Source organism: Dromiciops gliroides, chromosome 3, assembly GCF_019393635.1.
Source record: "Dromiciops gliroides isolate mDroGli1 chromosome 3, mDroGli1.pri, whole genome shotgun sequence".
Taxonomy (NCBI): Eukaryota; Metazoa; Chordata; class Mammalia; order Microbiotheria; family Microbiotheriidae; genus Dromiciops; species Dromiciops gliroides.
In genome coordinates this window covers 176,834,812-177,123,169 of record NC_057863.1, presented here as the reverse complement: position 1 = coordinate 177,123,169, position 288,358 = coordinate 176,834,812, and the positions used below count along the sequence as shown (strand labels likewise).

The 288,358-nt window shown below is 39.1% G+C and overlaps 2 protein-coding genes and 1 pseudogene across 3 annotated transcripts in view; 1 reads left to right on the top strand and 2 right to left on the bottom strand.

The window, feature by feature from the left end:
• The window catches only part of MCF2L (MCF.2 cell line derived transforming sequence like), a 397,307-nt gene extending 389,000 nt beyond the window's left edge, over positions 1-8,307 (bottom strand). For both annotated transcript variants that reach the window (XM_043992544.1, XM_043992546.1), the window contains exon 1: positions 8,176-8,307. The gene's annotated coding sequence lies outside the window, so the exon portion shown is untranslated. The remainder of the gene's footprint in view (positions 1-8,175) is intronic.
• Positions 8,308-50,650: 42,343 nt separating this feature from the next.
• On the top strand, positions 50,651-51,620 carry LOC122745477 (annotated as a pseudogene).
• A 10,175-nt stretch (positions 51,621-61,795) lies between these two features.
• On the bottom strand, positions 61,796-287,070 carry ATP11A (ATPase phospholipid transporting 11A). Its single transcript, XM_043994249.1, is given in 32 exon segments — positions 61,796-67,451; positions 76,181-76,345; position 77,463; positions 78,442-78,545; positions 79,385-79,450; positions 86,794-86,929; positions 88,836-88,963; positions 90,160-90,219; positions 93,306-93,451; positions 93,839-93,945; positions 96,110-96,164; positions 96,167-96,266; positions 96,268-96,283; positions 99,767-100,018; positions 101,467-101,648; positions 108,856-108,959; positions 110,678-110,751; positions 113,748-113,819; positions 116,111-116,274; positions 119,752-119,924; positions 124,041-124,239; positions 127,200-127,350; positions 128,864-128,945; positions 129,642-129,706; positions 134,556-134,606; positions 137,334-137,437; positions 139,545-139,673; positions 144,296-144,403; positions 151,693-151,773; positions 152,744-152,833; positions 164,513-164,635; positions 286,286-287,070. Coding segments are annotated over 32 exon segments (3,600 nt in total). The 5' UTR covers positions 286,337-287,070; the 3' UTR covers positions 61,796-67,190.
• Between the last annotated feature and the right edge of the window lie 1,288 nt (positions 287,071-288,358).

Here is a 288,358-nt window from a genome sequence, read left to right as displayed (position 1 = left end):
CCTTATCCTTGTTTGTTCTTTAGTTAATGAACACATTGGCTGAAACTTGTTTACACATGCTACCTTATCCATACATTTGAGCATTAGCAAAAAGGAAGTTGTCTTTGAGGAAGAAAGGCTTCTGAAATCATTCAACTAGATCCATTCAGTTGATCCTTCAAGTAAACACACAGCTCTCTTAGATTAATAAGAAGTAAAAATGAATCATTGACCCATGGCTTCTCCCCTCGGAGTGTCCAACTCCCCTGGAAAGGATGTGCTGAGAGGAGGGCGGTTGATGGATGCTGAGTGTTCCTTTGTCATAGACTTCTTCCAGGGCCTGAAGCCTGGCTTAGCAAAGGTCCTGCCAGCAGGTGACATCCTCCAACCTCACCATGATTGTGTATAATTCTGTCCCCTCCTGTAGGGGGGTGGAATTTGAGGAATATCTTGAAGGGAGCCAAGAAAACTAGAAATTAGAAATGAGGAGGGAGAGCAAACTAGGCATGTGGGGGTAGAAGATGGAATGTTCTGTGTGAGGAACAAGAAGTAGACTAGTGTAGCTGGATCATGAGATATGTGGAAGGGAGTAAAGTGTAAGAACACTGGCAAGGTAGGAAGGGGCAAGGTTGTAAAGGACTGTGAAAACCAAACAGAAGACTTTATATTTGATGTGAGGAGCAATAGGAAACCACTGGAGTTGACTGGCTGAGGGATGATCAAAAAAAAAATCTGTAAGCAAGGAAAATGACTTTAGCAGCTGAACAGAGAGGATGGTTTGGAGTGAAAAGATATTTCAAGCTAGGAGACCAATTAGAAGGCTATTTCAATAATTAAGGTGTGAGGTGACAAAGGCCTCTAATTGGATAAGGGCTTTGTGAGTAGAAACTAGAGGACCTATATGAGAAATGTCATGAAAGGAGAAATGAAATCTAACAAGAGAGTAGAAGTGGGGGATAAGTGTGAATGAGGAGTCAAGGAGGACCCCGAGATTTTGAACCTAACTAGGGGAATAGCTGTTTCCTTGACCATATTAGGAAGTTAAGAAGAGAGGAGATGTTGAGGAGAAATATAATGAGTTCTTTGGGGTCTGAGATGCCAAGAAGACATCCCCTTTAAGATGTTCAAAGGGGGGGTGGCTAGTGGCACAGTGGATAGAGCACCAGCCCTGGAGTCAGGAGTACCTGAGTTAAAATACAGCCTCAGACACTTGACACTTACTAGCTGTGTGACCCTGGGCAAGTCACTTAACCCCAATTGCCTCACTAAAAAAAAAAAAAAAAAAAAAAAGATGTTCAAAGGGCAAAATTTTCAGGAAAACATTTAATAAAATTTTTTGTTTGTTTTGTTGTTTTGCAGGGCAATGAGGGTTAACTGACTTGCCCAGGGTCACACAGCTAGTAAGTGTCAAGTGTCTAAGGCTGGATTTGAACTCAGGTCCTCCTGAATCCAGGGTCGGTGCTTTATCCACTGAGCCATCTAGCTGCCCCACATTCAATAAAATTTAAAATGCTATATGAATGTGAACTACTTTTACTTCTCATCATGAAGCTTCTGATGAATAAGGACATTACTGAAATATATACCCTTTGTTAATAGAGCTATTGTTGTACTATTCCCTTCACACTGCTTAATTATAGAAATGTTTCTCACAAGTATAAAATTCTGACCTTCTCCTAACATATACATATTCAAGAACACAGCAAACCTTCTTAAAATTGTTTTTAAAGGAAAATAATTTTCTAATAAAACATTTACACTATCTTATATTTTGTTGATGTAGCACCTGAAGACATGGTGATAGCCAGATGTTAGAAGGTTAGATGCTAGAAAGAGGAAAAACTTATCACAACAGATCAGCTATTTCATTTCCTGGCCTCCTTCCAGACATCTACAAAGGAGGGTATTTTTCTAATAGCTCAAAACAATTATGCCCAACTAACAAGCTTTTAGATAATATCCTATGTTCATTTTAATTTTAAAAGAAAATGGGAAGGATTCAATGGATACTAATGGAATCCAATCTAGCCAAACAATCTTGGGCCATAGGAAGCTCTAGAGACTACAATTCAGAAGTTTGTTTTCCTGTTATACACCATCAAGCTTTTGCCTAGTAAGTCGGTTGGGGATCTAATCTCCTCCATTGGATTAGACTAAGCCGCTCCCAGCAGAAGCAAACTGTACATATGGTGGAAAGGATTTTATGTAAAACAAGTCATTATACTTGTATTCCCTGTCCCTTTGGCTATCTTTTCAAAAGAAAACTAAAAAATATTGAATTTCCCTACACACATTAAATTAGCACCATAACCAAAAATTAAGAAAAATCCCAATTCTCTACTAAACACTGGACTTTGGAAACCTGCTTCCTTTACCTTTGGACTCTAAATTCAAAACCGGTTATTAGTTTGCTGGATAGAATAACAAATCCTGTGTAAAAACATGTTCGTTGAGGCCTAAAAGAAGATTGGATTTTTTAAATTGGTCAAGTAAAAATAAAATATTATTAATAAATTAAATAAATAAATCAGTCAAGTATCTTGGTGCTGGGAGCTATATTTCACGTAGTGTAAAGATAAAGTCAGAAAAACTTATCACCTTCCTTCAAAAATTAAAAGCACCCATCTAGGAATCATGGAAGTATAGAAAAGAGATTTAAAAAAAAAAAGATATTCTATGCCTTGTTCTCTAAGTATAATTTTTTGCCCAGTGAAATATCACTTGATTTAGTTCTAATCTTTTATCATAATGCACAGGGTAGTGAAAGAACAATCCTACAAATGAGCAATTGGAAACCAGCAGATCTGGAAAGTTATCAGCCTGATGTCTGCCCAGACATTAAAGGAAACTCCTTATTGTTATTCAAACCCAAACAGTTAAGTCCACCAGAGGTTACCCCTTATCTTTCAAGAAAAGCCACTAAAAATATAGTCACTAAATTTAAAGATGATGAATTCATTTATAAGATAATCATCAAACCAATTCAAGTCATTCCTTATCATCATATCAAGCTGTGTATATTTCCTATGAAGCTTCCAATATTAGAAACAATCTAAAACGTAATTTAGGAACAGTCTCCAACAGCCTTTCTGACCTTTCTCAAAATATACTTTCTGTTCAGATTTAAAGTTGAATATTCCACCAATACTGGGGACAGCTAGGTGGCACAGTAGACAGAGTGCCAGCCTTGGAGTCAGGAGGATCAGAATTCAAATGTGACTTCAGACACTTACTAGTTGTGTGACCCTGGGAAAGTCACTTAACCCTATTTGCCTCAGTTTCCTTGTCTGTAAAATGAGCTGGAGAAGGAAATGGCAAACCACTCTGGTATTTTTGCCAAGAAAACCCAAATGAGGTCACAGAGAGTCAGATATGACTGAAACAACTCAACAACAAATTCTACCAATAGAATGATTTCTGAAATGTTTAAACTTTAATAACTGACATAGTTTGATGACTGTCCATATCAAAAGCAGTGCTAGCCAGTTCAGAAAGACGGAACTAAACAAAAGACAAAGAAAACAGAAAACAAGCATATTCCACTTGATATGTAAGTCGACTCTTATACCGTTTCACATAAATTGGCTACAAGACTCTAGACACAGCTGCCTCGGTATAATGATAGCATCTAGCATTTATACTGCATTTTAAGTTTTGCAAAGCACTTGGCAAATATTAACATATTTTATTCTCAGAACAACTCTAGGAAGTAGGTACTATTATTATCATTCCCAATTTTACAAATGAGGAAACTGAGGCAGGTATAGACGTTAAGTCAACTTACCCAGGGTCATATAGCTTGCAAGTGTCTAAGGCAGGATCTGAACTCAGCTCTTCCTGACTCCAAGTTCAATGCTCTCTCCACTACCACCACACCAGAGGTCAAACAAAATACATGAGAATTTACACAAAATTCAGTGATCATTGTCATCTCCCTATCATATGACCTGTCACAAAACCTGCAAATCTTCCTAAACAATTTACTCAAATGGAAAGGTTAAAAGACCCAATGCCAAAATACGTTTTTACCATGTTGAAATGCCTCATTTTGCCTGTCATATGTTTCATAAGGCATGTAATTGCTAGAGTTGGATAAAAAAATCATAAAGAAACAAAACTGCACCTGTGCCTCAGTAATTATTAAATACTTTGGCACATTTCTCTCTTGTTCATAACCAGACCACAAATCTTCCTATGCGGAAAATCAACTTAAAAGCCAATCTGGAAGATTTAAATGCTATAAGGGAAGAAATGAGTCTAATTCTCACATCAGACCTAGATCAAGCATTTGAAGACTAAAGTATTAGAAATAAAAACATAACAATGTAGAAAAATATGAACAGTTTTACAATTTATACAAGTTTTCTCACCTGTGAAATTGGGATAATAATAGCTCTACCTCCCTGAGGGTTTTTTGTGAGAATAAAATGAGATCACATGGACAAAATACTCCAGACCTTAAAGTGCCATGTTGTTGTTAGATGTCATTGTTTTTATAGGGCATGTGACTGATCAGGAAACAGCCTGCCTAAAATATAAATCAAGGACAAACAATCTGCAAGCTTGGAAACTGGAACATGTTACGAATACATTTTAAAATGAAGACAGGTGGTGATGGAAAAAATGCAAACAGAAGGATCATGATGTGTACGGGTACTAGAAAAGCGAGTTGTAGAGTGTGATGTCAGCTTTCATCCAGAACTATCCAAGAGAGAGACATGAATATTTAGTTAGTAGAATTGGAAAGAACCTCAAAAGTCATGTAGGCTAATCTTTTCCTGCCCATTTAAAATATGAGAGTACTGAGTATTCTAAAAGTGAATGAAGCATTTATTAAGCACTTACCATATACAAAGCACCGTGCAACGCATTGAAGATACAAATAGAGTTCTGTGAGGATGTTTATATCCTAGTTTTAAAACCCATATTCTATCCTGGAATCACTAAAATCTGTTCAGATCTTTGATTCTACAATCATGTGCTAGTACAGTTAAATGTGTTTTTAGGAGATAAAATAGCTCCTAGATAAAAGCTGAGAATTCATTCATTTCATGCTCTTTAAAAGTGTAGGGGGGGGGGCAGCTAGGTGGTGAAGTGGATAAAACACTGGCCTTGGATTCAGGAGGACCTGAGTTCAAATCCAGCCTTAGACACTTCACACTTACAACCTGTGTGACCTTGGGAAAGTCACTTAACCCTCACTGCCCAGCAAAAAACAAAAACGAAAGTGTATGAAGCATACCTTAAGAACTAGGCTGTCAACCTGCAAGACTTACAGTACATAATAAGAAACCAAGTATAACTGCATGGTGGGCAGATCTAGGGTGCAAGATGAGAAGAGACTAGGGGCTGTGAAAATCTATTCCAACTAGAAAAGGACCATACCAGTCTGTATTTATTTAGACCAGCAATAGAACAGAGGCCGAGGAGAATGGCAAACAACAACAGCAACAACAGCCAAACATCCTGTAGAGGCCAAATTCCAATTGGGGAGTGTTAGCTGGGCGGCTCACCGCAATATTGGGGAAAGGAAGGAGACCGACAGCCTCCCTCAAAAACAGAACAGGGTTTATTAGCAAGAACAAACTTAAAAACACAAGCAAGATCGGTAGAATTAAGGGAAAGGAGAAAAAAGAATGGGGGAAGGGAAACAATACAACCTGAATCATACCACCGCCCAGGGCTAAGCAGAACACAACTGCTGAGTCCTGCCTCTTTCCAGTTCCATGCCAGAATGGTGAAACTCCTCCCTTTTCCTTTCCAGCAGACCCCAGGTTGTCCACACACAGCCCCAAGATAATTGGCTGGCAGCCCTGACTGACAGTCACATGACTGCCCTCACTGGGCTTCCAGTCGTTATAATTTTGCCAGACCCGTGTAGGCGTCGGCAGCAAGTGGTGATGATGTGAGGTGCCAGTGCCATGGTGACGGCTACAACCAGTTCGTGGAGCACTGCGCCGCTGTGGAGGTGCGGTGCCTGAGCCGAAAGATGGGTTCATAAAAACTTAAAATCACAATTGATTCTTTACAATCCCTAACAACCAATAGACTTCTGCTAGCAAGTAGCAAAGGCTTGATTGTGTACACCCAAGAGGGATTATACACACACACACACACACACCACACCACACACACACTCACCCCTACATTGAAATCCCCAAATATACTGGAACCCTAAAAAACAGGGAAGGTAGATAGATAGATTACTTGGTCTGAAATTCAAAAAGACCTGAGTTCCAATCCTGTCTCAGACACTTCCTAGCTGGTTGACCCTGGGCAAATCACTCCAACTCTGTCTGCCTCAGTTTTTCTCAAGTATAAAATGGGGATAATAATAATATCACCTAGCTCCCGGATGCTATTATTTGGGGGATAAAATGAAAATAACATTTGTAAAGCACTTAGCACAGTGCCTGGCAATCAGTATGTGCTTAATAAATGCATGTGAACTAAGTAGAGAAGGGTTCATTATGTCCATTTTAGAAATAAAGAGACCTAGACTAGAGAAATTAAGAGATTTGCCCAGGGTGACCCAGCTAGCAAGGCTCAGTGCCTTGAACTGAAACCCAGGTTTTCTGTCTCCAGATCAAGGCTCCTTCCACATGGCATTGCCTTGCATTCAGAGAGACTGACATATCGAACTGCTTCATTGTAAACAACAGTTACAACATCCCTGTGCTCTGAGATCAAACATTCCATTCTCTTTAGAAAGTCGTGGTATCTTTACTTTGGTGGGTCTTACTCAACTCCAGGAAGCCCTTAACAGGATATGCCATTTTACATATTATTCAAGTAATATCATAGTATTCTTTTTTATTTGATTTGATTTTTAATTTATGGAATAAAACAAGCATTTCTATAACTACAATAAAAAGATGATTGAACATGAAACTACACACCTACTATGCACAACTTGCTATTCCTTTCAAATATACAACAAGATTATCATGTACATCTTTTTTCCCATTTTTTTCTTCCTTTCTCCCCCACCCCAACCCAGATGGCTACCATTAGACACGGATAGGGGATGTTTGTGTGCATATAAAATTATTCTAAACATACTTCTATTTCTCAGTTCTTTCTCTGGATGCAGATAGCATCTTTCTTCATATGTCCTTTATGGTTAATTTGGGGATTTATAATAGACATATAATATCACAGTATCCTATAATAACCCAGTTCAACAATTGTCTTTGTTCCAGGTAAAAAAGAAAGGCACAAATGCTCATTAAAAAACAAATTAATCTTCATTTGGGAGACTGATCAACAACAAAAAATACGGAAATGATGAAGTGTGGCCAGAAATGAAAGGAAAGCGGTGACCTCCATTAAGAGCATTGAGAACTTTAGATTGAGTGAGAGAATCAGATAGACGCATGTTGTCCTGCCTTCACCTCCTTAATCCAGATAGAGCTTTTCAAATTGATTAGAGCCTTAGAACTCTATGCAACTGTCTGCTTCGCCCAACTCTGTTCTTTCAATCCTGGTCTCTAGCCTGGCACCACAGAATCTGCTCTGATGTGACACATTACACCTGAACAATAGCTCTTTCATGTTTTTAAAAGTAAAGTGAAGCCTATTTCATACTCCACCCTAAACTGTACTCTATGTTTTATTTATACACACAAAGGAAGAGCTGGATGATCTAGTCCAACAAGATCATTCTACAGACATGGAAAGAGAGGATCAAAGAGATTAAAGCTGCTTGTCCCCATATTGGGAGGTGTAAGTGGCTAAGTCAGGATTCAAACTCGGGTCCTGTTCCTCTGAATCCAGTATTCTTTCCACTACACCACAACAGTTCATTGTATCACTGCAGTTTAAATGCAGTTTAAGGTAGTTCAGAATACAGAACTTACTCTATTTTAGGACACCTTCAACTACCTTCTCTCCCCCCTCCCCCAACCATTATTCAGCCAAGTGCTGGATACTACTTGAGATTCCTATAATAAGTAGCATCAGATTCTCCCACAATGCAATTCTCAGGCAGTCAAAACCTGCCTTCAATCCCCTCAAGTTACTAGGGTAACCATCGAGAGAAGTGATAATTTATCAAATTATTTCCTATGGCATAAGAGCTAATCAGTTTTTGAAAGCCTCCCAAGGAGCTGATATCCAGGAAGGGTGCCTTATTAAGCCTGATTAATAAGAATCCTAGAGTTCTAAAAAAGAAATGGAGAAATGGCAAACTCTTACTTGGTTGTGTATCTGTCACCTGCTGTTTATCTTGAACCAACCGGATGACATCAGACACGTCAATCTGATGCTCAGTTTCTTCTTCTTTGACCTCATTAGTCTGAGGTGGGGATGAAGAACAATGGCTACTTCCAGTTTCCTTGCACAGGATAAACCTCCAACAGTCAAACATGAAAGAGCTTGAGTCGTTACCTGCAATTTAATAAATATGGAGATAAATTGGGCTACGAAAAAATAGTTAATTAGAAGAGTATTTTTCTCTTTCACATGTGTTTAGGAAAACTGTTTCAACAAACTGGTTGTAGGTTCTGGCTATATTCACTCTGAAATGCATATTGTAGCTTTTTTTTTTTAAAGATATTTTTCAAAAAAAGATATTTTCCTTGGGTAGAATTTTCTTTTTTTTTTTTAGTGAGGCAATTGGGGTTAAGTGACCTGCTCAGGGTCACACAGCTAGTAAGTGTCAAGTGTCTGAGCCGGATTTGAACTCAGGTACTCCTGACTCCAGGGCCGGTGCTCTATCCACTGTACCACCTAGCTGCCCCTAGAATCTTCATTGTATCCATGAAATAATTTTTGTTTGTTTGTTTTTGTTTTTGGTGAGGCAATTGGAGTTAAGTGACTTGCCCAGGGTTACACAGCTAGTAATTGTTAAGTGTCTGAGGTCCACATTTGAATTCAGGTCCTCCTGAATCCAGGGCCAGTGCTTTATCCACTGAGCCACCTAGCTGCCCCCGATAAAATAAACTGGGGGGGGGGGTCAGGGCAATGGGGGTTAAGTGACTTCCCTAGGGTTACAACAGCTAGTAAGTTGTCAAGTGTCTGAGGCCAGATTTGAACTCAGGTCCTCCTGAATCCAGGGCCGGTGCTTTATCCACTGCACCACCTTGCTGCCCCTGATAAATAATTTTTTTATTTTATTATTATTTTTTTTTTAGTGAGGAAATTGGGGTTAGTGACTTGCCCAGGGTCACACAGCTAGTAAGTGTTAAGTGTCTGAGGCCGGATTTGAACTCAGGTACTCCTGAATCCAGGGCCGGTGCTTTATCCACTGCGCCACCTAGCCGCCCCAATAATTTTTAACAAAAAAAAATTTCTTACCACTCTAGAGTCCAATAGAAAAAGGTAGTCAAAATATATTCCCAGGGCACCTAGGTGGCACAGTGGATAGAGCACCGGCCCTGGAGTCAGGAGGACCTGAGTTCAAATCTGGCCTCAGACACTTAACAATTGCTAGCTGTGTGACCCTAGGCAAGTCACTTAACCCCAAATGCCTTACTAAAAAAAAAAACCAATATATATATATATATATATATATATATATATATATATATATATATATATATATATATATATATTCCCTACTTTTGATGCTTAAAATACTGCATTTTTCACCTTGATGTTTAGGTTGTTGTTTCAATGATTTCCAAATCTCTAGGCTCTTGGTTTCAGTGACACTTCCTAATTCTTACCCTGCGCAAACTTTCAAAACTGTTTCGGGCTACTTATTTAAGATACCCTCAGAATTTTTCAATGTTTTCTATGTAAATAAAGCAATACTTGAATCTCAGAATAAATAACAAAGGTGTTATTTTGCCCGTGAATAAGTTTAGGAAAATAACTTGCCAGAATGTTTTAGCTATCCTTAGTTTTAGAATAGTTAGTAGTAGAGGGAAGCTAGGTGGTGCAGTGGATAGAAACACCAGCCCTGAATTCAGGAGTACCTGAGTTCAAATCTGGCCTCAGACACTTAACACTTACTACCTGTGTGACCCTGGGCAAGTCACTTAACCCCCATTGCCCCTCAAAAAAACAAAAAAAAAGAATAGTTAGTAGTTATATTTCAAAGTATGCATCATCTGGAAGTGTCAAAGAACACAAATATTGGGATTAGGGATAGGTTTGGGGTCATTCATTTCATTACTTTAGGGTACACCCACAGTTATTTGGCTTACTATCTACCATTCCCCCACCTTTTATCACATTAACATATTATTAACACATTAACATATGTTACACACCTTAGAGTCTTTTTTTTCTGGTCATTTTATTTTATTATAAAAATATTTTATTATTTTCCAGTTACATGTAGAGATAGTTTTCAACATTTGTTTTATAAGATTCTAGTTTCAATTTTTCTCCCTTCCTCCCCTCCCTCACCCCCCCCCCGAGACAGCAAGTATCTGATATAGAGTTGTATATGTACAATAACATTAAACATATTTCTGCATTAGTCATATTATAAGAGAAGAATCAGAGCAAAAAAGGAAAAACCTCTAAAAAAGAGAAACAACAGCACCAAAAACAAAAGAAGTAGTATGGTTCAATCTGCATCCAGATTCAACAGTTCTTTTTTTTTTCCTGGATTTGGAGAGTCTTTCCATCATGAGTCCTTTGGAATTATCTTGTACCGTTGTATTGCTGAGAAGAATCAAGTCTATCACAGTTGATCAACACACAATGTTGCTGATACTGTGTACAATGTTCTCCTGGGTTCTGCTTGTCTCACTCATCATCAGTTCATGCAAGTCGTTCCAGGTTTCTCTGAAATCTGCCTGCTCATCATTTCTTACAGCACAATAGAATTCCATTACATTCATATACCACAACTTGTTCAGCCATTCCCAATTGATGGGTAGCCCCTCAATTTCCAATTCCTTGCTACCACAAAAAGAGCAGCTATAAATATTTTTGTACATGTAGGTCCTTTTCCCCTTTTTTATGGATCTCTTTGGAAGAAGACCCAATAGTGGTATTGCTGGGTCAAAGGGTATGCACAGCTTTATAGCCCTTTGGGCATAATTCCAAATTGCTCTCCAGAATGGTTGGATAAGTTCACAAGCTCCACCAACAATGCATTAGACACACCTTAGAGGTCTAGAAGATCTACCTTTTGGGGCTGAGAATGTTAAGTCACATAGCCCATACTAGCAGAAACAGAACTTTATCCCAGGTGTCCTTGACTCAAAGGTCAATCTCTACCAAGAGGGGAGGCAAACAGGGTTAAGTAACTTCATGGGGTAACACAGCTAGTAAGTGTCTGAGGCTGATTTGAACTCAGGTCCTTCTGACTCCAGGGCTCTATCCTCTGTGCTGCCTCACTGCCCCTGAATGCTGCTCTTTAAATATAACTAAGTAAAATTGCCTTGTATTCATTTATTTTAGTAGTTACTCTTGTTATTATCTTTATGGCTCCTACAGGCTTTCACCTTTCCTACTAATACTTCATGCATAATGGATGCATTTTTTAAGCACTTTCTTACTGTCAAGCACTGTGCTAAGCACCAGAGATAGGGGCAGCTAGGTGGTACAGTGGATAGAGCACTGACCCTAAAGTTGGGAGGGACCTGAGTTCAAATCTCACTCACTTCAAGACACTTACTAGCCATGTGACCCTGGGCAAGCCATCTAACCCCAACTGTCTTAAACATCCAGGACCCTCTCCAGTTGTCCTGATACATATCTTGCCACTGGATCCAGATTGCTCTGGAGGAAAGAGTGAGCTGGTCACTTTGTACAGCCCTCCCTCACTTAAATCCAATTCACTGCAAGTATGACATGACCTCCCAATGTTATGGTCCTCTTGTGGAAGAAAGGATAAACAACAAGCACCAGAGAAGACAAAAATAATGAGTCATTCCTAGCTCTGAGGTGTCACACTGTAATTGGGGAGACAACAAAAAGAAAAAAGTCCGACTTCAGGGCAAAATGAAAAGTCCTGGAAGTCATAAGGGTGCAGCAGGGTAGATGGCAAGGTCCAGTCAGCTGGATGACATTGCCAGGAATCTGCAGGGTATAGAGCAGGGCAGATGGTAAGGCCTGGCAGTCTTCCATCTCAGCAGAATGAATAGAGTTGACGATGCCCATCTTTTACAAGCCAAATGAAGAGCCAAGTAGCCCAAATGGGTTCTGGACGCCCTGGTTAATGGAAAGGTCAAAAGAGAAAGGCAAGAGGACAACCCACCCCTTCATAGTCACTCTTCTTCCTTCTACAGTATTTCTGCACTGTATGGTATAGAGTAGGATCTATAATCCCTAAGGGGAAAGGGGTTTTTTTGTTTGTTTTTTTAAGTCACCAGTGGTGGACAAATAATTTTTGGGGAAAGGGTGGGACAATGAGGGTTAATGACTTGTCCAGGGTCACACAGCTAGTAAGTGTGAAGTGTCCTGAAGCCGGATTCCTCTCTGAATCTGGCCCCCTAAGGGGAAAGTTTGAGGGGAAGGCACCCATGTAATCTGCTCTGGTGGTCCTGATGGATTCTGGGATAACCCTGGGATATGGGTTAGAGGGTGAAGGCAAGAGGTAAAGAAAAATGTATATGAACATGCTTTTCTTTTTAAGTAGGCATTAAACAGATAACGAATAATACAAACAATAATTATTATTTGCTTTTTATGGAAATATTGTTTTACATGATTTCACATGTTGTAATTGATATCATATTGCTTGCTTTCTCAGTGGCTGAGGAGGAGGAGCAGGAGGGAAAGGGAATTTGAAGTCTCAAAATATTTTTTAAAGCCAGTTAAAAATAAATAAACAATAAATGTTTAACAAGATAACAAAGACAGATAGCATACTAAAAAAAAAAGTTAGCACATTAGGCAAACAAGGATTTATTAAGAATCTACTTTTTGTCAGGCCTTGTGCTAAATGTAGGAGATACAAAAAAGGCACCATAGTAAAAAAAAAAAAAGACTAGCTGGGTATTCATGGAGCTCTCACAGTCTAATGGTAGAGACAATATGCAAACAAGTTACGTACAAAACAAGATATGGACAGGAATACTGCCACATCCTGTGAAAAAAATAGTGTCAGTGAGCTATTTTTTAACAAATTCTGATGACCATGAAGTATACAATGAAATTAGGAAAGACCTATATAAGTAATAGAAAACAAAAGTCAGACAGAACTTTATACACAGATTACAACTATATTTATATGTTGCATAGTGTGCATAGTATTATATGTTGTGTATATTTATACACAGATTACAACTATATTTATATTGTTGCATAGTGTGCATATTTTAAATAAAAGAAGGAATTTAGAAAGAGACCTTAGGGTCATGTAAGGGGGATGGACTAGTTTGATCTCTAAGATAACAACAGGGAATAAATGAAAGGAAATTGAGCCAAGATGGTAAGTCTTTGAGCAGTCCCAGAGACCACAGAACAAAAGTCATCTTTTGCTTATTGGTTATTTATTCATTGCCTGGCTCTGTCTTGGCCAACAGTTGCGGATATATTTTTCCCCTGTTTCATATATTTTTGTTGACTATTATCAAATTTGCAAAAAAATTTTTTTTTTGCAGGGCAATGAAGGTTAAGTGACTTGCCCAGGGTCACACCTAGTAAGTGTCAAGTGTCTGAGGCCAGATTTGAACTCAGATCCTACTGAATCCAGGGTCGGTGCTTTATCCACCGTGCCACCTAGCTGCCCCAAAAAATATTATAAGGAAAAATATAGTTTGAAGATGGAGGAGTCCCAAATGAGCTGACACTGGCAGTGAATGCTCCCAACAACCAAAGGGGCTTTTAAAATTATTTGGAGGCATGGGAAGAATTAAAATTAAGGCCAAAGCATTGATTAGGTATGTAAAGTGATGGCAACAGATGGGTATAATAAGTCACAACTCATACTTATCTTCTATGTTGTCTTCTGAGGGCAATGATTTTTGGATAGGGAAGGATAGATCAAAAATGATTAATAGGGATTAGAAACTTGAGATAGGAGATGAGATAGTAAGAGAGTCTCCAGCTCCTCTCAAAGACTTCAAGTTACCAGACCCAGATGAAGTCCATCATAGGACATGAAGAGAACTAACAATGTACCCATTGAGCCAATGATGGTGAACCAATGTTCTGAAAAACCTTGGAAAATAATGAGAGATGCAGCAGAGAGCAGATGTCTCAATTTAAGAAAACCAAAAAAAGCAAGAAGACAGAGCCTGCAAACTTATAGACAACTGAGCTTGGCTTCTCTTCCTAGTGAAATTCTAGAATTGTATTCCAGAAGTTGTGTGTGCCCAGGACTAGTCTATTTCCTGAACTCCAGCTGTTAGATCACAGCCACTGCAAACTCAACAAGTTCCAAACAGAATTCATAATACCCAACTCCACCCTTCTTCCAACCCTTCCTATTTTTCTTTCTTCCTTTCTTTCTTCCTTCCTTCCTTTCTCTTTCTTTCTTTCTTTCCTTCTTTCTTTGGGGCAATGAGGGTTAAGTGACTTGCCCAGGGTCACACAGGTAGTAAATGTCAAGTGTCTGAGGCTGAATTAGAACACAGGTTCTCCTGAATCCAGAGTTGGTGCTTTATCCACTGCACCACCTAGCCAGTCCTCCCCCCCCACCCCACCCCCAACCCTTCCTATTTCAACCAAGGACACTACCATTCTACTAGTCTACCAGGTTCATATCTTTAGCATCCTTGATATTTCCCTCTCCCTCACTATCATAGTCCATCAGTTGTGAAGTCTTCTTGATTCTATGTTCACAACAGGCCTTCAGGTCCTTTTGGATATAGACAAGCAGTTCTCAAACTTTGTAGTGTCAGGATGCCCTTTACACTCCTTAAAGTTATTGTGAACCTCCCCAAAGAGATTTTATTTATGTGGGTTTCATCTATCAATAGCTACCAGTTAGAAAGTAAAACACCTTAGTATCATTATATCATTATATATATTATATAGTATCATTATATAGTATCCTCCTGCCTTCCCTTTTTTGTTTTTGTTTTTTGCAGGGTAATGAAGGTTAAGTGACTTGCCCACGGTCACACAGCTAGTAAGTGTTAAGTGTCTGAGGCTGAATTAGAACTCAGGTCCTCCTGAATCCAGGGCCAGTGCTCTATCCACTGCACCACCTAGCTGCCCCTCACAGGGATATTCTTTTTTTTTTTTTTTCACAAGGATATTCTTAAAGCACAGGTCTGACCACATCACACCCTGTTAAAGAAGCTTTAAGATAAGATAAGAATTCCTCTGTCTCCTCAAGTCCTTCACAATCTAGCTCCAGCCTAGTTCTCTAGTCTTATGGAACCTCATTATCCTTCAAATTCTCAGATCATTATGTTCCATTCAAACCAGCCTCCTCTCTGTTCCTCACATAGTGCCCCACTTCAGCTTGTCAATGTCTTTCCTTAAATGTGAATTCCATTGGGAAGACCATTTTCAATTGTATGAAAGGCAATCCTATTGTAGACTTGCTCTGCAGAGCCCTTGAGTACAGGACTCTTCCACCCATTACAAAACAAGTTATTTGTTCTTGTATAGATTTATATAGCATGTGCAGAACAGGCAGAAAAGTCCAGTTGCCTAAAACCATACAATCTTATGTTAGGGATAAGTACTAAAATTGAGACTTCCTCCAAATTGATTGGCTCAACCGGCATCAGTAAAAATTCTTAATTTTGTGCATGAGAAAGCCAGTTGAAAAGGGAAGTAAAGTCAGAGCTGCCTTGCCAAAAGGTCCCTGCCCTTTGTCTAATGAGATTCCATTTTTAAAATTTTTTGGTGGGGCAATAAGGGTTAAATGACTTGCCCAGGGTCACACAGCTAGTAAGGAGATTCCATTTCTTAAGGACTAAGTCCTTAAGATAGGTTTTGGAGCTATATTTCAAGTACTGGAGATAACACCGAGGGAAAGAAAGCATACTAGAATAAGAAAAGCATTGGACTTAAGAGTGAAAGGCTCAGTTGTTGCTGTTTGGTACTCTTCCTGACCCTATTTGGAATTTTCTTGGCAAAGATTCTGAAGTGGTTTGCCTTTTTATTTTTTATTTTATTTTATTTTTTATTTTTTCTGTAGCTCATTTTATAGATAAGGAAACTGAGGCAGAGTTAAATGACTTGCTTGGGGTCACAAGCTAATAAGTGCCTGAGGGTGGATTTGAACTTGGTCTTTCTAATTCCAGGCTTGAAGCTCCATCCACTATGCCACCTAGCTGCCCTAAAAGCATTTGGGTTCGAATCCCAACTCTATCACTCACTGACAATGTGACCCTGAACCAAGACACTTCTACTGCCTAGATCATCATTTACTCATCTATAAGATGAGAGGGTTGGATTTTATTCTCTCTAAGGTATCATCTATCTCTAAACCCCATGGGGTTTAGAATTCATGAATGCCTTCATTACAGGTAAGGGAGCTGAAGCCTTTGAGACAACAGCATTTGAAATCATTACAGGGGTAAGAACTGAGAAATTTTCAGAAACAGGTGAAAATGGCAGCACAATGCAATGTGACTTTGAAGAATGAGCAAATCAGCAGCTTTCTTGGAAGAGGATGTCTGCAAGGGCACAAAAAATGGATTTTTGAAACAGCTAATATGTTCCCAAAAGAGCAAAGATGAGCCCCGATCTCAAGGACAATCAAGCTGAGCTTTGGGGGAAATTTTAAATGATGGCAAAATGCAATTTTTAATTTTTGCACAGTAACTAATAGTTGTCCTTAGGCTTTAAAAAATAAAAAAAAAAGAACACAATAATGCATCACAACACAAAATAGCCTTGGAGTCAACTGTATTCCCAGCTGTGCAACTTCCCTGGGTATGTCTGATATAACCTAGTTTTTATCTGTCTACTAATATCAGGGTTATCAATCAGCCTAAAAGTACCTAGTGTTTCTTTACCACGTAACCAACATTGGGGGCATGGATGCCCAAGGGGAATCAGACAAAGAGATTCCACTGTACTCAGCTGGTTTTTGTGTGTGTGGTGTACATGTTTTATGAAATAAAAAGCAAGTTACCCCTGAGATAGAGAAGAGAACAGAAGGCAATTGTGCTGATGGTCCTGCCCTCCTGAGATGTCCCAGTCTCCACACCTGCTGTTTAGCTGCTAAAGGCAAAAACAAAAAAAACCCACTTTGACAGTAACTCTTATTTCTCTACCTCCCTTCAGTTCCATCTGTGCCAAGAAAAGCAGTCATTTGCCTAGGGAATTATCAATATTGTTTTGTATTTTGGCTTTTTCCTAAAGTCAAAATCTTGAATGGGATGGACATGAAAAATATTTGCCAATTTACTCCCAAAGAGAATTTCAACACTTGTAAATATTTTTTCCCATTACATTTACCAACCTATACATACTTTCCTTCTTTTTCTGCTTTGTGGCTTTAATAAAAATTTGTTGGCCTAATTTTGTTGATTAGAGTCTTCTTTGTTCTGTTAATAGCCTAGGGTAATTATTTCATTCTGTTACTGAAATATAGGCCAAGTCAAAAAGTTTACCTGATTTCTCTTCAAAACCCTAGTTATCTTTGATTGTTTCCCTCCTCCACTTCTTATCATCTAATCATTTATTAAGTTCTGCTAATTCTATTCCCATAATTTCTCATAGCCACTCCTTCCTTTTCTCTTTATTCCCAATACTAACACCCTGGGTTGAAGCCTTCATTACTGCCCACCTCTCCCAGAGACCTTTTACCTCTCCTCTTCTTATTATCTTATATAACACTGCCAGATGTGGTGTCTATATCTGGTGTCACTCTTTTTACTCAAAACCCTTCAATGGGGGCAGCTAGGTGGTGCAGTGGATAAAGCACCGGCCCTGGATTCAGGAGGATCTGAGTTCAAATCCAGTCTCAGACACTTGACACTTACTAGCTGCGTGACCCTGGGCAAGTCACTTAACCCTCATTGCCCCACAAAAAAAAAAATGAAAAAAACCCTTCAATGACTCCCAAATGACTATGAATGAAAGAAAACAACAACCACCACCACCACTCATTCAGTGTTTACTAGATGCCAAATACTGGGGAAGTAAACAGAAAAAAATGCTCTGAAGGAGTTCACATTCTAACTAGGGGAGATAGCACTGAGAAGAAAGTTTGGCTGCAGGACAAATGGGAAGGGTTGGAAGTCCTAAGATGCAGCAAGGCAGATGGCAGGACCCATGAATCTTTGGGCTATTTCAGTCAATCAGATGACAGTGCTAGGGGGGCACAGAGCATACAAACAGGGCAGATGTCCTGAGGGACCATATGATACAATGGCAGGGAAGATTATAAGTTCTGGTGGTCCTCTAGCTCAGAGCTTCTTAAACTTTTTCCACTCGTGACACCTTTTTGCCTGAGAAATTTTTAAGCAACCCTGAGCATATAGGTATATAAAATAGTTATATATGATCTTTTACTGTTGCTTGACCCACAATTTAAGAAGCTAGGTTCTAATCAACAAAGAATTCTATTTTGCTTTTGGGGAATCTCAGCTATTCTCAACACTCCTCTTTGAATTAGAATAACAGATAAAATTGGGAGATTGTGTAGACTGTACCTTTGGGTGGGGTAGGGGAGAGGGTAAGAGAAATTTGTTGCAATCTAAATTACTCTTGGGTAACTATTCTGAAAACAATTTAAAGTGTAACTGTCAAATAGTGATATGTATATAGTGCTTTAAAGTTAAAGCAATTTACATATATATCACTTGAATAGAAAATACTCCAGTTAAGAGAGACAAAGTATGAAGTAACACCTTAGATAAATAGCTCATGTAATATACTTTGCAGCAAAAAAGGGCTTTATTCATCATTTATGAATGAAGCAAAATGGTTTAGTTGAAAGACTGCTAGATTTGCATCAGAGAACTTTGAAGTCTAGCTCCAACACTTCCTACAATGTGACTAGCAAGTCAGAACTTCTGACTTCCCGTTTGCAGTTGAGTTCTTCATTCATGGCTGACTCTTCCTGTCCATGGGGTTTTCTCAGCAAAGATCCTGAAGTGGTTTGTCATTTCCTTCTCTGTTGGATTGAGGCAAATAGAGGTTAAGTGACTTGCCCAGGGTCACACTGCTAGTATCTGAGGCCTGATTTGGACTCAGGTGTTCCTGAAGAAGAAAATGACAAACCACTCCAGTATCTTTGCCAAGAAAATTCCGAATGGGGTCATGAAGAGTGGGACATGACAGAAAAATATGTGAACAACTTCCTGACTCCAGGCCCATCCCTCTATCCACTGAGCCACCTAGCTGACTGCTCATCTACAAAATAAGGGTCATAATACTTATTTCACAGGAATGTTCATGGAATAAAAATGAAGCTAGAAGAACCTCGAGGACCATCTTATGATGCTAGTTGATATTTGGATGGTGTTTTCACATTTTGAAAGTGCTTCACATACGTCATCTCATTTGATCCTGATGACAACCCTGTTTGTCCAACCCCTTCATTTTACAGATGAGGAAAGAAGCCCAGGGAGGTTAAGCATCAGAGGTGGGAATTGAACCCTGGTCCTCTGATTGGACAGCTATCTATCTACTATGTGTGCCTGGAGTCAAGAAAGTCATCTTCCTGAGTTTGAATCTGGCCTCAAACACTTATGAGTTGTGTGACCCTGGGCAAGTCGCTTAACCCTGTTTGCCTCAGTTTCTTCACCTGTAAAAAGAGCTAGAGAAAGAAATAGCAAACCACTCCAGTCTCTTTGCCAAGAAAACCCCAAATGGGGTCATGAAGAGTTGAACATGACTGAAATGACCAAACAATAACAACCTCTGACTGGAGAGCTAGTGCTCTTATCTCTGTGCCATAAGCACTATATGAAACATCAGTTATTTCTGTCATCACATATTTGATTATTGACTGGGGGGCTGGTGTTGATCCAAACCTGCAATTTCAACTTCAGAGAGACAGGAACTCTCTGTAAACCTGTGACTTCCTGACTCCAAGGCTGGTCCCGTTGGTCACTACCCCACCATGCTGGAGGCAGTAGGTAACTCAGTCAATAGAGCACTGGGCCTGGAGTCAGGAAGACCTGAGTTCCAATTTAGTCTTAGACAATCATAAAGTGACCCTGGGCAAGTCATTTAACCTCTGTTTGTCCAATCCCCCAGAGAAGAAAGTGGCAAACCATTCTAGTATCCTTGCCAAGAAAACCCAATGGGCAGTATTGGCATGCTATGGTCCATGGGTAGGATAGGACTGAACGGCCACCACCACCATGCTGCCTCTTCTTGGTTATTAACCATGAATACAATAATATCTCAAAGAAAAATAAAAACCATAACATTCTGAAGGTCAAAAGGACTTTATTAAAGTGTTTTTTTAATCATAATTTCCGGGGTTTACAGAGCTCCAATTGAAGAAATACTCTCTTAGGATTAGTATATGTTAAAGGTAAGACTTGAACCCAGATCTTCCAGGCTCAAATTAACGGAGGAGAAAACTGAGGCCAGCGTGAATAAGGACTTATCGAAATGAACTGGAAATTTCAGTAGAACAGATTGGTACAATTAATATCTCCTGATTTCTGGTTCAGCACTTTAACCACACTATATAGTATCAGATAAACAAAACTCTGTCCATTCAGCACCCTTAACTCAGTATACCTTCATTTGCACATTTATTTCAAAAGTCTCCATTATTCTGGGGGCAGGGAGGTGTTGGTAATTAAATATTTTTTAAAAGACTTAAAATACTAAGGATTTCTCCTTTGAAGTTTACTATAATGACTGCTTTGAATCACTGAGACACTTTATTTTTATCAAGATAAATGTTCACATTGGAGTTAAAGTCTTCTATAATAGGATTCTTAACCTCACTAAAGAAGGCTCTCAAAGAGAAAGTTAATCTCAGAGTAGTCAAAGCAACCTGTTAAAATTGAGGCTTCACCAATCTTCAAAGGAATGTAGAGAGAATCATGCTCGATTTACTACAGGAAGACAGGATTTCCAATTATATAAAATCCTTTCATCTTTCAGGTGTACACTGTTCATTCCAGTATGCAAATCTCACAATATTCATATGCTAACAGATTCTTTCTCCCTGTCATTTCTATTCATTCCTATTCATATGCAGGGTACCTCTGCAACCCAATTTTAATTCTCCTCATTCTCCAAATGCATACACATTTGGGAAAAAAGGAAAGTTAAAATACATGTACATGTGTGTCCCAAAACTATGTATATCATAAGGAACATTTACTCTGAAGTCATTTATCAGCAAATGTCAAAAAGGGGCTCATATGGTAACACTTTGTATTTTCATAGCTCTCATTTGATTCTTATAACTCTGTGACATGGACAATGCAGTCATTATAATCTCCATTTTACAGATAAGAAGATTGAGGCACCAAATTTGAATGCTTTGTCATAGTGTCATGAATATTAGTGACAGAACCAGGGACAATTCACAACCTAGGTTTCTGAATCTTGAACATTCCCCTTTGTAAAGAGACATAATTCTACTAACTCAGAGACCAAAGACCTACTTGGCTGGGCCTTCCAAACTTGTTTTTAGGATCACAGATTTGGAGCAGGAAGGGGCTTCCCAGGTCATCTAACCCAATCTTTTTTTTACAGATAGCAAAGTGAGGCCCAGAGAGTTAAGCAAATTGCCCATGATCACACTGGTAGAAAGAGCCAGAGCCAGAGCCAGAGTCTTCTGACTTGTCTTTGTGCCAACTCTCCATAGGTTTGAAAGGAAAGCCATTCTCCAACCTCAGATGGATCTGATAAGGGGAGCTAAAGGAAGAATGATCTACACCTCAGAATTCAAAAGCCCTCCCAGTCTAGGTGAATTGTAGATTAAAGTGAGCTTCAAAGTTAATGCACTTTGGCCTACAACTATTGTTCTAGCTGACTGGTTCACTATTAAAAGACAGTCATACATAGGGGCTGCTAGGTGGTGAAGTGGATAAAGCACCAGCCTGGGATTCAAATGTGGCCTCAGACACTTGACACTAGCTTTATGACCCTGGGCAAGTCAATTAACCCTTACTGCCCCGCCAAAAAAAGGAAAAGACAGTCATACAGACTCAAAGGACTATTTTAAAATACCTGGTGATCCTGTATCTCAATAAATCTATAAACATTTTTAAAGTACCTACTATGTGCCAGTCACTGAGATAAATGGTAGGGATTCAAAAAGAAGCAAAAGCTAGTCCCTGGGGCAGCTAGGTGGCGCAGTAGATAGAGCACCCGCCCTGGAGTCAGGAGTACCTGAGTTCAAATCCGGCCTCAGACACTTAACACTTACTAGCTGTGTGACCCTGGGCAAGTCACTTAACCCCAACTGCCTCGCTAAAAAAAAAAAAAAAAGCTAGTCCCTGCCATCAAGGAGCTTACAATCTAATGGGGGTGACAACATGCAAACAAATATATACAAAGCAAATTATTCAGGCTAAAAAGGAAATAATAAAAGAGGGAAAGCACAGGAATTGCAAGGCATGAAAGTGGGATTTTTGTTGGGACTTAAAGAAAGTTAGGGAGGTCTCTAGTCAAAGCAGAGGGGGAAGAGCATTCCAAGCACTGGAGACAGCCAGAGAAAATGCTGAGAACCTGTCTTGCCAGTAGAGCAGCTAGGAGGCCAGTGTCACTGGATCAAAGAGGACATGTCATGGAATAAGGTGGAAGAAGACTGGAAAGCTAAGAGGGAGCTAGGTTATGAAGAGCCTTGAATGCCCTTCCTAACAGGATTTTTTTATTTGTTCCTGAAGGCATTAGTATTTCTTGATGTATGGGTACCCCCAGGGAATCTAAGTGCTCTTACGATTCCAATGGGATAAAATGACCAGGGAGGCATCCCCCCCCTCCCTTAGTTTCCAAAACTCTATTCTATTTTTATAATGTTGCCTCTGCCTATTACTGTCCCATATCCTGGTAGCCTCCCACTCACCAGTCATCTGAACATCCTGCCCTTACTACACAGCTACAGTTTCCCCTTCACACTCCACGGGGCTCCTGACAGAGAAATCACCTGTTGCTTTTTGGCTCACCATTGAGGTTTATCCTCACTGAATGCGAAATTTCCCCCTAAAATTAAGAGACTAGTGTAAACTTGCCTCCTCTGGTATGGAAGCTTCCTCATCCCGCACCCCTCTATTTCAGACTTCTGACACCTGATTTCGGGATTTAAAGCTGATTGTAATAACACCTCAGGCATGTACCCCCCAAAAAAGTTGCATGAAAAAGCCACTGTCTTTGTGACTATTGAAAATGAAGTTTTCCCTCGATTGATGTTAAAAAAAAAAATAGCGAAGGCTGAATCATGTCTTCCCTCATTACCTAAAATGAAAAGTGTAGTATTTTCTTCCTCTTCCAACTGAGAAATAAGCAGAGAAAGATTCCTTGAAAGACTGCAAGAGAGCCTGGTTCCAACGCTCAAGTCCTCTCAATCATTCTTATAAAAGGGTTTAGGTTTAAGCAAACAAGGATGCACAAAGCAATAAATGAATCGGGAGAAATGCAACTAACCCGTCCCTGTGGTTGTTTTTGCGTGCCGTTCCAAATAGCTAAAAAGATGTCTTTCCCCCAAATCCCCTCTTTTTTTCCCAAGCTTGCCAATAAATAGAAAGTGCCCATGGTAGAGCACGCATAGGTTGGTGAAAGTCTCTCTCCTGAAGTCCCTAATGCAAGAGGCGTCGTTTCTTAAAGTGTAAGCCTCTCATCTTTCCCCCTGCCACTTTGCCTCCCCCGACCCCGCAAGAAACAAAGCTGTTTCCACTCTTCATCAACTGGCTCTGCTGACCGGCAGTTTGGCCCCAAAGATGTTAGAGAAGGATTCTCCCACCCGGGGGCCAATCCCTCCCTGCACTAGTTTGTTTCCTAACGGCCGCCCCAAAGGGAACAATGGTGATCCGTGCTCAACATCCCAGTAACAAAAGCCTGAATGCGTGCCCATCAGCCACGGATTCCCACTGACCGGTTGCTTTTATCAGCATCCCTTGGCGGGGAAGACGAAAGTGAGAGATCCCCCAGGGGCTCTTCACTCCCCATCTCGGCGTCTTCCCAGGCGCCTGGGAGCAGGTGGAAGGGCGGGCGAGCGGGACAGTATCTCCGCGCCGCCGCCGGCAACTTGGGGCTGAGCCCAGGGCTCCCGCCTAGCTCAGCCCGCGGGGGGCAGCCCGCGCAAACCCGGCGGCAGTGGCAGGCATCTCAGGCGGCTTGGGGGAAGAGTCGAGTCTCTTCGGTGGTCTCCCCTGAGGGGTAGTCAGCACCACCCAGCTTCAGGCTTTGTGGACTGGAGAAACCGAAGAGAGACAACAAAGCACACAGGTTGCATGCATGCGTACTGACCTCGGAGCAGAGTCCTTGTCTGGGGGGTCCGGGCGGCTCCACAGACCGCCGACCGCCGTTACGAGAGAGGGGCCAGAGCGGACGGGCAACTCCGATAACAAGCAGCTACCGACTAACAACCCGCGCCCGAGAGCGACAGCTACGGATTAGCAGCCAGCGAGGGAAAGTAACAGCCACCGACTAACAACCGGCAAGAGAGAGCAGCCAGCTGGCTCCGCAGAGCGCCGGGCAGGCGAGGAACTAGGAGCCAAGGGGAGCCACCGACTCCGCTGCGCCTGGGCGGGCTTTAGCACCGCCTCCCTGATCTCCCAGCACTGGCTCGCTCCGGCGTCTGCCGTGGCTACCGGCGCTCGCTTCTCGGTGAAGGAGCCTGACCCAATCCGCCGGGGTCAGTGAGAAGATGGTAAGGGGGAGGAGGAGGCTAAGGTACTCTTGAGGGGCGGCTGAAAGAGCGAGGTAGAGGAACTTCTCTTCTGAAGCCCCTGCTAAACCCGGCGCCCAGGCCCCTCTCTGAAGCCCTAACAAGAAAAGAGTGGTACCTAAATGCACCTTATTCTGCCAAGGCTGAAGATTATGCTGAGCCAGTAACCTTTCGCCCCTCCCTCCCCTTGCCATTTTTTTTTTTTGCATTTCCCCCTAATTCTCCACTTATAATCGTCTCAGTCGTGTTTGACTCTTTGTGATCCCATTTGAAGTTTTCTTGGCAAAGATGCTGAAGTGGTTTGCTATTTCCTTCTCCAGTTCATTTTCCAGATGAGGAAACTGAAACAAACAGGGTTAAGTGACTTGCCCAGGGTCACACAGCTAGTGGTTGAGGCCAGATTTGAACTCTTCCTGATTCCAAGCCCACTGCGCCACCTAGCTTCCTTAACTTCACTTATAAGCCATTTAACAATCCACTTTTTAGTGCCCATCTCTCCTAACCACCTTCTTGCCTGCCCCGTTGTATCATAAAAAGAAACGTCAAGGGGTGAGTTGGTATGGTCTCCCTAAAACAGGATAAGTGAGGTTGTGGCTGAATTTGAACTGCTGACTGGAGTTGGAAGAGTGCCTGGGATCTGTTTCATTTTGGCATGCTGCTGTTACAGTATTTATCTGTTCAGAGAAATAAACAGCAACTGGCTTGTGAAGCTTCCTGCGGGCTCCTGCAGCCGCGTGTCAATAACAATGCCTGCTCTCAGCTGGACAGTGTCAGTGACATTGTGGTCACAGACTCTGTGGCCGCAGCAAGAGACAGGCATTTGGGCTTTGACCAAGCAGCTAATATTACCTTTGAAAGCTGTTAGTGAACAAGAAACCCCTACTTAATTCTAGTTTCTTTTGAAACAGCTTTCAAGGGGGCAGCTAGATGGTGCAGTGGATAAAGCACTGACCCTGGATTCAGGAGGACCTGAGTTCAAATCCAGTCTCAGACACTTGACACTTATTAGCTGTGTGACCATGGGCAAGTCACTTAACCCTCATTGCCCCACCAAAAAAAAGAAAGAAACAATTTTTGAAATGAAAGGTGACAGGACTCTCTGAGGACAAACAGGATCAAGGTCTCGGAAAAGCAGGAGAATGCTTTGTAATCAGGCATTATAAGCACTAGGGGTGAATATTGAAAAGTGCTGGCAGTAATAGAGACAGTATGGCTTTAAACTAGAGGATACTTGGTTTCAGTGTTAGGAAACCCGTTCAAGGCCTCCTTTTGACATCTACAGGCTAAGTGAGCAAATAAAAACAAACTCTCTAAGGTTATAAGTTACGGAGCAATTACAGATTTATATAGGGATGGGTATGGGGTCTTTTATTACTGAGAGTTTCCCCACACCGATGAAATCTCAGTTCTTGAGGGACAAAAGGAAACCCCAAGATCCTTTAAATGGAAGGCATCTTAGAGATCATTAAGTAAAATTACCCCCCAATGCAAGACTCTCCTCTATGACATTCCTGACTAATGGTCAGTCAACCTCTGCTTGAACACTTCTAGTCATGGGAAACTCACTATCTCATAAGGTTGTCCTTTCCAGTTTTTGTTTGTTTGTTTGATAACTCTATTAGTAGGAAGTTTATATTGGGTCAAAATCTACCTCCTTGAAGCTTGTATCCATTATTGTTGTGGTTTTGGGGGGGGGCAATGAGGGTTAAGTGACTTGCCTAGGGTCACACAGCTACTAAGTGTCAAGCGTCTGAGGCCAGATTTGAACTCAGGTCCTCCTGAATCCGGGCCTGGTGCTTTATCCACTGTGCCACCTAGCTGCCCCTGTATCCATTATTTTAAAATTGTTTCCCTTTAAGGCCACAGGTTCACAATTCAAAGAAATTATAATATCTATCATATCTACACTATTCTATTTTTCCAGGCCAAATACCCCATTTTCTCCCCCCATTCGTAATGTGATATTGTTTTCAGACCCTTTACCAGCCTGATCATCAAACCCCAGAAGGGTCTTTTTAAAAAAGTAAGCCCCTCCCCCCCCCCAAATAAACAGGGTCCTACGATTTCATTGGAATGGTCAGTGATTTCCAAAGAAGGAGTCAGGCAGTGGGATGGGGAGGTCTGATGCCTTAAGGTAAGATGAACACCATCTTCCTTACAATAGCCCGTTGTTGGACTTGTCTTCTATTACTGCAGTGCAAACTCCCAACCTCCTTCCTTCTGAACTTCTTTGGGAACCTTGGGGTATTTAATACCTAAATGCTAACCTGGGACACCCAAAGAAGCAGGTTCATAAGAACCATTGGGAAAATTCCAGCATACCACTCTACCCCCCTTGGATACCTACCCCCTGCTCATCACCATCATTCTGTGACTAAGGAAGACTCTCCTAGCGCAGTGGCATTGAATAAGAGCTCCATCTCCCCCTTTTTGTTTTGGGTGGAATAGAGTGAATGGTACAGGATGAACAGACATCAATAATTTGTGGCAGTTCATGGCTTTATTACATTATCTTTCCTTCCATCCCTCTTCCAAACTTTTCTATCATTGTCAAGGGCACCATGATCCCTGTTTGCTCAGAATCACAACCTTTGTATCAGCTTCCAAACCTCATCCTCCCTTTATCCACATATCCAAGCACTTGCCAAATCTTGTCAGTTTTACACTCAAATCTATCTACCATCTGTCCCTTTCTCACTACTTATACATCCACTCCCCTAGTTTAGACCCTCATCACGTCTGCCTCAAGTCTCTGTCTTTTACAATCCATCCTTCACAAAACAGATTTTTCTAAAGCTTGAGTCTGACTATGTGACTGGTGTCTCCCTATTGACTTGAAGATCAAATATTTCATCTTATCTCATCCTTTTTCATTTCTATTTTTGCCAAGTTTTATAGTCTACATAATTATCAGTATAGTGATGCATGCGTATCATTTTAAAGAAGTGAATATTAACATGTTGGGGTTCATACTCAAAAAAGTTTTCCTCATAGAGATGTACAATCAAAAAGTTTTTAAGCCACTGGTATAGGGATTTCCCAGGGAGGAATTCCTGGACCAGTGCACATCTAAAACATTTCTTCTGTAACTTAAAGTCTTAAAGCATTGATTGGAGCCTTGAGACTTAAAAAAAAAAAAAAACAACACTTGTTCAAGGTCACTCAGCCAGTATTTGTGGGACTTAATTACAGCTTCTGATCTCTGAGGTCAAATTTCTATACACTATACTAGAATGATCCTCTAAAATGTTGACCAACAGTGTTGTGCTGGAGCTAGCTTGAACTAACTTGGGAGAGCTGGTTGTTAAATATTCAGTGTGAACATTTACACCTCCTAAATTTGCTGTTGCTTTGCTTTTTTTATTTACTAGTTTGTTGATTGTGTACACTTAAGAAAGTGATAGAAGGAATGCAGAAAATTGAGAAAAAACTTTCATGGACAATCTCTTAGAATGTGATTGGGTTGGAATACTGTGGTATAGGAGATGATGAGCTGGTTACGGACTTGTAAAAACATGGAAAGATTTGGACTTGTAAAGGAAGATGCTATCTACCTTCAGAGAAACAGATAAATGGAAATCAGCATAGTATGGTTTTACATATATGTGTATGAGTGTATATATGCATATATGTGTATGTTAATGGATATCTATGTGTATATATGTATATGTATGTGTGTGTGTGTATGCTTAATTGCAGCCTTCTTGGTGGTGGGGGAGAAGTGGGGAAAATAATCAAATAAAATTACACAGCAGAAAACAAAAGAAAACCAACAAGGAAGCAAAGAAAAGTTGGGCAGACTTGAAAATAATGTGTAGTAGGGGGCAGCTAGATGGCACAGTGGATAAAGCACCAGCCCTGGATTCAGGAGTACCTCAGTTCAAATCCGGCCTCAGACACTTGACACTTACTAGCTGTGTGACCCTGGGCAAGTCACTTAACCCTCATTGCCCCGAGCAGGGGGGGGGGGGGGAGAAAAAGAAAAAGGAAAAAAGAAAACAATGTGTAGTACTTATTATATAGGTTTTCTTGAAATGGAAATTTATTGTTTTATATCAGATCCTCTCCTATGTTCTGTTGTGTACATGGCAACACTTTTTCTTTTCTCATTTTGTACTTAAGTTCAAAATTTTAAAAAATTTAAAAAAATATATATATATATAAAAGAAAGTGATAAACAGTAATACAGATTAATCTCAAAAGTATGTCATGAATACTTCTCCCCCCCCAACCAGTTGTTAAACATTTATCAACATACCCAAAATGGAACATAAAACTCAAGATTTAGTCTGACTGAACAGAGTGCTGTGAGACTAACTTCTTATTTACGAACTTACTTTTCCTCACTGAGGTCCTTTTCCAATGACTTATTTATAATACTGTGGTGATCCCAGGTTCTTAAAGCTTATTCCAGAGTGCAATCTTTGAAAACTCTCAGGTTTGAAAAGAGTTACCCAAGGATCAGCATAGCTAAATCCTGAGAATTATCATAGAAAGCTAGCTCCCAGATGACCTACTTCTTCTTACCTTTTTTTCCTTTCTTTTCTTATCTTTTTTTTTTTTTACCATGTTAACTCGTTTATCAAAATCAGATAGTAAGAACCAGAGAATCTATTACTGGGCTTATACCCCAAGGAAGCCATCAAAAAGAAAAAGTCCAAAATATTGATAGCAGCACTTTTTGTGACAGCTAAGAACTAAAAACAAAGTAGATTCCCATCAACTGGGGAAAGGCTAAACAAATGTGGTACATTAATGTGATAAAATATTACTGTCCTTTAAGAAATGTATGTGTAATGAACACAGGGAAGCATGGAAAAATCTATTTAATTGATGCAGACTAAAGTAACCAGAGGCAACAAAACAATATACAAAGTAGCTACAACAGTGTAAATGGGAAGAACAACACATCAAAATAAATAAATATAACAAAATTATAGAGATCCAGCAGAACTTGAATGAAGATTTCAGAGGACATGCCTAAGCCACCTCTTTATTGAGGTTGGGGGAGGAAGTCAATAGGTATTATGCCTTGCACGTGTTTTTGGACTTTTACAATCTATTGATCAGTTGTGCTGGGATTTTTTTCTTCTTTATTTGTCATATGAGCTGATGCCCTGAAAAGAGGAGGGGAGGAATACTTGAGATAATTTTGGTGATATAAAAAATAGGGCAGCTAGGTGGCACAGTGGATAAAGTACTAGGACTGAAGTCAGGAAGACTCATCTTTATGAGTTCAAAGCTACCCTGCCATACTGTTTAGCAGTTTTCCCAGCTGTTTTTGTCAAATAATGAGTTTTTGTTCCAAAAGCTTGGCTCTTTGGGTTTATCTTATACTAGATTACTATGGTCATTTACTATAATGTTATTTGTGCCTAGTCTCTTCCACTGATCTACCACTCTTTTTCTTAGCCAGTACCAGATTATTTTGAGGAAATAGCAAACTGCTACATTATCTTTACCAAGAAAACCTCAAATTGGGGTACAAAGAGTTGAATATGACTAAACAACGAAACAGAATATTAATAAAAACATACAATTTTTTTAACTTTGGGGGATTTGTGTCCATGGAGGAAATGCTCACACCCATGAAATAATGGGTTTTTTGAAGTAAGACTATGCTAGCTTTTTTACTATTTCTTTTTTAGGGAAATGAGGGTTAAGTGACTTGCCCAGGGTCACACAGCTAGTAAGTGTCAAGTGTCTGAGGCTAGATTTGAACTCAGGTCCTCCTGAATCCAGGGCTTATGCTTTATGCACTGCTCCACCTAGCTGCCCCCATCTTTTTTTAAAAACTTCTACTGAGTTTTGTAGTCAATAGAAACTCCCAAATCTTCAAAAGAACTGAGATTAGAGGGCAGCTAGGTGGTGCAGTGGATAAAACACCAGCCCTGGATTCAGGAGTACCTGAGTTCAAATCTGGCCTCCAGACACTTGACACTTACTACTTGTGTAACCCTGGGCAAGTCACTTAACCCCCATTGCCTTGCAAAAAAAAATTGCTAAAAGAACTGAGATTAAACCATGAACTTATTTTTAACCTCATTATATTTTTTAAAAAATATTTATCTCCATTAAAATTTAGCTTGCCTGCTTTGGCACCCCATTCCAACTGTCAAGCTCACTGAGAATCCTGATTTCTTTTTGTTGTTGTTGAGTCATTTCAGTCATGTCTGATTCTTTGTGATCCTATTTGGTATTCTCCTGGCAAAGATAATGGAGTGATTTGTCATTCTTTCTCTAGTTCATTTTACAGATGAGGAAATCAAGGCAAATGGGGGTAAGTGATTGGCCCAGGGTTACACAGCTCATAAGTTTCCAAGGCCAGATTTGAACTCATGAAGATGAATCTTCCTGATTCCCAGTCCAGTGAACTATCAACTGAGCCACCTTCATCATTCAGTAAACCCCTCTATGTTTCCTGTCATCCACAAATTTGTTATACTTTCCCCAGTCTTGATCCAAGTCATTGATAAACTTTAAGCAAGATAAGACTCTATACTCCACCATTAGAGACCTCTCTCCAGCCAGTTGTTAATTATTGATCTTTGAACATAGCCATTCAACCAGCTGGAATTCGCCTACCAGTACATTTCTTCATCTTGTCCACAAAGACCTCAAAAGTTTCCTCCAGCTGGAGAACTTAATAACATACAGCAACAAGTGGGGTCATTGGACTTAAGTCTGGATTCTTCCTCTGATGATCACTACCTGCACAACCTTGGACAAATCTCTTCACCACCCTGGACCTCCTTTTGCATAATGAGGGATTGAAATAGATGGCCTCTGAGGTCCTTTCTGGCTCTCAATTTATGATCCCATATAAATGTAAGGTAAAGCAGGGACCTCCTTGTATGGAGAATGCCAAAATGGTCTATCGGGCAAAGAGTAAAACAGAAATAAACAAATGCCATTGTACCTAAAGGGAATGTTGAATGCATTACATCTTGTCATGTTGCCAAATGTCTTAATTCTCTATTTTGACATATTAATAGGAAAATATAGCCTGAGAAAGAGAAAAAACACCTTAATAAAAATATAGCAACATGACTTCCTTCCTAGGGAAAAGACTCAGAGACTACAGATCTTCCCATTCCACACAGATATGGCTCTGAATATATAAATGCCACCTTCTTCTCTGATGCAAGTTGACTTTCTCATTTTTTGTTTGCTTAATTTGGATTTTTAATTAAATGCTTAACACTGCATATCAATACAACCAAGTAAACTTGTTTGTTTATTTTTTTGAATCATAAACATTTTTAATTATAGTTTTGGGTTCCAATTTTTATCCCTATTTCCCTCCCTCACCTCCCCCCTCCCTGAGGTGGCAAACAATTATATATGGGTTATACAGGTATGATTATGTAAAACATTATCATATTTGTCATTTTGTACAAGAAAATTTGATTAAAAGAAAAAATGAAAAAAAAGGTGAAAATAGCAGGCTTCATCAATATCAGTATGTTTCATCAATAGTCCTTTGGGATTGTCTTGGATTATTGTATTGTTGAGAATAGTTTGGTTATTTTTTTACATTTAAATTGATTTCAATGCATAAAATATATCAATATGGACAGCTAGGTGGCGCAGTGGATACAGCATTGACCCTGGAATCAGGAGGACCTGAGTTCAAAGTGACCTGGGACTCATAACTAGCTGTGTGACCCTAGGCAAGTCACTTAATCCTGAGTGCCTCAACAGTTATCTATCTATCATCTATCCATCCATCTATCTATCTATCTATCTATCTATCTATCTATCTATCTATCTATCTCTATCTCTCTAGTTAGTTAAATGATAGATGATAGATAGACAAATGAAAGGATGGATGAATAAATAAATAATAGATTAAAAAAGAATCTCTAAAAAATAATGTATACTAATAGTTTTTCAGATACTCCTTCATTTGAATTCTTTCTCCATTCATTCTTATTCACCTGTGCTCTTATATGGTCCTAGTTAGTGTGTGTTTCCGTGCTCAAATTTGATTTCTATGATGATTGCAGAGTATATATGTAGTGGTATCCCCATGGGCAAGGGCAAGCACTGGCATTATAATAGTATGGAACAAGGGCAGGTTGGGGCTATAAAAATAAATGCCTGTTACCTACAGGATGAGATATGGTGGATTAGTGGATAGTGACAGGTGTGAAAAATGACCATCAATAATGGGGTTTTTTTGTTTTTTGTTTTTTAGTGAGGCAATTGGGGTTAAGTGACTTGCCCAGGGTCACACAGCTTGTAAGTGTTAAGTGTCTGAGGCCGGATTTGAACTCAGGTACTCCTGACTCCAGGGCATGTGCTCTATCCACTGCACCATCTAGCTGCCCCAATAATGTTTTTTAAATGCACAAAAGAAGTCAAAAGGAAGTATAGAAAAGGATTACAAATATAATAATTGCATTACTACATGGTTGAAATGAACATGTATGTACAAATGTGTACCTATTTTATTTTTTAAATATGTATTTATTTTAAAGCTAGGAAATAATTTCTTTTATTCTTTCTTGTCTCTTGAAATTGTGTGTTGATGTCAACTTTTTGATTAAAAAAATTTAAGGGGCAGCTAGGTGGCGCAGTGGATAAAGCATTGGCCCTGGATTCAGGAGTACCTGAGTTCAAATCCGGCCTCAGACACTTGACACTTACTAGCTGTGTGACCCTGGGCAAGTCACTTAACCCCCATTGCCCCGCAAAAAATAAATAAATTAATTAATTAATTAATTAATTAAAAAAATTTAAAAGAAAAAATGCCTGTTGAAAGGGCATAAAGAAGAAGATGAAAGGGATTCTTTGTGGGGAGAAAGAAACTGAACAGAATAAGAGGACACACAACTTAAACATTCCATGACCGTGTTAGTAAAGTTTTCTTTATGGAGTTCCATGAAGAACAAGAGGTGAAAACAACAGGAAGAGTTCAAACCTGGAAAAGTTTTCAAGAACTTTCAGGGGGAAGAACAAACTTTCTTCTATAAGAGGCAGCTAGGTAGCACAGTGGCTAGAGTGATGAACCTGGAATCTGGCAATACTTGAGTTCAAATCCAACCTCAGACACTTACTAGCCATGTGACCCTGGGAAAGTCACTTGACAGCTTTTTGCCTCAGTTTTCTCATCTGCAAAATGGGGACAATAACAGCACCACCCTCCTAATGTTGCTGTGAGAATAAAATAAAAGAATACCTGTAAAGCACTTTGTAAACCTTCAAGTGTTATATATGTTGTGGAGTTTTTTTCAGTTGAGTTGGCCTTTTGGTGGCCCCATTTGGGTTTTATTTTGGCAAAGAGTGGATTAGTTTGGCATTTCCTTCTCCAGCTCATTTTATAGATGAGGAAAAACGAGGCAAAGAGAACAATATAAGTACCAGCTATTCTTCATGGGGGGTGAGGGTAGGGCTGGGGAGGTACTTCTCTATATGGAAAGGTCAAAGTGAACAGGATGACACATCCTCCTCATTTTCTTTAGGCAGAATCCTGTTCCTTTCACAGCATGGAAGAATTCCTGATCACCAGTCAGTCTTAAACCTACTGTATTGAATATCATTTAATTGAGCAATAAAAACCCAAAGGGAGGCTAACAGCCCTGAAAGCCTGCACCAAGAGGAGATAGATGCAGGATGTGCAAACAGATAGACTCACTGGGGTGGAAAATGAAGGGAAGTGACCAGTGACCCCTGCTGTAGCCCCGATTAAGGGAAACACATGCAACAGAATCCCAAATCCCATGCACCTGCACCATAAAATAAACAAAAACTGCCGGTTCCAAAACACAAGCCTGATTATTTACCACAAGGTACGCCTAACTATTCAGGAAGGCAGCAGGATACCCAGAATACCCAGGAAAGACATTAATTTGAGTAGCTTTAGAAATTCTATTTTCTCTTTATGAAGCACTGACCTTTAGGCCTACAGACCAGCATCAAACTAAAGAATTCAATCACAAAACCCTCAGAGATATCTGTTCAGAAATGGGGTGGCTTTCAATTTTAAAGCTATTCTAAAGTTAGATCATTCAAAAGGAGATGAATTAAGAGCAGACTCGAGAGCAGTTTTGCCTTATCACGTGTTCCCAGAGGGGTACCCTGTTAGAGATCTGGCTTGCTATGCCTGGGCAACTCCTTTGTGTTATTGCCCTGCTCTCTTATCTTCAGAAACCCCTAATGAAATCCAGGAAAATTACCATCACAAAGCAGAGTCTATGAAAGTGTAGGGGGAAGGATCAAATGGACAATTCACTCCTAAACACATCAGCTACTTAACAATGAAATGCACTGGCTTTAAGAACAGGGTTGTATGTAGGACGGTAGCACTTAAATCATATCCAGAATCACTTAGTGTATTTGGCACATTTTTAATGAATTAGAATGCTCCAGGTCCTCCTAATGTTAAGTAAGACAAGTGGATGCTGAAGCCTGATCATTTGTAGAAGAGATGAAAACTGTTCTTTGTCTCTTATGGCTGTCTGAAAGAGTTGCCTGTTACAAACTTTTCTCTGCTGAACTGTAATTCCCCGAGAATGCATTTGGAAATCCACGTGAAAAAAACACCTATGATTGTGAATTGCTAGAATGTCACAAAAGCATCAACAAGGAAGACATTAGTCATAGGTGGAATAGATCGTTTTGTGGGACAAGGGATGTAAACAGACTCTTCTTGCCCTGCTAAGATCTCTCCTCCCAGAAACATTACCATTTTACCTTGGTTCCCATGGATTAAATAATTGTTGTTTAATACAAATGGACAAATAGAAAGTGACAACTAAATGAAAAGCATTTATTTTATGTTTAAAAATAGGTGTTTGTCAGTATCAACAACATTATGTGATGATCAAATGTGATAGACTTGATTCTTCTCAGCAATACAATGGTCCAAGATAGTTCTGAAGAACTCACTCTCCAAATCCAGAAAAAAAAAAAAGAACTGTGGAATCTAGATGCAGATTAAACAATACTATTTCTATTGTTTTCATTGTTGTTATTTTTCTTTTTGAGGTTTTTCCTTTTTGCTCTGATTTTTTTTCTCTGCAGAGCAATGAGGGTTAAGTGGACTTTCCCAGGGTCACACAGCTAGTAAGTGTCAAGTGTCTGAGACCTAATTTGAACTCAGGTCCTCCTGAATCCGGGGCCCATGCTTTATTCACTGCACCACTAGCTGCCCCCTCTGATTATTCTTTCACAGCATAACTATTGCAGAAATGTGTTTAATGTGATTGTACATATATAATCTATATCAGATTACTTGCTGTCTTGGGGAGGGGTGAAGGAGGGGAGAGAAAAATTTGAAACTAGAAATCTTATAAAAACAAATGTTGAAAACTATCTCTACATGTAACCGGAAAATAATAAAATACTTTTATGGAAAAAAATAGATGTTTGTTATCCTTCAGGTAGACATTGCTTAGATTTCCCCCTATATTTCTCTCCCTCCTCTGTCCGGAAAGCCATTTTTTATTACAATAAAATAAAATAAAAGATAGAGGATAAAAATTGTTTTGTTATATATTTTATTTTCTCCCAATTATGTGTTAAAAACACCTTTTTAACATTTTAAAAAAGTTTTGAATTATAAATTCTCTTCCTCCCTGCACTCCCCTCTCCCTGAGATGATAAGCAATCAGATATGTTACACATGTGCAATCATGTAAAATATTTCCATATTAGTCATTATGTACAAGAACACTTGAAAAAAAGAAAAAGAATGAAAGAAAGTGAATGATATCCTAACAATATCAGATCTTTCTTTGGAGGTGTTGATATGCTTCATTGTTAGTCCTTTGAAATTGTCTTGGATCATTGTATTGCTGAGAATAGCCAAGTCATTCACAGTTCTTCATTGTACAATATTGCTGTTACTATGTTCTCTTGGTTCTGTTCACTTAACTTTGCATCAGTTCATGTAAGTCCTTTCAGCTTTTTAAAAATTCATCCTGCTTGTCATTTCTTATGGCACAATAATATTCCATCTCTGTCACATACACAGCTTGTTTAGTCATTCCCTAGTTGATGGGCATAGTAGTAGGCTTCCACAGTCTCAAAACGACCCATGGATCAGCGCCCTTGAAGAGCCAGAGGCCACAGTGTGGTTGTGCAGTCGATACGGGAGCTGCAGCCTCCTGCCGCAACGAGGCCATCAGAAACACTGCGCTCTCTGTTGCCCATTTGGTTCCTGTGTCTCATTCGTTTTCTTCCTCCTGAGCTTGAAGGCCTATCTCACCTTCGTGCACGCTACTCCTGAATAGCTGAACTCCATCGGGCACAGTCCTTGGCCATCTCCTCCCAGCTGCTGATGTCTATTACCAGAACCCTCAAGTCTCGCTTGCATACATCTCTGTAGAGAAGCTGGGGCGTCCAGCAGGTCTTTGGCCTGAGGCTATCATTCTCTAGTTTTGGGCATATAAAATTGTTTTAACATGTATTGGGGAAAATAAAATATTATTTTTTAAAATATAGAGTAAGGAGAGAAAAAACTCAGCAAAACAAATTATTTTATTTCCTAAAAATCTGCACTATTTACAATCATTTGCACCTATGGACCCTCCCACCTTTACAGAAAAGTTGGGGGAGGTGTTTTCCTCAAAACTTTTTTTTAGGGCTGAGTTTTGTTCTCTGTATTTTGCAATATTAATTTTATATTTTTGTGGTGGTTCTTTGTTTACTCTGTTTTAATCATATATAATAGTGTGTGTATAATTATTAAATGTGTATATATATATATATACACACATTTATAGTTTTCTTGGATCGGCTTATTTCATTTTACATTACTATAAGTTCATATAACTCTTCTTTTCCATGTTCCTCTGCATTCAACATATTTTTTCATTTCTTTCAGAGAAGTAATAATCCATTTCCATTCCATTTACCACAATTTCTGTTTAGCCATCTTACAATTGATAGGATCTACCTTATTTCTAATAGTTTGCTACTATAAGAATATTGCTATAAATATTTTGGCGTTGGTGGATTCTCTCTTTTTTTCAATGACTTCCTTGTGGTATAAGCCTAGTAATATTTAAGGTCAAAGGTATCTGCATTATCACTTTATTTGCAAAAATTATTTGATTTTCAGAATAGTTATAATAATCCACAGCCCACCAATAATGCATTAGTGTTCCTGTCCTTCCAAAGCCTTTTCCAATATTCCAATATGGATATTCCCATCTTTTGTCATTTATTTGTGTGAGGAAATCCTCAGGTTGTTTGGATGATGGTTTATTAATAGTGATTTGAAGCATTCTTTTTATGGGGTAGTTAATAGTTGCAATTCTTCTTTTTGAGATCTGTTTGTGAATATCTTTTGACTACTTATTTATTAGGAAAATGGACTTTTGTTCTTATATATTTTTGTTAATGGTATATTTGTCTTAGATATCAAACCCTTCGCTGAGAAATTTGATAATTTTTTTTCCCTCAGTCAATGCTTCCCTACTTAATCTTAGATGCATTTTGTTTGTGCAAAAGCTATTCAACTTCATGTAATCAAAACTACTTATTTTTTTCTTTTGTAATTGCCTCTATCCCTTGCCAAAGAGCATTTATTATGTGTTTACTATTTGCGAAACACTGTTCTAATCCTGGGATTACCAAGAAAAGTAAAAACAATCTCCTTTGATCAAGGAGTTCACATTCTAATGGGAAAGACAGTATGTAAATAACTAGGTACATACAAGATATGGGCAGCTCGATAGCATAGTGGATAGAGCACTGGGCTTGGAACTTATCTTCATGAGTTCAAATCCAGCCCCAGCTACTTATTAGCTGTGTGGCTCTGAGCAAGTCACTTAACCCTGTTTACCTTAGTTCCTCATCTGTAAAATGAGTTGGAAAAGAAAACCACTCTGGTATCTTTGCCAAGAAAACTCCATATGGGGTCAGGAAAAGTCAGTCATGACTGGAAACTGACTTAACAACATAGATGGGAGGAATTCAAAGGGGATGACTCCAACAACTGTGGGGACTGGGATTGGCTTCCTGAAGCTGGTGGGACTGCAAAGAAGTGGGGGAGGAGGGCATTCCAGACATGGAGGACAGCCAGTGCAAAGGTAAATGCAAGAACTGGAATGTCAAGTTTGAGGAACAGCAAACAGCTGTTGGATTATAGAGTACCAAGAGGCAAGTAGAGTATTGTTTAGGTTCAGTCATTTCAGACTCTTCATGAACCCATTTGGGATTTCGGTGGCAAAAATACTAGAATGCTTTGCCATGTCCTTCTCCAGTTCATTTTACAGATGAAGACACTAAGGCAAACAGGGTTAAGTGACTAGCCTAGGGTCACACAACTTTAGTGTCTGAAGCCAGATTTGAACTCATGTCTTTCTGACTCCAGGCCTAACACTCTATCCGCTGCACCACCTAGCTGTCCCAAAGTAGGGTATAAGAAAACAAGAAAGGTAGGAAGGGACCAGATTATGAACAGCTTTAAGTGCCAAGCAGAATCTGGAGGTAATAGGGAGTCACTGAAGTATATTGAGTGGGGTAATGATGATGGTGACAGTGAAACCTGTGATTTAGGACTTTAGCAGTTGGGTGAAGGAAGGATTGGAATGAGGAAAGACTTGAGGCAGGGAGATTAATTAGAAGTCTCTTGTAGTAGTCCAGGTGAGATTTGATGAAGGTGTGTATTATGGGGGTAGCTAGGTGAATAGAAAGGAGTAGATGTATGGGAGATATGCTATAAAAAACTAGAAATAACAAAAAGGATTAGGAAGCAAGAAGGGAGAAGCAAAACAAACATACAAACAAACAAAAAAACCCTCAAAAAAAAAACAGAAGGGAAAGGAGTGAAAATTTGTCCACTTTCTGTATTATTGTGATAACATCATCTCTTCTCCACTGCCTGAATTGATGTCTATTTCATGCTGTAACATTCAAAGTCACAGCTTGTGTGCAAAGGTAGGGCATGGATGGTAGCTCCCTATCTCCTTATAGCAGCATAACTCCATTCTTCCCTTGTGGTGATTAGGTTCTCCTAGAACACCTCAGTGAACTCACTCCCTTTTCCCCTTTCATGAGTTTAAGCTCTCCCTGGTCTTTAGGATGGGGCAAAAGGAGGACTTACCCATAGCCCAGGAGGCTCAAACAAAAAAGATGTTGTGTAATTTATGTCCACCAAAATATAGCAATATCCAATATCATTCTTTCTTAAAGTCAGGAATTTTGCAGTTCCTCAAAAAATCAGCTTCAGTACACAGCACAATATCAAAATAAACATTAACAGTTAGCAAAATTAAGATAATTAACTCAGAGTCCCAGGTAATGATATCTCAGAGTGTTAGCATCAACAATGTATACAATAGACAAAGTATAAAGTATCTGTTGACAAGGGGCTTCAATTACACTATGTAGCACAGTGCTTAGTCCCGAATAGGTACTTTGATAAAAGTTTGCTTGCTGATTAACTACAGGCCTAAATAGTACGACATAGTAAACATGTGATATGTATGTAAAACAGCACATGCATATCCATAGAACACAAGCAAATATGCATAACAGCAAAACAAAGTAAGGTGATAATATCAGTAGACCTATAGAATAACAAGACAGCAGCATATATTCAAATGAATAACAAAATTATGCATAGTTGCACAGGCAATGCAACTACAATACATGCGTAATGATAACACAAATGTAAATAAGGATGACCAAAAATAATTTTTAAAAAGCATACTCAAAACATGTAGCAATTAACACATGCTTCAATGAACATTCAATTACTTGCAAGATACTCAATGTCCTACTAATAGATGAATCCATGGATCCTCTTTAAAAATGCTGTTTTTCCTCTGACAGATAACACCTTAAGTTATTAGTCATTAGCACCTTAATGTGAATTAGTTTATTAGTTCTTCTGCCAATGAGAACTAAGAGGGTAGAGGAGAAGGGTAGGAACCGTGTTGGAAGGAATGCTGCAAATTTGCATGATTGTAGGGGGTTTTTTGTTGGTTTTTTTTTGCAGGGCAATGAGGGTTAAGTGACTTGCCCAGGGTGACATAGCTAGTAAGTGTCAAGTGTCTGAGGCTGGATTTGAACTCAGGTCCTCTTGAACCCAGGACCAGTGCTTTATCCACTGTGCCACTTAGCTGCCCCCGCATTTAAGGTTTTCTTGACAAAAATCCAGGAGTAGTTGCCATTTCCTTCTCTAGCTCATTTTACAGATGAGGGAACTGAGGCAAACTGGGCAAGTTGAGTGACTTGCTCAGGGTCACACAGCTAGTAAGTGTCTGAGGCCAGATTTGAATTCAAGTTTTTCTGACTTTTATGCCACTCAACTGCCCTAGGAGGAGTAGGTCATGGGAAATGAGTAAGTAAAAGGAATGTGGAGTTAGGTATCAATAATATGTAAATTGAAGTTTCCAACTATGAGGGCAGAAGTTGGGGAAGAAAGATTGTGAGCCAAGTACTGAACTCCTTGAGGAAAGAAGGGGAGTTCACTGAAGGTCTATTGACAACAGCTACCAGGATTTTGATTGGGAAGTAGATGTAGATCGTGTTGATATCTAAGGAAGAGACATTACTAAGTAATAGTGGTTGGGGAAGAACCTGAAGGTAGCAATGGAGAACAAAGATTCTTTTGACTCCTCCACCTTGATCAGGGATACAAAGTACAACCAGTACTTGAAAGGGTGATGAGGGAAGTTCTGTTACAAGAAGCAAGTCAGGTCTCAGTGAGACCCAGAATATCAAAGGAGTGGGGAAGGAAAAGATTTAAGGGGAAACAAAGTTTGTTGCTTATGGAATGAGTTTTCCAGACAGTACAGTGGAAGGGGTGGGTAGCATTTGGGTTTGGCTGGGACTTGGATGTTGAAGGAATGGGGATAAGAAATCAGGTAGGAGGGGATGGGGAATAAGATTTGGGGTTTAGAATCATTGGGATTTGAAGTGTATGACCACGTGGGAGTTTGTTAATTGCTAAGTGAACATTTTAGAAAGATTTTCAAAGTTAAGAGTATTATGGCCTAAGGGTGGAGTCCTTTCTGAATCTTGCGCAGATCAGAGAGGAGGAAAAACTTGGAGCAGAAGCAATACTCTCCTTCCCAGGCTGGAAGCTTGATGAAATGGCTCCCTCTGCAATGGGAGCCTGGTGCTTTACATTGTCCCTTTTCTCTCAGCCTTCAGATTTACATATTTAACTGCCCATGTCCTGTGGGTAGGGCCTCCTATAGAAGATGCCAGGGAGATATTATTCACAAGAATGTCCCACTGGCACCTCTTATTAAACACACCCCAAATCAAGTTTATTAACTCCTGCCAATTCTGTTCTTCTGAGTGATACCACTATTCGCCAACTCTCATGTTGGAAACCTTAGGGTTATTTTTTTTATTCTTTCCTTGGAGGAAGTGTGGCATAACAGAAAAAGTACTGGATTTGGAGTCAAAGGGGTTGAGTTCGTATTTGGCTCTGCTACTTATTACCTGTATGACTTATTGTAAATCACTTTACTTAGCCTCAGTTTATCATCTGTAAAATGAGGGAGTGGGACAAGATATGTTCTAAAGGGTTCTCCATCTCTAAATCTGGGACTGTATGATGCTTTCTCTTATCTCTCATCTAATGAGTTACCCAATCCTGCTTCAATTCCCTCACATGCATGCTTGTCATAGTATTACTCACATCTTTTCTATCTTCTATAGGCCTTCATTTTCATGATCTATGCTTTTCCAGTTCTCTGTTATTGCTTTTTTTTACCTCCACTCATTCCACTGGGGAAAGTCTTCACATGTGGACATCCCCCTAACTCACCGATGGATTTGAGACCTGTTGGTTACTCTCAGCTTGTTTTAGCCCTTCTGCCAAGACAAGCTTTATCATAGAGTGGCCACTGAACATGCTACAGCTTCTTGAAGCCACATGTGAGAGTTGAGTGCCAGGTAGACACCAAAGGTGGATGAGCAACCCTAAAAAGGGCTCGGCAAGCCCTCACACCAGAGGTGCTAGTTCTCCTTGAACATCCCATACACAGATACTCCGCACAGTGGAAAGAATACCAGAGTAGGAATTGGAAGACCTGGGTTCCACTCCCCATTTGGTCACTTGCCATCTGGATGAACTTGGGCAAACTACTTAACCGCTCTAGGCCTCAGTGCCCCCATCTGTAAAATGGGGGTTTGGGATTCCATAGATGATTTCTGAGCTTCTTTCCAGCCCTGAATCTATTATCTAAGTTCCATTAGTAGTTCCCTATTATCTGTCAATCAAGTTGCAGAAGGAAATGGCAAACTACTGCAGCATCCTTGCCAAGAAAACACCATGGACAATATTGGCATGCTATGGACATGACTGAATGACTGAACACATTACCTAGCAAGTTCAAACTTTACAGTCTGACTTTTAAAACCACCATGGTTTGAACTTTGCAGAATAATTTCATATAACTCTCATATACTATAAACTATGGCCAATTGAACTACTAATTCTGTTCTGCACAGATTCCATTCTTTCCCATAAACATGTTTGTGTGGGCTTGCCCCCCCCCCCCCCTCCCGCCCCCATCCCAATCTTGGAATGTCCTCTCCTATTCTGTTGTTACTGAGTCGCTTTCAGTCATGTCTGACTTTTCGTGACCCCATTTGAGGTATTCTTGGCAAAGATATTGTAGTGTTTTTTCCATTTCTTTCTCCAGCTCACTTTATAGATGAGGAAACTGAGGCAAAGAGGGTTAAGTGGCTTGCCCAGGGTTGCATGGCTAATAAGTATCTGAGGTCAGATTTGAACTCAGGTGTTCCAGACTCCAGGTCTGATACTCTATTCATTCTTTAAAAACCAAATCAAATTCTTCCTCCAAAACCTCCATTATTGTCACACACCACCCCCCTGCCCCGGTGTACTTATCGCCATCCCAGACCTCACATGTCACCTCTCTATCTCTCTTATTCACTTATGTATTCTTTTGTATATTTTGTAGAATAGTTATTTGTGTATATTTTTTCTTCCCACTAAACGGAAAGCTCCACAAAATCAGGAATCAGATCTTATCACATTAGATTGTAAGCTTCTTGAGGTCAGGGACTGTCTTTCTCTTTCTTATTTGTATCCCCAGTTCTTAGTACAGTGCTTGGCACATAGCAGGTGTTTAATAAATATTTATTGTATTGTATCTAAATGTTGTATCTTTCCCTGCTCTAGACACTTGAGACATTTCATAATAAATGTTTGTAGAGTCAAGCCAGTCATAGAAGCCTAGATCTGGAGCTTAAATGGATTTCAGAAGAGACTGCCCAGGGTCATATAGTATTAAAGTATGAAGTATCAGAGATGGGATTTAAACCTAGGTCCTGGGACTCCAGAGTCAGCCTTCTTCCCACTGAACCATATCTTCACTATCCATTCAGAATGTGCAATAAGCAAGTGACAGTGGGGCATGGTTAGAGGTGTGCTAGCAAAGAAATTAAGTGCCTACTATGTGTCAGGCATTGTGCTAAGAGGTGGGGTTAGAAAGAAAGTCAAAAGACAATTCTTGGGGGCAGCTCGGTGGCATAGTAGATAAAGCACCAGCCCAGGATTCAGGAGGGACCTGAGTTCAAATTAGACCCTCAGACACATGACACTTACTAGCTGTGAGACCAGGGCAAGTCACTCTAACCCTCATTGCCCAGCAAAAAAACAAAAAACAAACAAAAAAAGACCAATTCTTGCCTTCAACGAGCTCACAATCTAATGAGAGAGATAACAAATACCATTATATACAGCATAAAATGGGGAAATAATGAACGGAGTGAAGGCAACTAGAATTACAGAGGAGGTAAAAGCTTCCAGTAAAAGAGGGGATTTAGCCAGGAATTAGAGAAGCCAGGGAAGTCAGTGAGCAGAGATGAGGAAGGAGAGCCTTCCAGGACATCAGGGGCTGCCAGGGAAAATGCCCAGAGCCTAGAGATGAGTGTATTCTTTCTCCTGAAATATCAAGGAAGTTATTGTCACTGGATGAAAGAGTATGTAAGATGTTAAAAGACTAGAAAGTTGGGGGGAGGGGCTGTTATGAAGGGCTTTGAATGCCAAATAGAGCATTTTGTATTTGAGCCTGGGGGTGATAGGGAGCAATGGAGTTTATTGACTAGGAGTTTATTGACATGGTCAGACTGCATTTTAGGGTTTGGGTTTTTTTGAGGCAACTGGGGTTAAGTGACTTGCCCAGCGTCACACTGCTAGTAAGTATCAAAAACCTAAGGTCGGATTTGAACTCAGGTCCTCCTGACTCCAGGGCTGGTGCTCTATCCACTGTGCCATCTAGCTGCCCCAGACCTTCATTTTAAGAAAATCACTTTAGTATCTGTGAAAGGAGGATGGATTGGAGTGGAGAGAGAATTGAGGCATGGAAACTCCACCAGCAGGCTATTGATGAGGATCTGCACCAGAGTAGCAGGAGTATTAGAGGAGAGGAAGGGGCATATTCAATAAATATTGTAAAGGGAAATTGACAAGTCTTGGCAAAAGATTGGATATGAGGGGGTGGGGTGGGTAAGAGATAGTGAGGATCTGAAAAATGACTCCTAGGTTGGGAATCTGGGAGGATACCTAGGGAAGGTAGGAGGGGAGAAGAGTTTAGAGGGAAAGATAATGAGTTCCATTTTGGACACGTTTTGTTCAAGATGTCTATTGGACATCCCATCTAGAGATGTCTTTAAGGCAGTCTTCTTGACTCTAGGGATAACTCTCCATCCACTGTGCCACTTTGTTGTTCAGCTGTTTCACTTGTGTCCCACCCCATTTGTGACTTTCTTGGCAAAGATACTGGAGTGGTTTGCCATTTCCTTCTCCAGCTCTTTTTTTTTTTTTTTGGGTGAGGCAATTGGGGTTAAGTGACTTACCCAGGGTCACACAGCTAGTAAGTGTTAAGTGCCTGAGGCCAGATTTGAACTCAGGTCCTCCTGACTCCAGGGCATGTGCTCTATCCACTGCACCATCTAGCTGCCCCTCCAGCTCATTTTACAAATAAGGACACTGAGGCAATAAGGGTTGAATGACTTGCCCAGGGTCGTACAGCTAGTAAGTGTCTGAAGCAGGATCTGAACTTAGAAAGATGAGTCTTCCTGACTCACTTCACTACCTAGCTGCTTCTAAATTGACAGTAAATTCAGTGATGAAATTCACTGGCTTAGCATTCCATCAGCAAGGGGAAATTCCTCAGTTAACAGCAACTAACATTTATGCTATGTGCTAGGCACTGTGCTAAGTACTTTACCATTAATATCTCATTTAATCCTCACAACAACCTAGGGAGGCAGTTACTATTTTTATGCCCTTTTTATACTTGTGGGGCCACTTGGTGGCACAGTGGAGAGAGTGCCGGGCCTAGAATCAGGAAGACTGCCTTTCAGATATCTTTGGACACAACTGAAACGACTGAACAGCAATATATACACTTGAGGAAACTGAGGCAAACAGTGATTAAGTGACTTGCACAGAGTCATATAACTAGTTAGTACTGAGGCTAGATTTGAACTCATGTCTTTCTGACTCTAAGCCCAGTAATCTAATCTACTGTGCCACCTAGCTGCCAATACTCAATTGCTGATAAAGTTTGGTGGTGTCATTTCAGTCATGTCTGAGTCTTCTTGACCCCATTTGGTATTTTCTTTGCAAGAATACTGGAGTGGTTTGACATTTTCTTCTCCAGCTCATTGGACAGACAAGGAACCAAAGCAAACCAAGTTAGGTGACTTACCCAAAGTCACACATCTAGTAAGTGCCTGAGACCAGATTTGAAATAAGGAAGAGGAGAAAATGAAACAATCGCTGCCAAGCCCTGTGGGGTGGGATAATATGCATACTCAAATACCCCTTCCATATCATGACTTTCTCCATGGCAGTTTCAATATATTTCAGGTCAGTGTAAAAAATTAAATGGGAATTGTAAAGGGAAATTGACAGGCCTTTGGATATGAGGGGGTGGGGTGGTTAAGAGATATGACTCTGGGGCGGCTAGGTGGCGCAGTAGATAAAGCACTGGCCCTGGATTCAGGAGTACCTGAGTTCAAATCCGGCCTCAGACACTTAACACTTACTAGCTGTGTGACCCTGGGCAAGTCACTTAATCCCAATTGCCTCACTGAAAAAAAAAATAAATAAAATAAAGGAGATATGACTCCTAGGTTGGGAATCTAGGAGGATACCTAGGGAAGGTAGGAGGCTGGAAGAGTTTAGAGGGAAAGATAATGAGTTCCATTTTGGACATATTTTGTTCAAAATGTCTACTGACCCAAATTTTACAGTAAGGTATAAGAAACACCCCATAAAAGAAAAAGGAAAAATTCAGGCTTCTTCTTGGGTATGAAGGGAGAGCCAAATACTTTTACATGGATTTTCCAGGTTGGGGGTGGGTGTTGGGGCACCATGCCCCTAACCCCCTGAGATAAGGATGGGATAACTGTAAGTGGCATACTCCTGATAGCCATGCCCACCAGAAATCTAGAAGGCCTGCTCCTGGCTGTACTTTGGGTGCACAGAAAATCTTACTTGCTTTTCTTTCCTTTCATAGACCTAATTAGGCTTTGTGCTCCTCTGCCTCACTTAAATCCAATTCATGCAGGAGTCATCGGTCCTCTTGGATAAAGAAGCACAAACAAGAAAACCTCATCTAATCATCAGTCCCTGGGACCTGTAGGCCTATATTAATTTGTATGGCTAACTTAATTTGTTTCAGGCTTCTCATGGCAAGGACAAGACTTCATTCTGTTCTTACCCTTCCCTCTTAAGCATTCAAAGGTAAAACACAATCAGGGCATGCTGCTTTGGTAGTCCCTCATCAAAGGACTCCAAAGTAATTAGATATCCAAGTACTGAGTCTCTTTCATTCTCCCTCCTTCCTGCGTGACTTCAGGAAATAAAATATACTGATATCATTCCTGATGGCATCATATATGCACCTTACATTCTAAGGCTTTATATGCTTAAAGAGAAAGAAAAGCAAAAATATTTTGCTTTTTACAAATATAGAATCAAGTCCAATGCAAAAAAGTAACACTGACCATTTTGTTGTTGGTTAGTCATTTTTTTACTAGTGTCCAATGCTTTGAGATCCCATTGGGGGTTTTCTTGGCAAGGATATTAGCATGGCTTGCCATTTCCTTCTATAGCTCATTTTACAGATGAGAAAACTGAGACAGACAGGATTAAGTGACCTGTCCAGGGTTCATAGATAATGATCTGAGGCAGAATTTGAACTCAGGTCTTCCTGACTCCATGACTGGTGCTCTATCTACTATACCACCTAGCTGCCCTAGTTTGCCCACTGGGAAGAATTCATCTTTTTGTATCATAGTATCATAGGTTTCAGATCGGAAGGGAACTTCCACAGTCATGTGGGCCAATCTCTTCATTTTATAGATCGTTTGAGAAGTAGAAGAAAGCCAAGAGGTTATTTAGTCCAAATTCAACTCCCCCATTGTATAGATGAAGAAATGGAGGTTCCAACTGAGCTAACTTTATACAGGAAGTTTCAATGTAAGATTTCAAACTCAGGCACACTGTTTTTCATCAGTACCATAGGGTTATCTTCAGTAGAATCAAAGGAGTCAGAAAGGATAATTTAGGTTATTGCCAGCATTCTTCTCAGTGCTCTGAGAACTCAATCAAGGGGCAGGTAGGTGGCACAGTGGATAAAGTACCTGACCTGCAGTCAGGAAGACCTAAGTTCTATGTGACTCTGGGCAAGTCACTTCACCTTGATTGCCTCTCCACCAAAATCAGTCAAGTACAGGATGGTCCAAAAGTCAAAAAGGGATTTCAATATTTAATGACTCCTTTGTTTTTTGTTTTTAATTTATAATACCATAGCATCATATACAGTATACATAGAAAACGAATTTACATGTGAAAAATCAATTCTTGTAAATGGCAAAAAATAAAGAAAAAAATTTTTGTTATTAAAACATCATGACTTTTGCCTACCCTTTCTTTCTTTCTTTCTTTCTTTCTTTCTTTCTTTCTTTCTTTCTTTCTTTCTTTCTTTCTTTCTTTCTTTCTTTCTTTTTTTGCGTGTGGGGGGCAATTGGGGTTAAGTGACTTGCCCAGGGTCACATAGCTAGTAAGTGTTAAGTGTCTGAGGTCGGATTTGAACTCAGGTACTCCTGAATCCAGGGCTGTTGCTCTATCCACTGCACCATCTAGCTGCCCCTTGCCTACCCTGTATTTAAATGCCCTCTATGTGCCCAGCATTGCGTTAGGTGCTCAGGATACAAATACAAGAAATATATCAATCCCTGTTTGCAAGAAACTTACATTCTAAAGGTGGGGGTGGGGGAGACAATAAGGACATGTAAGTATATACAGAATAAGTGTCAGAAGAATAAATACACAAAAATACAAAGTAGCTTGACAAAGATGAGATTTAAGGAGCATTTAAGGAGATCAGGGTAGATTTCCTGTGGAAGACAGTCCCTTTGCTGTGTCTTGAAGGAAGACAGGGCTTCTACCAGATAGAGGTGAGGCGAGAGTGCAGTGCAAGCATGAAAGACAGCCACTGCGAAGGCATGGAAACAGGAGATGGAGAATCTTGGGTCAGGAACAGAGAGAAGATTAGTTTGGCTACAATGCAGTGTGGGAGGGAAAGTTATGCATAATGAGACCAGAAAGCTAGGTTGGGCTCAGGTGGCAAAGGGCTTTTAAAGCTAAACAGAGGCACATACACTTGATTCTAGAGGCAATAGGAAGCCACCAGAGTTGAGTATAGAAGTGAATTGAGAGATGAAAATTACCTTGGAAGAGATATATTAGACATGCTGAAGTAGAAGTCTTGAGATAGGAGACCCTATTAGTGGCTGTTTGCAATAATCTAGGCTAAAGATAATGAGGGCTTGAACTAAGGCGTAGCTGTATTATTATTAACAAATAAACCTATAGCCCCTACTATGTACCAGGTAACATGCTAAGCACTTTACAATTATTAGCTCACTTGATCCTCACAATCCTGAGATAAGTATGATTTTACAGATGAAGAAACTGAGGTAAACAGAGGTTGAGAGACTTACCCAAGGTCTCACAGGTAGTAAATGTCTGAGGCTAGATTTGAGCTCAGTTTTCCCTGACTCCAGGCCTGGTACTCTATCCAGTGAGCCAACCAATTGTGTTGTCATCCCCTGAGATTTTGTCCAAAGAATTGACAATTCTGTCAATCTCCATAATGAGTGAGCAAGTTTTATTAAGGGAGTTGTATATTAAAGTATGGCCAGTGTAACACAATGGCCTGAGCTGGGGAAGGGTCTTGATTTTTATAGTCCCTTGGGTCTGGCCTCCTTCCTATCCCCTCCCCTCTGGGTGCAGCTAAAGCACATCTTCTCTGAGCATGCTCCATCCCAGAATACATGCAGCAATGTAAATTAGAAGATAACTAGAAGCTAGGTAGCAGGGGTTACTAGTGGACAGCTCCTGCTAAATTAGAGCATATTCTCAGGGCTTTGGGATTCCCCTCAACCACAGCGTCTTGGGGATTGGAGGGCTTCGCTAAACTATGTTACCCTAAGGTATACTATCCCCCTCCCACACCTTCCTCCCTCTCCCCCTCCCCCCAAGCTCAGAACCCAACCTCATCAATCAGATATTTGGAGGGGGGGAGAATGAGGAGTAAAGAACAATGTTGAAGTTATGAACTTATGGGATACTGGAAGAATGTTGTCACCTCAAAAGAAGAGAAAGATTTGCAAGAGAGGTGAGGTTTGTGGGGGATTGATAATGAGCCCTGTTTTGGATGTATTTTAAATTAATTAAGGGGCAGCTAGGTGGCATGGTGGATAAAGCACCGGCCTTGGATTCAGGAGGACCAGAGTTCAAATCCGACCTTAGATATTTGACACTTACTAGCTGTGTGACTCTGGGCAAGTCACTTAACCCTCATTGCCCCGCAAAACAAAAAACAACAACAAAAACACCCCAAAATAAAATGAATTGGTTTAACTATCATGATCTTCTGAACCCATTTATCCCCCTTTAGCTAAACAGAATGAAACTAGGACTAGGGAAAGTGAGAATAAGAGAATACTTGGACAGAAATAGTCAAGAATTTCTAGAATTAGTAGTACCACCGGGGACTTTGTGCAGGAGTGGCCTGTGTCCCGACAATGGAGGTACATCAGCCCTTGGAGTGACTGCACGTGACCATTTTCTCCCAGAGCCTTTCCCCCGTGGGAAAATTCTTAGCATCAGGACACAACTATGGGCAGATTGCCATCTTCAGTTTATCAACTGCTTTGAGCTCAGAGGCCAAAGAGGAAAATAAGAAGCCAGTGGTTACCTTTGTAACCCACGATAGCCCTGTGGACAGCCTGGTTTCAACAGCCTGACATCTGCTCAGTGTAGGGGTTGAAGTGAAGACCTGGTTTTGGGGGGAGATCATAAAGGATTGTAAGGAAGTATGGAGCCTTCACTACCCATACAGGCTGACCCCATTTGCTCCTCTAAACAGGAGCAGCCTAGAAGTTCCTGAAATCAATGCTTTACTGCTCAACCCTAAGGAGAATCCCCTCCTCTTGGCAGGGGGTGATGGCCAGCTTCATACTTTGGATCTGGAGACAGGGACACTCACATGTGTGCTTTGAGGTCACAGTAATTACATTCATTGTCTTCCTCTTCGGGAAAGGAGTCATGAAGTGCTGTCTGGGAATGGGGATGGCACTGTTCATCTTTAGGATCTTCATACAGGTGAGGAAATTCAGACCATTGCAGTTTACAGGCCTGAAGAATGAGCTCAACTACAGAATAGAAAGTGGATTGGATGGTATGTGGAGGGGGCCCTGCTCTTACTCTTTGGCACCTTTGATCTGTCACACACACAACAGCGTTTCCACTTAGAACCCCATAGACATCTGTAGCCTAGTATCAACCCACAGAAACATGTAACCTTCTGTCAAGACCTGATCCTCTCAGCAGGGCAAGGACTCAGTGGCAGCTGAGAGTGGGGACCTTAAGGCCCAGGCACTGGGCTCCTCTCCCAGCCTGCTTGGTCTCAGCCTCACCTGCTGCACCAGCTGCAGGATTGATGTCTTCACTAACCTTGGATATCGAGCTTTCTCCCTATCCTTTTCCTGACCCTACTCTTTCCACTTGTTAGGCTCTACTTTGTTAATGGTGAGAAAATGATTATTAATAATGGATTTCTAAGGAGAACCCAGAGATCAATTTCACTCCTTTCTCTGCTCTCCCCTCCCCCCCACCCAAGTCCAGAAAGTTCACCTCTTGCCTGGGACAAACCCAAGGGAACAAAAGAAATGGAGATAGACTCTTTTGTCTAGCTCAGTGAAGGACCACACCTAGATAAGGTACTTTGCATTAGGCAACGTGATTGAGGATCTTCTTTCCCTGATGTCATCAGAAGAGTTAATTTTAATTTAGACCACCCTCAAGTCATGTCAACCAATGGAATTGAATGATGCTAGTCAATTAGCGTTGACGCTTCTATCAAAAGAGGATAAACTCTCTGGCTACACCAGGGTCTTGCTCTTGGCTCTCTCTTGACTGATCTCTCTTAGGACAATGTAGGTCTGAAAGCCTGAGAACATCAGAAGTTATGGAAACATGTGGGCAATTCTCTACTGATATATTAATTAATAATAAATGTTTACTGCCCCAACTGGTCCAATGGTAATTAACAATTAATTATAAAATGGTTTGAGCTTAATTTTTAGAAACTTTTTTTTTAAAGGGAAAAAAGAATTTCTAGAATTACTAGGATCAACTATGCTCCTGGGCAAATAGAAGAGAAATAATTTTTTGGAAATTGGTCTTAAGAGCCTCTATGCTCAGGATAAAACAACAAACCAAACATGATTGGCTTTCCTTAAGGCCTTGATTATAATCTGGATGTCAAATAAGCTGAACAGTACAACTAGCCTTTGGTCATTCAGCACGATTGACCCAGAATTCTCTCCTGCCTTCCCTTTTGTTTTTTTTTGTGGGGCAATGAAGGTTAAGTGATTTGCCCAGGGTCACACAGCTAGTAAGTGTCAAGTGTCTGAGGCTGGATTTGAACTTAGGTATTCCTGAATCCAGGGCCAGTGCTTTATCCATTATACCATCTAGCTGCTCCCTTTGGATGACTTTTAAAGACCATTTAAATTCGAACATTCTCAATTCTCCTTTGGGTGAAAAGTATGCAATTGTTCCTTGAAAGCATTAGTCGAAAGCTATTTTCTTCTGGTGTATAATTGGAAGGTTTTTCTCTTTCTCTTTAAAGCCTGGAACAATGGAAAGAACACCAAGTCTTTAGTCTGAGGACCCGAGTTCAAATCCATCCTCTGACACTGTGTAACCTTGGACAAATCACTTAACCTCTTGGAGTTACCCCTAACATAATTCCTTATCTGTAAAATTAGAAGATTGGATTAGATCAAAGCTTTTTAAACTCTGCATTGTGACCCCATAAGGGGTCACCTAACAATGTAGGGGCACAGAAAAGTGGCAATAAATGTTTGATTTATAAACCTATATACCCAGACTTGTGAAAAAATTTCTTGGTCAAAAAGTTTAAGAAGTCCTGAATTAGATGATCTCTGAGGTGCCTTGTAGCTAGGGGTCTCAGAACTTTATGATTGTAATCTTATAGTCAGTAGGAGAAAAGATTGTGATGACTCTTGCTCATGTCTTAGTTTACTCTAGCAATTGGGGAACCTAGACAGGCTTTTGTAAAAAAAAAAAAAATCAGGCCAGAGATGCATTTATTAATAAGCCTTTATTAGATTCAATTCACCCCACAGGATACGATTAGGTAGCCAGAACCTTGGGTGTGATGGTCTTCAGACCATGGTAGGAGGCAGACAGGACTACTAATGAGCCTGGTCTTTCAGAGGCTGTCTTTGGACTTTGCACACCCAGCTTCACCTAGTCCTTTGTCAGTCTTCCCAGTCGATAAGAGACAGCCAGGATCAGATCACATCTCCTTCACATCAGGGCACGTGAGGGTTGTAAGTTTTGACTAGTTTCCCACTACTGACAGTTTCCCACTGATGCCACAAGCAGAAAAATGCTACGGAAATCAACCCGGCCACATCTTGTAACAAGCTAACCATAGAAGTTAACAGAAAACAGCAGGAGGAAGGACAGTGGGGTGGGTACAGCCAAACTTAAATGCATGGAGGTTTTACAAAACTGGTATCTTGAAAGCAACTTAAAACAATAAACACAAACCCATTGGCTTTTTATCTTGAGCAAATAAGAAACTAATATATTAGAAGAAAACTGGGGAAGGAAATTCTAGGCCCAATCTCAGCAACATCCCATAGTATAATTGACATTGCATTCTTTTTCAACCTAATCCTCTCTATTACTATTTAAGACTTTTCCTTTAGGTTTTCTTCTTGGTTATATTGGGAAGAAGACAGTTTTTGTTTTAGAATAACCCTTAAAAACCTTTCAAAGCAGATAGCAATAGTGACAAAAACAGTAACAATTTAATCTAGTTTTAGTTATTGTGATATATCACCTGAATGAATTGTGACAAATCTCACAGTCCCTTATTATTATACCTGACATTTTCTTTACAGACCGGGTCAAACGACTATCTAGAGCTCTATTCCTGCTCCTTTATTTTATAGATTGAGATTCAGACTCAGAGAGTAAAGTAAGTGACAACCTACTCATACCACAAGGCTGGTTATAAGAATTTCCTGGATATTCTGTATGATTCCTAACCCATGTCACTGCTGTTATGTAGCTCATGAATATAAACAAAGATCACCTTTTTTTAATATCTTTTTCTCATCAATAAAACTTGAGAAAAAATATTGCTGTTTTAAGAATAAAATTTGGCACAGAAAACTGATAGTCTGCCCAATGACCGCTCTGTCCTATATACTTTCTCCTACTTTGATGAACAAGCTTGGATGTTGTTCGACTCATTTCATTGCCTGGTCAAGCAGAATTTTGCAGCAATTAAAAGCAAAGCAGTTACAGTATTACTAAAATTACCTATCTCAGTCCATTTAATCACACTTGAACTGGGTCATGAGACACTAGTGTTTTGGTAATGGATTTTGTATACAGAAACATTCTACACCCAAATTGAATTATCTTGGAAGTATGAGAAAAATGAATCTTTTTAAAAATACAAGACAAATGTATCCAATTTCTATTTTGCAATCAACCAATATGCATTTTTTTTTGTGGGGCAATGGGGGTTAAGTGACTTGCCCAGGGTCACACAGCTAGTAAGTGTCAAGTGTCTGAGGCTGGATTTGAACTCAGGAACTCCTGAATCCAGGGCCAGTGCTTTATCCACTGGGCCACCTAGCTGCCCCTCAATATGCATTTTTTTTAAAATAAATTTTACATTACAGCAATTTCCCCTGCCCCTGCCCTGAGTGATCCTGCATAGTAAATATTTGTAAAAGAAAAAGTGAAAACAGTTTAGCAATACCTATAATAAATCAACAAACTGAAAACATTCTAAGTGTTCCACTCATGTAGGCCTTTCACCTCTGCAAAGGAGTTGGGCGGAGATATCTTCTATTTCTTCTTTGGTTCTTGCTTTCAACACATATTTTTTTTTTATTTTAAATTTTTTTTTATTTTTATGGGGCAATGGGGTTAAGTGACTTGCCCAGGGTCACACAGCTAGTGTCAAGTGTCTGAGGCTGGATTTGAACTCAGGAACTCCTGAATCCAGGGCAGGTGCTTTATCCACTGCGCCACCTAGCCACCCCTCAACACATATTAAGCACTTGCTATGGGCCAAATATATTAGGTGGTAGAGACACAAGTGGAACAGCATCTGCCCTCAAGAAGCTTATATTCCATCAGGGGATTAAAAATGTGGGTACATAGGCATGTACAAAAGAGATTCGAGGTGATGGGGGAGAGGGGTTGAAGGAGGATTTCAGGGAAGGCTTGTAGAAAAGTGGCACCTGAGTCCTGAAGGAAACAGATTCTAAGAGGCAGAGGTGAAGGGAGAGTGCTTTCCAAGTACGGGGGACAAGCACTTACACAGGCAGAAACCAAGGCTGGCCGGAATGACCAGATGAACCTGGACATAGCCTAGACCGCATGAAGGAGAATAGGGTGCAATAAGAAAATTAGAAAGAGGGGTAGTAGGTCAATGGACATGGAATCATGAGACCTTGGTCGGAGTTTAAACTCGAGATGCTTCAAACGCAGCATGACTGTGGACAAATCATCTATGATTTCTGAGCCCTTAGTTTCTACATTTGCCAAATGGGGATACTATCTGAAGTACCAGCCTCATAAGGTAGTTATGAGGGAGTTACTGTGTAACCTAAAATGCTTGAGAAATATGGACTTACATGGAAGCGAGTGCATCTCAGGTATGTGGTGATGGGCAGCACACAGTAGTCAGTCTTAAAAAAATAAAATGTCCAATGGAAAAATAATAAAATTATGGTACCCCTGTTTTCTCTTTTTTTTTTTTATTTAGTGAGGCAATGGGGGTTAAGTGACTTGCCCAGGGTCACACAGCTAGTAAGTGTTAAGTGTCTGAGGCCGGATTTGAACTCAGGTACTCCTGACTCCAGGGCCAGTGCTCTAGCCACTGCACCATCTAGCTGCCCCGGTGCCCCTATTTTTCAATTGTCTGGCTCATTCCTTATACCATTTGGAACCCTTTAATATGGCTGTGGAGGGAGTGAGACTTGGATTTTGAAAGTTCCTGGATTCTGGATGAGTTAAAAAACACGTCTGTCTCAGGATCATCAAAATAGCCTTTTTGTTCATAATTTATTCCATCTGTACCACAGAGATTACATAAAAAATGGATATAAGGAAACTTCTGTATAAACTTTGCTTTGTGTTAGTTTTGATTCCTTTAGGAAAAATGGGTATGTTACATTTACTCTTTAGATTTTTACTTAGTAAAATTGGCCATTTAGAATTTTTAGCTCCTTTAACAGGTGTACCAGGGTAAAGACTAGTATAATAAAATCTTGCTTTTCTGATGACTTTATCTGGATCACATTTCACAGTTCTTTGTCTATCTTCTAGGCATTCTTTTTTTGCTTCTGGTCAAATTTTTTTTGGGGGGGGCACAATTTGTTACTCAAGATTTGGTGGTCCTAACAGCCAAAGAGTATGTCGTGTAAGAAAGAAACTTGGCTTTGGATTCATAAAACTCTGGGTTTGAGTACTACATCTATCTGCTTGCTATCTGTGGACACTGGGCAGACTGCCTACAACCTCAGACTTGGTTTGTCCATCTGTAAGCTGAGGACTACATTTAAACTGTTATAACCTGTTGCAATTGTTTTAATAAATTAATACCATTTTTGTTTTGTTTTGTTTTTTTACATTGGACCCAATTAAATAATGGTATAAATCTTTATAATTTGGAAACTAAATCTTAAGACAACAGAAAAATCTTTCCCATCTGTGGCATTTGGGATGTTGACCAATGTAAGAGGTATTTTAAAATTCCATTAAATCATTTTGCAAAATGATGAGACATACTAGAAAAGGGGGACAGATGCTTCTTACTGTGTGTAACCTTTGATAGGTTACACACCTGTGCCTTGGTTTCTTCATCAGAATGATTGGATTAGATGGCCTCTAAGGTCCTGTTCCTTTTTTTTTGTGAGGCAATTGGGGTTAAGTGACTTGCCCAGGGTCACACAGCTAGTAAGTCTCAAGTGTCTGAAGCTGGATTTGAACTTAGGTACTCCTGAATCCAGGGTTAGTGCTTTATCCACTGCGCCACCTAGCTGCCCCAGTCTTGTTCCTTTTAAACCTGTGTACTATCAATTTATATACGTATTTCCAGGACTAAGACCCTATTACTACTACAATCTGAATTTAGTGTAAAATGAGTAGAGTAGAATCTTTGGTAAGTGTATTCTACAAATTTTTATTTTGTAGAATTGACTTTGGAAGCCTCCTGATATTTCCTGGTAAATGTTTGTAACTGTATATTTCTTGGAGTGGGTTAAATGACATCATCTTCGAATAGGCTAATATAAGAAACATTATTAATGTTTATGCTATGTAATTAGAATGACTTCTCAAAGCAGCTGCCAGTTATTCAACAAATCAAAGCTACAAGAATGCAAAGAGGGTTTTTAAAAATGTTATCACTTACAGTAATGGACATAAAATTGTGACATTTACCGTCTATTTCTGACGTATGCTTTGGTTCTGATAAATGTATTCTTTGATTTTGCTGAGTCTCATTCCTAACATGCTTTGCAAAGAACTGAAACACCAGTTAATTTCTTTTGTTTGTTTCTATAATAAAGAGTTGACATTTGCATAGAGCTTTAACTATTAATGTACGTCATCATGATGCATCTAAAGGTAATGCATCTCATTTAATCCTTTTAAGAGAGATTTATTTTTTCCCCATTTAAAGAATTTTTATTCTGAACTTAACACCAAACAGAGCATTTCCATATACACTGTGAAGCAGAGAGGATTATACATGAAAATTGTGAACCTCTCATGTAGAATTTGCATTTTAAAAAAGTATAAATCAACATGTAACTTACTATCTTTTTTGGGGAGGATGGGGTGGGGCAATAGAAGGTTAAATGACTTGCCCAGGGTCACACAGCTAGTATGTGACCAAATGTCTGAGGGCGGACTTGAATCAGGTCCTCCTGACAGCAGGGCCAGTGCTCCACACCACCTCGCTCGCCCCTCAACACGTAACTTTCAGAGCTGTCTTGATTTTCTCATGTGATACCATCTGGTCATCATTCTAGTCTACTCCCTTATTTGGGGGGTGGGGGGGAGAAGGGGGACCCCTACCCTTTTTTCCCAATAAAAAAAAGAAAACCCTGGTAAACAAAATATGCAGACAAGCAAACAAAATTCCACATAGGCTATATCCACAACAGCTCATCAATTCACAATGATATCAGAACGGGTCCAATACCTGGTATTACCATCATTCTTCAAGATGAGAAACCTGATGATCAGAAAAAATAAGGTGATTTGCCCAGTCCATAAGGCCAGCAAAACCAAGAATGAAGTCCAGTCCTCCTGCTACATTAGCTCAACCTCTCTCTAGTATCTGTCTAGACCATGAGGGCTTTCTCCACCTATTACAATGTCATTGAATATTCTCCAATGCATGAATATGAACATCTTAAAAGCAAACCAAAACAAAAACTGGAGGAAATCACATGCCTGAAGTCATAGTCATTTTTTGAGCTCAGGAAGGCACCTCTAGTTCCTTTTCTGCAGTCATTTCTTTACGAAACTATCTGCAAAGTTCTAATTTTTTTCACTGAAACTGTATAAATTTCAACTGGTGGGAGACTTGACCAGATGAATCAGTGACTGTTTATGCACTAGACAGGTGCAACGCACTATTTTTTTTTGCACCTGCCAGCACAACCAACAATGTAACCATCATTTGGATTAAATAAACTCATGCCCCTATTGAATATGCGATCAGCCTCCAGCACAGCCACAGCCGCCTATATATGTATGAACAACATTCCTTTCACCTAAGGCAGTGTGTACCAGATTTGGAAGATATCCCACAATTAAAAAAAAACAACCACCACCTATCCCCCATACGTTTAGGCTCACCCTCTGCATTTTCTTCCTCATGAGAAAGCAAACTAGAAGCTTATGTGATGTCATATTGGGGACTGGGGATTTTCCTGGGACAATTAACATCCTTCGTCTGCAAAGTCCCATAAAATGTGCCCGTTAATTATGAGATGATATAGTAGACTTGTTTTAGAAATGTTCAACAAATGCTTTCCTAATCTTCTTATCCAAACATTTTCTCTTCCTTAACTCAGATGAGTCTCTTCAAGGTTCTCTCATTGCCTCTTCTTTACCTTAATTCATGCTACCTCTCCCCTACCCCCCATTCCTGGACCAACTTCCCCCTCATTTACCAGTTCCAATTCTATGCATCCTTAAGGGTCATGATTAATTAAGTCCTATTGTCTCCATGAAACTTTCCCCATCTACTCTAATAGGAATGCCAGAATTTTAGAGCTGAGATCATAGGGCCACAGATTTACAACTAACTGGAGAGTAGCTTACAGATTATTTAGTTACAGGCTCTGAAAGATTCAATAAGTAACTTGCTCAAAATCAATAGAGTATGCCAGCGGAGCTAGGTCCCCTGATTTCAAATCGGCATTCTCTGCAACTACACCAGATCTCCTAATATCCAAGAACAGAAAGGGAACACATAGAAGGCAATGTTAGCGAGGGGTAGGAAGAAAGCATTTGGACTAGTTCACACAACCCAAAGGATAAAGAACTAGCAGCAGACAGCACAACATGTGTTCTCTCCCCATCCCCCACCATAAAAACGACTCTATTGGGTAAAAGAGGAGGATTAAAACGGGATAGGAATGTCTAGGCTGGGCAGTTGGGACAAGAGAAACCCATGAGGAAGGAGAAGAAAGACAGAAGAACTGCTCAATCTTATTTTGGACTGTATTCTTAGTCAAAGAACAATCAATGAGCTGATTAGGATAATAATATAAAAAAATGTTAGCAGGTAATTGAAATCACAAGGTAAATAGGGAGATAGTAAGACCCCGTTTCTCTTGAGTCCAATCCCCTTGATTTTGGAGAAAAGGAAAAAGATTAGGATCCAAGCGACTTGTCCAAGGTCATTCACAGAAATAGTAAGGGGTCAGAAGAGTTTTGTTTTGTTTTTGGTAGGGCAATGAAGGTTAACTGATTTGCCCAAGGTCACACAGCTAGTAAGTATCAAGTGTCTGAGGCTGGATTTGAACTCAGGTCCTCCGGAATCCAGGGCGGGTGCTTTATCCACTGAGCCACCTAGCTGCCCCTCGACTGAGGTCTTTTGACTTCAAATCCAGTCTTTTCCCTTATCAGCTTATACTATTGGGGAAAACACTAGCGCAATATAGAGTGAATTCTTCAATAAATGCTTATTAAATTCAGCTCTTAATTTAGCATTAATTTTTTAAAAATCATGTGCTCATACCCACTGAGTATCAGAGGCTGCAGCATGTGACTAATGAATTCTACATTCAAAGTGGCAAAAGAAATACTATATTGAGGAAAAATATATGATTAGAAGAGGAAATGGAGAAAATAGCAAAGTTCAGATGGTCAGTCCAAGCAGCACCTCGATAGCCCTAAGATACTATGAGAATGGTAGTGAAGGCTCCGGCCTTTGTGGAGAATTCATGGGAAAACATGGTAAAGAATCTCTCAAGATGAGAAGGAATCAAGGGGCAAAAGCAAAGGCAGTAGAAGCATTTTGTGGAAAATGTAAAAGACTTAAATGCGTGGGGCCAGCTGTCCAGTCTTGTGAGATGATTACCTGAGGGGCCAAAGGCATTTCTGATGTTTCCTTTCTATACCTTTCTTCTAACCTGATACTGCTTCTAGCTCTTCCCCCCCCCCCCCTTTACTCTGCCCTTCACTCCATATAGACTACTTGGAGGACACAAAAGAATTCAAAGTGAAAAAATGATGGATGTGAGCAGCACACATATGCCTATATTCCATCTTGTATATTCTCTGCACTTCCCTCCCCAGAAATTTTTCCATTTGCTTTTGTTTTTTAGCTATAGGGTAGGAACCATGCCTAATTCCAGTTTTTGCATCAGCATCAGAAACATTAAGGTAGCATATTCAAACTGCTTCTGGTTTTTACTTTTTAAAAAGGTTTTCATTGGTGTTTGTGCTCTTGGGGTACTTCATTGCATTTCTTGCAAATGTGTGTGTTGTCTTAGTTTAGTGATAAAGGAATGATCTAGTCCAACAAATAATAATTAAATACCTACTATGTTTAGAGCACTTTAGAGGCTGGTAAATACAAAGACGAACAGTGCTTGCAATTAATATAGAGAGGACCCCCCCCCCCCGCCCCATCCCTGGTGGGCTGAAAGCCAGGTCTTTTAACTCCAAAATCCAAATTTTACATCTGAAAATATAGGCAAGTAGGTAGAATTTCCAAACAATTCAAGGAAGATGAGCAGAAAATTCACCTAGCCTTACACCTTTGTAGCAAATGAAGGCCTTTCATTTTCATAAGGTTGACATTAAAACTAGCAAATTTTAATATGGCAACTAACAGTCTATCAAGTTTTTCTTGCTTGAGAATAGAGAAGGAGCTCAGAAAGATTCTTTTAGCTGACAGGGTAAGGAATGGATAATTTCTTTTGCTTGATTGTCATTAAAATCCTATTATAATAATCAATGGAAAGAAATGTATTTACAAATAAAAATATACTTACCCAAGTAAAGCAGGTCTCTTCCTCAAATTAGGAGTACAAAGCCTTTAATGGAAATTTTAATTCTGCAGACTCATTGTTGGTTATAACTTAACAGAAATTGGCAAAGTCACCCTTTGTGAGATTTTATTTGTTGGTGAAGAAACTAAACCAGCCATCTTTTTTATTGCAAGCAGAGTCTGATTTCCTGCTTATCTGATCTACAGAAAAGTCCCCAAACTGAATTTTAACAGGTCATATTTTGATATCTTCAGAAATGAAAGATAAAAACAGCAGCATACAAAATAAATTTTACAGAAATGTAGGAATTATTTGAGTCCACAGTGTGACTTTTCAGAGCAGGTTAATGAAGTGTTATCAATTAAACATTACTGTTTAAAGGCTGATTTATTGTCTGTTAAATGCACCTATTGAATTTAACAATTAAAAAAGAAATTCCAATATTTCATGATGATGACAACTACAGATACCATTTATGTTAAATACAGTGGTAACTATTTTTTCCTCCAATGGCATTTTTTGGAAGATTTGCCTTTATATTACATAATGAATGGATATTTTCAATGGCAATGCATATACACACATAATAATTTCAGTCAGAGACAATGTACAGTATATTAAAATTCTGTATATTTTGATAAAGTAAAAAATAAAGCTATATAAACTGATCTTTAGATTTTTTTTCTGCAAAAGTAGAATCACACTTTTATAATACTTCCAACAAGTTTCCATTAAAGCTTTGTTTATAGACACATTATCAGAATGATTCTTGTCCCCCATTCCCCTAAACCCTGGCTTTCCCAAAGAAGAAAAAAAAAAAAGACTGTAGTGGCTCACCGACATTGTTCTCCCTGTTTGAAAGTTGCATACCAATGGGATCCAGACAAATGGGTGACAACCAGAAAAATGAGTAATGCAAGAAAGTAAGATCCAAGCCTTCGTATTATGTGTCAAATAAATAATCTTAATGATAAAACAATGGTAATCATTTCCTACTAACCAGTGCAGAAATACATAAAAGTTCAGTGGTTAAGAAAAAGACAAAGCTTGAAATACTTCAGCTTTCACAGAACATTTGGTTGATGTCTATTTAAAACGGTTCTAACAGCATGTATGAAACATTTTTGTTAAAGCTGTAACAATTTAATCAAGGCAAGCTAGGAAGTGATACAAAATCTGTCATTCTCCTCCCCTCTCCAACATGCTTCTTCCCCCCAAATCTATCCCAGATAAACTGTACATCCAATTTGTGGACATGAGTTCTAATGCATGTCAATGTCCAGTGTGAGATACAACTCTTGTACTTCATCCTTATCTGGTCTGCCTTGTTCACTCCACTGAGTCAAATATGTTGGGAACTTTTGTGTTATTTCTTGAAATCGGGATGGACACAGAGAGAACTTCCTTATTCCAGATGATTTCTGGAATGAGGCTATTCCTCCACCAAACAGCGGGCAGCCCAGCCTCCCCCAGAGGGCACCAGGGAATGTCTTCTTTGGAAGCCCTATCTCCCCTTCTTGGCCCCCTGAGAGCTCGCTTATTTTTTTTTTTAAGTGAGGCAATTGGGGTTAAGTGACCTGCCCAGGTTCACACAGCTACTAAGTGTTAAATGGTCTGAGGCCGGATTTGAACTCAGGTCTTCCTGACTCCAGGGCCGGTGCTCTATCCACTGCGCCACCTAGCTGCCGAGAGCTCACTTAATTGAAGGGCAGTGAGCAGAGATTCAGGTATTTTAGGTGGAGTTTTCCTGAGGGAGAAGGCTCTCTGTCTAGGGAAGTCTTTACACTTATCAGTAAAGACATTTTTTGTTCTGCTGCCTAACCAGTCTGCCTACTGGAGAAAGGTATGCTAGAATGCCTTTGCCAAGAGAGAGCCTATCAGCTGAATGAAGATGGGATTTTATCTTCCCAGAGGTGGGTGGAGACTTCTACTGGAGGGAGGGGAATGAAGTCTGCACGTACCTCAGGAAAAAGGGCGGGAGGATGAGGGCTCAAGGAAGGAGTGTGGTTATGTGCATGTATGTATACATGTATGTGTGTGCGTGCATTCGTGCATAGGCAGGAGTTGCCATGGAGTTGGAAGTCATAGGGGGATGGAAGTCCAGACAAGATCAATCATGTATTGGTATATTAAAAGGCAAAGCTTCTAAGGAAAGGGAGTGGGAGCAGTAAAGTTTGCATGGTAAATCATAACTGTCACTTATTACTATCTGACACACAGAAGTATTGTGCCATATTAGAGAGAATCCTGGGCTTTGAGACAGAAAGACCAGGGTTCAATTCCTGCTTCTGACAAGAAACTTGTTCCTTACCCCTGGAAAAGTCATTTAATTGCTATGTGCCTCAAGTAACTCCTTAGGATTTAATTTTGGAGTCTCAGACCGGTTGTGATTAGCTTTGGTGACTGGACTCCTCACTCCAGCAGTTCAATGCATTGGTGAAACTATAGATTCCTAATTATCTCTGCATAATATCTGATGCAGTAAACAGGATTTTTAAATCCAAGGGCCTGGAGCAGATTCTTATAATCTGCAACACTATAAGGCAAATATGATAAGAACTAGTTAAAATAAAGAATCTGCTATTAAATCAGATGTAAAAATGTCATTTCAATGGGGTCCTCTTTTTTTCCATTTCATTGTCCCTGACCAAACATCTGCATCTCTTCCCACCCCCATAGTCTATTTAAAATACCTAGGCACATCCATTTAACAATTCTTCAGGCTATTTTCTAAAACACATTTTTGACTCTGTAAAGTTTAAGTGATTTTCAATGAAAGAGTTAAATTGTCAGAAGGATCTAGTAAACTTTTGGTTAGTAGTAGGCAGAGCAGGAATCCAGCATATTCAATCACCAAGCAAAAATTTTCTTTTTTAAGGCTAAAGGATGGAAATGAGAAAAAAAAAAAACTAAGAGAGGATGAAGTTACAAAGGATTAAGATGAAAAAACTTAGCAAACTACCATTTGGAGATGTGCCTTACATTAATTACTACCATCAGAAACAGCAATAGTTTAGGAGAAAGAGAAAGGAAGAAATCGAATCTGAAATTTTCACATTCATCAGATTTTTAAACATTCAGTCACAACTATCAGCAAAATTTAAATGTAAAGTGGCCAAAACCCATAAAATTAAAAAACTTTTCAAAACATACTTAAAAAATTAGAAATGGTGTGTTAACAAATGAATGCATAAAAGAGATATATAAACAGCTATGAAAAATATTTCAGTGCAAAGGCAATTTTAAGATTTCTAAAAAAATACATTACAAATAATTTGTTAACTAAATGCACAGGAAATTTGTCACCACTACAGGTATTACATTTATACCCATATTAGGTTTTAAAAAAATTTTTTAAAAAATACATACACCAGTGTTTATGAACGGTATGATTCCGAGTGTGACATCCAAGGAGGCAATGACTAAGTTCATAATACTGCTAGAACTCATGACAGGATGATATTACTTGAAACTGAAAGGGTTCTAGTTGAAGCGCTAACATTAGATCTTCAAGCTAAAAATGCTACGCTTCTTAGTCTCCAGGGTAATAAAATGACTTCTTGTTGACAGTCAGACTTTATTCGACCTAATCTTTGGTATGATAAGTGCTCATAATTCATTAAAACATCCCAACGACTTTAAAATAATTCACCAATTGTCATTAGTGCTCTGTTTAGGAAAAAATATCTATAATTCAAATAAATATTTTATTGGTGAAACCCTCTGCTCTCAAATGACTAACCTTGAACGCTCATAAGCCTAACGTTAAATGTCTAAGAACAAGCTCTTAGTGTTGATTTCCACACATGTCATTTTCTGATTATCACGCTAGGCGTTCTGGTAGTGGGTAAAGTTATTTATGTGTGGTCCTTGGATGAGGCTTTTCTAAAGAGGAGTAAGCCTTCACTGTTTATGTTTGACTCTCAAATTGAAATATGCTAACTTTATGATCATTCAAATATGTCATGGAGAGTGCTCACATAAACAAACACTGGGTATGTAAAAATAATGAGGACTTTGAAAGCAATCTTTCAGTCATTTACACCTTCCAAACAGAACACTGGACAAAATCCCAAGACAAAGGACACACCTAGTTGTAAAATTAGCCCAAGGTTTGGTAAACACTAGAGAGCTGTGGAAGAAGTACAAGCTGGCTGTATTGCTTTTAAAAATTGAAAGGCTATCTTGTAACTGTGTCCTTTCAATCTGAAATAAGTTTTAAGTCCATTTTGAAACACAATTGCCACTTGGTAGCTATGTCTCAGAAAACTAGATTCCCGACTTCCCTTTTCATTACAACATAGGGTGCTGTAGAATGACATTACAGTCAATCATTTGTGCTAAAGCCCCCTAGTAATTGTCCTAAAATAATACCCCCCCTTTTTTAAAGCCCCTGGAATAAACATTTCTAATAACAGGGAACCAAGAAACTCCATCCTTTGAAGTCTGGCAAAACACTATCTCAGAGGAAAAGCTAAGATATTATTAGTATTTCCTAATTTGTACCGAGTACATTCATTCACACAATCACACACAGAAACACTTTTCTCCATGGAGGCAGCGAGGTGATGGGAAGGGAGTAAAAACGAACTGAATTTCCTCTAACTTTTCTAGGACACACTGTGATAAAATAGCACATTCAGCACAAGTGACTTGGACTTTGACATGCAAAATGCTGGGACTACCTATGACAACCAGCTTCCCCTCTGGAGGGGCAAACATAAAAATGGGGTCTCTTTTTTCTACTAGGAACACCGATATACATGACCACACAGGTGCCTCATTTGGCCACTTATGGAAATATGAGCATTAGAAAAGCGTTTCCTGACAAGAGATGATCATAGAGGCAACATCAGTTTGTTTACAGACAAAGCGCAGGAGGAAAACTGGTTGGGAGAGCCTAGGAAGAAGAAGGACGAGGAGAAGTATCAGAAACAGCCGTGAAATGCATGAAGTGACTGTCGCTGGAGATATCTGAGGTCATAGCTTCTGGCTCAAAACTGAACTGTTGATATCAAAATGTAGGTCATTCACTGAAACTATCCACTTCAAGTAATAGCAAGTGACTGAAGACGATAGAAGCAAGCAATGTATGTGCAAAAAAGAAAAAGAAAAACTCAAAACTTTTAACACAGAACAAGGGGACTTCTAAGTGCTACCAGTCTCACAGTACCAGACTGTGTAAGATGTTCATTGCTTTAGCAGTTCAAAAAAATGTTTTTGAAGAGGCCACATCAGGCCTGGAAGGACATAAACTTCAGGCTCTTGGTTCTGTCTGCCTAATTATTACTCCAGACAGTTGAGAGCCAAGTACTTCTTAGTTTAAATTTTATTATGTATTTGTTCCTTCTTCTGGAAACAAAATACACACACACACACACACACACACACACACACACACACATACACGCATGCACGCTCCCACACATACATACACATTCAAAAATGCAGTTCTTTAAAGGCTTGAATTGGTGATCTGTCATACGGGCGTTTCCAAACCTGACCCATGGTAGCAGTGTCTTGCACTGGACTTGCAACAGTTATTGGAAAAATTAAACCCAAGTGGAAGGACTGAATAATCCTGACTGCTCCAGTATGTCAGCATCACTTTTTTAGAATGAGAATGAGACCTTGTGGCCGGGGGAGAACTGGTGAGCTCATTGCTTTGATAGCTTGGACTTGGTAGAGACGCGAGAGGGGTGAATTCTGAAATATGGTCCTGACATTGCCTTGAAGAATTCTGTCAAGAGATAAGAAAATACATTAAGTGCCTGACATAGTAGGTAAGTATCCTAAAATGATTTTGTGTTATTTCAAAATTGAGCTGGACAACATGCTTTCTCTAAGAGTTGCTCTACTTAGATTTTAACACCCAAGTCACTGGTTTTACATTATTAGGTCTGTTGGTTTCCCCACTGATTTTAGAATACTGTAAATTGACACTGTGCCCAGTAGTAATATACTTCTTCTCCATATCCCCCCCCCTCAGTTATACTAATGAAACAATTATGTTTATGCTAACCCACGGAATGGCAAAGAGCAAGGAGAGCCGAGTGATTATGTGTGCTACAGTTGCTCTATTTCACAGCATCGTTCAAGTTTCCTAGGTCTCTAAATGACACCTGAGAAGCCCAAAAGCATGAGTGAAGTGTGGTTATTTACCCTCAAAGACAGAAGACAAGGACTCACCCAGTGTTAGTGCATCCTTTCCCAACACACACAGATTCAAGGATAAACAGCCATATTGACTAAGCACATCGAAATCATCTTCAGAGGTTACTGATTATTTTTGTACAGGCCACAGACCAATGTGGTTTGTGTGACTTCTCACTAAGAGCCTAAGAAGGCTGATATGTCATAAACAAGTTTAACTAAGTAGGAAGAGAATAAACAAAAACTGAGCAATAGGAAACTTTTAATACAATGCATGTGTCAAGTTTGACAGTATTGATTTTTTTTTTTAGAATTAGATGATAAATGTGCTTGTCAAACCCAAGGTCTTTAGAGAAATGCTTCATGAACACATATATTCAACAGAATCTCCACATACTTTTAGGCACCAGACCATGTTCTATTGAGTACAGCTAATGTTTAACATGGGCTAACGTCCAACATTAGTTTGAGGGACTGACTAATGTCCAATGTAAACCAAAGTCCCAGAAAGCATTAACTTGTGGTATCTTTCCTGATTGACCCTTTAAAATGCCTACACAGAGGCCCCGAAGGATTTGTATATTTTGCCCTCGCTGTATATTAGCAAGTCAGACCGGCTAATGTTGCACATGAGAACACTGATAAACATTAGTCATAAGATACATACATAGATGTGCACATATGCATACACATAAACACATGATACACTATGTTATGCAATTGTCACTCTCAGGCAAATAACTTACCTGGAAATAGCAAATATTTAAGTGTAAAAATTAGGTTCTCCTACAAACCATTAATTTTGGCTTTCGGAAAAAAAAAATTGGCAAAGCACAGCAAAAACTTTGGAGGAAAAATGGACAGTTTCAGAGTTATCACCGCACACCAAGTGACTCCAAACTGGCACCATCTGTGCAATACTGTTACCTATCAATGAGCTAATTATGCGTCGGAGGCCGTAAGAGATCCTTCAAGGAGGGGCCCATCGTTGGTCGCCACTGCCTGTACAGTTGGTTTATGTTTCATAATCTTCTGCAAGGATGAGGAAAAACACTGAGACTGTTGCCACACACACGAGGGAAATCTGAACGGACCGTCTCAAGGTCTGGGCATTGGATCCCCTGACCTCAAGGCAGACTCAAAGCTTCAGTGCAGAGCCTACTTCAGCAGTGCTAGTCTCATGAGGCCCTGTCTCTACGGCTCTGATCCCTTAAACCCTTTCACCTGCATATATGGGCCGTTATTGATCCTGCTGCCAGACTAAATACAAACCTGATGAAAGCTGAAGACACTTGTTTTATACCATGAGACACCACCTCTGGCTATGTTCTTCGGTGCCTCTTGGATCACGTAAAAAGGAAACTATCTCTGTTTTGCTCATGGGGCTTTCATCATCATACAGTCAAACACGCAGTAGGAAAGTGTGCTGCCACTGGCTGTTAAATATTCAACGCAATTAAGTACCTCTGGGGGGGAAGGAAAGCACAGGTTTAGAGAAATCAATGAAGGCAAATTGATTTTTATCTGTGAGTTGCCAATTTCCAGGGCATGCAGGAAATACATTAAGGAACAGCAGGCTTCCCTTCTCATCCGTGACAGTGCTGCTGAATTGATTGGAAGACAACTGTATCCAATGTTGGGTATGTGAGAAGGGGAAAGGAGAGACCACTTTCCCCAAATAAGTGTGCTGTATTTTGGAAATAAAGAACCCGAGTGAAGTCACTGAGTGTCCCCAATGCATGTGCAGTAAGAAGCTGAGTGCACGGGCATAATCTTGCTTGCAATGTGGTAGGAGCTTCCATAGGACCTGCCAACAACAGACAGTGTGGGCTTCCAGGAGTGCTCAAACAAGGAAGCCTGCTGCATGGTCCACACAGCCCTCTGAGTCATTTCCCCAGGCAGTGACAAAGTTCCTGCTCTTCTGCAAAGAGGGTCATTGAAGGGATCTCAAGGGGCTTCAATGGCCCCTTGGATAAAACTAAAATGATGGCCAGTAATCAAAGAAAGCAGAGTCCTAGCAAGAGAAATGAAATTCAAAAAATTTAACAGTGTGATGTTCAAAATGGTCCCTGATGGGTGGGACTGGGCCTTCTTAAGATGTTCTACTCAAACTTGGTGAATTTCAAGTCAAATGTGAAAAAGAGTCCTTCTAAGAGTGATGGGCAACTGTAAATGGTGTGCTTAAACTTGCATTGGTGAAATGTTTCCACATAAAATAAGGGAAAGGAAAAATGAAGCAAATGCAACTGGTACAATCTGCAGGAATGATTCTTTATAAAAAAAAAGATGGGGTGGAGGATGGAAAGTGGATTGGTGCCTATGATAATTTTTACACAGAAAAGTGGGGGGAAAAAAAAAACAAATGTAGTCCATAAAAGGTTAAAACAAATGCTTGATTCCTCCAAAGTTTTGCAGAACACTGGATAGGTTAGATTCCGTCACAGAAAATGTGTTTTGCATGTGCCACGAATGTTCTGGATTTGGTTTACTGATATTCATTTTTACATGGCTAAGTAGTAATTGTAAATAGTTGTTTACCACTTCTGGAAATGAATGCTCAATGGCCTAAAAGCCTCAATGCCTTTAGCTATTGTGGAAATCAAAGACAATGATCAGTGATGACCTTTTCCAGCTTCTGCAAATGTTTAAAAGTAAAACAGCCTCTTTAAATTAGGTGTCTAATCTGGACTAGTTCTAGAATATTTATTTTTAGATGAATTTGGGAAGGCTATATCAATTTCAATAGCACCATCTCTGTCTTACTCAGACATTCCTAATAATTTCATCCTACATGTTTTCAAATATGGAAACAACAAAGATGGAATTCTGTGATTCACTACAACATATTCTGATGACCCTAGACTAAAATTTAGATTGGACTAAATCAATTTACTTGAAAAGAAAGTGATGTTTTTAATCATGTTAGTCAACTAAATAGTATTTAAATTGTATAGCTAATCAACTGTGTTTGAGGAGTTTTTGGTTGGTTTTGATCTGGACTTATGATTTCATCAATTTAGGGAGCGCCTAGCATAGAAACTCCCCCCACTTATGTGGTTCTGCAACTCTTCTGTAACTTAAAAGTCTTAAAGAGTTCCTTAGGGCACTGAGAATCACATGTCTTGCTAGTGATCCTACAGCCACTCTGGATCGGGGCAGGACTTGAACCCAGGTCTTCATGACTCTAAAGGCAGGTTCACCATCAAGGCACATTGCCTCTCAATCAATAGTTATCAAGAAAAAAAAAAAGGTCTCTTCACCCTTTTTAAAACTTTGTGCAATATACTGTTTTTGGTAAAATGCCAAAAATACCAGACGCCAACAGAGATGTATTGTATTCATTACATATTAACAATCACCCTAGAAACTGCTGATCCAGATGAGAACTACCCTGTGCTTTTCTGGGCCAGGTGTTGCTGGATGATTGTTCTTATGTAAGGGAAAAGCAGACTTGGATGGTATTAGGCCTTTCATCACAAGACCTGGAGCTGAGCTAAGGGAGCTTTAAGGAATGGTTCATTTGTTTGTTCGTTCATTCACTTGTTCGTTTATTCGTTCACTCACTCATTCACTCCTTGATTCCTCCACATTTATGTGCCAAGTACTGCTGGGAAATCTATTAAGAGAAACTAAGGTGGGGCAGGGGGCTCCCAGGAATGGCATCTCCTTTCCTTTTCCTATTCCCTCAGTCCTGCCATTTGAGAACTCGGCAGGTAGAGGAGGAAGAAGATAATCCTGGGAGCATTAAAATTTGGGTTTAAATAGACCAAAGGCCTTCTCCTTCCTGTCCCTGCAAACTCAGTTTTCAACCCTCCCACTAGCTCAGAGTACCTCCTTCAGCTCTGTCTCAAGAGATAAAGTGCTTAGTACCTCCCAAGTCTACTTTTCTTCTGAAATGCAAACGAGCTTTGCTTCATCCTGTTTTATATGTACCCTAAGACCCCATTAGTACCCATAGGAAAAGTAAATTTCCTCCCTTAACTTTTATCTAGGAAGTAGGCAGGGCAATCCCTTATACTTAAGAAAGGGGCTAAGGGGAGAGTTTAGCCAAGGAAGTATCCTTGGGGGGGGGGGGTTTACAGTGTCTTACTCTTAAACCCCATCTTGAGTCCTGGTCCCTCTTCCTCATCTCTGATTCCCAGTCTCTACTTCTTTCATCCTTCTCGCTTTACCAGTTTCTCCCACAAGGCATATACAACTACCACCAGTGACTTGGAAATTGGAGAGTTTCAGTTTTAACTGATTTCACCCTTCATGGTTGCGAGGGTTCCAGGTGTGTTTCTGGTCTTCCAAATGGGACTGAGTGTTTCTCCAAAGGTACTTTGTTACACAGGGTTGTCAGGTTCTAGAGTACTTATAGTACAGTATCAGATATATTGTAAGTTAATGCCATTTTCCTAGTCAAACTTGGAAGCCCAAGCCACCATTTCTTACAATGTTCTTATTGGAAAGCTCAACAACATTTGAAATGTAGGCACATTCTCCAAATACTGGAGATTGTTTGAACTAAAGTAATAACTTTTTTGAAGTACCTTTACTTTGGGGGTGATCTAAATATATTTAAGTATATGAACAAGCAACAAATAATTGGTTAGGATGCAGCTCCCTTGAAATCTTGGCTATGGATGAGAAAGGCTTTTATAACTAGGGTTTGCCAAGGCTATAATGCTGTGGCCTAGGCTGTTACTGCCATCTAAAAAAAAAACCCACAGCTTTTTTCAGAACTTTTTCTTGCTAAAAGTCATCAAATTTTATTCTGTGAGTTTAAGTAGCCATAAACTTTTTGTATACAATGGTATTCTCCCCCCATTTATCCCAGTACCAGCACATGATCTATCTGTTTAATGATCTTTAATGGGCTTGTTTTAGAAGTGCATCTGAGAGCTGGAAATCATGCCAACACCAATGTCATCCTGCTCAAAGGCATGTCTTTTGTGAAACATTTGAGCTCCAAATATACCTGGTACATGTGTCAATACCAGAATTTGAAATGTGACTATGGGAATTTAATATGGATCAGATATGTTCTACTTAGTACTTCATGAGATAAAGATACTATATAATACTGGTCTCGCATGAAGTAACTAAAGGTCCAGTGTCAAGTAAAAGAACACTGGACTTGGAAACAGGAGGAGCCCTGGGTTGTCCTGGTTATATAGCTGTGAGACCTTTTTGTAAATCACTTAATTTCTCTGACCCTCAGTTTCCTCATCTCTAAAAATGGGCACAATAATGCCTGTTCTAACTGCCTTACAGTGTTGCTATCTGCATAATAAGAGTCTGAACCAGGTCTTCTGTTAATACAGCTGGTAGCTGATATTGAATTAATAGTTATACAGGCAAACAGTCAATGATTATATTTACTACATTTCTGGGGAAATTTTGTTATGAATTTTTGAGTTTAAAAAGAAGATATACTGATGATCAGTGGTTCTGTAGTACAGGAAATCCCTCTGCCAAAGTAGATTGCAATCCTAGCTACAATTTAATAGAGAATTTAGCAGAGGTGCCTGAGGCTCAGCTGAGTAATGTGACTTGCCCAGGATGACACAGCTAGTTAAGTGTCAGAGGCAGGATATGAACCCTGGTCTTTCCTTTTCCAAGTCCAGCACTCTATATGATGTCTCCAGTATAAACATGAGTGTGTAATAAATGTCCTTGATATTACAGTAAAACATCTACTGTCCTCCAAGCATGCAAAAAGGCAGAAAAAGAGTCACCTTGTGTTCCGTTAGAAACTCAGACTGCTGGAAGTCTGAGAAAGCATAAAGATGGTAGACTGCTCAACAGAAAGGCACTGATGTTTAGTCTGCCATTCCCAGAAGGTTCAGGAGGTACCCATGCACATCATTTATGTTTAAATAAGGTAGTAGTTATTTAGGCAAAGCAGGTTGGAAGATGAAAGGAAATGAGGAGAAGGGAGAGAGAAACACAAGGGGATAAGTGTGGTTAAAAGCTAATAACTTCCTAGTGCATATAAATGCTGATCACACAAAGCAAACAGACACTAGCATTGGTAAGACCCCCAAAATGACTTGTTCATTCTCTTAGCATTGCCATCCTAGCATTATGCCTACTAGGTTTTTTTGGTTTTTCTTACTCTCTTTTATCCCTCTCTCCTAACGGACCAAAGGCCCCATGAACCCACAATGAGGACTTAACTCCTATGGTAGTAGTTAGAATGGATGACAAAATTTATACCATTCAGTTTTATTTTAGGATCTGCAAGACTAAGGAGGCACCATTGACTGTCTTGAAAAAAATATCATAACCTCCAATTATCCTTTCCCATGACTGAAAATACACATCACGGAAGAATAAAAGAGCCCCCAGTAGCATGATGACTATGGAGCTGCACGGCTGACTGCTAAATAGGTATAGAGCTAGCCTTAAGGATTAAAGGTCTCATCTATAACAACTATGTATGTTCTTGAGGGTCTGCTGCTCACAGGACAGGGATTTGGAGGTATCTAGTATGTCTTTATTTTTTTAATCTTTCCCACCAGAAGGCAGCAGGGCAAGTTCCCTTCACAGGGAGACCCATCAAATTTCCTGCCTTTACCATCATAAGCTACAGATTAGAGATTTGTTCTTACTTAGGAGACTGAGAGCAAAGCTCCCAACTACCTACCTCCTTTAGCTGTTTCCTTTCTATTTTCTGGAAAAGTAACATAAGCTCTGGCTGGAGCCATAATTCTTTTGCTATCCATCCAAGTGAAAGATTTGGATACTTGAAGCTATTCTTGAACTCCCCTGTCTATCTTCAAAAAAAGAACTCCTACCAAGGGACCAGCCTGTAATATTGAAGTACTAGAGTAGACCTCTCTTTACCTTTAGTAATTGGAGACTTTTTTGTTTAAACTGAGGCAGGAGGCATAAAGAAGGGAAAAGCCTAACTAAGAGCTAAAAGCATTGGGTTTCAAATAAAGCTCATTTAAAGTAATGCAAACATTTTACTAAAATTTGCAAACAAGAATTCAATTCTGTTTGCTGAGGAATAATTGTACATGGGTCATTATATAGGTATACTAATTTTCCACCTCAAGTATGCAAATTCCATTTGGAATGAAAAAAAAAATCTTCAACAACATAATCCACAAAGCTTGTTTCCATTTGGATTTAAAAACTGGGTAATATAAAGTTCTAAACAGCATTCATTAATTTCTTTTGGGGGAGTGGGTGGGTGTAATAAGGGTTAAGTGACTTGCCCAGGGTCACACAGCTAGTAAATGTCAAGTGTCTGAGGTCTGATTTGAATTCAGGTCCTCCTGAATCCAGGGCCAGTGCTTTATCCACTGTGCCATCCAGCTGCCTGCATTCATTAATTTTCAAAGTAAACAGTTACAATCCTTTATTTTTCTTTGTTATCTCTTCTACTTTGTTTTTGTTTTTGTTTTTTTTTAGTGAGGCAATTGAGGTTAAGTGACTTGCCCAGGGTCACACAGCTGGTAAGTGTTAAGTGTCTGAGGCCGAATTTGAACTCAGGTACTCCTGACTCCAGGGCCGGTGCTCTATCCACTACGCCACCTAGCTGCCCCTCTTCTACTTTTTTTTTTGTCTTTTCTTCCCCTTCATTGTGTTAATTATATCTCTCCATTTACTACTCAAATGTTCTGGGCAGATCCTTTAAATTGCTAGAATTGCCTCAATCCTTTGGTCCCCTCTAGTCCACTATGATTCTTTTAAGAAAACAAGGAGAGAAGGGGGTTAAGGAGGCAAGGGGACCTTCAATATTGAGGGGTGATTAGGTACTCCATTCCATTCCCCAACAATGAGTCCCACTTCTTCATGAATATAAAAAGGAGAGAAGGAACCAGTCTCCTGGGGATTACAAGTGATTATGAGACAGGAGCCATGCTCATAGCAAAGTTAAAAGGGCTCTGCTAAGAGTAATAAATAGGTGGAGGGGACGCACACTTTTCTGAGAATAGGCAAGATCCAGAAATCTATGTTTTGGCCATAGTCAGAGAGTGTGGAAAATAAGTACCCTAATCTAGGGTCTATCCTTCCTATTTATTGTGTTAAAAATTCTAGTTAAATTCATTAAACTTTTGTACTACCCCATAACCCACCCCCTGACAAATAATGTTAACCTTAAAATAATGACTGCTTCTGAAAGATATTCTTGTAGAAGCATGGATAGAACAGTTTGCCTTACATTTAAATATTCTATTATATTCATTTCTGATACTTCTGACTAATCATACATTTTTACTGAATACAAGCCTTTTAGCCTATTCCTCTATAATTTCCCAAACTCTGAACCCTTATCTTACAATAATAATCAGTAATTAAATAAGAGAAAAGTGATTTTACCTGAGTTCTTTCTGTTGCTGTAGGCCACAACTGCCTACATAGAACCTTTTTGAGAACATCTGGAAGAAGGCTGACAACTATTAACAGAATGATGCCCATCCATGCAGGACCACTAGAGAGCATATGAATGAACACAAAGTACATCCTCTGATAACTGAGAAAGGCCTATAGAACCAAGGAGAAAAGAAAAAAAAATTGGAACACGTGAGAAAGTACATATTTATAGAAAAAAAAAACCCTAACATGTTTTAAAGCTGTTTTTAAATCCTCTAGGGACAGAGTGTTTGTTTTAAGAACTCTGAACATATGACTTTCACTTTTGACTGATATTTTCTTGCTCTGTGTCTCTATTTCTTTCATATGCCCCCTTCTCTCCTTTGACACAACTGCTACCCTGGTACAGGATCCTTATCACCTCAGGCATGGACTACTGCAATATTCTACTGGTCGATTCCCCTTCTACCTCAGGTTTCTCTCCATTCTAGTCCAGCTCTATTTAGCTTTCCAAGTCATCTTCCTAAGTGTGGTCTGACTATGTCACCCTTTTCCCCACCTCCAATAAACATCAAAGTCCCAAGAGTCTCCAGGAACAAATGTAAAATTCCCTTTACAATCCTTGGCCCTTCCCTCCTAGTGCCTTTATTCTACAATTATTCTCAATTTACCCTGTATACATACACTGTTGTTTGCACATCGCTGCCTATTAGAATCAGAATTCCTTGCATCCCACATTTGGCACAGTGCCTGGCACACAGTAAGCACTTAACAAATACCTAAGGACCTTCTGTTATAGCACACTGAAAGTTCTAGTTAAAGAAATTTAACAGTAAGCAAAGAGTTTGCCATTTAAAAGGAAAAAAAAAAGGTACTTCTTGGAGAGGGACGGGAAGGAAGGAAAGCCGTGACAATAAATTTTACCTGGTAAGATAAAATTCATAACAAAAGCTGGAATTTATAAAGTGCTTTACAAATATCCCATCTCATCCTCAATCCTCAATCCTTGGAAGTAGGTATTGTATCTGAAGGCTCAAAGCCAGTGAGTAAAGCAGGAGAGCTAAAGACTCAAAACTAAGATGGGAAAAGTGTGGGAACAAAATCCTGGTGGATGAGGAAGGAGTGGGAATCAAGAAGACAGGTAAACTCTCAAAAAGAGAGGGGGGACTTTCTAAAAAGAAAGTAAGGGGCAACTAGGTGGCGCAGTGGATAGAGCACTGGTCCTGAATTCAGGAGGACCTGAGTTCAAATCCGACCTCAGACCCTTGACACTAACTAGCTGTGTGACCCTGGCCAAGTCACTTAACCCCATTTGCCTCACCAAAAAAAAAAAAAAGAAAGTAAAAGGAGTGATACAGGTATATTTTGATGTGAAATAACTTTTTGGATAGTCTCAATCTGCATAGAGAAAAAAATCATTCTGGGAGAGTGCTGGAGTTGGAGACAAGAAGCTGATGAAAATAGAAAAGATTTATAGGAGTTTCTATGGAGAATGTCATAGTAAATAAGTAATGTATAAAAGGATGACTGAGTATGGGCTCAGTTGAGATTACAAAGCAAGACTCTGAACTTGGTTACCATATCTTACTTTAGCCACGCTCCTTAGCCCGGAGGAGAAAATGGACAGTGGTGGTAACTCAACACTGGAAATTGGTGGGTATTACTTAGGTAATGTCATCCAGGAGGAGGCTGGGAGTCTAGTAGTTCCCATTTAGGAGGAATCCATCATTTGTATTACAAGTTTTGGCAGAAGAACTATTCTGCCTGTGACTGATTGACTCTTGGCTACATTGCTGATTTGTATATTCCAGTCCAGTGGCTAGTTTAAGAAGGGCTTCCAAACCTAGTCAAACTCAGGACACTTTTATCAGTTGGGCCAAAAGTACACATTGTCAGTTTAATTCATTATTCTTTACTTAACTGAGGGAAAAAGCCCCCTGCAATTTGGAAGTATTAAAGTAAATGATGCACAGATGACTCTAAACCCAGGCAGCTAAGGGCTCCTATATAAGTTTCTTTAGAGTTGTCTAGGGATTCTTGAGACAGATGTTGGGCTCCAGGTTCCTAAGCTACTGAAGCTCTTTCGAAGAAGAAATTTATAGAAAAAGGAGCTAGATGGGGAACTGGCAGAACTGTGCCTTTTGGCCCAAGTCTATCTTTTGCCAGTGAAAGGAAGCTATTTAATACTTAAATATGTAAAATGATTTGTTTATTTTAAAAGCTAAGTGCTTTCAAGGATCTTAAAAATCATTTGACTTGATTCTTACCAGATAATTCCTCCCCAGAGTAGAGAAAAGACAATGTAGAAAATCAGGGATCCCCAAATAACAAAATGATTTATCCAAGTCCAGTAGTGTGTATCGAGGGCAAGCTAAAAGGGAAAAAAAAGGGGTGATTGCTGTTGGCGCCATTAACCAGTGGCAAGCTAGAACAAGACACTGAAGGAAACCTTAAATTAGTGAAGAAAGATCACCAGTGATGCGTTTAGCTAAAGTGCCAGTTTGAGGCAACTAAAGAAACCTGTCTTCTAGAGACACATAAGTGCACATGGGGTGAAAGAGAGCTCTTTGAGGTCATTTCCTGCTCTGGGCCTGGAGGATCTCTACTTATATATTTCTCAAGCTAGAAGGTCTTAAGGAAATTGCAAAGGGCTTGTGTTAACGCAGTGCTCCAAGCAGTTACAATAAACTATTTGGAGCTAGGTCACTCCAAGAACCTGTTTGGAGTTTTGTTTATGAGAACAGCTGTGGGCCTTTCCTTTGGTTTCAGTGACCCCACAGAGATGTTATGGTTAGTTTTCCAGAGCATTGGCAAATTCTAATTTATTTAAGATTTCCTGAAAGATTAGAAAAAAATCTTAATTCATGTAAATAAAATCTACTTTAAATCTATCAGAATATTTGCTTTCTAAAAGAATCCTAATGTGAATGCTTCTTTGAAGTGTGTCTTCACTGCCTAATGTACCTTTTGTATAAATTTAAATTTTTATACTTCAAATTTGATTAAATATGGGTACATTATTACCTCCTTTCTCTAAACTAGTTGAGCCCAAAGGAGGCAGCATACACTTTTAGTAGCTAAGGCAGGTCACTGGCCTAGTTCATTCTGGAAAGAGATTATGGATGATGAAACCTAAGGCCAAAGGTATGTATATATGTATATTACTGATTATCAGACCAGCAGGTGAAATATTAATATCGATGACCTTACCTTTAGTGTAACCGTAAATACCAACACAGTGAACACCAACGTTCCAAAGGTCCAGTTTCCAAATACCTGTTTGGCAGGAAAACATGTCTCAAATCATCTGCTGACAACATAGCAGTGCCATTTTTCACACCAAAAAAAGCAACCAAATCCTTTGAATAGAACAGGCTTCATTGTCATTCTTGGGTGAAAACAATTCAATCTATGCTCAAGTCAACAGCAACCCCAGGAATATTTTCTTAAAATTCTTGGGAAGACCTGGGATTTCACTGGGATAGGGAACCCTGATGTGGACCCTCCCCCCACCAATGCAGATGGGAAACTCATCTGTAACTTATAGCCCAGGAAAACTGTTGATCTTCTATACATAACTCCATGCTGATTCTTTTTAAAATTAAATCAATGGAAGTGGCAATGATTTATGTCCTGATGCAGAGAAAAGACTTTTTCTCTCCAACACTGACCTAACCCCTATTTAAATTGTGTGATTGCTGTCTCCTATCTTGAACTCTCTTTTTCTCTTTGATTTTTGCCATATTTAAGAGCATCACACTGTACATTGTCTGTTGTTCAGCTGTTTTCAGGCATGTCTGACTCTTTGTGACCCCATTTGGGATTTTCTTGGCAGAGATACTAGAGTGGTTTGCCATTTCCTTTTCCAGCTCATTTTACAGATGAGGAACTGAGGCAAAATGGGGTAAGTGACTTGCCCAGAGTCACACAGCTAATAAGTGTCTGAGGTAAAATTTGAACTCAGGTCCTCCAGACTCCAGGGTTGACACTCTATTCATTGCACCACCTAGCTGCCCCTCTACACTATACACTAATAAATGTTGATGTCTCAGTAATACTGAAAATACATATAGATCAGTAAAGGATTTTTAAATAAAATGATGTACTTTAGTAGATTCCAAAGTAGGAATCTGGGGGATATTTAATGTGGCAGCAGACACACATGTGGTTACCCTAAATAAAACTTGCTTTGGGGTCATTTGGGATAGTAAATACTAGTGCCCATGTCTTATTCTTCAAAAGCCTCCAATCTGTGAGTTTTAATCTGTCAAGTGTTTTTAGGGATGAGGGCCCTCAATCACTTTCTATAAGAACAACAGACATTTTAAGTTAAGTAACATTAACAGGAGGAGGGGATAGCAGCACTTGAATAAGATGAGCCAAAAAGATGAGAAAGGAGAACAGGCAAGTTAGAAGGGGGAGGGGTGCAGGTGGTGAGAGGAAGCCCCTGAATCATTCACTTTGAATGTAGACTCCTAGAACTTAGGCCTCTCAACATTCAAACTGAGGAGGCCGACTTCTGAGAGGCAGAAGGAAGTCTGGCCATGAGGAGAGAGCAAAAGACAGGCAGGGATTACAATTGCTCTGACTCTCTCCTAGTTTAGAGGCTTCTGAATTATATGACATGAAAAGCCGAGATTGGTCAAAGAGAGTGGGAATTGTAACACATGAAAACCATACGCTTGTGAATTATACACAGACAACACCTACACCTTGGGAAATAACTTCTGCTTAAGACTCCCCGTCTCTATCAAAGGGACTAACTTTCATGGAGAGATAACTAAGATAAAAAACAATTAATTAGTCACAGAGTCATAACCATTTCCTTCTCTAATTTCTAATTTTGTGAAGAATTATTTCTTAACACACATTTCTAGTACTCACTTCTCAAGGACTCATGTTGCCATAACCTTCTTGGAAAAGTATTTCGGCTATCATTGTATTCTCTTACAATTTGCCTTAAAATTATGATTGTCCCCAAAACTGGGATTCTTCCTTTATTTATTTATTTATTTATTTATTTGGCGGGGCAATGGGGGTTAAGTGACTTGCCCAGGGTCACACAGCTAGTAAGTGTCAAGTGTCTGAGGCCGGATTTGAACTCAGGTACTCCTGAATCCAGGGCTGGTGCTTTATCCACTGCACCACCTAGCTGCCCCCCAAACATTTTTTTAAACCTTTGAAGTAACAACAGTCCATAAATCTAAATATACATCTTGGGGAAAAATATAGTACGTTAAAAATGTGCTGTCAACATTGTAAAAAAGAAAAAAAATCTAGAAACATAGTATGCATAATATCCTAATACAATAATGTTTTCTATTATGCTGATTTAGTGTTACAATCATGAGAACTATACAATCAAAAAGAAAGATAATTATGTGCAGCAGTGGCTGGTGAAGGCTTCATGGAAAAGAAGGGAACTGAACTAGAACTTAAAGGCTGTATAAGACTTGGAAACAGAGAAGAGGATGTTATAGGACAGGTGATCTATGTAAAAGGCGGAAAAAAAAGTGAAATGTTTTAGAGAGGCCAATGAGTAGCTTTGTTTGGCTGGAATGAAAGGTCCATTTCTAGAAGAATAGCAGGGGATGAGGTTGGAAGGGTAGCTCTTGACCACACTCTATTAGACTTTGAATGTCAGGCTCATGACTATGGACTTGATGTTGGCACAAGGGATTTACTGAAGTTTTTAACAAGAAGATTGTATTATCAAGGTAGTGTTTTGTGCAGTGCCATGCATCATCATGCATTTTGGAGGTAGAAGGTCAGAGAAGTTATTCCAATAGTCCAGGTATGTGGCATTAAGAATATGGATTAGCTTTGGGTTAACTTCCTTGGGGCTCAGTTTCATCATTGAAGAAGTAAAAAGGGGTTGGACTAGATTGTCTCTAAGGTCCTTTTTAGCTCTGACATTCTATTATTCTATGATTACTAATGGGACCTTGATGCCTATCTGTTGAAGGCATGACAAAAGGAGTGGCAGCACCTCAAAATTATATTCTTCTTCGTTAAAAGTAGGATTAGGCTCAAGGAATCTATCTTCCTGTCCAGGTTTTTACTCCTTCGTCCTCCTCAGATTAAAATGTGTCTCTGTCTGAGAATTGTTCCTATATTAAAGGCTAATGTTTCCCATAGTAACCAAAAGACAACAACACTGGTATTTATTATAAGAAAACTCTGTTTTATTTAAAGCCAACAAGCTAGAAAAGCAAAAGTGCTAAATGAGACTAAAACATGGATTTTAGTTTATTTTAATTTCTTTAAATGGAGACATGAGGGAGGTACACACCTGATTCACACCCTTTGCTATTAGTTCTGTCTTCTAACAGGGGTGAGGGATAAGATACTCAGTAGGAGAATAGAATATAGCTCTAATTAAGGCCTAAGGAATAACTAAAGCAGGGCTGGGGAGATATATTTGGACCTTCCTCAGGAGCTTTTCAGAGGTGGCACAGAGATATACATTTTAACTCACTTGACAATGTGGTTTTGTATACTCTAAAAAGAGATTTGTGTTAGATTGTTAACCATGGGGCAACAGGCTTCCTCCCCCACCCCAAAACGATCAGATGAAGAGTCAGGAAAAAAGGAAGGGTGGTAGAATTCAGTGGCCCTATTCCTTTTCCTACTCAAGGAAGGATCATATCCTAACAACTCAGCTCAGGGCTAAGACCATGAATGGTATGCACTGGCAATGTTCTCAAACTATAAGCCAAAGACCTCAGGAGCATCAAGATGTTGTTAATGCAAAGGGACCTTGACTCCATCTACCTACTAAGCTATGTTTGGAATTTTGTATTATTTCCTTTAGGAAGGAGAGGGGGAGAAGGGGAGGAAAAATGAATGAGGGCTCATGTCTTCCTCCGATACTTTTTTTTCCAAAGTGTTTTTCCGTAGAAAAGACGAGGAAAACCATCCAAGGAGAATCAACTTTTTGTAATTAATCTCATGTTTCTCTCAATTTTAGGTCTCAGAGAATACTTACTGGATGTAATTTCAATTTTTTTATACACCTCAACTTGGCACTATCTATATATTAATTAACTTTACGGTCTCCTCTAGATAAATGGAGATGTTAAATAAACTGAGGTCTAGCACCAATCATCACTGCTACCCTGGAGACCTCTGCAACTGACTGTATTCTTTATTAGCTGATTTTGTTGGGGGAACCTTTCAGCAAGTTTCAATTCTTGTCCAAGTCTTCAAGCCCAAACCAATTTAAATTTCATTTATAAGTAAAATTCCATGAGACAATGAGTCATCTTTTCTCAGAATTGGTTCCTTTAGGAGCATTTCTTGTATTCCCTTCACTTACTCCTTTAGTGATTTTACTAAGAAAATGACTGAGTTTGTGTGGCAGAATTTGTTCTGCAGCCACACTGCTTACTACTCACAATTCCATTATGCTCTTGATGTTTACAGACATCTACCATTAACACATTCTAAATTTGTAAGTATTCTGTAAGGAATACAGTACTGCTGAACTAATAGTGATAACAATGGTTATAGCTCTTGTAGTGAGCTGTGTTAATATCTTGCAACATCAGTAAATGGAAGTGCTATGAGAAATGCTTAGGGCCAAGGATAACCACACTCCTCCACACCTCAACCCCCCCCCCCTTCCAAAGCTCCAATTGTGATAGTTTTTGGTGTGTGTTTTTTTTTTAATTTACCATTCCTGAAAGGTGCTAGATCAACATTCTCAGGGACAAATGTCTTTCAAACCACAACTGACAACAGACAGAATAGGGACTTTGAAGACTGGTGACGAGGGACCTTATCCTGATTATAATGAGAACACTGTTAGAGGGTTCATTAGTTTTCAGGATCAAACTTCTAACAAAGAAGCATTACATATGTTTTGGGCTGTTCCTGAGATCTTTAGTGAAATCACCACCTTAAATTTATATCACTATTCAGTTAACATACAGCAACAACTCTAAGTCTCAAGTGACCCAAACTAAATAGAAATAGGTCATCCAGAAGAAAAAAACCCTCTCTAACCCAATCTGTCTTCCATTTTGAAGTCTTTAGCTTTGCTGGATCCTATCATAGGATATAGGGTTTGAGCAAGAAAGAAAAAAAAATTTACACCACACACAAGCAAGAACATGTATTTCATATCCAGTAACATATTACTGACTACATGGTTTAGGGCCTGACCATCAGCCTCAGAAACGGGAAATTCATATCTGTCTTCTTTTTTAAAAATGCTCTTTTAAAGTAGGGTGAAAATCCGTTTGCATTTTACAAGGTAATCACTTCCCATTCATAGGGAATTTTACCCTTCAATATCAGTGGACATCCTCTGGAAATTTCAGTTTTTAGGGTGTGGTATCTCAGCTCTTTGAGTTGCATGCAAGTCACTTACTTACAGCTTGACCCATAAGCAAGTTCTGAAGCAGCTACATAAAAGCACTAAAAACAGCCCCATTGAGAACTACATGGTTGGTCAGAATCTAATAAGGCCAGGTGGCATGTGGGGATTGTAGCAACTGTTAAACCAAAGACATGGACCAAGACAAATGAGAAATTACTAGAAATAGAGAGATCAGAAGAGTGAGCAGAAAAACGATCTGGATAATTCAACAGACCAATTCAGTGCAACTGATTTGAGTTCCATGGAAAGACAACAGAACTTCTGGTCATATGAATGAAAACAGAATTAAACAAGTTTCTAGGAGACAAGCTAGAAAAGCAAAAGTGCCAAATGACTCTAATAAAGTAAATGGCTAGGTGAGTGGAAGGAGAAAGAACACTGTAACTGGAGTTGGGAGACTTTCGGTTCCAATTCCACTGCTGTCACCAACTACCTCTATGAGCGTGGGCAGGTCACTTACTTATTCTCCTTGGGCCTTAGCTCTGTGAAATAAGGAGACTAGACTAGACGGCCTAGGAGGAGACCTTCCAGCTCTGAATCTATGATCTTATAACCTTGGTTCACTCTTAGGGATGGGGATGAAGTGGATTGTCTGAGGGGGATGGCAGAAGGTAACTTTTCCTTTAAGTATTACTGACTTGTTTATTTGGAGGAATCACTCAGTATTTAAGGCAGCCAAGTAAAGCCACTCTCCAGACTCTCACTTGCTGCCTGCACACTCTTTTGGGCAGCCTGAGCACATAACATTCAAAAGTAAGTTTCTCCCCTGGAGGGTCTTGCGTGAGCTGATGATGAGTGAGATTAGCAGAACCAGAAGAACACTGTACACAGTATCATCAACACTGAGTGTTGATCTACTGTGATGGACTATATTCTTCTCACCAATGCAATGGTACAGAAGAGTTCCAGGGGACTCATGATGGAAGAGGATCTCCAAATCCAGGAAAAAAAAAAAAAAAGAACTGTGGATATAGATCCTGAATGAACCATACTATTTCTTTTGGTTTTGGTGCTGTTGTTTTTTTCTATTTTGAGGTTTTTCATCAGTGCTCTGATTTTTTCTCTTATAACATGACTAATTCAGAAATAGAATTAATGTTATTATGTGTATATATATATATAACCTATATCAGATTACCTGCTGTCTAGGGGAGGGGGGAGGGAGGGAGAAAAATCTGAAATTGTAAAGCTTGTATAAACAAAAGTTGAGAACTATCTTTACATGTAACGGAAAAAAATAAAATACTTTATTAATTAAAAATAAATAAATAAATTTAAAAACAAAAAACAAAAAAAACAAAAGTAAGTTTCCCAGTGAGGGTCTGTTGAATTTTATTGGCCATATCTACATGTATTTATCTTTTTATTAAAGCCAAGTGAAATTTAGACATCACAAAGAAACAAACAAAAAGCCCTCAAACACCCGGAGCAGCTGAGCTCATGGAAACAAGAAGCATAAAGTATAGACGGTCAAATGTATAGACAGATACTCTTGATCTTCTATTAAGACAACTTTATTCCTAAAAGCAAGTGGAAAGGAAGCAGCAGCTAAGAGTATTTCAACTAACAAAGCACACCAAGAAAGTCACATTTGAAAATATTTACGAGAAATATTTTATTTGTCATGTGGTCCAAGAACACAGAGAAAGGGACAAAACCACAATCCTCTTACCATGTGTGTGCTGGTAGTCATTATCTGAGGGTAGGAAGAGAAGCAAGTAGCAAAAAGGAAAAAAAAAAGCAAGATAAAAATAAAACAACCCCCCAGAAAATGTGTCAACAACTAGAATGAAGAATGTATATAAAAAATCCAGTAACTGCATAGAAAATAGTATTAAAATAATGTCATGTGGAAAGATGAAATATATTCAATATGAAATACCACTCAACTAATAACAAAGCATACTAATAACTTACCTGAGACAGAGGGGCAGACAGCTAATGATGAAATGTTAGTTACAAAAAGAACACATCAGACAAACTACTTCTCCACAATCAAAACACTGCTTAATACAGGCTTCCATTTATCAACTTCCTAACATGAAGATATTTTGCTTTTTATTTCAGTGTCTCTACTAAATAAAGACACGAAACCGTTTCCAGTGTCATTCGATTATGCAAAAACACAGTGGAAGTCTTCCCAAGCAACCCTAAAATACTATATTGCTAAAATGATGATTCAGGATTGCAAAGTTCTTTTCTTCTAAAATCAACATCAGTCAAAGAAAATACTCACCTGTCCATTGATGGTCATTGTCGTATTTTCAAGCATCAAATAAGCACCAAAGAAAAATACCAGAGCATCAAATACGCCCAAGAATGTCCAGTAAATGAATACTCGCCAGCGGAGTAGAGCATTCTTGGCAATATCCCTGCATAAAATAAAATGTAAGAAGATTGTTTTTTAACCATGTTAAAATTAAAGTTTGTTTCTCAAGGATAGGTCCTTTCCCAAGGTTGGGGGACATCCTTCCCGACCCTCACTCTCCAACTTAAAAATACTGTTGTTAAGGACCATGATTAGCCCTTTCCTCACTAGATCACTATGATTTTTATCAATGTGAGGAACTACTCAGTGGAAATAATTTCTCCTGATATGGATCAGTAACTTATCTGCAGCTCATGAGTGTAAAGGGAGTGCCTGGAAGATGAAGAGTTCAAGTGACTTGTATATGGTCACATAGCTAATTATGTGTCAGGGTAGGACTCAGTCAGACCTTTCTATCTTCCAGGAAGATCTTTTACTTACGATGCCACGCAGTCATTTATTCACTTCCTAGCTCTATTGGAGAGGTCACAGCTGGATATGCAGTGTATTCCCATCCGTGTAACAGTTAAACACCTCAGGATAGGATTCTAACGTACATGGCTGAAGAAAAGTCTCCCTGCATGGAACATCCTCTTCTGATGAGGGAAATCCATCAAGGCCTGTTCAAACTCCACCTCCTCCGTGAATTACCTTCCTAATAACTCCACAACAAGCACAAAACAACTCATATTTACAAATTGTTTTGCCCACAGGGAGGTAATTAGTGCCAATACTATTTTTTGCTATTTTATAGATGAGAACACTGGAGCTCAGAAGGGTAACGTGCTTAAGGTCAGATGGTTATTTATTCTGTTTTAGGGGTCCTGACTAATATTTGTATCCACATCTTCTGACTCCCAACACTATACAATGTTGATGCCAATACTGTTGATTGCTGCCTGGATGGCTGATGAAGTTCTACTGCTTCCCAACATAAATTATTCCTAAAAATTGATGAAAAAAATTTAAATAGTTCTCTGCGTGGGCATATGTGTGCAATATGTATACATATACACATGTGTATATAAATGCTATATCAGAAAGATGTGATTATACACACACCCACACATATATGCAAATATACTCACAAACATAATTTTACTTCTTCCCAAATTTATGCCAGTCATTGTACACTGACTCAACAAATAACTCTCACTGGAGATTTCTGGCCTTTTTGTGCTAATCACTATTCTAGGATACTCTCTGACTGTATATATGTTATTATTAGAGGAAGCAACACAGCAAGCAATCAGTAGGTTCTCATAATCCATTACAGATTTAAAGCAAGTAATCATATTTGTCAAAAGTACTTATGAGAATACAGGATATGCCAATTTCCCCTTAATTGGAATTAAGAGAAGCAGTATGACAGGGTGGAGAAAGAGTTTGACCACAGAGTCACAAAGACCTGGGTTCAAGTTCTACCTGTGACATACGCTGGCTGTGTGTCTTTGGGCAAGTCACGTAACTTCTCTGGATTCTAAGTCACAGAGCAGTATCTGACCAGCACTAGCCCAGAGAGCTGTTTTTGAGAGTTATCCATACCAATAAAATCAAAAGTCCAGTTTTTAAAAAAGGATTTCCTTTAGCATAAAGCAAGTGAGTTAAGATTCATTAAAAGACAAAACAATTCTGTTTCCCCTCTGAAGTAATATGCTTTTTGTTTTATTTTTAAGGGATACTGAGGCAGGAAATCTATGAAGTCAAATGATTTGGAGTATTCACATTACTCTGCAGACCTCAAAGGGCTGTATATTATCAGTTATTGTTGCCATTCTTGTTTCAGAGTCCTAACTTTATCAGAAATCACCAAACACAAAATGACTTAATGTGCGCAGTGAATGTGAGACAAATCACGTACATATAATAAATGCACATTATCTAACTCCAATTACTGCCCACTTAGGAATATCTGCTAGCAGCAAACAATCTCACCAAATTGTTCTGCTAATCGGTGTCTCTGTCTTTACCTGTACAGGGAAGGGTCTCTCTTGAGCATATCACTGGTGACATGCTGCTCCATCAGGCTGTACATGAGGATGGGAAGGGAAGTGAAACTGATATTGTACAGGGTGAGATACGCAGTATCATATAAAGGCTGAAGAAAGAAAATAATTGTTTTTCTTTTTAAAACAATGTAACACATTAATACACTTTTGCATTTTACAAAACATAATCAAAACCTCCATCTACCATAACTAGGAATGGCTTCATTCTACAGAGACCTGCCCACATTAGGGTATTGTGAATACAACACGGGGAAGGAATACAACAGCTGCCATCTCACTGCACTAAGACTTTTGGGACCATCTGTATGAGGTAGACTAAGCAGGGCCCTCATCTAAACTCTTATGTAGTTAGAATTAAAATTGCCCATCCCTATTAAAAGGAAGGGTTCCCAAGAATGCTCAAGGAGCTGTCCTTACCCTACAATCCCAGGAAGACTATTTCACCTTAGCACATACTAACCAACCAAATACCAATAAACACCCCAAATATTCACAATTAAAATTGCTCCCAACAATATAGATTGGTGAAGAATCCCTATAAAAAGGTGGGTTCTCAATAATGCTTTAAGGGTCTGTCCTCACCCTATCATCCCATGACAACCTGTCTTGCTGCATATAGTATATGCTAACAAGAATCACCAAAAAAGGCAGAGAAAAGGGATTTGGATTGAAGGCATATTGGGATGGATTTTGACTCTTGGGATTAGGAAGTACAAGAAGCTACTCTATTGAACTAAAATGACCCAGACCCAGCAGAGAATCAATCACTTAGTCACTGCTGTGGCTGCAAAGGAAGCAAGCATTAGATTAATGTCAGAATATTTAAAATGCTTTGAGGTATGGGGGCGGCTAGGTGGCGCAGTGGATAAAGCACCGGCCCTAGATTCAGGAGTTCCTGAGTTCAAATCCGGCTTCAGACACTTGACACTTACTAGCTGTGTGACCCTGGGCAAGTCACTTAACCCCATTGCCCCGTAAAAAAAAAAAAATGCTTTGAGGTATTTTGGGGAGTTAAAAAATTCAATGAGAGATCTGCCAAAGTGAAAGGTACCAACTGTGCCTCTACCCCAGGTTTACTATAGCTTTAAGGAAAGACACAATTCAGAGGGTGATCATGATGGAGGATCCCCACCCTTCTCCATCAATCCTTCTCCATCTCCTTCCTTACTCTCCTGCAAAGGTGATCTTTTGCATGCTAATGACAGCCTACTCTCATTCTCTCAATATGCTGGGGAAGAAAAAGAATCAGGCCAGGCAAGGTCCTTAATTAGTTCCTGAAACTCACCTGTTGTGAAAATCCACAGAAGAACTGGTATAAAAACTGAGGGAAAATGAAGCAGACATTCTGAAAGAGAAATGAGAAACATTTATCAGTCAAAGCACACATTTCATATGGTTCTCCTCCTTGTAAAGGTTGTTCTAGTGGGCTGTGTAATACCTTATTATTTGGGAAAGGGTAAAGAGAGGCTCCAAGATAGTCTTGGGCCCACAGGGTAGCAAGTAATAGGTTTCGAACGTTAATTTATACTTTATTTCTTTGGCATCTGATAAATACACAAAAATGCCCTGGATTTGTGGAACTAAAAATGTTTAAGATTTTTCTAGATTTGCTATCTAGGTAGCTAGGTGCCAACATGGATATTGGGCTAGACTGGGAGTCAGGAAGACACACATTCAGACAATTACTAGCTCTGTGATCTTCTTTTTGCCTCAATTGCTCATCTGTAAAATGAAGATAATTATAGCATCTATATCTCAGGGTTGTTTTGAAGAAAGAATGAGATAATATATTTAAAATGCTTTTCAAAACTTCAAAGCACTATAGCATACTATTATGACTAAAGAGGAATGAGATGTTGATGTAGGCAAAAGGAATATGATATTTCCCATCAGGCTACACTCCTCTGGACTTCATCATCCCTTGGAAAGTTCTTCATTCTGGAAGATCTCTTCAGCTCAAACTCTCTCCCTTCAAAGCAGCCCCTCCCCCTGACTGGAGAGAGGACTGGACAGAACTTTGCTCTTTGGGTGCCTAGGTCAGCTGCCTCTTCATTTCTGACCAGCGTGCCCTTGCCAGCTTCCTTTGATGTGCTGTGTCCCTCATGAGCATGTCAGCACCTTGTTTTTTGCCTCCAGTTGTATGTCCAGAACTTAGCACAGTGCCTAGCACACAGAGGGTGTATTTAAAAAATGTTTACCAGGTGGGGCAGCTAGGTGGCGCACTGGATAGAGCACTGGCCCTGGATTCAGGAGGACCTGAGTTCAAATTTGGCCTCAGACACTTGACACATATTAGCTGTGTGACCCTGGGCAAGTCACTTAACCCCAATTGCCTCACTAAAAAACAAACAAAAAAACAAAACCAAAAATGTTTACCAGGGAAAAGAACTGGAAATTGAGGGGATGCCCATTAACCGGGGAATGGCTGAACAAGTTGTGGTCTATGAATGTAATGGCATACTATTGTGCTCTAAGAAATGATGAGCAGGCAGATTTCAGAAAAACCCAGCAAGACTTAAGTGGACTGATGCTGAGTGAAGTGAGCAGAACCAGGAGAACAATACATATAGTAACAGCAACTCTGTAAGGATGATTACCTATGATAGCCTTAGCTACTGGGATCAATACAATGAGCCAATACAATTCCAAAGCATCCATGATGAAAAATACTATCCATTTCTGGAGGTGATGTCTGAGTGCAGACTGAAGCATACTTTTCTTCATTTTTTGTTTTGGTGTGTGTGTGTGTGTCTTTTCTTTTGCAACATAGCTAACATGGAAATGTTTTGCATGACTTCACATATATAATTGGTATAATTTTGCTTGCCTTCTCAAGGGATGGGGGAGAGAATTTGAAAATCAAAATTAAAAAATATGTATATGTATAGGTGTATGTGTGTGTGTGTATATATATATATATATATATATATATATATATAGACATATATACACACATATGTATATAAATGTTTACCAGTAACTACACCAAAAAAATACGGCTGACACTTGTAGTTATATAGCACTATAGTTATTCATTTGACTAACGTATTAAATGCCTATAATTAAGGCACTGAGCTAGGCTCTGGAGATACAAGAAAGAAAAATTCCATAAGTGCACCCTCAAGCAGATTGTGATTATTAGAAGGATAAGACACGCACGAATATACAAAATACAGGTTGGAATGAAAAAAAGTATAAAGGAAAGGCTCAAGAGAGAGCCATGAAATCCTTGGGGGAGAAGGAATGTCTTCTGCCTGGGAAGAGCATGAAAGAAGGCATCATGAAATATGGCCTCTTAGGAGGAGTCAAAATCTAAGCTGGGCTTGCACACAAGAGGATTTCAACAGGCAGAGATGTGGAGGAAGTTGTTTCATATATGAGGCAAGGCATGCACAAATACAAGGTGTGAGGCTGGGGGTAATGAGAGCAGGAAATAGTGACTAATCTTCCTTGGCTGGAGCATGAAGGATCGGAAGGGGACAAGTATGAAATAGAGCTGGGTAGGTGGGGTGAAGTGAGATAGCCGAGGGCCTTGAATGCCGATTCAATTAAACTCAGCACACATTTATTAAGCGCTGCCTCTGCATAAGGCACTGAAACACAGAGACTACAAAGAACAACAGTCTCTTTTGTAAAGGAACTTCCATTGTTTTAGATATAAAGAACAAACTGATAACTACATACAAAAGGATCTGAGAAGGAAGAGAGCCCTAACACTACAACTAGAAAAAGGTTCTGGTAGGAGGCGGTATCTAAACCAGACTAAGGAGGCTGTGTTTTATCCCTCAGGTGACTGGAAGTCACTGCAAGATGATGAGCAGGTGAGTAACATCATCTGTTTGGTGCTTCAGAAAGACTCTTTTAGCAAAGATGTAGAAAGGATGGACTGGCAAGAGGATGGATCCTCACCATAACTGGTGGAGGAGGGGTAGAAACATTAACATTTCCATTTTACAGATGAGGAAACTGAGTCTCAGGGAGGTGAAGGGACCTGTCTGTTGTTACACAGAGAGTACATGACAGGTTGTCAAGCTGGCTGGGCTTCTGACTCTACACTGAGTATTCTTTCCCACTCTACCACACTATTAAAATAGGTAGTGGGAAGCAGAACTCAAAGAAAAAAGAATTATTTATAACATTCAATATCATGCAATATTAAAGCCCAATATTATGCCACTTGTGGATAGGTTGAGTAGAGAATTATAATAATTTTCCATTTCCATTTTCCCATTAACATGAGGAGAATTGGATGAATTTCTTCTTTGGTGTAAAAAGGATTATTATTCTACGAGATGCTTCATTGTCTCTTTGCCATGTCATTGCTTCTAGTTTGGGATAATCTGTCCCTTTGGTTTCAAGCCATTTCAACAACTTCCATCCTGCACATCACATTCCATTGAAACAGAGATAATGTAGGGCATCCTCCCTCACCTTATAAAAGAAGTATTGCACAAGTTCAGATATCCTAATATAATAAAAATGTCCATGGACAAGGAGCATCTTCTTTAAGTGTTTAAATTTCGGGATTGCATAGTCACTGTTCCTTGCAGCTTGACGCCCTTCCTTTCCAATGACACCTATAAGACAACAATTTGTTGGAACACATTTAGCAACAATTACATTTAACCCTACAAATGAGGAAGGAGGATTGACATTGGGTGAGTATTATTAAATGACAGGTGCCTTTTGAATGTACACATATTAAATGACATGCTTCTCCAGATACTTGGCTACATGGATGGATCTTTGGAGTTCCCTGATAAGGGAATGCCTTCTATTGATGCAGATTTTTAACTTCTCAATGCCTTTTCATTCATAAATTCTCCAGAGAGGAACTGCCTATTTCTGGTTTCAAAATATATCTATGTACTTTCTTTAGTAACTACCTTTGTCTTATTCATCCTCCGCATGATGAGAGTTATCCAAGTATATGAATGAAAGGGGCGAAGGGGCAAACAGCTTACCTATGCCCACATGCGCTTCGAGAATCATGCTGACATCATTTGCGCCATCCCCAATGGCTAGAGTAATAGGGTGCTCCTTGGAAAGTTTAATCAATTTAACGATCTGGAAAAACAGAAAACAAATGTAAAATCTCTTTTTATATTACATATATTCCTCTCAGTTTTGTCCAGTGACTACAAAACAGCAACATGATATGTAAGAGTAATTTAAAGAGATCTGAATTCACTTATTATTATAGTGGTCATTCATGACAATAGCTTAAAAAAATGTCATTATCACATGATGCATTTTGCCCATGAGGGAAATAAGAAATCTAAGATAGTACTTTGAGATAAGCTGAAGGAAACTTGTCAGAAAATTCTCAAGATGGAAAAATTAGATAAATAAAATATGCTTTTTATTTATATACTTCACACTTTAACCCATATGGATTTAAAGATAAAAATATAGGAAAATATAGACAACGATAGCAACTTGCTATTCTAAGATGTTCTGCAAAAATCAGAATCAAAATAAAAAGTTTTTTGAAACTTTTGCTCAATAAAATGTTACCTTTCAACTTTATCATATGTTTAGAAAGCAAACTTGACACAAAGAAATATCTTCTTAGCATATATTTCCTTTTCCACTTATATGCAATGTGTGATGCTACATGCTTTGTAGCCTATCAAAACTGTTAAAAGAAGTCTGAATATTTTTGAAATACTTTTCCAGGCCTCATACTTAGAGCTATCCCAAGTCCTAGAGGACATGGAATCAATATCTTAGGGAGTCAAGGCGCTAACAAGTATGTCAGCCTCCTTCTTCTAAGGCTGCCTGTAAAGATAGCCTATAACAGTAAGGAAAGCAAGAATTTATGTCTAGAGAGGTCTAAGATACTACAGGTGCATGGGTGCGGGTGTGCTGAAAGGAGCAAAAGGAAGTGAACTAGAGGCAGCTAGGTAGTACAGTGGATAGAGCACCAGCCCTGGAATCAGGAGGATGTGAGTTCAAATCTGACCTTAGACACTTGACACATAACTAGCTGTGTGACCCTGCGCAAGTCACTTAACCCCAATTGCCTCACAAAAAAATAAATAAAAGGAAGTGAACTAGATGAGGATTTGATGCTCCTAATAGTCTACTTCCAAGGTCCCTTCCAGTTTTATGAGTATGTGGACAACTGCCTTGAGTGAGGCTGTGTCAGATGCTGTGAGACCCTAGCAGTCAAGGATCTTGAGATCCAAGAGAAAGGCCAGCACGTTGCACAGTGTGGTCAAGCATGGGGAAACAACTGCAATTACAGGAGCAGGCTGGGAGGAAACAAAGCTCAGGAAATGAGCAATGTCTTGTTCAGGGATTGCGCACACACATCTTTTGAATCGCTTTCTTCAGCCATGGCCTTTGCTGGTACCTTAACCCATGATTCTGGTGCTTCGTGTTTTTTAGGAGACAGAGAGGAGAAGAATTTGTCTTTCCTTGGGCACCTGTTCAGCTGTGTTTCAGACTCAGACTGACAGAATATCTGATGGAGTCTGTGCATGGACCGGAAGAAAGGAAAGCAGGATGTGGAAGTTGCATTATTTATTAACATTAATTCTCTCCTGTTTTTCACAGTGTTATGAATGACCTGGCATCAGAAACAATCCCACTCAAATTGTAGCAACAACAGAAACATTGATTAAGCACCACAAGTCTTTGATGATATAAAGTGTGTATGATTTTTTTGAGTATCATGTTATTTCTGATTGGGCACAGGATTATTCATTATCCCTGTTACGGTAGAATAGCAAAAAACTAGCTAGCTTATCATTCTGTCTTTGGTTTTATTTTATTTTAAGATTTGTAAAGTGAGTCTGTCCAGTGCTCCACAGTGTCCCACCACACAGTGAGTGTCCTAATATCCTATTTACCCAGTACTCACAGAGACTCCACAGGGTGGACAGCATTATCATAGTCACTACTAGTGTCAGGAAAAAACAGTTAATTAAACATATCAGTTTAACTGTTATAACTTAAGTATATGTGAATGAGACACAAATTACAAACAGAGGCACAGCAAGGAGCCTTTTTAATGTGTCATTCCCGAATTGGTACGTATCAGCAAGATTTTCATGCTTTCTAGTTTTAGTATGTTATTTTTTTGCTGTCATTTTCATTTTGTAGCGGGGAGAGAAGCGACAGAAGCCATAGATAAAATTATGAGAGTTGTCACAACTGAGTAATGACTTTCAATAGTTACCGTCAAGTGATCCCACTTATCAAGTTGTTCAGAAAAGATACACTAACCTGTCCTTCTGCAGAGGGCCATCCGACAGCACAGCACGGCACTGCAGTTCCTGCAGATTCCAGGAAGAGCTCTCGGTTAGTTTTCCGGAGCTCCCAGTTTGGTCGGGGCTTCATTATGAGTGACAATGCAGCTCCATCAATAATCAAGCCAAAGTCTTGCCATATCACTGGAAAGTCTGCAGGAATGCACAAGATAACAAACGCTAAATCTTCATCTTTTGAGAGGGACAATGGCTTCTTTGGGAGTCTACAGGAGGCCCTACACACATGAATGGGCTTAAAGGAACAATATTTCTGCGGTATCCTTTCCAGTGTTTGATGCAAGACCTTCAAATGATTTATTTTTACTGTTTTCTAAACTGCTCCAATTTTCTTTTCATTTAATTTAGGAAAATACCTAACTTAAAATTATTTAAATAGTCTGATACCTAAGTTTTCAAAGGTTTGCTTTCGAAACAACATAAATGCTTACAAATTTTATAGTATTCAAGTTTTTTATGTCCTTCTTACCTCTTTTCCAATCCAAGTCCTAATTCTCAGGCTATCCTGTCTTTGGGCACTTCGTCAGTTCTCTAAACTGGTTAAAGCCTATCATTAATAATATTAAGGCATGAGTTCCCTCCATGGCAACAGGCTACAATATCAGCCACCTCCCTCATAAATGTCTGACAACACTCACAGCTGCGACCGAGGGAAAGAGTGGATGGATCATAACACAGTTTGCACCACTAATGGGAAAAACAGACCTCTTGAATACCTACCTTTGGATGAGAAGTCATTTTCATATTAGCGTTTACCATGAATTACTTGATTTTTTTTTCTTTTTCTTTTAGTGAGGCAATTGGGGTTAAGTGACTTGCCCAGGGTCACACAGCTAGTAAGTGTTAAGTGTCTGAGGCCAGATTTGAACTCAGGTACTCCTGACTCCAGGGCCAGTACTTGATCCACTGCGCCACCTAGCTGCCCCCTTGATTTTTTCATATCTGTCCCCCAAAGCAATCAGCTCTGACTTCCTTATCCTAGACTTCTCTTTGAGCAACAAATGAGAAACAACTTGAAGGGCCCATTTCATAGGACTAAATGTAAACAAAGGCAGATACCAGTAAGAAAACTAAACTGATTCTACTTTGTGATTGTAATTCTGCACCAACTACTGACAGTTTGTATAACTGCTTATGTCATTGTCTCTGAGTTAAGTTCAGAAGGCCATAAGTTTAGAAGTTCAGTTTTTCTGTGAAATCAATGGTGCATTCTTATGTCAAGGAAATCTGTTATTTCTATCCCATGGCCATCCTTCAAGGAAGTCTAGATCATTATCCACGTACCACCAACCAACCTTGCAGGTGGACACAATCATTCAGCAAAAAGGTAGAAAGAGGGGTAGGTTGGAGCCCTGCATACCTGATCTTCAGGCCAATCCTCTTGTTTTCCCCATCTATGACTTTTGACTTTGGGTGCTCCTTTTGTCTATAAAAATGATCTGTAAGTCCTACTTGCTGAGGAGCTAAAGACTCCTTTTATTGGTAAATGCCAGCCTTACCAATAAAATGAGCGTGCTCAGAACTTTGTTGCCTCAGTTTACCTTAATGTCAATCACAACACCATGATGTCAGAATTAGCAGTGAGCCATGAGATCATCTATTTCAGTCCCTTTACTTTTCAGATAAGATAATCATCCTTAAGAGAAGTAAAATAAATTGTCCATAGCCTCATGGCAGAGACTATCATTCCTTTCATTACTGTATTCTTGTTAGTTGAGATACTTGGAAGGAAAAGATGAGAAAAGAAATGGCTCTAAGATGGTGGGGAAATATCACTATCTGCATCTAAATGTCTCATGTTCTAACTAGGACAATTCATCAGTCATATGCATCTATCTCTACTTGAATGACCATCCTAGTTCTTGGCTGTACTTTTTTAACAGTCTCCCTGCCTTAAGGCTCTCCCTTCTCTAATCCATTCTCCACACAGCTACCAAAGTGATTTCCCAAAGGTCACCAAGTCCAATGGCTCCCCTTTGCCTCTAGATTCAAACAGAAGATCCTCCGTCTGGCCCCAGTGTACCTTGCTAAGCTTATTATACTTGACTCTCCTTCCTATACTCAAGCTGACCTTTTGGTTGTTACACACACACACACACACACACACACACGCCCTGTGACGTTGCACTAGCTGTCCGTCATATCTGGAACGAAACCCCTTCCTCATCTCTGCCTCTCACAGACCCTTGTTTCATTAAAAACTCAGCTCAGGGGCAGCTAGATGGCGCAGTGGATAAAGCACCAGCCCTGGATTCAGGAGGACCTGAGTTCAAATCCGGCCTCAGACACTTAACACTAGCTGTGTGACCCTGGGCAAGTCACTTACCCCAATTGCCTCACCAAAAAAAAAAAAACAACAACACAACAAAAAAGAAACCTCAGCTCATATACCCACCACCTTTTGGCATGAAGTGTTTCCTCATTTCCTCTGCTGGGGTGCTTCCCCACAAAAATGTACCCTCTATCTATTTATCTAGAATACATTTTGTATATATTTAAACTTACACACACATAGTATCCCCTGAGAGAATGAAGGGTCCTCTAGGGCAGGAGCTGTGTCATTTTTACCTCTGTACCCCTCATCTAACAGTGACAGGCCCATAGTATGTCCTTATGCTTATTGACAAATCAATTCGTTCTACTGCTAGATGAATGTTCAAAAAGACAATGGTGTTCCCAATGAAGTCAATAAGCTTCCTTGAGTTTGCAAATAAGGAGAGAAAGTTGAATTGTACAGATTCTAGCTTAGGAGATACAGGCTCAGAACAGAAGAGTTAATATGACCTGACAGGACAGAGGTGAATTAGATCCAAACATTCCATGAAAGGAAAATGTCCATCTGTGGGCAATCAGCTTCTTAGAAAACATTAAGTTACAGGACTCTAGAGAATAGGAGAGCCTCACCTTAAGGAAAAAGAGAGTTAAAGAGTGAGAAGGAATAGGAAGAAGGCCAGTCAGAGGCTACTTATGAGGAAAATCCAGGGGGAACTAAATCTTGCAAGCTATAACTAATGCAGCTCATATGGTTGGCTGAGGTGGTAAACCTGGGGCCCAGACAGAAAAGGGACCTAAGAGGGCTTAAAGAGAAAGTTCAATCTAGTCCTGGACCAGGTGGACTAGCACATACTTGGTGCTTAATACATGTCTGCTGAACCAACAAGGAAGAATGGTGATCCCAAGGGTAAGGGCTGCAAGAAGAACTTGGAATAGCATGTGCCCAGAGCTTGGCTTATCTGTCATCTGCCTCAATTATAGAGTTTGTAGCCCACACTGTAGTGATAATGATGCAAGAATCTGAATGGGCATGATGGGAGCAGATCACCTCTTTAAGAGAAAGCCAGGAAAGGTGGCTCATTTCTCAGCAGGCTCAGAAAATTATCCAAGGCAAAAACTGGCAAGAACTCAAAGGGGTTTGCAGCCTGTTCTTGGGACGATTTTCACAGAGGCATCGGTGATCTTTTATACCATATCTCTTGTGTCCAATGCTACGCACTTGCAGGATGGAGCCAGTACAGCTAAATGAAGCAACCTGCAGCTCCAGGGCCATTCTGAGTGCTCACCCACATCAAAACAAGTTCCACGACCCTATTCTAATTGAGAAATGAAGGTAGTACTTGCCCTGAGAAACTGTCCCTGGTCATACTGCCACTGTAGCGCAGGACGGTCTTACTCAGCTCAAAGAGCACGTCGTGCAGGCTCTGCTCTTCAATCTTCTTCGTGGTCAGCTCAAGCAGTTGGGTGTTTCTCCTGAAAAGCTTGCAGGCATAGCAGGTGGCTGCTGCTGTCTCCATCTTGTCCCCTGTCAGAACCCAGACTTTGATGCCTGCTTTCTGAAGGGCTTCAATGGTGTCTGCAGCTTTCTCCTGGAGGCTGGGGTGGGGGTGGGGTGTCAAACAAATAATAAATATTGACCAAAAAGCAAACTGAATCTATCAAAATATTCTGGTCCCAAGGCACTTAAAGGTAATATGGAATATCTATGGGGGCCAAGACACCAAGGAAGGAAGTCTTTCTTCTTTTAGCCCCAACTTTTTCCAAGTATTAGATTGTAATTTCTACATTAGGCATTACTTTCTGGGAGGGGTGGGAGTGGGGGTGAGACAGAGGGAGAGAGGCCCTTGTTTAATAATGCATGCTGCTCTTTTCACAGTACAAAGAATGCTTATCAACTCATCTTACTGGGATCTCGTAAGGGAAAGTCCTTTGTGGAGACTGGCCTTGCCCTAAGCTGAAGCAAACTTACTTCCAGCCCTAGGATTTTAATAATTTCCAGAGAAAAAAACCCAAGTAGTAACTTTCTTCAGCTTTTCATTAATGTCTTTCAATTGACTGTATATTTTCCTTTTTTCTTCATTCCTTCTAAATGAATCCCAATCTACTTCTTTCATTCTGCATATTGAAACCAAAAAAAATGTAACTCTATGCATAACCATTTCTTATAGCCTAACAAAGACTTACAAATCTTGCAAGCTATATAATTTTTGTAACAGGTGAGCCTTTGCAACATCTAACAATTTACAGTTGTTACTTTCAGAGACTACTATTCTGTTACTTGCGATTTCCTGCTTTAAAATGTGTGATTTAGACTGTGTACTGCTAAAGTCATTGTCCATACACAGATATATATATCTGTACATACCTATATATGTATGTATATACTCACCCATATATGTGCATATATGTCTATGTTCATATATAGGGGAGAAATATATGCATGCATATGTATTTGTTATTGATTGTTTTCAACTGTGGACATTCATCTCTGTTCAGTCTTTGGTCACTGTGTATATATTAAATGATATAAAATATAAAAATAAAATGGATATGCATATCATTTTCTGCTGTTATGTATACCCTCCATTATAATTCTATTCCTGATACCTCCATGTGGTACAGAGGGGACTCTGAGGGGTTCCAAAAGCTAGGGCAGAAGCACTGGCAGGTCCTGCACCAAGACTGTTGTTCTTGTTCAGTCATGCCCAACTCCTAGTGACCCATGGACTCACCCATGGTTTGCCATTTCCTTCTCCAGTGTCCCCATTTTACAGTTGAGAAATGGAGGCAAATAGAAGTTAAGTAACTTGTCTTGGATCACACAATAGCTAATAAATGTTCAAGGCTACATTTGAACTTGGGTCTTCCTGATTCAAAGCCCAGTAACCTAACCACTGTACCACCAGGCTGCCCCTACACCGAGGGTTAAAGCTGCATCTTCCTCTTAGGGGAAGAAGACACAAACAAATGTGTCCCTCAAGTTGTCTTTTTTGATCACTGTGATCACTGAAAAAACAAAAAACAAAAAACAAATGTTACTTAACCGGTCCTCAACAGCTGTAGCACCAAGCAGAATAAGGTTTGTCTCAATGTGCTCATATGCCTCAAACAATTTCTTTTCTCGCTCTTGAAGTGCCACTCTTGCTGTGTGTAGAAGTTCACAAACCTCATCATATTCTTCCTGGGTAAGTTTTTTATAGGCAACACACAGAGTTCGCAGTCCTTCCTGAAATATACATCCAAAACCAAATATGAGATAAATTATAACCTGAAAGGGTTGCCTGTTTCTTTCTTAATCCCCCTTTCCTTTTTTTTTTTTAAGTGAGGCAATTGGGGTTAAGTGACTTGCCCAGGGTCACACAGCTAGTGTTAGGTGTCTGAGGCTGGATTTGAACTCAGGTACTCCTGACTCCAGGGCTGGAGCTCTATCCACTGCCCCATCTAGCTGCCCCTCCTTTCCTCTTAATAATAATACACATATCCCTTCCACATTGAAGGGGTTAGGGGTGTGGTGCTTCAATGATCTGGAAAATCTGCATAAAATTTTTTTGCCCTCCCTTCATACCAGAGAAGCAGTCTGAATTTTTTCTTTTATGGGGTGTTTACAGTACTTATTGTAAAATTTGGGTTGATATTATACAATACTGTATATATTTTTTTGTATTTCTAAACCTTTTCTGTGTCAATCTGAGGCTTCCACAAAACTTTCCCAAAATTCCCAAATAATTTCTTATGCTGATCTGTGATATATCGAAACTGCATTAGGGAAAGTCATGATGTAGAAGGGATAACTGTATAACTAAAATGACTACAAAAAGACCCAAAGATAATGAAACTCCCTGACCTAAGGCAGTTTATAATCTCTGGGGTTGGAGTGGGGGAGGGTGGGTATAACAGCTAAGAGAAATTTGGGGAATCATCCTCTACTCATGAGTGAATTCTGTACATTGCTGGACAATATTAATGAATACTAATTATGAATACATAATGCAGAATTCTAAAGTTTGCAAATTAATGTGAGAGGTAGTAATGATATATTGGAAAGAACACCATACTTCTGGTCTAAAAAAAAAAAAGTTTAAATCCTGGTTTTGCCTCTGAACTTAGGCAAGTTGCTATAAAGTCCAAACAACTTGTTTCCAAGGCTGGTGCTTATAAATAAATTGTTACAAATTTGGTGGAGGGCTCCCAGACACCCTTAGAAGAATGGAATCAAGTCTTCTAGTCCCAACCCTACCTAAATTAGCAAAAATTCTCTCCACAATACCCCCAAGCAAGCGCTGCTGATATTTTTCCAGTAAAGGAAAACTCACTAAATCTCCAGAGGCATATCATTAAACTTTTACTTGGCTTTAATTGATGGACAGTTTCTACTTATATAGGATAAGAAATCGCCTACTTATAACATCTACTTTGTGGTCATGGTTCTTTCCTTGGGGGTAAAACAGAATGATCCTGAAATTTAAATACTCATTTGGAGTGTTATGTCAAGTTCTGGGCACCATATTTGAAAATGTCATTTGCCAATCTAGAACACATTCTGAGGATGAAGATGATGAGTCTTGAGAGCACACTCTATGAGGAACAGCTGAAGGAAATGGGAATGTTTAACTTGGAGAAGTGAACATGAAAACAAAATTTAAAATCCTTAAAGAGTTTTCATATATATGAAAGATAAGACTAGTTCTGCTCTAGGCACAGTGAAAAACTAGGAACAACAGGTACAAGACAAGTTACTGGAAGAAAAAATTGTACCAACATAAGAAAAAAGTTCCTAGCCATTAAAATGACCCCTAAGTAGGCAATGAGTTCCTGGTCTTTAGAGACTATGCTGATGACTGCCTGTCCAAGATGTTGTAGGGTGGCTAGATGACATCTGAGATAGATCCCTTTCTAAATTTATGATTTATTTCACTCCCAAATATCCTATTCTTCAGAATAAACATATTTATTTCCTTCAATCAATCATCCTGTAAATCAGCATTTGTCAGAAGGATTTGAATTCAGGTCTTTCTGACTCTCAGGGTGGCATTCTATCTACTATATTAGACTGCCTCTCACTCTGAATATTACACTTCTAATAATGAATCTTAACTGAAAGGCAGCAGAGTATAGTGGGAAAAGTGATGGGCCTGGAGTTAGGAAGGCCTGGGTTCGAATCTGTCCTCTGACATTAACTACAGACTACAGCATCTGACATAGCAGAGACCGGAGTGTCTACACCAATGAAACCACAAATTCTTGACATACTGAGGTGATGAAGCCAAAAATCCAACAAGCTTTGCAGTGTTAATTTATGTTAAGCTTGCAGTCCACCAAAACCTGCAGTTTCCCCCCTCTTTCCCTCCCCCAGTGAGCTGCTCTTGGCCTTGTCTCCCCTCTCCTGTCCTTGTGCCATTGATTTTTGGAACCTAAGCTCTGAAATTTACAAATATAATTATAACAGTTCTTTTCTAGTGACTGTTCCCAATAATGGTTCCACTTTCACTGCATCAAAGCTGTAAAAGGCTCTGGATATTTACAGGATTCTGAAAATGTTAGGGACTTCAGAGGTCCATGTATGTTCTTGGTTGGGTCTAATGGACCCTGTTATATCCTGCAGAACATCACTTAATCCATGTTGGCTTTTGAGGAAAGAAAAAAGATGCTTTATTAAATCAAATGCCTAAGTATGTTCTAAAAGGGTTTTGGGAAGGATGTTATATTTCTAGGCTCTTGGTAAAACAATCTGTTTCTCATTACTTGTAGGAACTGTTATAAAAACAAATGGTCTTTTGCCTCCCTCACAGAGCAGTGTTTTATCAGATTTCGAGGAATTCTGAAGTCTCATAGTAGAAACTGAAAGGAATGGATTCCTTTTTATCTGTTACATGATTTTGATATACGGAATTCATCTTAAGGGATCTTTAACATTACAAAGTTTGATTAATAAGGGAAAATAGAAACCTATTTCTGAGTTGTCACTTCTGCAAGAAGCACAGAAGAATGACTACTCAGGAAATCTGTCATAGAGAATTCTGTGTCTGTAGCTTCTCTTACATAAGTATCTACATTTAGGAATCTGACATAATGTAATATACAAGATGAAAAAATATTGAAGTTGAGGGTCTGGATTTTTTCAGACTCAGAAACTACTTAGACAGAATATATTGGATTACTCTTTTGGTTCCATTAACTTCTTTATACTTCACAAATGACCTTCCTCTCAAAGTAACAGGGGGGTAAGGCAGGGAGGAAAAAACAGAACCAGTATTCCTTCAAGCAGAAAGTATTTTAGTATAATTATCTCTAGTCTTCGTCCTTGTGGAGAGAAAGATTTGATTATGAGAAACAAAATCATTCTGTAATAGGCGACACTACTTGTCTCAAACGTTAAAAAATCTGCATGGGGCAAGGGTCACATCAAGTGGGGAAGGAACGGTCCCAGTGAGACTTCGGCTAGCCATTCAGTCATAATCACAGCTAATATTATTGGGCTATGTAAGGTTTGCAAAGTACTTTATATAAATAATCTCATTTGATCCTCATAGTAACCCAATGAGGTACATGCTATTATTTCTATTTTATAGATGCAGAAACAGACCCAGAGAAGTTAAGGTACTTGTGCAAGGTCACACAGTTAATAACAGTGTGAGGAAGGATTCAAACTCGGGTCTTTCTCATTCCACATCCAGGACTCTAGTCATACCATTTTCTGTTTCTACTTTTTTTTCCATCTGTTTCTACTTTTTAAAAAATGCATTTTATGGGTGCCTTTTCTCCTTACATTACAGTTATTTTTTGAAAAACACTCCACTTTGACCCTGTATGGACTGAACGCTCCTCTGTAACAAAGAAAAAGAACCGAGCAAACCCAGCCAGGATAGGGCCCATCTGACAAAGTACGCAACCTTCCTTCAGAAGCTGTAGTAATCCCCTGACTCTCTGCCCTGAAGGAGAAATGCTTCATGATCTGTGCAGTGCTGTTTTGAATGTACTCCCAAAAGAGAACTGTTTTGCCAAAGGAGGAAGACAACTTTTTTAGTTTTTCTGGGAATCCTGTCTACATTATCCCTGTCCAGGATAACGATGAACATCTATGCAGAAACTCTTGACCATGGTTAGTGGCTTAGATATGGACAAACAGATGTGTTGAGCTCCAAGGATCCCTCATTTCATCAGTGTGAATAATTCCTCTACCAACACTGATGGTCAACTCCATCCCAAGCCTTATTAGACAGCTTTATGAGTTAGAATGGCCTCTGGTGACATATATTTGCACAGCTGATAAGAAATCACTCAATTCCCAGCTGAGCTGAGGTTATAGTTATACTGCATTGTGCTTAAGGCAACCATTGATTAGCAACTGATGTTTGCCACAAGCTCCTCAAGAATAAGCCCCTATGAATACAGAATGAGACATTCGATTTTTGGATATGACCAGTAAGGGGACCTAACTACCTGACTATGCACACTTGGGTTTGCTTTTGCTTCTGAATAGGAGGCAGGAGAGTGAATGTGAGACAGAAAATGGATTATTGTTAACTGCAAATAAGGAAATAAATGAAAAACAATTCAGTAAGAATAAGGCTACATATCCCTTAAATAAGAGAAAACTTAGAAGCAAGGAGGATATGTGGGCTTTTTCCAAAAAGTTTTCCCTACTATACCATAAAGTCCTGAGAGAAAAGAAGAGAGATCAGTCATGGTTTCCTCAGTTTTCTGTCAACCTTTCAGAGCAATAAGAGACTTTCATGGTCAGCTGGCCCAACCCCTCCTTTTTATAGTTGAGGAAATGAAAGTCAAGAGAAGTTAGGTGATGTGTTCAAGGTCCACACACACGGCAGGATTTCAATTCAGTAATTTTGACTTCAAATCCAGCTCTCTTTCAATACAAGAGATACTGAAGGAGAATGTCCAGCCCATTCTGAATCCCCCTTATTACTTACAGAGACTTCAACTGGAGAGAGTGAGGTAGTGATTACTTAAAGAAGGTTTCCAGCCTCAAGTCCTGAAGAACTCATCTCCAAAGAAGCTTAGCAAACAGTCCGAAGTGCTGAATAGAAGAATTCTTTGCAGATCAGTCCAGCAGAACCTTCTAAGTTTGTTGATATGTCTTAGTACAAGTATTTAGATGGAAAAACTTCCTTATAAGCCACTTTTGTTCCCTTGCTAATGCTCTTAGACAGTAAGGGTCTGTAGGATGAGACCTAAGGTCCCTCCCAGCCCCAAAAATCCCAAGCTGAGAAACAGCTGCTCTATGTGGTATGAGGACACTGAGTACAAAGCCAAGAGCTTTGGCTGGGGTTCCAGTCCTGGGTCTGATAACAACTAGCTTTGCAGTCCTAGGCCTCTTCTAACCCCTTTTACAAATTGTGAAATGAGGATTACTAATCATACTTTTACTATACATATCTCAGGAGTGTTATGAAGAACGCTACTCTATAAACCTTAGAGCACTATTTACTATTAGAACACTGATTTACTATTATTCCACAAGTGACTTTTAATGACGTCTTCTATTTTACCACTGATTAGCTAGTTATGTGGTGTGTGTGTGTATAAAAATACTAGTAATGTCTTACTTTATATAAACTAGAACATAGTTTAACCTAGTTTAAGCTAGTTTACTAACTACTATACCAAGTACATTATCTTATTAAACTCGATATACAACTATTAATAAAATAGCTTGAAGAAGAGGAGGCGGAGGAAGGAAGGAGGGAGGGAGGAAGTTCAGAGGGAAAAGAGGGACGAGGGAGAGGATCCTATAAATCTGAATATTGCTGAGAACATGGTGGCATATGTATGGGAACTTAACTGACAGCAGGCTTGATCTGATACAGAACAAAAATGGTCCTGGCTCCCCCTTGTGGCCTTAGTGAGCAATGGCTCTTGAACTGATGGGCCAATGAACAGTGTGCAGGCTTAGGATTTCCCGGCTTCTCAAAGTGTTAGCGGCAATGTGGCTTGGCTACAAAAGGACCTAAGATTCAGACTCTGCCAGCGATACTTAATAGCTGTCTGACCCTTCGAACTCCATCCTAGACTCGGTATGAAGATCAAAGGGGCACTTTCTGGCTCCTATGACACTTAGGACTTAAAGCTCCATAGGAGGCTAGTGATCACTTGGTTCAACTTGCTTATGTGACAGTTGAGGAAGCCCCAGCCAGGAGAAGGGAAGTGACCAGTCTACAGCTACACAAGCAGCAGGTAAAAGTCACATATCAGTCTTCCAGTCCCCAAACTAGGCCTCTTTCCACTGCACAGCTCTTTGTCTATGAGGAATTCAATGTCAAATGCACTCCTCCCTCACTTTTGCCTCTTAGAATCCTTCATTTCCTTCAGAGTTCAGTTCAAGCATCACAAGGCACTCCCCAATTCCCTTGACTGCCAGTGCCTTTCCCTCTAACATCACCTCATAAGAACCATTTCTCTTTACCCTTGCACCCCCAGTGCCTAGCAAGGTGCCTGGCTCAGAGAAGGTACTCAATCCCTGAGTGATAAATACACATTAGTGAATGTTGGTGAATTTCCCACTAAGATTTTTTCTGGCTAAAATGTTCTTTTATAGCAATGTTGTTTTATCTTTTTTAAATATTCTACAGCACAACTTTCAATTTTTAAATTTGTAAGGCAAAGAGATCTCCACATTTACTGATGACAAGCTATGAGGTAAGATAGCTGTCATAGACTGAAGAGTAAAAAAGCAGGTCCTTGAAAAGAATTCCCTTGACTATGAAGGTGAGAAGAATGTGGCCACACACTCCTAAGTGTAGAAATCATTTGAAGAAGAAAGGTTCTCAGATAAAAAGCCATAAACTACACAGGAACTGGATGAGACCCAAAGTGTCTTTTCTGGGATGAAGGTAGATGGCCCACGAATTAAGGAAAATAGAGGTACAGAACAGAGAGAGGTGCTTCAGTCCCAACAAAAGATCACAGAGGAGAAAAGCCAGACCTTTGTGAAAGGAAAAGATCAGATTTACAATCTGCTAGTAAAGACTGATTTGTTTGTTAAGAAGTCCTCAGCAATCAATTTTACTTAAAAATTGAAAGGAGAAAACATATACAGAGGGTTGAAGAAAAATTAACAAAATAATATTAAAGTAAAAACTCTATTCTATTTTGGGGGGGGGGAATTAATCTGAAGCCCATTTAGACCTCAGATTTCTTAGCTCCAAGGCTCAGACATTGGACAGCCATATGTAAATTAAGGTCAAAATGGTTCCTGTTAACTGCCCCCCTCCCCTCGCAATAACTGATAACTATTTGTCCAGTATGATCATTTTTAAATTCTAAATTATCCATCTAGTGATCATAAGAAGTATTCTGGAAAATATTTGGAATTTTCAGACTCCATTACAAGTAGGAGAAAAAAATTGTTTATGAAAAACTCAGCTTGTCCCCCCCCCCCAAAAAAAAGTCTAATGCATGCTGAAGCATCATCTTACCACTGCATTGCGTTCCACTCTGGATCGTACTTGATCTACTTTGCCTTCTGTTACTCTTGGAAATATTGAAGAATCTGCTCCTTTACAAAATAGGTAAATGTCCCCTGTAGAACGAGAAAGCAAAGCCTGGCCTTAAAACATAATGTGCTTGGGGTGGCTAGGTGGTGCAGTGGATAAAGCACCGGCCCTGGATTCAGGAGGACCTGAGTTCAAATCCGGCCTCAGACACTTGACACTTACTAGCTGTGTGACCCTGGGCAAGTCTCTTAACCCCCATTGCCTGCAAAAAAACCCCAAACCCCAAACCCCAATAAAAAAAACAAAAACCATAATGTGCTTATGTTTTCTGTCTATAGATAGTGGGGAAGTATCTAAATGGATAATTCCAACTTTCTCTTCAATAACAAAACAGGGTCCCACAACACCATGATGACTGCAGACACTCTGGAAGAAAGGACTATCAGGCCAGAGACAATAACAAAGGGCATTTCAGTGGATTTCAACAGACTGTGTGATGTATAATCAACTTCTGGTTAGGCGTGGGAATGGGAGATAGGGATAAATGAAATTCACAGATTATCCAGAAAAAAAAAAGAAAAGAAAAACATTTTAACCTTGTTCCCTTCTAAACTTCTTATGGGAACAAGAAACAAAATTTACTAGTTTGCATTCTACCCTCTGTCTTCTTTTGGCTTTTTCCCTAGAGGAGATGTTGCTAACAGGCAGTGAAATGGCCTTGAAAAAGGAGGCAGAGAAAGGTAAAAAGGATAGGGCACAGTTAATCAGAAGACAAAATAAGTACATGCTGAAAGTTCAAAAGGTGGACAGTTATTTTTCAAAAAATAAAACATTTTGTTCATGCACAAAATACTTTGAATATGCACAGAATAACTTTACACTTTTACCCTGAATGAGTTACATCAGAATCTTCTGGAGAAAGAAACAAAGGGGAATGGACTGCTCTTTTCAAATAATATTTGATTTTTTAAAGCCCAGCACAAGAAATGAACCCTTTGAAGTATGTTGCAATGAGATTTGATCTGTATGTTTCATACAACTTTAAGTACTAATACAGGTGGATAAAACAAAAAAAGAAAACAAGAAAAAAAAAAGAAGACTGACCAAATTGTGCTCATGCAAAGAAATATTATTTAAAATGTCAATGATTAATGAGATTTCTTTTAATTGATCACATTCAATGGTATTATACAGACACATTAACATTTATATTTTGAATTGTCTTCTGACTTGTTTTAAAGGTGATCTTTTTTTTTTTTTTTGGGCAGGGCAATGAGGGTTAAGTGACTTGCCCAGAGTCACACAGCTAGTAAGTGTCAAGTGTCTAAGGCCGGATTTGAACTCAGGTCCTCCTGAATCCAAGGCTGGTGCTTTATCCACTGCACCAACTAGCTGTCCCTAAAGCTGATCATTTTAGTTGTCTTTTTAATAGGAGAGAAAAGGACTGCAAAAATCTCAAATAGAAAAAAACCCCCATTTCTATTATGGGAAAAATTCTAAATATTCAGATTTACTAAAAATAATTAAATAAAATCTAGAGACAAGCAAGTATCCTTAGAGTATTAAGATTGTGAAGACAAGTAAGAAGGAACTGACTCTTCCTCTCATCCCAAAGTATTAAAACTTTATAAATTTCTTTCAAAATCATAAAATCAATTTTTAAATAGGGACTATTTCCATAGATCTTGAGAAGAATGAAAATTTAGTCCTCAGTTATGAAAGGCATAAGTAGGTACCATAGAACTCAATCATACAAACTAAAATTCAACCTTAGTGTAATTTTAAAGAATGAAATAAGTTGTACCTGAAGTAGATTTGACAATCACACTCATTCTTCTCCTCACTGAATCAAAAGTCAGAGTCTCTAATAATTCATACCTGAAAGGGAAAAAATGGGTGTGTATCAGCCCTGTTTATCATTTACTCATGTAACTGCTTAACACAAAGCCACAAATACTTAGTTCAGTTAAACAGTGTCTCTAATAGGGACGTTGTTGTTCGGTCATTTAGTCATGTCCAACTCTTTGTGACTCCATGGATTATGTTCATGGGTTTTTCTTGGCAAAGGTACTGGAATGGTTTACTATTTCCTTCTCCAGTGTGTCCCCTTTTTTACAGATGAGGAACTGAGGCAAATAGGGGTTAAGTGACTTACCTGGGGTCACACAGCTAGTAAGTGTCTGAGCCCAGGTTTTAACTCAGATCCTCCTGACACCAGGTCTAGTGCTCTATCCATTGAGCTACCTTACTGCCCTGCCCTTGTACTTTTTCTTGGGGGCGGGGAGGGTGTCTTTGTACTAGGAATACAAAGAACCCCCCCAAATAAAATAAAACCAAATAGTCCCTGCTCTCAAGAAGTTTGCATTCTACCTACAACATATACTCAAATAATTAAAGACACAATCGTATGAGACGAAAGTAATCATTTAACAACTGGGGCAAGGAGCTTAGGATAGCATTGGATAAGGGTATTGAAGGGATATCACATTTGAGAGGTGGAGTTAAGGGGGGGTGGTGTATACCATATATCTGGAACAATTTGAGTGAGTATACAAGATGGACATGGAATGCTGAGCTCAGGGAATGATCAGAAGTCCCATTTGGCTGGAACAGAAAGAATATGAATGAGAGTAATATGAAATGAGACTAGAAAGGTAAAGTGAGGTCAGACTGTGACCTTAAATACAAGATTACGGTGTCTGCATTAAATGTTATTAAGTATTATTCTGTTCTATATTAAGAGCTAGTATAGATTCTGTTCTAACAGATAAGGGTTTGTTGTTTTTTTTTTAAAACTGCACTAAAGTGGTTTTTACTCAGCATTACATGCCACTATACACTTGTGATGACATGATATGAAGTCATAGGTTAATCAAAGATTAATGTTTCATGGACAGAAGGATAGGTGAATATCATTTTAAGATATTGTTTTTCCTTCATTCTTTGAAGAGGACCATGACACTGGGGTGATGTCATGACTTGTACTGAATTGAATTTAAGTGAGGAAGGGCTGTGCAAGGTTACCAACTTCACTCTCTCCTCCAGCCATCTGGGTCCAGTGGCAAGATAAGCATCAGGACGACTGAAGATGGCCTTGGATGTTTAAAGCAATTGGGGTTAGGTGACTTGCCCAGGGTCACACAGCTAGTAAGTGTGGTGAAATTTGAACTCAGGTCCTCTTGACTCCAGGGCCAGTGCTCAATCCACTGCACCACCTAGTTGCCAATCATTTTAAGATATAGTAGCCTGGGTAGGGAGTTCGGGAAGAATCACTTCCCTGCTTGAACATAAAAGTTTTCTCAAGTGGAGGTGTTATTTGAAATTTAGGTTTCAAAGGTCCTTCTATACATATCTCTTCAGTTCACTTGTTTGTATTATGCAGCATAGGCAATTATCCACCTATCACCTTGTATACTGTTCTTTTGATTTGAAATTTACCCTAATCTCTGAAAACCAGGCCAGTTCTGATTGCACAGCTCAAAATCCTGCTTCTGACACATTAGCTAAGTGACCACAAGCAAGTCATTCAAGCTCTCATTGCCTCAGGCAATGATTATGTCATAAGACAGTTGCCAACATTATTGACAGTTGCCAATGATTATGTCAGATTGTGTTATGACAGTTGCCAACATCCATCAACAGAGGGAGTTTCTACTTAGGGAGTTTCCCCACAATGATGAAATTAGAAGTCCAGACCACACCAAACCATGTCAGTAAGAAATTATATTTTAAAAATTTCAGAGGCATTTTAAAATGCCTAGATCAATGTAAAACCAGAACCTCTAATCACAGTTTTATAGCAATTATGTCAGTATTTTTTCTCTAGAGAATAGTTTCTACCATTAGCTTAACTGTTTTTCAATATAACTGGTTTTCCTTATAATACTATGTGTTTTATTTTATGCATTTAAAAACATTCTGAACAGTCTAGAGGCTTCACCAGATGTCTAATGGGAGTCCCAAAAAAAGTGACCCCTGCCAAAAAAATGGTTAAACCTCATTAGAGCAAGAAGGTTTTTTTTAAGTCATCTAGTCCAACTCACAATGACCTGCCCAAGCTCTCACCTTACCTGGTGGAGCTCAGATTCTAACTCAGTCCTATGTCTTTTAAATCTTTTCATTTAAGTCTTTTAAATCTAGTTTTCTTTCCAATGCATAACACTGCTTTCTAGCCATAGTTCTCTCTCCCGTAGGTGCTCAAATTGTACAAAACTGTTAGAAAGTTTCAATGAAAACAAAGAACTTTTTTTGGGAGGCGGGTGTTGGTGAATTTGGGGGAGAAAGGAGGTATAGGCAGGAATTAGGATAGCACAGGATTCTAACTATTCTTAAAACATAGATTTGACCCTCACATCCAACTGTGAAATTTTCAAGGGTTATTTTAATACTTTAAAATACAAAATCCTCAGCTTGGCATTTCAGGCTCTTCCACACCCCGCAATCTGATTTCCACATACCTCTCCATTCCAGTTCAGCTGTTTGCTATGCAGTGGTTACCTCCAGAAAACAGCCCATTTCCTGCCTTTGCACAGATGGTCCCCTATGTCTGGACTGTACTTTCTCTTCACCTTTGCCCTTTGGAATCTCCAATTTCCTTCCTACACAAAGCCTTAACTGATTCCTCCAGCTGTGAATCCTCCTTCCCTTCTGAATTATTCTATGTTGCTTTGTATTTAATTACCTATGTATGTGCTATATTTGCCACCCCCCCCCAAGGAATGTAAGTTCTTTGAGGTCAAGGTCACGTGTATCCTGCCCTATCTATGACAATGCCTCGTGTGAGGTAATTGCTTAGTTCAATAATTGCTATCAGACACATAAAAAAAGCTGTTTTCACCCCTTTCTTCACCTTCTACATTTGAATGTATACTCACCTCTCAATATCATTGTCTCTATTTAATATCTCCATGTAATTGTCTTTCAGCCTTAGGTATGTGAAACCAAGCCTGTAAGTAATAAAAGAGGAAATTCAGGAATTATAGGTTAACTTCAGATTTTATATAAGGGAAGAAGAATCTTGCTTTTCTCTGGGAAGGTTTTCTTTTCAAATGAAAAGAACTTTGAAAAACTGAAGCTGTAATCCGCATAACAATGTTCAAATATATGAAAGCACTCCTTGTTCCTCTTTAGCATCTCCCCAAACTCACCAACCAGCATTACACAAAATCTTTAGTGATGCTCTTACTACCTCATCTCCTGTGATAGATAATGCAGCTGATAAAGTATAAATCGTTTTGGAGCAATTATCTCTTTTTATTGCAATTCTTTCTTCCCTGTTAGTGAATTCTTTTTTGAATCAAATGACAAAGCTGGCAGAGACCTTAAGGACTCTTTAGTCCAACCTCATGTTATAAGAGGCTTGTGTCACAAGGTTGGTTAACAATAGAGTCAGGAGGACTCAGGCCTGGTTCTCAGTGCCGTGTTCATTCCACTCCATCTGACTATTAGACTTGCCACCCTTATTTCTTCATCTTGTTCAGTCATTTCAGTTATGCCTAATGCTTTGTGGCCCCATTTGGGGGTTTCTTGGCAAAGATACTAGAGTGATTTGCCATTTCCTTCTCCAGCTCATTTTACAGATGAGGAAACTGAGATAAACAGAGTTAAGTGACTTGCCCAGGGTCACAGAGCTAATAAGTGTCAGAGCCTGGGTGTGAATTCAGATCTTGACTCCAGACCCATTGCTTTATCCATTGCACCTCCTAGCTGCCCTTCTTTCTTTGGGCTGGCACCAGTTTGCATAGTTGAAATATATTTAGTTTCCATCTGGGAATCCATTGCCTAAGCAAAAAGCCTTTCTTTGAGCATGTTAATTTACTTGAGCTTTGAATTTCTAATATATTTAATAAATCTCAACAGTGAATCAATCAGCTAATGTTTCATTTAGGCAGTTGGGTGGTGCAGTGGATAGAGTACCAGGCCTGGAGTCAGAAAGACTCAACTTTGTGCGTTCAAATATTCTGTCATTAGGGTCACTAAATACACATACAGCAGGGAGAGAGTAACATTTTTTAGGGTTAAATAAAAATCTGAGAAAATCTAAGAATAATCTCTGTGTCTCTTCCAGTCTGAAAAGTATGCTAAATACTAGATTAATCGCCAGTCTTCCACAAAGTCCTAATCTGGATAGGACTCTGGGTTCTTGGATGCTATGCCAATAGAGAGCAAGTTCTGGTAGGGCTTGCAGGCCAGAAGGGCTGCAAGTATGGGACTCAGGACAGACTGTGTATCTGTCAAACAAGGATCAAGAAGTCTCAAATTTTTGTTTTGTTTTGTTTGGGGGGTGGCAATGAGGGTTAAGTGACCTGCCCAGGGTCACAGAGCTAGTGTCAAGTGTCTGAAGCTGGATTTGAACTCAGGTCCTCCTGAATCCAAGGACAGTGCTTTGTCCACTGTGCCACCTAGCTGCCCCTGTTTTTTTGTTTTTGTTTTTTTGCGGGGCAATGAGGATTAAGTGATTTGCCCAGGGTCACGCAGCAAGTAAGTGTTAAGTGTCTGAGGCCAGATTTGAACTCAGGTCCTCCTGAATGCAGGGCTGGTGCTTTATCCACTGAGCCACCTACTGCCCCCAGTATCAAATTTTTGGGATGCAATCACTGACAAAGATGGTCTACTAAGGTGTAAAGGACAGTGAGTAGCCATGATGAAGAAGCATCAAGATACCCTCCAGTGTGCCTGCTTAACAACTCCCCATGAGGAATTTTGAAATGAATGCAAAATATATAGATTGTAAGAAGGCCATGTGATGTAGGGGAAACAGCAGTGGAAAGGGAATCAATATTCCTGAATTCTACTTGTAAATCAAGTCAAGGTAGGTCTTTTTTCTTTCTCTCAGCTTGAGCTCCCATGTGCTAAATGAATGTTAAATTATAAATAGTCTTCCAGATCCTTTCCAGCCTGAAAACCCTCTACTTATCCTTTCCCTTCCTTTTTGAAGGGGTTGTATGGAAAACACACACCCAGTCTACAGAGTGACAAAGGGACATCCTTGAAGAATAATGTAAGATGCTTATTATATGCCAAAGGCAATTTTCTCCACTGGAACTCATTTCCAAAATTATAATGCAAATCCATGGAAGAATATTTTCTTCCACACAATAATTTAGGAATACACTTAAGGTTGGGGTCATAAGTAGAATCCTAGAGGTCATCTAATGTAACATTTTGCCTAATGCAGGAATTCCTTCTACAAAACCCCTATACTTTCAAATCCAAAAATGATGGCAACCATACTTACCTCTGAATGCCTTCAACTAATGCCACTTCATCTGGTGATGATGAAATATATATGCAAGATTTTGATGAATCAGGTGATTTTTTCTGTCCATCTACAACGATATCATCCTTCACCTGAACTGTGTGGCAAAGACAGAGAGCCCGGAAAAACAGCTCTTCTCTCTCCTATAAAAATGTAAGAGAGACAATAAAATGAAATAAAAATTTACAGTCAAATCGCTTTAAAATCAAAAGAAGGTAACCAAAAGCAACAAAGGACAAGAGATGATTCTTCATGAAGTAATGAACACCAAAACTCATGTTTAGCTTTGTGTGTGTGTGTGTGTGGGGGGGGCAATGAGGGTTAAGTGACTTGCCCAAGGTCACAAAGCTAACAAGTGTCAAGTGTTTGAGGTCGCATTTGAACTCAGGTACTCCTGAATCCAGGGCCTGTGCTTTATCCACTGCGCCACCTAGCTGCCCCATGTTTAGCTTTTAATAACTATAAGCAAGAATTTAATTATGCTTGTCTTTCTTTTTAGATACCTGTTAGCAATAATTTGTATGGAGATGAACAAATTATAGAACTTTGGGTATAGAAAACTGAATAGAATGTAAGTATGACTTGATTTCCATTTTAGTTGGATTTGCTAAACTCTTTTTTTTTTTTTTTTAGTGAGGCAATGGGGGTTAAGTGACTTGCCCAGGGTCACACAGCTAGTAAGTGTTAAGTGTCTGAGGCCGGATTTGAACTCAGGTACTCCTGACTCCAGGGCCAGTGCTCTATCCACTGTGCCATCTAGCTGCCCCTCTTTTTCTTTTTTATTCCTTGTTATGAAGGACGGCTCTCTGGGATGCAGAAGAGACAAATGGATTGTGAAATGAAGGATATAAGTAAAAGATCACTGGAAATTTAAAGACAAAAAATCCTGTAACTTCAAGGAAGGTAAGAGTTCATTTATCTCTGATACTTTCAAAAATGAAGATGCATGTCTCTAAAAGGGAGAGTGACTACAAAGAATAAGGATGAAGAAAAACTTTTTTGAGAGTCTGCAAGGAATGCCAGCACAGTTCTGTTAGCTTACAATATTTACAAATGCAGTGGGGTCTTGCTAGACCATTGCCTATACTATAGGTTAGCATTACAAGTGAAGCAGTACGGCAATGATGTTCTTCCATTAACAATGATAGGATCATAGATTTAAGGCTATAAGGGACCTTATTGGTCATCTGATTTACCTCCTTCACTTTATAAATGAGGAAACTGAGGCTTAGAGTGTTTGACTTATTGAAGGTCATAAAGGTACTAATAGGGTCAAGATTTGAACCCAAGTCCCCCATTTCAAAGTTATTATACTGTACTAAATTAACTTGTTCAGTCAACTAGCATTTATTAAGCACCAGCAAACAAAGATACAAAGAAAGGCAAAGAATGTTTCCACTCTCAAGAAGTTCCCAGTCTATTAACAGGAGAGACAACATGCAAACAACTACCTACAAACAGGATATAGACATGATAAAGAGGGGGTAGCCTCAGAGGGAAAGCAGTAAAATTAAGGAAGATCAGGAAAGGCTTCTTTCAGAAGATGGGATTTAGGGGGGCAGCTAGGTGGTGCAGTGGATAAAGCACTGGCCTTGGATTCAGGAGGACCTGAGTTCAAATCTGGCCTCAGACACTTGACACTTACTAGCTGTGTGACCCTGGGCAAGTTACTTAACCCCCATTGCCCTACCAAAAAAAAAAAAAAAAAAAGATGGGATTTAGTTAAGACTTAAAGCAAGACAGGAAAGCCAGGAGGTAGAGATGAGGAAAGAGAATATTCCAGAGATGATGTTCACGCAGTGAAAACATTTAGGGTGGGAGGCAGATGGAGTATTGTGTTTGAGGAACAGCAAGGAGGCCAGTGCTCCTGGGTCACAGAATACACAGAGGGGAGGAGTAAGGTATAACAAAAGGACTTCAGAAAGTAGGAAGAGGTCAGGTTGTGATGAGCTTTACAAGCCAAACAAAGGATTTTATATTCCATCCTGGAATCAACAGGAAGCCACTGGAGCTGAAGAGGGGTGTGAGAGGCTCAGAAGGAAGGTCAATTTCCCAGCTGAGGGGAGGATGGACTGAAGCAGCGTGGGCTACTGCGGCAGTGCCAGCATGAGGTGCTGAGTGGCAACGCCAGGATGACGTCAGTGTCAGAGGAGAAAAGGAGGACTCTGTGAGTGCCCTTTCAGAAGTGGAAACAATGAGATATGACCAGTGAATGGATGTGGGGATGAAAGAATGAGGCGCCAAGGATGACGTCTAGGCTGCAAACCTGAATTTCTAGAATGATAGTAATGGCTAAGTAAGGAAGAAGGGAGAAAGAGAGTAAGTTCTGTTTGAAACATATGAAGGCTAAGATGTCTAACAGGTAAGTACAAATGAGAATCATTTGCATAGAGAGGATAAATGGAACCGTGACATCACCAAGTAAAATAGGAAGGCAGTAGAAGAGATGGCGGCTCAGGACAGAGCCCTGCCATATCCCCTCCCTGTTAGCAGGCATGACGTGGATGATAAAGATCCAGGAAAGGAGACAGAGAAGATGTGGTCAAATAGGTAAGTAGGTAGGTGGGTTTAAGGTAAGCTTGGCTTAAAATGGATGCTGGTGAAGCTCTGGTAGACTATTACTATATTTAGGTCAAAATCATAGAATGCTTTAATCCTCTCCAATCTTGGACAGGTTAAAAGAAAGTTAGCATCATAGGCTCTCTGGCCTCCTTGCAGACTCAGATCCCTTCTGTAGGAGATCTTTCCTAAGTAACCGCCCCCCCCCCCCCCAACCCTGGTGCTTCTCCTTTCCCTCCTGAAGTTTCTTTCCACCTTACACCCTGCACATAACTTGCATGGGCCTATTTATAGACATGGTCTCTCCTCCATTAGAAGGAGCTCCAGGAGAGCTGTGGCTGTTGCTTTTTCCCCTGCAACTCCCAACTCCGTAAAGTGCTTGGCACATACCAATAGCATAGAGAATGCCTTACTGACTGACTGACTCTACTGTCCTCGCCTATGAGCTGGCCCAGAACACAAGGTCAGCGGAATTTGTAATAAGGTTCTTTGGGGGATGGTTTTCTAATTCTGCCAAAGACTGCAGAAGGTATATACTCTTCCTCCTGCCTGTCACTGGGATGAGGAAGAGTTAACGCTTTAATAGCTGTTTTTCTCTCAATATAGCCTTTTGTCCTTTTCATTTTTAAAGAGCTTCATATACCTTTGACATCCAGGAGCTTAACCCTCACTTCCATCATTCCAGGTACTAATCTTTATTGACAACAAATCAAAAGAGAGGGAAGCAGTCACCCCGAATCAAATCATCCACAGAACCTCCTTTTACTTAGTTTGTTCACAGCCACTGTGAAATGTTAGAGATTTAATTTTAAGTAAAATATTTTCAATTACTGCAGTATCTAGAATTTTAGGAAATAAATTCCCACCCTCTCATTCAGCGTAGAAAGTAAAAGCTGAGGCACAGTTTACACTAAGGTGGGGGCGGGGGGGGGGGGGGGGTGAAAAAACAATGGCACACTGCCAAAGGCTGGACTTCTCTAAGAATGATCCTATCTCAACAGTGCAACACTACCCTCATTCTTCTGATAAGGAAAGCCTATTTTTTTCAAGTTGCAACATACCTTTCCACTCACTCCCGGAGAAGAGTCGATCATGTCAATGCCTCCAGAGTCAGGGAGGATTTGCCCATTGCAAATGACATGCGGCACATACACATTGCCTTCAATGCAACATTCTATGAATTCCATATTGTTTTCTGTCAATGTTCCAGTCTTATCTGTGAAGATATATTCCACCTGTGGAATACAGCAAATATGCTAATCAAGTATCAGAATTGAATTTCACCTTCTTGAGAGAGGCCCCAGGAGTGAGGAAAACCTGTACCGTACCTGTGACATACACTGGCATGTGAGAGCAGGGTCAATCACTTAATCTCTCAGTGTCCCAAAAGACTCCCAAAGACAATAAATTGCACAACAGTTGTTAATTTGAATTGGTTTCTTCACTAGGAATTTACCTAACACCAATGAAATAGAGATAAAATGGGAAAGTCTCCAAACAGGATGCCCATAAATTAAATACTTTGACTGTGAAGATGGCAGCAAGTGCATTTTTTTCCTCCTACCAATATTCTCTTGTGATGGTAGGTTTCTAAAATTTCTCCCCAAAGCAGTGACCAAATGACTATAATCTAAACTTTCTGGAAAATAAACATATTTCTCTGACAAAAGTCCAGTATAAATTGCATTTCCCTAGAAAGAGGTTAAATTTGGGGAAAATTGTTAATGCTTTTATCTTCCTAAAGTTGGTAAATAATGGGTGCTGGTACCTTGCACCCTAAGCAAAATCCAAATTCGTTCCATAGCCCCCTTTCTTCCTATTCCCCTACCAGACTAATTGAAAAAAAGGGGACAAACTGGTGTTTACATGAAGATGGGCTAAAAAGATCACAATGCTTTATTTTGGACAGAGAAAAGCTGAGAAAATATGAACGAAGCATATAAAGAATGAAAGCATTGGGCGGAGCCGGGATGGCAGAGTAGCAGGAAGCTGTCAGGCCCAGCTTGCCACAAAACCACATCTAGAGACTGCATCAAAACTGATCCTGATAGGGAAATTTAAGATAAAGTCAGTGAGTTATTTGTCCAGCCTAGGTTGGCACTGAGATAGAGAGGTCTGTAAAACACTGGGGTTGGGGTCAGTTTAGGAGTGTACCTCACACAAAGCACTCTAACACCTAGGGAGAGGCTATGCCTTGGGGAAAGAGAAGACCCCAAACCTATGGTGGGGCCTTGGTGATGAGAAGATGTACCAATTGGATGGCGGGGGGGCGGGGTACAGGTTTCACTAGCTTTTTCTTTCTTTCACTAATTTTTAACCAAAATACAGCAATTCCTTCAATTATGAATTAAAAAAACCCCAACCTAAAGTTTTAAAAAGCTAAGTTTGGAACAAATAAAATGAAAATACCTAACTAGTTAGTAAGTTTAATCATCTTGTGATGCTAGGAATTATAAAAATATAACAACCACTTTCTAAAACTAGTTCACAGATGCAAAATAATAACATTATAATAACTCTTTAAGGGTTTGCAAAGTACTGTTCTTTTATCAACCCTGCAGGTAGGTAATGCAAGTCCTACTATCTCAGGTGAGAGGAACAACTAAGAGATTAAATATCTTAATCAATCAATCAACATTTATAAGCATCTATGTTCCAGGCAGTGCATGCATTAGTTTCTGGGGCACAATTAAATTCTGGCTCTCTTAACTCTACCTCTAGCACTCTTCCTGCCGTTACAATTTGTCCCTCGAGGTTATTAATAAGGCCAAACTTAGTTGTTCTGGAAACGCCCTTAACCCAATGTACAATTACAACTGGCAGTGCCCGCAATCAGGGACAGATCATGTGACCATGTGATCCCTGATTCTGATGAGGTTCTGGCAATTATCTTACACACTCTATCAGTTTCTTACACCTGTAAAATGAGGACGTTGGACCAGATGATCTCCAACATCTCTTCCACCCTAGCTCTGACACCCTCATGATTCTATGAATGTATCTGGTAATCCAAGGGATTACCAGACCTACACTGAGGCAAATAAAGGGAAATCTGACACATCACTTAAACTGCCATGTTTAAACATGTAGGGATCTTTCAGTCTAAGTGACAGCATAATGACACTTTAGTGCAGTTCAAACAACAACTTTAATCACCAAGAGAGAAATGATCATTTTCTCCATTGCTGTTAATTATGTAAAGATCTGTAAATGATTAAACACTGGGAGAGAAATTACTTTAGTGATCCCCCCCCCACAATACTCATTGCTTAGAGCAAAAGACAGTTATTATCTCAATGGGTGGTTTTGCTTGCTCCATTTAGCTGTGTTCAATCCAAGGCACAAAACCTTCACCCAGGAAGAGCTGTGGTGGACAACTGAAGTTTCGAGGGCTTACATATTTCTAGTTCATATGCCAGAGAATCTATCACATACTAGCATAGAAAAATAAGCCTGGTCCCATAAACATTTTTAACCTCATTGTACTCAGTTAGAAAGATGACATCCTGTTTCTCTCTTTGTGTACCTGGGTCTTCCTAGAGTCTTAGAATTATTAGTCACCCCATCAAAGGTTATAGATTGGCAACTGCCCTTGTATTGTTGCCTTTAATACTTTTTGCACTGATTAAAGTCGAGAACCAAAAGTCTAGCTGCCACCTCTTAAAGAGGAACTTGTTATAAGAAACGTCATGTAGAAAACAAGGAAGTCTAACTTATTTATATGAGCAAACATGTACTTAATGTGGAATACTACTATAAATAAATGGAACTTGGAAACCTTTATTATTGACAAAATCTGATATAAGGTTTTTCTTCTTTGTGAATTCTCCAATGTACCATGATTGGAATCTCTTTGTATCTATTTTTCAAAGACCATACAGTACTAAATATTGGAAATAAAAAAATTTATTACGAAAGGTTATTAAAAATATAATGGATATACTTTGTTCTTGTGGGACAAGCAGAGTGGGGTGTCTAATATCTGGGGCCAGATGTGGGCTCAGGATCTCTGGGTCCAGGGCTGGTACTTTGTCCACGTGGCCACCTAGCTGACCCGTGATGACATCTTTAAAATAGGGTTTAGGGATAGGAGGAATGCACTGGGGGGAGGGGGAAGGGGAGAGGGACTAGGGAGAGGTAGGCTCAACTAAAGCGAAACGAGAAAAAAAGCTTATGGAGGAGAGGGGAAGAAGGAGGAGTGGGGAGTGAGTGAACCTCGACTATCATCAGAATTGGCTCAAAGAGGGAATAACATATATACTCAGTGGGTATAGTAATATATTTTTGCCCTGAGGAAAAGGTGGGAGGGAAGGAGATGGGGGGGGGGGAGGGGGAGAAGAGGGGAAGGAGGGAAGGGAAGTGTGGGGGAGGGAGCAGTAAAAAGCAAAACACTTTTGAGGAAGGTGAAGATGTTACCCATAACAGCACATGTATAACATATATTGAATTGCTTGATAAAAAATTTTTTAAAAAGTAGAAAAAATGTAAAAAAGAAAACAAAAAATATACAATAGATATAAATGTGAACTAAGACAAGGCACGAAGAAAGCAAAGGCAAAATAATGGGATTTAAAGATTGTCTATCTCTGGCTAAAAGTTAAGGTTCTCAATGACCAAAGTACATACTGTATTCATGTAAGCAATTTATCTTGAACTGAGGAGAAAGACACTTTCTCGGACATCATTTCTTTCGAGTGTAAGAAAACTATTTAGCAAACTATAAATATTTTAGCAAAGATTGGAAAAGGTTTGGAAAAAATATATCTCAGAACTTCTTCGTGGAAAGAATGAATAAAGAATGCTATTCTTTCCCTAAAGATAGCCTCTGCTGTAACCCACATGCTTGAGAGGCCTGACACAAGGAGGGCTGCAGGAGGCCTCAGAGCTAGTCCTCCATAAGAAACAAAGATCCTAAGGCAATTATCTATACTGGGATGAGGAGAATGTGTAAGCACCCTGAAGGAAGGCAAGTTTTTTCCCTAAGTTCTCCTTCTCCTTCATACTATTACAGCCAAGAAATAAACACTGCTTCATGAGGACAACTCTTCAATTTTACAGTTCTGCAAACCAGCCAACAAAACTTTTTTTTTCCTTCAAATTACAAATGTGAAAAATTGTCCTTTTTCTTATTCTGCAAATAATCACCTCTTCAAATGGCCATTTTTTCTGGTCCTTTCATCAGTTAGAGGGTATATCTAAATGGTGTCACATATTTTAAATTGAAACAACAACAACAAAAAGAGTTAATCTCTGAAATGTTTGTGCATACATTTCCCATTTAATTCACAATAGCAGTAAACATTCATGTGGACCAAAGTTGAATTTCTCAAGACTTGCCACATTAACCTACCCTGTCCTAATTTCTTCATTAGATCGGAGGTGTTAACTAGAGGTCCTTCACCGGTTTCTTCATCAACCATATCTTCATCCCAGGTGAGAAAATAGGAACCAAGAAATTTCTGCATTTCAACTGTGACATACATGGACACTGGAATAATGTAGTTAAAAAGTACCATAAAAGCCAGGAAGTCCGTGAAAGCTTTGAGAAACTGCAAAAAGAATAAAGAATAAATACAAATTTTATTGATGTAAGCTTTTTCACTTTACAAATTAATGCACACAAATAGACTTCTCTTAAATTTAACTTTCAGGCATGGTCCCTTACTCAAATCTGTCCCCTGCCACCCCCACCTCATTTCTATTATTTCGCCTCTTAGTTTGAATGCTTGTTAACATCTCACAGACTTCACAATCTTGATTCAAACAGGAAAAAGAGAGAACGGCTGGCCCTTTGGATCATTTACTACGAGACACAGATATTAAAGATGAGAAGAAGCGTATGTGAAACCCCAAGATGAGGAAGGATCACAGGACAAAAAGAGCTCCTCGATATCAGCAGCTCTGGGTTTACATTATCTGTTTCCCAATTCTCCCACTCTCCACTAACAAAGAGAAGAAGGTAGAGCTATATGCCTGCTTTAACACAACAGCAGCCAGTGGGGAAAAGGATGGAGTTATATATTCCAGAACTTAAACTGTCAGAAGAAAAAATACAACAACAAAACACTAAAAACAAAAAAACAAAGGAATACAGATCCAGTTAGGCAAGATTTATATTTTAAATACTTGAGTCTTCTCTTTAAATGTGGTCCTATTTGTTACAGGATTGGGAGATTCAGAATCTCTTTGGTAAAAGGAAAGCACAAAATGCTGAATATCTGAATGCATCTTTGTTTAAAATGGTGTTTTATTTCCAGCTACTTCAAGAGATGGAGAATTGGATGGCAATCTGGGAGAGGGAGAGAGGAGATACTAGGGGAAACGATGGTGGTGTAAAAAACCAAAAGACAGCAAAAAAAAGGTTATGTTAAAAAAAAAAAGAAAAGAAAGGGGCAGCTAGGTGGTGCAGTGGATAGAGCACTGGCCCTGGAGTCAGGAGTACCTGAGTTCAAATCTGGCCTCAGACGATTGACACTTACTAGCTGTGTGACCCTGGGCAAGTCACTTAACCCCAATTGCCTCACCAAAAAAAAAGAAAAAAAAAAAGAAGAGAAATGCCTGCATGCTGGGGAGCTAGCTAAGCTTCCCGCTATTTAAGACCTTCCCAGCCACACTCCTTTACTAAGTACTATGAGGCACCTCTCTGAATCTGCCAGATTTTTATATATTTAGTTCCACATGGTTCTAGTATTTCAAACATATAAGTCTGTCTTGCAGTTAGTTCGAAGAAATTCGAATAAAGTATTTTAAGACCAAGTTCTTCCTCCAGGACACGAGGGCCAGGTCTTGGAATCCTTCCTCATAATGAGCCTTTCCTAGAACTCTTCTTGGTCACACAAACACATCACAAACTAATATTACTTATTTTACCATCAGTCATCACCGGTAGGATATATTTATCTCCTGCCTGCATTGTCCTAAGCAAGATAGTTTAAGACATGATCCCCATCAGCATAGCAACAGGAGTAGCTGAGGGACTGAATTTACTGTCTAATGCTGACCCATTTAACGTTTTCCCATCCACACTGTTGTAGGGCCCCCCAAACTAGGACTGCCACGATACATTGTGTGGTGTCGAGTCTGGGGTTTCTATGACCTTTCCCATAACTGGGAGGCAGTGTGGTAGAGAAGACTGTTGGATTTGGGGTAACTGGACCTAGGCTGGAAGCTAAGCTCTGCCACTTACTACTTGCATGGCCTAGGTTGGTCGAGTCAATCACCCTCTGCAGGTCTCCATTTTTCATGTGTAAAGTAAGAGGGACTGAGGTAAATCCCACGGGTTCTAAAAGGTCCCTTCTAGTTCTAAATCGTATGGTTTCACCATGTCTATAAGGTTACATTTGCTCCTTATTATTTTTGAATTCCAAGTTCTGTCTTTGAGGAAAAAAATAAATTAATTGATACCATTTGCAAAAGTGTCTATGTGTGTATAGATATAGATACACATACATTTATCCATAGCTATGAGGCCTTTCTCCCTTTGTTAGGATCTTTGGGTACTGGAAGCACACTTCCCCTCCCCAGTAGAATCTGAGTTAGCATTCCTAAGCAGAATCCCAAGAGGAAAAGAAAAACAAAACAAAAACATGAGCCCTTCAATCAGGGGGCCTTTGATCTTCCCTAGAGAAAACATCTGAATGCCATCCTCCTGACATTTGCCAGGCAATTTAGAATTGGCTACAGTCCCATATAACCTTTGTAGTCTTAACTATTTCTTGCTTTCTTTTGCTTCCAACCTGGAAATCAAACTCCTTCTGTTTCCCTAATTACAACTTGGTGGATAAATCTATTTCTCAGCCTAAATAGCCCCATAACACTTGGAATCACAGATAAAATCCTCCACATCCCTCTTGTTAGCTGACCTCAAGTAAATGAGGAGACTTCCCTATCCCATAGTCTCAACCCCCACCCCACCCCCAATCACTGCATTCAAAAGTCTCAAAACATACATCTAGAAGTGTAGGTAAGAAATACCATCTTGGTCTCCACCCACCACCACCCTGGAATGCTTAAAAAGAAGCGTGCATCTCTAACATGTCACAGATGGAACTCCCCCCTATACAAAATGGAAAACTATTTTTGAGGAAACTACCACCAATGTGGATGCAGATTTGGAGGAATTCAGCAGCCCACATCCTCTCTCCAGTCAGTTGTAAGAAATATCTTTTACTAATCTCTCTGGACACAGAAGCCTAGTGTAAGGGCTTTCTCCTTTTCCTCCCGTCTAGTATGGATGTTGAGTTACCACAGAGCCCTCTTTTGGAGATGCATTTGCCATCACATGCAGGAAATAAAATGGTGGGAGAAAATGATTGTGTCTTTTCATTTTAATATTTCTCAAATGCATAAAGATCTTCCATCCAATGGCTACTACAGTGAGTAGCTCTTATTGACACAGTTCTTTCAAGGGTCAGGATTCACTGGGCTCCACATTTTAATAAACATGTTATGTAAATCACCTCTGAATACTACAAAAAGAGTAAAATATTTCAGGTGAAATTTCCCATACCAGGTGCCTCTGTCTCTCTGCTTCTGTCTTTTGATTAAACCAAGGCTCATCTCGAAATGGATCACTCTGCCACACGTATTTCAGGACAGTATTTATCAGTGCTTTACTGATTAGGATGCAGAGGTATACGATAAGGAATACATTCATTGATCTAGAATAAAAAGGTGGTAGTAGTTTATTAGTTCTAGGAGAAAGCACAAATTCTCCTTTCCTACAAATAAACAAATGATATATAAAACATGGGAAAACTACAGTTAAGGCTTCTGATCTTTTGCTAAATTTTACTAAGCATGAATGAAGCCAAAAATTTATTATTATCACTAGGCACTCAGATTTTTGGCATGACAGAGAAGGGCAGGACCTTGTAGAACATAGAGGTAACCCACACATAGCCAAAATGAATAACATTCATTAAATTTTAAGTAACTGGTCACTTACTCATAACCTGAACTGAACATTTTAGATTCAAAAATCCAGCAAATTAAGAAAGTCTTTTAAAATCAATTTCTCCTAACATTAAGTGGTCAAGTAATGAGTTCAAGATTCAGCAGTTTCTCCCACAACATCACCACAAAGGCTGAAAACAGTGTATATTATGCTGGGAAATGCTCTCATTGGAGAAGAAATGCTGAAGAGGAACCCAAATCTTGGCAGTTCTTCTGAAAGGAAATCTGATTTTCTAGTATCTATTTTGGAAACAAATTTGTCATGTGTAGACATCTGGGAGACAAAGCATTCTTGTTCATAAACAATAAAATCTCAGATTTCACTTTTGATGCAATAGTAAAGAAGACATCAAATGATCACTTTTAAAGGTCAATTAACAATCATGCAGACAAAATATACTTCATAGGTCTTTTAAAAATACAGTCTACTAAAAATGACTTATTGATATATTGCCAACCAGTTGGCTGAAAAGAGATCTTAGAGGTTATGTAGTTTTTCTATTTCTGAAAATTGATACACTAATCTTCTCCCCTTCCTTCACAAAAGTGAAGGGTGCACAGGTGGCCAAATAGTGGAGCCAACATTTAAACCTTGGGCCTCTGACCCTGGAGCTAACATTATTTCCATTATACCACACAGCCTCTATCTTCCAATTACAACTACTTAATGGGACAACTAATTAACAGGAGAGTGGACATTTACACCCTTTGAAAAGGTGCAGAAAACATGGATTTTTCTGGTAATTTTCTTACTGGATTTAACAAGATTTTATTTTGTAAAAATATTGGTCACTGACAATGGTTTCCCTAAAAAACCTCATCATAGGAAACATATTTTATATGGCATTACATAAACATGAGATCATCTGTGTATCTCTGCTATTCTACTATATCTCTTAAATCACTTATATTTCCATGCATTACAAGCATTATTGAGGGGCAGTTGGATGGTACAGTGGACAGTACACAGAGCCTGGAGTCAGAAAGAGCTAAGTTCAAATCCAGACTCAGATACTAGCTGGGTGAACCTGGGGCAAGTCACTTAACCTCTGTTAGCCTTAAGTTTCCTCATCTGTAAAATGGGGATAATAATAGCACCTTCCTCCCAGGGCTGTCATGAGGATCAAATGAGATGATATTTGTAAAGAACTTAGCACAGTGCCAGGCACATAGTAGGTGCTATATTATACTGGTTATTCTAGAAACAAGAAGACTTACTTTTCTACAACAGATCGTTTTTGTGACTTTGACTGGTAATTTAATGCCATCTTAGTTTCCATCCCAGTATATATAGCCACACCTAAAAAAGAATAATATTTCATCAAAATGCAAGCATGCCTCACTTAAAACAATAGCTGTTATTACTTACAATGGTCATGAAAACTGAAATTTTGTAATCATTTAAAATTTTACAAGATCAGCTTTAAAAAATCACATCAAATCAATTCAAACAGGATTACTTTAAGATAAATTCCCCCTTCCTTCTCCGTCTTAAAATCCAATAATCTATAACATATTTCAAGTTAAAAATCAGATTTTTAAATATGTTGTACTTTATTACAACAAGGCATGCTTATAGGGCATTTTAATGATACACTTAATTCAAAAATAAGAAACAAGAAAAATATCCCCAAGAAGCTAAGTAAACTGCCAAGAAACTGCAGCTGTTTTTACAGATCTTAGAATAAATTCCTTGCAGAATTTTATTGACTGAATTCTTACATGGATACAATCTTTCTCCTCTGAGTCTAAGAATATAGGCACTTAATCTGCAAAACAACCATATCAGCTCCCATGGCTGATCTAGTGTGGTTTAGACGTATCGATAGTAATTTTCTTAGTGCAGTATAATTATCATGTTAGTGAGCTCTATAGTCCATCAAAGTAAAAAAAATAATGCTTCTTATAGTGCCATTAAAAGATTTTAAACTTTACTTAATGTATTCATATTAATTTTAGAAGCCATCATTAATATATCACTAATTAAAATAGTTACCAAAGATTTTCTCAGTGTTCTTTAGAGTGGCTCCCCTAAGAAGCAGGTTTTCTGATCCTAATGACCTGCAAAGATAAGGATTATTGGAAATGTTAAGTGCTTATAAAGATAAAGTTAGTAGAACAAGACAAGATACAGATAGGAAAATTACTGATCTGTTTAATGATGGGGCTTGACTTTAATGAGGGGGTGATTCTATGTGGACATGTTCAGCTGATAAAAGTAGGTCCAGTTTCACTGTAAAATAAAACTCTTTAACTGTATGTAGGGTTACAGATACACTACCCTGCCCTACTAATCCTTCTTGCCTCTAGGATGCATGTGACACTGGAGAAGACGCAGGGCACAAAGATTTAAAGGCTGGTATGAGGTTTATTTATTTTCACTTTTGAGCAAACAGTTATCCCTTCACATCACAGGGATTTAAGGCCACATACCCCCACAATCTAGAAAATCTAGAAGGCCATCCCTTCATACCAGAGAAGAAGTCCTAATTTTTTTTTCTTTTATGGGGTGTTTATAGTGGTTTACTGTAAAATTCAGGTTGCTATTATACAATACTACACATATAGTTTATACATTTCTGAGTTTCTAAACTTTTTCTGCATTGTCTGCTGCCCTTCATGTGTTGTCTGTGGCTTCTTCAAAACTCCCCCCAAATTCCCATTTAATTTTTTATGCCTTTCTGTGATATAGCAAAACCATGATAGGGAAAGTTGCAAGGTGGAAGGGGTAACTGTATATCAGTATCCCGCATACAAAACCACCTGAACACACTTATTACTGTAAATACTTATGGCGAAAGCATTTATTAATGGTTTACTGTGACAGATTCTGAAGCTATCAATCAGGAGAGACAACATGTGTACACAGAGAAGGGGAGAGGAATGAGACCTGTAATTTCACTAGCATAGTGAATTCTTGGATGAGGAAACTTCCCCTACCAACACAAATCTGATACCTTCTTGACAACACAGAGTCTTGGAGAGTTGGCCAATATACACTAAGGGGTTGTGACTTGCTTGGAACAATAGTCAGTACATGCTGGAAATGGGATTCGAACCTAGGCTTTCCTGACTTGGAAGTTAGCTCCTTATCCACTATGACAAGACATGCAACATAAGCATAATTTAATTTTTTTTGGGGGGGAAGTTGAGGGATGAGGGGCAGGAAGGAATCATGATGCTGATTGTAAATGGAGACCAACACCAAAAGACCACTGGATGGAAATCCCCAAGTGATTCTGGGAATATGATCTAGGTTAAACAGATTTGGGGAGATTAGGTTAAAAGCATGACTAACTAGGTTACTTAAGGCTGGATCATCCTATTTATAGATCATAACTTCAGGAAATAATAGCCATTTCATTGCTCATCTCACTGCTATGACTATGGAATACTTCCCTCCTCTCTATGTGAATCCAGCTTATCTTTCAAACCCAGCTTAAGCTCAACCTTTCCCAGGTAGCCTTCTCAGACCACCATAGCTCACATTTATCCTTCCCTCTTCTGAACTGCTGCGGTATTACCTCATACCACTCATGGGGCACTCATCTAATACCTCTACAGGCATACCTTGGACAAAAAAATTGCTGTTACAATTTTGACATCATTTTATGATTTTATAATATACTAGATAGCATAAACAAACACCACTGTAAAGTCAAGAAACCCAACGAGCATTTTTCAGCTCCTGACTTTAACAACTCTAACCATTCTAACTTTAATTTAATTCTAAATGCTAACAATTCTTTATAATACTTATTCATCTCACATTGCTGCCTAACAGGACTAAATGACAACAATAAGTACAATAAATTAGTATGGCAAGTTATCCTTATATGCTGTCTTGTTCCTCTAAACACACTACAAGTTCTTATAGAGCAGGGTCACACAGTTTAGTAAGTGTCAAGTGTCTGAGGCCAGATTTGAACTCGGGTCCTCCTGAATCCAGGGCCAGTGCTTTATCCACTGCACCACCTAGTTGCCCACTTATTGTATATATTTTTATTTATATTCCTCATAACCTAGCACAGTTCCTGGAATAGTACTCAATAATTTTTTCCCCCATTTCACTGACTCCTTTATTACATGGTAAACTGAGGAAATAAGAGCTGATTTTCAAATCTATCAATTAGGATAATTGTTACTTGCAAAGGTTTGATAAGTTTAAAACCATAAAACTAAAATGAAGTTTGGGGATTATGTTATTAGTTGACTTTATTCAATTTTATTAAAAGAAACTGTGCTAAGCACTGCTAAGAAACTTACAATCTAATAGGGGAAGACAGCATACAAAGGAAGCTGGAAAAGTGGGGGGTTATTTAATGTAACATATTTTTTTCTATGATTTCAAGTCCTCCTATTACCACAGATAACTAGTTGACAGTAAACTGTGGAGTTGTGAACCCAAAAATGCTTTCAGTTTAATTGAACCTAAAACAATCCTTTAAGGTAAGGTTTCTTAGCTCAAGATCTTGCTAGGATTGAGTACAGGACATGGATCACTGGAAAAGATAGTCTTTGGAATATACATAATAAAAGTGACATGCATTTCCTGGGGCTACAAGATAGTTTTAACCTCCATTTGTCTTTTCAACAATCATTAAAAACATAGCCTCTTAGGCAGTATATTTGTCATTTAGTGAGAATACAGGCTATGTCAAATTATATTAGCAACACATTCAGAATAATTCCTCCTAAAACTAGTCATGAAAAGAGTTTGATAGAAAGATAATCTCTGAAAAATATGGGGAAAAAGATAACACTTCAAAAACACAAAGTATTTGAGGGAGGAAAAATCATTCTTTGCTTTTAACTGGGAGTACCTAGTTTTAGTTAGTTCCTTATTTTTGCTTCTGGTAGTGAGAAGGAGGTAGAGAAATAGTTCCCGTCTCTTTGGGTGCCATAAGTTATGAATCTGGGAAGTAATTTTTTTTTTTAATAAAAAAGTACAGACCTTTCAGTTCCACTAAATTTACCAGAATATAAAAACTCAAACATTAAAAGACATTGAAATAATATGGATATTTGAAAAAAGCTGGATCAAAACTCCAACAGTATTTTTGTAATTTCCTTTCAATGACTGCTAGACAACGAACTAATTTTAAATGATAGCAGAGAAAGCTCTGTTTACTTCAGCAAGAAAACATATCATCTAATTTCATCCCGCTGGCAGTATGAATGGACCTAAATCTATTTACTCAGTCATACACAAATTACTTCTCACAACATAAAGGAATACATGAGACAATATTTCTTCATGGTAGCTTGGAGTTCACCTTAGGGATAATACAATTTTATAAATCCAAAAGGCAATGGCTTTATGTTTTCTGAAAAGCATTCACTAAACTGTTTGTTAATGGAGAATCACAGTAAGAATGTACATTTTAAAATGCACAAGTGGTTTTCCTTTAAGAAGCAAAAACAGGGCAGCTAGGTGGTGCAGGGGATAAAGCACCGGCCCTAGATTCAAGAAGACATGAGTTCAAATCTGGCCTCGGACATTTGACACTTACTAGCTGTGTGACCCTGGGCAAGTCACTTAACCCTCCCTCATTGCCCTGCAAAAAGTAAAAAAAATAAGTAAATAATAAATAAAAAACAAAAACAGAAACAAAACTAATTTCAAGGACTGGGGATCCTGAGGGTCATCTTTCCTCTAGTAACATCCCACCCCCCCTCCTTCCCCATAATAACTTTCCATTCAGCTTACTTTCACTGATAGGTGAAAATGGTTAACAGTCATTGGTATCTTGGTTAAATAAGGATATTTTTCTCAAACAAGCTAGTTTAATGCCCAATTGAACACTTTAAAACCTGATTTAAAAGTATAGTTCCTCAGTTTCAGAGGACAAATATTTCTTTAACAGTAACTCCAAGGATTTTGAAATAAAGTGCAAACAAAATACCCAGAAGATCAAGCATTCTTTCTTCTAATGTAAATAGAAAGGTTAGACAAGCAAAGGCAAAGAGCAGACTCAGAAAACACAGTAGATGAAATCTTTGCAAAAAACTGACAGCATTATTCTCTCTAGCATTTAATTGGTCTTAGGAAAGTATCATGTAGTGATTATTATATTAAATATTCAGCAGATTGCTGCTGCTTCTTTTTTTTTTTTCTTTTTGCAAACCCAGTGTGTATAGGACCAGTCAGTCCAGTATCTATATAATTAATTTAACTGCCCAAGACTCTTAAATGAAAGCATCAGCTATGATTTACACTGTATGCTTATTTTCATAACCTGACAACAGCTTATTCATCTTCTTTTTATCTACTGTAACCTACAGATATGGCCTTTGTACAAGGCAGTCCATTAAATCTAGGAAGTAAGCTAGAGATAAATGTTTCTTCCCGCATTAAATTTTAAGAGCTGGAATAATCTACTTATTCCAGTAAGAAGGTCACCAAATTAAGAAACTTTCAATTTCCTATTTCAAGATATATCTTTAAAATCAATTCTGAGACGGTTATTTCTAATGGGAAGACCTTGCATTATACTTTTTACCTAAAACTATGTTCCTGCCAAGAAATTTGTCCATCTAAGGTAGATTTCTTAGGAGACAAATTCAGAAGAGAAAATGTCACATAATGAACACAATACATATTCGGGAAGTTATTTACTTTTAGATTTTTCCACACAGAGGAGGTACTTTTTTTTTTTTAAACACAGACAAATATTGACACATAACTTCTCTCCGACACTTTATAGCATAAAATGAGGCCACATATGAATTAGAATACCAGTCTAACACAAACCAGAAAGTAATCCTGCAAAAAAGCCTATGTTCTTCGTTTTACAATGACCCAGTAAAATTATTCACCAAGAAAATCTCTTGTTAATGAAGAACAATTAAAAAAATTCCACAGACCAAAATAGGTCAAATATTCTTATGATAAAATATATCCTTTTACCTTACAATAGGGTCATTTCTCTCTTGGTAAACATGTATACGGCCAACAAATCTGAAATGACAATAAAAAATTATGAATGAAAAATCAACCAACAGAAGCATCAAAGAACTTGAATACATACTTTCATGGTTGTATTTCCCTCATATGAATTGCCACTATTTCTTCATAAATGAAAACAATGCTTGCTTAAACCATGACTAGTTTTAATTATTTTCCCTTTCTTCTTTAGTTATAAATTGATTGCAAATACATGAATTTTAATTGTGGAATTTATAAATTTAAAAGGACAACAAAAATACATTTTATTTCCCCCCAATTACACGTTAAAACAATTTTTAACATTTTAAAAAAGTTTCAAATTCCAAATTCTATCGCTGTTCTCTCCTTCCCCTCTCCCCTGCCTGAAACAGCAAGCAATCCAATATAGTAAATGCAAATGTAAAACATTTCCATATTAGTCATTTCGTACAAGATGATGAAAGGAAGGAAGGAAGGAAAAATATTAAACAATATCAGTTCTTTCTCTGGAGATGGATAGCATGCTACATCCTGAGTCCTTTGGGATTGTCTTGGATCACTGTATTGCTGAGAATAGCTAGGTCATTCATAGTTCTTTGTACAATATTGCTGTTACTGTATACAATGTTCTCCTGGTTTTGCTCACTTCACTTTGCATCAGTTTATGTATGTCTTTCCAAGTTTTTCTGAAATCATCCTGCTTGTCAGTTCTTATAGTATAATAATATTCCATCACAATCATATACCATAACTTGTTTGGCCATTCCCCAATTGATGGCCATTCCCTTGATTTCCAATTCTTAACCACCACGAAAAAAGAGCTGTACAAATAGGTCCTTTTCCCTTTTAAAAAAAATCTCTTTGGGATACAGACATAGTAGTGGTATTGCTGGATCAAAGGGTATGCATAGTTTGATTGTTCTATGGGTATAATTCAAAATAGTTCTCCAAAATGGCTGGATAAGTTCACAATTCCATTAACAGTGCATTATTAGCGTCTCAGTTTTCCCACTTCCCCTTTAACATCCAACATTTTCCTTTTTGTTGTATTAGCCAATCTGAGAGGTGTGAGGTGATACCTCAGAGTTCTTTTAATTTGCATTTCTCTAATCAATAGTGAGTTAGAATATTTTTTCATATGACTATAGATAATTTTGATTTCTTTGTCTGAAAACTGCCTATTCCTATCCTTTGACCAAAAGGAATGACTTGTATTCTTATGAATTGACTCAGTTCTCTATAAATGAGATACTTGCTGTAAAAATTTCCCCCCAGTTTTCTTTCTTTCCTTCTAATTTTGGTTGCATTTGTACTTTTAAATTTTATATAATCATGGTCTGTTTTACATTTTGTAATGCTTGCTATATCTTGTTTGGTCTTAAATTCTTCCCTTATCCAGGACTTAACTTTTTTTACATTTTGGTGGGCATCCTTAATATATGGCTAGCAATACTGAATGTGTTTGGGTCTATCAAAATGTTTCTAATATTTAAACAATGTTGTACTGGAAGTCACTAAAATACCCTAAGAAAAACCTTCATTTTGACAGTACTTTTGTACCCGGATTTCTCTTTTGGTGTCAAGATAATCATGGGTTCTCAAAGGACGTGCCAAGGAAGCAAGGCACTGGAAGTTCTGAAGACTTCACACCAATGGACCTGGTTATAAATTGTGTATGTGCTTGTTATCCAAACACTGGCCTAGCAGTGCTTACTATGTACAAAACACTACATATACAAAGACAAAAAAATAACAGTCGCTGCTCTCAGAGTCTATAGCTTGAGGCCAGAACTGGAGTGGGATGAGGCAGTGACATCATGAACATGGAGAATACAAGGAAGGTAAAGTGAGGAGAGAGAGCTCTAACAAGGGGGTGGGAGCTAGAGAAATGAAGGAAGCCTTCAGAAAGGTGACACCTTAGCTGAGTATGAAAGTTAGAAAAGGTCTCTGAGAGGAGAAATTGAAGCAGGAATATAATTCAAACATGGTGGTCTACTTCAGGACTTCATCAAGGCAACAGAAGGAACATAAAGTTTAAGGAATAGGTGGTAGTCTATTTGGGATGGGATCCAAGGGAGGTGAAGGGGAGGAATATAAAATAATGCTGCAAAGATAGTGGGGAGCCAGACTATGAAGGGCCTTAAAATGCATGACTGAGATTTTTCTTTTTGTTGTTGTTGTTGTTTGGTTGGTTTTTTGGAGAGAGAGCAAGGAGCCACTGAAAGGTTTTGAGGAGAGGTGACATGATCAGATTGGTATTTCATTTATAACAATTTATCTATTGTGTAGAAGGCAGACTAGAGAGGGGAAAACCCGGAAGCGGGAAGATTTTCACAAGGCTGTCACAACAGTACAGGTGAGAAGGGTCATGTGAATGGGGAGGAGGAGGAGGGTGAAGGAAATGCGGAGGTAGCATGGACGAGGCCTGGGAACTGCTTAGATATGAGGGGGAAGAGTAAAGAAAGCCTTCTCCATTATGAACCCAGGGCACTGGGAAACGTGGTGCCAACATATAAACAGGGCAGCCTAGAAGGATGGGGAAGGGAGAAGACAGCAAGTTCTGCTTCTGACACATGGAGCTGGAGCTGCTGACAGGACATCCATGTGGAGAAGCTTGACAAGCAGTTAGTCATGTACAAGTGAAGCCCAGGAGAGAAAGAGGGAGTTCTGCTCTTCTGTCACACCCTTCATGACCCCTTTTGGGTTTCTTGGCAGAGAGACTGGAGTGGTTTAGGAACAGACATTCAAGACTCTCCTTACTTGTAGAGGTCAGGCTGAGGTTGTTCACATTCAACAGTAGCATGTAAACTGTCAATATCTTCTTCAGTTTGAAATCCCTTTGTTTCTTGAACTGCGTAATAGGTCTATAAATTAAAAAAGAAATGCAGAGATGTCATTAAAATACAAAAACAGGAGCTAACATCCTTATTCCTAGAAAAGAAAGCTTCTTGTATTTCCTTGTAATGTATAAATACCGTTTAGATATAGAATGCAAACACATGCATGAGTAGATACAGAAAACAGTTGCTACGTTCTTATTATATGCACATTCGGGTCAACTGCATTATTCCCCGTATCTAGGTATAGTCTTTTAAGTGATAATTGTTCCATTTACTCATGTTCTTCCTATCTAACAAATCCAATGGAAATGACTACTATGACAGGGACATAATGGATGTCCCAAACCTATCAGCGGCCTGGCAGCATCGGCCTCCTATCTGACTTTCACTTGGTCTGAAACAAAATGCCTTTATGATTCTACTATTGTTTTAAAAAACAACATGTTTAACTAGTCAGCTTAAAATATCTAGGTGTATATTGTACAGAGCTCTATTCATGAAAATGATGAACAAATCCCCAGGGAAGTAGGTGTACGTTAACAAAAAGGGCTGAAAGCAGGTTGAAGCACACACACGGGCCCCTGAACCTTCCTGGCCTAGAATGGAATGAGGAAGGAAAAGTCCTACAAAGGCCCAGTGGGTAGGGAATTGTCATTTCTACTTTTCCTGGATGACTTCCATCTTTGGTAAGGAAATTTTAAAAAAAACTAAGTGTGTTAGAGGAGTGTATCATTTTCACTAAAAAAGTCTTAGTGTATTAGATACTAAAGGATACACAAGGCAAAGACGTGGTGGTCCTTGTTTCTAAAGACAGTGAGTAGTCATTTGCCCTATTTCCTGGCTTGTCAGATATTGGAGACCTAAAATAAATGAAAGCAACTATACCCAAAAAGCCTGAAGTAGCACAAATATTCTAAGTTTCAGTTCTGAACACAACTTAGATAATAATCTTGCATTGAAATGCATCTTGCTTCTTCTACCTGAGCTATCGACTTCTACAGTAGTATTGGGAAGTATTTGATGCAGGCTGTAAGGTTTGCCCTTGGGCACCCTTTGGGAGGTGATAGGGGAGATGATGCCCACAAAGACAATTCTCCAAGCTCACCAAGCTTCAGAGAAAGTTCATGACTCTTTTACAGAAGGTCTTCCTTGAAGGTACTCCTATAACTGCTGACTGCAGCAAAGACCTTAGGCACATAGAAATTTCCTGTAACTCAAAGCACAGCTGTCTATATTATCCTATAACAAGAGGTTAATTCACTTAGGCTATGACTACCTAGGAAACTAATCTCCCTTTCCACATATGGACATTTCTGCAAATGTAGCCTACTATTTTGGTGTTTTGGCCTTGTTAATTTGTTATTGTTATTATTATTTGTTACCCAATTTTACAGTGATTAAAGGCTAAGAAAAGGTTTGGGTCTATTAAGCTATGGCCACATCCATAAAACCCTTTGTAGCACGTGACATACTCAACTCTCCTATTTCTATGATAAAACATTTACAGAGAAGAACAACAATTGTTTTATTCATCCATTTATTATTAGCAATTGCTTTAAAAGCAATAGCCAAAGCCTCTATCCAGTTGTGTAGAGGGAGGACAAGAATGTAACACTAATTCAATTTTGTCTTCTCAGGGCATTTTAAATTAAAGCACTCACTGAACTGGCAAGCATGCAATTGCCAGCAAAACTAGAATATATTGTGTTACTTGTGACATAATTCTGTAGCAGTCAGGCATTAATTCTGACCACTAAAATGATCATCTGAGTCACTGTATCTAAAAATAGAAACACAATTTTAACCAAGCCTTCTTATGCCAACAATATATTCACGCAACTTTTTTGGTTAATATTTCCATTTGATATGCCTTGTTTCAAATCATAACACCACCCTAAAATGAGTTAGGATACTATCTGTTATTCTGAGTGCAATAAGCTACAGAGAGGCTGGGGTGGAGAACAAAGGGAAGTTGGAGGGTGGAATTTTTTTTTAAAAAAAGGAAAGAGCACGAGGTCCTTACTACTTGCCCTGTCCTCATTAACTTCGTTTCTATGTTTGCCCAAACAGAACTAATTGTCCCCAAAGCTAAACATCAATATGAAGCCAGTTTAGTGAAAGGATACATTACTTTATGACTTGATTCACCATCCAAGCTGGCTGTTGTAACATAACATGTTCCATCCTCTCTACTACTAGAAAGAAATATTAAGTCACATGGAAAAGTTTCACCATCTTTTACCATCACAATATCTCCAACCTATAGAATAGGGGGAAAAAAGGACACAATTAATTTTCTTCTCATTAGCAGGTCAGCACACACATATGTGGAATTAATTAACTGTCCCACCTCCCACCTTTCTGAAAGTAAGGGACATAGAAGCAGTCGTAAATGCTCCAAAAGGGTTGAGATCCAGAAAAAGACTAACTTAGATGAAAAAGAAGATATAAAAGTATATGAAGAACAATTACACTTCCATAATTTGTAGTCGGTCTTCATGGAGTTCTAGAAAAATGTTCAAGTAATCTATTACCAATGCCAACCCATGGCTGAACCTCAAAGAATCAGTGCTAACTAAAAGAAAAACAGGTAGATGGCTGCTCAGTGGAGCAGCTAAGCTGCTGGGGTCAGGAAGATCTGAGTTCAAATCTGGCCTGAGACCCTAACTAGTTACTTAATTTCTGTTTGGCTCATTATCCTCATGTATAAAATGAGGATAATAATAGCATCTACCTCCCAGAGTTGTAGTGTGGATCAAACAAGACAATAATTGTAAAGCCCTTAGCACAATGCCTGGCACGTTAAAAGTGCTATATAAATGTTAGCTATTATGATTATCCACCCATTATAATACAACCTTGCTATAATCATTTCCAAGTCAATGATCATTTTTCATAAATAAGTCGAGCCTTCTTTGCAGCAATGGAAGTCCAGAGTTGGATTGCAAAATATCTCCTTATGACTAATAATCTATACATTTAGAACAATTAAAAAGTAAGAAAACACCATGCAACTTGGCACATGAGTTTAAAAGTGCAAGAGTGAAAATTGCTAGTGGACTGCTTTAGAAATTATAATGTCTTTGGATGCTTGGACTATTTCAATTAAAACATAGATGGTTTGTAAAATGGAGAAGTTAGACAAGATCTTTAAAATCCCTGCTTACACTAACATTTTATTATTTATTAAATACACACAGGGCTTAGTGACACATCCAAAAAGCACTGTCTAAACAATAACAAGACAGCTAATGAAACAGTATTAATTATGCATGACAAAAGTAATCATAAAATAATGAAGAACTGGAATGAGAGGATTTTTTGCCACAAAGATCTAAAAAGAAATTGAGTCCAAAGGAAGGCTTTTGGGATATTAGTTATATCTATCTCCCATAGGAAAAAAAAACCAAACATAGTCAATACTTCAAACTCCTACATTTCTTATTATTTTTTCTGGAGGGAAAGGCATCTGTTACATAGCTCAAATACTTCATTCTTTGCCTTTCTCTAAGTTTAACTTTTGAGAGTTTGTATATCTGGAGAAAAAGGTGTGATCAAAAATCAGGCCATGACTCAGGCAAGATAAACGACTCGGGTTTAAAATCCTTCTAATCACTTAGGATGCCTAAACTGTGTTACATACAAGACATTTTCAAATCACTATACTTGTTTCCATATGGTAAAATGGGTTTCTCTTCTACACCCACATTTTATTTGCAAGAAAGACAATTTCAGAGAACTTTAAAATTAATGGGTGACTTTTTTTTTTTTTTGGTTAGGCAATTGGGGTTAAGTGACTTGCCCAGGGTCACACAGCTAGTAAGTGTCAAGTGTCTGAGGCTGGATTTGAACTCAGGTACTCCTGATTCCAGAGCCGGTACTTTATTCATTGTGCCACCTAGCTGCCCTCTGACTATCCTCTTTTTAAAAAAGAAGAGCTTTCATGGTCAAAGGATATGAACAGGAAGGTTTCAGATGATGAAATTAAAACTATCGATAGCCACATGAAAAATGTTCTCAATTACTACTGATTAGAGAAATGCAAATTAAAACTACTCTGAGGTACCACCTCGCCCCAATCAAATTGGCTAATATGACAAAAATGGAAAATGATAAATGTTGGAGATTTGGGAAAATCAGAACACTAATGCACTGTTGGTGGAGCTGTGAACTGATCCAAGCATTCTGGAGAGCAATTTGGAACCACAGCCAAAAGGCTTTAAAACTGTGCATACCCTTTGACCCAGCAATACTACTCCTAGGTCTATATCCCAAAGAGATCATAAAAAAGGGAAAAGGACCCACATATACAAAAATATTTATAGCTGCTTTTTTTGCTTTTTGTGGTAGCAAAGAACTGGAAATCAAAGGAGTACCCATCAATTGGGGAATGGTTGAACAAGTTGTGATATACGAATGTAATGGAATACTATTGTGCTGTAAGAAAAGATAAACAGATGGATTTCAGAAAAACTTGGACTTACATGAATTGATGCTGAGTGAAATGAGCAGAACCAAGAGAACATTGTATAGAGCATCAACAACATTGTGGGATGATCAACTGTGATAGACTTAACTCTTCTCAGCAATACAATGATCCAAGACAGTGCCAAAAGGCTTTTCCACATTCAGAAAAAGAACTATGGAGTCAGAATGCAGACTGAACAACTTTTGTTGTTGCTTTTTTTTAACTGTTCATGTTTATTCTTTCTAATGTTTTTTTCCTTTTGTTCTGATTAATATGGAAATATGCATAACATGATAGTAATATATAACCAATGTCAAATTGCTTGCTTGCCTTGGGAGGGGGTAGTTAAAGGAAGGTGGGAGAAAAATTTGGAACTCAAAAATATCTTTACATCTAATTGAGAAAAATTCAAAATTTAAATATAAAAAAGTGCTTTCAGCATCCTACTTGAGACTCCTGTGCAAGTGAATCTAAAGTCTGGGGCTATTATGGGCAATGAGAGCTAAATGTCTACTGTCATCAGAAGAGCTTCATCTATTTTTTTTCCTCTAATAGTAAATTTAACACACCCCTGGGTTTGAATAGTCACCACTACAAAGCTGTGTCTTTCTCACAAGAAGTTCACACATTAAAATTTGTACTTAGCTTAGTTAAACAATCCAGATCATTTCCTTTAAAAGGACAATGGCAAAAACAAAACAAAACAAAAAAAAACATATCCCTTCCTATAGTATGGAAAAAATGTGCAAAGATTATAACACATTTAAAGAAAAGAGCTGTGAAATCTGGCCTAAGCGCAGAAGACTGGGGGTGGGGAGGAAATAGGCTAATGTCAGCCCATGATTTGATGTGTCATGTGTTTCATCCTACATATACTTGATAAACTTTGTATACTGCCAAAGAATACGAGTTTCCCAGAACTTACCTATTTGTTTGCATGAAACTGTATGGTGGCCACAGAAAACAATTTGGGTTTACCCAGGGTATTGTAGACTGGCCAGGTGAGTCATGCAAATAAACTATGTACCATTCATTTGGAACGAATAGGGAAAAGGCCAATCAGAATGACTGAAAAGTCAGACAATTATTTTGTGGCACTGTGAATGGCACCGGTTTTTACCAATTTCTTTGTCTACAAGATAGCACAGTACAGATTGGAATGAGAACACCTGGGTTCAAGTCCCTTCTCTGATGCTGACTACCTGTGTAATTTGGGGTATACAGACAAAAGGCCTTCCTGGGCCTCAGTTTTCTCCTCTGTAAAATGAAGGAGTCAGACTAGAAGACTGACCCCTGAGATCCCTTCCAACCTGGCATCTATGATCCAATGACACAGTTTCCCAACCAGGTAAACATTTTATTCTATCGACTTAATAAATAGTAAAATTTTGTAACTCTAAAGTTTATAAAGACCTTTTCCCATAATACCCAACAGGTAATGCAAGTATTATTTACCCCAATTTCATAAATGAGGAAATTAATGCCAACAAAGTTCCATGACTGAAAAATGGTCCTGAAAACAGTAAATGGGAAGTTGGAATTTGAATTCAAAAAGCTCCTGATGCCAAGTCCAGCCCCTCTTTGCACTAGACCATGTTGCCGCATAAAGACATTTTTTTTGGGCGGTGGGTAGGTGGGTGGGGTTAATGACTCAGTCTGTTTCACTAGTATTGAACAGTCAGGATCTTTTGAACAACAGGCATTTATGAAGCACCTACTATATGCCAGGCACTGTGCTAAGCACTGGGGACAGGAAGAAAGGCAAAGAGCAGTCTCACCTCTCAAGGAGCTGACAATCTAACTAGATACAAACAAGCAATAGTTAGGATAATAAGCTCTGACAGAGTAGAGAATTAGGAGTTGAATGTGGAAGTGAAGAAAGAATGGGGTATGAGGAGCCCCTGAGCTGCTGACCTGGGGAAGACAGGGAAGACTGGAAGAAAAAGAAAAGGAAGGAGAAGAGGAAGGAGAAGGGAGAGGGAAGAGGACAGGAAAGGGATAGGAACACATTCAGGAGGATTTACTTGGAAAGACCTTATCAATAATTTGCACATAAAATGGTGCTTCTCAAGTGACTAAAAATAGCAGTCTGCTAAATATCATCTTTTGCCCATTAAATTTTTTTTTACACTACTTACTAATTTACTCAGCAACATCACAGATCCTTTTTAAGTCAAGGAGAGAAACCAGACCTTTGATTTTGACAAATTCCAAATTAGTGCAGTTTGACATTATGTTTTTAAATTACTCAAATTGTTTTACTTTTTTTAGATGTCTCAATTTCCCCCCCTGTTTTATCAACTGCTTCCTAGTGTAATCTTTTAAGCATTTTAAATGACAACATAATCCCCTTTGCCAAGAAAATAAAGGGGCAATTGGTCCTAAATAAGGTAATTTCACCAACTGTTCCTCACTCTTAATTTCCGGCTTTGTTTTCGGACAAGCTTGCCATGCTGAATAAAATGGACAGGGCACTGGTTCATTGCATTGTCTGCTTTATGTCGAAGCCAGTCTTCATAGCCCTATAAGAAAGAAATAGAATGTAATGAGGTGAAGGAAAACAGGCTGCACCACCTTAATTTTCAATAATCTAACATGCTTTTTAATTATATTGCTATGATAGACCAGATTTATAGGCAGAAGGCTTAATTTCTATCTGATTTTATAAAACTACTTTGCTAAGAATTAAAAATATGTACAAAATCTAAGTTAAGGATCAGTTGTCAACTGATTTAGTAAAAAATAATATTCTTCAAACTGTTTTTCGTTAGTTGGGGGCTTCCCTGCTGCTTACAAACATGCCTAGGTTTCCACCATTCTCCTTCCCCTGAGCATCCTTAAAAATCCATTTCTTGATCTGACTTCCCCTCCAAGTTCTCGATCTCTTTCTCCTTCTTGGCTAACCTGCTCAAGAAAGCTATCCACAATCAGTGCCTCCATTCCCCCTCCTCTTACTTGCTTCTAAACTCCCTGCAATCTGGTTACTGATCTTAATATTCAACTGCTCTCTCCCAAGTCACCATGATCTTTTTTTAATTATAAAAGTATTTTATTATTTTCCAGTTACATGTAAAGATAGTTTTCAATATTTGTTTTTATAAGATTTCTAGTTTCAAATTTTTCTCCCTCCCTCCCCTCCCCAAGACAGCAAGTAATCTCATTAAACATATTTCTGCATTAATCATGCTGTGAAAGAAGAATCAAAGCAAAAAGGACAAACTTCAAAAAAGAAAAACAACAGCACCAAAAACAAAAGAAATAGTATGGTTCAATCTGCATCCATATTCCACAGTTCTTTTTTTCCCTGGATTTGGAGAGCTTTCTCCATGATGAGTCCTTTGGAACTATCTTATACCGTTATATTGTTGAGAAGAATCAAGTCTAACCAATGATCTCTTAAATACTAAAACCCTCCTCTTCCCCCAAACCTTATCCTTCTTGATCTCTGCAGCTGTAATTGATCTGTTATTACCCTGTTCTGGTATTATCTCCTTTTGGGGTGGTTTTATAATTACTATTCTTTCCTGGTTCTCCTTCTGACCAGTTTGACCCTTCCCCAGTTTCCTTTTCTGGATCTACACCCAGGTCTCACCCATCTCAAGCCTCTGTCCCGGGCCATCTTCTCTCCTCTCTATATACTATCTCACTCAATGATCTTACCAGTTTCCATGAATTTGATGTTCATCTGTAGACAGACTGAGTCTCAGGCTATTTACCAAGGTCTGGCCTTTCTCTTGACTTCCAATCTCACATCATTAACTATCTTTGGTAAATTTCAAAATTAATGACCCCAGAGACATTTCAAACTCAACAAGTCCAAAAAAGAATTCACTGTCTTTCTTACCATTGCCCTCCTTTTTTTCTGAATTTCCTTATTATTACTGTCAAGGGCACCCATATTTTCTCAGTTACTCAAACTTTCCTCCTCCCTCTCACTTGCTCCATATATCCAATCTGTTGTCAAGGCCTGCCATTTTTATTTTCTTGTTTACATCTCCTCTCCACTCACATAAGCCACTCACAGGCCTTCATCAATTCACTTCTGGCCTACTACAAAAGCCTTCTGGTAGGAGTCTTGCCTGATTTCCTTTGCTAAAGCTGTTCAGACTAATGACTCTGTGTGTGTGTGTGTGTGTGTGTGTGTGTGTGTGTGTGTGTGTGTGTGTGTACAGTTGCTAGTATTTAATAATTCACTCTTAGTTTTTTACTTCAATTTCAGTGCTGCAAATAACTCTTATCTCATGCTGCTGAGGAGAATGAAACCACTCAACATGAGGCTCCCCATTTCTCCTTTCACATCTCTAAACCTGCTTATCTTTCTCCATCTTCATTGAACTGGGCCCATTTCTTTTTTTTTTTTTTTTGTGGGGCAATTGGACTTGCTCAGGGTCACACGGCTAGTAAATGTCAAGTGTATGCACTGCGACACCTAGCTAGCTGCCCCCTGAACTGGGCCCTCTTCTTGCCAACACTAATCTCTCCACTTGAACCTTTGGCACCACCATCTCCATCTTCAAAATTTTATGCCATTAATCTTTCTTTCTTTTGCTCATTTTCAGTCTCTTTCCTATCACCAGACTTTGGACCTCATACTTGAACTTCATTCCCAGGGATACTGAGTTCTCTACCATTGGAGGTCTTTAAGCAGAGGCTGGAAAAACACTACCCAGTAGTGCTGTGCACAGGATCAAGATGTGGCCAAGTATTGGACCAGATAACCTTTGAGGTTTTACCCCATGATAAGTTTATGATTCTGTGACTTCTGACTACCTGAACACCAATGTTTGACTTTTACCTCAAAATTAGCACATCTAAACCAAAATCTATCATATTCCCCACCAAACCTACTACATCATTCCTATGTGTTTCTCTCAACTTTATAAAAAGAAGATAGAAAGTCCAGAAGAGTATCTGTGTTTAGAAAATCTTCCCAACATTTAGAAACTTAAGGTCTGAGTACACAGAATGTGTGTGTATGTGTGTATGTATGTATGTTTACACACAGATGGGCAGTATGGTGCAATGAAAAAATGTACCACTTGTGGTTTCTGTTACACCTAACATGGGAAGAGAGGTGTAGAAAGGGAACTCTCTAGATTTATTACCAGATATGTGAAGGGAAAATGTACAGAGGCATAGTTATTTAAGTAAAGAGCAATGGAAGAGCCTTTTTCCCCCAAAAGTGCTGCCCCCATAACCATTATCACTTTAGAACTGGATCCTATCCAGATATTAAAATGCCCAAGTAGAAGGAGAGATTCAGTTTCAAAGAAATAAACAAAACCCTTACGTAATACATTTTGAGCATTCAAAGCATCAAGGAGACTGCTAACTTTGAATACTTAAACATGTATTTTCTTCTAAGGAATGGTTCTGGGTTCCCTTCCCCAGACATTTTTATATATAAGGTAAGCAATTCTTTTAAAAAAAAGTTTCAAGATTTACTTCTGCCAAAACCCAAAGTGTCTGAATGTTCACCCATCAATTCACACATCATTGTTCTCTTCTTTTTGTACAGTAACACAGAAATTTACTTACATCTACAGCTACAAACATCTTTAGACTTCCTATTTCAACCCTGCCACACACATTCTAATACTGTTATGCTTGCAGTGGGAATTGCATACTATTGACTTTCAGCATTTTCAAAACAGGTATAATGTAATCACACTAAAGTGATTTTTTGGAGGGGGCTGAGGCAATTGGGGTTAAGTGACTTGCCCAAGGTCACACAGCTAGTAAGTGTTAAGTGTCTGAGGCTGGATTTGAACTTGGGTCCTCCTGACTCCAGGCACTGTGCCACCTAGCTGCCCCCACTAAAGTGATTTTTTAAAATAATAATAAACATTTTTATTTAAAGTTTTGAGTTTTAAATTCTACCCCCTTCCTCCTTCCCTCCTCAAGGTGATAAGCAATCAGATATGGTTATACATAAACAATTACTCTTAAGGGAAATTTTGTGAGCAATTTCACCTGAAGACAAAGGGATAGGTAAGACAATTCCTTGTGGAATTGTGTCTCTAGTCAAGATTTTAGGAGTCTAAGCACAGATGGCTTTCTTTTTAAAGGACTGTAGGTGGCTGAGGAGACAGATAACATCCTGGGGGAATGAAAGCTTGAGAATTTGACTCCAATGTGCTGGAGACATAGCTAATGGATAAAAATCACTTAGATAATTGGATCCTTTGAGACTCAATTGCACTCTTGTGCAACAGACCTTCTTTCATTTCCCCTTTCCACACCACCTGGCATATATTTCTTCTCATGACTATTAAGTAGGGGGGAGAAATCTAGAGAAAACACTCTTGGTCCCAGCCCCCAAACATATCACCTCCATAGCCACCACTCCCACAGTCCAAAATTTGTCCAGGGCTAGCAAGGAACAAACCTGCTTTTTCCCCTTGGTATGCAGTACTGGGGTCAAAGAGAAGCATCAACCTAGAGCGGCCCGATGGAAGAATGCACGGTAGAGGTGACTGCAATTTGGTTTGATAACCACGAAATGACACTATTTTCCCTGGATAGCGTGACCAAAAGTCTGATTCCTCAAGTACATGATGCTCAATTATTAGAGACATAATGAATAGAGATGGTGAGAGAATAAGGTCCCATGTAACTGAGAGGCAGTCAGAAGCAATGGACACAAAGAATCTTGGAGTCAGGGAAACTTGGGTTCAAGTTTCAACTCTGACACACATTGGCCACATGAGCTAACCATTCAGTGCTCAAGGCAACTCCCTACAACAATGGTAAGTTGAAAAGCAAATCAAATGTTCTTTCCACCATACAAGAGCCCCGTAAAAGAGATGTCATCTAAGAAGAAGCTTTTAAAATTACATCTGGATAGATGATAAGTGGTTTGGAAGTTCTTATCTTAATTCATTTTTCAGAAAGCATAAAAATAGATTTTCCTGAATTACCAGATAACTAGAATTACAATGATGAAAACATGGACGTGACTCAGCTGTTGTTTCACAAGAGCAGGAGAAGGAGCATTTTTTTACTTGGAAAGTAAACTCTCTTGCAATATGACAGCTTTGTGGTTCTTGTTAATTGCACACATACAATGAATGCTGTCATGTGGAACAGTTTTTTTTTTACCCTTTATGCTATGCTACTTAAAATTATTGTTGTGTGTTTAAAGAATGATGTTTTAAGGGAAAAGTGTCTATCAGAAATGCCGCACCACAACAGCTATTAGAAGTTGTCATTTTACAAATTATCTAGATGTACCAAATGAAAATATGCTGTGCAAACAGCTGAATGTAATTTTATATGTTCCACAGGTTTCAAGTACCTAAGGTGATAGCTTCCTTAATTAGAAGGCAGCATCTCTTTGAGAAAAGAAACTGGGTGCAATTATTTTAGCATTTTATAGTTTTGAAAAGTGCCACATGAAGATAGATGTTAAAATCCGCAGATAAGAAAGGACAATTAGGGCATGATGAAGGCTGTCTGAACTCATTGATGTGAGAGGCTCCCCTCCAGTGATGTAGGTCCTGGTATGCTCACATGCATCCTCCAGAGAGGCTCTAACATGCTGGGGCCTTCCTCCATAGCTCCTGACGTTGTACAAACATCAACAAAGCCTGTGTGAATCCCAGGGGTTATCTCTCACAACATAATGGGTCCACTTCTCTTTCTACTCTACCAGATGCTACTTTTCCTACATGATCCACAAAAGGGGTCAGAGGTTACAGCCCAATCACACTTGCCATCTTTGGGTCCTTCTACTGTCCTTTAGGTAACTTGCAACCTCAATTCAATAGAAACAGTGCAGCTAATAACAGACCAAACTCTCCCTTTGAGTACTGCTGCCATACAGATTGGGGACAGCAAAAAGGACCAGACCTGGGATGTCACTGGTACTGGGAAGTAGGAGGAAGCTCAGCTCTGCATGCCTGGAGGACTAAGTGGCTAAATGGTTTGCCCAGCATTGCATAGATGGTATGTGCCAGAGCCAGGATGTGAACCCAGATTCTTCATAACTCAATGGCTAGGGCAGCTAGGTGGCACAGTGGATAGAGCACCAGCCCTGGAGTCAGGAACACCTGAGTTCAAATCCGGCCTCAGACACTTGACACTTACTAGCTGTGTGACCCTGGGCAAGTCACTTAACCCTAAATGTCTCACTTGAAAAAAAAACAAAACAAAACTCAATGGCCAACTCTATCCATTGGCTGCCCTATATCTTAAAAAGAGAAAACACCATCCTATTCTCCATTGTACCCACTGGCAAATGTGACCTTTACAGCACCAAAGGTGAGCTCAACTAGAGCATAAGCATGGGATATAGCTTCAGGAAAGAAGCTCTAAGCAAGGTGCCTCTGGAAAAACAAGCCTGGAAATAGTTCAACATCACTTTGGGCCTGATGAGGATGGAGGAGACTGTCATGCCTCATTTTTAGGGCGTTGTTGTTACAATCTGAATTCTTTCGCCTCAGTCCAATACAGGATGACCAAGTCAAGCCAGATCTCCTAGATGATTCTAAGCAAAATTTAATTTTCTAATCTTCCTTGGGGCTTTAATCTGACCAATACTATGGTTAGTAGGTAGTCACATTTTTTTTTCACATCAGGACAAGAAGAGAATGTTAGGTCCTCCCATAAAGCCTGGCTAACTTTAATTTTAGTGCATCAATGATCTGAGATAGTCATCATTATGAATAACCCCTCTACCTATGCAAACTGTAAAATGGTTCTCTTAGTAGTAGTTAAGTACAAAGTAGTCTTTGAAAGCAACAGTAATAGAGAAATGCAACACTATGCAGTCAAACTGATAGTGAGCCTCTCTTAAATTAACTAGGCTGATCCTCTGGTCGTCAGACAACACAAATACAGACCATCACCAATCCAACCACAGAAACCTTTCTAACTGGCCAGTCCCAGCTAGAACTCTTCTGATTGACCTTTTGAGAACTTAAGGGTCACCTCCACACTACATCAGCATTAACAATTTTACACTTGTAGTTCACCAACATATCAGCACATCCTTATGATATGGGGAGAGCACCAGGGCAAAGCGGAGATCAGGGAAGTCACACAGGGTCACCGAGCATCCTTATTTGATTAAAAGTTTGGAGGAAAAAACTCCTAACATAATTCTCAAAGTCATTAATCTTACCAATGGATTGGGCAACTTAATTTAACACAAGTGTAAACTGGGCACATGCTTGTAAGATCATGAATGAGGAGTTAATGAGAAGGAACATAAACCCTCAAGGATCAAGAGTCAGGCAGTTTATCATTTAGAGGCATGCCAGCAGCAGCTCCCCAACATGGGCACACAGAGGGATGGGTATCCCAATCGAGAGCACAGATCTCCTGGACCTCTGCCCTTTTAGCTGATTAGTATTGCTGGGCAGATTCACAGGAACTAAGGAGAAGGGGGACCTTGGGAACAGTCAATCAGTAGGTATGATGTGACCTCTCCTTATCAACTACAAGGGCACTGTGATTAGGGAAATTTGCTAACTTGGTATATGTGGATTAGATGAAGTTTGCTAAGCTGAGAGTTTACCAACCTTGCACTGCTAAGTCTAAATGTAGCTGGTATTTCCTGGTAGATAGGTGGATCTATCAGCGGGCAAAAAACCATTTCTTCTGTCAGCTGGGGCCTAAGAATAGGCCAATCCCCATTAAACTACAATTCAGGGTCTAGTGAAATTATTCTCTACAAAACAGCTCCTAATTCAGAGAACTGGGTTGATTTAATGAAAGGCAAACAACATAACAAAAGAAAATAACAAAAACTATATGCCAGAAAGAAAACGAACCAATTTCCTCTTAATTTTGTTGATAAAATTCTTACCTGTTTGATAGCAGTGACAGCAATGACAAAGAACAAAGGAAGTCCACTTGTGACTGGACTTGTGGGTGTATCAATAATTAACTGCAATTCAAACAAAGTTAGACAATTAATTTCAAAATACTCAGCTTAGTGAGGAATTCTTATTCTGTGTCCTATATAAATCACAATAGCACTCACTTTAGATTGTTCAACATATTTTAAAATGTTTATCTCATTTTATCTTGACAGTGTCCCTAAGAGACAGGGAGGACAATTAGTATTCCCAATACACAAATGAGGCAGTTGAAGGATTGAGAAGTTATGCTCAAGATAGTACAGCTGGTTAACTGAAGAGCAGTATTAGTCTGCCTAAGGCTTTCAACTCCTACCAGCTGGACAACCTATAAGTTTGGGAAAACCTGAATGCCAATTCCATCTTAAAGTGCTTTCCTGACCTTACTCTTACTTCAGGTGCATGAAGTCGATCAACTGACTGGCTAAGATGGCTTTGAAACCTTGGAATCACTTTGGCTTTTCATTTGGAATACATGTTCCTATTTTGGAAGATTCTAATCATATCAAGGCACAGAATTGCTTAGTTTTTTCAGTGTTTATCAACATGATGAAATATTTCTTGGTTTTCTCTTTGGTGCTCAAGGACCAATGTGAGAGAAATAAGCAACATTGCATTGCTCCCCTCTGAAGAAAAAGGGTACACAATCACGGATAAGTAAAACTTATCCTAGAGATGTACCTTTTATTCATGAAGAAAATCAAATAAGAAGCTGCTCTTTTACAACAATGCTCCAGTCCTTTGTCTTATTAAGTAAGCAATGTCAGTTGCCTGAGGGTGGGAGAGTCATTCAAAGGCGGGGGGGGGGGGGGGGGGGGGGGGGGGGGGGGGGGGGAATGAGGGTTAAATGACTTGCCTAAGGCTAGTAAGTGTCAAGGGTCTGAGGTCAAATTTGAACTCAGGTCCTCCTGAATCCAGGGCCGGCGCTTCAACCACTGCCACCTAGCTGCCCCCAAGTTGTTCATTTTTGATTTAGTGATAGAAAGTAAAGGGGCTTACCTGTACCAGAAAGATGATAAGAAAATAAAAATTGGCTATTCTTCTGAACTGCTCAAACAAATTCTTGGGGATGAAGTTCCAAAATGTGTACTGTACAAAGAAAAAAAACAAAACAAAAAAACCCAAAGTGATCAATTTTCTGTCTCTTCTTGACATATAATCTTTAAAAGAATTTTTTGGTCCGTATTCTCTTTTGCAACATGGATAATGAAGAAATGTTTTGCATGATCATACATGTATAATCTATATCAAACTGCTTGTCTTTTCAAGGAGAGGGAGGGGAGGAAGGGAAACAAACTCAAAAATCATAGAAAAATGTCAAAAAATTGTTTTTACGTGTAATTGAGAAAAAGTAAAATAAAAACATTCTAAAAATACAATGTATTAAAAATTTGCATGATGAGCTTAAAAAAAGAAATCACTGTTATTTCTGACTCCTTTACCCACCCACAGGGGCCTTAGCTTCCAAAAATATATAGTCAAGCAAAACACCCTAGCACTATAGGTCTAAAAGGTAGGACTTGTTCCCCCACCTCTGTCCTGTATGGAGGCATCGTCCACAATCAATCTTCTGAAGTCATAATTGGTCACTGAAAATGCCTTATTTTATACAATATTTCACTTCATATAGTATTCCTTTGTGGTGTGCTAAACAGTATTATCTAAGACTTAAAAGTATCATTCTGAAAATAAAATTACTAATGAAAGGCAGCATGGAGTAACAGATAAAGGGATAGACAGAGGGCTCTGACCCTTACTAGCTGTGTGCTCATGGGAAAGTTGCTCAACTTCTGTAAGCCTCAGTTTCCTCATTTGTGTGGCAGAGGAAATAATATCTATACTACTTGTCCCAAATTTGTTTGACTAAAGCACTTAAACAGTTATATAAACATCTACTATCAACTGAAAATTAAATGTGCTAATTGATGCTTAGTCAATTTTTTCATATGAATAGAAGAATTAGTTGTTATAATTTAAATCTTGAGAATGTTGCTAAGTGGAAATTCTTGGGCAGCAGAAATTCAAAAGACATTAATTAAATACTTATTATGTTTTTTTAAAAAAACACCTAAGGATACAAAAACAAAAAATAAAATACTCATTGTATTCAAGTAGCTAAAAGTCTGGGGGGAAGGGCCGACAAAATACACAACAATTAAGGACAATAGGAGGCAGGGTGTGAGAGACAAAGGAATTTCCCACGCTTTACTGTAGAATTTGAAATATTAAATTCTAGGTAACTGAATCTAATTCAAGGTAACTAGAATAAGATGAGCATCTCTCCAATTAACCAACAGTTATACTTTTAAACACAAAATAATATGAAAAATATAAAATTATATAATTAAGAATCTCAGAACACACAGAATGGTTATTTCTAGTTTTTTCTTTATCATATTATGAATATCATACAAGCATATTAAGAGAAATTCAAGAACCAAGACAAAATTTGCTTTTCACATGATCTCTGCCTTAGTCTGAAAACTGTTTTCAAACAATATCAGTGTTATAAATATTTTACCCAAAATTATCAAAGTTTCCTTAACTAGAACATCTTCCAGAGTAACTCAAGAATATGATTGGCTCCCATACTTTTATAAACATGTATATTTACTGAATTCTTACTTTCAAAACAAGACTATTCTAAAAAATTATAGTTGGATAATAATTGATAAAAATGTCCATTTGCTGAACTGGTAGAGATTAATGTCTTGAGAAAAACTAAAGGAGTGTCTTGCTTCAATTCCTTACCAACTAAGTACTATATTGTATCTAAAATGTTTTAGTAATTATATTTTTATAATAACTGATTTCCTTTCTAATCTTATATATTTTATGCATATAAAACTATCACCCCAAATGCCAAAGGGATCCATTGGCTTCATAGCTGTTTGCATGTCTCCCCTATTTGACTGTCAAGTATTTCAAAACAGGAGGCTGTCTTTTATCCTTTCTTTGTATCCCTGGTGCTTGACACAGTGCCTAGCACATAGTATGGCCTTAATAAATGTTTAATGATTTACAGAATGCCAGATGGGTCCATGTCCAAAAAAACCGCCAAGAACTTCTGACCTAAAGAAACCAGCAATGGAGATATGGTTTGGTTGGGGGTTTAGGAATGAAGTTTAAAAAATAAAATGAGTAATGTAGTTATAAAGAATATTAGAATTGGAATCAAGCTGCATATAATTAGTACAATGTTAAATAATATATAATTAATGTTACACAGCAGATGTTATTTAATACAATAATTTCAGATTTAATAGCATAGAATAATACATGGAAACACAAACTATACAAGAATATTTCAAATCTCCAGAAAACTCACCAACATCAATCATCTGTGTGGTTATTAAATTTCTATTAATGTTAACAGGGTTTTGGGTTTGTAGTGGGACCCCAAGAAATCCAAAAGATTCCAACCCCCAAGGAATCCTGAGACGTTTCCAAGGTGAAAACAGGTCTTCCTCCCAACTAAAGAATAAGGTGTGGCCTAACATAATGCTGGTACACTGATAAGCAATATCAAGGTCTGCAAGATGATATATAGGATATGGATGTATGCTACATATCCTACTGATACCCCATTATTCAAAGATCCCCTCACAGTTATCTTTCCCTTCTCTCCCCTTTGTTTTGTAAAGATACAAAAGACCAAAAGAGTCTGTCTTTGGGTCAAATATTTCTCTCTCCTAATAAAGCTCTTTTTATTTTACAAAATTTGCAGTGATTCTCCAATTCTTTGGGTGAACTAGCCCCCCAATCCAGGTCACAAGTCCCCCCAACAGGTTTACTATTCAATATATATGATCTACTTTGATTTGTTACCATAATCGCTCTTATCACCCCAAGTTCAAAGTAAGCCAGAGGTATATTTAGATAATTATTATTAAAATTACAACCTCTCTATTCTTAAATAATCAAAATTACTCCCAACCCACTTACTAATGCTACTTTTCTCAAATGGAGAAATCTCTTTTCTCATCAGCATTTGTTCATATCTATCTATATGTCAAAACCCCTTTTCTTCTAGCCATAAATAAAACACCAGTTATCATGGATAAAATTTGTTAATAGTATAACAAATATAGCACAAAGATTTGAATAATTCCTTAAAATGCTTTAGCTGTGAGGAAGATCCCAGCTAAAGTCACCACTAACCATCACCGTTACTCTTGACTTCACTTCTGAACAAAGTTCCATCATATATTACTCAAAGCTACAGCTAAAATCTGTAGAGAATCCTCTTCTTATTTATTTGCAATATAAGGGTTAAACTAAGTTCTTTGAGGGAATAAGTTCTTTTTTTCTCCCTACAGTATTTCTCCAGTCTCTTTTACACACTCCTCAAGGAATATACTTTATGTTTTTTCACAAGAGTTAAAACAGTTCAAATAGGGAGGAAAGCTTCATTTTCTTTCTGTCTTCTCATAGTTTCTCTCAAAACATCACTGATTCTCTCTCCAGAGTGACAGCTAAATTGCCAGTTCTTTGAGATTCCATAAATTCTTAAAGAGGCAGTGACAACCACTATAGTTCTCTGGGGAGGCTACTGAAGCTTGTATATTTTTATTATAGTCAAAAATAATTTCTGGTTGGGGTTCATCAAGCCCACATCAATGTTATATAAGATACACAAAATGCAAAGCACCTCCTGGCAGGCTGTTTTAAACAAGGAGAAGAAAAACGATATACTGGTAATAATAATAATAGTTAAATAAAATAAAAATAATGTAACAATAATTTTAAAACAGAACAAGACAATCATGGTATTGCATAGAGACATAAAAACATTGAACAAAATTGGATATAATTCGTCAACAAGCCCCACATAATGCTGAATAAAGTAATAGCTCACCCTGTTTCTCCTGCAACATCTTAAGTTAGCCTTTTCAGAGGTTGAATGGTTCTGAGTCTTTGATGACCTATGACCTTTATATATCTATATCAATATCTATACATCTACTAATTATCCCCAAGCTTTATGGATTTCCCTCCCCCTCCACTACAAATGAAGTTTACCTCAGAAAAGGCACTGCCTCTAGATTCAACCCTATTCTCTTTTCTCAACTGGGGCTCTCCTTAGTTCAAAGTAAAGCTATTTGGTTTCTATATACAATGTGTCTATTTCACACACTGCCATTCATTTGCAAGAAATTCTCTGTGCTGAATGGGAAGCAAGATGGACTTAAAGATTCTTTAGCTCCTGTTTGAACATCAGTTTCATAAGAAGTTATTATTTTTAAAAATCTATATTTCCGGGCATCTAGGTGGCACAGTGGATAGAGCACCAGCCCTAGAGTCAGGAGGACCTGAGTTCAAATCCGACCTCAGACACTTAACACTTACTAGCTGTGTGACCCTGGGCAAGTCACTTAACCCCAATTGCCTCACTAAAAAAAAAAAATTTAAAATTAAAATCTATATTTCCTTAGAACAAGACAAACTTACACTATGAACAAATGCCTCACCCATTTTATCGATGGTGCCCTGTTGCAGTAGATTTTCGGGCCTCAACTCTGCATTATTTGTAGGCAGGAGTCCTTCCTATCATCAGCTTTGTGACAGCTAAAAATTCCTTCAATATCCTTGCTGAATGTGCTGGCTGGATTATGCCAGAAGTACTGCTATTCCTTGTTTGAAAATGGCTGTGTTTGATTAGACTCATCTATTCTTTTATAAAGCTATGTTATTCTAGAAATTCTTGAACGTCTCAAATTCCATTTTTCTAGTTTAAAATTTAAATCTATGTGAGTGGTAACATACCAAGGAGGTACTAAAGGGTCCTGAAATGCTGCTAAGATAGTTGGCACAGTGGCCAGAGCTCTGCCCTTGGAGTAAAGAGGAGCTGAGTTCATATCTGGCCTCAGATACGTGCTAGTTGTGTGACCCTGAGCAAGTCATCTAACACTCTGCCTCAGTATCCTTATCTGTAAAATGAGCTGGAGAAGGAAATGGCAAACTACTACAGTATCTTTGTCAAGAAAACCCCAAATGGGGTCACAGAAAGTTGGACAAAATTGAAATGACTCAACAACAACATGCTGCTAAGACGGAATCTTCATGCTTATTAACCACAAATCCTGCAATACTAATTGCTGTGTATAGTGTTAATATGATTTCTCCATAAACATCACATTCTAATGCATAATGCAGATATGGAATTTAACCTGTATCATTGGAAAGTTATATTAAGAAAATATAAGTTTTCATGGATGCTGCTCCAGTGGAAAGGGCTTTGACATAAGACAGCAATGTGTCAGGAAAACTCATAAAGACAGTCTACTATTGCCTAGATGGGCTATAATATTCTCTTTCTTTTTCTTTTCTTTTTTTTTTTTCATGGGGCAATGAGAGTTAAGTGACTTGCCCAGGGTCACACAGCTAGTAAGTGTCAAGTGTCTGAGGTCAGATTTGAATTCAAGGGCTATAATATTCATTTTTGGAAGGAATACCTACAATGATGAGGTCACAATTATCTTGAAGTATTATGGATATTACAACTGATAAAAAAGAAAAATGATATTTAATTCTCTATGGAGAATTGAGAAGAAAAAAAAGGACCCTAGGAATTTATTTAAGACTTGGTGACTATTAACCTATAGAAGATTTATGAATGGCAGGTTGCATAAGCAAAACTAAAAATGGCACAGGCTTTTTACTCTGAATACTTGAACTGGCAAAACAATACAGAGAATCAATCGTGCATTTTTGTTATTTTGGAAAACTGAGCAATTTAAACAGGTCCAACCTCTCATCAAACAGTACAGCATACAATTGTGCTTTTTTCTTCTAGTTTCTGTTCTAATATTGTTAACTTATGCTTTAAAGTATTTAATAGTTAAAATCTCAGCTTGTCCATACTATTAGAATGGCATAAAGAGGTTTCCTTTTAATAATGTAATGGGGAAATCAAAAGGGTCTGTTACATTCTTATACTGTGTGTTGACACACACATATTTTGCATTGATTTAATGTTTAAAAAAAAAAAAAGAACTCACCCCACCCAAGAGCTTTCACTATGTTATCTTTACCTTTAATCCTAACAATGAAAAAAATTCAATAGTATTAGAATAGCTGACCGACCTACTTTTATCAGTGTAAATCAAATCTTGAGTTTTATGTAATTTAATTGGAACGTAGTTTATAAACAAAGATACCCAGAACAATATAATTTGATATACCTTTGAGCCATTCTTGATTCCTCTCTCATACACACTGTTGCATCCAACTCTTTGTGACCCCATTTGAGTTTTTTTGGCAAAGATACTGGAGTGATTTGCTATTTCCTTCTCCAGCTCATTTTACAGATGAGGAAACTAAGGCAAACAGGGTTAAGTGACTTGCTCAGGGTTATACAACTAGTAAGTTTCAGAGGTCAGATGTGAAGAGAGGAAGGAAAATGAATCTTCCTCACTCCAGGCTTGGAACTCTATCCACTATGTCACCTAGCTGCCTCTCACATAATCCTACTCCTCCATTTCTACTGTTGCCAATGGCTATTTTTTTATCTTTGTAACATATTTTGTACACGTCTCCTTTTCTCTTCTACTTAAATGAAATGTGTTTGTAAATTTGCTTTTTCCAATGGGGTGAGGGGAGAGAATTAGGAGCTGAAAAATCTTTTAAAAATGAATTAAATCATTACTACTTGCTTACAGGAATACTGCTAATAAGGAATGGTTTTAAAAGAATTTTTAGAACTAAAAAAGGGACACATTTTGTCAAAAGGGCTTGATCTGGTATTTTGTTATTTATATTTGAGATATATACTTGAAAATTAATTTTTGGTTTGGAACTATATTTCATTGGTATAGAAAAATCATAACAAAGAATCTCACTCTACCAATAAAGATCCTTAACTATTCTCTAACGCCATCTTAGAGAACTGTCTGAGAGACACCCCAAGAAGTTCAATGACTTGTCCAAGGTCACAAGCCAGTATATCTCCAAGGTGAATCTTTAATAGTTCTTTCCTACTCTAAGGACAACTATCACACTCTCTAAGCTAAGACACCTCCACCTCTTCAAATCATATACATCATATGACATACAGTTTTCGATTTCTCTTGATTCTCTTCATACCTTTAAATAAAAATAAACTTCCTAAAAAAAGAGCAAGGGGGTGGGAGGCAAAGAGAGACAGAAGAAAGGAGAATTCTGAATTCCATGAACATTTTTTCAAGGGATATGTTTCTTAGGCATAATGTAAGGTAATAGAGATTTGAAATCAACATAGCCAAATCAAGGCTCCTCCAAAAATAGGTAACTCTTGATATCTTAAAGTCTCTTACACAGGGATGGCTGTCCCTCCCTGTCCTCCTTTTGTGCTCCACTGTTGAGCCTCTGAATGACCAGCTTGCCTGTATTAGCTATCAGGGGTTTCCTAGCCCCAACCAACAGTAACATGCAGACAAACTTGAGGCCTGGTCTGGGGACTTGGGGCAACTGTGACACCAGCTGGGCCACCTTACATTTTTTCATATGTAATGTGAGGAGCCCAATTAGAACATCTCTAAGGTTCCTTCCATCTCAAAACCCATGAAATTATAAATGTTTCAGTACTATATTTATCAAATAAATTTTTTTGGCCTAGGAACCTTATAGGAAAATGGTAACTTGGGGGCTGTATGTATAAAACTATGTAATACTTGAGATGAACTCTTTGGAGATATAGTTAAGTAAAGGACAGAAGGGAACATAGTTAAATAATTTAAATGAAAATAAAAAATTTAAATTTTCTTTGTGAAAAAATCATGGTAATTTCAATTAAAAAAATTTTCAGTGTTACTTTTTATCTGTTGGTATGATTATGATAAAAGTAAATCAGGGGGGCAGCTAGGTGGTGCAGTGGATAGAGCACCAGCCTTGGAGTCAGGAGGACCTGAGTTCAAATCCGGCCTCAGACACTTAACACATACTACCTGTGTGACCCTGGGCAAGTCACTTAACCCCAACTGCCTCACTTTAAAAAAAAAAAAGAAAGAAAAAAAAAGAAAAGTAAATCAGTATCAATCTTGTCACTTTGTATCTGTCTGATTGGATCTCACTGGTTCTCAGGTTTCTCATTTATAAAATGAGAGAGTTGGCCAAGATGGTTTCTAAGGCCTTCTAGCTCTAAACCTATGATCTTACAATCACCACAGATGATTCAGTAACTTTCTCACCTCACATATAAAGTGTTTACATACATTAAGAGTTAAATCTCTAAGCAATAATGGCTAACATTTATAAAGTGCTTCCTGTGTGCCAAGCACTTCAAAATTATTATGGCATTTAATTCTCACAACAGCCCAGGAGGTAAGTAGCACCCCCATTTTATAGATGAGGAAACTGAGGCAAACTGAGGTGAAGTGACATGCCCGTGGTCACACAACTAATGGCCACTTTGAATATAGGTCTTTCTGAATCCATGCCCGGCACTCTATCAACTGCACCAGCTAGGTGCCAATAAGTGCATAAGATGCAGACACATTTAATAAGAGGTTTTTCTGAGGAGTAATTCATGTGTGTATATTGCTTTCACAAATTATTGAATGGCAAATGATTTTTTATTGAATGGGGCAGTGAGGTGGCAGTGTACAGACATTCACTAGCTGAGTGAGCCTGGGCAAGTTACTTAACCTTGCTTGCCTCAGTTTCCTCCTCTGTAAAATGAACTGGAGAAGGAAATAGCAAACCACTTCAGCGCCTAATTTCTGGGAGCAGTTCCCTAGGCTCTTCAATCTCTCATCCTCAGCAGAAGGTGCCTCAGCCACCTTTATCTTCTATTCAACATGACCAGCTTCTTCTCAATGATGGTGAACTGAAACCCAGCCTCACTGTAATGGCTATGTAAAAGGAGGCCACACTCAGCTGGTAATAGGCCTCTGCCAGCAGCCAGTCCTGAGTCTCTAAGCAATCCTCCCTTCCTCCTTTCCTATGCTCTCGTGTACACACATATACACACATATCTCCTGGTACCTGGTATATATAAGAGATAATAAATGTCTATTGAAGGGGAGGCTTTCAATTGATGGAAAGAGTGGCATGAATTTAATGAGAAATGAGTGTGTTGTAAAAAAAATAATAAAATGTATCAATAAAACTTTTACAAATCAAATTAAATACTTTTCAAAAAGATTTAAGGTCCTTACTATTCAAAGAAATCCTACTGTGAATTCTTTCATAAAGAGTTATCTTTTTTAATAATTCAAGATTGACTCAGGCCAAGGCCAACTTGGGAAGGAAACAAAAGCAGCCCCAACATCCAGTTTTCAGTCTTTCCAAGGGCCAACTCAAACATGATTACCTGTATAATCTGAATCTTTCATTTCACTACTCAAAGTGTCCCTGAATTGAGATCACAATTCCATTCTTGAATCTAAAGCAGAGATGAAAGTCTTTTGTGTACTTTGCCCCTCTCCTTAACCCCTCTCAAAAGGCTCTTAGGAGTCGATGATACTCTACACATTCTCTAAGACTCTGAATATTTAACCAACCTATTTTTTCTATAAGTACAAAGACTTTAAATTTATTAGTTCCTCTTCTTGAGTTTTCTGATAAAATGAGTTGATGAAATATAGATCTTTCTTAATCTTCCCTGGCAACTTAAGCAGTTCTTTGTGACAAAATCCTATTTTTATAAAGCTCTCCAGTGTAGGCTGACTTCGAGTGACATCAAAGGAATCACTGGGATGCTCTAGGACTAGAGGTTTCCTTTGGGAGGAACAATGAGAATTGTCTTAGAGACCAACAACGCTGGTATATTGCTAGTTCCTCTTATAAAAGTGTTGCCTTGGGGGCAGCTAGGTGGCGCAGTGGATAGGGTACCAGCCCTGGAGTCAGGAGTACCTGAGTTAAAATCCAGCCTCAGACATACTTACTAGCTGTGTGACCCTGAGCAAGTCACTTAACTCTCATTACCCTGCCCCTTCCCCCAAAAAACTGTTGCCTCTGTTCTAGACATGCCTAGGCCTCCTGTCCAGTATTCTACTATGAGTTTTTCCTGGATATTCCTCCCACCCTACCACTCCCCCTCCCCACACCCAATTTGGTATTTTCTTCCTGGAAATGTCCAGCTTCACAACTGACACCTGCCTACAGGTGCCCCCACCCTCTTATAAAACACTTGGCTTTCTTCTATGGTGTGGCATACCCTGAACTGGAAAGAGTAGCAGGAACCTAGCATAAAGTAGGTGCTGATTCCAGAAAAAGCCTTGTGACATGACCCAAAGATCACTTCACCCAGGCCCAGATGCCACCCTGTTGACTAAGACAAGAATACATCCTAGTCCTCCAGAGATTCCACTGCATCCTTGTCTCTCCTAAGACTGTAATCCAGACATCTCTTTTTGAGTCTCTCTTTTTTACTCTCCTCATGGGTGCTTCAGGTAAGCACACTGCTTGCTGTGATATAGATTAATACACTAAATATCATCACTGGCCACTCTGCCTTTGTTTGGAAACCAGAGGCCCCCAAAAAGCAGCTTCAAAGGATTGAGACAAACTGGGAGGAATATTCTAAGAAAAAAGGGAAGAGTGCCATCAGGTACCTGTGAAGAAATAGGGGAAAATGAGGAACAACTGCATCTGGGAATGTCAGCTAGGAGAGACATAAAAAGAGAAAAAGGGCTCGAGAAACTGAATCAGGTGTAAAGGTTTAGGAATCATTCCAGTGTATCTTCTTCCTGTACCCTTAATAGCTACTTTTTTCCTATAGAGCCTTTACTTTTCACACTCCAATCTCTATCTCATTTACAAAGTTACAGAATATTTATTCAATGGAAAACAAAATATTTGTCACAAAATAGTTTTAACAAGTATAGGGTGAAAAGCCACAGGGAAAAAAATAATTCAATAAATACTCATTATTGAGATCTCCATTCCACAGATAGTATTGATTGTTCATCTTATCACTTACCTTTATTACAAAGTTGCCAAAACAATTTCAGATTATTTTTACCACTTATGAAACATGTTAGTCACTTCCTAATAGAGAAGGTGAAGGAATGAAGATGAACAATAAGATACACATTTTGAGACATGGCCAGTATAGGAATTTGTTTTGCTTGACTACATATACTTGTTACAAGGGTCTTTTTTTTTCATCTCTTTGGGGAAAGAGGGTGGGAGTGAAAGAAAATAAATGCTTGTTATTTGAAAAAATGAGTTAAAAATTATAAATAGGTAGATTAATAGTTCTTTTTATTAGTTCAGTATTAGCAGTATTTTCCAGTTACATATAAGGATAGTTTTCAACATTTGTTTTCATAGGATTTTTAGTTCCAAATTTTTCTCCCACTCTCCCTTCCCTCCCTCCTCCCCCAGACAGAAAGCAATCTACTATAGATTATATATGTGCTATCACCTTAAACATATTTCTGCATTAGTCATATTGTGAAAGAAGAGTCAGAGCACAAGGGAAAAACCTCAAAAAAGAAAGGAAAAAAAAAAACCACAGCCCCAAAGTAGAAACAGTATGGTTCAATCTATATTCATAAACCACAGTTCTTTTTTCTGGATGTCGAGAACATTTTCTATCATGAAGTTCTTTGAAATTATTTTGGACCATTGCATCGCTAAAAAGAGCCAAGTCTATCCCCACTGTTCATCACACAATGTTGCTGTTACTGTGTACAATGTTCTTCTGGTTTTGCTCCTCTCAGTCAGCATCAGTTCATGTAAGTCCTTCCAGGATTCTCTGAACTCCTGCTCATCATTACTTTTCACATTGATTTTTAAAAACTTTTTGTTCTAAATTTAGGTAGATTAATAGTAAAAACTTACCTTAGAAGAGACTATTCTATTGTCTGGGTATTTCTGTGGAATGTAGGCTTCAGCACCTGGAGGGGGTTCCTTATGTCCGACATAGATGGTCCTACTATCAACCCAATTCTCTTCCCCAGCACACTGTAAACAAGAACAGACATCAAAATATAAACACCGAAAGCCAGACAGCCAAGTCCTGTCTCTCATTATAAATTTTATTCTTCCCAGTGTCAGTTCTAATGTTCTTTGATTGATGGGACATTGGCAAAGAGATATCAACCAATTCATTTAAGTACCTACCCAAGAAGAGGAAGAGAAGGGGAAAATACAGCTGATTGAGATGTACCCTTTGGAATCCTCAATGTACAAACTACCTTTGGTTGATACCCAGTAATCAAATTTTAGGTTCTTCAAACCACTGACAAAAATATAACAGAGCAAGCAATCAAAACTCCTTTTTACGGTTAACAATTCAGTTTTCCCATTAACTAGTATGGCAGCATTATTTTGCCCCATAGAAAGAATCAATGGAATGCAACAGCAGAACCTTAAGACTTCCACAAAGAAAACAGAGATTGTTAGAAGCTCTGTAAAATCAGATGGTCTCTACAGCTATTCCCCAGTTCTGACATTCTGTGAATCTCTGACAAAAGTATTAGAGGATAATTGTGAAGTCATTGGTTAAAACTGAAGAGCAGGAATTATCCTTGGATTTCCATTAACTATATTAACTATGATATCTTATGAGTTCAATGAATAAACTAGAAATCACCCTGCTCCTCTCAAAATTAATCACAACAAAATCAAAAGCCCTGAACTTGCAGAACCCTCATCCCAGTATGATCTGAATATCCAATACAGAAGTAGAGAATGAACTTCAATGAAGGAAACACTTTGATAAAAAAAAAATAGCTTTTGATCTGTATAGTGTACCTAAAATTGTTGTTTTATTAATTCCAAAAAAGAATCATAACCATGTCATGAAACCGAGAAACAAATATTAACCAAATACCTATTAAACATAGACACAGATAGAGTACAAACTAAATTTGGTTGTTGAGTCATTTCAGTCATGTCCAAGTCTTTGTGACCCCATTTGGGGTTGGGGGGGGGGGGTTGACAAAATTACTGGAGTGGTTTGCCATTTCCTTCTTAATTTATAAAATAAAAGCACAGACTGTTAAAGTTGGGACCTCAGAGGTCATCTAAAAGGTCAAAATGAAGTCCATAAGAATATTATTAACAAGGTTATGTATATGTTCTGAGAAAGGAAAGGTCTATCTGGACTAGGCATTAGAAGGTATTAAGGGATATCTACCTAGAAGAGGAGACTTTTGGGCGTTTGGGGGTCAGGGGAGCAACAGGAGGACATGTTCAATTTAAGAAACTTTAGTAGCAAAGGTAAAGAGGTAAGAAATCTTTGAGTATGTTCATGGGACAAGTAGTCCAGTTTGACCAGTGCATAGAATTTGATAAGAGAGTCTAGGAAGGCAAATTGGCTGCCAATCATGGGAGATACTGAATGGCTGGCTAAGGAGATATGGCTTTATTCCATAAGCAATATGGTTTTTCTCACTGAGGGGTCTTAAAAAAAGACTGATGCAAATAGATTTGTGCATAAGAAATTTATCTGCCAGTGGAGAAAAGAAAGATGGAGAGAGGTCAGAGTGGAAGTGGAAAAATCAATATTATATAAGTGTTCTAAAGATGGAGAAATTGAGACAGAAAAATAAGTGTCTTCCCCATGGAAAAAAAGAAAGTCAATGGAGGGATGAACAGGTCCCCTGAGGACTTCCACATCTTCCTATTGTACCATGTTGTGTTCAAGGCAGCACAAACTTCCATTTCTGCTCTTCCAACTTCTTGGAAAATGCATTTTTCTGCATTTTAAGAGTTACTGACACAAGAATCACAAATACAGATACTCTGAAACCTCTTGGATTTTCTATAACACATGATGCTGCTACTCAGCAGGCCTGACCTTCATGTGAACCTAAAATACGATGTCCTCCTTTGCCAAAGGCGTTAACTATGTCATCATGTAAAAAACTTACTAGCTCCACATCACTTAAAAAGCCTGCTGTCAAAATGACACAATCCTGTAATGTCTTTTCATTACATGTGGACAGGAAGGATTTTGAGGATTACAAGATAGATCTGTCTGTTGCAGGTTACAGGACCCTAGTGTTCTCCAGCCAACAATGCTCCATTGACTTTGCAAAAATCACCCAGGTTCCATTACTTACTTTCTTGTATCTGTGCTGCCAGTCCACAGTGATCAGCACACTATAGATGATGATGCACAAAAAATTAAATAAGTGCATTAATAATAATTAGGTATTAAATCTTCCTAGAGATTATAAAACTGGATCTCCTTTATAGCAACATCTGGATTCCTTGCTTCATTATCAAGCACAGCCTTGTAAAACAGATGAAATATAAAAGTGGACTTGTAAAACAAATGTGTTTCATAACAATGGAAACCCAATCAAACTATGTGTTTTCAAAACCAGGGCTGTTGAACTGCTAGTCAAAATTTCTGCTTCTAGAATGAGCATTCAAAGAATTGGTTTTTAATAGCAAGTAAGAAGTTAAAAGGTACAACATGACTATGTCCATTCCTGCCTTTAAAACCAGGTTACTCATTGTGAGGATGATCAACTATGACTGACTTAGCTCTTCTCAACAACATAACGATCCAAGACAGTTCTAAAAGGCCCATGATAGATGCTATCTACATCCAGAGAAAGAACTGATGGAGTCTGAATTCAGATCAAAGCATACTATTTTTGCTTTGGGGTTTGTGTGTGTGTGTTTTCCCTTTTGCTCTATTTCTTCTTTCACAAATGGACTAATGTAGAAATGTTTTACATTATTGCACACATACACACACACACATACTATATTGCTTGCTGTCTTGCAGAGGGATGGAGAAAAATTTGGAACTCAAAATCTTTTTTAAAAATTAATGGGGGCAGCTAGGTGGCGCAGTGGATAAAGCACTGGCCCTGGATTCAGGAGGACCTGAGTTCAAATCCGGCCTCAGACACTTGATACTTACCAGCTGTGTGACCCTGGGCAAGTCACTTAACCCCCATAGCCCCGCAAAAAACCAAACCAAAACAAAACAAAAACAAAAACAAACAAAAATGAATGTTGGGGCAACTAGGTGGAGCAGTGGATAAAGCACTGGCCCTGGATTCAGGAGGACCTGAGTTCAAATCCAACCTCAGACACTTGACACTTATTAACTATGTGACCCTGGGCAAGTCACTTAACCCTTACTGCCCCGCCCCCCCAAATTTTTTTTGAAAATTGTCTTTACATGTAATTAGAAAAAAAAATAAAATACAATTTTTAAAACCCACCTTGTTACTCAATGAAACTTAAGAAAAGCTGGCTCTAGTAACATAATCACTCTGGATGTTTGGATCTATTTTATTCGCATGTCTTATGACTTGCTTATTAATCAAATGCATACATGTCTTAAAAACTACTGGACTATGATCTTCTTGAAAGTTACATATCTTTCTTTATGCACCTACAATTCCTAGTAGAGTATTTTTAGAAGGAATCTAATAAATGGTTTGTTCACTGGAAGAATTTAATTCAAGACAAACATTTGTTAAATGAAAGGCTAAACTGGAGAATACATTTTGGGGGAGGGGGAGGATGTGATTTTATCTTGTGTCCGCTAGTGCTAGCACTAAAGCAAATCTGCACCTTCTCCACAATTTAAGTCTTAGTGAATTGCCTGGGGGTATTGAGAGGTTAAACAATTTAACCGAGTTCATACAGGCAGTAAGTTATCAGAGGTAGAATTTGAACCTGGGTCTTCCCAAGTGTGAGGCTGGTTCTTTATGCCATACTGCTTTTACAAAGCTAAACCTGAAACCATTCCTGACCTCAAGGAGCAGACATTCTCCTGGAAGAGTACCATGAATTATCAAAGAATATGCTTTAAGAAATTATTATTGCTCTATTTATGCTCATTTAGATTTCTGATGGCTAGCGTGTGTGTGTGTGTGTGTGTGTGTGTGTGTGTGTGTGTGTGTGTGTGTGTGTGAGAGAGAGAGAGAGAGAGAGAGAGAGAGAGAGAGAGAGAGAGAGAGATCTGTCACATCTCCATTTCTTCGTCTTTGTCTTTGGGGATTCACACCAGTCTAATTTCTTACCTTTTCTGTAATAATATTTACTGGGTAATCCTGACAATTTCCTTAAAAGCTACTGGGTACATCAAAAACATATCTATAAACATCAAAGGAAAAAACATATCTTGACTTCCTCTTTTTTCTTTCTCTGATACAAGGCCAAACTGACCATACACTACTCCTCTCCTCACGATCCTGAGCCCATTTTAACAAAACTATTAGACTTTGATAAAAGTAATCCACAGTGAGAGGAGAAAAAAAATTTTTCACTGGTTCTTAGAATTTATTTTTTTGTGACAAATTTGTTCTCCTAAGCTTTAAAGAAAGCAGTTAAATGGCCACAATTCTGTGCCTATGATTCTGTTTCCTAGTGGCTGTTCTACTACAATGCTATCTTGGCTAGGTATGTGGGTTTTTCCCCCTTCCTATAACTCTATTAGTCTTATAGCAAGGGGAATGACCATCCATAAAAGGACACAGTAAAAATAAATTTTCAAGAGAATAAAATTTGAGGTCAGTTCATCTACTCCAATAGATTTGTCTGCTATCAAAATCTCCAAATTCAAGTCAGCAAAAAATGTTCAATTACTATATGGAAGTAAGAAATAATTCCATATAATAGGTGCTATTTCAACTAACATCAATGCAAATCAGTAGTCTGATCTATGACAAGGTCAGAAAACAAATTACATCTTGAGAGGCACTGAGACGTCTAGCCATCAAAAAGGAAAATGAATGTGATAATATATAAACTATATACACATGACATAAAAGCTGTATACACTGTTTAAGAAGCAACAGGCCTCCTATATTCCCTGAAGTATTATTACAATACAAAAGGCTGTAATACAGACAATATTCAATAAGATCACAGTTTATTTAGTATGCCATAAAAGATAACAAGAGGGAATGAATGGTATGTAAGGAAGATGATATATGGGAGCTCTGAAATGCTCTTTTCTACATGTAGTATGTATGCAAACATGGACAAAAATGATCCCATGAAGGGTGCTTTGAACAAAAGATTTCTTTTACAAGCAGGTATAAGATGTTACACTTTATTTAAGAAATAGTACCTGGATAATGGGGAAAGTGTGATGTAACTCAGCATGGTTTTGAATAATGAGTTCTATTTCTTCTCCATTCTTAATAAGCCCATTAAAAGCTATGTCCAAAGAACCATAAATACAGCTATATATTATGTGTTTCTATTAATAGTTGGAAGCTCAACAGACAAACTGAGTTTTGGGGGAACATGGGTTAAGACACATCTCAACTTTAGTTCTTCAGCTGTTAACAATTGGATATGTAATCCAAAAAGTGATTTCTTTAGCAAAAAAACAAACAAAACAAAACTGTATTTTATTACATTAGTAACATCACTTAAAACTTTTCTTCTTTTTTCTAGCTTTTGAGAAATTAGGAACTATAAAATCATTTTTTGGTTTGTTCATATATAAGGTCAAGGATCCCATGGTTTTCTCCTTTGTTGTTGTCATTCAGTCTTTTTCAGTAATATCCAACACTTCATAACCCCATTTGGGCTTTTCCTGGCAAAGAGACTGGAGTGGTTCGCCATTTCCTTCTCCAGCTCATTTTACAGATGAGGAAAATGAGGCAAACAGGATGAAGTGACTTGCCCAGGGTCACGTAGCTAACAAGTGTCTGAGGCCAAATTTGAACTCAGGAAGATGAGTTTTTCTGACTAGAGGCCTAGTACTTTACCCACTGCACTGCCTAGCTGCCCTAGATTGTCTCTTTACATTTATTTAAAATCTGTGCTGCCTCAACCTACATATTCAACAAGAAAAACCAGCAAATTACAAATTAATTTTTTAACAGAAGCAATACTTCAAATCATAGAAGCCTTAATTTCATAAGACTCATAATCAAAAGGCAGTGATGGGGAGCAGCTAGGTGGAGCAGTGGATAAAGCACCAGCCTGGATTCAGGAGGACCTGAGTTCAAATTCGACCTCAGACACCTGACACTTACTAGCCATGTGCCCCTGGGCAAGTCACTTAACCCTCATTGTCCTGCCCCAAAACAAAACAAAACAAAAATGGCAATGATGACTCGTTCACAAGAAGTGGCCATGTGAATATATAATCAATAAAAGGAGGTGGGTTGATCATGTAATAATGAAAACAAGGGAAAGGATTCAGCCAGTTTGCAGGCTGCATTACCACTAGCACTGAATGGTAAAAGATGCACAGGGATTGACGATTGAGAATTTATGAAAGGACACAGTCAAGAATCACACCAGTTGAGAAAGTTTGTAATTTGCTGGTTTTCATATGCATTGTTTTGCCTTATTAGAAGGTAATTTCCTTAAGGACAGAAAAAAAAATTGTTTTTTAATCACAAAAGAAACTCCTAAATCCAAAAGATCAGCATTATCTTTGGGAGGCTAACAGACATGGATATTACATCTGATTCCTGAATAATTTCCTCTGAACTCTACTAAATCATCAAACAGCATCCAAGGATGATCATGAAGTCTTGAACCAGAGTCTCCCAAAACTCTGTCAACTGGAAAGGGGTTCCACTAGAACTCCACTGGACTTAGCCAGGTTGGGAAATATAGGTCACACTTGTTACCCAAGCAACTTCACAAATATTCAGGGCAGAGAAAAAATGGTCAAAATTGTGTTTGGGCCCTACCCCCTCAAAACACGGGTGCATGGTCCAAGTACTCTTAAAGGGTACTCTAAAAAAGGAGGAAACTACAATCAGTGATAGATTTGGTAAGAAGTGGCTATTTTAAAAAATAAATCTCTGCATGTATACAACATAAAAGGAAACATTTGCCCCTACCTCCAAATAGAATATTGAGTACTATTGTCATTATGTAGGCCAGTAACACTTGCCTTAGAAGTATATAAACATACACAAACGCATGTTTGCAAATAATGGTATTCCTAGTTCAGGTCAATGTTCTTTTTGTAACTATATGTGAAAAAAAAAAAAGCTGTGCTAAGCATGCATTAAGAATAAACCCAAATATTTTGCCAGCATATGTAAGATATTTATGCGCAATTTGCAAATACATAGGCAGATGGGTTACATTCTAGTGGCGTTTGCAACTAATGAACTAACTCTTCAGCATCAGCTGTAATCCTACCCTCACTTTATTCTGTAACTGGAGTTCTTTAATATATAAATGTGTTAAGTTCAGCACATACTTAAATGTTACACTTGGCAATGACTGTAGGGCTTAAATAATTAAGCACAAACACAACCAAATGACTGCATGGTCAATAACCTTAAGAAATGAACAGTATAACTGCTAAAGTTAAGCATGGAACTAGCTGTTTGATAACTTTATATAATTAATGAGATGAAAATAAAGGCATTCATTCTATTATGTTTTAAATCTGCTCACTAATTTGAAGGCTTTAAGACCCATTGAGTTAAAATTATGTTAAATCTTATTTAAAAGTATGGAATCATTTAACTAGCTAGAACACTGTTTTCCATGTTCTTGTGGTAAACACAGTGAGTAGGTTTTATGGCAAAGGAAGGCATAACTCTCAAAAATAAAAATAGTTATGTAATTTCTTAATTGTCAGAGTTAAGTTTTCCTTTTCCTGAATTACTAAATCGATTTTGTTCACTGTAATCCCATAGTGATCCCATGGTATCTCAGCCAGGGAGAAAATCCACTTCTAGGGGAGTAATGGAATATTCTCTTTTTCCTCTTCCATACTAATTGCTGGAACTTTGAAGATAGTGAGATCTTTGGTAACTTTGAGCAAAATGTAAACCGCCTATCTTTGATGAATTGGGCCTAACAGGAAAATAGCCATTTCTCTTAGTGAATTGGTTTTTCAGCACTTAGACACAAAGGCATAGGTTCCCTAAGAATAACTCATGCCAGGCTAATCAAATTTCCTAAAAATTACAGCAGACCAAAAGAGCAGTGAACTCTTCATCACTGTAGATTGTCATACTAAAGGCTGGATGGCCATCTTGTCAGGAATGCCACAAATTTTATGCATGGTCCAGGGTCAAACTCTATGACTCAAGACCCTCTTCAACTCTAAGATTCTATGATTTTATGAATTTCCTTCTTATTTTATTTTTCCAAGTCTTCCTCATAACATGTAGACAATATGGATAAAGAGAAGAACTCTCTTTAGTTCCCTCACCTGCCCCATAAATAAAATCTCAAACAGCATATAAATGAGGAAACAAAGGAGGGCAGCAGCAGGAAAACAGTGATGAGGGGCACTAGGAGCAAGTTGCTATAGTTCAGAGTGAAACTGGAGAATACAGACATCTGAAAGTCCACATTGGAAGACACAGCCTCCATGTCTTAATTATTGTTGGTCTGTGGATTTACAGATGTAAAAATCAATCTATTTTAGATGGGACTGGTCAGACTGCTACTTGTAAAGCACACAAATCTTTCTGCCTTCCGGGCAGGGGGGACTAGGCAACACATGGGATTTGCTAAAGAAAGGCTATAAATTGACAGTATTCTCTAGAGGTCAGTGCCAATAAACTGCTTAACTGCAGAAGGCAAGTTTCCTTCAAATATTACTAAACCCCCATCCATTCAAGTACTAAGGTATACTCTATTTCAAAAGATACTCAATGCTAAGCTTTCAAGTGTGTGTAAAAGCATTTAGTTAAAAATTAATCCCTACTATTTCCTAGCATCTGAGAACAGGGCTTTAACATACCCCCAAACCATGAATATAAGATGAGTTTCTTTAAATAGAATTTGAGATTTCCTATCTAATAATAAAAAAGCATGCTGGAACCAGAAATATCACTAGAAGACTGCCTTTGAAATACTATGAGTTAGCATTTTGTAAAATGGAACTCAATAGAGCACAATACCAGCTAACACGGGTCTTTTTCTTTAGTCACAATAATGGAAGTGGGCCATGTGACTTTGTCCCTAATTACTAATTAATATGGTACAGAAAACAGGAAAGCAGTGGTACTCACTAGACAACAAAACATATTCCATTACTTTAATTAATGTATTCCTTGTGGATAAATCCAAAGGCAATGGAATGAATATATTTTGATTGCCCCTATCCAATACCAATTAGGTAGTGAAAATAGCATCACGGTATAGTGGAAAGGACAGTGTGATTGCAATCATACACCCTGAGTTCAAATCTTAGGCTCTCCTATTTATAACCTATATGACTGTGGGGGCTGCACCAGATGAGGTCCTTCCCAGTTCGACATCTTGTATGATCAGTACAATAAAGAAACAGATAAGAATAACAAAAGGGGAGTAAGTTTCCATTTTTTAAAAACTGAATTTAATTCTGCATGTATTTTTTGTTTGTTTTTATAAGATTTCTAGTTTCAAATTTTTCTCCCTCCCTCCCCAAGACAGCAAGTAATCTGATATAGGTTATATCTGTACAATCACATTAAACATATTTCTGCATTAGTCATGTTATGACAGAAGAATCAGAGCAAAAAGGAAAAACCTCAAAAAAGAAAAACAACAACAAAAAGCAATAGAAACAGTATGGTTCGATCTGCATCTAGATTCCACAGTTCTTTTTTTTCTGGATTTGGAGAACATTTTCCATCATGAGTCCTTTGGAACTATCTTGGACCATTGTATTGCTGAGAAGAATCAAGTCTATCACAGTTGATCAACACACTGTTGTTGATACTGTGTACAATGTTCTCCTGGTTCAATCCTGCATGTATTTATTAAATACTTCCTATATGCAAGATATTACATGATTTCAGGGGGTAAAACTATAAGCAATTAATGGTCCTGACTGCATGTCTCCACCCCTTAGCAAAGGAATTTGTTACCTTTTCCGACTCTTAAAGTCTCCCCTTCTTTTCCAGAGCACTGCCCTATTACCACTGAATGTGTAGAAAAGTAAGTTTCAAGGGGGCAGCTAGGTGGCGCAGTGGATAAAGCACCGGCCCTGGATTCAGGAGTTCCTGAGTTCAAATCCGGCCTTAGACACTTGACACTTACTGGCTGTGTGACCCTGGGCAAGTCACTTAACCCCCATTGCCCCAAAAACAAACAAACAAAAAACCCCCAAAAAACAAAACAACAACAAAAAAGTAAGTTTCATATGGTCATATGATGTGGAACAACAACTTGTTGCATGGGTAGTTTTTCGGTTTCATGACTTTACAATAATACCGCTCACCATTAGCACTGCTATGATAAACTCTTATTAATACTGTTGTTCAGATGTATCCAACTCTCCATAACCCCTCTTGGGGTTTTCTTGACAAAGAATGCTTATCCATTTCTTTCTCCAGCTCATTTTAGAGATGAGAAAACAGGAAACTGGTTAAGTGACTTGCCCAGGGTCACACAGCTAGTATATGGTAGAGGCCAGAGTTGAATTAAGGAAGATGAGTGTTCCTGACTCCAAGTCCAGTGCTCTATCCACTATGCCACCTAGTTGCCCTATTAGTATCCTTACTTAATTGTAAAAACAAAAATGATGTGCAGATTGATCTATATCACAGGAATTTTCTTCTCTCTAGTCTCCTACAGCAGGGCTATATAAGTCAATTACATAATGAACATTTTGCTGAAGAAACTGGGAATAAACCAGATTTCTATCTTTATCTTTCAAATCATTTTAATTGCTCTAGGCAAGGCTCATTACTCAAAGGTATTACCTTGTTAATCCTTTTATTTTTATCTTTTTGTAAAGAATCTCTTATTAACTGTACAAATCCAGATTTTCATATATTAATATTACTTAAACTCATACTGAAAATGTGCCAAATTTTCAAAACCAATAGCCTTTAAACTATATTGTTGTTGTTATTCAGTCATTTTTCAGTTGTGCCCAACTGTTCATGATCCCATTTGGGGTTTTCTTAGCAAAAATACTGGAGTGGTTTGCCATTTCCTTCTCTAGCTCATTTTTACAGGTAAGGAACTGAGGTAAACAGGGTTAAGTGACTTGCCCAGGGTCACACAGCTAGGGAGTGTCAGAGGTAGATTTGAACTCAGAAGACAAATCTTCCTAATAACTAAAGGCCAGGCAACTGTAACCATTGTTCCATCTATTACCATTCAGGATATAATCAGGTAGTTTATTCCTAATTAATTAACTTGTACACAAGTAATAACAGTGGGAAAATCACTAGAGTGCCTGAACCAGAATCCTACCTCTGATCTTTGTTCTCAGGGCCTCAGTCTGGATCAGAACAGTAAAACACTGATTCAGATAATCCTGAAGTGTCTTTTATCTCCAAAAGGTAAAAATAAAATCAACTCTGACATCATCTTGCTTCCAATCCATCAATTTTAGGACCTTCCAAAAGTACTTTATCACAAGTTTCTAGAGAACCCTTATTTTTCCCAATCAGGGAGTGGATTGTTTTATCATCCTTAGGGGAAACAGGGTATATTAAAGTGTTATTTTCTATCACTACCACCCCATATATATTCTATTTTTGATATCTGGTTTGGGGTTTTTTAGGAGTAAAAATGTTCCTTCTTCCTTCCATATGAAACACTTTTGTAGGCAATGCTCCCTGATTTCTCCTAACTGCTCCCTAAACTACTGTGCACTGATTTGGTATACAAGTGGACAGATAGAGTGCTGGGCCCAGTCAGGAAGACTCATCTTCTCGAGTTCAAATCTGGCCTCAGACATTTACTAGCTGTGTGATCCTGGGCAAGTCACTTCACCCTGTTTGCCTCAGTTTCCCCATCTTGTAAAAGGAGCCAGAGAAGGAAACTGCAAACCAATCTAGTATTTCTGCCAAGAAAATCTCAAGTGGGGTCATGAAGAATCTGAAACGACTGAACAACAACAACATACATGTACACGTTGTCTCCTGCAACAGAACACCAGCTCCTTGAAATCAGTGACTGTTTCATTTCTGTCTTTGTATTCTCAGAGCTTAGCACAGTGCCATACAAATAGTAGGCCCTTACTAATTATAAATAGTGGAGAAATATCAGTGAGGAGAGCTTATAGCCTAGGTTTACAAAAATGACCACAAACACAGCCTAAAGCAAAGACTGTAATCTAGTCTTTCTAAAATAATGTCAACAACTCACTTCACAAAGAACCACCTGCCTAAAGTCAACTCTTGATTATTTACAAATGGATAATCTATTGCTGAAAAAAGGTTGAGTTCCACAGATAGTAAGGTTGAGAGCATTCATGGGCATAGGTGCCTGACAATAGCATTCTGGCCATATAAAAGTCACCTGAGATAATCTATCCATATACACACACACACACACACACACACACACACACACACACACACACACACACACACACACCAGCCCCCCACCCCTGCGTTGTCAGCTGAACTTAATTTCAGAGCAGCAGCTGAAATTCCTCTCCTGACAAACTGCAACAGCTTCTTTGTACGAAGGGATAGCATAACCTTCCTTCTACTTTTTATTTGCATTTTTCTTATTGTTAGTGATTTGGTACAACATTTCAGGGAGCAGTTAGGTGGCACAGTGGAATAATCTTACTGAGTTCAAATCTGGCCTCAGACACTTACTAGCTATGTGCACACACATGTGCATCTATCTATATCCCCTCTCCCATTTACATGGCACAGCGATCAATAAGATTAGGTCACTTAATAAATAACGTAAATAATTGTGGATTGTACATATATAACCTGGTTGTGATCTTGTGGAGGGGGGAGGAAAGGGAAGGAGAAAAATTTGGAACTCTAAATCTTATGAAAATGAATGTTGAAAACTACCTTTACATGTAACTGGGAAAAATAAAATAAATGTTTGTTGCAATAAATGAATGAATAAGTACTTTTTTTTCTTTCCTCCCAACAACCTCATGAGCTTGGCAGTACAATGATTACTTATCCCCATTTTATGGATGGAGAGGTTGAGGATGAAACAGAAAGATACACCTGCTAAATTAACCCCCGTGTTCTTTCCAATACACCAAACTGCATCTCACTAAAAGAGATGGCAAACATGAGGAGAAAGCTTTAAAATCAAGTTTAGCTCATGTTAGTCACCTAATAGGAGTTTTAAATTTCAACCACAGTCAACAAAACATCATCTGGCTTGCATTTGGGCATGTAATTCTGTCTGAAATTGTTTGGTCTATTTTAATAGAGATGTTTCCTACAAATAACCATTTTTCCAATTTGCAGGCATTTGGCACTTAAGCAATTTCTTGTTTGGTGTCCGTTTACCTTTTCTGAAAGGTTCTTGATCTGTGAACAAGAAAATGGTACAGTTTGCAGATCTTTCTAAATACATCACAGGCATTTTCCCTGCTTATCTATAAGCAGTTGCAGCAATTTCAACTGTGATGACTATGCTGCCTTTGTTCTTTGTAGTCAGAATTACCAAATTTAGTTAATTCACTTATGTAGGGCACTTCTATTTGCGCCGGGAATAAGCACTTTTGCACTCTAGGCAATGTTTGAAACATGCCCCCAGAGATTACTTTATTTTGAGTTTTTGCACATGGTACTTTAGATCACAAAATAAATATCTGTACACAAAGGAATCTAGTATATGTAGATATATATAAACATATAAAATATTCATATATATAATTCCCATATATGCCAGAAAACTGCAAATATATATGACACACATATTTTTTATGTCTTTATTACAGAATAACATCAATATGAAAAGTCTTCAAAAGAAAAATTATGAACTATCGACAATCAGATGAAAAGTTGTACTGTTCAGTCTTGTCTGACTCTTCACGACCTCATTTGGGGTTTTCTTGGCAAAGATTCTGGAGTGGTTTGCCATTTCTTTCTCAGGCTCATTTTACAGATGAGGAAATTTGAGGCAAACAGGGTTAAGTAACTTGCCTGGGGTCATGCAGCTAGTAAATGTCTGAGGCTAGATTTGAACTCAGGAAGATCAATTCACTGTGCCACCTAACTGCTCCCTGAAATGTTGTACCAAATCACAAACAATAAGAAAAATGCAATTGAAAACAACTCTGGGATTTCATACCCAGGCGAGAGTAGGGGAGAAGAAACAGCCAATGTTGGAGGGTCTGTAGGAACACAAGAACACTAATAAATTGTTGACGTTGTGAAATGGCTCAACTATTCTGGAAAACAATTGGGAATTATTCTAAGAAAAACAACTAAACTGGTTTGTGCCATTTGGCACAGAAATGCTACCGAAGGGGGCACATGCTTCAAGCAGGTTGAAGACAAAAAGAAAAGTTCTTGCATCTACCAAAACATTCATAGCAGTGCTTTTTTGTTGTAGTTAATTTTTTAAAAGAAGAAGAAAAATGGCTGACCACTGATTAGGAAATGACTGAGTAAATTGTGGTATATGAATAGAATAGGATATTATGTGCATTAAGAAACCACATATATGAGGAAGGCAGAGAAAGTTGAGAAGACTTATATAATGGATGGAGAATAATGCAATCACAACCAGGAAAAGAATATAGTCAATAACTATGATAAGATAAACAGAACTCCAAAATGAAGCAAAACGGTGTTTAAGGGTCATGAGCGACCCTTCTCCTGTCCCAGGAGAAGTAGGAGACGCTGAATACAGAAAACTTCCTCTACTTCAGATGTGTTGACCACGGTGGCTGACCTTGCTTGACTTCTCTTTCTAAGAGAATGCTCACTGGGTGAGAGGTGAGGGTGTGGGTAAATCCAGAAATAACTATGGTATAAAAACAAAAAGCAGCAAGAAAGGTTGTTTTTTAAGTAACACTGAAAAGCATCCCTTGCTACAAGTTCACGCCTTTTTGTGCTGCACCCTATAAACCCGCGGCTCTTGATTCTTCCTGCTCCTAGCTCCTGCCTCAGCATTCACTATCCATTCATTGGCCCCTGCTTGCCTCCTATTTTACTGAAAGCATGGAGGCCTTTGGTGGAGAACTTCCTTGTCTCTTTCTCCTCATCCTGCCTCACTCAGATTCCTTCTCCTCTTTCACCTGTCTCCCATGAAGAGAGGGTTCTTCCCCTTGCCAAGGAAGACTCCTGACAAGAGGGATCCCATTTCAGCCCACCTTCTCTAGCAAACAGCCCCTTCTATCATTCTGATTTTTTCACTTCTCTTTGATCTTTTTCTTTCTCCTGGCTGCTTCCCTACAATCTACAAATATTCCAATGCCTACCACATTCTCAAAAAAAAAAACCACCCCAAAACAACAACCCCAAAATCCCTCTCTTGATCTGTCGGTCACCATTATCACCCCAGACATCATCTTGCCTGACTGATCTCCTTTAGAAAGTCATCCACACCTGGGCAGCTAGGTGGTGTAGTGGATAGAGCACCGGCCCTGGATTCAAGAGGACCTGAGTTCAAATTCGCGGCCTCAGACACTTGACACTTACTAGCTGTGTGACCCTGGGCAAGTCACTTAACCTCAATTGCCTCAACAAAAAAAAAAAAAAAGAAAAGAAAGTCATCTACAGTGAGTGCCTCCACTTCCTCTCCTCTCACTCTCTTCTCAGTCCTCTGCAGTCAGGCTTCTGACCTCATCATTCTCTCCAAGGACAGATCACTCTGCCAATGATATCTTTTTTTTTTTTTTTTGGGGGGGGGGGGCGAAAGCCAATGAGGGTTAAGTGACTTGCCCAGGGTCACGCAGCTAGTAAGTGTCAAGGGTCAAGCGTCTGAGGCCTCATTTGAACTCAGGTCCTCCTGAATCCAGTGCTTTATCCACTGTACCACCCAGCTGCCTCCCCCCCCCCCCCCAATGACATCTTAATGTCAAAACTAATGGCCTTTTCTTCATCTTCTCCTTGATTCTCTCCTGGCTCAGTTTTCCTAACACTGCTGTCTTGCAGTTCTTTTCTTAATTGATGACTGTTTCTTCTCTGCCTCTTTTGCTGCTAGATTTTCTTCTACATCGTGCCTGCTCATCATAGGTATATCCTCCATGGCTCTGTCCTGGGCTCTCTTCTCTATTCTTCCTACACTGTTTCCTGTGTGAGCCCATCAACTCCAATAGATTAAATTATCATCTCTATCCAGATGATTCTTACATCTATTGATCCAGCCCTAGGCTCCATCTCCAAACACCCACTTGGGCATCTTGAATCAAAATGTCCCATAGATTCTTTAAAGTCAACATGCGCAAAACTGAATTCATTATCTCTCCTCCCAAATTCTCCCTTCTTCCTAACTTCCCTCCTACTACTGAAAGCACAACCTTCCTCCTAGTTCCCTAGGCTTACAATATTGGTGTATTCCTTGACTTCTTCCTCTCTCTAACCTCTCACATCCAGTTTGCCACCAAGTGCTTTTGAGTCTACCTTCTCATCATCTCTGATATGAAGCCTCCCTTATTTCTCTCCCCTGACACTACCACAGCCCTGATGCAAACCCATATCATTTCAAGCCTAGACTACTACAATGCCCTCTTGGTTGGGCTCCTGCAGTCCACCCTCCAAATGCCAAAGTGTCACTCCCTTCTTTAGTAAATCTGAGTAGGTCCCTATGGCTTCCTGAACCAAATATACAATCTGGTTTTTTTAAGTTCTGTATAATCTGATCCCTTCTTACTTGTCTAGTATTCTTTTCCCTTCACATACTACTCTATGACCCAGTGACTCTAGCCTCCTTGTTGATACGCACATAAAACAATCCATCTATAACTCTATATATTTCCATTGGTTGTCCTCCAGAGAAGAGACTAGAATTCTCTTCTTTCTCACTTCTGTCTCTTGGCTTACATGGCTTCCCGTAAGTCTCAGTTAAACTCCTGCCTTCTGCACAAAGCCTTTTCATGGCAGAAGCTCCTCTCTGACATTACCTCCAAGGTATACCCAGCATAGATCTTGTTTTAACATGGTTGTTCGCATCTTGTCGCCTTCATTCAACCGTAAGTTCCTTAAAAATAAGGACTGTTGGGGCAGCTAGATGGCACAGTGGATAGAGCACCGGCCCTGGATTCAGGAGTACCTGAGTTCAAATCCGGCCTCAGACACTTAACACTTACTAGCTGTGTGACCCTGGGCAAGTCACTTAACCCCAATTGCCTCACTTAAAAAAAAAATAAGGACTGTTTTTGCCCTTTCTTTCTATTCGGAAGTCAGGGATCTCAGAAAATTAGGCTGCCCAAAGCACAATCTCTTCAAATGAGCACAAGCCAGCCCCCAAAAAGTGGCCTACCAATATTTAAAATTTCCAAATCAGGTTTCTGACAAAATAAGCTTGATTTTCATGCACTAAACCAAGTATTTTCCATATTCATTGCTACCAATTCACCACCCACTTTCCTTGGCTCTGAAACTATTTAGATATGAAACTAGACAGATTTATTCCTTTCCTCAAACAAAAATGAAAGAATGCATACATACTGCTAAAAATTATGTAACGTCCTGGTGAACTGCAGCTATTTTTCAGAAGATCGAAAATCTATCTCATGAGACAACGGCAAGTCCCTGAGTCAGTAATTACAGAACAGTGTTATGGGAAAATACAGGAAAGTTGGGCAATAGCATACACAGTAGAACTTGGAGGGGTAGAAGTAGAAAACGAACTGGGTAGAGGCTCATGGTTTAGCTGGTCAGCTACAGTGTCAAAAACATATCGATGAAAATGGGGAATCCCTGAAACACTGAAGATTTCAATTCAGGGGGAAATAGCTAAAAGAAAGTATAGGTTTGAGTCTATGCTGCTGTTTCCAACTTCCCACAGAGAAACTGGGCTATAATCCCTGTGGGAGTCAGCAGCAAAATGCTAGTTCAATAGTGTCTTCATATTTGTGCCTCTGCTAGAAACTGCAGAAAGCAGAGATGAGAGCATAAAGATCTTATTAGTAACATGGATGTCTAGATGGTGGTTGCCTATTCTGTCTGACTCCACAGAAACCACTTAATGTGGCTCTCATGGCAGTGCTTCCTGTGAACAGAGAGGGACATTATCCTGTGAGGTTAGAACAAAGGTGAGCTCAAAATACATAAGAACATGAGATAAGGGAGCAAAGGTGGGGAAATCTTTTAAAAAAGTAATTAACTTTTCTTTTCAAAGGAAGGACAGCAGAACAATAGGGAGAGGGGAAAAAACAAGAGGAAATCCAGGCATAAAACATGAAGTGAGAATAAACTGAAAGGGTAAATAGGAATTATAGTCTCTTTATGGCCTCTGGCAGCGTTGATTTTTACTTTATGCAATAAAAGAACATGTTTTCAGTTGCTGTATAGTCTTAGTTCTCTGAAGAATATTAAGACAAATACATCTTTTCGGTAATTCATTATGGCTAGAAATACTAATCGTTTCCTGACCCACTTTTCTTGGTAATGACTTCTAAATCATAGAATTCAACAATTCAGCGCTAAATTATTGATTTTTGCTGCTTTACCCTTCGTAGTATCTGTCCTAGTGCTCCCTCTCCCCACTGTCATCCTTTCCCATAATCATGATCACTTATAAGTGTGCATAATACCTAGGTTTATCTATGTATATATACTTATACACATGCACACATTTATACAGGATCAACATGCAAATCTGTGGGGCAATATTGTATTAAATTCATTTAACATTTCCAAAAGGACTCAATTTTAATCCCCTTAACCTGCATTACTTGTCATTCTAACGAAAGGAAAAGGGAATTTATACAAATGTTGTTTGTAGACATTAAACATAAAGTCAAACCCCTGTCTATGATCACAACTCATACCCATGCCAACTCGACTCAATCCTAATCTCTCAGTTTCATCTATAAAACAAAGTTGGAGAAGTCATACCTAAGATCTTTGTACATCAGTTTTGTCATCTGCAAAATGACTGAAGTTGGACTCAAAAGTGGATCTCTACAGTTACTCTTTTTTTTTTAGTGAGGCAATTGGGGTTAAAGTGACTTGCCCAGGGTCACACAGCTAGTAAGTGTTAAATATCTGAGGCCAGATTTGAACTCAGGTACTCCTGACTCCAGGGCCCGTGCTCTATCCACTGCGCCACCTAGCTGCCCCTACAGTTACTCTTAATACTATGATCCTGGGACTCCTAGGTTCACACATCACCACTTTTTTCAGTGGGAGCTGCAGGGAAAGAGAGAAGTGTTGGGATGGGGAAACATGGCAAAAGGCTCTTGGATTAAATAGCAACAAACCTCTAGTGATCCAACTCTATTCCATCCTCAATGGGACTTTTTTTCAACTTTGGAACGTTAATTAAAATCTGTTTTTCTCCTGAAGATCCCACTTCCCTTAAAAACTTCTCTAATAATGAATGAACGAAAGAAAAGTATTTATCAAGCACTGACTGTGTCAAACAGTTCTTGCCCTAAGCCAGCTTACGTTCTAATGGAGCAAAAAACCACATGAGGGGGAATGGTAGCCAGAGAAGGGAGTTAAGGTAAGGGAACTCAATGATGTGAACAACAGGACCTAAAAAGCTGAACATGCTGCCTTCCACATGCAATGGTGAAAGTGATGATTTGATTACAGTTCTCAGCAATATAGCACTGGAAATACATATCTAGCCCCAGACCCTGAAAAATCCTAGTCCAAGGCACACCCTGGACACACGATGACACAGAACCCTGATGGCTAATCACTTGACCTTTCAGTGCTCACAGAAGATGCCGACTTGCAGTGGGAAATATTGGAACAAGTGATGACACTTTTTGCAAATCATTCCACAATAGTAAGTTCTGAACAATTACCAATCCTATCTGAAAGCTGTCTTTAAAAAGGGACTACTGACAAAGGGAAAGAATGCAAAGGTTCAGTTTATCCAGTTAAGAGAAGGCAAAGCAGTGGGAAATTGAAAACAATATTCTACCCCCTGGACTGAGGGCACCTTCTATGAAATTCATGAGAGGAAAAACCTGCAGAAAGCACAATCCTGACCCCAATGGGGGGCAGGGAATGATGCCCAGTGTGCTGGATGAATGAATCACAGTACCAATAACCTACATATAAGTAATTGAGAATTGACTTTTTTTTTTTAAGTGAGGCAATTGGGGTTAAGTGACTTGCCCAGGGTCACACAGCTAGTAAGTGTTAAGTGTCTGAGGCCGGATTTGAACTCAGGTACTCCTGACTCCAGGGCCGGTGCTCTATCCACTGAGAATTGACTTTTTAAGGTGCACAGTTGTCTGTAGCTGAAGTTAAAAATCAAGAGTTTTGGCTAATGAATCCCGAATCCATTTCATACTAGAATTCTGATAAACAAATAACATCTTAAAGATTCATAGCTGTTACTCTCATTCACCAAATCCCTTTCTTAGCTGTGGAAAGACAAGGTGCCCTATTCCACAATGTTCAGCATAACGAAGAAAAAATGGGAAAAAATTTGCATGGTTTGTTTTGAGGATGCTGTCCTTTCTATTCGTTCAGGGATGATGTGACTTAGAGAAGAAAGATCAGGCTAGGACTGGATGAAGGATGTTCTGTGAGTTTGCAGAGTTGATACTGTCCTACCAACTTTCACATCTTTGCCTTACAGAAATGTGCTGAGAACCAACATTAACATTCATGTGGCACTCTGAATTTTTTTAAAGCAAACGCTTTCTTGGTTTATAAATATAAAAGGTTTTGTTGTTTTGAGCAGCTGGCTGCTATCAAATACTGCTACTGATCTTTGGTCTCAAAGGGCCATTTGTTTAGTGTATCAGAGTCTAGATCTGACCTGGGTGCTTAAATTACTTAGAGCATCTCCTTAGATTTCAATACAATTCTCATCAGCACGCAGAAGGGACACTAATATTATAACATCTTCAAATGTTAAAATCCCTCTCATTTGAAGAATTTCAAGTATATAGTTCAGTGGCAAGAATATGGCCCCAGACTTCAGAAGAGGTGGGTCCCAACTCAGTCATCTTTTATCTAGCCTTGGGAAAGTCACCTAAAATCTCTGAGACTCAATTTCTTTAGTTATAAAATAAAAAGACTGAAAGGTAAATGATCTCACAGGTCCCTTCTAAATCTAACATTCTTAATGACATTGATTGAGAAAACATGTCATGTTCTATTGCCACAGCACAGGATTTTGGGATAAAGAGGAGGGAGACTGCAGATATTTATTTCAGGCTTTTGCCTGAAATTACCAGTCAGTAATAAATTATTAAGACAATATCTTCTGTTGTAAAGTTTAACCCCTGGAGAACTTTTTGTAAACTTTACCACTGTAAAGTAGCATTTGTCAGGAAAAAGCATTAGGATACGCCAATTGTTTCAATTGGATTGTACTTCCCTTTGCATCCAGAAACCTTAGGTGATCTCAATGGATGGTATATTTTTCATGCCCCCAATTTTTTCAGCACTTTATCTAGACCACTCCCTAAGCCTTCATTACATACTACATTTGAATAAACTTATTTTTGTTTTATTGCTCTTTTATTATGCCTCAATCAATTACCAAAATACTTTCCTCCCACCCTCCCTTTACAATATTTTTTAAAAATCCATTTACCACATTACAACTACATGAAATATTATGGGGAAAGATGGAATTCTTGTCAAATGATCTCAATTTCTTCAGTAAAATGAGTCAAGGTCCTTAACTGAGAGGGTGGTTATAGAGGCTTGAGGAGTGATGAGAATGCCTGCCACAGCCACTGTGGTGAGTGGAGAGTAAATCAATCAGAGAGGTATAAAAGGAGTGCCGAGCTGCAACAAGGCCCAGTGGAGATAATGTAAAATAAATGTGTAAATACACCCCATCAGCACAGTTTCATGACCTTCTAAAGCCCCATGCAACAGCACAGCTGGGAGTAATCCAAGACTGACACTTGGCAAGGCACCATCGGCCACTGGATAAAGGGGCAAGGGAGTTGAGTAAAGGGCCATGGAAAGCTGAACTGGTCACACCATGAGACTAAGATAGAGGGAGAGTATAGCCAGTGCAAGGTAGATGGCTTGGGAAAGGAAACTGAGGGATGTAGGTAGGTCATGGGGAGAACAAATGACAGGCTAGGAACTGAAAAGCAAAGGCAAAAAGAATGAAAAAAGACTACAATCAGACAAAAGAACGTGGGAGTGCCTGAAAATGGAAATGGGAATGCTGAGGTGGTGTGGAGGAGGGGGTCATGGAAAATGACAACATTGAGGAATTAGAAGTCAGAGTGTTTGAGGAAGTGTCCACATTCATGCCAAAGTCCCTTAGAAGGACAGCAGAACAGAAAGACTTGGCTAGAGACTGAACTCACTGACGAAGGATGGAGATATTGTCTTCCTCATCCCACTACACTCCGACGTCTGTCCCCACTGTCTCCTCCTTCGCTCCATTTCACACACAGAAGTGGACCTTCTTGCCCAAGCAAACGCCTACACAGACTCAAACTCATCGCATCCTGACTTTGACTTTGGCAGCCAATTGTCTGGAATTTCTATGACATTTCTCTACTGTGCTCTCCATGCTTGTCTCCTTTCCTTTTTTTCCTCCTCTCAGGGTTAAGAACACAAAAAGTAACGGTCAACCGGTAACAATGCTCTTTCATAGGCTATAAAACCCTGATGAAAGTGGCCTTGCTTATTAGAGAGTGATGAATTCTTGATTGTTTTAGGGGAAGCAAGAACTATTAATTACACAAAGATTAAAAATGCTTCCAAGTCCTCATTCATATCAACATACTAAAAACTTTACTACGATCCACTTACTTTCAGCTCTCCTCACATCCCAATCTTATGTAGAAAACCCTCAACAGAGAATCTCCCTGTCAAGTCATCTAAGTATTTTATAAAAAATCCTTTATGTTCTTCTGATAACACACCCCTGAATGACAATCATATCAAAAGGAAGGCTCCACATGCCCGTCTGAGGCAAGCTGATAATGGCAATCAGAGATCCCAGGGGTTGCCCTGATCAAGCAATACCATGGAAGGTTATTAAATACCTGTCTCTGCATCAGGCTTATATTCAACAACCAATAAATTGTACAAACAAATTGTACCAGGGAACTCTTATCTGGAGGCGTATTTGGGTACTTGGAGGAAATAAAGTTTCACATTTTTGTGGGTAAAGATAGGCTTTCCTCGTAGAATTCTCACTCAGAGTTTGGCTAATCCAACTCTAAGATCCCTACCGCCCTAACCAAATGCAGCTATTTTCTTATTGGTACTTGTGATTTCATAGGTATAATTCCTCCTGGCGAGGAAATTTCTTCTGCTAGTGGAATACAGTCTTAAAAGCTGTTAGAGCCACTGAGAGGATGAATGACTTGCACAGGGACCCACAGTCTGAATACAACAGAAGCAGGACTGGAGACTAGGACTTCCTTACTGTGAGGCCATCCATGGATTCACTATCACTTGGCCCTGCTTCCTGTTCCGAGTCTCTTCCCATTTGCCTTCATTGCAGTGTTTCCTAACCTCTTTCATGAAATGACTCACTCTGTGGTATATATGGAGTCTACAGAATGAGAAGGCAAGAGGGGAGTGTTATTCATCTCCCTTCTCAGAAATCTATCCATGGGGCCTGTCACTCTCAGGACCCAGAGGAAAAAAAAAACACCTATACTGCTGGCTCCTATCTTCAGTACCAACTCCATACACCTGGCCCCTTCTTAATCAAAAACCGTAAAATGGATTAGAGAAGCCCTAAACAACAAGTGAAAATCAAGGATTTCTTTCCTACATAGGTAGTGCATAAAAAGGTTTACTGGCTACAAGTCAGTACTCCCAAAGCCATTTTTTTCTTTTTGAGAATGGAAAGGAGAGGAAGGAGAGGAGGGAGGAAAGGGTACTAAGAATTTACTAAAGACTACTAATTAGATTGGGAAGCTAGGTGGCATAGTGGATAGAGCCAGGACCTGAAGTCAGAAAAGCTCATCTTAAATTCAAATCTAGCCTCAGAAACTTAGCAGCTGTGTGATCCTGGGTAACTCACTTATAACCATTTGCCTCATTTTCCTCATCTGTGAGGTGATCTGGAAAAGGGAATGGCAAACTCCTTCAGGTCATGAAGAGCTGGATACAACCGAAAATGACTGTATAAAAACTAATTAGATTATAAACATGAGGAGGGGTTGTTTAGGCACTGATTGTTAGATATGTTGAAAAATCTATTTTTAAGAATTTTTAAAATTTGTTAATTTTTTAAAGAATTCAGACTGCTGAGCACATGGGGACAAAGCTCAAATACTATGGGCAAGTGACGACTGAATATTATACTTGTACCATCTAGTCTCTAGGGCTTCAGTGACCAGAAATGAGAGTTATAAAGGTATGATTAAATCATCTCAGAAGTAATTTTTATACTGACAGTGCAGGATACCTAGGCCTCTTCTCTATTTACTGCATTCCCAATGCAGTCAAAGCACCTAGATTAAAATTAAAATTAAATTTAAATTAAAATATACTCAGAATTACTCCATAATAGGATGGTCATTCATTGAAACATTTATTGACCTCTTGCTATGCTCATTTTCTTTTAGGTTCATAGGTATTCTGTCCTGTTTTCATTAAGCTTTATGTCTGGTTGACTGGCTCTAATTTTTTTAGGCCATGAGTCAATGTTTTGTTTTTTTAACCCAATAGAGCTGGGATCTGAAGATCTCAGAAGAATCAAAACTTCAGGTAACCCCGAGGGCAATGGAAAGATTACCTACATGCTGAGTGTAAGCAGGTTACAGCATATTACTACCAGTAGCCTTGGCCTGAGAAATGGCTTAAAGCATGTCACACCAAGGAAAGAAGGTAAGCTAGTCATGTGGGAGAGTGAGGGATAAGAACTGTACAATCCAAGTGAGGTACTGCTCCCTACAAATATTAAAAAGAACCAGGAGGATTTTCAAGCATAATGGAAAGATCCTCTGATGGAAAATTTATGCAAAGACACGGGCAAGAAGAATCATGAACGATGAAAAGGCATGGGGAGGTTGTAATTTGTATTAACAGGAATGAGAGCATTCAAGAGAATACAAATGCAGTAACAGAACTTTACAAATGAATTTGAGACTGAACCTCCAAAGTGAAAAACATGTTGACTAAAGATGTAAAGATGCAAACAAAATCACTCTTGACAATAATATTTCCATTAAATAAAATACATATACTTTTCTTCCTAAGATTCAAAGCTATTTGTTGGTGGCCTCATAACTAGAAATGGGAGAGGATTAGAAAGATTTTATTTAAAAAATATGCTTCCTATTTACACCATTAGAAAGAAATATCTCAAATAAATATTAAATCGTCCAGTTTACTCTGTAAATCTGACATTTCAAACCCTAGGGGGAAAAAAAGGTTGCAGTTATTAAGATGCAGAAAAAGGAGGCCTGCTTGGATATATAATAGAGAAGTACTAATGTTGAGCAGAGGCAGTGGCAACAAACTGAGAGAACGCTGGCTCTGGAATCAGAGAACCCGGGTTCAAATTCCACCTGTGACATTTACTACCTGAACTCACATAACCTGAGCCAGTTTCCTTATTTATAAAATGAAGGGGTGTGGCTTGATGACCTTCCAGCTCTAGATGTAGGTCCCTGTTCTATTTCCACTTCTTTGCCTGCCTTCCATCCCTTGTCCAGTCTGCTAATCCATGTTTAATCATCTATGATCCACCTCTACACAAAAGCTCACTTCCTAAATGGAAGCCTTCCCTGGTAAGACCCACCTGGTAAGTAAGACATCCCCACAGCACTTTCAGATTTAATTTGCAATGGTTGACATGGACCTTCAGGACTAGAAAGAAATTTAGTGGCAACAGCGTCTAAACCCTGTTTTTTCTAGATAAGAAACTGAAGTCCATGAGGTTTTTTTTGCTCAAGGTTACTGAGTTAATCTGTGGGAGAGCTAGAACAAGAACCGGGACTCTTGGCCTGTTGCTATTTTTTAAAATCGTTTCATCACATCCATTCTGTCCCTCCCACTAAAGTACAATCTCCCCAAGGGCAGTGTCTAGCCCTTCTAGTTCCTTAATTATATCCCTCACAGCGCCAAGAACCATTTTATGCTCATCGTGAGCACTCGATAAATGTGGTTAACTCACTGACTTAGGGTCAGCAGGGACTTTTAAATTTTTTATTTCCTATGATTCCTTCTGGGCAAATTCCGCAGATTAAGGCAATATTTCTGAGAGCAGCATGTGGCAGAGTAGTTTTCTGCAGTATCCCTATCAAATGGATCAAAATCTAGAGCGCCACAGTTTTTCGTTCTCCTTTTCCCTCCATGAAGAAACTTAAAAAAAAAAAAAAGGTATTTAATGATCAGACATTCACCCATTCATTCTAATTATAAGCAGGCAAGCAAGTAGCACATCTCTCACCAGAGACAGGCTAATCACTTGGTTGTGCAACAAATTACGTAGTCAAATTAAAGCTCCACCCTGCTGCTCCCACACAAAGGCGATGTCTGGAATGTGGACAGAAAGTTCAGGTACAGAGGAGAAAAATCAGAATAGACAAAGCAAAGAGTGAGGAAAACATACCTGAGGCTAACACTATGGCCATTTCTAAATGTCAAACATCTTTGAATTAGCAGTGAAAAAATGAAATTAAAAGAGAGAAGCAGCATTATGTCACGGGAAGAATCAGAACTCTAAACCATCTGCACGACCTTAGTCAGTAGTGGCTTCATCTTTCTGGGACCCACTTTCCTCATTTTTCAAATAAGAGAATTAGACTAGATGAACCTGACAATAACAATCTATGATCCTGCAAAATGAATGCTTGGCATACAGTAAGTACTTAATAGATGTGTGTTGCTTTGCCTTCCCTTATGTGATCCTGATTTTACATTGTTTTACCCCACACCAAGCATCCCAGAATTCCAAACCAAATGGATTGAAGTTTCTTCTTTTAAAAAGGAACCAATAAAGAAGCTATTTTTTATATGTTTCGGAGTTTACAAAGTCCCTTTATTTACATTATCTCACTTAATTCTCAGAGTATTATTCCCACTTTACAGGTGGAGCTAACAGAATTTATCTATAATTTAGCCCACGAATGCTGGACACTAGTCTGAGAAATTTCACAGGATTATTTATATTTGGAAATTTACTGTCAAGTTCATCTTGTCCAACTGTCCCTCATTTTAAAGAAGAGGAAAACATAGCCCATAAAGATGAATCAACTTAAGTGTTCTGACTCCAAGCCAATGTCCTTCCCATGATGTAATGCTGCTTCTCTCAATTTCATTTCTTTACTGATAATTCAGAGATGGATGAAACTTAAAAGGAGCACTAGTATTAGCCTCTCCATCTAGTCCCATCTCACAGATGAGAAAACTTCAAAGTTAAATGATCTGTCCATGGTCACACAGCAATGAAGAAGGAGTAAGAGAAGACAAGTCTTCTCACCCCAATATAACAGGTCCCAGTCAATAATGTTTAATTCCTACTACAGCACTACATCGAGACCACACAAAGGTTACTGCATCTGTAGATCTTACACTAAGTAGACTCTTCAAATGTACTAGAGAAAGCTTTGTGATGCGTTCTCTTCGATCAACTTGGATTAAATGTTACAGACATGGGTGTTTGTGTAATAAATACTTTCTGAATGAAGAAGGGAGTGATACCATTGTTTAGAAGGCACTATTACTACATCTCATTCTAATGTGTAGCAATGATTTCAGAAATGGAAACTCTACAAGGAGAGAGGCCTTTCTTGAATTTTGTATTTATTACTTTTCAAGTAAAAGGCTGCAATGTCAAAAACAGTCCTTCAACTTTAGAAATAAGGTCCTCAGAATCAAAATATCCAGGTTAAATAAGGATTGCTCTAAAATGTTCAAATTTAATTTAAAAAGCATTTTTCCTGGGCCTGCATGTCTGGCACTATTCTAGGTGCTGGGAACACAAAGACAAAAAATGAAAATAGTCCTGGCCCTCGAGGAGTTTATAGTCTACTCAGGAGAAACAGAATATATACCAAGTAACTGCAAAGTAATTTTTGCAGGATTATAATAGAGACATTAATAATAACTAATATTTATATAGTGCTTACTATGTACCAGGCACTGTGCTAAGCACTTTAAAATCCCTACAACAAAGGTAGGTGCTATTATTATTTCCATTTTATAGATGATGAAAGTGGGGCAGAGGTTATATGACACACAGCTAGTAAGTGCCTGAGGCTGGCTTTTCACTTAGGTCTTCCTGACAGCAGGCCCAGCACCCTCTCCACTGTGCCTCCTAGTTGCCCCAGTGAATGGAAGGGGAGAGAAATTATCAAGAGAGATTTCATGTAAGGGGTGGAACTTGAACTAAGAGATGAAGGAGCTAGCTAGGGGTTCCAAGAACTGGCTGCAAGGAAGGCTAGAATTCCAGGAGAGGAACAGCCCAAAGCAAATGAAAAGAAGTGGGAGGACATCAGGTAGGTGAGTTTGGTGAGAGAGTGGAGAATGCAGAGACTGTATAAGTGAAGAGGTTATGAAATCTGTCCAGAAAGACAGGATGGAACCAGGCAAGGAAGGGCTGTAAATGCCTAGTGGAGGAGTATACATTTCATCATATAGGCAACGAAGAGCTTTTTTGAGCAGTGGAAAGAGATAACCTGCTAGACTTCTGCTTTAGGAATGTCATATATAATTTTCTAAGACTCATGTGCTAAGTGGAAAATTTCTACCTAATTCTATAGTCTCGGGAGCATCAAAGGCTTAAACTTGACCCTTGATAATAATTTTCTTGGAAGAGTGAAATTTTTATGCATTTGCCAGTTGTAAAAAAAAAAAATCCATATTCTTCTTGATTTAAAAGCAAATCTTAGGGGGCAGCTAGGTGGCGCAGTGGATAGAGCACTGGCCCTGGAGTCAGGAGTACCTGAGTTCAAATCCGGCCTCAGACACTTAACACTTACTAGCTGTGTGACCCTGGGCAAGTCACTTAACCCCCATTGCCCCGCAAAAACAAAACAAAACAAAAAAACTGAGTTCCTTCCCTCTAGGAGTTTCCAATCCAGTGAAGGAAAGCACTTCATAGAGTAATATGTAACTGTTCAAAATTGAGGGATTTCACCTTTTCTGTTTTACTCTGCACTGGAATTTAGATCACAGAATCATAAATCCAACCCCCTCATTTTACAGCTGAAGGAAAGGAAGCACAGAGATGTTAAGTCTCTCTCCTAAGAGTGAATGGTCAGCAAGTGGCAAAGTTGTGATTTGAATCATGTGATTCCACATCCAACAAATTCTTTCCACTGTATTGTACTGCCTCCCATGATTAGAATTCCTTTGGAATCCTAATGATTTTCACTTTTTTTTTTTTTTTGCACAGGGCAATGGGGGTTAAGTGACTTGCCCAGGGTCACACAGCTAGTAAGTGTCAAGTGTCTGAGGCTGGATTTGAACTCAGGTCCTCCTGAATCCAGGGCCTGTGCTTTATCCACTGCGCCACCTAGCTGCCCCTTCACTTTCTCATAAATGGTGTCTGAATAATCATTAGAATTTTCAGGATATTAGTGACAAATTAGAATTCAATGTCCTGTTTTTAGAATTCAATTCTGTTTTGTAGAAGTAACATTCCAATTTGCACCACCAGATAATTGAGCTAAATGATTAGGTTTCCTGCCCCCTTTCAGTGGGGTTACGGTGAAATAAAATTCAAGATGCAGGTGAATACTAAATTATTAACATATAATAAGATATAATAATAAAAGATATAAATGGGCTCTGCTTCAGACCCTGTGTCCCACAAAAACCATCAGTGTTAGTTCAGTGAGCCTCATCACCAGAAGGGTGACCAATAGGTAATACATCTGTTTTTCAGCTACAACAATGCAAAGAATTATGACTGGTACTGGTGGAGCCAATCACACCAAAAAAACAAACACCACTACACAGATCCCATAAGTATTAAAATGTAAATGGTTTATTTGTATAAGTAAGTTCTCTGAGGAAAAGGATATCTCCATCACTGGAATAATAACAGTGCTGACTATGCAGGAGGTAATCTATGCTTATGGACTGAGTAAGGAAGGAAATTATTGGGAAAAATTGGAAAACTAAAATTTATGTCTTCCATAGCTACTGTACATTATTTCTAAACTCTGTCCAATCAAATAAATACTTATTGAGTCAGCAGTCAGTCTTTCTCAAGTTCCACTTGAAACCAACATAACTTAATACACTGTGACTCTAGCAGTTTGAGAGAGAATAACAAAGTTCAACTTCTTAATGAAAGTTCAACTTCTTAACGATGTAATTAATACTCTGATTCCACTGTACTTCAAAGAGCAGTGATTTTAGGTTTTCGGATAAGTCCTTCAACAGAGCAGATGGATTTCAAGAGCCAATGCAGCCAAAACTATTATTCATCACTTTGTGGCAAAGCTGGTGACAACTTCTCTGACCTCATGTTGGCCACTGCCCGGACAACAGCTAATGAAAGGCTGTTGCCGCATGCTTGGATTCAAAGTTTCAGCATGGGAGAATCTGTCTCAGTACTTGTGCAGCTGAGAGTCTGCAGCCACATCTACACCATGTTGAGTTACCAGAGTAGTATATTAAAATTTTATGTTAATTAATAATCAGAAGTGTTCAAATAATTAACCAAAGGTTAAAAAATGTTAAAAGATGAAATCATAAAAATGAATGAATAAGTTAGCCTAATGACCTACTTGTAATATTTCACATACTCCAGAATTTAATTAATATAGAATAGCTATTTCTGACTTGAACTTGTGGTAAAATGACATTACTTGGGTCACTAGATACAATATAACAGATTGTTCTGAATCAACTGAGGAAGCAGATGCTTTCTCATCCTCATTTTTTTCCTTATTACTGATATATAAACATGTTGACAAAGAAGCAAATATTAGAAAAGTAAACTTAATTCCTATTTTATGATTTGTGCATAACCAATTAAGAAATCAAAGCTTCACGCTCTGATCATAAAAACAAAACCTAAGTATACCTCAGAACAGATGGGGCATCACACCCTTAATACAATAGAACTTTCCTTCCTTCCTTCTTTAAACTGTGAGGTGTATCTGTCATTTTAAGACTTATACTGGGGGCAGCTAGATGGCGCAGTGGATAAGCATTGGCCCTGGATTCAGGAGTACCTGAGTTCAAATCCGGCCTCAGACACTTACTAGCTGTGTGACCCTGGGCAAGTCACTTAATCCCAATTGCCTCACCAAAATAATAAAATAAAATAACACAAGACTATACTGGCTGGTAACTTACTGTACTCCTTACCAAGCTGACGACAGAAATTAGTACAGAATACTGACTGCTCAACATTTTGTCTTACATTGTATATATTTCTTTTTTTAGCTTAAGAAGCAAAGCACATTAAAATGCATAACTCGTGATGATATGAATAGAGTGTGGGCCTTGGAGTCAGAAAGATCTGAATTCAAATTCTGATTTCTGATACTTATTAACTGGGTGACCTGAGCAAGTCACAACCTCTCTGTACATCATTTCCTTGTTTGTAAAATAGAGAAAAAAAAACAGATTATCTACCTCATGGGGTTACTGTGAGGATCAACTAATTGAACACATGGAAAGTGCTTTGTAAGTCTTAAAGCACCATATAAACACTAGCTGTTACTGTTAGAATTCTAAGGATTTTCATAGGAACTTCTATAAAGTGTCTTCTACAATTACTAACCATTATTAAAATAAGAATGTACCTTTCTGAATTCACTTCACTGTTTACAGCAAAACAGAAAAGTGAAATAAAGTTGGTTTAAAAAAACCACACCTGATTTTGCAAAAACAGATATCGAAAATAAAGATGCTTTTGAACCCATTGCTTATAACTGCAAACAAGAGATAAGAGCACCTTTCAAACTTGCGCAATATTAATTCAAGTAATTCTCCTGGGACATTTATGACTATAAAACAAATTTCTTAGGTATTTAGGTCCAATGAACTTGTTAAACAATACAGCAAATTTGGATTTTTCAATTGTACAGATCATATCAACATATAATCATGAAATATATACATTTACAAGAAACAAATGCCATTATATATATTGAATATAAGAAGAATGTACAAGGACCAGTATGTTTTCTTGTTTTCAACTTCAAAAGCTCCCCTTCCTTCAAGTTACCAAAGTAAAGCTAAACTGAAAAAGACCAAGTAACAAGAGTCAAAAATTAGAAACAATATGATCCATTTCTAAGATCTAAATTGCACTCAGAATATAATAACCATGCTGGACCATCCCAAAGCCCATCCACTCCATTATTCTGTCTGTCAGTGATACCAACTGGCATCTTATGGAAGGGCAAGGCTATCTGCTCTGACATTGAGCTCAAAGTCTAGGTTTCTACCCCAAACATTCTACTTTGCCTTCGATAAGTCATGCATCAATAATCTAAATCTTTTTTGAAGCTATTACACCCTCAAATTATATTTTACTTCCCTTCAGGATTCTGTTTTTCCCTCCTTCCTACCCAATATCCATCCTATCAGTGGGATAATCAACGAGTTCTTCTTTTATATTTAACTCTTGCAAGATCTTCCCTTCCTCCTTTTCATTATCACTGCTATTAACCAAATTCAAGTGCTCATGATCTTATATTTGTTTTTTTTTTCACTGTGGTGTTCTAACTCTTTATCTTTCACTGTTCCCTACTCTCTTGGATTATATATGCCACATCGATGCTCTTAAACTATTGATATTTTGATACATTGCTCCTGTTTGAAAACCTGCAAAGGCTTAGAGCTAAAAGGGGCTGCTTTTTTTTTTCATAGTTCGATTCATTTATTTCCTTTTTTCTTCCTCCCTCCCTCCCTCTTTTCCTACTGCGGGGGCGGAAAGGGAGGGGGGCGGGGAAAGGAGGGAAACGGGAAGAGAAAGGAAAGCATTCCGTAGCCACGCCCCCTAGGTGGCCGCGTGGACTCACTGAGCTCCTCCCTCGCCCCACCTTTCTCCCAGTTCCCTTCCACCTGAGCCAGGGAAAAGTGTCGGGGGTCGACGCGAGAGGGACGTTCTTTCTCTATATTCTCCTCCTCTGACACAATCCCCACTACACTCAGCCCTCTTTTGGTTCCCCTCTCCCAACGCTCCCTCACACGCCTCCAACGCTTCCCCTAACACTCCTTCCCCCCACGCTCGCCCACACGTTCTTCTCTTTCTCGACGTTCCCCCGAACGTTCTCCCCTTCCTCTAAAAGGGGCTTTTTAAAGGAGGCATTATCTTGCCCAATCCCTTTCTTTTACAAAGGAAGAAAATAAGGCCCAGTGAATCATGCAGCAAGCAAGATTAAAATTGAAGTCTTCTGGCTCTAAAAATAGGGTCATTCTATCCCACTGTCAAAACCCTCAATTCACATTTAAGTTTGTCCCTCCTCTGGCAGCATCCTATTCCAATGCTGACCACCATTCCTCCCTAATTCCTGTCTACAAACTTTTGCTTAGACTATTCCCCCTACCTGAAACTCCCTTTTCAACTAATCCAAATACTATCCATTCTTTTTGTCCCACTTTCTTCTTAACACTTTACCCAACCATACTAATGGACACTGATTTTTCTCACTTCGACTTCTTTCACATTGACAAGTCTGTATCATTCATTTTGACACCCAACCCTATTTTCCTTTACATGTGTATATGTATGTGTGTATGTGTATGGCTTGCCTCTCAGAAAGTCCTGAAAGGCAAAGAACATGCTTCATTTCTTTTATGCCTCCTCCCAACACTTATAACAGCATTATGCATAGTAGGTACTCAAAAAATACATGTTGAATAAATACACTAGTAACATAATTTGTCTTTTTATTGATTATCCTAAACTAAATGTCTCTCAAGTGTCAAGGAGTATGATAATTTGAATAGACTAGAGCTGTGAACAAGGTCACATTCAAAACCAAATAATGTGAAATCAAGATTTATGGGCTCATAAAGAATCTTCTTTTCATGTTCTGCTGTGCATAGAAATGTTCTTTGGGAGAGAGCAGATCAAAATTCAAAATAAACAAATAAATAAAAGTTCATGTCCACTCTATCCTACCCTTCAGAATTGTATATGCTCTGGCTGTGTCAGCTCCCATGTTCCTAGTCCAAAGAGGGGGCTGCACCTTTTCAATCCATCCTCATAACAGCTCTCCCAGATTCATGGACATTTCCCTAGACAGTGATGCTACTAGTCTCACCAACTTCATGTTATTCATGAGGAATACAGATATTACAGAAAACTTCTTTGCATTCAATAAAGATGACTGCCATAAGCCGTATAGAAGTCAAGAAGAGGAGGATATGGCCAGCCATTAATCTTCACTGTTACTGTTGGTGAGTCTTTGTGACTTCTGTCCTCCACTATCTCCCAGAGTGTGTCCAAGCTCTTGTTCATGGCTTCCATGACACTCACTATCTATTCATCTCTTCCTCTGCCATTCCCTTCTCCTTTTACCTTCAATCTTTCCCAACAGTAGGGTCCTTTCCAATGAGCCCCTTCTTCTCATCATGTGGTCAAAGTATTTAAGCTTCAGTTTCAGTATTTGTCCCTCCAATGAGTGTTCTGAATTAATTTAAGTATTGACTTATTTGACCTCCTTGTTGTCCAAGGAACTCTCAAAAGTCATCCTCTCCAGCACCACCATTCAAAAGTGTCAATTCTGCAGCTCTTTGCTTTCCTTAGAGTCCAACTCTCACGGCCATACTTGCTTCTGGAAAAACCATAGCTTTGACTATACAGACCTTTGTTGGCAAAGTGATGTCTCTGCTTTTTAGTATGCTCTCCAAATCTGCCATAGATTTCCTTCCAGGGAGCAAGTGTCTTTTTCTTTCATGGCTGCAGTCACCATCTGCAGTGATCTTTGAGTCTAAAATCTGACACTTGCTTCCTATTCTTCTCTCTCTATTTGCCAAGAAGCAATGGGACCAGTCAGGTAAAGAAGGAACTGAAGTTGGTGACTCTCCAACATTTTCGAAACTTTTCCACTTGTAACTATGCCTTCCATGACCTGATAATGATGCCAATCACAAATTTCCATTAACCTGGACATGAGCAAACAAGAGCTAGTAGTACCTGGAACGTGACGAGTTGAAGCAGCTCCCGTAGGAAGCCAAGGGGGAAAGACCTTATCTAATTATCTTATGATCTCTGTGAGAAATCAGTAGAATCTTTGGAATTGAATCAAGAACAACTAACAATTTCACTCGATCCTTTGCCAGGACATCCAAACAGCTTCTATATCCTGCCCTTCATTTTGTTCTAGATTCCTAACCTACCCAGGACTTACAGGCTATAGAAACGCAGATACTCACTGGTTCTTTCTACATCAAAAGTCTCAGGACAGTCAAAATCACAGTACATTTGATTCATTGAGCATAAGGTCTTCTAATTTCTTTAATATTTAAATAAGATGCATGATGAAAAATGCTATCCATATCCAGAGAAAGAACTGATGTCTGAATGCAGATTGAAGTATATTATTTTTCACTTTATTTTCTGTGGGGTTTTTTTTTTTTTTGGGGGGGGGGGGATTCTGTATCTTCTTTTACAATATGACTACTATGGAAATGTTTTGCATGATTCCACATGTATAGCCTATACTACTTACCACTTCAGGGAGGGGGAAGAGGGGGGAGAATTAAGAACCCCCAAATTTTTTAATGAATGTTAAAAATTGTCTGAGTATAATTGGGGAAAAAATAAAATACTATTAAAAACAACTAAGTTGGGATGGATGCAAAATGAGGAATCACTGGCTCTAGCCAATCAGAGTACAGCTGTAACAGCTGTGCCAGGGAAATTTCACAGCAAGGTATACAGAGCCAGTTTGAGTTGTGCTCAGATCAGCCTCTATGGCACACAAGGAATTGGACTGAAAACTCATCAGGTATCTCTATTTTGACCCACCATTAGAAAGAGAACGCCTCCAAAATGCTCTTGGGTCTTCCCACAGCATTAACAGAGGTGTCCACAAGAAATACACAGAGGTCACAGGGCCCATTATAAAGTTCTCATGGCATCGAACATCAAAGAGCTGGTTAGGGTTTCCTCTATAGGACGTATCTTTCTCTTAATCCACTTCTTTACCAGATGATCTTAATGCACTCGGATGCATGTGGGGTTCTTGCACCATTTAAATGAAAAATGAAATAAGTTCCAAATCTCCTTTATATATTGAAAAGGAAACAAAACTGGCTGTTTCAATTGGCTCCCCAGAACACTGTAGCCATGACTGAGGTTCTCCTTAACTGTAACTTTTCCAGGAGGCAATGACATTATTCTTATATTTCTACACTTTGAAAACCAATTGAGGTTTTAAAATTTTTTAGACATGCCCTTTTACTTTTGTTCTCTGGCACCTCTACTCTTCATTTCGCAGTAAGGATTTATGGATATAATCTCACACTATTAGTTGGATGCTAAATGGAAAAAAAGCATAGAGGGAAGAGTCTGGAGTCAAAAGACTCGGGCTTCCCTCAAGCTCCTTAACTGTGTGACCCTTCAGTAAACCATATAAATTTTCTGTGCTTCAGTTTCATCATCTCTAAGATAGGGCTAATAATACACACATTACCCATTTCACATGGTTGCTGACTGAATCAAATGACATTATGAATCTAGTTTTGTAACTATCATTTCAATTCATCAAGTACATAAGGCAAAAAAAACCCCAAAACAAACCAATAATGAAATAAATAGTAACTGTCCCCAAAAGGCTTACTTTCTTTTGATGGCAGGGAAGGAAGAGAGAAACATGTACACAGATAAGCAGTAACAACATATATGTGTGTGCATGTGCATATACATGTGTATATACACACCTTTTCCACCCTTCAAGGGTAAATAAAACTAATTTTAGGGGGGTATACTAATAACCCTGCCAGAGGTAACCCCTGATCTGAGCCTTGAAGGGTGGAAAAGGTGTAGCAAAAAGGAGGAAGAACATTCTGGGTACAAGGTGTCTGTGAAAAGGCAAGCAGAAGGGAGATTGCAGATCACGTAGAGCAAAGGGCAAGCGGTCCAATCTGGCTGGCCTGGACATGTCAAGCACTAAGAGGAGGTAAGGAGGAATCTATCTTGAAAGACAGTCTAGAGCTTTAAATTCCACGGTACATTGTAGTTTATGCTGGAGGAAATGAAGGTTCATGAGTTAGGGTGTAACGTCATCAGATCTGGGCTTTGAAAATATCAATTTAGAAGCAATATAACTAATGAACTGGAGCAAGGGGAGCCTTGTGGCAGGGAGACCGATTAAGAGACTGTTGCTACAATCCAGGTGAGAGGTAAGTAAGGGTCTAGATTAAGGCATTGGTCAAGTCAACGGATAATAGGGGCCAGATGTGAGGAATGATATGGATGTAGAATCAGCCTGACTTAGCAACCAACTGGATATGGGATGAGAGTGGGGGAGGGAGAGGAAGAGAATGGGATGATAATGAGATTTCAAACCTGGAAAGGACAATGGTGCCCCTGACAGAAATCAGGAACTTATAGGGGCTGATATAGTAAATTTGGTTTTGGACAGGTCAAAATTGAAATGTCTATGGGGTATTCAGCTAGTCACAGAGCAGGTAAAGTTAACTAACTGGTGGTAAAGGACTAGAGCGCAGAAGAGAGAAGGGCTGGCTGGGTAGATCTCTCTGGGCGTCATCTGCAAAGAAACAGTCATTGAGCCCATAAGAGCTGATGAGATCACTATAAGAAAGAGGAAAGATAAACATTTAGTTTTCAATTCAACTGAAACATTCTCTAAGTGCCTACTAGATGTGCATGGTAATGTGCTTCAAAGAGCAGCTAAACTTCTGTTAGCTTTTTTGTGTCTCCTCCCTTTAGCCCCCGCCCCCCCCCCCCCCACCTTCTGTGCCTTCTGCGGTCTCTTTCCTGCAGTCGCCCAGATTCCAATCTCAAGTGTCCCGTGGAGAACATATTAGGATCAAAAACGAGTCAGAATTCTTCAGTGGTTACATAATATTTCTTTTTAAAGAGTTGCTGTCTTCCTCTAGTTAATAAACAATTCTTTGACTAACTACCAGGCCCAAATTACTTAGGAAACTTTTAATCCTAAAGTTCTTTACATTTTAAAGTTTTTATCCTTTAAAAATGAGTCACTTTCTCATTCTGAATTTCTGTCAATGGTAAGGTTTTAATGTGGATATGTGTGTCAACACAATTGTTTTTCCTTTATTTTCAAGGTCACTGAAGGAATATTTCAGGTTAGTGTTCTGGTTATGCTATCATATTTTCCAGACAAAAGAAAAAAAATCTAAACCTGCCTCTCATGGCTTCTTCTAGAATTAACTGACAGTACCATGAGGTTGTGAGGAAAGATGATGAGAGGATCATAGAGACAGACCTCAGAGGCCATCCAGGCCCAACTATTTTATTTTAAACTGAGGCCCAGAGTGACTAAGTGATTTGCTCAAGCTCACATAGGTAGTGATGGTCAGAGATGGAATTTAACCCAGGTCTTCTGACTCCAGAACCAGGGCTCTTTCCATGGCATGGCATCAAGTTTGAGTGTACCTTGGCTACCTACAATAATACTTGGAGATTTTTCTTCTGATTGAACTGTAATATTTTGAATCACCCCCAACACATTGCTAGTTCTAATATTAATAATTTTCTATCTAGAAAAGTTTTCTCTCATGAATTCTCAAAAAAGTAAGTATCACCCTATAGCTCATAAGATAGAAGCTACTCTCCCCTTTGGTTGATAATTTTAGAAGAAGAGTCTCAATCATTTCTTGGATTTTGGTATTTAATTCTTGCACTTCGCTACCTCTTAAGTGCACTGTGAAATGATGCATAGTATAAGAGTTTCATCAAGAAGTTAGCTGATAACTAGTTTGGTCACTCTTAAAAACAAAAAAAATGAGCTGATCATGTTTCTTTTCTAAACCTGATGGAATATGTCTTCCAAACTGCAAAGTCACTGCATTAATTCCTGTGTCTTAGTCTGACTGGTAATTCCTAGCCAGTATTCAACAGAATGCAGTAATATACTTATTTAGCTGGGGAGGCAGATGGGGGGGGGGGGGGGGGAGAGAACAGCAATGACTTTGTTTTTGTCTTTATGTCCACAATACAATAATGCCTAGAATAATGTCTGGCAAATATGGTAAATATTTAATAAATTCTTATTGATTGAAAGAAAAGATAGAAGGTACCAATGATATAAAAAATTATTACTTCAAGATGGACCAGGAGGTCATTCTCATTGCATTTATTACCAGGCACTCAATTATGGTAGGATATATAGCCCCTCCATCAAAGCCAGGTACAGATTGCTACTTTTAAAAAAAATCTAATGTGCAACATAAATCTGGACACATACCGTATGATGTTGCTTCACAGAATGCCAGTAGCAGAAAAGGAACATCTTAGTTGATGATGCTGAAACTTAAACTCTTTGTTTTTCAATTAGGTGCACAGTAAAATCTTTACATGTCATTACTCATTCCTGAACATCTTCGGCATCCTGTTTGAGAATGCACCAGTTTATCTCAAGGTCAAGGCTTTCAGGCACTAAAGAGAAACAGGAGGCAACGCCCTTGACCCAAATGACATGTGCAATTCTTCTGAGCTATCCAAATCATTATATGCACTAATGAGAACTTCAATGGTCTGAATTATGGCAGAAGGTCACCTTAGCACCCATGTGGTAGCTCTCTCAAATACCCCTCCAAGATTTGGGTGTATAGGAAACCTGATCACTGCTGGTGGTAACAGAAAGATAGTTCTTGTGATGGTACAGGAAACTTTTGTACACATATGTGTACAATATGGAATTCTCATACTAATCTCTGAAAGAAGGGTAATAAATCATTTAGAAGGGGCTTGTGGGGGAACACTTGGGTACATGTTTTTTAGCAGGAGTTTTTCTATGGAACTGAGAAACAGTACCTTTTAAACAGCATTCCTTTTAAAATGGAATTGCCCAGGGTCACACAGCTAATAAATATCTCAGGTCACATTTGAACTCAGGAAGATGAGTATTCCTGATTCCAAGACCCATGCTTTATCCAGTGCACCATGATGCTGCACTATATTTATGATATGCCGTGATGATGATAAAGCATCAGAAGAGGCAAAACTTAACTAATGGTGACTGTTCAGAAACCCCACCTAATGAAACAGTCTTCTATAGAGCAAACCAAGTGATTTTAAATAGTTAAAATGTATGATGGGGGAGGCTAGGTGGCACAGTGGATAGAGCACTGGCCCTGGAGTCAGGAGTACTTGAGTTCAAATCTGGCCTAAGACACTTAATACTTACTAGCTGTGTGACCCTGGGCAAGTCACTTAACCCCAATTGCCTCACTTAAAAAAAAATTAAAATGTATAATGTATAATTGTTTTCTTCGATATCCATGTTCTTCTAAATAAGATGAAATAAATCTTTTATCCCTCAACTTCAAAATTTCTGGAAATTCTACATCTCTAGGCCACTGATCACAGAAGCCAAAAAGCTGGTCTTACCCAAGAGACTTGCAGCTACAAATCTTGATCCCAATAGTTGTACTTATAGAGAAACTCTTTGAACGGACTTTGGTCTAGTATCTCCTTTAAAAGATAGAGATTTAGCACCAGGCCAGGAAGACCAACGTTTTCTAAGTCTTCTAAGTTTTCCCTCCAGCTGAATACTGCCTATAATGCTCTATCCTCTCTATGGTGAGTTGTTAGTGTCGAACTGGAAAGCAGCCAAATTACTATCACTACAGCAACTTTTCTGTGCTTAAACTGGACATTATAATTGCACTGTGCCAGCAGTCAGTGAAAATTGAGATGTTCCAAATTATGCAATTTGCATGAAATCTTCTCTTTCGTAATTCAGACATTATGTGTTGCCTCCCAGAACATTAAGCAGAGTAACTTGGTAATGATGGGGAAAATACCAGCAGCCAACATTAGCAGCTAAAGTGTCCTCAACAAGAAATTTAACACATTAGCTCGTAATGTTTAGTGCAACACCTACCTAGCAATAAATATTTGCCTCTTAAAAGGAAATACTTAGCATTTTGCTCTTTCACATCAACTATTGCTCACCCAGTAAGGACTGCCGCTAAAGAGATATTTCTTGACTTCTAGAACTTTGAGCAATTCTGCAAGTCTAAGAGAAGAAATGTTCTAGTCAGCAGAAAAGGTAGAAGTGGATATAAAACAGCCTTCTGATAAAATGGAAAGAAAATTGGAACTGGAGTCACAAAACCTACACCTTATGATATGTCTTCTCCTAAGGTCCTGTCTCTACTTGTACAGTTTATCTAGACCCATCTTGATTAAAAACTCAGTCTTGAATTTATTGTTCTTTTCCAACATAGATATTATCCTATCTTAATCCATGAAAATGCACATAGCTATTCACTACAATATCTTATCCTAGTTTCACAATTTCCCCTCATGGAGAAAATTCTGAAGAATGTGGGCTAAAAAGATTTATTCAACAAAAAGCCAGCATTTGCTAAACTGAATTCGCCGGATTGGTTGGGGTCCAACAAAGATATCATGACTGGCCATCGTTCCTCAGAAGTCTCCTACCTCTGTGAAAGTCATTCAGCCTACCAGTGACAATGCCAAAGGCATAGAATTAACTTAATTCAATTCAACAAGGATATGTTAAGCCCCTACTATGTGCCAGGCATTACACTAAGCACTAGGAACACAAAGACCAAAAAGGAAAGAACCTGTCCTTAAAGATGGGGAGGGTACTTGAAAGTATATGAAACCATGATGCAGAGGAACTAGCACTGCTCTAAGTCTTGAACACCTAAGCCTCAGATTATATTTGTTTTTTTGGCTGTCACATTTTCAACTCGTATACATGTTGTGAGCTATTAAAAAACCTCCAAATGGTTTTCTGACAAATTACTTTATAGCCCTATCTCCCTCATTTTGTACTTGTAAAGTTGATTTTTTTAACCCAAGATTTTCCCCTAAGATTTTACATTTCTACTTATTAAATTTTATCTTATTAGATTCAGTCCAACATTCTGGCTTGTTGAGATTTTTTTTTGGCACTGAGTTTGCCAGTTAACGAACTAGTTAATTAGTCTTCTCAACTCTGTGTCATGGACAAATTTGATAATCTCTCCTTTGAAGTCATGGCTAAAATAAATGTTAAACAACACAAAGCTGGAACCAAGATGGCGGAGCAGCAGGAAGAAATATAGTGAGTCTTCCCTCTCCTCCCCTGCTTCCCAGGTACACAAAGCCTCCAATATATGGAGAAAATGAACCTGATTGAATCCTAATAGGAAAATCCAAGTAAAAGTCACAGTTACTTTTATAGCCCAGGTCAGCATAGGGAGACAAAGAGGTCTTCAGACTGTGGGAATGGTTTGATCAGAGGGCCTTTCAGAGCATTTCAGCACAGAGAAAGGCTGTGAACCAGAGAAGATCCCAGACCCATAATAGGGGTACCACAGGGTAGGAGAGCAGGGGTCAGCTGGAAGCTTTGTCAATCACTACCCAGTCCTGAACCACAGATCCAGGAAAGAGTGAAAAGATGACCTGCACCTAGGGTGCCATTAAGGGGTAAGAAGCAGCTGAAACAAGGTGCCTCAGATTCCAGGAACAGAATGAAATCTCAGTTCCAGCTTCTAGCCTAATGTAAAGCTTACAGAAGAATAACCAGGGCAGGGATTCCAGAGCAAAGGAAAACCAGCAGTCCTGTCACTCTAATTCAGCAAAGGCTTTCCAGATGTTTGATAGAAGATGAGTCCAGCAGCAGACTGACCCATACCCAGGTCAGGAACTTGCAAAGCTCAAACCAGAAAAGGTATTCATCAGACTCTGCATTGGATCAGATCACTTCGGGAGCACAGAACACTTCCAAGTCTCCAGTCTAAAGTGTCCTTAAGACCCTGGAATAACACAGCACTCAATATCCCCACAAAAACAGCAACAGGCCCAGTCCAGACAGTCCCTCCAGAAGCCTACAGAGTCCATTCTTAACAAAGTCCAAAGTCAGAAGGTGGGTTGGAAGAATGAGGAAACAAAAAAAAGAATCTCATTGTAAAAGCCATGACAACAAGGACTACTGAAATACAAACCCACAAGAGAATGTCTCTAAAACATCAACAAACAAAGCCTTAAAGAAAAATATAGTTTGGGCACAAATTCAACTAGAATTATTTCCAGGGATGAAGTAAGAGTTTTAAAATGTGTGTGTATGTATATATGTTTTATCCATTGAAATAAGAACAGTTAGTAAAATTGAAAAATAATTGAATTGTGGAAGAAAGAATTGGAAATAATACCTTGGCAAAAAATAGATAAAACCTTACCCACTCAACAAACTACTTTTAAATTAGAATGGACCATGTAGAAGTCAATTACTCCATTGAGAAATATTGAAACAAAGGCAAAAGTCTGGAAAAAATAGGAGAAAAATGTGAAGTTATCTCACAACAAAAATAACTGACCGGGAAAAGAGATCAAGGAGGAAAAAAAATTAAGTCATTGGACCATGTGAACACCATAACCAAAAAAGAGCCTAGATATCATATTTTAAGAAAATTTAAATTTTAAAATAAAACTGCCCAGATATCTTTGAGACAGACAGTAAAGTATAAGGAGAAAGAAAGAATCTTCTGGTCAGCTCCTGGAAGAAACTCCAAAATGAAAATTCCCCAAAACATTGTAGCTCAAATCCAGAGCTATCAGGTCAAAGGAAACATAATCCAAGCAGCTAGGAAGAAAGAATTAAAGTGACAAGTTGCCACAGTCAGGATCACACATGATTTAGTCACTATCACTACAAAGGAAAAGAGAACCTTGGAAAACAGTATTCCAAAAAGTAAATGATAGGCTTACAGCCAAGAATAGTTTATCCTGGTAAATCTGAGTATAATCCTATGGGGGAGGTGGGGGCGAAGAGAATCAACATTTAATGAAATCAAGGACTTACCAGCATTCCTGATTGGGGGGGGGGGGCGCGCCAGGGAGACAGAGCTATGTAGAAACTCTGATGTTCAAAGTCAGGAGTTAAGAAAAACATAAAAAGGTAAATATGAATGAACAATTCATAATAAGGGACCAAACAAGGATAAATTGCTTGCATACTAATAAAGATGAGATGACAATTGTGTACTCTTTGAATCCTACCACCAAGTCTACGCAAACAAGGAGGAAGGGGTGGGGGGAACGGGTGAGACTTGAACCCCACTCTCATCTGAACTTGTCAAAGGAGGGAAAGACTCCATCCCCCAGTAAAGAGTTGAACAACTTAACACTTGTTAGTTATGACAAGGCTGGCTTCTCTCCACCCCCAAAGAAGTAGCCATATTGCTTATTTGATTATCCTCCTTCCTCTAATGTAACTTACTATCAATCAAGATAATAAATGTGCAGAGTTAGAGCTTGAAGAGGCATCAAACTGCCTAGGTGGAAGTGAGGAAGGAGTGAGTGCACTCCAGGCATACAGGAATGTGTTTGGAGACAGGAAGTAAAATATTGCATGTAAAAATACAGGGAAAATGTCTGTTTAGTTGAATTGTAGAATGTGTAAAGAAAAGAATTGTACAAAAAGAAAGGAAGGTTGGGAACAGAATGAAATGGGTTTTAAATGCTGAACTGAGGAATTTATACTTGAAGCTAGTAATATTAGAGCACCCACTATATGTGTTTTCCAGGGATTACTTTAGGATCCATGTGGAGGAAAGACTGAAAAAAGACTGATAAGGAATAATCAATCAGACAGGTATTAGGAAAACCAAAAGAGAATATTGTCAATGAAACCCATGGAAGAGAAAGTGTCTTTGTGGTCAGTTATGTCAAATGTTGCAGAGAGGTCAAGAAGAATGGGGACAGGAAAAAGAAGCCATCAGATTTCAACTAAATCTTGAGGAAAGAAAAGGATGCAGATAGGTAGAAAAAAGAATAGTTCAGAAAGGCAGGAAAGAGGGGAAAAATTTTAAATGACAATTTAATATTTTAACTTCCATACCCTCCTACAGAGAGGCATATATGAATGAAATAAAATGTCATTTCTGGACTGTCTATTCAATGGCCCCGATAAACAATTCTGAGAAATTACCTAGTGGTAACCACTGGAATAAACTCCATGAAAGACTTTGTGTTGAGGAGAATTTTGCTTAGAAATTTCCTGGAAATTCTGTCTACTGCACTGACTGACATCACATTTTTAAAAAGCAATTATAAGATGGTAAGAAACACATTGTGGTTTTCTCTTATGGAAAGTAAGTTGCTGGCACTGTATGGCTATTCAAGACGATTAAGCTACATTAGAGTATTTTGCTTTGTAGATATGTGTGGTTTAGTCCATCCAGAAAGCAATCAAGTATGTATGTTCAGAGGATCTCTGAGTAAAATTCTTCATTCTTTCCTTATCAAGAAGCTGCTATCCAGCCACAATGATGAACAGATGTAATGCTGGAAGTAAAAAGTAAATAGGCATCGAGAAAGGTCCCTATATCCTAAACACAGATCTGTAGTGAACATAGAATAAATGTGAGGAGCTGCAATATCTCACAGTTTCCATTTACATCATTATAGATTAAAAACAAAAATTACAAAAATATTTTGGAATTTCCAAATTAGGGAAACTTCAGAAATACTAAGCATAGTGTTATTTAAAGAAGAAAGAAAGCACTGCTGATAGGATTAAGTACAAAATCAGCATTGATAACCATTAGTTTTTTAATCATTGAAAAGCACAGAATCAGAAAATCTCAGCAATAGAAGGGATTTCAGAGGCCGTCTGCTCTGCAAACTATACCATATGACATTCTGTAATATGCCAAGAATATGCTTGGCCCACTGCTTCAATCCCTTCAAGGAAAGGGAACTCTCCTCACAGACCTATCATGTTCTCCCGCCTCCTACTTTGAACTCAATTTACCCTATTTCTGGACAGTTCTAATCAATAAGAATGGTTTCCCCTTTCCTTTCAGTTAAAACCTGGTACCTTCACATCTATTGGTCTTAGAGTTCTGAGTCAATGATCTAGATCCTTTATGAGCAACATCATTACACTATTATGAATCATTTAACATTCCACAGCCTCCAAAGATACAAAAAAGGTAGCCTAAAATACGAAGGCTTTCCAACCTGCTCAATCACTTTCTCAATCATTTATTCAGCATGTGCTGCGATGCAGGGTGAGTGCTGGGGAGGCAAAGACAAACCCAAGAATAGCCCCCCCTGATTAGAAGGAATGTGTCCTTAAATTCTTTTGAATTAGCAGGGTTCCTGGAATCTTGAAGCCAGGAGAGCAAGATGATAGAACAAGTCAGTAGCAAAGGCAGAATCTTCAGTTCTTGCTTCTGAGCCTCGTGCTGCCTTTCAGCAACGTCTCATGTGGCCTGAGCAAACATGGCATGTGTCATTCCCCATCCCCACCTCCCACTTCACTTGTCCATTAGAAGAAGTTTAACAAGCCAGCAATAAGACTGGCCCTTAGAAGAAGGAAGAGATAAAGGTTTCAAGGTAAACATCCTTGGTGGCATAAAAACAGTGAGTCACATTTAAATAGCTCCTTAAAATGTTTTATATATAATCATGTGAGTTAAGCAATGAATGGAAATATCATTATCTCTATAATAGAGAAATTCACACAAAAGGAAAAAAAAAACGACTGACAGAAACGGTGATCAATGACCAATCTTCACTTTAAGGAATAGTGGTTAAGCATATCTTCCCATCCTCCATGCAGAGTGATGGACTATAGGTGGAGAATGAGGCATTTTAGACATGCCTCATGTCTAAATGCAATATACTAATGCAATGTAATATACTAATCTGTTTTACACAACTGTACTTCTTTATTATAAGGGAGATTCTATGAGCAGAGCAATAGACAGTGATGTTTAAAAAGGGGGGGGGGGAATCATTTAAAAAAACTTATCTTGAGAGTAGGTTTTGAAAAGAGGAAAGGAAAGGCTCCCCTAAGGAGTAGAAGGGTTCAGAAAATAGGACAGCTCAGGGACTGAATACAACTTTGCTTGACTTTAATTTGTAATACAAAGGCTGGAGGCACAGTAGGAAATAAAAGTAGATAATGCATGGAGTTGGATCTTCTCTCACTTGGGGACAGTGATGGTCCAGGAGGTTCGGTTGTAACTACACCACTAATGTTTTAGCAGACTGGGATTACAAATTTAGCACGTCAAATGAAAGCAAGGTCATGGCACTGCACTAACATGATCTTGAGTCTGTCTACCCTGGCAACCAGGGCAAACTGATACCACTGAGCCAGATGTTAGAAATTCAGTGGTAAAGACAATGAATGATCTCTGAACTGGGTGCTGAAAGTAAAAATTCTCTCTTCAAATCTTCGACAAAGGAATACACAGTTGCTATCAACCTTTGTAACGACTGGGATGATGCCACCTGTTAGAGACTTACTGTAGGAAAACTCCACCATGAGGAGAAGGCGTCTGAGGGCAAGCCATGCGGTCAAGGTCCTTGGCATCAGGAAGTGATGTTTGCTCGTGGGTACTGTCTATCAAGGCTACCAGCCAGTCAGCTTAAGGAACCTCCCATTTCTGGGAGGAGGACACAAAGTAGGAAGTTGATGTTGGGAGAGGGTTTTCTCCTCTTTTGGTTCCTGACCTCGCCATGGCAGGTCGGATGATGGGGTCTCTTAGAAATAGTTAGATTTTTACCTTTCTCTCTGATCCTAATGCTCTTTAATAAATACTTAAACAAAAAAAATACTTAAATACTCTTGCTAAAGCTTATAATTTATCAGTGACCACTCATTAGATTTTAAATAGTATAGCAGCTAGAATTTTAGCCCCTTGGACCTTCATGATAGAGCAGAAACATTGCTGCATTTGGATCTTGCTCTTTGCCACTATCTGTGTGACCATTGCCTCTCTGGGCTTCAGTCTCCTCATATGTAAAATGAGAGGGGACTAAATGACCTCGATAAGTTAAAAAAAAATATGATCTTAGGATGCTTCTTAAAAGTTGAATAGACTTCTAGGAAAACAGTAGTTAACAGCATACATTGAATATGGGAACTCTGTAAATATTTTCTTTTCCAGTTTCTGTCTATGAATATTTCATAAGTTCATATCACCCTTTCCAATTTCTTTGTTAGATCTACTTAAAGACTGTATTTCACTGTTTTGCTTTTTTTTTACTTTGCAAAAAGCCATAAAAGACTTGTCCAATATGTATGTGATGCACTCTCTAAGAAAAAGGCTGTTTCTTTGAAATACTGCCAAAAAAACTCTTTTGCTTTGCCTTTGGCATTATTAGTCTCTGAGACTCTTCCTTCAAGAAGTGAGGAGATAAGAATCCTTATCAATCAATGGAGCTGCACTCTATGAGGGCTGCATTAGTCTATAAAACTTGGAACAGACTGTACAAATGCTTGCTTCGGCTCAAGAAAGGTAGGATGACAAATTCAGTCAACTAAGTATCAAGATATAAAGATGAATGGATAAAACAGGGGGGCTTCTCTGTAATCCAGATATTCTAAGAAGCCTTTCCCAGTTCGCCTTAATGCTAAATGCCTTCCCACTGCTGATCATCTCTGATATATTCTGTATGTAGCTTCCAAAGAAGCTATGTACAAATACATAGCTGCTTGCATGTTGTCTCTCCCATTAGACTGCAGACTCTTCTAGGGCAGGTCTTACCTTTTACCTTTCTGCATATCCCTAGCACTTAGCACAGTGCCTGAGACCTAGCAAGTGCATAATAAATGTTTATTGACTAACTAAATGTTTTTCTGTTCTAAGGTAATCCTCCATCATTGGATGTTTCCATTCTTTGTCTTCATTTTCTGCCTCTCATGTGGCTCCTCATCTGCCTAAATACATCCCTTCTATACTTAAAAAAGCCTTCCCTCCACTCTGCTCCCCCTTACTTTTTAAACTCCCATCTTCTTTCCTTTTCACAACCAAAATTTGCAAAACAGTATAGCAGCTGCCCCCAACTCAGTTACTCTTTGTTTTTTTGTTTGGTTTTGTTTTACTTTTGGTGAGGCAATTGGGGTTAAGTGACTTGCCCAGAGTCACACAGCTAGTAAGTGTTAAGTGTCTGAGGCTGGATTTGAACTCAGGTCCTCCTGACTCCAGGGCCAGTGCTCTATCCACTGCACCACCTAGCTGCCCCAACTCAGTTACTCTTTAATCCAAGGCAATCTTACTTCTTTCACCATTACCATGAAGCTTCTCTCTAAACCAAGGTTTCTTAATTTTTTTAATGTGCCACGAACCCTTTCTCAGAATGTTTTTGAATGCATAAAATGCATACAATTACAAAGGAAACCAAGTGTATTAAAATACAATTATCAAAATATTGATAGTTTTTAAGAAAACAAATTCATGGTTCACAGGTGAACTGCTCCAGATGGCAGACAATAAAAACCTAATCACCAAATCCAAGGGCCTTTTCTCAGTGTTCTTTCTCTGACTCTTCTGCCACAATGGACATTATTGACCATTCCTTCCTTCCTGAGACATTTGCCTCTGGTTTCTGTGACACTCTATCCTCCTCCCTTTCTTAACTATTCCTGTTACTATCTCTTTCATAGGTTCTGCTTAACTGTGGATGGTCATTCACTTCAAGGTTCTTTTCTCTGTTCCTTTATTTTACAGATTATGAAATGCTTGCTAATCAACAAGAGAAAAAAAATCACTTCCTCAAGGACACAAAAATAGTACTAGAACCAAGCTTTGAGCCAGGACCTCTGAGTTCAATAGATTTTAAAGTGACCCCATATAAATAAGGCCAGCTAGATCAGATAAGACACTGAGGTCCCTTGCAATGTCATGATTCTTTGATGCTATTAAGGCCTTGAATGGGAAACATGGTTAACAAGAGGCCTTAACTTTAGAATTCAGGTTAACAAGTCAAATTAACAAGCACTTATGAAGTGCCTATACACAAGAATCTCTGCTCTCCCTAAGCTGAAAATACAAAGATACCAAAAAACAATTCCTGTCCTAAGGAAGCTAACATTCCTTTGACCGCTATATGGTCAGAGGTTAGATTCTTGAAAAAAAGACACAATTATTTGTTGAAAGGGGAATGAGTATGGCAAGTTATACAGAGAATCCTGAGAAATTTAACCCATAAGGTGGCCCACAAGCTAAGCCAACCTAAAAAGTTCACAGGATCTGCAGTCAGGTCTCGTTATGTTTCAATCCTTTTTCACAACAGATTGCTGAATGTCAGAAATCAAATCCACCCTTGAGTCATTCTTCTGTGGGCTCCTAACAAGGTGATTATTTCTTCCTTCTCTAGAATTCCATTTTTAGCAAAAGCTAAAATACAATCGTATGCCTCAGGTTGAGGTCCCACACAACTAGACCTTCTTACGTCCCTTCACAATACTATAGGCTGATGGAGGGGTAATGATTAAGCATGAAAATGGTTAAAGGCTGAGAGGAATGGAGTATATCGCATGATATTTAACTCAACCATATTCTTGATTCCAGGAAATGGTGGCATTCTCTCTTTACCAGCACAGTCTTTTAATTTTTCTCCTATCATGACAGCATTTTCCATTACTTTCATAGCAAATAGTTTTAAACCATATCCGCAATAACTCAGTTCCAAACACTTTAACCCTCATTACATGACATTCTAAATTTCTGCCATAGCTTAAGCTATAGCTAAACTCTTCCCTTGGAGATCCCTACTGAAGCCATTAGTACTGAAGTCCAATAATGCACTAACCCTCTGCTATAATTAGATCAGATTTTAGCTACATTTATGAATGAATAACAACTTTTTGTCATTGCATTGCTTATGAAATATAGGATTGTGTATGAAACTGTGGGGCTTTATTAACCTCGTTTTTTAAAAGTACACAAGAAATCCAACCCATGAATTCCAAAGCTATCCTCCTTGTCTGTCTCTTCGAACTTCCTTTTCTTCCAGGCATTTATTAAACAATGATTTTTAAAAATCCATTTTTTGAACTTGTTCAAAAAAAGCTAAATCAAGAAAGAGGTAGGTAAACTGATAAAACTGGCTCCAATCCCTACAAGTATTCTCTTCTGCTACTGCATCATTTTATCCTTCAGTGCAGAGTATTCAAAGTCACTAACATGGATCATGTAGGCAAAAAAGAAGACCAAAAAGGGAAGGGAATAAAGACAGGAATTATGGCATTCTGACTCTCCCATAAAGATAAACCCTTGATTTTAACAAGGATGAATGGGTTCTGATACTCAATACAGCTAACCCTCCCATTTACCCTTATTGTCCTTGACCTAAATGATCTGCTGCAATAATTCAAGTATTTCCTTTTTTTTCCCTCAGGGGTGAGAGGAATGGCACCTACATCCATTACCTTTACAGATCTATTTTAAACTGAAAATGAGTGATATAGGTACAAGAAAAGATTAAAGACAAAGATTCTGTATACCTGGACAGAATCTTCAACAAAACCTTCATGGAATCATAGGATGGTGGTTGGTTGTGCTGAACTATTTTTAGACTCTTCTCTAAGAAATTCCGTGACCTCAGCAGATAAATGCTCTCTTGATTTTCTTAAAACTAATGTTTAACCTGAAACGAGGTAGATAAAATTTGAGGCTATCCTTACTCAGCTTCTCCACAGGAGTCATTTTGTTTTTTTCCAGTCATTTTCAGTTGTGTCTGATTCTTTGTGACCCCATTTGGGATTTTTGTGACAAAGATACCAGAGTGGTTTGCCATTTCCTTCTCCAGTTCATTTTACAGATGAAAAAACTGAGGCAAACAGGGCTTGTCCAGGGTCACAAAGCTAAGTAAGCCTCCAAGGTTAGATTTGAACTCAGTTTCTTTCCTTCCTGACTCCAGGCCCAGCACTCTATCCACTGTGGCTCACAGTGGTCATGTCATGAGTTAATTCCTACAAAACAAATTTCTGTCAATTTGTGAACTGTTTTCATCCCCTACATTATCCTACTTAAACTTCAAAATATACTTAGATTAATTTTTGAGGATTTGTGGTTTCATCTGTACAGGAAACTCCCTGTGGAAGGAAGCTCCCTCCACAATGGCAGGTCTGCAACTTCAGGTTTATGAGAGTCAAAGAGACGCCCAGGGCACTTGGCCATGGTAACAAAGCTCATATATTTAAGAAACCCAGGTCTTCCTGACTCCAAAGATAGTTCTTTAGTCAGTGCTCCATCCTAACTAACCCACAACTGTCCTTTAACCTAGGAGAAGCTTAAGAATAAGGGAGGGGGAAAGACAGCCAACTCAGGCACCTTTTTATCTGGAGGCATCAATTACTTTAGAGACAAGAAATTGCCCTCTACCCTCCAAATAATACTATATAAGAAACAAGCTATATGAAGCTTGGACACATATCCAGCTTTGACACTGTCACAATGAAATAAGACACAATTAATTTGATTTGACACATACTTAATGACATGCATGATACACAGTAATCAGGCATAAATGGTTAGCAACTCAAGTAAATGATCAAACTTAATACTTTTATATAGTTTTTCCCATCCTCACTATTAGTTCTCTAGTATCGATGTGTCAACATCAACATGTTTCCTGATGTTATGCATAGTTTTTTCACCACCACCACCACCATGTCCCAATAAAATGTCAGAAGCCCTGATTACGTCTGCAACAATTTGGGGACCTCCCACTATTCATGAGCTCCCACATTCTGTCTCTACTGCCCATCTGCCCAGTCCTCAACCCTTCTCCACTAAAGGAAAGGCTGAAATTAAAGGAGGGTAAAAGGGATCAGTCCAAACACATTACAAAGGAACATGCCATAGTCCTTTCAGATATGCTTGACTAAAAAAGCTTTACCTTCAGGGCATGGAAAATAAATTGTTACCTGCAGCCCTTCTAAACATAGGCCAGCCAGCTTCCCAAAACTTAAAATTTCTTTGAGAAGAGTAAGTTTTCCCACAGTTAAAGGTTAAAGATTAAAGGTTAAATAAACACACTCTCTCTCTCTCTCTCTCTCACACACACACACACACACACACACACACACACATACACACAGCTGTTAGTTAAAACATCTGTTTGAGAGTTTCATTGAAGACATAAAGTATGAGTCCATCCCCTGAAACCCCGTTTTTTTCCCCATGATGGGAGGAGCCAAAGTGTTTGGACTTTACTAAGGAGGCAATGGAAACCTACTGAAGATTTCTAAGTAAAGGAGACTGGATTGAAACAATATGTTATGGGCCTATAGCACCCCAGAAGTTCTCTGGGGCACATCAAAGAACATTCTCCTTGAGAAACTAAACCAGAGGACAGACTCACCTAGAGAGATAAGTGGAACCAGATTGGACTGAGCTAGCTCTGCTACCCCCACCCTTCATTCTAGTCTCCCTCAACTTAGGTGTGGCTGCTTCCTTTGTGTCCTGAGGGAATGAAAGATAATAGACTTATAGGGAAAAGAAACTGCACTTGGGGAGACACCAGATTCTATAATAGAAAGCATTCTTTTTTGTTTACTATCAAACAAAAGTAAAGTTGGCATAAAGCTTCTTTCTGAAGCTGCTAGATTAGGAAAAACAAACAAAAAGGTAATATGCAATCACTTGGTAAAAGCAAGACAAAATGCAAGGCAGAAACCCGAGGAAATCTCACTCATAAACAAAGTCGACAACTTTATTTGCATGATTTCAGGAACATCGGAAGTCTTGCTCCTCTCCTACTCTCACCAAAATTCTGTCCTTAACTCTTCAACTCCAAATTTTTGGAGTGGGAATTAAGTCTGTTCATTCTAAGACCAAATTTAAGAATTACAAGGAAAATCTAAATACACTGGCCTGCATAAAATGTGTTAAGTTTTTATTTCTGCAAAAGGCAAGTAACACTAAATAGACACTAACTACATTACAGGTTGGTCTCCTTCCTAGGTTTAAGGGGGAAAAAAAAGGTTGGGTGAACAACATCTTGGTTATGAATAAAAATTTTTATCAGATGTCAAGTTCATATTACTGGTTTGTCAATATGATTCACCTAATATCCTAGCCATATCAGTGACTGTGAATCAACCATATATTATCTCACTTGGCTCTCAAAAAGTTAGAAAGGGCAGGTATGGGGCAGCTAGGTGGTGCAGTGGATAGAGCACTGGCCCTGGAGTCAGGAGGACCTGAGTTCAAATTTGACCTCAGACACTTAATACTAGCTGTGTGACCCTGGGCAAGTCACTTAACCCCAATTGCCCCGCAGAAAGAAAGAAAGAAAGAAAGAAAGAAAGAAAGAAAGAAAGAAAGAAAGAAAGAAAGAAAGAAAGAAAGAAAGAAAGAGAAAGGACAGGTATCATCCCCATGTTCCATATTAGGATATTGAGGGTTCAGAGAAATACAATGCCTCACCCAAGGTCACATAGTAAGTGGTAGAAGAGGTCTTGAACCAAACCTTTTGTCTATCTAGTCCAAGATTTTCCCCACTACACCACATCAAGTCTACAGGATATTATTACCTTTTTTTTTTTTTTCAACTAATTGTCTTCCCACATTGGGCCAATACAACCTTGAACTCTCAAAAGGGAGCGTTCATAGTTCCTTTCCAACTAGACATTATATAAACATGCAGGATGAAAAAAGGACATTTGGCCTCTATCAACGTATCCTAATCCAAAACTGCATATCGAAGCTCTGTGAAGATAGGTATTTTAGGAAGGGACTTAGAAGGCAACATGAGGATGTCAACTTAAAATTTTTCTTCCTGATATGGGCTCAGTCATTCACAAGATAATTAATTTAATAAAACTTGATAGTCTAATAGGTAATAAAATGGAATGCCTCCAAGGTTCTTCAGATTCTGTGACTCTGTTAATTAGCAGAGACTTACAAAATCAGAAGGACCCTGAAGGCATCTAGTCCAACCTTATTCAAAAGCTTACCACTTGATAAGAACTGGCATATGTGTGGGGATATTTGCAAATATGAAATATATATATATATATATTCCCTTTCAGAGGCTATCTGAAGCTCATCTTATCCAGAAGTAAAGAAGAGAGGTTGCATATATTTTCCTCCCATAGTCACTCAATGAGCATTTATTAAGCACCTACTTGTTGTGTGCCAGGCACTACTATGTGCTTGGAATATTTAAAAAAAAAAAAAAGGCAAGACAGACCTTGCCCTCAAAGACCTCATAATCTAATGGAAGAGACAATGAACAAATATGTATAAACAAGCTATATTCAGGATAAGTAGGAAACAATTAAAAGAAGAGAAGGCACTAGAATTCAGATCGATTGGGAAGAGTCTTCTGTGGAAGATAGGATTTTGGTTGGAAATTAAAGGAAGTCAAAAGCAGAGATGAGCAGGGAGAGCATTGCAGACATGGGGGGGGGGCAGAGAAAATGCCTGGAGCCAAGAGACAGAGAGGGTGCCAGTGTCACTTATCCAATATTACATGGCAGGGAATAAGGCATAAGACTAGAAAGGTAGGAGGATCTCCAGCTCTAGACAGCAGACCACTAAATAAAAAAAATATATTAAAACCCACATTTCATAAATTGCATTTCAAACTTGGTTTCATCCTTAATGCTATTCAAAGAACAATATGATGTAAGCAGCAGTAATAAGGATTATTTAACGCATCAGGTGATCCCAACAGGGCTTTGAATGCTGTACTTGATCTTGGAGAAAATCACTTTGGCTATTCCCCATCAGGCTACTCCAACAATCCAGGTGTGAGGTGATAAGGGCCTGCACTAGAGGGGTGGCAGCATCAGAGAAGGAGAAATGCTCAAGAGCTGTTGCCAAGGTGAAATCCACAGGCCTTGGGAGCATACTGGATATGGGGCTGGGGGAGAGTAACAACCCAAGACAACTCCTAGGTTGTGAGGATCAGTAGTACCCTCAAGAGTAACCGAGAAGTTTGGAGTTGGGGAGGATTTAGGTAAAAGATGAGTTCTATTTTGGACACACTGAGTTAAAATATCTATTTGACATCCAGTTCAAGATGTCTGAAAGCCAGAGAGGAGACAACTGGAAGTCAGCAGAGAGGGTTAGGTAGAATCATCAGCAGAGAGATGGTAATTAAACGCACGGGAGCTACTGAAATCACCACATGAAGCAGTAGAGGGGGAGAAGAGAAGGGGGCCCAGGACAGAGCCCTGAGGGACCTGTACAGTTAGGGGGAGGATCTGGAGGAGAATCCAGAGAAGGATAGGTAGGAGAACCAAGAGCGAGAGAATTTCCTAGAATCATAGATTTAGAGTTGTAAGTTATTGAGAGTTCTTTAGATTGAAGAGTTAGTTATTCAGCAGTCAATAAGTATTCCCCTCTCATTTTACAGATAAGGAAAATGTGTGTCTCCAAGAGAGGTGAACTAGCCACAAAGAACCACTCTGTTCCCATTAAGGTTGTGCACAATGACAGAGAAATCCTTTATGAATTGTTAAAAGTCAGCTGGTAAAAAGGTAGAATCTGGGCAGCGTGTAAGAAGGAAATAATGGGAAATGCCACAGTGGTCCTTTCCCTGGCTTCTCAACCCTGTCGTTCATGGTTCAAGCACATGCTGAGGATCAGCATGTTCAGTTAGTATTGCATAAGAGTATAAGGAAACAATGAACCATTGTTTGTAAAGTATTAAACATTTTATGTGGTCTCTGCCTACTCAGAGATTATAATCCATTTGGGGAGAGACTAATACAAATGAAATGATGAAAGATAACAGAAATTAAGTATTAATTGTGCACTTCTGGAATATGCCATAATTTACATCAGGGATAACCTGGAAAGAGGTCAGGGAGGAAGGGAACCTGGCCTTTTGTCCTGTTTTGTATGCTAACCAGCTGTAAGACCTTCAGTAAATAATTTCATATCTCTTAAATCTTCAGTGCCTACAAACCAATGAGGTCCCTTCATTTAAATCCTATGATCTTATCTTAGTCCCATGCACATATAGCCTCAACTCTTAATATCATATGGATTTTTTTAAATGCTTCACATTATAAATCCTCTTGGAAGCCAATTTTTTAAATGTTTTCCATGTTCAAGAAATGTTCAACAACACACACACACACACACACACACACACACACACACAATTATTCACAAAGCTTCACTTATACTCTTAGAATATTAAACTGTGAAATACGTTTTCCTTGTTTATAGTTTTTTGCTTTTTCTGTTTGTTTGGGTTTTTTGTTTTGTTTTGTTTTGTTTTGGTGGGGTAATGGGGGTTAAGTGATTTGTCCAGGGTCACACAGCTAGTAAGTGTCAAGTGTCTGAGGGCGCATTTGAACTCAGGTACTCCTGAATCCAGGGCTGGTGCTTTATCCATTGCACCACCCAGCTGCCCCCTTCCTTGTTTATCTTAAACATCAGCCCCAGAAAGCACACTACAAAACCACTTTTAATAAATTGTATTTCAAGCTTGGCTTCATTCTTAACAATGTTCCAAATCATATGACATAAGCAGCAGCAATAAGGATTATTCAATATAATGTATCAGGTGATCGCAGCAGTAAAGTGCCTTTATCAATAAAAATGGTCTTTCTTTCACAGATAAAAAGTAGTTCAGGGTTTTAGGAAAAATTATAATAAAAGACAAATTCATACCAAATATTGACTCTTTTGAGACATATCCTGGATACACTGGAAAATAAATGCCCGCCAGGGCAAAGAAATCATAAGTCTACTTCTCTTTCTAAACCTTATTATAGACCTCAGTTCAAAGGCACCTTCTGATGCTATTAGAATAGGAATACCACTGCCATGTTAAGGCTGAACAAATTCACCTCAGCCATGGACCAGACCAGTGATAGATAATACATGGCTGTGCATTCAGGTCACCTGGGGGCAAGAGAAACTAGTCAGTTTCACAAATCTGCTTTACCACAAGAAAAGCAAAGTAATCATTAAAATCCAAATCTATTTCTTGTACCTAGCTGCAGACTAGAGACCACTTTCAGACTTATTCACAGATGATGGGACGGAGTTATTTAGACAGGTTAGTTTGATAACCAGTTTGAAAGGAGGCCGTCCTCAGGCACGGCTTTCTGTTGGAATCCCAAGCTTCTTCACAAAGACCCAGTGAATCTCCTCCTCTGGAAACAACCGACTTTAGCATATAGTTGAACCTGACAGGTAATGCAGAATAACATCAATGACTACCACCAGGTCTACATTCCACTACGTCCCAAAATGGGAATTGATCTCCAAATGGTCAATACGAGGCCTTACATTTTCACAACACTATTGTTCATTAGTATTTCCAATGACCCTATGAAGAGTGTGGAGCCAGTTAGCATTCCCACTTTATTGATGAAAAAAGATACAGCATAAAGTCAAATTAGTAAATGAACTTGAGTCCAGGTTCTTCTGCCTCCTACCTACCCCAGGTACCTTTCCACTAAATCATACTGCAGTAAAGAAAATTTCATTGAAGATTATGGCCAAAGTTTGCATAGAATACCCATTGGGTTGCCATTTAAATGTCCAAACAAAAGAAAAAACCCTTTGATCTTTTTTTTTTTTTGCTGAGGCAATTGGGGTCAAGTGACTTGTCCAGGGTCACACAGCCAATAACTGTCAAGTGTCTGAGGCAGGATTTGAACTCAGGTCCTCCTGAATCCAGAGCCTGTGCTTTATCTACTGCACCACCTAGCTGCCCCTTCCTTTGATCTATTTTTGTGGAACATAGCTAGGAATCCAGTCAGATGATCTAAAATAGACTTACCCAGTTCTGTTGGTCTGTAAATGTTAACTTGGCCTAATTCTGACACAACTAGCCTTCCTACTTTTTTTCCTCCAACATTGCTTCCATCTTTTCTTCCCATTTTTAAACTCTGACAATTGTTTCCTGGCCTGTTTGTCCTTAGAGAAGGCTTTTTAGGAATCATTTTCAAAACTGTTGCTATAAATGAGTTTCATCAAAGGAAAGTGGATGGCAGTAGAAAACCATGTAGAACATGGCAAGCAGTAAGGCAGCTGCTTGGAATAGGTGTTCTACCTTCAGGAACATGTCCTGAATGGAATCATCTGGTGATACACAAGTTACACCATGTGCCTCCAAGAGGGAGGAGGAGATGAGCTTAAAAGAAATTAGTTCTTTTGATGAAGTCATGTAACCCCTTTGGCATCCTCCCCACTGAGGTATGCAGAGAACAGTAACTGTATATTGTAATTCTTCCTGAAGGTTTACAGTAAGATCTCACTTCAAGCCAAATACAGCTACAATTTCCATTGTGGGCCCGGCCTCTGACCCAGCTTCCTGCCCTTATTCCCCTGCTCATCTGGGATAGATGTAGATATAATTCCCACATTCATCTACTGCTCTGCTGCTCCTAGACAAGATTTTGGCAATCGTTCTAGCCCATTGCTATCTAGACCCTGGTCTGATCATTTAAATCTGATAATTCACCAAGAGTCAAACAGCCCAGAGAGATCAGTGCTGCCAGTCTGTCTGGTCCTGCTTCCCTCCAACCCACACTTCTACTCCAATTTCTCTGTCTACTTCATGAAACCAGTCTGGTGAACCCTGTGATTCCTCATACACGACACTACCCTAGCTGGTAACTGATCCTACGATGCCTATCAATTTCCCTGCAAGTATCTCTTTCCAAGTGTCAGGCAAGCCTGATGGCACCCCGGCTCAGATTGTAACAATAATGCTCTTCATTTCTCATATGGACTAATGATCTCCTCAACGACAGAGCTCCCTCCAATGATACACTTCACAGTCTGTCCATCCCTGCCCACTTTGCAACTCCTGTCTATATTTCCCCAAAGGTTTACTCTGGGTGGTCCACTCGCCGTGCTGAAGGCCTTCTCTTTCTCTGGATGCCGAGGGCTCCAGGTGAGCACTAGCTGTCCACCAGTATCATACCTCAAGCCCATCTATGAGTACATTGACTCTCTCTCCTATTCCCATCCTTCTCTGGAGTTCCTTGTTAGTTACACATTGCATCATCTGGTCATGTGAGCCCTTCCACTGCCCTCTCTCTGATACTCATTTTTACTTCTTTGCAGGGAGTTGTAGCACAAGTCTTACTATCATATAGCAACACTGGTAGATATTAGTATTGAAAAGCGGACCTGTGCTTTCGAGGGAAGCTGCTGCTCATCCTCCATTCCCAAAGGGGATCAGCAAAGGAGCTGCAAAAGCGATCCAGAGCACTGTGCTCCTATTCAGCTCTGGTCCTCAACACAGCCTCTGCCGGATAAGCTCCATGCTGAACTCTGGACAATATAGACCCTTCCCCTATTTGGTCTTTACCAGCACACTTGACTAAGGATGATAATATTCCATTTAATCAATATGATGGGAGGGGTGGAAAGCAGAAATACCAACTAAGTGACATTTATACTTACATGGGATTTTATACCATCAAGCACGCTACAGCAAAAAAAGTACTGGGCCTGAATGAGAAAGTCTGAGTTGAGTCTTACTTCTTCACTAACCATATGACCCTTAGACAAGTCCGCTAATCCACTAGAGCCCCAGTTTCTTCATATAGAGGCTGTTGTTTAGAAATTACTTGACAATAAATCCCTTTTTTCCTATAGAAATCTTCCTAAAATTGATTGCATAATTCCCTGCCTTCTCAAACAGAGGAATACCCAACATAATTTAACATTCCCTTGCTCAGGGTCATCATTATCGAGCATAATTACTGTACTAGGCTGTAATGTGCTCAGAGCAAAGTCTGCTTTATAGCTGGGGATTCTGCTGACCTGGAGGCCTCCTCCCTCACAATTAATCGTCAGTTGTGAATGTTTCCCTTTCTAGCAGTCCCTGTCATCATCAGGCCTAGTTATGATACACAATGCTCAGCCATGCTTTGGTCTATTCCTCAAGTGCAAAGTGAATGAGCTTTGTGATTTACCATACCATGGAGGGGCTTTGGGGTGCTCACTTTTGGGGTCCCAGATGTGTTACAGACAGTTGATATTGCTGCCCAATTGAGAGCAGTGCTGTTGTGAAGGTATTACTCACCAAATAAGCTTCCTGCACTCCACAAATGCGCAAAGTTGAGATAAGAAAGCAGAGTGTGCATGTGTACAGACACAGTCAATGGCAATGCTCCAAGGAAAGGCAGAGCTTCTGATTTTCTCAATTCCCAATTATTATTGAAAATTTATAATATGTAGGTATATGGAAACCAGAAAATTTTAGAGTACAAAAGAAACCTTAAAGTTCACAGAATACAACTCCCTCCCATCTGCCCAAGATCACCCAGGTGAACCTAAACCCTTTGCTCCCAAGGTAATACTTATTCTGCCTCCCCCATCTGGGAATCCATGGAGAAGAGAACAGATTAAATACAAAAGGGCCCCCGGCCATCAAAGAATTTACATTTCCCAACAAACCTGTGGTAAGTGCAAAACCCCTGATTCCCAAACCTTCTAATCATTATATTGATTTTGTGACAACCTTTCTGATCCTTTCCCCTGAAGAGAACCTAGGACATGATACAGTATAAAATTAAAGGGACAAACAATCTTGTTTTGAGATTTTCTACAACTCCCTTGAGATAAATACACTTGGGTACTTTAAAAACCAGGCCTGGAAACACTGCAGTAAATAAACATTGCAAAAGAAAAATTTTAGTGCCCATTACACAGCTTTATATAAAGACCCAAGAAAACTGGATGATTTCAGTGGCCAATAAAAAAGTTTGGGAAAGTTCTGAGAGATTCTACCTCATTGTTATATTTGTGTGTTCCTCCTATGAGCTTACACGGAGGAAATGCCCGATCATACACCTGACCCTATCTTACCTAAACACAGAAAAAACAAGGCTTGTGTTGTCTTCTTCAAGCCAGAAACCACTCTTCTTTAGAAAAGAATATAATCTTTATTGTGGCTGTTTTATAAAACAAAGTGTTAAAAGAATTTTGGAAGATCCACCAAGCTCCTTCCGATGTGAGGTTAGAATGTTTAAAAGTAACAAAAAGGGGAGGCTAGGTGGCGCAGTGGATAAAGCACCGGCCCTGGATTCAGGAGTACCTGAGTTCAAATCTGGCCTCAGACACTTGACACTTACTAGCTGTGTGACCCTGGGCAAGTCACTTAACCCCAATTGCCTCACTAAAAAAAAAAAAAAAAAAATTAAAAGTAACAAAAAGATCAGCCTTATTAATTCGTAAAATAAAAATAAACTGGAAACCACCGAAGTTATCTTGTGACCCATGTTACAAAATATGATTATTTTAACCAGGTACGTGTCACACAAAAGAATCTTGGACCCAGCAAACCTAATGATGTGCTGCAACAAGAAAATGCATTTTATGAAGCATCTGGCCTTCACCATGCTATAGAAAAGTAGTTAAGTAAAAAAAAAAATCAAATGAAACATGATGGCACTATGTCAACAACTTATCTTCAGTGATAAATACACCTTTCTGCTGATGAACACTGTAAAAAGTTATTTACCAGAGTTTGAAATAAAACTACTTTTCTCATTTCTGATAACATTTCTTTCTTTAATTCTTCCCATGGCTTTCCCAGCCAGGAACACAAAGGCAAATCAAAAAGATAGGAACTGAAAAGCATCAATTATTACACAAAAAGACATAATAACAAGGGAAATTATCTTGAAACTAGTTCAAAATGTAGCTAAAACATTCTGAACATAAGCACTAAAAATAAATCAAACTAAGGACAATTTTAAACTATTCAATGGAATAATCTGTGATGAAACTTTGTATCTCTTTCCAAACAAAATCCTCTGGAGACTAGTCTGTGAGAAAGGATAAATAAAGGAGGCTCAAAAAGATAACATATCCCAGAAGATGCTCTGACTGTGGTCCATTGGCCAAGCAGGAAGAGGGCTAAAATGGAAAATGCCTTTCTGTTGCCCTGCCAATCACTGGGTGGTTGAATCATTACTACTACTACTACTACTACTACTACTACTACTACTACTACTACTACTACTACTACTACTACTACTACTACTACTACTACTACTACCAGTAATAATTTTTAAAGTTCTAGTGGCCAAGGGAATGGGTCTAAACCCAAATGCCTAAACTCAGCAAACTATTCAGCACTATTCAGCACCAATTATGCTGAATTCAGCAACTATTATGCACCAGTCCTGGAACGTAATAAGTATTTAATAAATGCTTTTTGACTGACTATAGTCCAAGTTCAGTACAGAAGAAGACAGCACACACGAGCAGTTTTCTTGGCATATAACCAAGGCCACTCACTTTTGCCTTTGCTGGTATTTTAGACTTGAAGATGACTCCAATAGAATTGCCCTTTAGGGGCAGCTAGGTGGTGCAGTGGATAAAGCATTTGCCCTGGATTCAGGAGGACCTGAGTTCAAATTCGACCTCAGACACTTGACACTGACTTAGCTGTGTGACCCTGGGCAAGTTATTTAACCCTCACTGCCCTCCCCCCCCCAAAAAAAAAGAATTGCCCTTTAACAAAGTGAATGCCCAATTTTTTTTTTTTTTAGTGAGGCAATTGGGGTTAAGCGATTTGCTCCAGGTCACACAGCTAGTAAGTGTTAAGTGTCTGAGGCTGGATTTGAACTCAGGTCCTCCTGACTCCAGGGCCAGTGCTCTATCCACTGCGCCACCTAGCTTCCCCATGAATGCCCCAATTTTAAGGTAAAGTATGATTTAGTTAGGAGACAGCTGGTTGGTTCAGTGGATAGAACTCTGGGCATGGGGTCAGAAAGACCTGAATTCAAATCTATCTTCATGTGTGACCCTGAGCAAGTCACTTAATCTGTTCACTAGAAACAGAAATGCAAACCACTCTAATATCTTTGCCAAGAAAACTCCAAATGGGGTCATGAAGAGTCATATGCCACCAAATGACTAAACAACAACAATAGTTAAGTTAGAACAGTTTCCTCCCATTCTACTACAGGTAGCATTTCCTAGAAGCAAAAGGCCTAGCTGTTACCATACATACAACCTAAGTACTGCTTATCTATGTCCTAAAATCCTACCACATGACTTGAGTGCTGTCTTTATTTCAACTAACACCTCAAATTTCCAGGGATTTACCAATGTAGTTAAGAGTGACTATTTTTGTATATTCAGGGCTTGCAATTCAACTATAAATATGTCTTATACATAAGCCTCTAGGATTTTTTCATGCCAAGAATATCCTCCCTCCCACTCCAATCTCTACCTCGAAATCATATTTGCCTTTCAGAGTCTATCTTAAATAACACCCCCTCTATGAAGCCTTATCTGATCCCCTCACTTCTAAATCTTACTCCATGTGAACTCACAGTATCTGGTATATAATACTTCCCCCTCAAGCACTTGCCACATGCTTATTTATGTTATAAACATATCTGTGACATCTCATCACCTCTACTAGATTATAAGCTATTGGAGGGTAAGGACCACATTTCAGTCATCTTTTCTCTCCCATAATGCCTAACTTAATGCACCACAAAGGCTGGTATGAGGAGGACCTGGTGCAATCAATTCCCACTCTGGGGTTCACTACTTTAGTGAGCTTGGGCAAACCATTACTTTCCTGGGCCTCTGTTCCTTTATATATAAAATAAGGGAGTTGGGCTAGATAGGTTCTAAGGTCCCTAGATCACAGGACCCTTAAGAAAAAATTTATTAGAAACTCCAGGGTGAGAAAACTCCCTTTACCAATGCAGGTTGATACCTTCTCTATAATATTATAAGTTGTCTAGATCACTGAAAAGTTAAGTGACTTGCTCAGGGTCACATAGCCAGGATTATGTCAAAGACAGGTCTTAAAATTTAAAGTTTACAAAGTACTTTCTACATCCAAACACTGTGAGGTAGGCAATAGTATTACTTCTACTTTAAAAATGGTAAAACTGAGTCTCAGGGGAAGGTTATGAAACTAATAACTGTCGCAGAAAGAATCTAAATCCAGCTTTTACAAATCCATTCTTTACAATGGACAATACTGTGCTACCTTTATGATTATTATTATAGATAGAAGGGTATAAGTCAGTTTTATTTATATTGGTCTTCCTCAAAAGTATTAGCTTAATATCTATTAATTATTATGTTTATCAACATTATTTTTACTTCTAACTGAAAAATAGCAATTCCCACAAAACACAACATGTATTTTCTAATTGTAGTTTTCAATTGTATTTTGTCTTCTAAGTCTTCTAAGTGGAAATCAAAATTTATTTCTCGTGCATCCTTGAGTTAGTATAACTTGCTAAATTCATTCAAATGACATTTATTAAATGCTCGCTATGTATTATGTAGTACAATGTACTATGCTGGGTGTTGTGGAAAATAAACAAAGATAAGCCAGTCCTTGGCTTCCTAGAACTTACAATTACAAACAGGAGGTAGCACAAATACAAATAATTATGATATGTAGTGAATGAAATAGAGTGGTGTAAACAAATGTCTATATGAGGTCTAACTGGAGGGAAAGGGTAGCTAGCAATATCTCAATTGGGCTTTTAAAAGATAAACATTCAACAAGGAGAAAATACTCCATGCCTATGGAACAACTGAGCAAAGACATGCAAGAAAATCTGAAGTAGCACAGAATATAAAAACTCACAGAAAAGGAGAGGAAGCATGGCTCTGTCTATAACAAAACCATAAAGACACATATCTGTATAGGAAGAGAAGGCAGAGAATGACCGCGGATAATGAATTCTTTTATTTAATAATCCTAAGTAGGTTAAAATTCAGGTAATTCTTAAGAAGGCCAGTAATATTTATGGATGAAGTTCACACTTTCTTCATATCTATCGTCTGTTTGACAGCTGAGGACTAAGATCAGCATATTTGCCTTGCAAAGGTTATTCTCACCACTTAATATGTATTTGGACAAAAACTGACAAGGTCTGACAAAAAACCGTGTATACAACTGGTAAAATCTGCAGGGCCACTGAAGTCCTTAAAGCTTTAAGAATCCCTCTGTCCAAGGCACTGGGAGTCCCAAGTCAATTAGCAAATAGTTTTCTGAAGACATTCACATAGAAATGAAGCATTCTTTGGAAAGAAAGCCCCACTTCCCCCAAACAACAACAACAACACATACACCCAAAGCTTGACGTTAGTGAAATTAAATATAAATCAGATCCATAGAAACCTAACACTGTAAATGTCTCTCTGCCTGTCTCCCCCACCCCCTCTCTCTTTCACTTGGTAAGTCTCCTGGGGGAAGGGCCACAGACGCCTCACCATTGGAGCAAACTCAGAATGTGAATCCTCTTACAGGCAGGCATATCCCCACTTAGCAACAGTAACTGAGGTTGCAGGTTCATGTGCCCCAGTAATATTGCTGAGAGGTTGGTCAAAAGGCAACATGGCAAAGTTAGTTTTATGGCTAACTGCAGTGGGCCCTGGTGCAAATTAAAATAGATTGAAAACCTTATAAAGAGTGTACTTACAGCCTCTGAGCCTTTTACCAGGGTGCCCCACGTGTCACATTACCTTTATATTACCTTTTATTCTTTAACTCTTTTTTTCATTCTGTTCCTCTCAGGCAAATCTGCTCAAATTTGTTTCCTTTGTAAAACCATTCAATCTAGTATTTATTACGCATTTACTATGTGTAGGGGGCACTGGGCCAGATACTAGGGGACATAAAGTTACAAATAAAATAGCTCTTGCCCTGGGGCAGCTAGGTGGCACAGTGGATAAAGCACTGGCCCTGAATTCAGGAGGACCTGAGTTCAAATTCAGCCTCAGACATTTGACATTGACTAGCTGTGTAACCCTGGGCAAGTCACTTAACCCTCACTGCCCCACCAAAAAGAAAAAAATAGCTCTTGCCATCAAGGAACACAGACTCTATTAGGGGAGATAACATATACATATAAGTATATTAAAAATATTTAAAATAAGTAAATGGAAACCAAAGTGTCCTATCATCTTTCTCATGCATCACTGAAACAGGGTAGCTTTGGTTGGGGAAAGGGGAAGCACCAGTAGCTAGGAGATCAAGAAAGGCCTTGTATATGGGGTGGCTTCTTACACTCTGATGGAATTGAATTTTAAAGTAGTTATAGTGAGGATTCTAAGGGGTGGAAGTTAAGAAGGAAGATGTTCCAAGCATATGGGACAATTTGTGCAAAGACGTGGAGATGGACCGTAATATGGGAATAACTACATCAAGGAGGCCAGTTTGGGTGAGCAAGAGTATATGTGAAGGGGAGCCTGGAAAGACAGGTTGGAGACAGCTTGGGAAGGGTTTTCTGTATCCAATAGAAGAGTCAGTATTTGAACTTAAACAGAATAAAGAGTGAGCTGAGTTCAGACATCTACTCTTTTCTTAAAGGTCTCTCAGACCTACCTAATGTTATACCTGGCATGTCTTCCCCCCTCTCCCTCCAGCTCCTTATATTTTCTCCTCTCATGAAAATCTCTTAGTTTAACCCCAAAGCCTTTCCTAATTGAAAAGATGTCATTATTGCTCCCTCTTCTACCTTTTGCAGATATTATATTTCTTTTCATTCCTATGTAAAACATCTCTTGGCTTGTTCACGTTGTCCATGCTTTACTGTACTTGTTCAATATTTATTCACTGAATGAGAATCTATATGTTCTTCATGCCACAGAGTTCTGTAGTAACACTGAGTATTCTCGATACTGCCTGATACTACCTAGAAGGTAGGAACTGGATCTCCCCAATTCACCAAGACAAGGGTTTTCTGAAAGGCTAAAGACCTCTCCCCACATATGCCTATGTATATATGCATGTATTTCTATATTGAAAAATTCCAAGATAGGAGATTTCTGTACTCCAGAGATTCCCAAAGAGAGAAAAAGAGAGATTTAGACTAAAAGACACTAAACAGACATTAAAAATTGAGTCTAAGACAAAGGACAATAGAAAGACAGGGAAAGAGACAGAGACACAGAAACAGACAGACAGAGAAAAGAAACATAACATTTTGAACTAAATGCACAAGGCCAAGGTGGGTTTTCATTACTCCACCTTGGGCCAACCCCTTTTGATGCTGTAAGAAACTGATGCTCATTGTCACCACAGAGTCAGCCAGGAAAGACTGCACCTCTAGTGAAGGAGCCCAAGCATAAGCTTCTCCACCTGCCTCATCTCAATGAGGCACATACTCCAGGCTGAGCCCCTACCAAGGAGCTGTTCTTTACATAAACCATGATGGACCTCATGGAGGCTGCTTACTTCCCAGATTTATGTATATATCATTATTTAATTTTAAGAATAGTGTTTCCCCAAGATTCAAGAGTCCTGACTGTATCCTGCATTTTACAGTATCGATCCCAGAAATCCATTTTAAATTCTTACCAACTGTATTCCTGTATTTTGAGTGACTGCTTTTTTAGACTCTTTGGTTGAATGTTCTGCATCTTTAATTTTGTCTGTAGTAAGCACAAAGTTAGAATTCTTTCTAGTAGCTACTTAAAATAAACACTTTATACAACAGGACTATACAACAACCATGTCTATATGACCAGAAACAAGCATGGACTTAGGAATAAGGGATTAACAGACAGGACAGCCTAAACTGCTAGTCATACAATATTTAAAAGACATAGAAAAAGGTATATTAAGTAAATCCTCTCAAGGAGAATCAATGAAACGATACAGACAAGGATAACTACCACAGGTTAAGAAGGCATAAATGGGCTGAAATGTCTACCAATGGAGCACCCATACCAATGAGATCACGAAGCATAATTGTCTGCATACTTTCATTTTATTGATGTTGAATTGCTTTTCAGTTGTGTTCCACTCTTTGTGGCCCCATTTAGAGTTTTCTTGTCAAAGATACTGGAGTAGTTTGCCATTTCCTTCTCCAGCTCATTTTACAGATGAGGAAACTGAGGCAGAGTTAAGTGACTTGCCATGAGTCACAGACATTAAGTGTCTGAGACTAGATTTGAATTCAGGAAGATGAGTCTTCCTGATTCCCAGTCCGGTGTTCTATCCACTGTACCACCTAGCTGCCCCAAGTACTTTCATATCAACATTCAAATAAAAACACAGATTTTTTTAAAAATCCCTACCTTTGAGGTACACATATAAGCTATGATCATTTTATATATTAAAGAGCAGATGCTCAGAATAATTTGATTTGCCACTCCCATGAAGAGCACCTGAGTCTCTTTCCTCTTTGATATCACACCCCTCCAAATATCTGAAGACAGCTCTTATGTCCAACATGCAGCGGTTTTTCCTATACACTGAAAAACCCTTTTCCCATCATGTGTTTCTCACAAGATATGATTTCCAGACTTTTTCCCCTATCCTGGTTGCTCACGTCTAGACAAGATCCAATTTTTCAATGCTGCATATATACTCATCAATACAGAGAAGAGAATAGGACTACTACTAATCTTTTACCTGGACACAACATTTTCCCCAAGAATTCATTTACTTTTCTAGGAGCTGTATCACACTGTTGATTTATGTAAAGATTTCATTCAATGAAGACCTCAGAGATCTTTTCACCTGAATTGTCAACACACATGATTATACTTGTGAAGTCAATCTTTTTGTTAAAACTATGAAGGATTTTACATTTATCTCTTGTTCATTTCTGCTAGCTGTCAAGGTTCTTCTAACGTGTCAAGACCTTATAATATTCTGACTCTGTCATCCAACATGTCAGGTATTCCCTCCAACTTTATGTCATCCAAAAAATTTGATAAACTTGCTTGTAAGACTTCGTTCAAGGCACAGATCTGTAACATGAGAGACTGGGCCAAATAAAAAGCTTAGAGCTAAGCCCAGTGCATAGTGTTTAATAAATGTTTATTGACTGATAAATTATCTCTAAGGTCACTTCTAGCTCTAAACCTGTAACCTAAATAAAATTACTAAATACCAAAAAGTACTGAACTGGGACAAATGTCAGTAAAGATCTCCCTTCCAGTTGACTTGTTAATTAAATATACCTTTTGGGTATGGCAATTCAATGAGATCTGGACTTACTGTCATCCAGCCAACACTTGTCCTTGTTACCACGAGGAACCTTTGTGACTGCTTTACAGAAACGCATATATTTTGATTTTTGGCAAATAATGTCCTTAGCCTCAAGAGATCACAACTAAAGCAATCCCTGACCTATCAGTCTAGTAATTCTATAAAAATGCCAACTTTAAGTCTTCTTACTTAACAAATCCATGTTGGACTCGAGTGTTTTCACCACTCAATTCATCCCAGAAAGCTTGGATTACATGTCTACTATGTGCCAGGCGCTGTGTTAGGCAATAAGGATATAAAGGCATTTATACTGCATTTCAGGTGTGTTGGAAAGCAAAAAGACCAGGCTTCAGTTTCCAAAATCCACATTCATTCTCTTGGGCTAATTAAAGTACATCTTGCCCACACCTGCATTCTGTTCTCGTGGCTGTTTCCTCACTAGAATGCTGTCCACAGGACAAGCCCTCATGCATCCCCCAAGAGAACAGGAGCTCTTTGAGAGAAGAGACCATTTTCCATTTTGTTACTGTTTCATCAGGCATAGATAGTGCAGGGCCCTGACTATGGCACACACTTAATAAATGCTTAGTAGATTCGATTGAAAATCACATTTACCCCCCTTTTTTTTTCACTTTTATGGTATGATGGCTATTTTGAACAATTCTTCAAACACAATCCCTTTGTCACATCAGAAAGTATCCTGGGAGAACCATCTGGACCTACAAACTTGACCACACTGTACCCTCTTATTCAAATATTACTTATTTGAGGCTTTGGTTCCCTCTTTTTAAAATCTTTTTTTAGGTTCCTTAAGTACTGCAAATGCAAGACTTTCCAGCTTAATATTTCTAGCAGCTCTCTTTGTGGTGGCAAAGATTTGGAAATTATGGGGATGCCCATGAATTGGGGAATGGCTGAAGAAGTTGTGGTATACAAATGTAATGGAACACTATTGTGTTGTAAGAAATGATGAGCAGGCAGATTTCAGAAAAACCTGGAAAGACTTAAATGGACTGATGCTGAGTGAAGGAAACAGAACCAGGAGAACATTGTACACAGTAACAGCAGCTGTGATAAACTTTGCTTTTTTCAGCAATACAATGATCCAAGATATTTCCAAAGGACTCATGATAGGAAATGCTCTCCACATCCAGAAAAAGAACTATGGAATGTGAATGCAGATTGAACCATATTATTTTTACTTTTTCTTTTTTTTTCTTTCTTGAGGTTTTTCCCTTTTGTTCTGATTCTTCTTTCACTTCATGACTAATGTGGAAATATGTTTAATGTGATTGTACATATATAACCTGACTGGTTGCTGTCTTAGGGAGGGGGCAGAGAATGGAGGGAGAGAGAAAAATTTGGAACTCAACATCTTATAAAAATGTAGGTTGAAAACTATCCTTACATGTATCTGGAAAAAATACTATTAAGCTTAAGGCATATTTTCCTTAAGGTGGAAGAAACAGAGGCACTGAGTAGTACCTCTCTCTGTGATCCCTAAGCATCATACCACCTGTCTACAGGCAAAGTTCACATTCCCTCCTTGTCCTCCTTACTACAAGAGCACATTCTATTTCTTAGCATTTCTCCACATTTACTCCAGGCCTGCACTTTCCTGAAATATATTTCATTTCCTTCTCCTTTACTGTTTCCTATAAGTTGTGCCTACTCTTCCTCAGAGTCTCTTGCTACACATTTTATTCCTGGTAGTCTCTTCTCTCTATCTGTTATGAAACATCAGCTTAAAGGAAACAAAAAAAATCCAGCCGATTCTTCTCAGAATAATTAGAAAAAAAAGAAAGATTTCCAAATTAGTTCTTGATAAATAGATGATGCACTGATGTTTTTAGACTGTAAGATTTTATTTTTATACCTCAGTAGCATCAACCTAGCCTACATATTCTGTGTGGTTCACATCTCTGGAGTCAAATCCTTTTTAAGCAAGAAGTGGGCCAAGAATTTTACATAAGTTTTCAAGCAGCAATTAACCCAGCACACTGAAATCCAGCATAATATTTTCTTTTGGTCAATTTACAATCAATAAATTATTAAGTATCTATCTACTATGTGGCAGAAAAGAAAAGACAACTATTCACCTGACCTATTAATTACTTCAAACTGCTTATTATTCCTGTGTATGTTATAGACTCCCTAACCATATTTTAAATTCTTTGAGGATAAGACCAGAGTCTATATCTAACATTTTAGTCTGTCCCACAACAACCAGCACAATGCCTTGCATGTAGCACACCTTTGACAATTATCAAGAGGCATCTCAAAAGTCTTGGTGTAGCTTTAAGCAAGCTTAACTTTTGTCATGGCCTTAAAGATAGAACATCTTCTTTTGCAAATACAGACTTAAAAGACGTTTTCTGAGATTAACTTTTCAATACCAGTATATCAACCTGAATTCCTTTTTGGATGAGCTTTGGAGAAACAGAAGTTTAAGAGTTGTGAGTGGCCTTAGAGAGGTTCTTCAGTCCACATTCTCACCCAATTCAAGATGGCTTATCTCCACATTTGCTTAATCAGTTCCATTATTCCATGAGGCAGTTCATTCTGTTGCTGGGCACCTTTCCTTCCAAAGAGCTGACATCTATTTCCTATACTTGCCATTTATTGTTCTGCCCCAATGTTCCAAAAGCCACTATTGTTTAGATTTTTTAAAAGCACTTAGCTATAGCAGTGATGTTTACTTCTCAGGTCTAGAACTGTCAAATGTTAACCACAAACATATACAACTGGAAAAGTGTTAGTTCATCCCCCTGCTGCTAACAGGTTCTTTGTGCTCTTTTGGGGTGGGGGACCTTTGGGAAAAGCAACAACTAAGTGGATTTAGAGAAAAGAAGAGAAAAATAAGCAATGAACCTAACAGTGTGATGTTAGGGACTCCAGCAGATTTACAAAAGTGACACTAAGTCTTGGAGTCAGTCTGTCAATATTAAATGCTTACTGTGTGCCAGGCACTGCACTAAGTGCCAGGAACACAAAGACAGACAAAAGGACAATCTCTGCTCTCAATGAGCTCATCCCTATTGGGGGAAAGAGTATGAAAGATAAGACAGGTACAAAAAAGATACAGACAGAACATAATCTAGGAGGAAGGAACAACCACAAAGGGGGGATTTTCAAGGAAAGGCTTCTTATAAAAGGTGGGGTTTTAATGAGGACTTGAAGGAAGATAGGGGGTGAAGATGGGCAGGAGCAGTGGGAGAATTCCAGGCAGGGGAATAGCCAGGAGTGAGAATCAGCCACGTTAGCCAAAAGTTAGCCAAGAATTGTAGTCCAGATACTAGAAGCTCATTTTACAATAACAGTAAAGGTCTGTTTTGCTGGCCTCTTTATAGGAAGACAACTGCATTATATTTATTTGTATAGGACAAAGGGCAGGTAGGTGACACAGCCAGAAATAGAGTCAGGAAGACCCAAGTTCAAATCTTGCCTCAGACCCTTACTGTGTGACCCTGGCCAAGTCACTTAACCCAGTTTGTGTCAATTTCCTCATCTATAAAATGAGCTGGAGAAGAAAATGGCAAACCACTCCAGTATCTTTGCCAAGAAAATCCCAAATGGGGTCATGAAGAGTTGGACACAACTGGAAATTTTTTTTAAGGCAATGATTATTATGGGAGAAAGATGAATGTAAAATTCCTTAGACATTAACAATTAACTCTAAAAGAGTAGCATTTTATGTCCTACATTGGATTCTGAGTTTGTTTTTATAATTTATTATTTTATTTTAATAATAATATGGCACTGTTACAACAGTTCTGGGATTTACCTAAAGAGGGATTATCAAAATTGCTCAAAAGACCTATTTGTGCAAACTCAACATCACTATTTGAGTAACAGGCTCTTTGGAGCACATGCAATATTCACAAAGATGGGGGCCATGTAAGAAATGTGACCTAAGTTGCATGCAATCCTGTATACTGTGACTGGAATTTGTAGCAGAAGAGTACAAACAGGCAGTAAAAAGAAGGGGACAAACATAAAAACATCATGAAAGAATGATCCAGTTTTTGGCTCAGAAGAGTTAAAGATGACAACATGGGGCAGAGCTAGGTGGTGCAGTGGATAGAGCACCAGCCCTGGATTCAGGAGTACCTGAGTTCAAATCCAGCCTCAGACACTTAACACTTGCTAGCTGTGTGACCCTGGGCAAGTCACTTAACCCCAATTGCCTCACTAAAAAAAAAAAATTAAAAAAAAAAAGATGACAACAAAGCTTGAAGACCAGGTGATTTGGCACAGTGGAAAAAAGCATCCACCTGGAATCAGAGTAGGGAGGTTTGAATTATTGCAATAATTCTTGACATTTGTAAGATCATCAACAAGTCATTTAACCTCTTCTGGCCTCAATTTCTTCATCTGGAAAATGAGGAATTTGGACTAAATGTCTGAGGTCCAGCTCTAGATCTATGATGGTAAGAATTTTGACAAGTTTAAAAATGGGAGGGGGGAGATAAGAAAATTAATTTAAGTTTAGAAATATTGAGTAAAATGAAATGATGGCAAAAGAACCAAGTAAAAATGTCCATAAAAGTCGGCTGGAATCACAGGAATGGATTTCAGGAACAAGGTCAGGCCTGGATATTTAGACTGTAGATTCACCTTAGTTGATAATTGAAGCTGAGTCAATAAGCTCATTGAAGGAGACATTAGAAAGAGAACAGAGCTGATCATCAATCCTTGGCATATACGAACAGCTATTCTGAGGCTAGAGGAAGATGAAAAACCAATAAAGGAGACAGAAATGGAACAGTCACAAAGGTAGAACCATGAGACTATAATGTCATGAAGTCCAATGAGAAGAGGTTTTTAAGAAAAAAGGGGTACCCAGCAGCGTCAGGTGGTGAAAAGGGGTGGAGGATGAGGAACCAAAAAGTTATGGGGCTTGGTGGATAAGACATCACTAGTGTCATATCCCCCACCCCCCCAAAAAAAAGCCATAAGACATTTGGTAAAATCAAGATGGGGAGAAACCTCCTCACAGGGGTTTAAGAATGAGTGGTCAGGGGGCGGCTAGGTGGCGCAGTGGATAAAGCACCGGCCCTGGATTCAAGTGTACCTGAGGTCAAATCCGGCCTCCGACACTTTACACTTACTAGCTCTGTGACCCTGGGCAAGTCATTTAACCCCCATTGCCCCGCAAAAAAAAAAAAAAAAGAATGAGTGGTCAGGTCAGAAAAGATGGACTTGATGAGATACAAAGTAAAAGAAAGGAAAGAAGATGAGCAATAATGGAAAGAAAGAATCAACAAAGGCTGGGCTATATTGATGCTTTTCATTTAAGGCTGTTGAGATGAGCAGCTTTATTAGCAGAAGGCAAGAAAAACTGTGGAAGGGGAGAGACAAATATAAATACCCAACATAAAAATGCCCACTCCTTCTTTGCAGAGGTGGAGGACTGCATGTAGAACAATGCAAACAAGATTAGACTCAGATGACATATTGGTGATTGGTTTTGCTGAATTGCTTTTCTTCCCCTTTATTTTGAATTCCTTGTTAAAGGGGATGACTTGCTGGGTGAAGGGAGGGGAGGCATGTATTCTGGAACAAAAGTCTTCTAAAAACAAAAGCAATAATAACTTTAAAATAAATAGATCCAATAAAAATAAAGGTGAAATGTTGACAGTCACCACCCCCCGAAACTCTAATGATTAGCGTAACCTGAGGTTTTTTCCAAAAATAAGCATGGGAACGACTTAGGCAACACTGAAAGGTGTCTTGGCCGCTGATATTGTAGTGCCTACTGGTAAATATGGGAAGGGACAAAAAAAAATGTTTATGACACAACAGTAGTGGTTTTCAGTCACATGCAACGCTTTGTGATCCCTTTTGGGGTTTTCTCAGCAAAGATACCAGAATGCTTTGCCCTTTCCTTCTCCAGTTAATTTTACAGATGAGGAAAGTGAGGCAAACAGTGAATAAAGTGAGATCTTAACTCAAGAAGAGGAGTCTCTCAGACTATAGGCCCAGCACTCTATCCTCTGTGGTCACCTGGAATCATTTGTACATACTGTTTGAAGAATCTTTTCAAATGTCCAGGCTGCAACAAAGTTTTATGAAATAGCAAAAGTCAGTGTGTCCTCTCTTTGGTGCTACTAAACACTGATAATCCAGTTCTTGACCCTCATCATAACCTCAAATCCCTTGACCCCTCTCCATTTTCTCAGACCATCACCCCCTGCTCTGCTTCCCCTTTATACTCTTCCCAATCTCAACCCCAGAGTTAAGCCAGTTAAAACTCTCATCATCCTCTCTACTTTCAAAGCCCTTGGCCCCTTGACCTAATGCTCATTAGCCGCTGTCACACCCCAACCCTGAACTATTATTATTAGCTAATAAGTTTGCAAGGCACTGTGCATATCTTATTTAATATTGAGAACCCCATGAGACAGACACTGAAGTGGACTAAGTCACACAAGTGGCAAGTGTCTGGGGCAGAGTTCAAATCCAGGTATTTTGTTCACTACATCACCTAGCTGGCCGAAGGGCTCCCACCATCTACTTCACCCACTACCTCACCATCTACCTCACCTACTCCTCCATGCTGCTGAACAAAGGTCAACTGGGTACACTGCACATTAATCATGTGTCTTCAACTCAACCCACAGCATCAAGGCTGTCTTTCTAGTCCTCCCTCAGTCATTCCCTGTTCCATTCCCCAGATTTCTAACCTGAGTCATCCTTAGCCCTGCCTTTTCCCTCACCCCTGTGAGGGAGGCCCTATTCTTATTCCCATCTCAAACTGAGGTGGAGAGAAAGATTAAATGACTTGCCCAGGGTCACAAATATGTTTTACTGATCCTTCTGACTGACATTCACACCAGGTCCATTTCAGCACACTACAAAGAACCAACTGAAAAGAGCTTAGCTGGCATCAGGTGTAACCTTGTCTGATCAGTAAATGGGACCCCTCCATTTTCCATTTCCATTTCCAGAAGAGGTTCTTAACCCCATCACTTCTATGTCATTTAAAATTGTAACTATAACTCTAAGTCGTTAGGGCCCTTTGACTATCTGCCTGCACCTTTTTGGCACCAGTTTCTGTGCCAGGACACCTGCTGAACTTCACCAGATTCCCTTCTCCTCTGCCACCACCATTCTCAAACACCAGAGCAGTAACCATGAAAGGACCAGGGCCCAGAACAGGAACCATGCATGCAAGGACCAGGGCCCAGAGCAGGAACCATGCAAGGAATAGGGCCCAGAGCAGTAATTATGCAAGGACTAGGGCTGATTTTGAAAAATGCATGTGAAAAGTTTCAGCCACAGTCCACACTGCCCTTTGCTAATGCCTGCTTTGGTTCTTCTGCGGCACAGAGCCCGGAATCTTCGAATCTTCAGGGGATGAACACTTGGAAGCTCAATTATGCCATTTCCTCCCCCTGCATGATTCCCCATTCCTGCAGGCATGCTGTCTGCTCCCCCTGTCTCTTCCCTGAACAGACATCCCACAGGCTTCCCCTGGTGAGGGGCAATCATTTCCTCAAAGACTCTTCCCATCCCCTTTCCTTTAGGGATGCACTATTAACTTCCCAGGCCTACAATCAGATCTGTAGCCTGGGGAGTAGTAGCAGAAAATGAAAAAGCTTGAGCCCAAGTACAGAAATACCCAGGGCCTCACTCCTGCAGATTCCTCTTTCCTTCCAGCCCCTCCCACTTCCCTTGGCAGCTGAGGTCACACTTATCACTCACCACAGCAACTGTGAGAGCAGTGAAGTGAAGAGAAGGAGCCTTCCGGGAACCTCTGAAATGCTCCCTTCCTCCTATTCATTTACCCTTGTCTCCCTAAAATACAGACCCATCACTGGGCCCATTTACAAACCTGCACATCGAATTCACTGTCCCTTTGGCATCCCATACAGATGGAAATTCAGCCTTTTCTTAAAGTCCTCTGGGGACTGCTATTTCACCAGCTCCCTCAATGGTGCACTTTACAACCCTCAGAACTCTATTAAAAATCTGGCCGATTCTTCCTGGCCTGGCTCTTCTGTGTGCCCTCATTTATATTCTACCTATCTCACAGGGTTATAGCAAAGGAAGTCCTTTACATACAGCAAGGTACTCTATATAAACACTCTTATTATTTTAGGAAAGCAAAAAAAAAAAAAAAAAAAAAGGGAAATTACCCTGCCCCTGCTACCTGCTGTCACTTCCTTACCCACTCCCACCCATAACACCCCATCCATCATCTACCTCTTCAGGGCTCAAGTCCCCTGCTTCCTCAAGGAGGCTCAGTCCTCAACCCTTAGAGGGAATATCAAAGGGGGAAGAAATTTTTCACCTCAGTCTTCCTATATACATACTAGCCTTGTCTCCTGAACAACATCATAAACTCCTTAAAGGCAAGACCAATGGTCTTACACTCTTGTATCCTCCACAGTGCTCACAACGTCATGTGACGGAGCAAAGAGAGCACCAAAATTTAGGTCAAGAACAACTGGATCGGATTCTCAATTCTGATTACTACTACCAGCCATGGGCAAAGTCACTTATGCCCCAATTTCCTCCTCCATAAAACGGGGCATAATAACACCATTACCCTATCTCATAAGACTGCTGTTAAGCTAAAACATGATTATGGCTATAAAGCCCCACAGAGGTGTAAGCTATCATTATGTCACATATAGCCATAACCTATTTCTTCATGGACAGACCATGTAAATACACTGTTCTTCAAGTCAAGAAAACTAACACTTGCCATATGTATGATAAAGACAAAACTCCCTTCAACTCTCATACTACTGGACTGCAGAATGGTCAAAGGGTAAGCAACCACATTTTTTTCCACGAGACGGGCCTTGGAGTGGTAAGGGTTTCTCTGAGAAACCCCTAGCTAAGTACCATCAATGCTGCAGGGAACTTAGCCAGCAAACTTAAGGACTTAACACCCGCAATCTGCCATGACTATCCATCAATGCATGCTCACTGGGGCCAAATACATTTGATAGAAACAAAAAGTTTTAGAGCTGGAAAGAACTGTGCACGTCATCTAGTTTAAACCCTCAGGTGAGGAATATGAGGCCCAGGGAGGTTAAATTGCTAGCCCCAAATCACAGCATCAGGATTAAAACCCAGACTTACCAGGTCAAGAGTTTCTGGACTATCGCACCTTACCACTGCCTACATAAACAAGTGCAACAACAAGAACCACACTAAAGGTGGGCCTATCTATCCTTTCAAACTCCAATTTAGCAGAAAACCAATGAGATTGTGCAGTGACAGTAAATGAGAACACATTCTTGTGTAAGGATTCCAACTACTTCTGATCTGACTGGTCTTTCTGCATGGTTGTGTAGCACCAGATGCCAGAATCCAGTCATGTTGAAATCTGCTTCCAATACATGCGCTGGGTAACCAAGTTACTTAACACTTAGTTAATTAACCATTCTAAGTCTCAGTTTTCTCATCTGTAAATTGAGGGAAAAATAAAAACACCTCCCTCCCAGGGCTGTTGGGAGAATGAAATGAAAGCACATATATCAAGCATTCTGTAAACCTTAAAAGTGCCACACTGAGGTCAGCTCTGAGCATGACCACCTTCTCTGCACATTCTCTACATGCCTCTTCTGCCCAGTGGAGCTCACACAGTTCACTTTGGCTTACACATATCCTTTGCTCTGGAAGGAAACTGTTTCTTAAAATGAAGAACCAAATGGAACACTATGGGAGATTAGGCTTTTTACTTTAATGTATTTACATGGTATGACACCATAAGCCAGATTAATATTTGCTGTTTCCATTTCTTTTTAAGTGCCAACATTATTTTAAGAGCCAGTAAGTTCATTTTTCAAAGCACTGTCCTATTTTGACCTTCTTTGTAGAGAGTAATGTGGTTTGGTCCCCAAAACCTTTGACTAAGAATTCACAGCTAAATTGGTAAATTCTATATCTCCATTCCAGGAAAAACAAAACAAAACAGTTTTACTGGTGCAAAATGATATCAAATAACTCTGACTTTCTTGTGTCTCCATTTAGAAAATTGGGATAGGGTCTATTATAGAGATAGTTGAGTTTAACTAATACAGGAAATGACAAAATAGTAATAACAAAATAGCATGAAAAAAAAAGTAAGGCAACAGATAAGCCCTGTCATTGTTCCATATTAAGTCATGACAAACACATCCTGGAACCTCAAATCATACATAAAATACAATTTGAGTGAGGTACTGTTAATTTATGGATGTCATTACTTTATGATTACAATTAAACCATCTTTAAAAGTCCTACGTCCTTAAAACTATAAATCACAGCAGTGACCTTCCAGTTATGCATTTACTCTGCAGTGTTGTCATTTCTAAAAGCACATATGGAAAATCACAGTCCAGTACTAAAACTGCGGGTGACTTTTCAACTAACCAGAAGTAAGAAGTAAAACTAAACAGAACACAAAAAACCAGAACATATATTGTCAAGTCTCAGGGATGATTCGAAACCTTAGTATTCAGCCAGTCCAATGTGTTTCTCTGTCAATTTCCTTAGAAGGAGTACCAAAAACAATGCTAATGAGGGAAAATATTTTTAAGACCCAGCAGTTTCATACCATGACTAAGTATCAAACCACTGGCAAATGACAACCAGTATTCTGTTCAACATTTCATGTGCAACTGAAACCCTTATTTAGCCAATCATTGCTAATTTAGTAGAAGAATCCTTTCCAACATGATGATGATGGAAAATAATTTCTAATATGATGATAATGGTGGTAGTGGTGGTAGTGATGGGAGTGCTAATCAAAGTTTCCTTCTAAAGGGCAACTAGGTGGCACCAGCCCTGGATTCAGGAGGACCTGAGTTCAAATGCAGCCTCAAGTATGATCCTGGGCAAGTCACTTAACCCTCATTGCCCTAAAAAAAAAATTTCCTTCTGGATGCTGTATTTTAGATAAGCTAGAGTATTCAGAAGGGCAAAGAGGTTGGGGAGAGGCCTCGAGTTCATGCCAAATGAGGGTGGGCTGAAGGAATTCAGGGGATGTTTACCCAGGAGAAGACTTGAAAACATAATGGCTATCTTCAGGAATCTGGAGGACCAACATGTGGAAGGCTTGTTCTGCTTGGTTCCTCACGACAGAACAAAGAAAAATGGATGAAAGCTGTAAAAGAGACCATATGAAGCATGAATGAGGTAAAGGAAAACTCCCTAACAGTAACAGTGCCTAATAGTCTCAGTAGGTAGTGAGTTACCTCTTCATGGAGGTTTCAAACAAACCACTGGTCATGTAGTTTGCAAAAGGGATTATTATTCAAACATGTATTTGACTACATGTAAGATGGCTACCTGTCTTTTGTGATTAATGAAACACAACCAAAGGTGAACTGATATGTAATCATTTTAAATCACTGCTTAAGTTCTAACCAGTTTTGAATGATATATCTAGAGAATTTGATAGAACCACAGAAATAGTGTATGCTTGTAGAAAATATAAAATCAGTTTCGATCTTATAGATATAATCTTGGATTAAGTAATGTAACCATATTTTCATACTGAAAGCCCAAATAGGTACCATTTTCTTTGAGATGTCACAAAACAGTAGAGCTCTGAGTGACTATCTTTACATTATTTTCAAAGTACTTAACATAGATTTTTCAATGCAAAGAAAACTCCACTCTTTGTTTCTAAGAATCAGGTAAGTTCAAAGCATTCAAGAACTTCTGATAACTGCATCAAAAACAGGAAACTAAAGATTGGGACAGCTGTTATCACCCTCAAAACTTAAAAGATAAAGTTACTGGAACTAATACTACTAGTGAGAGAGTAATGAATTACTCACATTTTTAGACTGAATTAATTCTTTTAGAACAGAGAGGATCATAAGGGACTGGAAGGCCCTGTACAGGCCATTTTGCAGATGAGAAAACCGATGAAGTTAAATGACTCACCTGAGGTCACAGTTAGTACTGGGAAAGTTGGGATTCTGATTCTAAGCCATGTTCTTTCTACTATACCTTTGCTATTCAGACAAACATGACGATACACACCTATTAATGGGATTTTAGCTTGGGGAAATCTTAAAATAGTCATTCAATGAGACTTTGGAAATATTGGAGATTCATCCATTTTATAAAAATAAAATTCCTCAAAGTTTCTAGACCCTGAAAATGACCTAGATTCCAAACAAAATAATTAGGAAAATAATTAAAGAAAAATCCTAAGGAGTCTGATTTTTCTTCAGTGCCTACTTAAAATATTTATAAACCTGAAATATAATTCTTCAATGGACCCGTGCTCTCACCCACAAGGACACTCCATTCAACATGCCTAGCACACACCTTCATACCATATGTGACTTGCTATTGGCCTATAAATTCTACACAGGGAGTCTGAACCACCCAGTGTTGCTTGGGGACTTCCTCTAGACTTCTTGATATTTTGAAGACACCAACAATGCACATAGGCTGTCCATCTATTATTCCTAGTTACTATATAACCAGATAACCTCCTTTTCTGGAAGTATATCTCTTTGATGATTTTTTAAATAGTATTTTGGATACACAATTCTTTCTTGAAAACATATTGGCCTTTTGACATCCATTAGCTCTGTGTTTCTCCATTGCTCACTGGATGACCTATAAGTTCTATTTGTCAGACATTTTGTCCATCCACGAATCACAGTCAAACAGCATCAGTGGAAGAATATTTTAAAAAGATAAACTTTTTTAAGGGGAAGGAGGAGACTTGAGGTTATTAGAAGTGACACAGAATTTACCAAATGCAATAATTCAGGCAAGCACTCTTCTTCCTAAACATTTCTGAGCCCAGGTCATTGTCAATTTATGGTATCTGTCCAAGAAATATGGAATGATGAACTAGTCCCTATAGGTTGTCCTTCCAATTGAAAGTAGCCTAGTTTTGGTCGATTACTGGCCTGATTACCATTCTGGTGAGTGCCTGAGACTAGTGGAACTCAAACTCATTCAAACATCAGTATACTTTCAACTTGGGCAGTTAGATGGCACAGTGGATAGAGCACCAGGCCTGGAGTCAGGAAGACTCTTCTGGAGTTCAAATCTAACCTCAGACACTTTCTAGCTATGTGACTCTGGGCAAATCACTTAACCCTGTTTACCTCAGTTTCCCCACCTATAAAATGAGATGGAGAAGGATATGGCAAACCACTCCAGTATCTCTGCCAAGAAAAACCCCAAATGGAGTCATGAAAAGTCAGACAGGATTGCAATAACTGAACAACTAGATACACACCCTCCCCTGGACATCAGCACCTTTAAGTTTCCCCTACCTTTTCTATTATGAAATATATCCTATGATAAAGGATTCATTAAGTGGGTACTATGTGCCAGACACTATGCTAACCACCAGGGGTACAAATAGAAGCAAGCAAGACAATCCTTTTCCTTAAGGTTACATTCTAATGGTGACACTGTACTAACTGACTGATGACCAAAGATATCTTTCCCCAGCCATCACTACCCTCAAAAAAGATTGAAATCCTTTGTAACAAATTTACATATATCACATATTTGGATTTTGGGAGTTGGAACAAAAGTACAAGACTTTCTACCTACTCTGTCCTCTCCCTCAATGGTTTAAAGGATTTCAGTCAATCCCTGCCTTACCATATTCATTGGATTTGATCATGGAATTTCACAAGAATCATGTCGGCTGCCTAAGTCTCAGAGTAGTGTAGAGTATAATTTTGTCTTTATTTCCCTCTAAGCTTCATGGAAAAGAAAAAGGAATCACAGTATCAAAGTATCATTAGATTGTTGGCTCTATGAAGAAGCCACCCTTATCTGATGTGAATTTTCTATCTCTTCCCACAGGGCTCTGCACAAGGTGGACACTTCAGGTTTATTGAATTGATATGAATCACAGGATTACAATTCAGAAGTAAACATCTAGCATACCCTCATTAAAAATTATCTGTAGACATTAATCAAACTAAAAAAAATGAAAACCTGCCAACACATTCACTTCCAACAAATCTGTTTCTTCTCCATTAAAAAGAGTTCACAATGATACTAGAACACTACCAAAAAGAAATGAATAAACCTGAATAAGTGTCCATGAAAAAGAAAAAACTGTCATATCTCTCACTGAAAAAACAATGTGAGAATATCCTTTTCTCAGTATACACTTTATGTTACTTTACCTTTTATAGTGAGTGGACTTCAGACTAGCATCTTGATTCCATATATGTTCAGAATCCTAACTGCATAATATTTAATTCCATTCTCCAATGGTGGATTCCAGGCCATTGATCAATGGCTGCAACTTCCTCTAAGACAATTTCTCTATGTACATGTGGGACAAAGGCTGATGTCTCCTTTGGTAATGAGTGAGACAGAAGGAGTATTGTTTGACAAGATGGATGTAATTTTGATAGAAATCTCCAAACTATGAGTGTTAGGTTCAAGCTTGCTCCTGAATCTGTTTTGACTGACCTTTTGTTATCAAATATAACAGACTGTTTACCCTTTCAATTTTGGTTTTTGTTTTCTTAAAAATTATACCAACAAAATAATTTCTTTCATTTAAATATGCAAATGTTCTGCTTCATACATTTGTTCCTATCTTAGCTCCCATCTATTTCTCATTTTATTTAACTGTAGCACCCACAGAAGCAGAAACGTTCGTATCTCCTTTGTTCTCAGAACACAATCATGTTTCCTACCACCTGTCCCATTATACACCTACTCAAAGTTTCTGCAGGATTACTGTCACCAAAAGCATTTATTATATATACTCTCATGAATGGTAGCACAGTGATGTGCTTACATTTCATTATTTAAAAGACTTTATATAAGAAGTATATTTGTATTCTCTCATTTCTTGGAAATTTAAACACAAGGTTCTAAGTATGCCTTCCCCTCCCCTGGTTTATCATTGGCCTGGCTCTTAAAAGAACATGTTAAATTGACTGGCAATAATTAAATCTAATATAACAACTGGCATCTAAAGAGCATTTTAAGGCTCTGCAGAATGGCTTGCACACATTAGCTTATTTCAGTCTCACACTCATCCCATAAAGTAAGCACTTTGGGTATTATTATGCCCATTTTACAAGGGAGGAAACTGAGGCTGAGAGTTGTGCCCATGATCACAGAGCTCATGAAAGATATGGGATGTGAACCCAGATCTTCCTGATTTTAAGTCCAGGACAATACCAACAACAAAACACACAATATAAATGTAAAACAATAACATCTCTGCTCCTGACAAAAAAAACAACTGATTTGAAAACAGGAACACCAAACACTACAAGAACAACCTGCAAGGGGGCAGCTGGGTGGCGCAGTGGACAAAGCACCAGCCCTGGATTCAGTAGGACCTGAGTTCAAATCCGGCCTCAGATGCTTGACACTAGCTGTGTGACCCTGGGCAAGTCACTTAACACTCACTGCCCCCCACACAAAATAATAATAATAATAATAATAACAAATAAAAAAGAATAACCTACAAAACACTGACAATTAATGTTGCTTCATGATTACAGTATTAATACATTATAACCCAATCTCACTTGGTAAAATGTCATTTGGCCAATCACTTATTAAAGATATTATTCCTGTGGACTAATGATCCTTCACACTATTTCACTTAAAATTGTGTTTTCACAAAATTAATTAAGATAGAGTCACCAATGACAGAAGGGTATGTCTCTACTATACCAGAGTCATCCATCATATATCCAGCTGCTCCATCTTTTATCATCTTGCTTCTCTCCCTTCCCCATAACCTTTCTTTATCTTTCAAAGACCATGCAGGCAGCTGGTACAAAGACATGGCTGGTCTGGCTATTTGTCTTCTCCCATTTTCATCACTCATTAGCTGTCACAGAGAAGCCCCTTCAGAGTCAATGAGCAACAGTTGGTTGGTGAATTGTTAGGACAGCTGAGAGAAGCTGGAGTCCAGCCTTCTCTTACCCCTTCAAACTAAAAAAACAGCACCTGCTGCTGGCCAGGAATTGGGAAACTAAAGCACCAGAAGGAACCCAAGCATTAATTCAAACATCAAATCCCTTTGTTAACCAGTTCACACAAGTCTACCTTGCTTTGCTGCCCTTTGCAGATACTGTGCTTTTCACAAACTGAAGGTTTGCAATGGCACCATTTTTCCAACAGTACAGGCTCACATCGTGTCTCTGTATCACACTCTGGCAGTTCTCACAGTATTTCAAATGTATTGTTATGGTGACCTGTGATCAGTGATCTTTGATGTTACTACTGTTTTTGGTGCAGCACAAACTGCACCTCATACAATGGCAAACGTAATCGATAAATGTTGTGTGTTCTGACTGCTCCACTGACCTGCCGTTCTCCCATCCCTCTCCGAAGATCTCCCTATTCCCTGAGACACAACAATTTTGAAATTAGGCCAACTCATAACCCTACAATGGTCACCGAGTGTCCAAGTGAAATGAATAGTCACCTAATGAAGCAAACTTCATTGTTGTCTTATTTTAAGAAATTTTCACGACCACCCCAACCTTCAACCACCACTACCCTGAATCAGTCTTCAACTTTGAGGCAAAGAGGAAGAAGCTTTAGTCTCAAAGTAAAGAAAGGCTCCCTAGCAATTAAATTGTCCTGACACAGAATGTGTTACCTCGAGAGGCAGCTTTACTTAATTTGTGCAAGGGAAGGCTGGAAACTACTTGTCAGAGATGCTGTAAAAAGATTCAGGCACAGGCTGAAGTAGATGGCTTCTAAAGTCCCACTATAATGAGATTCTGTGATTTTCCCTAAAGCTTTCTTTCTATGTATGTCTGAAAAATGTAGAATCTGAGCAACAGAAGCCCCACAGCTCTAAGGTAACTTTGTCCGTGCTACTATTTCCCCAAATGGTTTTCACTAACAAGTTATAATTCAGCTGAGCCTTTGAAAAAAATCACCTAGTGCTTTTCCAACTCTATCTGCTCCCCTCTTCTATAAGCCCCTCAACTCTTCTTTCACAGCAATGGTGCGGAGAGTCAAGAGAGCTGGCTCTACTGCAGAGTGAGGCCATCTAAGTCTACTAGGCCTGGGGTTCCAAACTGTGACCCTGGCAAAAAAAGCAACGAGCTTCATTTGGCTTGAACTGTTCTTGATGAAGCCATAGCGGCTTTTAGTGACTGCTCTTTCCCTTTCTAAACGGTCATAAACCAACCCTTTATTTTAACAGCGCTCCCCGACAGGGCCGGGCCTCTGAACAATGTTTCTGGAGTTGTTTGACTTCTCAAATTCACTGCTGGCTTAGGTGTGTACATGCTGCCCTCCTTCTCAGCTACTCAAGATGTAGCAGGGCTACACTATACGTGAAATTGTGACAAACCTGACCGACTGTGATAGGAGTCACAAGATATGATGTAAATAAAGCTTACACAAAAAAAAGCAAAGCTCTGAAAGGTTCAGGTCCTTTCCCTGTTCACGGTCCTCATTAAGGCTTCACCTTGGGTGGTCTATGAGATGAAACATCAAATTGGCCGGGGATTTCTCATTTTAGCTTTCAGACATTTATTTCTATCACGAAATTAAGGGGTATGGGTAAGGTGATTATGTGCTCCATTCACTTTGAATGTCATCCTCTTGTTTTTGTGTTTATCAAAAATTCTCACAACTTCCAACTATTTAAAACCTGGCAAATTCAGCAACTACTCTGTAATACATCTTAGTAGATTAACTGTAATTACTATAATACCATAAAATGATTAAAATCTACGGAATGTAAAAGTTATGAAATTCTAGAAATTCTTCCAGCGATCAAAGTCAAACTTAGAAGCTTACGGTTTGCAGAACATAACCCAATTCTCTTTTAGAAAATCAGGACAACACTCTCCCTTCTCAAGTAACATGGAACCTCTCCCTCCATTATTTCTCAGAGATCACTGACAGTGACAGTTCAACCTAAGTCCCATTGCATTTGGGTTTGATGACTTCATTAATAGCAGAACTGAATAGTAAAAAAACCCAGCAGACTTGCACTGCAGAGACCTGGGTTTAAATGCCATCTCTGACACTGTATTACAGAATAGCTATGAAAAGTTACTTTATTGGCCAGAGCTCAGTCAACTCCTCAAAACTCTAATTCATAGAGGAATGGTCAACTGCATCACTGGATGGAATGATGGGTCTGCCCCAACCCAGGTCACAGGGGCACTCTGAGGCTCAAATGAAGTAATAATGTATGCTAGTGCTTTCCAAACCTTCAATCAGGCTTCATGCTGTTTTGGGGTTTCCTCTTGCCCCCCAACATAGCTAAAAGGAAAAGGCACTTTTCTGGCCTGACAATAAACTAACAACCTCAGTTCATTCGGTTAAGTCATGAGATGCTCTGAAACCCTTGAAATACTAATAGTAGCCAGTATTTATCTATTGCTTTAAGAGTTACAAAACATGTGTTCTCATTTGTTCCTCACAATAGCCCTCTGAGGGAGCTGCTGTCTTGTCCTCATTTTGCAGATCAGGAAGCCCAACCTGGAAGAGATTTGGTGGCATTCCCAGGATTCCTTAGCCAGGGGATATCTGAGGGAGAATTTGAGTTTGGTATTGTTGACTCCACAGTCTAGCACCACTAGATCCACGATCCCTTCCTGGGAAATCCCCTCTCCCAAAATATAAGTTGCCCACCAGACTACTGCCAGATTTCCCATCTTCCTCTATCACACATTTTAAGATGGAGCAAGCGGTTCTCCCCAGGGTTGCCATCATTTCTACTTTAACACTAGTCTTCCATCTTATTGAGAATCAGGTCCCAGAATAGCATTTTCCTTAGGTGCGTCCTCCACCCTCCATAGCTTGAAATGACCATGAAGGCTACTCAGCAATTTGTCAAGTTGTTCTACTTTGGGCAGATAAGAAAGCTTTGGTTCTTCACTGCAGGTAAATGATTTTTATACAATTTCTATTCCCTCCACCCTTTTGTTTAGTCAAAGTTAAAGACACCTGCTTTGTGAAAAGGTACCAGTAAGAGAGAGGTAAAAGAGTTTGTCTGCACGGATCAATAGCCAGTAATTCCTTAGCTCCTCTGTTAGTCATTAACTCCTTACCCACAGTCAAGTTGGATATTTAAGATGGAAGTAGAAATTTTTCACACATCTGCACTCCCTAACCCGCCCTATACCTACAGCTTCTTTGAAACCTGACTGGAAACTCACTTGCTCCAGGAAGCCTCTTCTTGATGAATCCCACTCTGATCATACTTTTATCCTGGGTCCCTCAGCTTCCACTGAACTTAACAAATTAGATACCATGCTTTCTTGATAGTCTTGAGAGGTCATGCTGAGGTCCCCTAAAGAATCAGAGACTAGTGACAAAAGAAGCAAAGAGAACACTAAATGGCTGTCAAAAGGAATCAGAATGAGAACAGAAGAGAGTTAAATTAAGAAACATTGTCCTGGTATGTCTTGCCATGAGGTGAGGGAAAACTTAGTTATGAAAGGGGGAAGGGAATGATTCCTTTGACAGAATAAGAAACTGAGAACTATAAAACTTTATTTTGGTAAATTCCAAGATGAAATCATAACACAACCTATTTCCCATAAAGAAATAAATTTTTCTCCCAAAGAGGAGGTATCTTTTAAAGAACCAATTATGCCCTAAACTAGTTAAAATGTGAAAAGGACTTTTTGGGTTTTTGTACTTAGTTTGCTTGTGTTCCAGTTCTTAGTCAATGTTTCTGGCTCTTTTCTTCAGGTGTACTCAAATAAGTTCATATTGAGTTTCACCTTATCTTTATAAAGAGCTACCTATCATTAAAGGGATCAAATAGTCTAAATGTGATCCTCTCTCAAATCAAATAACAACTAGGGCTTCTATTCTCTCTCCAACACCTAGTCTCTCTCAGAATTAAACAATAATTAAGAACCCACTAATTGCCCCTTTTAAAATACATTTATTATTTCCTTGCTCTTTAATACATTTGTTTTTTAATACTGCCAGTTCTCTTACATCAATAAAAACCAGGAAATCTATAAAATAATGCAAACTGTACGTCCTTTTATTACAATCAAATGAAAACAGTTGTTTATAATTAATATTAATCTTGTACATAATTTTAACACAATGATACTATATAAACACAGCCTCAAATGAAGTAATGTATGCAAGCATTTTGAATATAACATAGAATTTTCTGCTATAATGAACCTATGTTTATATATGATTTTTGTTAATGAGCCTATTTAAACAGATTTATTATGACCAAAGGTTTCTCTTATTGCCTTCCATTTTAAAATATCATAAACTAACACTTCTCTAATGGTTTCAGCAACAATCATTTACTGTAGTTTCAGTAAGACTTGTGATTACAGCAATAATAAGCCCCAACTTTATAAAGTGACACATACATACATACATACATAAATGTGGACAGATGGACAGACAGACACATACACACATATCTACAGGGTGTCCCAAAATTCTTCACTTAAAACTATGCTGAGACTTTTGGGGTATCCTGTATATGCAGTACTTGTATGCTGATAATATGAACAGTGTAAACCTGACGTGAACAATCTAGTGACATGGACCTTCTCACACATATGTTCCATACAATCCATGCCTCTTTGTGAGCATTCAAAGATTTCAAAGTAAAATTCAAGAATAAAAGTCTCTTTGGGGGCAGCTAAGTGGCGCAGTAGATAAAGCACTGGCCCTGGATTTCAGGAGGACCTGAATTCAAAACTGGTCTCAGACACTTGACACTTACTAGCTATGTGACCCTGGGAAAGTCACTTCACCTGAATTGCCCCGCCAAAAAAAGAATAAAAGTCTCTCAGTTTTTTAGACATACATGGCTAATGGAGGAATTTATTTGGCTTGACTATACATGTTTGTAACAGGGGTTTTATTTTTTCTTGCTTTCACAACTGGGAGGGGGGAAGAAAGGGAAAAGGCATATCTTACTTTGAAAAAATAAAAAAAATTTAAAATAGTAAATATATTTTATAAGGCCTTAAAGTAGGTGTGGGGGAAACTTCTGGCCCACAAGGAAAAATCTAGTCTTCTGTTTGATTTCTTTTTTTTACAAATGCATATAATAAACTATATATGTGTGTATATCTATATGTATGTATCAATACATAACAATTGTAGAACTTGCAAATCTTTAGTTTGATTTCATCTGGCCCACTAGATGATATCATATTCACAGAGCTGCAAGCCCCAGAATAATTCTACCACCATTACCACCTCCTCTACCGAGGAGGATATTATGATGGAAACTTCCTAACTCAAAGTGGAGCCTTGCAATTTAAGAGCTGAAAGGGGCTGTGAATGAAGAATAATCAGATTCATAAAAGGCCCTGTTAACTGATGACAACATATGAGAGGTAGCAGGGAGTAATAGAAGAGGTTAATTCAACTAAAATATTCACCTCAAAACCAACCAGGACCCTTCTATAGGAGGTCTATGGACCCCTTCTTGGAACAATGCTTTTAAATGGATAAAATAAAATATCTAAGATTACAAAGGAAACCAAGTATACTGAAATACAGCTATCAAAATATTAAAAACCACAGCAATAACAAAAACAAATTCACATACTCCCCCTGAAGTCTATTCACAGAACCTGGTCCCTGGACCTCAGATTTAAAAGGTCCTCCTCTATGGGAATGTTCCCCCTCCTACCCTGTTTCTCCAAACAAAAAGCATATTGTTATATAATGATTTAAAATTTTTTTTTACCTTTTCCCACCTCCCAACATCCACCCTCGTATTCCAGTTTTGCTCCAGTTAATGGCTAAATATATAGGATCATTAGGGCACCAAGTCTCCCCTTTTAGTATTAGGAAAGTAAACTCCTCCCAAAAGGTGTAATGAATATGAACAGTACAGTGAGATAAACCAGTTGAAATGATGGTTTCATAATGTACAAAATAAAGTGTTTCTTGATTGATGTCCTCAAAGTTAATGAATTAATGTGTCCTATTATACATGTGACAAATTAAAATCTTATATTCCTTGTTATTAGTTTTTTAAGACTAGGTTTCCCTATCTCTCCCAGGTTAAAAGTACAAAGGAAACTCAAAAGGCCCTAATCCCACTATTTATTGACCCAGGAGTTTGAGGAGCTCCATTTCCCCCCAGGCTCTTTCTTTCTTTCTTTTTTTTCCTTTTTGTGGGGCAATGAGGGTTAAGTGACTTGCCCAGGGTCACACAGCTAGTAAGTGTCAAGTGTCTGAGGCCGGATTTGAACCCAGGTACTTCTGAATCCAGGGCCAGTGTTTTATCCACTATGCCACTTAGATAATTTCTTAAATAACCTGGTACATACCCCCACTCTCCCAGGACTGCCTCAGGCTGAACTTATCAAGAACACCTGACTGGCACAACCCAGTGCAGCTCAGAACTCTTGTGCTGAAGAGCCAGGTCAGCTTCAACCTCTCAGTAACTGGGATTACTAGAAAAATACCCAACCTAACATGGTTACCACTATGCCCAACTCTTATTATCAATTTTAAAGCAGGTAGTTTGAATTTTTTTATTTTCTAAGAAAAATATCAAATCAACAGTGTGGACTTAATCAAGCGACATGCATTATTAAGTGCCTAATATATGCCATTCTTTACCAGGAATACAAAGGGAAAAAAATAAAATTGTTCTTGTCCTCAAGGAACTTACTCTTTTTTTTGGGGGGGGGGTAAAGAAGGGGAAGAGAATGGAAGGAGGAGAGACATAACAGTCCAAACCCTGGTTTCATCCTATCTCTATAATCCTAGGCAAATCATTTAATCTTTCTAAACTTCAGTTTCCAAATCAATAAAGTTTAGATTGGCACGTGCAATTTTTCTAAGAATCAAAGTAAATAATGAAAACAAGTGATTTACAAATATAAGGCACTATAAGATGAAAAACTATCATTATGATTGTGAGCCCCTTACCATATTCTTTTATTATGTTTGTTTGTGGGACAATGAGGGTTAAGTAACTTGCCCAGGGTCACACAGTGAGTAAATGTCAAGTGTCTGAGGCTGGATTTGAACTCAGGTCCTCCTGAATCCAGGGCCCATGCTTTATCCACTGCGCCACCTTGCTGCCCCCCATATTCTTTTATTATGGATCAGTGGATCTTGATAATTTTCCAACCTTCTGATAAGTCCAAGAAGGAATAGGAATAGAAACATAAATTTCAAACTCAATACATTTTTAGGAGAAACAGGGGGGAAGGAATAGTTAAAGAGTTGTGGGTATTTTTTTAAAGTATTTGATTCTTTTTTAATAAAAGTCCAGAACATTCTACATGGGGCCAGTATTACTAGGAACCAGATATTCTAAGTCCTAGTTCAGTATTTTGTTCAACAGACAAAAGATAAATCCTAGAGTAATGAAACCAACAATAATGAATCCTAGATTAAGCTGAATGTTAATTAAAACTTTACTTCAAACCACTCTTTACTTATCTGTATTCTTCAGAAAGTGAATCATCTTTAGAGTTTCCTTCAGATTACCGTAAGGGGGAGGGGGAGGAGATGGGGACAGGAAGAAACACAAGCCTTGTTTTCAATTTGTCTTACATCAAGCAGAAGTTAATTCTACTTCAGGACAAGTTATCTCTCCACTTCAGAAACGTAAAACTCTAGAAAACTAAAGAACAAATCATTTCCTTAGACTCTCCAAAGCCAGACCTACCAGATTCCTAGATAATGAAAGAGTAAAAGCAAACAAGGAAACACCCACTGAGTTCAAATGCTTTCACCTTTGAAATTTAAAAAAAAAAAAACAACCAAAAACACATAAGCAAGTATGGGCAGCATTTTATAACCAATATCAGTGTGATAAGCTGAGCTTAAAGTCTGACCTACTCTCATCTTTGCTCTTGACCTCCTAATATGCTAAGCAGCACAGTCAATTATTGTAGCATCTTACTTCAAATCTTCATTAAAAGAAAATTGCTTCCTTCAGCTTTTAATATAGAAAATTATTATACTGTCCTGGAGTTCTAAAGCTAAATGAAGATTCATTACTCAACAGCCTTCTAGCTGGCCTCCAAACCTTTAATCTCTCCTACCTCCAGTACATCCTGAACATCACCATCACTAATCTTCTCCTATACCGTTTTTAATGATATAACTCCCCTCCTCGAACAGCTTTCTGTTGATTCAAGAAAGGATCAAGTACAGATTCACACAGACTCCAAAGCCCATATACTATCTCCCCTCGTGGAATCATAAGATCATAGAGCTAGCTAGAAGGCATCTTGTCCCACCAGACCATGAAGACAACAAACTGGATGAATTCCTCATCATACTGAAACCTAGAGGGGGGGTTCCATGACCTCCTCATGACCAATCATTTGTTAAATAACGTATTTTTGTTAGCTGAGAATACTACTGTTTTTAACTGTTTCTATCTGCTGGTTCACCCTTCATACTGAAGATGTGTAGAAACAGAGAGCTAAGTGGAAGCTGTGTTGTAAATGCTTTAAATGACAGAGGAGTTTGTATGTGAGCTTAGACAGAACAGGGGGCAACTGCCCAGGAACAGCGTAAATCAGTGATGCTTCCTAAGAGAAGATAATAAACACTTAAGGCTTGTATAATAAACACCATGAAGTCACAGGACCAAACTGACTTCGGAGACTTTTTCTAGGGACACGGTCTCATAGTGACTTTTTTCAAAATGACACCAGGACTTCACCTCCAAGTTTCCCACCCTCCTCATCACCTCTCCCTCTTAGTTGTAAGAAAACATCACAATTAAAGCTTGATGCTCCTGTACAAACAATGAGTTGAGAAAGAGAAAGAAAAAAAGTCTTGGGGTCCTCAGTGTGGGTCATACATATACATGTAATTTGATATTCTTTTGGCTAAGTTCATTTTCCTTTCTAAATGGTCAAAGGCAGTTTTAAGTGCTGTTGTTGGGTTTTGTTTTGTTTTTTAAAATACCTATAAGCAGGGGCAGCTAGGTGGCTCAGTGGATAAAGCACCAGCCTTGGATTCAGGAGGACCTGAATTCAAATCTGGCCTCAGACACTTAACACTTACTAGCTGTGTGACCCTGGGTAAGTCACTTAACCCCAATTGCCTCTCACACACACAAAATTAATAAAATACCTATAAGCACCAGCCTTGAATTCAGGAGGACCTGAGTTCAAATCTGACCTCAGACACTTAATTACTAGCTGTGTGACCCTGGGCAAGTCACTTAACCCCAAATGCCTCACACACACACAAAAATAATAAGATACCTATAAGCACCAGCCCTGGATTCAGGAGGACCTGAGTTCAAATCCAGGCTCAGACACTTGATACTTGCTAGCTATGTGACCCTAGGCAAGTCACTTAACCCTCACTGCCCTGCCCCCCCCAATAAAATAAAATAAAATACCTACATGAACCAGAAGGTTTGTGTAATAGTGTCCATTAACAGGCACAAACACCACATGGCATGTCTGTTGAATTATAGCACATTTGTGAGTTTTCGATAACTGCTACAGAGTAATGAAGCTGATTTTTATTTGCAGTCTGCAGCACAAATTTCATTACTATGTGGTCACACCTTCCATGCAAGTCTAATACTTTACTTGAAGTTCACTGACTTGAACCAGTTCTCAATTCCTATCATAGAAAGGCTATCTGCAGGAATATTTTTTTTAACTAATACAGGCCCAGAAAGAGATAGGAAGGTTGCAGAAATATAGAGAACTGGAAAGAAGGTAGGGTGGGGAATTCCAGCTGGGACAGTCAATGTTCCCCAAGGGGGACGGTGCACTTTGGGGAAGGCCAGGCGGTACTATGAAGTGCCAGAATCAGAGGATATAGATTCCAATCCTCCACCTGCCACTTTTTATTTGTGTAACACCAACTGCACAAATCCCTTAAGTTCCCTAGGGCCTCAAGAGTCTTCATCTGTAAAATGAAGATCTCTAAGGACCCTTCCAGATCTAAATCTGTGATCTGAGAATCCCTAAAGCCCTAATGAGGTCATGGCCCTCATGTGCATCAAGTCTAGCAAACTTAGCATCTGGCTCTGTTCCAAAAAGATAACTTGGGTGAGTCAGTCAGTAGATGAGAGTCAGAAGACCTGAATCTGAATCTCAGCTGCCAGTCACCTCCCCTCTCTAGATGTGTTCTTACATGGTGGGCTGTCTAACAGGCTGGCCATGTAGTTTAATGGCAAGCACAGTGGAAAGGAACCGGAGACACAGGTCTGAGTCTTGGCTCTGCCCATGTCTAATTTTATAACCTCTCTGAACCTCAGTTTCCTCACCTGTAAAAAATGAGTGTTCATAGCATTACAGATCTGACATTATAAGGGATTTTGGAGACCATCTATTTCAGCCTCCAAATTTTAGAGATGAGGAGCCTGAAACCCAGGGTGATTCTGTGACTGTCCCAAGATCACACAGGCAGTAGGTATTAGAGGTGATATTTAAACACAGGCCCTATAGTATCAGAGTATAGCTCAGAAAAAGTATGATTCTATTAAGTGGGCTGATCCACATTATGATATAAAAAAAGGTTTGTCACATTTGCTTTTATGAAGTGGAAAACAAAATAGATGTAAAGCCTAAAATCAATGTAATTGAACACCTAATAAAATCTATGAGAATGTTTAGATCAATAGCATGGTTCTCATTTGTTGACTTTCTTCCTCACCCCACCGTCAACACAAAAGATTTCCTGCCAAATTGGGCCATCTGGTCAACTTATAGCTGTAATTATGACTATTTATTAGCCACACTATTTACCAGAGAGGTAATTTTTCAATTTTCTCTTTTACAATTAAGATTCACTCATTTTACTAACTAAAATAAATTTAAACAGGCACTTAACTAGCTTTTACAAAGCATATCTTCTTTTAAAAACCAACAGAAAAACATATGAACAAGTCAAAGATGAATTACTATTATTTAGGAGAAACACTGGGAAGCTCTTAAAAGTGAAAATGTCAAATTATTTATGATCAAATCATTTTGCAGAAATAGGTACCAAATAAGATTTTTAACTCTTTAAGCCACTGTTCACTAATATTTTTCATTAATGATATAATTTTAATTTATTTTTAAATTAACTGAAAATAGGAAACTTATTCAAACCAATTCAATTAACAAGTCTCAAAGTGTAGTTTTACATGTAATTTTAAAGTAAAGTTTATTACAAATATTCTTTTAAGAAACATAAATAGGAGAAAGCCATGCCACATTAAAACATACAATCAAATAATTCTTTTAATGTAAATCACTACATTCAATATGAACTTGAATTATAATATTTTCTATGTCCTAATAAAGAATATTACTATTTCCTTAGGTCACAATCAAATACTGACTTTATTTCGATAGTAGTAACCCAACTAATCACTCTCACATAGGCATTTACTAGACAAAAGGAAAAGCTCAAATATAGTGGGATTTTGGTGTGTGTGTGTGTGTGTGTGTGTGTGTGTGTGTGTGTTGGGTTTTTTTTTTTTTTAATTTTTTTTTTTTGCAGGGCAATGGGGGTTAAGTGACTTGCCCAAGGTCACACAGCTAGTAAGTGTCAAGTGTCTGAGGCCAGATTTGAACTCAGGAACTCCTGAATCCAGGGCCGGTGCTTTATCCACTGCGCCACCTAACTGCCCCCCCCCCCCCCCCCCCCCCGTGTATGTGTTTTTTAACAGTAGAGACAGTACTAGTGATAGAAATACAATTTTTACCTTGACCCTGCTTCATTAAAATTTAATTAGCACCTGGGTTTAAATAAACCTTCTCATGACCTTATTAAAGTTCCTTTCATTAATAATGCAATGTGCTTTTTTTTATGTCTTTTTGTAAAAAAAAAATTACAATTAAATACAGGTGCTACTGAGACTGTCTCAGGAAGGTACTAACCTTAAGAAACTGTAATAATTTGATAAACAGTATGCTTAATTTTTTTTAATTGGGCGATCTAAAGAAATTCCAATAAGTAAAGGGTTCAAACATTTATATGCATAAAATTTGGGGCATGCATAATGTCAAAGATCCAAACACATCTGTGATCTCACCAACTGAAATGTTCCCTCAATAATGCAGAGTGAATTCTTTGGCCATGGAAACTTCTGAAACAATGAAAAGTAAAAAATGGCTCTCACTTCTACATAGCCCCTTTGTACTTCTGCAATAACCGTGGCAGTGGTGGAAAGGAGGGCAAAAAGAGCTAGGAATCACATAGTTTTTAGACCACCTAATAAACATTAACTTGGTTGTTCATAATCTAAGAGGGAAGTACTTTTCCAGTGACCAACAAGTGAGCAAATAACCAGAGAAGCTAAATCATAGTAACCCCAACATTCTTCTAGAAACAAAACTAGAGGAAAGAAGGAAGTTGATGCTAAAGAATGCTACTCCTTGGAGAGGCAAACATTCTTGTATTGCGGTGCTAATTTGCAAAAAGACCACTGTGAACAGAACTGCCGTTTATACACCATCATCAGCTGCAAAAGAGGAGAGTTAGAGAAAAATCTATGAAGAACTCAGCAAGAGCCTCCTAATTAAAACATTTAATTTGATCTTTGATATCTCCAATGCAAAAGCAGAACTAGGTGAGGATGGTGAGATGCATGGAAGCTGTGGGTCAGGAGAAAGGAATGATAAGACAAAGATGCCTCACACCTTTACATAATGAATATTTGCTTAAAGAACAGAATGGGCAAAACTCTGGTCATGGCTATGAAAAACAGTAACACCAGAAAGTGAAAATGACTCATTACTAGCACGGAGATCACAGGCTATATCCGGACAAGAGTTGGAAAGAACCTCAGAGGACATCTTGTCCAACACCCCCTCGTTTTAGAGACAAGGAGGCTGAGGCCCAGGGAAATTCACCGAGTTATCCAACATCACAAAGGTAGGAAAATCACAAGGTCCTCTGGCTCCAAGGCCAATGTTTCTTTTAATACTGAATCACCATAAGAGGGGATGAATCTAAGAAATCTAGTAGAGCCTAAAAGAAATTAAGAAGGAAGGGAATTATTTCATTCCATTGGCCGACTAGTTTTCACGAAATTGTATGTTTGTGAGAGAAGAATGAGCATCCTGTGTTTTCTCCAAGCTAATGTTTACATTCCAAGGGACAGAAGGATAAAGTGAAGTCTCTATATAGGGAATAAGTTCATAAAGATGTAATACAAGTTTCACAGTCTGTGGATTTAATAGGTACTTCCCAGGCTAACACTAATTAATTAGTCTTCCCACAAGCTCTAGACCTGACAGCTAACAGAGTTCTTCAGGACACTAAGTGTTACTTTAAATCAGCACCTGCCACAATAAAGTGGCCAACTCTAAGCCTTTTTCTAAGTGGACCTGGCTTGGTGTTTCCTTCTGAGAGGATGCATTCAAACTACTTTTCCATTTAACCCAACTATCAATACGGAATCAAAGCTGAGGACACTTTATGACCCAGTAATAATCATGCCAATCTTCAATTATTCTAACGTACCAATTGTAGTATCCATCTCCAGAAACAGATGTTTTTTCTCCATGTTCAAACAAATATGCTTGTAAATTATATCGGGCACTGATAAAGGTAACGAGGACAACCGACATACATGGCTGAAGTGATCTTCACATTACTTCCTTCAAGACTAAATGTTTTGATTACTATGTTATATATATGGAAGTGATTAGGTCAAATCAAGTCAGGAAGATAATCTAGCTTCCCCATCATAAAGGAGAGACTCTCTATCCTTTCCTAAGAGCTTTTTTACAGCTTTCCAGATATGCTCACAAGATCAATGAGTCATTGGTTTAGAGCTAGAGGGGACCCTAGAGATCACCCTCTTTAAAAGATGATGAAACTGAAGCCCTTGGAGGGTTAAGTTCACACAGTAAAGGACAATACTGGGATTTGAACTCAGGAGTCCTCACTCCAAATCCAGCACTCTTTATAAAACATCACATTATGTTACTCTCAAACTGATCTCAATGAATATAATACCTAAATCACGAAGCAAAAATAGGACACAAAAAACGAATTCTGGTACATTATATGAGGATTCTAATTTTCTCCTGATATAAATTTATCTAAATCAAAACATAAAGTGAAAAATTAACTTCAACATTTAAGTTCACAACATGCCGGTCACACATACAGCATTTTGTCTGCATATAAATATACCCAAGTTAGACTGGTTTTAATCTCTCCTTCCTCAAAATATAGGCTATACCTTAGTGATTGGTTATTTTGTGATCTTACCAATATTATGTTATATTTAGAATATATGTTCTTCCAAGACTTTCTTGAAAAATCTAGGTAAGAAACTAGAAGATCTTCATTGTCTCTAATCCCCTGTTTAAAATAGGTTAGAGGAAATCCTCTTTCCTCTGAAGGAAGATTAGTCAGTACCAATAGGAAAAAGAAGGACTTCTTTTCTATTCAGTCATTAGGCTTGTCCAGAGACTGCAAAGGAAATTCATTAATCAGTTCCAACCATAGGGCAAGCAAACTAATCTACAAAAAAAAGGATGAAGGAAACAAATACATCTCTCTCTCTCTGTCTCTCTCTCTCTCTCTCACACACACACACACACACACCTTTCAAGTCTTTAGTTGAGTAGCTAGAGCACTTCCCTCCTACCAAGATCTTAGAGGCAGAACACAGATTTAGAGGCAGAAGGGACCTCAGAGGTCATCCAGTTCAATCCCCTCATTTTACTAAAAAGAAAACTAAGGCGAATGGAGGTGAAATGAGTTGCCCAAGGCCACAAAGGTAATAACTGGCAAAACTGGCATTCACACGGGGGCCCTCTGACCCTGAACCCAAGCCTCTTTCCACCACGTCATCTTGCCTTCCTACCCCATCCTACTTAACAAAAGAGGCAGCAGGAATTTTACTCAACAAACCCACAGGTAACTTCAGTGGTTCCCAGTAAAAACACCCAAGACTTTTTCGTTCTAAACTGCTTCACAAGCATCCATGGTTTGTGTTCAATACCAACTGAATGACATCACTTCGGAGACATTTGTCAGAGGGGATGGGACAAAGAAAGACCATATTTATTTACAGAACCTTCTTGTTACCACTATCCCCCCCACCCCAGCTCCCCACCCCCATTAAGGAGGACAGGACTTTAATCTACCCAGTGTATCTGCAAGAGTGGCTGTGTCAGTGAGGAGAGCTAAGATAACTATAAGTTTGTCCATTTAATTCCACTGTGGTGTTCAAGTTAAACTTCTAACCACATGTAACTTCACTTGCAAATACCTGCAAAGGTAACACTACTTCCTTTGATGTAGGGATGGGCCAAGAAGAATGAGAAATAATAAAGCAAATCACATCAATAAATGTTCCAAAAGCAAATTACATTGACTAAAAGGACTGGATGAAGAGGTAGACTACCTAGAAATACAGAATGAAAGTTGACAAGCCTGTAATAGTCAATCTTTGTAATTTACCAATCACAGTATCCATCTCTGCAAAGGTAAAAAGTGTCCATTAAGGGGTCAAGAAGACCAGACTTCAAAACTGCTCTCAGACGCTTACTATCTGTGTGACTCCGAGCAAGTCACTGCACCTTTGGCTGCCTCCATTTCCTCAACTATAAAATCGGGATCTGCCTCCCAGAGTTGTTGTGAGAATCAAATGAGGTGATACTTGCCTGGTGCACAGTAGGCACTATATAAATGCTTATTATTCCCTTCCCCTTTCCTTCCCTCTTCCCTTCCCCCTACTGGTTCACTCACCACTGACATGGTTCAATCCAGTGACATATATGGAAACATCTGTCCTGTTAACACTCCGAGCTCTCTGTTCTCGGATTATCACACAAAAACAGGAAAAGGTCATGCTATATCTTGTTTCCAGCAGCCTAAAAAAGTACATACACACAATATGTTTAACGCTAACTAAACCATATAGCACTACTTATACATATTGATTTTAAAAAGACTCAAATGGCTTCTAATTTTATCGTACTTCTCAACAGTGTACATGTCTATCTCATCTTTACTGGTGCCAACAAACCAAACCACTGATCGAATCAAAGATAGACCTTACAGTCAGGATATATCTTAACGATTTGATATACCTTCCTAGGCACATAGACTGAGAGCTGCAAGGGATGTTGGAGGTCATTTGGCCCAACCCACTCCCTTTACAGGTGAGGGTTCTGAGGCCCAGAGGGGTGAAGTCATTTATCCAAGGTCACATAGGTATTAATGCCTGGGACTCCCTAGCATTCCAGACTGAGTGCTCTATCCAGGGCACCAAATCACCTCTCTTCAAAAAGGGGGGGGGGGCTCCTAAATGCTTTTAAATGATGGAAACTTGCTTTTTTATCCTGGATGACCCCTGCCCTTCAATTCTATAACTGCTTTCCTTCAACATTCCAACTCATTCTTTAATATTTATTATAAAAGGAACCCTCCTTCCACAAAACCCTACTCCCATGCTTCCCATGGTGTCCAGATGACCTGGGCCTTTCAAAGGCTAAACCAGTGTAGTCTAAGCTCTGGCAAGTCCTGTCTGGCTGGACAGTCTCCAAGTGCAGGGTGTGCAGGCCTATATCTCAAGGAAGTCAAAGAGAGAATAGAAAGGGCCCATTCATATTATACCAAAATAGTCAAAACAGCATTCTATAGTAGTAAAAAAAAAATTGAAAAAAACAAAGCAGAAATCCAGCAATTGGGGAATAGTTGAAAAAACCATGGCATGTTAATTTAATCCAATACTACTTCACTGTAAAATATGACTAATAAAAAAATAATACTAACAGCAAAACAGCTAGCATTTATATAGCACCTACACTGTGCTAAGGATTTTACAAATATTACCCACTGGGGCACCTAACTGCCTGATATTATTATATCATTAATATTACTGTACCACCTAGCTACCCAATATTATTATTATTATGTTACTAGGTGGCACAGTGAATAGAGCACCCAAATCTAGCCCCAGACACTTACTAGCTGTGTGACCCTGAGAAAGTCACTTAACCCTGTCTGCCTCTTTCCTCATCTGTAAAATGAGCTAGAGTAGGATATAGCAAACTTTTCTAGTATCTGCCAAGAAAATCCCAAATAGGGTCACAAAGAGTTGGATGTGACTGAACACACACATGTTACCATGATATTTCTATTATCATATTACTAATATTACTGTACCACCTAGCTGCCCAATATTAGTAGGATACTAATATTATTATTAAAGTGCATTGATACAGCACTTTATGGTTTGCACAGTACTTTATAAAATTTCACTTTATCCTCACAACAACCCTGAGAGATAGTTGCTATGATCATACTCTCTATATTATAGATAAGGAAATTGAGAAAGATATAGGTTAAGCGACTTGAGTCTTGCAACTAGGAATGTGTCAAGAGCCTGGATTTGAATTCAGGTCTTTCCAACTTCCAGGCAGCACCAAGCTGTCTCAAATATGAAAAATCGAGATAAAAATGGGAAGACTAGTATGACCAAACAGAGAGTGAAGCAAGTTAAATCAGGAGAACAATATGCCCAAAGACCACAACTACACAAATGAAAACATGCTTTCCTCCTCCCAGAACAGTGGACCCTGGGTGGGTTAGTCTGGCTTACCTGTTGTTTGTTAAAAGGGAAGCTTCATTGTGTGTGCTAGAAGAGGGAAATAGTCGAAGGAGGGTGGCGCGGATCCGGACATGACGGTGACTCGAAAACACAAGCAAGACTACACAAGGGGGCTGGTGGCAGACTGCGTGGGTCTCTCATCCACATGCCAGGCTAAGTGTGGAGAGAGAGCTTCATCACAAAAAGTCTGATCTCAAAGTGACAATGATTCTGGTCTGTGGAGCTCATCATGGCAGGATTGTGAGTTGTGCATAGAAAGGGCTAGAAAAATCAAAAATCCTTTCAAGAACTAAGAGTATTGAAGCAACAGATGATTGATTCAAACTCAGGTATCCAGCAAGCTCAGCTATGGAGAACACAATGAAGAACTGGAAAGGACTTGAGAGAGACCCCCCGCTGAGCAACGGAAATAACTGTCACAAAGGCCAGGCCCAGGAGCCCATGAGGCCTCTTGGCCTTTAACGTGCTAACAAGTCTAACAAACTTGATTAAAAGCTTTGTAAAACCCAGAGAAGATTAGTAATGTCCAATTAGAAAAGGGAAGAAAACAATAGGAGACATACAAACTTCAAAACACATCGGCATGAATCATTCATTGTAGAGGCAAACAGCCCTACACAGTTAACAGGCCCACAAGAACATCAGAACAGAACTAATTAAATTCTCAATCATCCCTTCCCACATCCTCTTCCCCTCCCAAATTTTCAACCTCTCTGTTTACTTGTTCCTTCCCTAATCAAGAAAGTTTCCTTAGTCTTAAAAATATATATCATTAGATCCTTCCATCCCCTCAAACTAATATCCTATATCACTCTCAGAAAAAGCTTGCTGCCTCTACTTCCTCTCATCACTCCTAAATCCTTTGCAATCTGGCTTTTTATGTCAGGACTCCACTGAAACCACCTTCCCCAAAGTTACCAATGATTTCTTAATTGCCAAATCTAATGGCCTTTTCTCAAATCCTAGTGCTTCTCAACCTATCTGCTGCATTTGATACTACTGATCACTCTTTCCTCCTGCATACTATCTCCATTTTCATTTTTTTGAGCAGTATTCTCTCCTGGTTAGCCTCAGTTTGGGTTTTTTTTGGGTTTTTGCTGGCTCATCATCCAGATCATATCCCCAACTGTGAGTATTTCTCAAGGTTCTGCCCTACCTAGGTCATCTTCTCTTTTCCTTCTATACTCTCTCAATAGCCTCATTAGCTCCTATGGGTTTAAGTATCATCTCCATACAGATGACTCCCAGATTTATAAATCCAAACTCTCTCTCCCACATTAGCAATTAGCTAGATGTCCCCAAAGCCCAAACTTCCTACTTTCTGTCAAAGGTACCACCATCCTGATAGAGATAATCCAAAGCACCTTTATGATGCCCTGAAGGCTATTTATGGTCCAGAGACCTGTAGTGTATCTCAACTACTCCATGCTGATCGAGCCAATTGATTAGTGGTAGGTATATGATCCTGGAGAGATGGGCTGAGTACTTCCATAGTGTTCTCAACAGATCACCATCAATTAGTGTTGAAGCCACTGACTGTGTACCTGAAGTTGAAGTCAGTCCCTCTCTATCCAAACTTCCAACTTTGAACATCATCAGTCTCCCCTCGTGTGGCAAAGCAGCTGATGCTGATTCTATTTCAGTTGAGATTTTTATAAGGCAGGGATTCTGCTGCTCATACAAAAGCTGACTAAAATTTTCCAGGTTATATGGCAAGAGAAAGTTATCCCACAGGAGTCCATGGATGCCTCCACTGTCCATCTCTATAAAGCAAAAGGAAATCCATTGTCCTGTGACAATCACAGAAGTGTCTCTCTCAGTCATTGCTGGCAAGATCCTTGCCACAGTCCTCAATAGGCTGATCCTTCACCTGAAAGATGGTCATCTATCCAAAGCCATTATGGCTTCAGAAGGGGCTGAGGAATGGTTGGCATGATGTTTGCTGCCCAACAACTTACTCCAAGAGAAATTCCAGGGGCAGAAAAGAGGTCTGTACACAACATTTGTCAATCTGACTAAGGCCTTTGATACTGCCTATAGTGAGGATTGTGGAAAATCATGGCAAAATTTGGCTGCACAGAGGAGTTCTTCAGTATTGTATTCCAGTTCTATAACAGCATGCTTGCAGGGGTTCTGAATAATGGACGATGACCTCACGCTTTCCCAGTCACCACTCGAATGAAGCAGAGCTATGTGCTTTTCATTGATATTATCAGGAGGATGAAAATGGCATCAAGGTCAGCTACTGCACTGTTGGTAAATTATTTAAGTTGAAAAGGCTACAAGCCAAGACCAAATGGAGGAAAAGTTGGTGCATGACTTTTTATTCAAAGATGATTGTGCACTCAATGCAGACTCTGAGGCTCATTGGAGTATGGATCAATTCTCTGCTGCTTATGCTAATTGTGGCCTAACAATTAAGACCAAGAAACAAGTCCTCCACCAGTCAGTACCACACCATCCATATGTGGAACCATCAGTTATAGAAAATGGAGAATTATGAATGCTATGGATAAGTCACTTACTTCAGCAGTATACTTTCAAGGGATGTCCCCAATGATAATAAGGTTGCCCCACGCAAGCAAGAGCTCTGAAGGGCAGTATACCAGAGGCATGCCAGGAAACTGAATCGCTTCCATCTGAATTGTCTTAGAAAGATTCTAAAGATCACCAGACAAGATAAGGTACCAGACACTGAGGTCCCTTCTCAAGCTGCAGTGCCGCGTCTTCAAATTCTACTGCATCAAAAAAAAAGGAGCTGTGCTCTATGAACAAAGTAGAATTATGGTCGCTCAAAAAAAAAACATGAAATGTGCAAATTTAGAAATATCTCCACTCCAAATGTTTGGACACACTGTAACTTGACTCTAATAACATAGTGATGTCATTTTGGTCCTCTTTAAGATCAAAGGACAACAACCAAACACCACCATCTTTCCAATCTCCCAGCATAATTCTGGCATCATCCTGGACTTTTCCCTTTCCCTCATCCTATGTAGCCAACCACTTTGCTAAATCTTGCCATTTTTACCTTTGAAACATCTCTTGCATTCAACACCTTCTCTCCACGCATGAGTACCACCTTAGCTCAGGCCGTCATCACCTCTTGCTTAGATTATTGCAACAGCCTCCTAATTGGTAAGAGACTTAATTGGTCTCTCACAGGTGGCTCCATCCTACCCACTGATACCAAAATATTTTTCTTTAAGCACAGATCTTATCATGTCACTCCCCCATTCAACTATCCTACTGGCCGCCTCTTACCTCTAAAATAAAAACACAAATCCTCCATGTAGCTTTTAAAGTCCTTCATAACCTACCAAATGACAAGAAATTCCTCATTTATGCCACCTACCATGCAGACACAGTACCATCTTTAAATGCACACTTACTATCTTTTTCGTCTGGATGTAAATTTAGTTCCCTGATTCTATACTTCTCCCACCCAAAATGAAAATCCTTTTTTCATATAATCACATATATGCTCTCTTTAAACCCTTCCTTCTTGATCCTCTCTCATCCTGCTGTTCTTACTGCCTTGGGAAAATCTTGCTTCAATGAATCTTAAAAACTTTAAAGGACTTACATTAATTAGACTGTGAGCTCCTTGACAGCAGGGACTTGCCTTTGTGTCTACAGTGCCTGGCACACAATAAGCATTCAATAATTGTTCACTGACTGATTGACTGAAATCATGTAGCCCACATTCTGCTTGAAGCATTTAACCATTCTGCATCTTTGAGTTCTTGCATACCATTAGACCCAATCCGAACTTCAAATCCTATTCATTCTTCTTTCACAATGTCTGTCCTATTCATGTCTGCCTTTCCATTGTCACCATTCCAGTCCAGGCTGTTATCTTCTCACACCTATCTGGTGTTCCTGAATTTAGCCTGGCAGAGATTCTCCTAAGGTATGTAGCCAACCCATATCCAAAGCATGAACTCCCTTTACAAGCTCCCTGACAAGAAGTCATCCAACCTTGGCTTAAAGACCTATAGTTCCAGGGAACTCACTATATTATAAGAACATCCATTCCATTTATGGACAATTATAAGGAAAAACTTTCTAACATTAATCCAAAAATATGCCTTTCTATACCTTCCACCTATCAGTCATAGTTCTGCTCTGTAAAGTCATAAAGAACACAGCTAGCTAATGCCTTTTTCATATGACAGCCCATGAGAGCAGTAATAAAGTATCCTTTTCTCTTTCTTAGGCCAAACCTTCCCAATCCCTCCAAACAACCCTTATATGGTCTGGATTCCAGGCCTCTCCCTATTATGGTCACTATCTGAACATAGGCTTGGGTTGTGAATGTCATTCCTACAATATGGCACACAGAAATGGCCACGATTACTACAGCTATGGCCTAAACAAGGCAGGGTAAAATAGGTTCATCCACCCCTTCCTACCATCTATTTTCTTAGGCCTAATCTGTGACTTCAGCAAGGCAGTTATTTATTAAATTAGTGTTAGACCCCTGCCTAGAAGCACCAAGACATTAAGTGACTTAGCAATGATCATAGAACTGGTATATGTCAGTGTTATAGATTAATAGTCTCCTTGACTCCAGGTCAGCCCTCTTACTAAATCACACTGCCTCTCATTCTGGACACTATATTCATGCTACCACCCAAGATCATACGAATACTTTTAAGAGTCACAAAAATACTGTTACTCTGTACACAGCCTTCAACCCAAGCTATGTTGTTGTTGTTGTTGTTTTACCATATCTCTCCCCCATTCTTTGTGTCATAAATTTTAAAATTCAAATGTTCTGTGTTTTATCAAATGTCACTTATAAAAACATTTTTATACTATCCTCACTCATCAAGATCTTTTTGGATGCCAATTTTCTCATTCAATATGTTATCTACCACTCCCAGAATTGTGCATCCATAAATTTGACAAGCACTTCCATCAATGAATTAATCTAGGTAACTGATAAAAAAAATTGTTCAAAAAAACAAAAACAAGGAAAGGACAGACCCTGGTGATACCACATCACTCGGCCCCCTCTAGTTTGACATCAATTCGTGAATGACATTATCTCTTTGGAGTCAGGCAGATAATCAGTTTGGAATCCAGTTTACTGTATCCTTTCTACAAGAATATGTTGAAAGACAGCATCAAATACCTTCCTACAACCCAGTATCATATCTCTAGCATTATGCTATCCTACCAAGTTAGCTACCTACCCTTTCAAAATAAAAATCAGGTTCATCTGTCATGACTTGTTCTTAATGGAAAAAAATCAGGTTCATCTGTCATGGCTTGTTCTTAATATGCACCAATGCTAGGTTTCAGGCATCATGCTTTCTCTAAGTGCTCCTAAACCATCCTTTTATGGGGATAGGTGTGTGTGTGTGTGTGTGTGTGTGTGTGTGTGTGTGTGTGTGTGAGAGAGAGAGAGAGAGAGAGAGAAGAAGAAGAAGAAGAAGAAGAAGAAGGAGGAGGAGGAGGAGGAGGAGGAGGAGGGAGAGAAGAAATGGAAGAAAGAGAGGGTGGAAAAGAAAAGGGGAAGGGACTGAGGGGACTGAGCCTATGATTTCTTTAACATGAGAAGTTCCTAGTGAGGAACTCCCCCTAGCAAAGCAGACTGACATTTTCTCAGCAATTGAAAAGACTTAGAAAGTTGCCTGATGTACTAAGAATTGCCAGGGGTTGGTTGGTTAAGTCATTCTGTCTCTCTTTTGTGAACCGTAAAAAGAAAAACGCCTCAATTTTCCAAACAGAGCATTCCAAACAGAGCTTGAATCTAACCACAGATTTTTTTAAAACTAGGCCAAATGAACAGAAATAAAATGAGTTTGAAAAGTTTCCAAAGTGATATTTTTTAAAGTCAAGTAAGTATTAAATCATACAGAGTTGTCTAACAATGCAAGAAAGTATTAAATCTTTCTGCATTCTGAGACAACTCATAAATAATACTATCTTGTTTTTCTAAAATTTTGCCAGGAACCATTGTCTAGTACACAATCTCTTGTTTTGAAGAATCTACCTTTTAAAAAAAAACATTCCTCTCATAATTCTACTTAGAAGCCAAAATCTATTCTAAATATCTAAGGATATTTCTAGGGATAGACTAGGAATAGACTCTTTATTCCTGAAATAAATGCAAAGCAACAGCCTAAGACTTTTCTTAGATTTCAAAGGCCTTGGCTTTCAAATCCTAGGATGAAGGTCACTTGCAGATTAAGAAGAACCAGAGCTATGTCATGTCAACACAAAATAGGTAAGATACTCATAAATGGATGTGAATCTCTAGATTCTAAAAAGCTCTTGCAAACACCAAATGAGAAGGTTTCTCTGAAATGCTGTGATCAATATTCACTTCTTTTCTGACCCTACATCCATAATTTAGACCTGGAAGAGATCTTAAAGATCTATCCCACACTGGATGAAGAAATTAGAACCAAAGGACTAAATGATTTGCCTAAAGTCACAGTGGTAGAAGAGAGTCAATATATGCATCCAAGTGATCTGACTTCAAATGCAAGGCTCTTTCCATGACACTGTGTCTCATCCAGAAAAGTGCTGCAGGTTACAATGCGAAATAAATGGTAAATGACATCTATGGTAAAAATAAATTAGATAATCTACAGTAAAACTTTCATCAGAGGAAGCAATATGGCCTATTAGATATAGAAAAACTTTGGCCTTAGACCCAGAAGACATAGGTTCAAATTTTTATTTGCCACTTAATGGTTGTGTAAACTTAGGAGGTGACAATTTCTCCAGGCTCCAGTTTCCTCATCTATAAATTGAACAACTTGGACTGTGAGCTCTGGGGCCTGGGTTAATCAAATACCCTTAATTAATAGAAACTTAGAACATACATATGAATATAAATATATATAAAACCTACATCAGATTACCTGCTGTCTAGGGAAGGGGGGAGGGAGTGGAGGGAGGGAGAAAAATCTGAAATTATAAAGCTTGTATAAACAAAAGTTGAGAACTATCTTTACATGTAACAGAAAAAAAATAAATAAAATACAAAAAAAAAGAACATATATATGAGGCTTTGATCACCAATTTTCAAAGAATTCAAATCGGGTAAAACTTAAAACAGAAACTATACAGAATTTAAATGCTGCATAAGAAGTTATCCCTTCCACATTGCTACTTTCCCTATCGCGGTTTAAATATATTGTGGGTTGGCATAAAAAATTAAATGGGAATTTGGGGGGAGTTTTGTGGAAGCCACAGATGACACACCAAGGCCAGCAGATGTCACAGAAAACATTTAGAAACTCAGAAATGCATAAAATACATGTATAGCATTATATAATATCAACATATTTTACCTTTTAATACCATAGTAATTCAGACTTCTCTGTTATGAAGAGAGCCAAAAAAATTTACACAGAGTTTCCAGATCACAGGAGCACCACACCCCTAACCCCTGTGATATGGAAAGGATAACTGTATTGTAGTGGAAAAGTTCTGAATTTGGAGTCAGGGGACCCAGTTCCAATCTTAGCTCTATTACTTTTTTTTTTTTAAGCTCTATTACTAAACTCAAAGTCATTTAGCTTCTCTGGGCCTCACTTTCCATATCCGTAAAATGAAGATACTGGCCCAGATAATCTCAAAAATACCTTCTTACCCTAGGAAGCAATACTATTTCAATATCAATATAGAGATAGATGTAGGTATATATGTGTATCATATATCATGTAGAAGAATATTCATAGGCCATATATTCTGCATAATCATATTGGTAGATACATGTATATATCTAGTAAAAGAGAAATCATCAAGTTTTGTAATGAAATTAGATATAAAAACTACTGGCCTAAGTCTCTAAATCCATTAACATAATCAAGTCTCCATTTAATTCTATCTTCTCCTACTCTTCTAAATTAATTCCGCCTTTTCTCACTCACCACCATTCAAGCTAAATTTTTTAAACTCTTATTCAATTTTTGGTTTTCAGTTGTTTAAATGTGTACTATTTTAATAGTACAACATTATTTTCTTTCTTTTTTTTTACTAAAAATGTATAGTATTTCAATAACATTTAAATGGGTTGAGATGATTTTCATGGGCTAGCCTAGGAACTTTGCTACCATTTATAACATGGTTTCCATGGGAAAATGTGCTCTTGATTTCCAAAAAAGCTGCTCACAAATGAACTTTTGGAACACAACCCATTTCTAAGTTAAGGACTTCCTGTATCATCTGGTAGTCATGCATTTTTTGGCAAGGATTGCACTGTAGGTTTATGTAGTTGTGAAACAAGCACATTGTTCACCTCTCTAGCAATGTGATTAACTGTACAACTACAGAACTGCAGAATATACCAAACAAAGTATCTTTTTCTGGGTTATGAAATCCACCAAGGAATGACGTAAACACCCCTTAAGAGCATTAGATCCAAACAGATATATAAAACAGTTCCAAACACAGGAACAAGTTCAATGCTGCATATATCCTTTAAAGGTTAAATCATACACCAACACACATTGTTTTTAAATGTTGCATATAAACATATGCCCCCAGAAACAGGATGATGCTTATTTCACTTCCTGATACACTGCCTACGCTGATTCTTTAACAAATACTTCCTAAATGTTGACCGATACAAACCTAAGACTTTGTGTCATATGTCAATATCCGTGCTTCCATCCTGGATTCTCTTCCATGGGTCCTGATTATTCTGAATACCTATTATAAAGCTGTTCAACCTATAACATGACTGAAAAAATGGAATCAGAGGGAGGTTACGTATCTAATAAATAAAATACAGTTCCAAAATTATCATCTAATAAAAAATTTTTTAAAGTAAATATAATTCAATAAAACAGATTTTTATAAAATAGTGACCTCACAGATCAACAATGATTTCATAAACTACTCGCCTATTATCCAACCAAAAGGGAAAACAAAAGTAGACACTGATGAATTTAAATTGTTGAGCTTTTCAAAAGGTTTAAAAGCACTCTAATGCAACAGGGCTGGAAGTTCTCCAGAGACCCGAGATGTTTATAGATTTCCTTTACAGCAGAACAATTTATCAAACAACACGCACTGCTAAAACAAATATTCGTATTGTCAGCAAGGAAAACCTTCAGCTTTCCCAGGTTTCAGATCACTGATGGCTAGGAAAGCCAGAAAGCAAAGTAAATAATTAGAGAGTGTAAGAAGCATTTTTAATATGCTGCATAATGAAGGAAAACTCACTAAAACACAATTGCTAGCTTTAATAACCATCAATAATCAAGTTTCCATTGTATATAACTGTTACTAAGCCTTTGGATCAAAGAGATCTGCCATATAGATAGCTGCTTATAACAAAATGATTAGTGGCTGAAATTTCCCCTTCATAATTCTCTGCAGCTAGAGATAAAGCCTAAGACTTAGAGATGGGAAGACTTGAGTTCAAATCTTGCCTCATGACACTGGGCAAGTCACTTAACCTCTCTCAGCATGTTTCTTCATCTGTAGAATGGGGACAATAAGAACATCTACCTCACAGAGTTGTGAGACTCAAATGAGTTAGCATATAAAACACTTTGCAAATATTAAGGTACTATATAAATGCTAGTGATTGTTATTATAACTGCATATTTCCTCCATTAAATTCCTCTTCCAGTAAACTATCTTGGAGCAGCACAAAGGCTCTTATCAGTAAAATACAAGCTTTTCCAGATCCCACCCAAACTGAAAAAACAGTGAATAGAGCCCACTGAGGCACTGTCTGTTATCCAAGGACCAGTCTATTGAAGTCTGAAGAGGCTTGTCCCCGAGCTAACAAATCCGGGAGCCATAGCAATTTTCAAAGACCTTCTCCTTGGTCATAGAGGGACAGCAATATAATATACCAACCAAAGAAATCACAGATGCTCCAATCACTGAAGTACATGAGCATATACAAGCGGAATTCCATAATTCCACTTGCGGCTATAACGTGTATAGGCTTTAAAGTGCATGTGGGGACAAAGAGATGGAAGGTGAGCCACCACCTGAAAGCTGTGGTCCTGAAATCTGACTTTCCCCATAAGCTCATTATGATAAACAGTCAATTCATTCTTCGAAGTACGTTAGTGAATGTTTAATAAATGCTTACTGACTGGCCATCTAGTCACTAGGCCAGAAAGAAGGGAACACATGTTCAAGTGGCCCAGTGTTAGGGCAACTAGGTGGCACAGTGGATAAAGAACCGGCCCTGGATTCAGGAGTGCCTGAGTTCAAATCCAGCCTCAGACACTTGACACTTACTAGCTGTGTGACCCTGGGCAAGTCACTTAACCCCCACTGCCCTGCAAAAAAACAAAAACAAGTGGCCCAATCTTAGGCAGTATCTGGGTCATGGCAGCAACAGTAGGCACACTACTTCCAGAACTTTCTCCTCTCTATCGTACATGATCCTCAACGAAGGAGACTCGCCAGAAGCAAACTATACTTTGGGGATTCTACTGGTGCTTATATTTGAAAAGAGGCAGGAATTAAGGGGAATGGTGTCTGTGTGTGTGAGTGAGTGAGGAAGAGAGTGAAAGTCTCAGAGAAAAGAGGAAGGGAGTAGGTGTTTACTACATTTGAAAAGAGGCAGGGGCTAAGGGGGAATAGATGTGTGGAGAGGGGGAGGAGGAGGAGGAAAGAGAGAGGGTCTATGGCATTTATAACATTTGAAAAGAGGCAGGGATTAAGGGGAAATGAGGGGTGAGAAAAAAGAAAGGGAGGGAGAGAGAGAAAGGAGAAAGAAAGAGAAAGAAAGAAAGAAAGAAAGAAAGAAAGAAAGAAAGAAAGAAAGAAAGAAAGAAAGAAAGAAAGAAAGAAAGAAAGAAAGAAAGAAAGAAAGAAAGAAAGAAAAAGAAAGAAAGAAAGATCCTACTGGATGTTTATTACATTTGAAAAGAGGCAGGGATTAAGGATAAATGGGGTGTTGGGGGAGAGAGGAGAGAGGGAAGAGAAGGAGGGAAAAGAGGGAAGAGAGGGAAGGAGGAGGGGGGAGAGAGAGGGAGAAAGGGAAAGAGAGAGGGAGAGAAACTGGTGCTTAAAGTTTTAGAAAGGAGGGATTAAGTGAGGAATGGATTGGGAAGGGGGGGGGGGGTAATAGATTTGCTCTGATGGCCCAGATCAGACAGCCTCAATTCAGTCTGGAATCAGGCCCAGTATCATTCAGTAGGATTGCAAAGTTCTTTCTCCACAACAACCCTATAAAGGATTAGCAAATTTACTTATTCCTATTTTCCATAGGAAGAAACTGAGTAGTCTTCAGGGGATAATAGGACTTCCCCAAAGTTACACAGTTAATATATTTCAGAACTGAGACTTTCACTCAATTCTGCCTTCTTCAGTGAAGATAGCCTCCCCTCTCCATCACGGGCAGATCAAGGCAGAGAGCTAGGTGCACTGACTCAGTCCTCCTCAACAGTTTTGGCTTTGGGTATTAGCTTTGATTTACTGGTAGGTCTCAGGGGGTTAGACTTGAGACTCAGTACTCAGAACCTCAAAGTGTACTCACTGCCAGGGCTAATGGCAGGCAGGGTCATTACACAGAGATTCCTCAACCACCTCCCTCCCCCCTTCCCCTTCTCAGAGGAGGCTTTCCTATTCACATGCTTTCTAGTGATGTCCACTATGACTACATTGTAAATAAGCTAACTGCCCCAAGAAGCAGTCAGGACTCTACATCATGAGGCTATTTAACTGCTTTCATAAAAATGCAAATGAAGGTAGGGTAGGGGGGGTAATATTTTCCATGTGGAGGTCATTGCCTCTCCTGAACTCTGTGTCTACAAAGTTGTGGGTCCTTATCTTTACTCAACAAGAGGCATTCAGATTTCAAACCTCACCACCCAACACAGCCAGGCCAGGCTCCTTCTCCTGACCACACCCATATACTCTAGGGATTCCTGCCCTGTCTCCTGCAGCCATCATCAATGGGAGCAACCCTTGAGGTGTAGGGGTCTGACATTGATGCCACCAACAGGGCAGGTAAGACAATCTGTTTGGAGCAGGCAAGAAGTCCTGAGGGTGAGAGGAAGGTAGCATGTGCCAGGCAGGCTAAACCACCACCACCTCTACCATCTCCCCCACACCCAACTGGAGACAGCCCAGGACCCTGTGCTTGACAGCTCTGGGAATATCAATTCCTCCCACCCCAAGATGACTAGTCCTTCTTCCCGTCTGCCCCTAAAGCCATCAAGTGAAACAGCCCTTGTGGAGAATGGCCCGTCCATCCCTGCCACCACCATCACTCGCTGCTGACCAACTACCAGCAACAGTTAGGTAAGCCCAAGAGCTCCATAAATAGCAGAGCTCCCTAGACCATCAACCCTGCTTCTAGCCCAAGGCCCTACAGCCATTTTCCAGGGGAGCAATCCTTGCAGAGATGGCCTAAGTAACTCCTTAACAGCCAAAGCTATTGAAGACTCAGAAAAGAAAGTTCTCAGCCCAAAGCCCTTGGCATGATTAAATGGTTCAACATCAGAAACAGGAAAGATTTTATCAATGGAAACAATGCTAAAAAAGATGAGTCCCTCCCATCCTGAGGACGATAGGACCTTTCCATCCAACTTGCAGCTAAACCTCCATGTGTCTCTCCCATTAGAATTCGAGCTCCCCGACAGCAGGAGTGGGTCTTTGCTACTAACTATATCCTTAGTGATTAGTACGGTGCTTGGCACATAGTTCAACATTTACTGAATGCCTTCTTTTTTTCATTCATCCACCTGCCCTTTTCTAAGTTAGAACCCCCTCAGCCTAACACTACTAAAGCTGGGCATCTGTGTCCTGCACTAACTGATCTGATAAAAGGGCATTTTCACCAGTCTCTGACCTACTACTATACCTCAATAGCCAACAATGACTGAACAGAACAAGCAGGTGCGATGTAACCTAGATCATTGTTTAAAACAAAAAAAGCAAACAAACAAAACCTGCTTATCCCTGGATTAACTACCTGATTCTACAGCTTCCTTCTCTCCCACAAGGTCTATAAAAGGGAGATAAGCACAGGTTCCCTACCTCCTTCACACAAATGTTATGAGAATAGGATGAATATAGAAAAATGATTCTATGTAGGCCAGCATACTTTTATAGGTGTGCACAGAATGCACCACTTTTAGATACAAAAGCTTATGCACATATAGATTTGCGTCTATCCACAATCTTATTAATAAATTTTCTTTTTTAAAAAAGATCTATACGGGGCAGCTAGATGGCGTAGTGGATAGAGCACTGGCCCTGGAGTCAGGAGTACTTGAGTTCAAATCGGGCCTCAGACACTTAACACTTACTAGCTGTGTGACCCTGGGCAAGTCACTTAACCCCAGTTGCCTCACTTAAAAAAAAAAAAAAAGATCTCTAGCATAACATTTAACAGTAGTCTCTCTCATTTACAATGACCATCTGAATTACCAAGAAGGAAAAATCAGATAGCAGCGTTTCCCAAAAACACAATTTGGGGAAATATTTAAACAGGAAGGGATCTAGAAGGCCATTAAGTCCAACACCCTGGATTTATAAATGAGCAAACCAAGGAAAAGAAATGTTAGGTGACTTATCCAGGGTCACCTAGGTAATAAGTATCTGAGACAGAATTTGAGTTCAAGTCTTTCTAACTTTTAGCCACTACATCACTCATCAGTCTCTTTCTACATCCACCAAATAATAAGAGGTAATTGGTTTTTTATTCTGTGTTGATATGTCTGACAACTTGAAAACTAGTAGTAAATTAAAGTTTTATTCGATTTTTCAAAAAAAAACAAACTAGTAGTAAACTATAATGTTTTATTCATTTGATTTTTCAAAAACAAGTAATTTCAAAAATAAACCCAAATCAATTTTTCTATTATGTTGACATATTGCGAGTAGGCTGCAACACAGCTGCAAAGAGGATCTGACTGCAAGGAGTGACATCAACAATGAAACCTGAATGACCTACAAAGGAAGTGGGCTTCTCAGGTCAAAGGAATGAAGGCTAAAAGACAAAAAAGTCCTGCACTGGGACTTCTTAGCCAAAAAAATTCGCCAGCCTGCAAATCAACCTGGTGGTGAGCATTTAGCTTTTTGAAAAGATGTCTGAGTATCCCAGAAATCATCTGGATTAGATGTAATGCTATAAGATTTCTGGGACACTCTGAATCATATTAATCGTACCTAGAAACATATTAAAAGTTGTTCCCACTGGTACAACCTACTAGATCCTGTAGTATGAAAAAAAGATCAAAAGATTTGAGGGGTTTTTAAATCTATTCCTCCTTAGATCAGGATTTCTTCATGCTTTTTGTATAACAATGGTTAAGCCTATGGACTCTTTTCTCTCAGGTCTTTAAATGAATTAAATAAAATACATGATTACCAAAAAAATTATATTGAAATACAATTATCAAAATATGTTTTAAAAGGTCACAGACCCAGATTAGGAACATTTATCCTAGAGAGCATAATGAAAGTTAAATATAAGCAAATAATTCAACCTGATAGGAAAATAGTTACCTGGCAATTTTTAAAACAAGTCACATTAGCTTGGCATAGTAAAAGTAATAAACAGATGCCTTAAAATGTTGTTTACACATAATAAAACCAGAAGTGAAGTCTACAGGAAAAAACATAAGGTTCCATGCCTCCGGGGATGTTCTTTGGACCTTAAGAGTTTGGTCAAAAAACTTACTTCCATAAAATCTACAACACGGAAAGCCAATTATAACAAATGAAAATCACATTAAAAAGTCACACACGGGGGCAGCTAGGTGGCGCAGTGGATAGAGCACCAGCCCTGGATTCAGGAGTACCTGAGTTCAAATCCAGCCTCAGACACTTGACACTTACTAGCTGTGTGACCCTGGGCAAGTCACTTAACCCCAATTGCCTCACTAAAAAAAAAAAAGTCACACACAAGCTAAAACTGACAGCATAAAAAAATAAGACCTGAAGAGAGTAAAGGAGAGAATTATAAGACTAGCATAACATAATGTGTATCTTCATTTTTTTAAAATGAGGAAATGTTAGGAAATAAGTTACTGAATATGTAGCAGGGGGGCTGTGAGGTAGCCTAAAATGACCAAGAGGTGGGGAAAATCCATCTACTTTGGATCCAATAGGTTAGCAGGTATGAATTATTTCACACAAACCAAACCTCAATTTAATAATAAAATATTAGAGCTCAAAGGGCCCTTAAAAATCCTCTACTCCAACACCTTCATTTTAGAGAAGTTAATTGACTTGACCAAGACAAAATCAGTAGCACTGCTGGGGCTGGCATTTCTGATCCTCTCAATCTACTTGCTGTTCTCTATATGGATAGCCGATTGCTTATTATTCAATTGTTGTGTATTTTATTCATGAGGGTTAAATATCCAATGGGTGAACAACAGGTGTCACTAAGCACATTTACTACATAAAAAACAATCTCTGTTACTAAATGACTTCCAGATTTGGAACACCCTCAGTGTCTGAAGAATTAAAAATGAGAATCACACTATTGTGTGAGGGCAAACATGGTGGGGGTGAGAAGGGGTGAGAAGACTGTAACATATAATAAAATAGGAACTCTGAAGAACTAGAGTAAAAGGTTTCATCAGGGAAATGTGTGATCAAAAAATGATGACAAGAGTGCGAGGTTTAACAGATAAATCCAGAGCTTCAATTTCCTCTTTACTAGAGGAGAAACTGAGTAAGTCCTCCAGTATACCAGATGGACTGCCCAAACAGATTTATGGGAAGACCCAGAAAAGAGTTACATAAAAGTGGCAGGTGTATACTCACCCAAATGGATGACATCACATCCTCTGAATATTTGAGGTAAAGACAGCCTCTACCACTCCTCCTGCCTCCAGTGCTCACTGGCACATAGAATCTTAGATTTAGAAAAGACATCTAGTCTAACCTTTACACATGCAACAACACCAGTCTATAACTTCTTTCTAGTGCCTGTCCAGCCTGTCTGATCAAATCCTTCCAGTGATGGGGACCTCATTACTCCATTACCACCCATACACAAGTACTGCTTGTTTCATTTGAGGGAACTGGTGATTTTCTAGAAAGTTGTTCCTTATGTTGCGCTGAAATCTTCTTCCCTCTAACTCCCACTCACTGATTCTAGTCCTACCCTTGAGGGCCACTTCTCTTTCACTTGACAACCCAATTAATCTATTTAGTTAAAGCAACATCCATCAAAATACCAAGGAGCTTCTTCATAAAATGAGACAAAATTACTCACAATAAAATTCAAGTGAGAAAAATATCAAGGGTTACTAAAAAAAAAAATGATAGTCTCATACATGCCTTTAAAACTGTTAATTACTGAGCAAGTCACTAAATTTCCCTAGGCCTTATTTTCCTCATCTGTAAAAAATAAAAGGATTGGACTCTGACCCTGTAGGGTCCCTTCTAACCCCCTCCTGACCGGAGTGTTATTTTTTCCTTGCATGATGTAATGGATATCCTGCTGGGCTTGGAGTCAGGAAGGCCCCACTTCTATCATTTACTAGCTATACAATCAAGGGCAAGTCACAACTTCTGTGTTTCAATTTCTTCATCAGTAGGATAGAAGAGATGATAACAGTCGTATTTCCCTCACAGGCCTGATTCAAATAATGTATGTTAAGGGCTTTGTAAACGGTAAGCTATTCAAGAATATGATAATCATTATCATTTTAATTATTATCTTTGTTACTATTACTATTATTATGGCTTCTAGTTTCTTTACCATCCTGGCTGCCTTTTTCTGGATACACTTCAGTCTGTCAGTGTCTCTCCTAAACATCAAACTTTGAGTAGGACAGAACAACAATCTAGATGTTATATGACCAGGGAAAAGTTCAGTGAGATTACCACCTCCTTAGAGTTACAAGAGTAATTTTTCAAAATGATCTGTCCCTTATTTTTGTACAACTGGAACTAATTTTTTTTTAAAGCAGGCATCTAGAACTGCCAGTAACTTCCTGTGTGACCTCTAAAGAGTCATTTCCTTATCTCTGGGCCTCATTTTCCTCACTGGCCAGATGAATTAGGCTGGAACTAGATGATCTTAAAGACTCCTTCCAGTTTAATAATTCTTTGATTCTTTGGTTCTATTACTAACATTCCTATCACTTTCTTTTTTAAAAATAGAACTCAATGATGATGCAAGTAATTCTACTCTGAAAGAAATTCATAAGATAAACAAATTAGGGGGCAGGCCCTGAACTTCCTCAGAATTAAAGGTAAAAGCTATCTTCAATCAATATCTGCACCTTTTAAAAGAGGCACATCTTAGTTCTGGAAAACTAAAAACCAAAATTTACAACACCCTCTTTCCATCTAGTTTTTTCTCATATTTCTCTGACTTCAGTGTATGTCATGAGACTTAAAGACACATGATGGACCATGTACAGTACAAAGGAGGAGGACTGTCCTCAGGATTTGTTGGTTCATTCTTCTTATGCTGAGCTATATACTTACTGTAGCTCAAATTAGTTACTACAGGCACAAAAAATTTTGCATCTTCCTACGGGTTTGAAGTAATGCAAAGCCAACATTTTTTAAAAAGTGAGCTAAAAGCATCCTCTCCTCAACTCATCTACTTGTTCACTATGGAAATAGACTTGCTAGTCTTCTCCTGCTGGTGGCATTCCAAAGGAACCTGAGAACCCACCGGGCCTCTTATCTGATCCGTTCGCTTTCAGACAGAAACCGGCTCTTCTGAATCAGAAAAGAAACGGTGGTTTGTTAGCTTCTTTTAAATCACTACACTTTTGTTATATTTTAACACCTTCACCACTCCCCAAGTCTTCAGTTTTCCTGGCAGAAAACAAAACTTTTCCCCTACAACCCCCTTCTCCAAACTGTTCCTTCGAACCTAATCCCAGTTTAATTAGGTTCATTATTGGGGGGGGGGGAAGAGTCATTATGCAAGGTGGGGCATACACACCTGCCCAAAGAGTTCATACCATACCAGATTTCCCTTCTCTTTCCAATCTGGAAAATGGAAAAGAGGTTTGGGGGTTTCTTTTTTTTTTTTTTTAAATCATCAGAACTACTAGTTGCAGTGGGGAAACGGGGGCGGGGGGGGGGGGGCGACGTGATGCAGCTGTTTACAGAAAGGCTAAGGAGAAGTCGCAGGAAAGGGACCAAAATGTTAAGTGAAGAACCCCTGGCCCAGAAGAAATAAATGAGTGAATGGTGGGGAGCCGGGGGGCGGGGGCAGGAGTAAAGGGGGGGGAGGCGGAGAGAAACCTGGGCCAAGATGAAAAAGACGAATGGAAAGAACTCTGGGCCAAGACGAAACAGACTGGGGGGGGGGGGCGGGAAGAACCCTTTCCCAATCAAGGGGCCCTGCCTGGAGCCCTAAGGAAGGCTGAGGGGCCTCGGGGCCCTCCCCTCCCCAACAACCTACTTTATCCCGAGTCCGGGGGTAAAGTGCCGGGCAAAGAAGCCAGCCTCCAGTCACATGATTACCCAATCCCACATTCGAAGCAATCGGGTCTTGGGGCCGGGCCCTAGGATGAGGGAAGGAGGGAGGCAAAAACCCAGGGATTAGCCCCATTCCCTCCACCCGAGGATGCAGACTCGGGCACAGCACTTTCCCCTCTGCAAAGAAAAGGGTTCTGTGCCTGCACATGCAGGGTCCCGGGCTCAGGGATGCAAAAGGTGTCTCACTCCGCTCACTAAGCCCCGAACTTTTACTGGCTCCTTCTTCTCCCCCCTCCCGCCCGGGGGGCTCCCCACCCGGGCCGGGCACTCACGTATCGGTTGATGAGAGTCCGGATGAAGCTGCAGTCTATGGTTCCTCCCATGGTACCTGCCGGATAAAGCCCCCGCGCCGGCGCAGCTCCTCGCTCCCCTGGGCGAGCTTCAGCTCCGGGCCGCCTTATCTCTGCCGACTCCTACTTGCCACGGCCATGGGCTGGCTCCTACATGGGTCTCCGGGGCTGCGAGGAGGCGAGCGCACGCGCCCAGCCCGGGGCCGTCGCTGCGCCGTCGTCAGGATCCGCTGGGCTCTGCTCGGCTCCCTCGCCGCCTGCCCGCCCGCCTCCTTTGCTCTTCTCTCGGGTCTCCCGTCCGTGGCCCGCCTCAATCACGCCCGCAGCAGCTCAGGCTGCCAGCCGGGGGGGCACATGGGGCACTCGCGGGGCGGCCCCTCCCGGCTCATGCCCTCTTCCCCGGCCCCGTCCCAAGCCCTGGGGAGAGCGCAGCCACCTGGCTGCTCTCGGGGCAGTGCGCGGAGTGGGGAAGCCCAGGAGAAGGAAGGGCTCCGGTGGGGATGGGGGGAGGTGGGTTTGCTGGTGGTGGTTGGCTCGTTCGCTTTCTCTTGCCACCCCCTCACCCTCCCGGGGCTGAAATCTGCTTTTCTCTCGGGAGGACTGCAGGGAGGGGTGTCCTTCTCGCGCCTCGAGCGGCCCTGGTCGGCTCCCGGCTCTCCTCCCTCCCGAGCTCGCTGTGGCTATCGGTTCTGACTCCTCAGCCCAGCCCGGGCTCTCCGCTCACCTCCCCCTCCAAGAGCTTGGGCTCTTTGATCCTTCCCAAGCAATTCTGGCGGCGAACGTCACGACCCGCGTGTGAGCATGCGCCCCGAAAGCTACACGCCTCCTCCCGCTCCCCCTGCCCCCAACACACACACTTACATACACACACACACTTACATACACACACTCACACACACACTCGCACCGATTCTACACAGGCGCGCGCGCGCGTTCATGGACGATCAGGTCTCCCCATTTCCTCCTGGGTTCCTCCTCCTCCCTTTTGGAGGAGGCTCCTTATTTCGCAGTCCTTCCCCGTCACTCCAGAAGCAGAAATTCCCTGTAGTTTTGCCCAATGCCTCCCTCCCCTCCCTGCAGCCTCTTCGCAGAATCCACACAGAAATTGGAGAGTTTCCGTGTTGGAATGGGGAGGCCGAGTGCACACGCAGGAGAGCCCAAGCGCAACCCCGGGTCCTGCGAGGCCACCGACGAGGAAGAGGCGCAGAGCCTTAACTAGCGAAGGCAACAGGCCCAAGTTCGCCCAGAATGGCTGGCCGGGAGATCTAGGCAGCCACTGTGCCCCCCGCCCTCTCCCTGTTGCTTTTGCCAGAAACCTGGGGTATGAATGAGAAGGATGGGATTGGAGGGGAGAGAGTTGAGAGGTTTTTAGTTTGTTTGGAAGTTCTTATCCCCATTGCACTTTGTGATCTTGTTAGTTTACAAACAGAAGTGGTCCCGGGTAGACACGTATTCCCAGGCGCGGCCTCGTATAAAGTACCCCGACTGTTTGTGGGCGAAAGCTTACGAGAGCAGCCGAGCTCGCCCACGGGTAGAGTGATAGATGCAGGCGTCCCTTGTCACTGTGGTGTCGTTCCTTCTCGTGAACAACCACATAACCGGGGCACTTTTATTCCCTATCCTCCTCCCCTAAGGGAAATGAGAGTAAATCGAGGAAGAATGAGGGAAAGCAGTCCACCTAAGGTCAAGTAGCCAGGGGCTGAAAACGGCGGTATCAAGGGAGGGAGAAAGAATCGGTCCCTAGGTGCGCAGGCTTGGGGCGCTGCTGGTGCTGATGCCGTTACCCGGGCTTTAACGCCTCCTGGTGTGCCCCTACCCCCTAGCGGAGCGCTGTCCCGGATCACCCCACTATCTGTGATTGTGTCTAAGGCTACTTCACAGCGTAGCATAGCGGGCGCTGGGGGAATGGAACTCGCCAAGGCTGCTGAGATCTGGGAAACAGCAAAGAGGACGCGTTGCCTAGGATCCCAGCCTGCTGGCTCGGTTTCTGGACTGCTCCTGCAGTCTTCAGGCTAAGGGGTTTCGGGGGAGGGACAAAGCTGCCGCAGCTAACAG